This window comes from Mugil cephalus, chromosome 15 (genome assembly GCF_022458985.1).
Source record: "Mugil cephalus isolate CIBA_MC_2020 chromosome 15, CIBA_Mcephalus_1.1, whole genome shotgun sequence".
Taxonomy (NCBI): Eukaryota; Metazoa; Chordata; class Actinopteri; order Mugiliformes; family Mugilidae; genus Mugil; species Mugil cephalus.
The window spans coordinates 10,495,017-10,718,054 of record NC_061784.1 but is presented as its reverse complement, the minus strand read 5'-3'; the positions used below and the strand labels follow the sequence as shown (position 1 = coordinate 10,718,054).

Here is a 223,038-nt window from a genome sequence, read left to right as displayed (position 1 = left end):
CATGTGGAACACACACACGCAGAGGAACCTCGGTGTGAAAGCGACATCCTGCTTGGCAAAACCTCTCCACCAGACATAAGAAGAGCCTTTGTTGCGCTGCCACTTCCCCTCCTCTGAGTCTGGATGCAGAAGTGGAAAGGCGCAGGCGTGTCTGTGTGAGCCACTGACTTTCATGATGGAGTCAATAGGCGAGTTAATAAAAGCCTTACTGTCGAAGAGGGGCTCTTTTTTTTTTTCTTCCACAGATAGTTAAGCTTATTTCACCATTCATTACTGCGCTTTAAGTGGGCTCTCCAGTATTTCTTCGTCCCAGCCTCACCCTCTGGTGTGCCGGTGGTTTTCCCACAGGGCCCAGGTCACAGCGTAGCAGGAGTTCTGACTGCGGCGTTCTGCAACCTCTCCTTTCACTTCACATTGTTCACAAGTGGCGTCCGCCCTTTCCTGTTTTTCGCCGGCGTTACTCAATTTTTTAAACTCTGGTTCTTGCAAAAGTGTAATGTCACAACAAATTTAGATAAATGGAGAAAAGCAGAAGGATAAGAGCATGTCAGTAATGTTTGCCCTGGCTTCAGAAAATGTGGCCCAAAAAAGAGAACTGAAATCCCGAAATCTTACACAGATCTCGGAGCCGACAGCCTAAGAAATCCTTATCGAGCTGAATAAGAATATTGACTGCAGAGTTCCAGAGAACCTCTGTCTGTAACTTAGTATTGTTAAAAGGTTTTGCTTTCCTAGAAACAACACAAAAGGAAAAAAAAAAATAGGCCTATATAACCAGCATTATCATCCTGTTGTTAAAATTTAACATGCACAGATCCAAATTCATTACCAATAAAACTTTTAATCCAAACATTTGAGAATGAAACCAAACAGTTTATCAAAATCTCCTCCCAGAACCAATAAGGGTTTGAATACAGGTGATTTCTGATGATAATCTCTAGATAAATACTCTCATCTGAAGAGTAGCTCCACTTATTATTTTTATGATTAAAGCACTGCTTACGTTCCAAAATGAGTGACAGTCGTTACTTAACAACAGCTTTGGGTTTATGCATCTAGATCAGGGTTCTAGGGGAAATCGAAAACCTATTCACATACTTACATATACATACGAGTATGTATTTGAATGACAAGAAGAATACACAGATATAGTAGGAAATTCCCATTTCATAATTAAAGGTGTGGCAACATTGCCCTTCCGTAATTTAGAGAAGATAGTAGAGGACAGGTGCTCAGTGCAGCATCCCCCGGTAGCCTAGGTCTGGGTCACCTAAGCCAGGCCTCACTATGAGCTTAAGTCTAATCTTCTCTAAAAGAAAGTGTCAGCCTCACAAACTGGGACCTGGTTCCACAAGACAGGGCCATGGAAGCTGAAGGCTCTACATGCTACTTAAAAAAAAAAAAAAAACTCTAGGGGTCACAAGTGGTTTGGGTTTTGAATCTTAAGACTCATCTAATGTAAAGCGACTTGAGTACCAATCATCTCTGTGTACCACTGTGGAAATGACACGGGCAGTCATCCCTAATGATATATTTCAAGATTTACTTGACGATTACTTTACTTGAAGATTTACTTTAAAATAAACACATTGCTAAAGTGAGACAATAGACGTTGTCATAGGCAGTATTATTGAAAATATGTTACCAGGGTTCCAACCACCTCCTTGGATGTAAAGGCACATGATCGCATTGTCTCATATATGATTTACATCATTGAATCAATCAGTCAAATTTTATTTATACAGCACCTTTCAAAACAAATGAATGACATGCAAAGTGCTTTACATTTTGACTGAAAAAAATACATATAAAAAATAAAGTATGAAACAAGAAAAAGGGCGTGGAGACAAATGCAAATCCTAAAAGGCAATAATATAATAAAATAATAAATAACTCCATTGATCATTTATGAAGATAATAAAAGATTGATATCATAAAAATACTTATATATATTAAAAAAAACAGTGAAATATAAATATTATAAAATAGAGTGAACATAGTAAAATATAAAATATATAATAGAATATAGTAAAATACAGGATAAATTATATAATAAAATGTAAAAACACTCAAAATAAAGACAACAATAAAAGAGATAAAAAAATAAAAAATAAAAACGGAAGAATGAAGATTATGCCTCATTATGTGCAACAGATCATTTTTATATCCAGTAAGTTGACGTGTAATATGAACGGCAGCAAACTAACGGAGAAAGGAGCTCTTCTGCCATCTTGTGGTGAAACAGTGCAGCTGATGGAAAACCAGCGCGTGGTTCGGCCTCGTGGTAATGTTGTCATGTTATCTGCACTGTCGTCATCGCCTACCACAGCCGGGTCCGAAAAAGATGTCTTGGTTGATAACTTGTGCTCAGATGCCTTGTTTACGGAAACTGACTCAGTTTCGGTATGAACTGGTTATGAGTTATGATCTTCCCTCCACCTGCTCCAAATAAATAAAATTCTCTTAGCCTACATACAACAACACAAGTCGCTTTTAGTTGGGCAGATAATCTGAACATGTCATATCATTTCCTTGTAACTCTCTGAAAGATTGAACTGTGTTTCTTTTATTAATGTCTCATACAGGTTCTTTCTATCCAACACTGTATATATTTAAGGAGGAGGTGATTCTATAATTTGGTTTAGTGCCATGTGCCAAAACACTGAAGCCAGTGACATAAACTTTGCAGATACCGATGTGGACCATTTCCATTAAGAAGACCATGAATCAAAAGAAGCTAGCTCCTTGGTTCATTGGGCTGTGTCTTCTTTACTAATTCCTCGTACTTGGCATGCATGTCCAAGTTAGGATCAAACCCACCACGAAACTCACATGTTTGCATCTAAGTCTTACTGGAGAGGATGTTATTCAACTCTAGAGTTCATGCTGCAGCTGTAGCATCATCGGTAACACTTTCTATGAAGATTGTATTTATAATGCCCTATGAATGCACTCGTAATGTTTTATAAGATGTCTATAAAGCATTATAATGCTCATTATTACATCTATACATATTCACAAGTCGTCATAACCAACTTCATGATGCATTATGACAACTGGTTATGAATGATTATAATTTTAATCTGAATAGTGCATTATAAATATGTCAATATCTGCCTTGTCACTGGTTAGTTTTATGATGCATCATAACTACTTTGCTTTGCTAAATGTGTATAGTGATGCATAATGAGTTGTGACTTCTAGTTGTATACTAGTTATACTTCTAGTTGAGATGCTTGTATACATCTCCCTACAGCACACAGTCATAAACAGCTATGCAATATCAAGTGCTATTTGTCAGCGCTAAGTAAAGTGACAAGAATATGACACTATTATTAACAGACATAAGTTACTATGAGTAATTAAAAGGTGCAATGAACTAAGGACTGAGTCTGGCATCTTTACCCCATATGCACAATGTTAATATCATAGGTGTTATTTGTCAGCTTTAGGTAAAGTAGTGCAAATGAGGTGATGTTATAAATAGATATAAGACTATTATAAACAAATATGAGGCACAATGAAATGAGAGCCTGGACAGTAAAGACAAAAGGAATGTATTCAGTTCACTTTATTTTCATTTAAACCAACACACGTAATCAGAATGATTATCAATGCTCTGAGCACATTACACAAACACATGAAACACATGAAACAGGCCACAAAAGTGGCACGGCGTGGTCCTGTACTATGTCATGGTGGTTATCAATGAAACAAACTCATAATGCCACTGAAATCTATCTTGGGTCATTATGAAATTTCCCAATGATGTGATGCAGGCATAAAACCTGTGTGAAATCACATAACAGTAAATAGGCCACCAAGCGACCTAATTATTGAAATTTGTAAAACACCCAACTTCCCCCTAATCAAAAATATACCTACTTAGCCTCATGTACATTGTATTTTCTTATATCAAACATGTGTGACCTATGATTTCTAGAAAGCCAGTACTCCCACTCTATAACTTTCAGGTGTTGCCATGATGCAGCCAAACATCCACTTTAAAGGTCTGCCATGCAGCCTCCCAGGGTTATTACACACTGACAGACACACTACAAGACAGTAATAAAGAAAAAATATTAAGACAGACAGACACACACACACACACACGGACAGATAGACAGACAGATGGATAGAAAGACGGATAGAAAGATAGAGATGTGGCTCTTAAAAGTGCCTTTGGGTTGGTGAGGTGATTCAGGGTCAAAGGTCAGGAGATGGTTTGACAGCAACTACAAGAAGAACAGAGGCAAATCTTTAGTGCTCTAGCTGGGTTTGTTTTTTATGCAAAAAGGTTTGATTGAAAACACATAAACAGATCACGTTTTTTTCTAAATCAATACAGAAGGTTTAAAGCAGCCTAATGAGACATTATGTTATCATGCAGGCAGTGCAGATTACCCCTAGGTGGCTTAAGATAGCTACACGAAAGTTAAAAAAAAAAAATTTTGGATTAGGGGGAAGTTGGGTGTTTTACAAATTTCAATAATTAGGTCACTTGGTTGCCTATTTACTGTTATGTGATTTCACACAGGTTTTATGCCTGCATCACATCATTTGGATTATTGTAGAAGTCAAAACTCATTATGCATCACTATACACATTTAGCAAAGCAAAGTAGTTATGATGCATCAAATAACTAAGAAGTGACTAGGCAGATATTGACATATTTATAATGCACTATTCAGATTAAAATTATAATCATTCATAACCAGTTGTCATAATGCATCATGAAGTTGGTTATGACAACTTGTGAATATGTATAGATGTAATAATGAGCATTATAATGCTTTATAGACACCTTATAAAACATTATGAGTGCATTATAAATACAACCTTCATAGAAAGTGTTACCGCATTATCTGATTCCAGCTCAAAAAGACTGAACCTTCAGTCTTGTCAAGGTCACATGACAGGATGGTAAAAAAAAGAAATTAAAAAAATAAATAAAAAAATACACCAGCCCTCAGACCAGGAACTGTATTCTGAAAGCAGTGAAAATCAGATAACAGCAGGTAAATCACAAGTCTTCTTGACTAACAACATACAGTCACTGTATCAAGTGAACAACGAATTAAAAACGTGTCAAAGATTATAGGTGGCGTTTTTAAAGTGAGAGGACAGGATTTAGTTGACAGCCTGATACTTGCCGGAGCAGATCGCCCAGCCGCTCTCTCCTGCCTCTGTGACTCTGCAGCTCCTCCCTAATGCACCAGGCTTGTGTTCCAGCTGTAGTTACTTTCCACTCGGCTTGGAACCACAGCAAGAGGTGAGCTGAACTCTTTCTGATTTTACACTCACAAAATACTGATTTCTAATCATGACATGCTGCAGTTTGTGTTCAGTTGGTTGTTGTGGTGCCGTTCTAACACTGTGAGTATGAGTGTAGCGTGGAATAGCACTTTTCCAAAGACACAGCAAAGGCAGGAATCATTTTCTTGAGGAGTTGTGATCCATATGAGCTGACAGGTAAACAGCTGCAACATGGTTGTGTGTTAGTATGGCTGCTTAACAACCAGCTCCACGGTTCTGTGTTTAGCTAATGCAGCTGAACTCTGGTCCACGGTTAATTGTGTTAAAACTGCACCAGACTCCTTGGACTGAAATGTGTTGTTTGTCATGTAAACACAGAGAGAATCATATCTGAGGAAACAAACTTGCACAGTTGCATAATATTTCAACAAAGGCCACTGAGCTGTGAAAGCTGCCGGAGATCAACAGGCTGATCTCCAGCGGATGAGCTTTGACTCTTTATTCACTTTCTAGAAATGACTTTAGGCAAAGACTGGTGTTGCTTCTGCAGATTTGAATCTTACCAACAAGGTGCTATGGAGATAAACACGTATCATCTTGACTGTTTTTTTTTCTTTAGTGAATGAGAGAGTTATTTTGTGAATTTGATTGGTCACCGAAGAAAATGTTCTTCTCTAGAAAACTATATCTTAACCCTGTCCTTTGTTTATAAATGTACTCAAAAACCACTTTTACCCACTTTGTTTTATTACTTTTGGTCACCCAGATCTCAGACTTTCACAGTAGAACTGTAGCTGGTTATGTCTTCAGTTTTGTCAAGGAAGTTGAAAACATAGTGAGTCAACTCACAACTATCACAACGAGGAAACAACCGACTTTCACCCATTAATGAAACAGGACTTGCAGCATTCTTTTATTCTTCAGATAAACAAATCCCATTTAGGTGAACGGGACTTTCAACATTGTTCTTTTTAAAGACAAAGCACTGTCTGTATTTGCCACTACAATCTGCATAACCTGTGCAGGTAAAAACTGTGCGATTGCAACTCTCCTGACTTGGAAAATGAATAAATAGTAGGAGTCGACCTCAATGCAAGATACTCCTGAGACAAACTGAGCTCTATCTGATGTGAGGCAACACTGTTGGAACTTGTTAGTTGTTCTTAGAATGATTTTTTCTTCTGCTAAAAAAAAGCTCATGTCAAGGCAAAGGGCCCTTCGTGTTTTGTCAAGCTGCTATGGTGGCTTGAATATCAAACTGTTGACTGTTCCTCTGGACTCAAACAGCATGTGTCTGTACATGTTTCAGTGTCTCACACAGACAGACGAGGAAGTAAGATTTCGAGTTTAACGAGCTGAATTCGGAAAGACTGGAATTTTATCTGCTACGCGGTATGTTATCGATGTTAGCTATCTTGAAAAAAATGAAGCAAATCGGTTGCTGGTGATCACTCCATTAACTACCAACAAATCTGGAACCAAACAGACTTGATTTTGTAAATCTCAAGTAACAGAACTGCATGTTCGCTTTTTTTTGTTTTGTTTGTGTCTAGGTGGCAACCAGTGAAGAAAAGGCCAAGAAAAGGAAAGCATGACCAAGAAGAACGACCAAAAGAGCTGTCTCGGCATATTTTTATTTCTTTTTTAATATATACCATAGATATATTTGTGTAAATCAGTGCGAGAAGAACTCTATAAAGTGGTAGTCATGTTCAGCGACTAGACACAACCTCAGGTTCAGCAAAGGTCAGAAGTCACCATGATCGACTTGAGTTTCCTGACCGAGGAGGAGAAGGATACTATCCTGGCTGTGTTGAATAGAGATGCCGAGCTGAAGAAGGCTGAAGAGCACCGTGTAGAGTGAGTATCTCCTGCGTGTGTCAGCGGTCGCAGACAAGACCGGACAGAGAAAAGAGCTCAAATTCCCAAATGTGTGTCTGCACCCAGGAACCTGCAGAAAACGGTGAGCAATAAAAGCCGGCTGAAGTACCTGACCGGAGAATGGTTTTACGAGACCAAGCAGCGTCGCCATCAGGATCGCATCCATGGCTCCGACCTCATCCGGGCCTCCATGAGACACACCAATAAACCGCTGACTATATGTGAGTCTGCTACGTTGCTACGTTGTTTTATCATGTGGTGGATGTAATACTGGCTTAAATGCAAGCTCTCTGCATGCATAGAATGGAAAACAAGAGCATGTTTCTTCTTCATTTTTTTTTAATATCCTTTTCAATATACTTGCATTCACCTTAATCCACTTACCAGATTCAGGACTACAAGTCCCAGCTACAACTGCTAGCTTCAACCAGCTTCACATCATCAGTTACAGCTTGTTGAAAAGGCAGAATTAAACCAATACCCAATCCTTCCCAGTAGCTATGCTCACTCATCACTGATGGGCCACAGCCTGTCCCAGGGGACAGGTTTTTAATAATTTAGTAATGACACTTATTAATCCACTGAATTGTCACTTTGCATCGTATCGTATGTGCAGTGATTCAGTGTCTAACTTTGCGTGCACAGAATACTTACATCATTCTTGTAAATTTATGGAATTGTAGATCTAAAACCAGTGTTATATATATCTTTTTATATATATATCTTTTGTGCAGCATTTGGACAACCATCACATGGACCAACCTTTCCTCTGAAGCCAGTAAAATATGTCAGAAGCCTTTAAATGTCTTTTTTTCCTTTAAGTTTCCTTATTCACCTGTTATAATCCTATAAAGAAAGATCAACAAAGGACATTCTAAACATTACTATCAGTTTTACTTAGGACCACCTCATGATAGGAACCCTATCATTACGTCTGGTTTACTTCGTACAACAAGTTGTATTTTGTACAATGCACGGTAAACTTTATCTAATAGTAGCTGTGTATGTGTGTTGCAGTGGAGCTTTCCCAGATATTGCCTGAGAGGTCCAGTTTTGTCTGCAGCGCAAATAAAGATGTGTTTGTCCCACCTGTGCTCTGTGGACTCATTCAGGAGCCTTCCGCACAGTTCACCGGTGATGGGTAAGTGTAGCCAAAACAGGAAGTGGCCGCCTAGGGCCAGAAATCACCAGCTGTTAGTATTTATTTATTTTTTCATGATCTTCTGTCTTCTTGTTTTGGTTTTCCAGCCTGCCACTTTACTGGTTCTAAACGCTCTGTACACATTTAGAAAACAGTAACTCCACATAGCGCAGTCAAAACAACAACATCACATGCTGCACTACTACAGCAGATTATTTGGGTGTAAGTGATAGGGGGTCGGCTTGTGCAGACTTAAGGGATAATTGGCAGTGTAGGTCTTAGTAATCTTCTCACAAGGTCTGATCTCACATGTTCATGTTTCTCAGTGATTCTGCACTCACACAAGCACTTTTAAAATAAAGATTAAAAAAGGTTTGGCATGTGCTGTCTATAAAAACTATTAACATATCATATGACTATTGTATATTCTAACAGGTATCTGAACCAGAACCCTTATGAAATCCAACAAGATACTCCAAAACCAGTTCTACAGTCACCTACAAAGGTAGGATCTTGTCTGGTGAAACAACACAAACAAATACAAATTCCAGTGCTATGTTGTGTTGCAGGTGTTGCATATCTTAATTTACCTTCTCTGTTGAAGCAGAGAAAAAACCCATTCAACAATGAGCTTGTTTTTGAAGAAAATCTTTTATTGGATGGAGCAACGGCTCAAACCCAGATGGCAAAAGCGGGTGAGTTAGCATAAAACAATGTGATTACGCTATGGGAAAAAATGCATTAAGTGTAAGTGGATCACCTATATTGTAATCTAATGAATGTACCATGTGTTGTGTTTTGAACTGAGGGAACTTGTGAGCTCGGTGTACAATTGTGAAAGCAGTTACAATCCAATGTAAGTCCGGTTCTCGCAGTCCGTTCGACATCCAGGTGTTGGGGTCCTTAGCGTCTCAGCTGTTTAATCCTCTCCAGCATGTTAGCATGAGCGGTGGTTGCATGGCAGGTGGAAGCTTGGACTAGCTTATCATTTCTAACACGTATTATCTAATTATATTCCATCTTGTGCTGTTGCAGTTCTACAGAAGACATTTCTACCACAGTGCAAAGCTGATAACCTGAACTGCTACATATCCGTGCTGGGACTCAGCAGTGAACGTATTCGTTTAAAAGCCATTTGTGATACGGTTGATGTCTTGCATTGATGCCAGAATCATCACTTTCTTTCTTCCAAATGCTGTGAAATGAGCCAGTGAACTGGAACTACAGATTTTCTCAGGCATTGTCAAAGGGGCAGGGAGATCCTGAATACCTGAATCTGTGGCTAGCTAGAGGATTACACAGAAATACATTCCAAACCCCTAATCTGTACTGCATGACTTGTCGCTGCTGGAAATATTTAACGGGAGCTGTGAAAACAATGTTTCTGTGTGAGAAATTATAAGAAGGAAACACAAATATGGACAGTTATGACAAGTCTCAACAGATTATTTGGTTGCTTTTATGCTAATTCCTATTGAAAACTGAACTGTTATGTATAAATATGCATGGTCAACAATGAATATATGTATGTTAAACTTTAGTATTCTAAAAATAGTACAACACTTTACAAGTTATAGATTATTCTCATGTCTGAAGTAGTAGTTGAACTAGCAAAGCAGAGAACAATTCACAAAAGTAAGTAAAGCGGTTTGGGACTTTATAATATGTAGGGTTATACAGTGGTAAACATGCAATAACACTATGTCAGTGTACTCGTAGGAAGCCCATATTCAAATTGTTAACTAGTTAAAATGTTCGATAGTAAGTATCAAAGCAAATGTACTCATTCTGCAGTAAGTGTCCCCTGTGTGTGGTGTATTAGTACCTCTGTTGGCACACAGAGGAATTTATTCAGCCGGAGTCAATTGGACTCACAAGAAGGAGAACTGAGTTGTAAATTTGAGGCAGACGTCCAAGAGCAAGACACGGGCCAACACCATGGTCTTTGGTGGTAGGAGTTTTATCTTAAACCAATGTGACAACTAAACAGCCCGTCAGCATGTCCACCTAACAAACTGTGATATCAGTATCTATGCCTTTACCTGCATGAACAAAACTGTGCTTTGCTGTTCATAGAGACTGGTGGATAAGAATTCTGAGGAAACATGTTGTTTTATTTGTATCAGTATTGTCCACAATGGTCCACAATGTCTAATACCATATGTTGGACTTTGGTATATTATGTCACTGTGAAATGAAGTGTGACAGTGCTAATCCCAATGTACAGAAGTGGCTTTAAAGAGCAACTTCGATAATCTGCTTATTTTATGGGGATAATGTCCTATTAATGTCCCAATACCAAGTATAGTCTTAGGACATTATAGTATAGTGCAATGTCTGATTTTTGGTGGTGATGTATTGAATTTAGCAACAGTGCAAAATGTCCCACTTCATTTGACAGCTGGAAAAAAATAGTTTAGTGGTGCACGTGATTGATCTAATAGGTGCTTGCTGTCTTTGCAGATGTCCCTGATCACCGCCATTTAAAGACACTGAGCCCTGCAGTGCTGAGCTTTGCTTCTACTCAGCAGAACACATGTAAACCCTTTCACCATATAGAACCTGAAGACGAGCAAGACTTTCAGATAAAGTCCATTGACAGGTCAACTGGGCACAACACTCATCTTAAAGCCACCTTAGTTACTCAGCCGTCACCTGATGGTAGCTCAAATATTATAGCCCATGCTGTTTCACCAAAACCTGATCAGAGACTGCTTGAGAGAGAGAAAAATGCTCAGGCGCAGAGTTCACAAAAAGACCCACAAAATGTACCTGAGCAGAAAGACAAAGCTACAAGTGATGACGACATAACATTACAACTCCCAGGGCTGCACAACACTCAGGTCAAAGACACAGAAAGCTCATCTGCAGATAATCAGCAGAAGGCAACAAAAGGCAGAACTGCTCATTCTTCAGAAAGACTATCCACCCTGAGATCCTTCTGGGAGAGAGAAAACAGCAGAAAATACATATATAGCATAGAAGAGGAAAAGCCTGAAGATATCGCCAAGACAGAAGTTTTGCATGATGCTGTGACTAAGCTTGATGTGAAGACCTTAAACCACAGTCTTTTACCACATACAGAAAGGGTAATGACAGAGCAGCATAGTGGTAGTAGCTCCCACGGAAATCCTTTCTTACCACCAACTGGTTGCGACCTTGTAGTAGATTTGTCCAAAGACGATGGCACATATAGAGCTAATCCAGTCCTTATCTACGATGAGACAGAAGATGTTCTGACGTGTTCAGTTACAAAGTTCCATAGTTCAGAGCCACAGGAAAACTTGTTATCTCGTGCACCTCCCTCTGGTGCTATTATTGGTGCCAAAAAACAAGAGGAACATATCCCGAGTCCCTTTCCCAGGCAGTCCAGTTCTACTGATCAAGAACCCCAGGCAACCAAGGAAACATCAAGCAGCCCAGTCCCTGACCTGAATCCTTTCACAAATAACAGAGAGACGACTGCGGGAGAGGCACAAACATCTCCCTACAGAGCCAGTACGAATGAAACAGTGACAGACAAGGCCTTTGTCAGTCAGGTTCTAGACCGGGCACATCTGAGGGACTCTGATAGTCCTTCAGATGAACAGATGATGAGTCTTCAGTACCAAGTCAAAGCTGCTACTGAGTCTCAAGAAAGATCCATTAGTCCAAGTAGATCTCAGCCTCCAAGATCAAAAGAAGAGGACGACAAAGCCAGGAGAAGTCCATCTAAGACCTGCCATCCCAAAGCCCTGCCTCGAGAATCCTCCGGTGCTAAAGCATCAGTGCTGGAAGGCTCCCCCTTGAAAACCTTTCAAATAGACATCAGCCCTGAAACTAAACTCACCAAAGAGCAACAAGGGAAACCAACACCGGTGCCAAGACAAAGAACAAGTCCCTCGCATGCAGCAAAGCAGACGGTGGTCACGGACACTAGCCCTGGTACAGACTTAACCTCTTCTCCTCCACCTCTGCATTCAGAGGACAGAGTGACTAATTTTAGTCAAGTAACTGCCCAACAGAGTAATACAACTCCACCAACGTCTCCACAGTCCAAAAAACCTTCAGACAAAGAGTTGGGGACTCAACTCGCAAGAGCAGTCATCCCTCAGGATCAGCAGCACTATCTTGGGCCCCAGGAGAGGGCCCACATTCCTGATTTTCACCAAGAAAGGGCTGACAATGCAGAGAAAGAGAGACAGCAAAGTCTCTCCGAAGACTTTGTAGAAAACCAGAGTGACAATCCCACTGAGAGGAACCCTCCTAGAATTGCTTCTCGGATTATGGAAAGCAAAGACGAAAACGCCAGTGGAGATGCAACAACCAAGGCTTGGTCTTTTTCTCGGACAAGTTCAGGCAGTGAGTCTTTGAATTCTCCCTCCATTGATATGGAGGGTTTTAGTTTTGTGGTTACTCTACAGGCATATTTGCAGTACACAAAACTATAGAGCAAATGTTTGGATTTTAGTTTCCTTTTAACCAATGTCTGTCAAGGCAGCAGCGTAGTCTGGGTATAAATGTTCTTTTTTGATTTGACCTACTTTTTGTGATAGGTTTGTAAGATGATGTAAGGAGCTACCAATTTACTTGGTATACCAAAGGCTTGAGTCTATTTTCCAGGGCAGATCTTATGTCATTTGTGGCAGGTTATGGTGAGGGTTCACATCCTGTGATGTCGGCTCTGAGACGATTATCTTCAAGGGGCATGTCATCATCCAAGAGTCATGAAAATCTCACCTCAGAGACAAGTAAGAAAAGTCCCAGTTCCAATGTGTGATATAAATCTATTTATTTTTTATTTTTTTGGAAGTAGGAATACATCTGAAGGATTGGTATGAATCAGAACACTGCCTCTTTCTTTTCAGGAGAACAGAGGATCCTAAGTAACTCAAAGGAACTGTTTTCAAGTGTGAATGATGGTAAACACGCAGTCTTCGCCTCATACACATATATCTGACTTCAGCTGACATTAAATATTATTAAAAATACTATATTGTTTGTTATTGTAAGAGATTAAACGTGATATCTTTCTTCCAGTTTCTTCACTATCGCCCTCGGCCTCTACTGCCATGCATATGAAAGCGTGTGCGTCTGTGCCAGTCCTTCAGCAGGATGAGGTAAATCACTCTTAACTGACCGATCATTAAACCCGCAGCGCAGCTATTTCTTCTTCTTCTTTTTTTTAATTGGCATTTATATTTTTAACTGTCACTAATGCTTTTCTTCTTTGCTCATTATCAGACAGACAGTGACGGCATCTTTGAGACTAACTTGGGATCTAGAAGAAACACCAGCAGTTCCATGTCTAACCTAAGTATATCCTCAGGAATGGCCTCTATGTCGTCTGTATGTTCACATGTATTTCACTAGATAATAAAAAGCTCTAATTAATTATGAAGATTGAATGTTTACAGCAAGATTGTGTAACCAAATGACTGTAATTATTTGTCAGGTGACAGCTATGCAGCAGCATTAAATCACTTAACTTTTCAAAGCTCTGTATGTGACACTTCAAATCTGTGCAGATCAGCGGCAGCATGAGCAGCATTTACCCCGCCGACTTTGGTGCCATTGACGTCCAGGGAAGCATTCAGTTCGCTGCGAACTACATCCAGAAGCTCGGAGAGTTTCACATGTTTGTGGTGCTCTGCAGGGACCTGGCGGTGGCCGACACCAAGAAAAACCGCTCTGACCCGTAAGCGCTCGCTGTAAAGTCTGTGATCAAAAATGACAAAGAGATGATATTCGTGATATAATGGTTGGATGTGCTGGGATTTTACAGGTATGTGAAATGCTATCTTCTTCCCGACAAAACAAAGTTGGGAAAGAGAAAGACCAAAGTGAAAAAGAAGACGTTAAACCCCATCTACAACGAAATGATCGGGGTGAGGATTTCATATATGTTTTTTTTTTCATTATTATTAATTTCTTTTCACATCTACTCTATATTTGATATGTTAACATTATGGTCGCCACTGGTGAAATGCGGTGCACTTAAGAACAAATTTGGAGGACATTTCACGGCATCTTGTGTTCTAAACAAACATTATGAAGGACTCACTATGGGTGATAGTAATGGGAAATTTTCTGAATCTTTACAAACCAAGCCACCAATGAATTAATTAGGAATCTACTCATTATTTATTATACAAATTATACATGTAAATGCAAAATTTTACCAGGTTGTATTCAAACCTTTACCAAAGCACCACATCCATGACTGTGTGTTCTTCTCATTTCACAGTATAAAATTGATATAGAGACGTTGAAAAGTCAAATTTTGAACGTCTCTGTTTGGCACAATGATACTTTTGGGCGGAACGTCTTCCTGGGTGAGGTGAACCTGAATTTTGCCGAGTGGGATTTCAGCAACACGCAGATAAACGAATATACATTAAAAGCCAGGGTAAAGCCTTCATTTCTTTTCCAAGTATTCTTTGTGTATTATAGCAGTTGTCGGACATCCACTCACCTCAGCTTAACCCTTCAGGCCCCATCACAAAACCCACCCCTGTGTCTGATGGACGTCAGAGGACAGATGAGAGTCGCCTTGAGATTCCTGCCACAAACATCCCACAGTGAGCCCATGACTCCGTGCTATACATTTAAATATTATACGTTCCTTAATTAACATCTAATTGCCTCCACAGGTAAGAAAACATCGAGGACGGCGACTGGTGAGGTGCAGATTTGGGTGAAAGACTGCAAGAACCTTCCTCCAGTCAGAGGAATCATTATTGACCCGTTTGTGAAGTGGTAAGAGACTTGACATGAAAATTAAGCCTTAAATAATCTGTTCAATGGCTACGGAGAGCCAACATGTTCTCTTTTAAAGGACCAGTGTGTAGGATTTAGTGACATCTAGTGGTGAGATTACAGTCAGTGTTTTGTAGAAACAAAGTGACACAACACGGACTCACTCCTTACGTAGATATGAATGGCTTTTTTGAACCCGATGAATGCACTCATATATAGGCTACAGGTTAATATACATTAGTGAAATTATAATTGAGTACTATATTCCATTTATTTCCAAATCCCTTTATGCTTACTGTGCGAGGTGACTAGACTGTTGCAAGAATTATAAGAGAGATCGCAGGGTCACGTGACAATCCATCATGCCAGGCTTCCAGCTGTGCACATGTGGCTGATCCACACAGGCTGCTGACTGTGCAGGCATGTTTTAGATGTGATAGCGGTCAGTTGTGATTTTCCCACATGTTAACTGTGTAGAAGTCTCGGATGATTCTCTGTGATAAACTACTCCACAGAGGGCCATTAAATAAATAAATCAATGAAATAAACAATAATGAAAACAATTCTGACAAAATACAACACTGTCAAACCTGTCACGCTCACACCTTACACTTTATTTCGTGTCCTTTCTATGTATTGTAATTCTGCCACTAAAGGCAAATAAACAAAGCAACAGTTAAGCAAAAAAAAAAAAGATAAAAACAAACCTTATGTTTGTGAATACATTACTGATCTTTTATAGACCGAACAAAAGCTGAAGATCAATAACTAAGAAAAACAATTACGCTGCAGACTTAGATGATTTTCTGTGTACCCAAGCATTAATGTGATTACATCTCTCAGATTGTCGTATTTAGTTTTGATCAGACTGTCTTTCCATGCCAGCACTGTACTTCCTGACGTTAGTCGGAAAAGCAGACAGAAGACACGGGTGGTGAAGAGGACCGCCAACCCCATGTTCAACCACACCATGGTTTACGACGGCTTCCGGGCTGAGGACCTCAGAGAGGCCTGTGTGGAGATCACAGTGTGGGATCACGATCGACTAAAAAACCACTACATCGGCGGTCTGAGGCTCGGACTAGGGACTGGTGAGTTTCCAAACTACGCATCTCTTTTCATCAAGCTCAGACTGAGACAGTATCAGTGTTTTTAGTTATGCAATGTGTGAGTTTGAGCTCATTTGCTGTGGTCTGATCTTGGACAGAAAAATCACAATAAAAACCCACAACAGAAGAAAACAGCAGCATGTTAATGTATTTAAACCCAATAAAACTGCAACAACTGGAAGAGACAAAACAAAGTGCTGAGCTGTTCACACTATCTAAATGTCCCTATAATATGAACGCTGATAGCTGCCTGTAGTCGCCGATATCCAAAATGTTCAGTCTCAGACACAGTCATCACGTGGCTAAACGGTGATGATTACTCTCCATCATGTGTGGAAGCTGTGAACCTCACAGAATCAGACTTTGTAGGCAAAGGTGTAGCACTGGACACATATCCATCCTAATCATCGTATTGTTTCTGTGCTTGTCTTTTGCAGGGAAGAGTTACGGCGTGGAAGTGGACTGGATGGATTCAACGTCAGATGAAGTCTATCTGTGGCAGAGGATGCTACAGTCCGATGGAGAATGGGTGGAGGACGTTTTGCCCCTGAGAGTGTATGTGATGGCAAAGAACATGCCACAGTGAAATCGGGCAGATTTTGTGGTACTTGGATGGAGCAGCCGCAATGAACCATGTTTATAGCTTTGTGTAGCAGATGATTCTTTTATTTGTATGGTCAAACTGCACATTCAGTCAGCCATCTCTTATTATATAAAATGATTACAGTACAATCTAAATGAGAAAATATAAATATTGAATTGATTTGAGACCTAATGATTTGTATATTGTATAATGTGATTAGACGTCTATCTTCAAGGAACAGGATGTTTATGTGACACAGTACCAGGTCTTATCTCAGTAAACCAGACTATGTGGATACACATTAACTATTAAACATCTCTGTGATCCTCTATCCCTATCTTTGCCAGTCATCCTTCATCCTACTTAAAGTCTGTCATGGTTATGATGTTGATTTGTGAATATCTGTGTCACATCTTTCAATGGTAATTGTAGAGTCTGTTTGTCCAGGTGTATTTTCTGTGCTAAATCCCACAAGGTTACAAAAGAGAAAACATATATGCCAATATAGAGTATATCACAAAAAGAACAACATATTTTATTCATGTTCACTTGGATTTTTAACCTCTAAATAATGATTTTTGAGCTTCTACTACTGCTACTGTTGTGTTTTGATAATATTACGGATGTAAATTATCAAGAATAATAATAAAAAAATGATACTTCCTTGTTAGTTGGGCAGTCAGAGTAGCGTTTCATATTTCCTACAGTATATACAGTATATTGCAGCACTAGTTCAGCTCTCACCTTAGCATAGGTCTAACGCATTCCCATTGGTCGAGCCGTCCTGATGCGGCAAGAAATGCCGCCATACGATTGGTTGTTGCAGCTTGTCAATCAAGACCAGAGGCAGCCAATCAGAGACCGGCCCCTGCGTTGCTAAGGTAAGTTCACCAGCCGCGTCAAGCTCGCCGGATTTCACCACCAGTCAGCGGAGTTTGCCTTTCGCAATAAATGAAGGACGCGCATCCACTGAAGGAACATTAAAAAGAAAAGTAATAATAAAAATAATAACAATATTAATAAAAAGCAGTGCGCTACGTGCGTGTTTAAAATAGCTCAACGCCTATTATATAAAGCACACAGTGACACGCACGCGCACACGAAATGCGGAAGTGTCTTCTTGACCGCTTATGTCATAATATTAAGTTTCACAAATTTCATCTATAAACGTGTCTAAACATTATGTTTTTCGATAGTGTTAAATAACAACGCTAACTGGTGGGTGGGTATTTATTTATTTATTTATATTTTAAAATATTGTTATTCTTATTATACTGTGTCTTACAATTCAAGCAATTGACTGACATTTTCACTTCGTTGCAAAATGCCAAATATATAAATTACAGACAGCAGTTTCACTAAAAATAAGTAAACCCGCGGTGCCTTTTACTTTGTAAGAGTTAGGCGGAAGTGCCCTGGCTCGTCGCGGCGCGCTTGTTTCTTGGCACTTAAAACTGTTGGCGATGCTATCGGTCCATGATGTAGCTAACGCAGCGGCACAGCAGCACCTGGGCACAGAATAAAGAGATGTGGCAGCTCCGGGGGAGTAGTGCTTTTTTGCAAAGGGAATACTCTGGCGCAGTCACCGTTTTTGCGGAAATGAAAATACATGGAGTCATTTGAGAGCCATGCGTTTTCCCCCACACTTGGCAGGCAGGTATTTTCCTACAGCCGGGCAGGCGTCGCTCTGGAGAAGCGTCCTTTCACTTGGCACCGCCGCTGCCTGCTGATCTAGCATGAATGCTCCGTCTATCTGTCTGTGCATTTATGTGTAGAAGGAAACCTTGAGGATTTTTTATTCTATTCCATGAATTGGCCTTTAGCCGCCTTATGGAGGGTGCACACACGTCCCTCCCCCATAAGTCAAAACCTCCAGACCTAAACTCTGAAGGGACTGTTGGGTGTTAGCTGATATTTCCTTAATAAAAGATAAGAGAGAGGGGGCAGTTGACATTTCCTCTTCAACTCACCATTAACCTGGCGTCTTTGAAGTGTGCTGTGCCCCATTTTTCTTTCTCGTTTTGTCTTGTAGGCATGTAAAAAAAAAAAAAAAAAAAAAAACTTTAGCCATATACTTATCAGCAGGATAAAGGATGTGGACGAGCTCTTCTGACAGAGGACCAACCCAGGACTGTCACACCACACCAGCTGTGTGTTGCTGTGGACGGAGCAGAGAGCTTTAACACCCTCCCCACCAACCCCAACCCCAACCTCGGCTGGCCACCACCAGACCTGACGGATTCCCATCCACCGTGGGAATCCGAAGCAGCTTTTCTACTCGTACTCCAACCCACTGTGAGGACCTAACAGCTTTGTGTCTGCCCCTGCTGTATTGTGTTTTGCGAGCTTGTCCGTCTGTGAGCGTGTTTTTTTTTTTTTTTTTTTTGGACCAGCACTCTGCCAGTCATGACAAGGCACTTCTGCGGTCTGCCAACTCTCGGCCGAGCAGTGTCTTTTCTGGAGTGGACCTAGGCAGAACTAATAAACGTGCTCATGTGCAGAGTGTGTTAAAAAAACAAAAAAACACTCCTCGTTCATTGGAGTCCTCACACCAAGGACCCTCAGTTTACTCTAGAATAAAAAAAAAGAAAAAAAAAGACGCTGATGAGAGATTGTTGCAGGATACCAAGCACTGTCGTCTTGGGCAGATACTCTTGCAACCACGTCCCTTCGTCCCGTTTGAACCTGTTACCTGGTGTTAGCCGTTCCCCCGTTTTACCAAAACCCTTCCTACCCTTTTTGACCATGCACTGAAGACTGAACTGGAAGCCTTAGCGAGAGTAACGTTTACACGGAGCCATGCCTGTCAGGAAAAAAGGTGAGTTACCGCATGTGCCACAGGTGATTGTTCCCCGTCCTTCAAAATTCTGTCAGGTCTGACACAGGAGGGAATATGCATTGTTACGTGTTTACGTGAGGGAAACGAGTCGACAGCACCACACAGCCCTTTTGTCCCCACTGCCCCTGCAGACACAGCTCGAGCCCTGGGGCTTTTGGAGGAGTACTGCACTAAACTGAGGATGCCAGAGGAGCAGCAACTCAAAACTGCCATTCAGAGAGTGATGGGGATTTTCAGGAGCAACCTGTTTGAAGCCCTTCTTGGTAAGTCAGCGAGGCACATGTTTTAATCCACTTCCACGCAGTTATATATTGAAGCAGTGTACATTTGTGCGTCTCTGTGTGGTTCTGTTCTGGTTTCCTAAGACACATTGCAGTATAATGATGTGTGAAAGTGGTTCTTTAATGATAAACAGCTGCTGTATATTGTCGTAGTGGCTTGATAAGGAAAACTTCAGCGGCAGATGCAGAGGATCTGACGATGAGCGCAATTTATCCACCTTGATCGTATCAGTCTTCTTTTTTTTTTATCACACAGGTCTGTTGTCATGTCTCCAGTCACTGACAGGCGGAGTTTTTTTTTCTTCTTTTTTCCCACGAAGGCAAAACAGAAGGCAACGTGCATTGCTTTCATAAAGGATTATTTCAAAACACACATGGTGTTGTAGGCTGCCAGAGGAGGTGTGGGGAGGAGGCGGACATATGTTTATGACTGTATCCTCTATTTGATGACGCTCTGTCCTTTTAATGAACGTATGTTCAAACCATGTTTGGTGTTGCTATGAGTCAGTTGTTAAACTATATTTGTCACTGTGTAGTTATTCTGGCTTCTACAACAAGGCAGCGACTTTATTGTGATTACACATGTACAGGTACAGAGCAATGAAATGCAGTTTAGCATCTAGCCAGAAGTGCAATGAGCAGTAAGTGCATGTAGCATAAATAGTGTGGTATATAAGAAGTATGGTACAGGTTGGTTTTATAGCATGCGGACAATATATATATATACAGGTGAGTGGGCAAGATATACATAATCATTCATTGAGATGCTATGAACATATACTATGAACAGGAACTATAACATGATTTACTCTAGAGGAAATGAGCAGATGATAAATTAGGCCGATACAAAACACAGACAAAGTGAGATATATTATTATTAGCCTTAGCTGTAGTAGTAGTATTACAAAACAGCTATACCTTTATGGAAGAAAAATAGCACGGTTATATGCATGTCTTGATTAATGCAAATGCACAGGAAGCACAAATGAGTGCAGCTGATTCTAAACCACATATTAGTGCACCAGGAAAAACAGGAAAAGACAGTACATACACCCTTCACCTGTAACCCCTTACCCCCTTACCCTAACACATACGTCTTGTGTTTGTTGTTCAGAGTAGTAACTGATTGATGTTTATTTATTAAAATGTGAAACTACTACTTAATACACTGCATGTTTTAAATCATTTGCACTCAACACAGACTCTGGTTTTTGTAGAATCATATACCTCTGTCATAGACGTCAACAGATCTCTGGGTTTGGCAGAAAATAGCAGATATTTGGTTAATATAATGTCTAACTGCTGCCTGGCTTACTCCTGTGTGACACGCATATTTTATCATAAACATAATGTTTTGCTCTTTTTTTTTTAATTCTTATGCTTGACTAGCTTTGTCTGCTGAGAATAGTAGCCATTGGTTTGTGATAGGTAAGACATTGGGGCCACATCAGCTACACTGTGAATACATGAAGGTGTTGACAACACACAGTAGTTTGCCATTCACGTTGGAACACTCACCTCCGCTCCTTCCTCCATTTGAGGTCCACATGTATCGTTCCTCGCTCGTAATGTAACATATTACTGGTCTGACTTTAGAGTGCACTTGCAGGCAGCGGTTAAGCACTGAGGTTGCATTAAGGCGCTGTGAGTTGACCATATGGTCTCCACTAGTCTACAGAAATGACTTTTCCTTGCTCTTTGCTTTTCTGCCAAATAATTATTTCTAACTTTCCTCTAACATTCAGTATACAGTTCACCCAGCAGTCTTACTTCACTGTTAATTCCTTTATTATCTGTAACTGCTTATCGCAGGGTGCTGGTGCCTATCCCCAGTGACTGGAAGTTGCTTTTCCATCACAATGCTAGCTAACTATTGACACTCATGTGGACAGCTATGGCCAGTTTTTGTTATGTTCACACTGAGAGCAGCTCCGTAAGAATTGCCAGTGACATTGATGCAGACTGTGGCCTAATCAGCGGGGGTGGGTTTTTGACTTGGCAGTGATTGTATGTCTGTGAAGGTTCTCAGTCTTCCAGGTCATTGTATATTGAAAAAAAGGTAAAAAACAAGGCCATTTACGGTGTTTATATAAAATGCATATGATGATTGATGCAAAAGTTCTTCACCCGTCACGTAGTGGATTGGATGTCAACTTGTCGTGTCGTATTTCCATTGAAAGCCTTAAAATCACCACCCAACACAATGTTTAAGCCTTTAGGAGGAAGTCGGAGCATCCAGAGGAGTTACATATTTGCATATTTGTTTCAGAAATGTGAAATTACATCACATGTGAATTTGATTTGCTCAGTTTGCTGAATGCGCTGAACAAATGAAATGAAGACCAAAAATCAGCACTTTCCTGCAACAGTGAAAATTTTACACCGATGTCACTGCATATATCCCCATCATTCGTTGTCGGTGAAGTGGCACGGTCCCTTCTGCGTCAGCACTGCTGCGAGTGCCGCTCCGTGGGTCTGTTTCACTGAAGCGTACTGTGTTACCTCTTCTGTGATCAGTAAATGAGTTGTGGACTGACTGACCCCTCAGCAACTTAAGAGTCAACACACTGCAGCAAATATTAGAGCTGGGACTGAGGTCTCCGCTGAGATACTTGGCAGGACTGTGACAAATCCAGTAATACAGTCCAGCAGTCTCTCACCGTAACCCAAGATGCAGTGTCTGTCACTTTTTGGTGAGTCCTGTTTCTCAGAACATGATGAACGATTATTAATATGCATCACATAGACCAACAACAACTTACAATGTCCTTCTCCATAGATGATGGATAAAATTTCTTTTTATGTTTTGTCGACTTTATTTTGATATAACTGGAATTACATACTTCATGAAAAGATCACAACCGAAGCTGCCCTACCTGTAGCTTTCTTTAAACATATTTATATGTTTTCATATTCATATAAAAAAGACGCTCAATCATTTCCTGGCCAAGCAGTCCCAAGCAAACATTACCCAAAAATGAGAAGTCATTAATTTACGCAGCCTTAGTTTTTACTTAATTGCATATTACCCCCCCTCGGTGCCATTTCCTCTTTGTTCTGGATTTGCTACACTCACTGCCACCTGAGTTCAGCCTTCATAGCAACCTTACCTAACATTGCAAGCATTAGCTTCCCTGAGAGATTTGGCTGGCGCTGCCACAGAGGAATTCAGTTGAGTAAGCCCCAGACACGCTCATGTTGACACTGCTAAAGAACGTGCCATATGCAGCCCACACCAGGTCTTAATGGAGTCTGTCTGATTCAATATCAGCGCATCCGACACGACTCAGACGATGGTGACAGAATCCTGCTTTTTGTGTCTATGTAGCAGGAAGGCTCTTAAACCGTGTCAGCAAAATTTGCACGGATAATGTGCACATGGCTGTATCACATCCAAGCTGTCGCATGGTGTCACCATAATTGACCAAAGCTCCATCCAAGCAAATTCAAAGCTGGGTGTTACCAGTTCCCCTTATTAACGGCTGACGTGGCCCTTGAAGTTGTGTGATGTCACCTCAACACCAGCTCAGAAGATGTATCAAAAACCTGCTTCCATGGATCTTGACCTTCCTTCATATGTTTCCTATAGTAGCTTAGTAACACCCAACTTCCTTCCTGTGGGATTATTACAATATTTCAGATTCTGATTATAGTTCTGAAGCTTCCTTTAAAATTCAGTAACTTCAACTACAAACAGGAAAAAGTGTAAAGAATACTTGTCTTGGTTTTAGACCAGGCTATCAACAGCTGAAAAACTTGGAGATTGTTGGATGGCAACAGTCAAATATGGATGGATTCTGATGTGTAACCACAAAGAACGAAAGGAAAGACCTTTTGATCCTTAAAGTTGAGAAGATAATAAGAACTGAGAGCCAATAGCAGCAAAGGAGTTGCTGACAACTGCAAAAAAACAAGGCCATTACATGGGCACATGGAGATTGCTCCAAGTGTGGTTTCCTTGGTAAGACAACATGAAATTTACTTCCCGGTTATCTGACCTTGCATCTGGTACCGCTCAGAGAAGACCTGCCAAGTCTTCAACAGAGAACACTGTTCAGTCTGAGAGAGCAAGTTGTTGCGGTCCTTAGCTGAAAGCGTATTGGAACAAGGGCCAGTGTGGTCACATCACAACAACAGCTGGTCCAATTTGTCAGGCGGGGTCGAGGCTGAGAGCAGTAGCACGAGGATGTGGTCCCTCCTGTCATGAGGAGGTGAGCGGAACATGAGAGCTGACCCAGACAACAACTTGAAATTCCCACAAGAGATCACTACAACTTCCACCGGCTCAGATGTTGTGTTGTGGGCTAGGATGGCCACTATGCCTCGACTGACTTTCTGCCTTTCAGAGACAGAAGAAAAAGACCTTTTAGCCGTGTGTTCACGAGGAAGGCGGAAGGTTTTTGTCTGTCCAGTGGAAGTTGTATCCGTATTACGTCTCACATTACTAGTTATTGTATTTTTTTTTAACAGTAATGGAAAAAAGTTGCCCATTCAACCATAATGGTTAGCAATTCACTCACTCATATTTTTTTAAATTAACGAGAACCAAATTTTTGAAAAATCAACTAAACCATGGTGTTCTTTTGAAGGTTTTTCACCATTGATCCAAGTTTCAGTTTTTCAGTTTCACTTGTGTTTTTGTATGTTTGATTTAGTATCATTAACAATCCAAATTGTCTCAAGACCCTTGTAGAACCCAGAGCCTGGGAGGGTTTTGTAACCTTTTCCAGCCTCATGAGCAACAACAACTATTTTTCTTCTGAATTCCTCAGAAAGCTCATGTGTGCAGTGAAGATCAGACTGTGACCGCTCATGATTTTTTATTTATTTATTTATCAAAGTGGGGCACTGAATAACTAATTCACATAGATATTCTTCATTTTCACAAGTATAATATTTTTGTTTTATATGTTTGATTTCTATTTGTCTGCTTTTCAGAAAAAATCTGCTTATACTTTGAATCATTATCATGCAGAGATGTAAAACAATTCTGAGGGTACACAGAAATTTCTAATGGGAAATTGTAGGTTTTGATTCTTATCCAACTTCAACTCTCATCACAGAGATCTTAGTAGTAATAGTCACCATCATTATAAACAGAGGTAAACTTTAGCCCGCGTATGCAATATTGGACTCTCTTCCAGTTGGCTGTAGTTTATCTCTGGTTCTCCCTTCTCAGTCCTGCGGCGAGGCGACACACCCTGAAAGGCTGCGGGTACCAGATGGTATGGCGGCTGGATCCACTGATCAGCACTTTCACTCCAGGCTGGAGTCACTGTTGTCTCCTTGATCTTTGTTTACTGGTAGATTTCATTTGGGATCATTTCAGTTTAAAAATTAAGATTACAAAGGAGAAAAAGAAGGAAAAGCAGTTCACACACGCTTATACATATACATCGTTAAAGAAAAACTAGTAATAGAATTTCACTGAGGAATGTAGTGGATTTATTTCTGGTGTGTGCAAGCCACTCATCCATGATGCATATGTGCATAGAATGATGAGAGTGAGTTCTTGTTTCCTCACTGTGTTCCACTAGGAGACCCAGAGGTCACTCATTCCATCTTTTGCTGTAGATTTTATTGCCCTGCCAAAACCAAGCCTGCCTTCCTGGCTTCAAGAGGGTCACCTCTTGTTTGGTCAGTGTTGTGCTGACACGTCTTTCCTGTTACGAAATCCAAATTGGCCATTTTGTTTGAATCTTTGTCAAATATAGATCCGAGGTTCCATCCAAAATCCGTATATAGTGATTATAGATTGATTGGTAACTCTCTTTGGGGTTTAGGGCCATATACATGCCCTAGTTTCTACAAAGCATGCTTGGAGTTTGATAAACTGTTTTTATTCATCTGTCTTCATAGATGAATGAAGCTAGGTGTCATCTGCATAGCGATGTATCTGTGTTTCCCAAAATATCCTGTAAGCGAAGCATAGAACCCTGTGGAACTCCTTGATAAAGAATAAGTGGAACAATCAATGTTCACACATAAATTAAGATTGAAACCAACTTTATGTGGTTCCTTTAATCCCAATGACAGTTTCCAGTTTCTGCAGTATAATATTGTAATAAGTAGTGTCAAATGCAGCACTAAGGTCCAAATAAATCTGTCGTCTGAAGCAACGAGTAGTTACTCTGTAACTCTGTAACCAGAGTTGATGCTAATCTTCAAGCAAACCGCTCCTGTTAAAAATGTTCTAGATTTTGGAAACATAAGGAAGGTTGGATATCAGTGTGTTCAGTAGTTGCCTAGAAATCCTTAGCAGTGCTGTTAAGGGTAAAATATTATTGACAAGACAAGGTGATGTGTTAGCTCACAAGAATCTATTTAAAATAATAATATAATATAGATTCGGCCTCACAGATATTTCTGTTGCCAGTGTACTTAAATCTTTGACAACTGTGAATATATCTGAAATTCCTGAAAACTCATGAAATCATTACCACTGAGAGCTAAAGGAATAGATGCGTGGCTCAACAGATCACCGAATCTTTGTCAGGCAATGTACAGTTTTTTTTTTCAGTTTTACATATAACTAGTGCTTTTTGTTTCTTGTCTGTATGAATGGATTTCTGACAGAATTGCCTCTGTTTGTATATGTCTGAGAGGCGCCATGCTAGGACGGGGAAACACCTCCCCTTGGGTGGATATCACTATGTGCTAATATTGGGGGAAGCCGACCGCACAGGTATCAGATTCGGTCATTTCTTCAATGTAGCAAGTGGTGAAGAGACACGACAAGTGTGGTTGTTGCTTATTCGGCAGATGAGTCAATAATGCAGTGAATATGTGGAAATTAGAGAGGCCAAACATGTCACTCACCGTAACGCCGTCAGATAAGACATGTTGGAAATGTGATCCTTGAAGCTGATGGACTGGGCCACAGACCAAAAAACTTAAGTACACATTGTACCAGACTACTTGTGCTGTTGCAGCCCTACATGCAGGTGTTGCATATGTAGTTAGGGTCGACATACAGTTACCGTGAATGTGTCATGTGTGTATATGTGATAGTTAGAATCTTTTCCTATGTTTAAGTTTTTTTTTTTATATCAAATGTTTATTTGTAATTCATATCAGAATGAGTAGGATTCACAATGTTCCCTTTATTTTGAGGTGTTTGAGGCTACATCCACAGTTTTGTTTCCTGTCTCTGAACCTAACAGCACCGCTGCCATGTCACTGACAGATGTGTCATGTCATGAAACAGTCTGACTTGGTCAGGCTGTTGGTTGTCCTATTGTGCCATGAGAGCAGATTCATAAAAAACTGTAGATTCACTAGTAAGTCACAGACTGAAATAGGAATATGCATTCTTTTCTTTATATATATTAAGCCGTATGTAAATGGGTGTACGTGCTTGGTTTACATCCCACAAACTGACATTACTTAGCAGTATTAGTCATTGTTCATTATTGATATAGAGTGAGCCACATGGTTACCTACTGATTGCGTCATCAGAGGCCATTAGTTCTCATCAGGATATGTAAAGTATGGTGGACATCTCCTAACATATATAGCATATAGCAGCTAAAAATGTCTAATAATGAACAGATAACCACATCTAGATTTTAATGCCTTATTTTAGGCTTCTTTTTTTAATAGTGTGCATGTAGAGATGCCACACTTGATGTGGATCGTAGTCCCAGAGACCAGTTCCTTTGGCAGGATGAGGAACAATAGGTCTATGCAATGTAGCCATACACATAACTATGCGATGGAATAAATGTCTCCTGAAATAGATGTAATCATCTTACAAAGCATTAGGTGCTGTCTAATCTGGCCAGTGGCGTGGGCGCCCTAGCTAAACCCCATCTCTGCAGAGTGGATCCGTGTGTGGATTAACCCCCTCATGATCCCCATCTACTCTGTCACTCATCTGCACAGTTGAAGGACTCGCTGATCCAACAGCTCAAGTATCGCTCTTCCTTTCATTCACAGCTGTTGGTTTTGACAAACTGCACATACATCCTGATGACATACTCTCTAAGAACCGTTTGAGACAAAAGCAAAAAGTTGTCTTTCCAAATTCTGTGTACTGCATCTGTCAGCAGATTATACAGACTGGTGTCACACATGCCCCGGTGGGAATTAAAGTTTTCTGTTTTAATTTTAGTTTTAAAATGTGGATTTATGATTCATTTTTGAAGGACAGAATTAATCCTTCTGCTATTAAACAAATTCAGGTGGTATGTTTTGAAAAAACAGAGCTGGGTATAAAATAAAGTTGTGTTGGTAGTTTCTAATTGAAAAAAAAAACACAATATACATGGATTTATAGAAATAGAAACGGGAGAGAGAGAGAGAAAGTAGAATTGGATCTCAAGTTATGGTATGAGGTTTATTAGCATCTCCTCTCATCATGCCATCAACAACAAGATTTAAATGTTTCTGTAGCCCATATCAAACATAATTTTGCCAAAATCTGTAAGAGAGTTTATTTGTTACTGTTGTTGGGATGTGGTACTTGCACTTCACTACTATAACAAAACAATTTTGGCTTGTTTCTATGAAGTTTACTAGGATATGTTTAGGATAGATTTTTATTTTATTGTCATTACAAAACCCGATAGAAACAAAAGATAAATAAGAAACAAGACAATAAATAAATCAAACGAAGATCAATGGGAACTAAATAAAGCTAAACTATCTAAAAAAGCAAGGAAAAAACAAAAGTACAATTATAGTTCACTATTAATTCATATGTACAATAAATGTGTATAAATATATTGCACATATTATACAGAAGCTGTGCATGGAAAGAGTTATTGCATATGGCACTGAGTTATTGGATGGCAGGGTTTATGAGTCTCGCTGTTTCTGGAGATTAGCCCCACCGCTGCTGTGTCATCTGCAAAATTGATGATATGAGTGCTCGGAAATGTGGCTGTGCAGTTATAGGCAGAGTGTGCAGCAGGGGGCTGAGGACACATCCCGGAAGGGAGCAGCCTTGAGTAGCTCGACGTTCAGGAGGGATCTCCTCACATCCTCCGTGCTAACGCTAAGGGCTGCTCACCCTGTGGTAAGGTGAGACTGGTGTTAAGGAAACTGTTAGAGGTCTCAAAACAAGCATAAAAGGTGTAGTCCGTCGGGGAGAGACCACTGGGTAAACCGTGCGTGTCCTGTTGCAGTCGGTGCTGCGTTTTATGCCCGCTCATATGCTCCAGGGGTCATTGGTGGAGAAATGACCATGCATTTTTTAAGCTTTAGCTCCTTTGAGTCCTGCAGTCAGTTTCCTTCCTTGCAGCTCTGAGCGCTGCTGTATTGTCAGACCTGAGTGCAAAGTCCCAGACTCTCAAGAAGACCGAAGACATCTGCATTCAGCCAGGATGGTGATTTATTTTTTTTATTTTTTGTGGTGTTAACTGGTTACTGAGGTAACTGGTGAGGCACTGCTGACCTATTCCACCGGCTTCCCTGAACATCTGCCAGCCAGTGCAAGCAAGGCGTTTCTGCCTCAGTGGGCAACACAGTGATTGTCGTCTTTGTTGGTGTCACTGCCTTCAGCGGGCGGTTGGAAGGGACAAGCATGTGATCAGAGAGTTTGAGGCGGGGGCGGGGGGGCTCAGCAGATGTTGTCATGTAGCTCGCCCGGCGCCTCGTTAGATTTATTGATCAGAGGGATGTAAACGGCTACGTCGTGCAACACTTTCCCGTTAAATAGTGTGTCTGGCACTTGATAACCGTATATATGTGTTTCAGAGCAGTGGCTGCTAGGTATCTAACAGTGTGTGCATCAACCTTTGCTGATATACACAACAAAGTCCTCCTGTGTGTGGTTTTAATGTAAATACAAGACCATTTACCATTGAATTAAACTGGATACATAAAATATAGCCAAACTGAACTCTAGGATTGAGATTCAAACTCATTCTCCAGCAACTGGGTCATCACCGTCATCGATAACAGCACTGTCCAATAAAAATGTACTTGTTAGGTTGTGTAACTCACTCTTGATTTGTAAAAAAATAAATAAATATTAAACAGATCAGAAGTAAGAAGAGACAGTATATATTATTTTGAAACAATGAGCAAATAATGTCATACTGTATAACAACAGTATACTTGTACTCGTATAGTACTTTATACCTGCATTCTGTTATGATCCAGTATTAGCTACAGCTGCATTAACCATCTACCAGGCACACAGACTAGACAAGTCTCTACTAGTCTCCAGGTCATACGGCAACAACTATAAAGAGTGAATGTGTTTTCCTTTTTTGCTTCTGTTTAATTGGCTCATTCATGGGATTTACTGACACTAAATGTATCAAGTCATGTCCAAAGGTTACTGCCAGGTTTCATGTGTACTTAGTGGATTATAGAACTGTTGTATAGATTTAGATCAGATGGATAGTTGACGGAGCAGTTGTTGAGGACAGAGAACATTAAAACCCTTCACTAGTGTTTCTTTATGTTCCCTCGTTCTGTCAGTGGATATGCAAATCTCTTCATTTTAATACTTCTCATCCATTCTTCACGACGTACAAACACTACAAACGCAGAGTAACCACTCATATTCATGTGCCTTGATTTTATTATTATGTGTGTATTTGTGTAATTGATTGGAAATTTCCTTTATTCCAGTGTATTTTAATGTCTCATGCCACACTGTGGAGTATTTGTTGTCACTGGCATCACGTGAGGTAATAATCACATCTCAGTAAGTAATGTGTGCAGAAAATGCTGCCACCATGAGGAGATAAGAAGAAATGTAATGATGAATATCAGAAAAATCCTATTTTGCTCACAGTTTTGATGGTAAATGAAAAATTACAAATGCCAATTATGTTTAAATACTCAACAGATCCCCATAATTCACTTCCTATTTAAATACGGTCTGCCATCTGGAACAGTACGAGTTGGGCACGGATCGTGAATTAATAAACAAAGCGTTTGTGTCATTAGTGAGTAATGAGAGTAGATACGAGTTGGTGTGTGATTGTTAAAAAGTCCGGTCGCAGATGAGAAGAAACGGTTGTTGTGGCATGAGGTTTTTGGCCTGATGGACCACAGTCTCCTGCCAGAGGAATGTGTCTCAAAAAGCTTGTGTCGGGCTTAAAGTGGTTTACTGCTCTATTTCCTGCTCTATTTCCTACCTCAGTGTCCCAGAGGACAGAAGGAGTGAAGGGAGCATTCATGAAGACCTTTCTATTGTGTTTGATTTTCTGTTTGTTGTATTTATTCTGTGTTTTACTTTTTTTGTCTCTGTGCGGTAAATAAAGGATTATCTTATCGTAGGTTCTCAGGAGATGGCACATTAGAGACCGTCACCCTCTCGGCAGAGTAAATGTTATACTGGAGTTTGCCTTTATCCTTTGTAATGACAGCAGCACAGTGTATGACGTAGAAGTGAACCACCACTGTCTTTCCTGATTGAACTTGCAGGAAGTACATAATCTACTTTTTTTTAACTGTCATAGAGAAAGTCATAGAGAAGAAGTGGCTTCTTTCTTCCATAAACTTATAAACTATTTACAAAGGTTTTACCCTTTTCAATGTATGTGTCCACTGATGGGAAGTAAACTGACCCTCTTGTGACAATACAATACATGAATGTTACTTAGCACCATGTAGCACCCACCTAGACCAGACCAGACACCCCCACCCCATAGCAATGACACTCCTTGATGGCAGCAGACATCCCCAGCAGGATGCAGCCTGACACAGGAACACACAAAAATGGTTCAGGAACAACTCAAAAAACGTACAAGGTGTGAAACTACTGAAAATACAGATGCACTTTTACAATTTTAATGCTCAACTAAATTTAAAGTTGACATTATTAACAATATTTTACTTGTGTATTGAATGCTGCCATATCACATAACCCTAATAGTGGAACTGTGTTCACACCTTTCCAAACAGAACAGTGTGTCTCCTTCAGCCCTCAGATATATTTACTCCACTCATTTATTACCCAATAGCTTCACTTTTGATATGTTTCATACTTGGAGTACTGTTGTGGACGTACACATGTGCAGCATTTCTAGGGGAAGTTAGGGCTCCAGTAGGGGGAGCCAGAAGACTGCTTTACTCTTGTTTACCTTCAGCTTCGCCGTTGTGACATTGTGCTCTTATTTAGAGGCATAAAAGCTCACACTTCAAATCATCGAGTTATCTAGATCTGCTAACTAAGTGGTTCACTTTGATTAAACCATAGTAAACTCTTTATAATGATTATGTTTGTGCTGCTTAAAGTAAGTAATGTGACCACTCTGTGTTATGCAACCATGGCATGCATTATGCATCTGACGTACTGCATGATCGTCACAGCAAGAAGTGATTCAGATCTCACTACTTATATTATTATTCCTCCAACACCCGTAAGGTCAATAAGACGCCCACACACTTAGCCGACCCTGCTGCGGCGGACCCTCCTTTGCCTCGGCCTTGTGGCTGACCTCACAGGAAACTACAGCCACACATGCATACAGCGAGCTCCTGTTTAGAGACTTCCTTGGTGCTTGAGGGAGTGTGTAGGCACGGAATTAAGACGGAGCTCGGGTTTATGAATCATCCGTTGCTGTGTTCTCCTAATGCAGTCCCACAGCAAAATCTCCTTCACATCCGCCACGTTGTTAAGCTTTATTCCTCTGATATGTACGTGCGCCCCGTTCATTGTTCATTCGCAGATGTTTTCAAGCCGCGTTGTAGTCAGTGGGTCATTAAAAAGCGTTTTGTAGAAATGAGCAAGCCCAATTATTGTGAATTTAGTGCGATGCCATTGGCTTATGCAGCGCATCGTAGCAGAATGGGCCAAGAAGATGAAGTGAACAATATTAATTATTACATAACAATGTTGCATGTCAAAGTCTGGGGTGTATTAGGTGGTACGTGTACAGTCGGTCCTCACTGTCAGAGTGTTTTCAGTGCGTATGAATATATGTAACTATATACTGTCTGTGGCTGTAGAGTGATGCTCCGGATGCACTTCCAAGATTGAAACATGTCGCCTATGAGGATTAATATAGTGACCAGGTAATGGTATTTCCCGATAGCTTCCCGACAGATTATTTTAGGAAAGTCAAGCCTTTATCTTGGCCTCTGAATTCTTCACATCTCATTCTTATCTAGTGCACCTGCAGCAGCTCCATGGTAGGATGTAATCTGCTATAGCTATATGGGCTACTCCCAAACGCTCTTAACACTGCAAAATATCTCTTAGATAAAAATAATGTCTGTACAACATGGTGAAATATGAACCATAGACTGTAACTTTAGCACACTCCCAGTGCTCAGTACGGTGATTGACTGGCAGACCACAAAGATAGTGCTATTCAAAAAGTATGTTTCAGATGTTAGTCCATCCTCTATTTGGACACTAGATTGATGTGCAGCACGAGCTCGACAAGACAGTTTGACAGGTCTCCCCATGCATGTGCAGTCAAATGTGCGACCTCATGCAAAACTCTAGCAACCTAACTAGTAAGTTTTCCAATTTATATCGACTGCTCTGTTTTCTTGAGGGAACTAAGAGCCAGAGGACTGAGCGGTGACGTATTACCAATAATTGGTATCCTGTGTATGTAATGGGAGATCGAGGGAAGAGTTGCACCTTGCTCGCTGTGGAGGACGGCAAACAGTAAAGAGGAAATGCAGCTGGAATAATTGCTCCCTAAAGAAGCGCAGCTACACAGGAGCCATCACTCTGAGCCCCAGCCCACTCCACCCACCCGTTACATAAGCGCGAACAAAGCGGATCAGCGTTGCGACTGTGTGTATCTGTATTAACTGTAGCCACGCTTTTGTGTAAGTGGGATCTTGTGCTTGTTAAAGGAAGCTACAGCAAAGTTGTATATGGAACATACCGTATGTCTCAAAGAGGATTCAGGGCTCCTCATCTCCATGGCACGGTTGCCTAGGAAACCCATAACGGGCAAGAGCAAATGCAGTCACAGTCACAGCACCATAGAATTATTAAGTATAGGGAATTTTCCACGGACTGCATCATGAAGTACCAGTACACTTTTCAGTGATGTTGACCTGCAATGTGCTTTATCAGTTTTTTAAAAGCTTTGTAGTTTGCATTAAAAATATACAGTAGAATGTATATATATATATATTTATAGTCCCTCTCCTGACAGCTCGTAAGGCCACTTAAACTGCATCACCCAGTGGCACAAAGAGAAGCAGAAGAAGTGCGCCTTTTATTTTCTAACTTTAATGAGAGCATAATTCACAAACAAATCAGACACAGCAATCCCAAACATCACGTAAAGTAGCAATAAAAATCAATTAGAAGAGCTGTAGCTCTCCACAGGCCTATTAGTGAACTACATAATGATATCAGATGGTCTTGATATGGTGAATTGTTGCTGTATGATGGCAGTGCTTCGACTGGATTGCTTGACTGCAAGGTACTGGTATTAGAACAACTTTGGAGCTGGAAAACCATCGACTGTCTCTTGAAAAACTGTACACCATTTGTCTGTCTGCCATTGCGATCGCTGTGCAAGTCACAAATAGCACTAAAGTACTCTGCAGCTGACCAATACTGCATGTCTATGTTACTGATGACCAGAATTCCCTTTGACAAAATATCGTATTGGGATTTTTCCATTGTATTTTCTGAAAAAGCCCATGGATTAACAGCTAATGCCCAGTACTTAATGGATACTTTCATTGTTAAAGTATAATTATATGATTAAAAATTAATCAAGCAAACACAGTTTATCCTCTTACAGCATTTACTGAATCTTTAATAGAATTGCACCAGCTGTATCAAAAGTCGTGAAACCCCTCGGTGAAGGTTTGAGCTGCAAACCAAATGTTACAAGCATATGTGCACCGTTCTGTCGCCGACAAAGTTTTACACTGAACATATCTGGGTTAAAGGAAGTTGCCTTAATTTGCCAAAATCTGGCAAATGTGAGGCTTGTTTTCTCTCAGCCACAGTGTTGTGTTTGTTCGACGGTAATCTCAGTAGGACAGCAGTCTTTTGCTGGCACAGGCATCAGATGTGAGTTTTGCTTTGTCGGTTGCAGACAGGCCTTCCCCACAGTTCTCGTTTTAACCAGTGGGAAAAACTCGATTTTAATTCCAGTCTTGATTTCGTTCCAGTAGAATTCGCCGTTGTAGATGTACTTCATAAAACGAACCGCTGTTTCATATGTGGGGCAACTCATTTGTTGTAGGAAGATAGAAATAGAAACAAATCCAAAGTGCAACCACTTCTTATGCAACTGCAGCATTATTAAATGAATTATTTATTTATTTGTTCATTAAGCTGACATCCTGTAAATGTTGATGTGCCTGATATCATTTTACATTCTGGATTTTAGACTTTTGTCGGGAACTAAACAAGCAAAGTGAAAACCTCACTTTCTGCTCTGAGCACATGACTACTTTACACTATTTTTTAGGGATTTTAGAGTTTGAAATTACTGCTGTTGTTGTAGTTTACTACAGTCGCTCTGGTTAAGCAAGATTCCCCGTGAGGACGTATTGTATTAAAGTTTTAACATGTGCAGTAGAGACATTCAGCAGGACAAACAGTTAATGGACCATTCCTGAGCCACTAGTTCCCATGTTTGTGTCAAGCTCTTAATGCCTGATACTAAACTTGTGCGTGACATTGTGAAAACACTGCACTGGTTTGAGAAACGGGCTGTAGGAATTAAAAGGCAGAGGGTGGAGAACTAGATTATTGCGGTTGCTGATAAGGAATTGCATTTTGCTCTGTCAGGGGAGAATTGGAAAGAAGTGGTGGTATTACCCCAGGAGAGCTGAATTAGAAATCTGTTATGTGGGGTTTACGGTCATTGTCTGCATTGAAAGAAACAGGCGGTTACTCTGAGGATTAGGCTCGCTATTAGTTTTCCAACAGGCATCTGGTCCTCTGAATAGCACAGTTACACAGAATAGCAGCTTTACAGCATGACTGGAGAGAGCAGGGAGTAATGTAAGTTCCTCTTGACAAGTTTCTGCCGCTGTATTTTATGTTCTATAGAGGAGTTGATGGTGGTAAAAGTTTAAATGTTGATGGTTTCGATGGGCAATGTGTTTTGAAGGGAGGGTGATCATCTATTTTAGACCAACTTACGATTTTATCAGACTTACACGGCGACCACCACTGCTGGATTTTTAATTTGATGCTTTTTGGTAAAGTCATTTTTATTTTTCTTATATTTATATTTTATTATATTAAAGTCAGAACATTTATTACTTCTTTAAGACAAGCTAAATTGGCAAGCATTAGCATTACATGGGGTGCAGAATTTATGTACTTTTATGCATTTCCTCAACTTACCCTTTATCGATATGCATTTTCTAAATCTACATACAGAAATATATACAGTCATTTGTGTATGATTGGGAGGAAAACTTGTGTGTGTTGTGATGAGCAAATGCTAATGGCTCTTTTTTCTTTTTTCATTAAGATCAATTTAAATGTAAATGTGTCTTTTATGTGTCTGACTGGTGTGGCGGATCACTTGTTGTGGGTCTGAATGCTTGGCCAAACATCCATTCAAAGAATGTGTCTGCATTTGGAAAACAATAACACTTGAATTGAATACCAAGGCGCTCATTCCAGCCATGCTATGAATCTGCCTTGTGGTAGATGTAGTAATGATATTCAATCGTCTGCTCCAGAAGATGCTAGGGCAGTGTGGTGGCTGATACAGCAGTAACTTGCGCTGACACAGACTGTGTGGAAATGCTTTCTTGCGGTCACTCATTCTGGTGGAACAAAAATACCCATTTTCTCTTTGTTAAACCACTTCTGACATGTGTTGTACATACTGCTTTCACATGTCGTTTGAGCCCAGGTTTGCCCATGATGCAGCTTGTTAGTAGTTGTCAGATTATGGTTATATATACTTAGAAGCCATATAATACATAAAATAATTTGTTCCTAGATACCTGCTTGAACCTGTTCCCAACATTTTTAGTTGCCTGCTTTTGTGTTTTTCACATTTTAAACCTGCTTATGGGTCTTCATTTCCTCACTTTGTGACAAACTATCCTACAGTAATATAGACCCAGTGGTTGCTGAATTCCTTCAGGATTATTTTGACGATGTGAAATCTGCTTTCAGAGGATTTCTCGCTGATCTTCAACGATCCTCAAACGTTGAGAGTTCGCCAACGAAATACAACCATTGGTTTCTGCTTATCATCTGCTGGCTTTGGTCATAACTGATTCACTGTCTGTCGTTGGTTGTCTTGGGACCACCTTACTGCCAGTTTCTGAGTTGGCTAACCATTGGTCTGCTAGCCTTGAGCCTGATTACGAGTTTGTAGCCAACTGTCCGCTAGTATCCTGCCTCTCTCAAATTCAGTGTTGGATTCCAGATTGACTGAGACAGTTCCTGAGTCAAAAAAACTTCAGCCAGCACCTCAGGCAATTAGGCTCAGTGTGCTAGTCTTCAGTCTACTAATCTACCATCAGGCCTGATCCGGTTTTTGAATTGGGTAGCAGACTGCCTAATTCTGTTCCTGACTTAGCCAGCCATCCGTCACCATTTCCCCAGACTGCTAGCCCTTAGCCTGATGACCACTGACCCGGTTAACTCCTTTCTGCTGTCTTGGTCTGACCTAGCTAATATCACCCATGTTCCTGAGGTATCCTGCATTTTACCTGTCAGCAGAAATACTTTAAGTCAACAGCCGCCCTGATCCAGAATCACCACCCTTCCTGCCACAGAACCAAAAAACACCACATCTGCCTCAGAGTTGGCCCGGTTTTGCCTTTGCCACCAGTCCTGTCTGTTTATCCCACCACCAGCCTGTCCTCTGCTGTTCCTGAACGTTCCCCTAGAGGTTTCTCGTTTCATCTGCTCTCAGTTGACTGTTGACTCATCCTCCAAACTCCCTCCACAAGAACACACAACTGAGTTTGGAGTTTTGACTTTTAAACCTTTATATATGTTTTTATGTTTGGTTAGTTACCTCCTGTCACCCCTAAGCCTCATAATGTCAAAGCTGAGCATTAAACAGATGGAAGAAGACATCTCCCGCTCCGCTCAGAAATCAAGGTCTAAATGTAATTTATTTAGATGATCATGTAGGTAGGGTATTTCAGTTGATGTGACTGACAAAGATAATGCTTGACTGCACAACTTGTTTCCTCTAAAGTGATAAAAGCTGACTCTGCAACCTGCAGTCACTTCTACTTCCTGGCTCATTTCCCTTCAAACATCCTTCTTCATAGTTTACTTCTTGCTTCGTCTTAGAGAATTTTTGTCCACCTACTGCTTTTTCTGGTGTTTCCCAGGCTTTAGTTCCTTTATATCACCAAGGTTTTCTTTCCTTAAACTAAATGTTGATGGTTAGTAAATTGAGACCGTGCTGCCAGCACAGATTAATATACAAGTGAAACCAACGTTAGAAATAAATTAATTTTTTGCCGGCATCAGACACAACAAAGAACCATCACCTGTTTGCCGACCGACAAATGCCGGGGTTGAACGTTCCTTTGATGCAGAGGTCACTTGTCAGCCAAGAGCCCCACATACAAATAGTATGCCTGCCTAGTCATTTCTGCTACAGCCCCACTTTGATAAGCAACTAATGAGGTATAAAATATTAACGGTGTTGACATCTAGCCTGAATCTGCCCCGTAAATCGAGGGTGTGGCTCGTGGCTCTTATGTCTGTGTAGAAGACTTCGTCACAGGACTACGAGCAGCACACAGTTGGTATTACATGATAGTTCTGAAGTGACCTTAATAGAGTTGTGAAATAATGATGAGCACACAAAACAGAGGAGGGTGGGTATAATCAGCAAAACTGAAAACAGTGCAGATTAACACTGTCAGCTGGCAGAGTTTAGTGGAGCCTTCTCGAAATCGAAGTTGAAGCCAGAAGTTGAAACTTTTCTACATCTGGCAGAATTTTGCATACGGGTAAGGAAAGGTTTGCACAAGCTTTTACTAGTGACTTCAAGTCTTGTGATCTACCGTGTGGTCTAATGTTGACTGTTGATGGCTTGTTTCTCAGCAAAAGCATTCAATTATCGCCGCTGGCTAACTCGTGCAACATCTGTGTTCCCACAGATATCCGGGAGTTCTATGAAGTGACGCTGTTAAACTCACAGAAGAGCTGTGAACAAAAGCTGGAGGAGATCAACCACATGGCAGACAAGTGGGAGAAGAGTGTTTCTGTACAAAACTCTGCCTGTGTGAGGGAGGAGGTGAGTGTGCGACACTGTGGAGCAGTCCGGCAAAACCTCACACATATGCAACGTGTGAATTAACGCCGCTGAAGTAATTTGGTAGAGGAATTACTTGGAAACAGCAGCATAGACTTTATTCATCCACTAGGTAAATTCAAGTAGGAATCTAGTAAAATAAAATAAAAAAAAAAAAGGAAAAATCTTGTAAAACAAAATACTAATGTACAAGGAATAGAGACTACATAAATATATCTTATATACATAGGAAGGATTAATAATGTTCATTAACTTTAATTGTCACATTATTGAAACACACTTTGTCTGTGTTTAATGTCTTTTAGATCAAAAAATCTCATTATCAGGTAGACATCAAACAAAAAACATAAAGCAAAAAAAAAAAAATGAAATGTGTCTGTATGCACAAAACAATAAGCTGAAATCAGTACTGACATACACTTTGACCCAGTAAAGTAAACTGCAAAGACACAAAACATCTTATAATCTATTGTTGTGAGAAGATTGTATAACCCACTTGTTTGTTTCGCTCATGCCTCATAAGTCTTAAATACACAGTTATCTTCACCGTCTTCATGATTTTTACTTGGAATATATGAAACATCTCAGAGTGACAGAGCTTTAGGTGGAAAACTGGGCCTAACGCCTTGTAATGTACATCGGGTCCATTTATTTACAGTTTGAAAGGACTGTAAATAAAGTTGTGCTCTTTATTGAAATGGATAAAGTAAGAGAAACATCTCAGGTGATTATGTATTTATGCCTGTCATCTTTACTTAAGTCTTAAATAAATAAGCTACGTTAATGCTCCCAGAGAGCTGAGGCAGACTTAAAGAGTATCCTCAAAATGTTGGCCAGGCCTGTTTTATTTTCATTCAGTCATTCATTCATTCACCCTGCTGTCAACGCTGTCTGTGGAGCAGTAGTAGAAATTTTAACACCATTACATAAACAGCCTTTTGCTGAGATCTAGGTCAGTATATTGTGAAGTTTGCACAACTTGCACCAGACTAATTCCTGGTGTGATGCAGTCCTGGTGTACGTCGGCTGAAAGAGAATCTTAGCCGGTGTGAAAGTATTGACCCGTGTCCTCGTGCACACCATGCGTGTTAGTAATAGCATGCTTGACTTGGAGTGGTACCAACCAGTTTGGTAATCCACTAGTAATCCTATTTGTAGATGCAGTCAAACCGTGTGCGTCATACTTTTCTTTTTCTGCAGGAACAGCAAATTATTGGTTATAAGGGGCGTGATTGAACATTTTAAAAGAGGATATGGGGGAAAGTTTATTTTTTATATAGCTTTCAAAATACCTCATCTGTTAAGACAGGGGCTGCTGAACCACTTTGCTGAGGTCATCCACTAGTACTAGGAGAGGGATAAAAGAAGGGGATTAGAGGAGTCCTCAGAGACTGATGACCCCACCATGAGGCCATCAGTACACTGCTGTTATCCCCATAAGATTAGGCAAATGTGCTGTCAAATAATGAAATGGCAGATGGCCTCATCCAAATTAATTAACAGGGTCCAAAGAAATTATTCGAATACACGTATGAAATAGGATGTTTCCTACATTTTTCATCGATTCGATATGAAAACAAGAGCTAGAAGTAATTAACTGTTTCATTTAGCACTCACCAGAAGACCAAAGTTGGTAGCTATTGTTAACGTGTGCAAGAGCTGGTCAGCATTAATCCTGTTAGCAGTGACACACACAGAGTTTACTTTGAAGCTGTTGACTGAAGAGTATGAACAGTTTTACTGTGTAGCAGGAGCAAAACATAATCAGTCGTTTCAGGAAGTTGTATAAAACAACAGGTGACAAAAAAAAGTTAGTGAAAAACTTATAAGAAACCTCGCCACCATTTCCTCAGTGCTTATTCTAGGGGCTGTGACTCTCAGAATTGTATTTGACGCCATCTAAATAACATTTAATTGAACTATTTCCAAGTAAAGCATGTAAGAGTTCAAGTAATGATTTATTTTATGAATATTCATAAAGCCTGAAATTAATCAGAATTTGTATTGCACAGTGCTTGTATGCGTTTGTGTGTTTAATGTGGACAATTTGAAACGTCAGCGTTACACATCTCACATAGTGTAACCGTCCTAAATGATCCGTATTAGGCTTATTCCTGTTGCATTCCTTCTGTGTGATACGTCCAAAGACTGCATTCACCCGTAGTCGCCCTGAGCTCAGTCGGTTTGTTTCAGAGTTACTAATGCACCTGTTTGCTGTTCCCAGCAGAGGGAGCAAAACAGCTCACCACCCAGTGGGACGGACCGAGGAGAGAGCAGTGCCAGGACTTCTGAGGTGAGTTTTCTCCAGAGAGCTCACGCTTATGTGTAGTGTACGTCCTGCATTGTGGCTGTGGCATCTTTTATTCATGTAATTATACGTTACAAAAGACCGTCCGTTGTGCGTTTGTCGCTCGCGTCCATTTCGCTCAATGTCTTTCACAGCAGAACAGCACTTGGTTGATCAAGAGGCGACGTGTAGCTTTATAATCCTATGAGCTCACAAACTTAAGTGAGATCATGTTACAGCACTTGAGGTAGACGGGCTTTGAGAGCTCGGGACTGTTAGCTAAACTATTCCTGTATATCTGTATTTCTTTATGTGTTTGAGAGCATGTGCTGGGAAGTATTTGCTCCTGTTTGCTTGGGAGGCAGTGATGATGTTAATGGATTAGGAAGGACAGAGTTGCCGTATTGCTAAGTCTTTCCACTATATGCTGAAAAAGCTGTGAATCAAATGTTGAATTTATTTAGTGAAGCACATGATATTTAGTTAAAATGGGAGCCGTGCAGACTTTATCATGTGTCGGAGTCAAGTCTAGGCCGGGCATTAAGGTAAGTGTTGACAGACGGATTATGAGCAGATCTGTTGTGGCACGGTGCTGTAACATACACAGACGAATCCAAATTTGTCACACCTCATGTGCATATGTGAACGGCAGCCCTAACAAAGGAGGTTAAAGCAGTCCTCCTCTCTAATGCAATAAGTCGAAGGTGCCTGAGCTGCATTCCTTGAAAAGATTAGCCCTGTTTCCTCTGGCAGAGGGAGCCTGAGCTGGTGAGCTTGTTCACAAAGAACGACCGGAGACCGGGAGTGTAGGCGTGCTGTTTGGTCCGCAAATGAAGGCAGTAATCAAGGTTAAAATCTGCAACGCATCTCTTCACCAAGATGGTTCCAGCAGACAGGTACTGGGACGTTTAATGAGGGGGAAATGTGCTGGTTCACGCTCTCCAGAGGGGGGAGGTTGTCTACGAGCCGGGACCTTCTCGGCTGATTTGTATTGTTCAGCACTAAGAGACAGACAGTGATCCCACTGGAATATTTGGCCGAAGGCTTTGTTGTCATTTTTGTGTTCTGCTGAGCTGATACTACGGCTGTCAGTGTTATTTAGTCCTTTGGCTGAATCATGTTCATTCTGCTGCGGCTGACATGCTGTGTTTTAGGAGTAGTAGTAGATCCAGTGAGAATCACAATTAGCGAAGCTCAAAGGCCAGTGTCAGATCTCATGACAACATCACGTCAGCTGTGTTGCCGAGTTGACACAGTGATTTCTACATTTGGCCACTTCATGATAATTTGTTTTTTTTTTGCATCCCATTAAAGCTTGTAGCTAAGAATGGAAACCCATAGCTTTTATTTTGTTTCATGTTTAATCCCTGACTCTAATGCCGTTTGCGATTGAATTATTTCATTATTTTCCTTGCTTAGGATCCCTTTAAAGATTACATCTGTTTTGCCTTCCATTCAGCATCTCTTTCATGGTTTTACATAATCGTCACAGCTGCCTGCGAGCATTAGTCAAGAGTGGCGACGGTTGAGCTGCGTTCGTGTTTGTGACCTCCTCGCGCTGATTTCATTTTGCTGTCGTAATCGATTGCCTCATTAAGTTGCAAATTAAAATGTGCAGTTTGCACATGCTGTTGATTCAGAAGTTATGTCACTTTGTGACGACCAAACACGCGAGGAGGCAAGCGCTTAAAAAACAGGGCTCGTGGGTGGCGATGAAATCCGCTGCTGCCAAAGTTTTAGTCCAGGATGTCTGCGGCATCGTTGTGATGGAAATTTCAAGTCTGCCCGGAAACTCGTCGTAGTTGAAGCAAATGTTTTCCATCAGTTTTCAGATTTACATGCCTTTAAAATGTTTTGCATTGTACACACAAGCTGCAGTTTCTCAGTTTTTTTTTTTAATTACATTAACGAACTTAATTCCATTACAAAAAGCCATGTTACACTTTAATAAAGTGCAATGAGAGGTTTTAATGTAAATAGCCAACAACTAAATAATATTTCCAAGTTAATCTTATCCATATACGTATTAATCAATTAATCAATTTAGGTCTTTATACACTCATTTAAGTACAAATTTATATTTTTGGTAGTTCATTGGCGAAAACCAAAAAATGCCAACACAACAACCTGTCACTAACAGCCTGCCAGCAGTGGCGCTTGTGTAGTGTATTTTAGATGCGATTCATTTATTATTTATACGCTTAAGTCTCAATTACTGCATCTTGAAAATAGCATACTGGTCAAAGCAGACCGGAACACACACACACACACACACACACACACACATCCATGTGATGAAATAATCTGTCACAAAGTCAATGGCATCAGGCAGCGCTGTCTCCGCTCTGCAGACGAAATTAAAGCCAGTGTGTTGTTATTAAGTTCCAGCAGTCTGCCACAGCAGCTAATAGCCAGCAGAAAGATGGCAGGGCACGGGAGCCTAATTTATTCTGCCGAGCCGATGCTGTCGTCCTCCTCTCTTCCGCCGCTCTCTCCCATCGCTTAACGCTGCTCAGCCGCGGAGCCTGGAGACAGGAGGTGGCGAGAGCAGAGGAGGAGAGGAGGAACGTAAAGCAGGAGACGGAGGGAGGAGGAGGGGGCGGCGGTGGAATGAGATGCAAACGAGCGATGGAATGATTTTTGGATGGTTGGGTTCGGCGGCGAAGCCTTTTCCTGGTGTTCGTGTTTGCTAACGTGCTAACGTGCGCCGAGATGGCGTTAGGGATCCTGATCGCCTTCAGCTCTGTGGAGGAGGCGTCTCGATGCTCGCAGGGGAGACACATGCAGTAGAGACTCTGTCCGGCTTCTCCCCTTTGTCAGCGAGTGTTCGTGTGAATGTGAGTGTGGGTGTGTGTGTGTGTGTGTGTGTGTGCACATGTGTGCTCTTCCTCCTCTTCTCCCCCCTCTTCTTCTTCTTCTCCTCCTTCTCCTTCAGCACCCCCTACCTTTTCATCTTTCCTTCTCGCTACTTCACGCTGGTACCTTCTTCACTAACTGCCGACGCTCGCGGTGATGAATTCGAGCGTAGATCCATAGCTGCTTTTTTTATTATTATTTTTTTTTCATCCGGCCAGCATGGATTGTCTTTGCATTGTCACCACTAAGGTAAGAGACGAGCACGAGTGAATGATTCACCGGATCACGAATCGGATGAGAGCGAGACGTGGACTGAGACGGAGGGAGAATGGGTAGTGTGGGAGAGTGAGGCACGGACAGAAGCTGCTTATTTATGAACGTCTGCATGTGCGCGCGTGCATTTGTCACCTCTCACGGTCCAGGTTGTTGTCTTCACCTCGGCACTTAGAAATGAAGTGTTTTCACTGTCGCTCCTGGATGCGTTCGGTGCAGATGTGCTGTTATTTAGCTTTGGAAGAGTGAGTCTTTTTGTTTTAGTCTTTTTCCAGTCTGAGTCTGTTTGCGTGCGAGGGAATGATTCACTTGTTCTCTCCAGACTTTGTGCCGCTCAGCAACACTAAATCGAGCTCAGGAGTCTGTCGTGATGTGGCAGCAGAAGTTGGTTTGAACTTCTCTCGGCCGCCTCACGGCTCTAATACAGCGCAACCAGCACTTCTGAGTGGAGTGCACTTGGTGAACATCGCTGCAAAAACAGGGCTCTCATAATTCATGGAAGCAGTATTTATGTTTGACAAAATGTCCATTGTCTTATCAGTCATTGTGTGGCCTGTTGCATTCATGGGGGGGGTTGAATTCTGCTGTTGTGACGAGCACGTACTTGTGCTCGGACACTGGCGTTCTTTTGTTGATGAGAAAACAATGTTAGACACTTTCTCTTACATAATTATTGTTTGTGACTCTTTTACGTATGAGAACACAATCAGCCTACGCTTATGTGGTTATTTTGTATGAAAGTGTGCATCCAGATGACACAGGCAGTGACGTATTCTTCGTTGTTTCAAGGTGCAGTTCAACTAGCACAATAATGTCGTTGTGTTTTCTGTTTCTTTACGGACATTCGTAACCATAATTTTACATGAAATTTATGTAATCGTTTACTGTGGCCACATGCACAGACATTATTATTTTGATGCGTTTTATTTCAGTTGGCTGTCAGATTATTTTTAGCTATGCTAATGGATACAGGAATGACGTCGGTGTGGTCTGTTGGGTCCAGACTGAAATGCAAATAATTGTAATAGCTTTAATGCTGTGCCACATACCGATCCAAACAAATACACCAGCAGCATACCTGATAAATGCATTCCTGGTCAACCTCACGTACAGTTTCAGTTTAATGCTAATATTAGCATGCTAACACATTGAACTAATATAATTACACCTGTTAAACATCACCATCTTTGCACTGTCATTGAAGATGTTCGCACGCTGCCAGTAGTATTTAGATCAAACTAAAGCTTCATAGAGTCGGTCGCTTGGCTCTTTAGTCATATTAAGTAATTCTAAGAAAAGCACCATCAAAAATCTGTTTATATGTGAAAGACCACCTTGATTGGACTGACAGACAATCTGGACTTGCACTTATTGCATGCATTTGAATATTATCTATTGTTGTGCAGGTTCAGTCTTTAATAATGACATTTTATTTTCATTATAAAGTAGCTTATAAAAAAAATAAACAAGTAACATTTTAATTTGAACTTGAATGTTTCTTATGTAATGTTTTTTTCTCATTTTAATTTTCAAATTTGAACATTTGAATATCGCAATAGGGCAAGGCGCCACTTTGAACTAAATCTTGAATAGCTTCTTCATTCGGCAAAAATTAACAGAAAAAATGGGCTGTCAAGTTTACATATTAATTTTTACTCAAATTATCATGCTTTTTTTTTATTACATTTTCATTAGAGCTTTGGATGATGATTTGGTCTTTCAGAGTTGGCACCATTCAGGTAGCAACAAAGAAAACAACAGTGAGTAGGTCACTCATTTAGAAGCGTTCTAAGCTCTCCGTTGTCACTTACGTGGAAAATCTCAGTTGAGTGGTTTGTGGTCTAAGTATAGGCAAAGTCTGCATCTAGAGAAGCAGTTAACCTAGTGCCCTGGCAGGAAAGGCTTAAGATAGACACATACGCTGCATCTCTTTCGTCCTTGCATGTTACAAAAGACATGTGACATGAGCAAAGACCTCTCTGGTCAACTAAGATATTGATTTCCTGAGAGCTGTGGTGAAATATTCACGCTGGCTTTTTCATGGAAGCCATTAGCAACTCAGCTTCAGTGTGCTGCCCTTCACCCAGAGTGCCTCTGCAGAGTGGTTGCCCTCTGCGAGAAGAGAGTGTTCTTTCATGGTGGTGGTTGTGGGTTTTCTTTCTTTCTTTTTTTTTTTTTTTTTAAGAATAGAATCTGTGTGTTTTAACAAACCTTTGAATTAATACTTGCAGATCAGTGGTTTAAATGTAAATGTAATATGATGAAAATAGAGCATTTGTACACTTGGAGTTTGTAATATTAATTAAGTTGGCTATTGTATATCAACTTTTTGAAACTTTTTGCATTTGCAAGATTGATTGATCTTTGCTAAGTGGAATGATCGTAGCTGTTTTAAGAGGTTGTTCTAGGGAAAAGTTGATGATGTAGCTCTGTATGCTCAGAAGAGCAGAACCTGAGCATCTTGACTGGAACCCTGTTGGACCATGATAATATTATATAATAAGTCAAGTTTAATGTCTTTTGTGTAAGTGAGCTTCACCAGTGTCTGGTCTATGATTATATTGTTCAGTGTTGGTTGAAAATGGACAAATAAGCAGTTGAGTTCCTCTGTCAGTGAGACACTGTTGGTTAATAGTGTGTATGTTTTTGAAATTTGCGATACATTTGATGCCTTAGAGTCCTTGCTAGTGAAGTTAGCCTTTTTCTTGTCCTTGTATGCAGCCTTTGCTCTTTTTATACTTTTGACGTTAAGGCTTGCTGCATCGTATATCGCGTTGTCCTCCAGATTTGTAGCCTGTATTGGTTTCTTCAGCTTGGACCACTTTTGTCTTCCCGTTTGGGTTCACACAGACAGGTTTGTTTTACGGTTACAGTCTCAACACGTCTCCTGATGTAGAAGAACATAATTGATGTGTATTCTTCCAGATCCAGTTGGTCAGGTTTTAATTGCTGTTTACTGAATTTACATGTAAGCTCATCATTGAAGCAACAGAAAGTCTTTATTGTTTGTCTGTCACAGGGTCTACTCCCATACGGTCAGCTGTGCTCCTCCTCTTTGCCACCCAATGATCAGCAGATACATGAGCTTGTTAGGAGTAGGGCTACAAGCAGCATGACTCAGCTGTGCACTATTTTGAGCTGAATCATGGATTGCTCATACATGGGACTCATTAAACTTGTTAAAACTGGGACATTTAATGTACACTTTAGTCTGTATACCTGGCAGATGATGGTTTGCTTAACAGTTGCTGCAATGACTCGTTTTACGTCATCGATAAATACGGCGATTTGCTTAGACAGTGTTGACGCATCGCAAAGTTTGCTAAAAAAAAAAAGCCCTTAGCCAAATGTCAGTAGTAGGGAAATGCATTAAACAGAGATCTGGATACATGAGCTTAGGACAAATATATTAACGCAGGACAAATATATTAATATAAGACAAATTAATTGCATACTTTCTAAAATGTAAACTACTCACAGCTGTAGCTGAGGCTGAGACGTCGAATATTTGGACTATTACAGTGGATAAATTAAAGGATTACCCTAAATTATGCTAATTATCTACAGCACTAAACCCATCTAATGTTTTGTTTAATAGTAGCATGGTGGTAAAACTTCAATTTTAAACTTGGGTTTCATGTATAGACATTGTTAAAATGTGTCATTATTATGTTTGAATAAAATGTATTAGGAAAGGCTCTCTTGTATTTTAGTAATTAACCAAATGGTTTATCAAGTATTCAGAAATTATTCCACACATTCATTGAAAAAAATTATGGACACATTAATCAATTGGATAAATGTCTGTTCGTCCTAATGCTCCTGGTTCATAGGTGGAATAGAAACATGAGCTCACTGATTTCTTTTGCAACTTTCTGTCTTGTGATTCAAACATCACTGAATCACTGTACTCATGCCTCAGGCAAGACAGCTTAAAAATACCTCAGAACTTAAAGTGGTCTACAAGGAGGCAGAGTGGCTGAAAATGATAGCTATCTGCAAAAGTGTTCATGAAGAGAACCATTTCTAACTCACTAGAATTTGCTGCTGAGTTTCTATGAACTTCTTTTTTAAATTCAAACGTTCACGAATTCCCGGGGGCAAATCGTATATTTCGCTGTCTGATTCATAACTTGACTTGTTCCATCCCATGGTTGTCGTAAATGTCAAGCGATGATATTAAGATTTCTGTGTATGAACACCACTGTGTAGTATCATAGGAGCTGTCAAAATTTATTTCAAATGTGGCAGGTTCATGAAGTAGCCAAGTTTCAGACGTTTTTGCTTAAAGTTGTGACACTAACATCGCTGCGTCACCTCCGTCAAATGAGCAGGTGAGACGTTCAGAAAGAGATCTGATAATTATAATAAGAGTCGGGTTGTCAGTCATTAATACACGTTTTATGTTAACTTAATGTGCAAAAGAAACCAGCACACAACAGCAGCAGCTGAGCTTTGGTTTGGCCCCATCAGGATTCACCACTGAAGCCACTAGGAAGAGTCCAGCTGATATGAAGGTAGTCATCAAAGGCATTACTAAGTCTTAGCTGTAGCTTATTGGCTCTGCCTGTAAAGTTGCCAGTCTCCACTTTCTGCTATTTGGAAATACACATTGCAGAATACTTTAACAACCTCAATGTGTAAAAGCAAGTGAAGCCCAGACAGGTTTCGTGACCAAACATATTGTTTTCACCAGAAGAAGAAATGATCCTCCTAGAGCAGGTCAGAACACACGTATCCGAACACATTCTGTGTGTTTATGTATCACTGAATGGGCTGTCTCTGCATTGTATGGTCATTGGACTCTGCCCAGGATGTTTTGAAGCAGGAAGGACCCATTCAGTTAAATTTAAAATACTGGTAAAATGTAAGTGGAAATCTATTTTTGGACGATCACACACTACCTGTGTGTTTACACCGGCGACAGCATCCGTCATTTGTGCTGTTGCAGAGTCACACTGTTTAATACCATTAGTTTAATGGTTACTTGTTAAAGCATGACCTTCCTCACTGCAACAATGATAAAACTTCTCCTCCCACTGCAGGGCAGCCTGCCGGCCTGCTGGGTAGGTTTGTAATTGGTTGTTGCCTGGTTACAGCACTGCTTCTCTATGGGAGTTAGGAGGATGGACTTTCTGGAAATGGTGAATGTTCAGATGTCCAACGATGCTGTTTGCACTGTTATCGTTGGGTGTTGGAAGTATTGTTATCCTGTCCTGTGTTAACTTTTTGGGCAGGTTTGTTCCAGTGCATCCCACAGATCCTTTGAGTCTGGAGGACAGGTCAACACCTTGTGCTGTTTTTCACAGTTTTTGAGTTGTTCTTAGATCGTTTTTGCTGCCATCAAGGTGTACCATCGCTATGGGGTGGGGGTGTATGGTCTGATCTGTGTGAGTGGTACATGTCTAAGTAATGTTCACGTGAATGTCAGGTCAGCAGAACATTCTGTCGTCAATGTTATTTAGTTCTCCTGTCAGTGGTTTTACTGTTGTTGTTGATCAGTGAAAGTTAAATTAAAAAAAAAGTGTATTCTATACAGGAACACATGTGAAATATCAGACTTATTTTCACAAATGATAAAGAAAAGGCTGAATTTCATTATATATGTTCGGTGCAGAAACATTTGTGGTAAAACAGTTTGAATGATTTCGGACTTTAAAATGTGCACACACGCTGTACAAACTAGCAGATTACAGCCGACAAGTGGCAGAATTATAATTTGTTACCAAGTTACACCTTCTGCGATACGTGTAAATGATTATGTCACCCCTGCAGTTGCGATTCACTGGCTTTAACACTGACTAGTAGTCCAGCCTGGAGCCCGAGGAGCTGGGACATCATTTGCCTTCCGACGTAGCTCCATACATTCAGCAGCACAAAGTCCGCGGCTGTGTTCAGTTTGCCAAGTCTATTTCTGTTTCATCTTCATTCTAACTCATCCACCTCCAGATTACCTCCCCCACCTTTATTCTCCACTCTTCATCCGAGCCGCCACTTTCCTCCTCTTCTACCCCCGGCTCAACTTCACACTCGCCGAGCAGCAAATAAATAAATAAGGAATGCAGGGGGGCGGGAGAACCATTTGGTTTTCCGTTCACTTATGCTGCTGAATCGATGGACAGTTACCACGGTAACAAGGAGGCTGGCACCAAAAATATATTCTGTACAACATCTTTAATACCTCCCCTTACATTCAGTTTGCCAATGGGTGCAGCTTCCCACAGTCACCACTGTGACCCCCCCTCTAAGAGAAGGATACATGTTGCTGGCTTAGACCTCCCAAAAGACAAATTAAAGAAGAAAAGGTGTTTGCTCTAGCTTCGCACTACATCCTTGAGAGCTTTTCCTCTTTAGTTTAAGATGTTCAGACATGTTACACAATCTAGTGTAACAACTACCAATTACTGACAGATCAGGACCTTGTGTACTGTTTGTGTGAGGTTCCCATTTTAGTAGGTCCCATGATCTACTTAAAAAAAACTTACTTCAGATGATAAAATCCAGATATCTTTGACCTTCTGCTTCCCCCTTTTCTCCCCTTTCTTGTTGCAATCTTGCTTTCAAACTTAAATGTATAACTATGTATGACTGAACAGGAAATCTTAGTAGTAAGTAAGTAATAGCAGTGTAAAGTTTGGCTCAACGCTGTAAATCTGTGTGATGAAAGGATCAACGTAATTGTTGATTTTCTTAGTGTAACAGGTCTGCTGGCCTACTGTATTATTTCACAGCATTACTGGAAGCCCTCGTCATTTCACGTGATGCCTGGCGTCTCCCCTGTAAGACTGGGAAACCCTGGTGTTAATGCATTGAATAGACACAAGCACATGACAGAGACAATGAACTGGTGGTAGCTCCCGTTAGTGAATCGGTATTAAATAAAATATTTTTCTCTGGGAGTCTTTATGGTCATACCACACATGCAGAGCTGTACTCCTTTTAGCCTTTCGTTACAGTTATTATTCATGGCGTAGTAGTGTAGTGTTATGTAATGCTGCGTATCTCTCTCTCTCTCTCTCTCTCTCTCTCTCTCTCTCTCTCTGTGTGTGTGTGAGAAGGTGTGTAAGCTGGAGAGAAACATCTAAGATGGTGCAATTGTGTGCATCATGTTGCAAGCAAATATACTGTTGTACTCTATTGTGCACAATACTATCATGCACACTGCCTGGACAAAAAAATAAAAATAAAATAACTAAGCAAATATAGGTAGGAGCCTCCTACTGGATAATTACAACAAATTATTTAACCCCAACTGATGCAATGAGTAGCTTCTCATTTCTTCTACACATCACACGGTTGTGGGGAAGATGTTAGTCTGTTTGATCAGAGTCAAATCATTGGCATGCATCAACCAGAGAAAACATCTAAGGAAGTTGAAGCAGAAACTACTAAAATTGGGTTAAGATTTGTCCAACGTATTATTAAAAACTGAAAGGGTAGTGAGGAACCATCGTCTTCAAGGGAGAAATGTAGTCAGAAAAAAATCCTGATTTATGGTGATCGGTGATCACTTAAACATTTGGTGAAATCAAATAAAAAAACAAAAAAAACAATTAGTAGAACTCCACATGTACAATGTGAAGGGAACTCAAGGGATTGGGACTGAATAGCCGTGTAGCCTTTAGAAAACCACTAATCAGTGAGGCTAACCAGAAAAAAGGCTTCAGTTTGCTAGGGAGCACAAAGGTTGGACTCTGTAGCAATGGGAATAGGTTATGTGGTCTAGTCCAGATTTTCCCTGGTCCAGAGTGATGGGGCACCAGGGTAAGAAGAGAGGCAGAAGAAGTGATATACCCAGACTGTACCAGCCTATGAGGCCAGTGCTATGATCTAGTGTTGCTGCAGTTGCTCAGGTCTAGGTTCAGCAACATTATGACTTAATGAAGTAACTTAAAAATAACAGGTTGGTTCCTCACTGTGATCTTTGGAAAAAAAAATAGTTCTGATGTGATTTCACCTGCTACCAAGATGCATGGAGGAGGAAATGAAATTGGCCAAAGGTCAAGACTCCAGCAGCATTTGTAGTATAAAGAACAACTTTATTAGACCAACACATTTTGATGTTTCTGTAAAAAAATGACTGGCCTCTACTTTCACTGAATATTGTGTGTCATATTCAAATGGTCAAAGAATCAAGGTAGTCAAATTGGGTAAAAAGTAGATGAATATCCAGGCACTGATGTGACGGATGAACTTCTGGTTCCTTTCAGAGATTGCTGCAGCTTCAAACAACACATGCCTAGTAAACTAGGGCTGTATGGCATAAATGTGGGTAGCAGACTATTCTAGGACCTAGAAAATGTCAATATACACCTGCTGACAGCCAGAAAAGAAAGAAGGAAAGTCAAGGCAAATGTGTTGTACTTCACATGACAGACGGTCTTTGGGGACAAACCATCACATAACCCTGGGACATCTGTGCACACCCACGCATACAAAACAGAACGCACACAAGGCCTGTTTTCCTGCAAATGCAATTGCTCTGAAACCTGAAGTTTTAAGTCTAGGATATAAATGTTCTTTGCTGTTCAGGTTTGAGCTACTATTTGTCTAGAGCAAATATTAGTATCTAATATTTGCTATATTTCATTGCTGGTTATCTGACTCACAAACTATTTAAAACATTTTCCTTAAAGTAGTGTCAAACTTGTGGTAACGACTTGGCATAAAGTAGTAGTAAAATTAATAAACCTTTATTAAAAGTCAAACCAGAGTGGAAGACTTTTGGCCCAGGAGGACAACTAGAAAAAAACTGATAGGGTTTCAAAAGAGTATCCTGATTTAACTTCGTCATATACCAGTCTATAATAATCCCCAGACATACGTTACCTGGGAGGTAATATACATATATATGACCTGGGAGGGTCATATATATGGGTCATTATATGAAGTTTTTATTATCATTATCCATCATTATGTGCTATCAACAAATATGCAATGGATTCAAAGCAGTATCTTCATTAAACATTTACACCCATCAATATATATGTATGTGCTCTTAATAACATTCAGAATAAATCAAGAATTTTTGTTTGTATTCGGTCAAAAGTTACCGTATCTATAATTTTATATACAAGAGGTGCATTGCCCATACATTCCAACGGAGGTATACAATGTATAGCAATTAGTTGAGAAGTTGCCTAAAGCTGTGTAGCACTGGATGGTGCATCATATTTTGGGCCTCTATAAATAGTCGAACTAAACCGGGTCAGTTTTGACCTGGTAGGACAAAAGCTGCATGACTGATGGGAAGACACTGCAAAGGTTAATTGCATTTGCTCAGACATCACCAAGATATGCATTAAAACCTGCATTCGGTGCCAACATATGCATCAGGGAGTAAGTTACGGCTTATTGGAGAAGATTTACAGAATATAGAAATAGTTACTATTTCATTGCCCTTGGAGGGTCAACTATCAGTGCAGGGTAATGTGTGGTAATGACTTTAGAGTAACAATTGTTCATAAATCTGTAAATATGTGCGTTGAATGGCCTGTAGAGGTTTCTAGAGCGTAGCAGCTCAACAAGTGTGAGGCAGAGTGACATTGGTCCTTCATAGTATTGTTATTGCAGTGGAAGGTAAAGATGTCATCTAGGGCAAGCAAGTGTGTGTTTGTGATCCATTCCTTATCTGCTGCAGATCTGGTCCTGTACCACACCAGAATGCATGTCAGGATGCTTTCTCGCACTTTCTCTCTGCTTATGTAAAAGGTAGATTATTATCCCGGATTTTTCAATATGAGGTCTTTTGTTTTTCTTGATGTCTTGCCTCTGTACCTCCTCTCTGCATGCAGACTCATCAGTCATGGTGATCAGATCACGGTTGTGTCGTCAGCAAATTTAATAATCGCTTTGGTGCTGGGAAACATTTGTGTCTATGTAAAGAGTAGCACAAGGTAGTCGGTACACAGCCCCTGTGTGTGTGGCGAGCATGAAAGAATAATGTGGAGGGCAGTTTTTTCTGAAATCCTCCATCAAAAGGCAAAAATTGTGTTGAATGTTGGACAGTGTAGTCTCCCGGGTAAGACTGTTCTTTGTTGTTCCAAGTGGGCACCATTGTGTGGAGTGCAGTGGAAATGGCGTTGTCCATTGGTTCTGTTGGTTCTATTGGTGTGGGGGTCCAGGGTTGGTGGGAGTGCAGCATTTAAGTGTTGAAAGACTTAATTTTTCTAGTCCTCTGATCTAATTATTGAGGGATGTTGTGTCATCCTGCTGTGGAACTGGCACTATGGTGGGTTTCTTTAGGTACCCGGGAACAGTGCATTGAATATCTCTGTAAATAATAAATGTTATATAAGTCTTTTGAAGAACTTGAAGGCTGTCTGAGTGTAGCTGACTTAGCAGATATTATACAAAAAACATATCAAAATACCATGCTTTCTAACAGCGTTGATGTGATGTGATTTCAGACCATTTTTATTCAGGTTACAACCAAGTGTAAGCTTTGATCACTCACTTTTGCAATACATTACTCTTCCATGGTACAGTTGCAGTCATAAAATGCCAAATACAAGACATGAACATATATCAACCAGAGGCATGTTTTGGTAAACAGCACGTGATGTGTATTTGCATCGATGGTATGTTTGTTTTATCAGGTCATATCGCTGTTTAATCAGCCTTCAAGGCGCTGTCCCATTGAATCTGGGTGTGTTGTCTAGCACTGACCCTTGTGTTAGGAAAAGGGATGATCACATATTGACAGCTCTCACTAAGTAAACACAAGCTAAACAATATTGTTTACTAAGCTAATTGTCAACATGTCTTTTAAACCATTAGTTTCCCTCATAAATGATCTGCCTGGATTCCATCTCCTGGCAGATCGTAACGTGAGGACACCAATGGAGTACTCCTGAAGTACCGACGAGGTAGCAGTAATTTCCTAAAGGTAGTTGAGACCAGTCTGTTTGACCAGTTTCCACTCATTTTCTACTCTGAGACTCATGAATGCAGCTTGTCATGAGGTCTTAGGAACTACAAGTTTTTCCATATTTCTGGCGTAGACTTCACTGCAGCTGTCTTCGCTTGTTTGTAGATGTTTCTTAGTCTGGAATAGCTTGATCCAGAATATTAGTCTGGTAACACACAATTTATTAAGGGCCGTGTTTCAACTGATACTGTGAAATACAACGTCTCTCCATGCAACAGGATAGCCCTACAACCAATCTTAACTATTTTGTTTTAGGCACTTCTGAGCCAGTTTGTTCGAGGAGGATGTCAAACGGTTTAATTCCTAAAGACTTCTTCTAATTTTGATGTGAAGTGAAAGTCCTAAATTGTCCTTAATTCTAAGGATACGATACGATACAAACTTTATTAATCCTGAAGAAAGTTCTTGTTCCTAAAGATGCATAAATAGAACAATACAGTCGACAGCACAAATACAAGATACAGCACAATACAGATGATATATTGCATGTTGGCTTAGAAAATGCAAAAGCAATGCGGGCTAGAAACATGTACACAACACTGAAACACTGGGTTGATTGCGTATCTGATATTGTTCTTCTCATCTTTCTGCTGTGTTTGCAAAAGGTAGCCCAGAGTGTTCATCATCCACCTATGGACGCGCTGTGAGTGCGTCATTAAGTTGCTCTTCTTGTCGTACCAGTACCATTAATCCAGCAATGGAACCACTGTACTGACATCACTGTGACCGAGAATTAACTTCATTTTTACGAGCCGTTACGTCCGTGCACTCAATCAAATACAGTTAATTGCCAATTTACACTCGCAAGCCCAGATTTAAATGATCCCACTCTTGCCTCCCTGTGCTGTCGTGTGTCACCTGGTGAAGTGTCCGTGCTGCAGCTCTGTGTGTCCAGTCCGTTGTTCCCTCTTGGCTGAAATCCCTACAGCGGGATGGGGTGTGGGAGGGAACTTGTTTGCCGCAGTTGCCGATGCAGCGACGGGGAAGCAATTCATTGCTGTCCAACAACACTTACGGCATTTGCACACACACGTACGCTCACATACGGAGGCACAATGAGCAGCTAGTCTGAGTCCTGTCAGAGAACAGTCAGCAGTTTGAAGAGAGCACTTCCCAGCAAGCGAGATAGCAGGTTTTTAGTCTCCACACAGACACATGCATGCACAGACACACGCACGCACAGGCAAACACACACTTTCATTAACAGGCATGCAGGAGGAAAAGGAAAAGAGCACAGAGGTAAGGAAAGACTTTAAGGCCATTCACAGTTTAGAATATACAAGTGACATGAGTGAGAGCGCAATACTGTGTGTGTGTGGGTGTGTGTGTGTGTGTTGGCTGCCAGCTCACCCTGCAGTTTTGGAGGGTAAGCAACTTGAACTCTGTAGAAAAAGCTGCAGCAAAGTCTCCTTTTCCTTCAGTTCCTTCTTGGCTCAGTATCCATCTCTGCTTTATCGCTGCATTCACCCTGAAATGAATAATTTATCTATGTAAATCTCGTGAAGTACTGTACATCCTCTTAAGTGCTGCAATCAGCTTGATTTGCGATAAAGTTAGATCAGAAAGATCATCAGCAACTGAACAGTGCCTGATGTGGTGAAATTTAAGATATGTTATATATATTAATTGCTAAAGTTTTTGATCCTTTAAAACCTGTGGTAGCCACAGTATACGCCATCAAATCATATGAGAAAGTGTTTTAATCTTCATATAAATCATAAAAGCATTTTTTTATCTATTTATAAGTGAGCTGGAGCTTTCTCATATGTACTATGGAGCTGGTTATGATAATGAGTGGAAAAGCATATTGACTCTGCTTGTTTTTGTCCCTTAGCCACCCCACGTCAGAACCAATAAAGTGGCCTCTAGCTCAGCTCATTCATTCTTTGTCTCGCCGGCTGCTTTTGTCTCTTCTTCTCTCTCTGGCTTATCCTTTTTCTTGTCAGAATGCAGTTATTGTTCGGAGGGGGAAGCCCCCTTGGTTTTCTGGATTGGATGTGGGGGAATTTAAGCAGGGGCAATGTGGGAGAAAGAGGGAGAGAGGGAAGGTAAGACTGAATGGAAAAGTAAAGCCACCATGCACCGTGGCTATCAGCTTTTTTTGTCTTTCACTCAGTTTGCATAATGCAGAAAGAACTTCTTTCTTAAATTTTAGTGATATGTTTACGTGAAATTACCCTAAATAACCAACTTGGGTGATTGTCATACTGTCAGAAAATCCAATGTTAAGACTAAAACCGACAATAAGCACATCCTGCTAACAAGTTATGTGTGGGACACTACATCTAGAAACCAGAGCCTTTATTGTCATCATGTGCATCATATAAGAAAATTGTAAGATACCATCACACCAGTCATGCTTTTCATGAAAAATAAATTACAAGCATACAAAAAATACTTTACCACACTGCAGAAACAGCATTACTAGAAAGAAACAAAATATTCTTATATTCAATCAAATGATAAACATTTTTTATTTACATTATTCCAACAGTAACAACAATTGGAACAATGCCCCCCCACCAGCCATCTCCATCTATGCAGATCCTACTCTGGATGGTGATACTGCTGTCCTCTAAAATAATAATAATAATATCTTGACTCAAAATATAAGTTGTATTTCTTTGATACAGGGATTTTTTGCTTTCTTGAAATTCCTTTTTTTGCAGTGTAGCAAACAAATTCATTCACAGAGTGAGACCATAGTAAATCTAAAATATATAATATATACTTGGTTTAGTTTTATCGTTCATTGGGGGACTGGATGGCTTTAGAGAAGAAACTGTTCATCTGTTCAATTCATCTTCCAGGTTACTTCTGAGTCCTTGAGGGGAGAATAGTTCTCCGGTGAGTGCGCTGCTTCTCAAACCGTCGATTACGTCTACTGCTGTGAGTCAGGTGGGGGCAGTAGCAGTTTGAAGAAGATTGCAGTCTTTCTGTGCTTTGTTGTGACGATGCAGGTTGGAGGAAACCAGTTGGTCCTTTGTTGGTAAACAAAGATATACGTTGCGTCATAGCTGCTGGGTAAAAATAGCTTGTTGTGCTCAGCTGGCTGCGCGTTTCGTAGCCAATGAGGAATCAGCAGACTCTAATTTACTGTTGAAAAAGTTCCAGGGTATCTACATAGGTCCACTCCTGTAGTCAATGAGCCATAGGTGTGGGCGTGAGGAGAAGAGAAAAGAGATGTAACAATGGAGGGGATGCGGTTTTATCTGTCGGGGTCAGGGAGCAACCACTTACCATTGCAGGAAGTAACTGGAAGTTTTACTGTCAAAGCTGGAGAATTTTGCCGTGACTGCTGACTTAAACACCACAGAATGCATGACTTCATCTTTGGATTCCCATGGTCCCAGCATCTGCAAAGAATATAACCACAGCCATCCAACAACATTATTCACTCTAAAATTATTTGGACAAGTCATTAAACACTTACATAGAACATCTGTATCAACTTAAGCCTTGGGAAGATAAACAGGGGTCAGGAGTAATGGAATGCTTCAGATCATTCTAGTCCAGGTGAAAGCAAGAAAGTCTGAACCTGACTTGGGGAAAGATAGAACATATTTGTTCACAATGAGCCCAAAGATGTCAGCATATATTGTGAATTAACATGAAGTATTTGACCTTAATGGAAAAAGGTGCCACACAAAATATAATGATGGTGATGGACTCATTCAAATCCATCAGCGGTCTGTAAAGATTGGAAAGGCAACCGTGATGATCAAGGCTTTTCTTCTACTTCTGTCTGCTGAGTGACTTGAACTACAATTGAAGAAGGAGTTTAAACATCATTTCAAAGAAAACCTTGCTGAGGGCAAATAATAAATGCCAAGAGCGTTTAATACAAGAGTGATTTAAAAACAAAAATGTCAAATAGTGAATTACCCAACCGCTTATTAATGGAAGAAATAGAATCGAAGACATAAAGAAAATCCCCAAGACTGCGTTAAGTTTCTTTAAGATGTCATCAGTAATGGCTATGCTGAGAGGGCCCCACACCATGAGATGCATATATTCCTCAAAGGAACTTCTTGAATCATCAGCTGTTGCTGGTTCTGAACCTTTGTTCCTTTATAGGAGCGGTTCTACAATTCAGACAGTAAATCGTTGCCTGATTGATGTAAAACCCAAGTTTTCTCCAAAGAATGGGAGCAATAGAAGACAAGGACTTTCTGCAAGACATTCTTAGTAGCCCAATGGAGATTTGACTGAGGTAGCTGCAGAGTACAGAATGTACCGTACACCTGTTTGAAGCGGTGCATGTTATATTTAAAGATGATGACCACAAAGGCAGCTTCTCAGATGAGTTATTGACTGAAACCTCTGTGTGGATGCTTAAAAAGCTCACAATTTTAAGAAACGGTCATGCAGGTAGTGTCCTTTCCCAAAAGGAGGATTTAATCTTGCACAGTGAAGCAGCAACCCCCGTGAAATGCTGCAAGCAATTCCCGAGAAAGAACACTGAGTGAAATTAATTTAGGAAAGATCCTTGAGGCTCCAGGGGTGCGTGACATATTAAACTTTTGCAAGAGAAAATGCGAACTCGCGGTGGGATTGTATCTGTCAATTATATGTTAGGGTAGTCTGCATTATGTACCCTCCCATCAAGCTGATTTACAGGAATTGTGCAGAAGGAACTAATGCAACAATGGAACATTTGGTTGGCTGACAGGACTTTGAGTGAATCAACAAATCATTTTTTGTGCGACTACAGACGATCAGAGGTACTTATCTGAAGCATGCTTCAACAAAACCCTAAGTTTCTACAAAAGTAACCAATGAAGACTATCATCTAGGTTCCAAGCCATGTAAACAGTTGCAACATATGGGAATAAGGTGTTATACACTGCAGGAATGTGTGCCTAATTTATGGATGCCACCTGGCTGGTCTCCTGTCTGACGTCGAGGAGACGGAGAGCAAGATGGTGCGTCTGCTTGTGTACATGATGAACTGTCAGTTTCTGAAAGAAAGATCAACAAAAGTGGTCCTCTCCAAATCCTGTTGTACATCAAAGTGTTAGTAACATGGCAGTCCCAGGCAAAGGGAGAGCACTACTTACATCTGTTAGATACTCAGATCTGGCATTATTATGCTCATGTGAGTCATTTTTGCAGAACGCTGCCTGTGGATGAAAACTTTCTTGTTTGGTAGTTGAGTAGCGTGGCATGTGTTTTATGAAGTGTGCCAAAATAGCAATATGAATCTGTTAATGTGTTGGGACCTTGCTGTCCCATTGATAGAGGAAAGAAAGCAGCAAGCATGTGAAGAGGGTTTGCAGGTAAAAACAGTCATTAGTCACATACAGTTGTGTTTGGGAGAAGGGTAAAGGGCAGGAAAAGAAAGTTGATTGGGAATTGCAGCCTTGAGGATGGACAATGAAAGTGACCCTTGTCTTCGTATGTGTAGACATTGTCTCAAGAAGTGCCCAGTTGCTGAGTGGGGATTCCCCATGTCATGTAACCCAGTGCATTGGTTGATCCCTTCCTATCTACAGTCAAGTTGTTTATTCCAGTTGCACATACACTGATCAGCCAGAACATTAAAACCACCAACCAGTGAAGTGATTAACACTGATCTCTTCTTCGTGTTCCTGGCTTTTATGCAGATGTTATTAGATACATCTGCCATCCACCATCACATGAACATAGTACCAGACCAAGCATGTGCACGTGGCAACTCTTGCCATGTGTTCCCCAGATAAGCTACTCACACAGACTCGGCCATCCATTTGATGTAAAAGAAAACGTGATTCATCAGACCAGGCCACTGTCTTCCATTGCTGCGTGGGCCACTTCTAATACTCACTGTAGAGGCTTGGGTCAGAGGTCAGCATGGCGCCCTGACTGGTCTGCAGCTACCGTGGTAGCACTGTTTGTTCTGACACTTTTTTTTTTTTGTCAGAACCAGCAGAATTTGGTCCTTCTTGTCAGTATCACTCTAATCCTTCCACCTTTGAATTAATCACTTTGGAGGACAAAATGTTCACTTGCTTCCAAGTGCACACACCCACTGACAGGTGCTGTGACGAAGAGATAATCAGTGTTCTCCACTTGACATGTGATTACCACCAGTTGGTCACAATGTTATGGCTGTCTGTGGTTATCTCTGTGCGGGGAGAAGAGCGAATCAGCACACGAGTTATTGTGGAACACCGGTGCTCAAATACTGGAGTGTGGGGTTTGTCCTTTTCATGTGCATGTACAGTACGCACATCATACTGTGGCGCTGTTTCCCTCGTGCTCCCAGTTTAATTAAGCATCATCGACCTCAGTCACTGTTTAGCAAAATGGACTTTAATTGAGTTTTTAGTTACAGGTTATTGCTGCTCCACATTAACATCCTCAGTGTTACACTTCCATCTAGTGGCTCAGCCCAGACAATGCTGTCATACAAAGACTCGCACTGATGAATTAGGGTGCAGACTTCACACAGTGTCTGCCAAGGTGTTTGGAAAACAGAAACGGCTGCAGTGCTGCACCATGGCTGAAGATAATTTAATTTTTGACCATCAAATTGTCAGTACAGGGTGTACTCATGCAGACAATGCAGCAGTTATACCTGCATCCTGCTGTTAAAGGCATGTCTTCTAGCAGGCTGAATAATATTAACCTCTTATCATTCCACCTTTTTGCAAAAAAAAAAACCAAAAAAAAAAAAAAAACGCCTATTTAGTACAAAGTAAACTGAATGCTATTCATGAACATTTTGGACCATACGTGGTCTTGGTCTCTTTTGAGTGCCAAGACCAAGGCAATGACAGAAGTCGTAATCTCTGTGAAGTATAATTGTTCTTGAGGAACCAAAGTTGTTGGGTTCCCCTGAATTTTTTTGTTTTGACAAAATGTGTTGGTTGTGTCGGCTGTATTGGTTGAATCCTATAAGGACTTTTATCCATGAAATCAGAAGGAAATTATGTGTTGGGTGCAGCATTTACCCAAACACAACTGGTGTACAGAGCTCTGATTGGATCAAAAAGCTACTGCTGACCCATATATGACAGTGGAACGGTAAAGGGTTAAATTAAACTGGTGGATACTGGTAGCTGTTGGTAGTTGTTGGAGTGGTACTACAGTATGTGATATATCATATGTATCTAGGGGCCATGCAATACTCACTGACAACATGTCCCTTTAAATAGATAGATTGTGGCATAGACACAAATATGGAAACACAGAGCCTGTAAAAGACTGTCATTGTTGTTGTCGCTGTAGAACCTCTGAGTGGTGTGTACATTGAAAACCAAGGATCCAAAAGCCATTCAGCTGTTTATTAATCTAGTGCTTTTCGCCAAAATGGGATTAGATGATTTTATGTGACGCACAATAGCTTAAAGGTATAATTTAGTGCTTTCCAGTGTCTGGAAGTCTCTGCAGCATTGTCAGAGATAAAAGGATCAGTACATAGCACTGAGAGTCCTTATATAACCTCACCTTCTCCAAACACATCCCCTGTGCATAGGTTGATATAGCCATGCCAACCAGTCAAGCTGCAGTTTACATCCATCTTTCTGTCCAGAGTCACAAGTGTTTTTGTAGAACCATGTGATGTCACAGTGACGTAGACCTTTGGCTTTTTTTCCCCCTATATGCAGTAAAATGTCCACCATGACCAGGTGTAATGGGATTCCCTTTAGGCGTTTCTAATATACAGTATCACATTCACAACAATGGAGCAGATGTTCATCACAGTGACCCCCACATATGTCCAACAAAATATTTTTGAAGCTTGTGAACCCTGTAGAAACCTTACAACAATATGATATACCATGGTTTAGAACAGACATACATTCATTCATTTATTAACTGTTATTAGAGAAGAATATAAACTGTATTCAGGCATATCCTTTAAGAAAAAGCCTGACAAATATATTTAAATGAACTGTTTCTGTAATAATAATCTTTTCACAACTTTGGACTTTTAAATGCGATTCACAGTTTTGTGAATGAATGAAAACGAGAAATAAAGAAATAAAATAATACAGGAAAAGGTTTTTGCATTTTTAAAAATTGTTTCTGAAACATGGCGATGAAAGATGCTGATTGTGTTTTTATTTTAATCAGGTTACATCTTGCTCACCAGGGGGCTCCATTTGTGTACTGTACATTTACTGCATAGTGCATGAAGAAAAAATGAAAGCGTGAATGCAAATTATGCTCAAGTTTTGTGACAGATTTTTTTTTTATTAATGAGTTAATCTGCAGAAATGAGACTAGCAGCAGGAGGATGATGGAGGAGTCATTAAGGTAGAGTGGAAAGAGAAGTAGATACAGCACTGAGTGAGCGGAGAGAGAGAGGGAGGGGGAGGGAGGTGGAGGGAGGCAGTGTGTATGGTGAAGACAAACTGAGTGTGTCTGTATGTAAAACCTCGCTCTCAAGAAGCTTGAACCTTCTTTCTGGCTCCCTGGTTTGGTTTTACTGCAGCTACCTCTTATCTACCTCACTACCTCAGGTCTTTTTGCACTGAAGCTGTGTGTTACCACAGTTTGTCCGGCCAGTCTTTTTTTTGTTTTTTCTTCTTCAAAAGGAATGTCTCCTATAGTTAAAAGCCCAGAGTGCACCCCGGTGCTGTGCCACTGCAAAGTTGCCTGCACCAACAACACATTGTCGTTGATGTTTGGATGCAAGGTAGGTTGTGGACCTCTTTCAGTTCAGCTTCAGTCGCTCAGTAGCAGATATCTTTCTGTCGGTCGCTTCTGATCTGTATATTTTCTGTGTGTGTGTCTGCATTGGTTGGAGCTATATTAATGCTCACTGGGGCTTAATGAGGGCATTTACATCTACTGTAATATTCCGGTGACCCTCTGCAGCCTTCATGTATTGTCGCGACAAATGTGTAATACCTTACACAAATATGTGTATTTAACATTTCCACAAGAGCCTTTTAGATTGAAATATGAAATTTATTCTGGTGGGAGACAACTGATAGTATGGCTCTGACTACATGTATGTAACAATAAGGTGAAGACAGTGTTTGTTATGGCCACATGATTAGTAGGGATGCGAATATTTAGCGGTCTTCCTCTATGCATACGCGATCTTGTTTGAACCAGACATTCCTGGTAGTTCTTGTTTATTCTGTGTAATGGGCCATGGCCTCGTTAGAGATGGCAGCAGCGATGGTTGACTGTGGACACTGGTGTTTTTTTTGTTTTTTTTTTTTGCATTTTGACCTTCCTCTAAAATGTGGAGAAAATGTTGCTGACTGGGATCAGGACAACTGGGCTCCTGTACTTAAAATGTTGGCTCCACAATCTGCATCTGGCACCACTGAGAAATGAGAGGCGGATACTTTTTTTTTGTTTTCAGTTTGCTGTAGATATGTTGTATAGATATTGTATCACTTTTCTGTTCTCCTCCTCCACAAAACAGTGAACTTACATACGAATAATAATTAGTTTTCTTTGAGACAGTTGCTGTAGCAAACACAGAGAGGGCTCCATGACCTAGGCCTTGTATTCATATGTTGCTTTTCTATCTGTTGGTATTCAAAGCGCTTTACATTCATAATGTTAAATCTTACCACTCATTCACACAAGCATACACACACATTGAGGCACTATTGCTAAGCACAGGGAGCATGTCTGGGTTCAGGGTCTTACTTAAGAACACTTTGGGGTGTTATCCATGCATCAGGGATCAAACCGCTAAACCAGGAGAAGGCTAACTGCATCATGAAAAGTCATCCAATAGTTTAGTGGTATGGGAGCCAATGTTCCTAAAGACCTTGAATTGTCTGTGGTAGAAATGTTTAACTATATCACAGCATTGAGACTTTATTTCACATTTCTTATTATTGGAAGATATACATGATTATTTGATTACTTGAATACTGTACCTCTTTTCAAAGAAGAGGCGAGATTTTGGTTTTGTCTAGTTGGGCCACCTCAGGACTCTATCCTGGGTTTTTATCGTACTGTTTGTATTTGAAGAGGCTGGTATCAGGATCTTTAGCTCCCAATCGGAGCCATGTTGCTACCGAAAACAATGGTGATTTGCCACCCTGCAGAGCTAAAATAGTGTGTCAGCGTTCTCTTGTCAAGGTCAGGATCACTAGATCAAAAGGTGGATCGGAGCTGGACCTGCTGTGATGTAGATGTCGTACCTCTTTGTCACGGTTAAGAGTGAATCCCTCAAACGAGATTGGAAATGCAAGCGGCCGATATGAGTTGTGGTTGGCATCAAGCTACAATCTTTAATTTTCACAAACGAGATTTAGACATGATCTGCACAGGTCATTTCATTGGTACATTTCATCCTGCTCATTTGAGTAAATTTAGAGACTGCATGGACCATAGACTGTATTAATACGGACAATGCGTCCCCACTTCCTTGCATTGGCAAAACTGATGCCACACTTTTTGTTTAATTAATACTACTGTGTTTTACATGCGGTGGACAGGTTGAATGTCTGTGATGTTGAGTCTCATAAACTTCTATAACAAGTTTTGCACAATGTTTAATTGTTTTTTTATTATTTACTCTCCACCTAAATTATTATCTTCGAAATCCAGGTAGCATCCAGGTTCTTATGTGTTATGATCATGGTTGATCATGTGTGCAAAACAGGGATTTAGTTAAAGTGAGTTGATTCAGCAGTACCAGTGGGAGCTTTTATCTTGTATTTAAAACAAGAGGACTGATGTATAGGACATGGCCGGATGAAACAGTTGAGCACCTAAGAGATATCACCCATAGTGTGAACGTTGTTTTTGACCATGAGATTGTTCCATATAAGCAATGATAAAATAAATAACCTTAGGGGAATCTCTGCATGTGAACACTGACAAACTAAAGCTAAAAAGAAAAAAAAAAAACCCTTGGTGACAACTGAAATACGTGCGTTTGACTGTAAAAACAAGAGGAGCAGAAGGCGAGCGTTCCTTTTCCCCATAGCTCAGCTCTCCTCCTGCCGTCTGCAGAAATAAGGGCTATAGCAGAGAATGGGGGGGAGGAGAGTCCAACCTTAGGTATATACGCAGAAAGAGGTCAGTGAACACAACCACTCGGATATTCAACACTAAATCTGCACGGGGGAACTGAGTCTGCCTTCGGCCATGCCATCCCACATTTCCGTCTCGTGGTGATTCTGCTGGTTGGGGCTGTAGTGAACATTAGAGGAGGGACCCTCTCAGTGGAGCATGACAGCACCGCACGTGAGCGGTTACACTTTGCACATAGCTGCGTTCGGCCGGCCCCGCAGCTACAGCGGATCATCAGCCCTCACGTTGAGAGCCGTCTCTCTGGAGGGGCGTGTGCAGTGATTATGGTGTGATGACTCCTCACCGTTAAATTGTAGAAAATTAAAGAGTAAACACCGAGAATATAAGTAAAATACAATACTTGCCCTCCTCCTTGTCCTCCTGGGTCGTCTCTCTCCTTGTAGTCACTCATTGTTAAAGTGTTCATCACTTCTCAAAGCCGTGCTCATCCACATTTACATGGGACTCATCACGCCTCACCGCCATGACTTGTATTTATGGCCGTAAACAACGAACTGAGAAAGTAGCTGGGGGGTGGCAGTTTGATTCACACTTGATTACGTAGTAGTTCTAGATTTAGAAAGAATAAAAAGAGGTTATTTCTGAATGTGTTACACATCTCAGTTCATAGTAACACTCGCTCAAAACTAAATGTTTATTTTATATGCAGAGTTCTTCACTTAAATGCTTTTACATTTTTAATGCATCAACATATTCATTGAAAGCAACATTTTTATTTCGAACTTTATACACAGCATCCAAAACTGTAGTGGCCCCAACACCGCTCTTAGGTTATTGTAACCAGAGTGTCTGTGTGATGTTTTTTTTTTTGCTAGTAGCGCTTCTCCTACAGCCTATCTCTCAGGCTCCAGGTCAAATGAATTGTCTATTGTCTTTAGCCTGTGTAGCACAAACATTTGACCTCATTATAGCGGTTCCAGCCCTGGCTGCGTATCAGGCTCCTCTAAGCTGGTGATGCCAAACAGATCATTGCCGATTGATGTAAAAACACATGCCGGCACATCCAATAGATTGATGTGAAATACTAATGGATTTACATGGTAGTGATTTTCTCAGCTCGGGCTGAATGAGACGTAACCTCATTTATATGTAAAACTCTGTAGGTTTGAGCTTTTAGCCGAAGGCAAGCGTGGTTTTTGATCGGCCCGTGTTGTTGGCGCGCACGTCATGATCGTTCTCCTGATGGTGGATTCATGAACGTTAACATTAGTCGAGGCGTCACAGTGTAATTGGGCCAGGCGTGGGGATTAGTCAGCAAAGATTGTTAGAGGGGAGCAACAGTAGCAGTGGACATGGAGTTGTGCACAGTAACCGGGGAGTATGAGACTCCATTTATCTTGTCCACTTTCAGGACTTGTGCTGTTCACTTCTTATCTGAACCAATTTATCTTCTGCATGGGTCTTCTTTCATTTTACAGTCAAATTGTAAAAAATATTCCAAGAAAGATTTCTGGAGCTACACATAAAAAAAGATAAACAACAACTGTGTGTGGATTTCAATCTCAAACAGAAGTGATTGGCAACGAGGACAGACACAACTGAGGTGGCTTTTCTTTGCTGTGGAGCTCTAGATGAAGAGAACAGACTCCACACTGACTTAAATTTAGTGTAAAAATAAAATAAACATATGGAACGATAATGCATATAAGAGGAAAGGAATCTCTGCTGAACTACAAAAGCTCAAGTCCTGACACCTACTTTCTGCCTTAGAAAGGTGTCTGCACATTGGCTCAGCACTTTTGTCCTGCTACTATTTTGGGGAGGCTATTAGGGCAGAGGTAGGAGTCTTATTAAGGTCTACGAATCCCTTTTTTTCAATGTACTCTGCAATTACTGCCTGCAAGAGATGAGACCCCCTTTTCCTTTTATTAAAAAAGTCCATGTGTGTTGCCCCCGTCCAGTTACCTGCAGATTGACAAATTAGACCATTTTGTAATACCGAACTCAGACTGCTTCATAAATAAACCACCTGACTGTGTGAGGGCCAGTGAACCCAAAGTGTAATCCCAGAAGTTTGAACTCACGCAAGTCGGACAGGTTCGTCTTGACAAAGCTACAATACGCCCACAGTACAGTGAACAATCACATGTCCCCTCGAGAGGTGAGGACACGACGAAGCCGAACATAGCGTCTCTCAGCTTTAAGGGCGCATAGGCGCTTCTCACAACACAGATGTTTTATCCGCTGGCGTGTTGCTGCAGGGGGAGGATGCAGGTGTCTGTGCCCTACTCAGGCTGTTTGGCTTATCGTAGCGAAAATATATGGGAGGGAACCTAAATATGGAAAGTGTCAACACTGTACCTGAAATTAATAAAAACCGTCCACTGGGGCGAGGAAGTTTTCCTGATCACTGGGAAACATTTCTGATTAGCCATCATTTTCTAGTCAGGCACAGCTAGAAACTGCAGTTGCTGCGCTCTTCTTGGACGCCAAAAAATAGAGTATTAATTAAAACAGTCCACCATGACATCCTGCTCTCTCTTCTCAATTAAAATAATGGTTTAAATCTTATCTGACACAGGAGTCAACAGGCTGGTTCACCTCTTACCTGAACCCATTCATCTCCTCATTCAATCTGTTGTGCGAAGCCTACTATCCTACTATCAGCCTACTATCATCAACACATAATGACAAATCTCAAATCAATTACTTGCAAGGGAAAATGTCAGCACGCACTTCTAATTTCAGCAGCCCCGGTAGCGTGGATACTGTATCTCTGGCCCACATCTGCACCCATCCCATCATTACACTGCGTTGCTTTGCATTGTTGCCTTTAGGCGTCATCAGAAATAACCGTGATCACTGGGGTGATAAAATTTGTTCGCAGCAAGTCACACACTTGGATGGAAATCACTGCCGCGCGTAGCTCCTTGTTCTCCTAAGTGCTGTTCAGTCACTTTGAAAGGCTCCTTCTCTTGGTTTGATCAAATAGCCGCCTTGACGCAAGTGTCATCTCCAAATTCCCGCTGTTGACACTGGCTGTTTAAGGCTGGGAGCTTCTCCCTTTGAAGTGTTTGTGAGCGCTCCTGAAATGATGTTTTATTTGTGTGTTTCTGTTTTTTTTGTTTTTTTTTTAAAGAGAAATACCTGTTAAGAACTGTGTCATACCTGTGTTGGACATCTACAGCCTGATAACTAAGCTTGACTTGAGTGTGTAACCGTGTCACGGGATGATATGGTCGTATCTCTGGGGCAGCTCCTCTGTTACTATGCTGCGTGTGTTTCGCCCTGACCACATTTTTCCTGCATGCTCTGACATTTGTTGTGTTTCGTACAGTGTCGTAGCACCATTTTCAGCGAATGGGCTTCTTGCTGTGCTTTCGCTTCTGTGCCGCCTCGTGTGCTTGAGATTCTGGATGTTGTCTGACCGGATGAGATAAAGTAAATTTCTTAACTCTGACCTGTGCCGATTGCTCCCCGTGGTTACATGTTGGTCCTGTTGCTCTTTCCAGAACAGGCCACCAGCAATACAGGGATCATCCCACAACGGCCAGTCCCCACCCTGCATGACCCCTGCCTTGATGAACGCTCCCTGGGTGAGAGAGGGGCGGCGGGCGTTGTGTGTTTTTATTTATCTATTTATTTATTTCATCCCTTTCACATAGAATCTTTCTTATTGATTCGGTCACCACCAAACTCAAAACAAGTTCATTATGTCAATCAACGATACGCTACGTGTCACATTAACATTTTGCTTTCTCAAAAGTCTGTTTCAGGGCATTACATGTATTACGTGTATCCATGGAAACAAAACTGTATTACTGTATCGATCATAGACTGTATAAATATGTCTCCTCATTTTCTTGCATTGGCCAAACTGACACTATTTTCTATATATTTTTTTAACTATTTTCTACTATTGTCCCATGGGACCGCTCTATGGAGCAGTTGACATGGCAACGGGTAGTCGCCATTATGTCACATCCTGTTTCTGTAGCTCAAGTAATTCAGAATTTACCCTTCAACAGGCAACACAATTATATTAATTACCTTCTTTTTAGTTAAGTATTTTAGTTTGTGGCATCCGCTAACATGGAGGGGGCGGAGCTTGTGACCTATACTGCAGCCAGTCACCAGGGGGAGCTGTACTCGCTTTGGCTTGACTTTTGAGGAGCTGTTCTACGTCCACATTTATACAGTCTGTGATGTCAAATAATAAGAAGAGATGGAAAAAAAAAAACGTCTTTATTGTGTTTTACAAAACATTGTTTAGTTATGTTTAAAAGTTTATATTTTAATAGTAATACTGGTATTTTTTTGCGATGAGAAAGTTAAATGCTGATTTAATACAAAATGTGTTTAATACATGTGTGTAATATGTATAATAAAGATGAAGATAATAGAATTCACAACCGTTTTTACTAAACATTTTGTGACTAAAAGCTGTAAGCTGAGAGAGCGTCTACAGAGGTTTGGCACCGCCCGTCTATAATTAATATGTCATGTTCATAAATATAGTGTGGAGTGAATGAAGATATGTCGTTTTGCCAAGTTGATCTTTATACAGTGTGTGCACTGTATATCTATCAATGGCATTTCTGATTCATTGTGAAAATAAATCTTTTCAAGTTAGAAAATATCTTTTTTTTTTTACAATGATTTCATCAAGAGAATGACAAATTCAAAATTGTAACCTTAAAATGAATAATTATAATAATAATAATCTGTAACAATATGATGCACACTGCTGATCAAGCTTATTGTTTTTGCACTATATTCCTTTCCCTTTTGCTCATTTCCCACACTTTGCTTTTTCTCCCTGTCCACCTGCAGCAGTATCACTACCAAGAAGACGACTCCCCGCCCCTTGACCAAGGATTCCCGCGGCTGACCAACGAGGTGCGCGCCCCGGAGCTCGTGCACGTGTCCGAGAAGAACCTGTCCGAGATCGAGAATGTGCACGGCTTCGTGTCGCACTCCCACATCTCTCCTCTCAAGGTCAGCATCCCAACGTCCGCGCTACCATTCCCACTGTGACTCTTTTTAGCACCAGGCACAGAAACCATGCACCTCCAACCTTCATCTCAACTCAGCTCCATGAGCGACTGCCAGCACGGTGTCTTGTTAGTCCCTCCTCCATTTGTCTTTCTGGCTTAAATATGACCAGATGTTTGTGTGCCTTGACGGCTACATTCGTGTTAATAATATAAATAATTATAGGTGGAATATGATAAAACATTATGTTCACATGCCCCTTCCTTCAGCCTTACACTCAGTTTCATTGTGCAATTTCTAACCTCACAGTGTCTCACATCATGCCTCCATGCAAGGTCCACATTTCAGCTGTGTTAAGAGATATTAGATATTAGGTTCTTAGCACTGTGTGAATAACTAGTGTCGGTAGCTGCTAAAGATCAGACGGTGACTCGGTTGCATCTGTTCAGGTTTCAACCAGCAGAGGGCAGAGTTGGAACTGATTGAAAGTTTTGCTGTGTCCGGTTTGTGTCAGGTAATGTGACAAGACGACTGTTTCAGTCAGTGGGGAAGGAAGGAAAAGCCTGAAAGTCGTCTGTGTCTTAGTTTACAGAGCACTGAGTTGCACTTGTAGCGTTTCAGTCAGTACAGACTGTGATTTAGTGTTAATGTAGAAATGTGCTACAGCCCTAGTAAAACACACACCGTTAGTATTTTTAAATTGAGTATTTTGACCTAATTAAAAATACATAAATTAGGTGATGATCTTTAAAGTCAGGCAGTTATAAATCATCAGTATAATTGGAATAAATAAAATGTGGAGTTAATCTCTTTAAAGTAATTATTTCTGCTGAAGGAAGTCACTCTCAATCAAAAAAACAGACACACTTTATTCCATCTAAATGGTTATCATGTATGATTATAAACAAGTTGTGCACTAGATAGAATGAGGAGCTCTGATTTCTTTAGGTCTGATTTTACCCTCTGCCTGATCCGCGTCTTGAACCAGTATCTGTTGGGGTTACGCCCCAGTGACCCTTCGTCACAGAGTACGACATGTTGGTCTGAGGTGGAGACGTACCAGATGTCACATTAACATCTGAAGTTAATACACTTATTGTGTTAATGTTACACAGAGCCGCGATGTGTGGCTCAAACAACATTAACCAGGATTCGGCTTCAGTAAATTAATTTGGGCCAGATATCCTGTCTCTTCACCTCCGTGACGTTGAGTAGTAGTTGAATGGAGGCAGCCCTTCAGCCCCACTTCATAATCGTTTATTGACGAGCTCTGGACCAAAAACTCTTGATGTTTTTTCGCACTTGACTCTTGAGTCTCCCATTAGTTCAGAAATGATCATTAGTGGATTTGATTTTTCATGCGTCAGTGTGTGATGTCCCACTGGGAAAGAGGCTCTGTCTCATTGACATTAGAAGAAGCCGCAGAGATCCACTCCCTCTCATCTTCATTCAGTCTGTAAACATTTCTCTTCTCTCCTTCCAGTCAACAAGCACTGGACAATGGTTACTAATGATTTTTTTTTTTTTTTTACCCTGCTGCATTAGGCTTCCTTCTGTTTCTCTCTCTCTCTCTCTCTTTTACCCAAGTATACTGGCTAGTGATCTTGTGTTTCATTTCTTACCTGCAGCCTGCACTGGTTACCCGTTTTGATCTTGCATACCCGGGTGTGACCACAGCAAACTACATGGCAAGTTTTGTTTTGATTTATTTTGATTTTACCTCTGAGGAAACCCCACCCTGTGTCTTTTTTTTTTTTTTTTTTTTGGTATTATTTCAAACTCCCTTGTCTCTGGGCATCCAGAAGACGTGTCCTCAGTGCTGCATGGACTTTGTTTGGGTGTTTTCTTCTATTCATTGCCTGAAGGAGCAGTCTTACTTTTTCTTGTGGGCTGCTCCTGTTTTTGTTTTTTTTTTGTCATTCCCTCACTTAGGTAAAATAACACACTGTGTGTTTGTGATCCATTTGCTTGCCAGCAAGTCTCACGTGCTTGTTGTGGTGTTTCCGTGATAAGACGATAATCTGTCACTGTTAATAATCATGTATCACCACACTCAGCCTCCCAGGTTGTTCAGGTGACTTTATCCAGTTTAATAATCATTGTGCTTGATACAATACAGGAGTCATTTTTAATAGTGTGTAGAGAAATGTTTTCCAATCAAAAGGACTTTATTTGTTAACAACAAATGTTCGCAATATACACAGATCAGCCACAACATTAAAACCACTCAGGAGAAGTAAAAAACACTGACCACCTTCTGGCAATACAGCGTTCTGCTGGGAAACATTAAGACCTGGCATTCGTGTGGATGTTACTTGTAGCACCCACCTAGATTAGACCAGACACCCCCACCCCACAGCAATGCTGCTTTAGCAGGATACAGACTGACACAGGAACACACCCAAAAATGCTTTAGGAACAACTAAAAAAACATTAAAAAAAACAGCACAAACTGATCAGTCACACACCACAGGACACCCTCAGAAGGACCGTGTCCATTCTCTGATGAGTCACAACTGGTTTTAATATTAGGAAGGTGGTTATAATGTTTTGCCTGATATATATATATTTTCCATGCAGGATATGCAAATTGCATCAATTGGCCTATAACCTCAATTTATACAAGCCGCTGTGATACCATGAGGTTTACTGATTTTATTAGATCTATACAGGGAAAGCTTTGCATTATCTTAATGGCAAAATAAAATTTGCAGTGTAACAGGATTAGTCCCCTCACACATAAAAGAGCAGCTTGTTCGCCTGAGTCTTATACTAGAACTGTGTTGTTGCAGCAGCAACGAGTATGTGCTCTGATATTTTCTGATGCGTAATACTCATTAAAAGTCACACTTTACATTTAGTGATGTAGATTTCATCATACTCACACGTACTCTTTACTTCTAGGTGTAATTTCCGTGTGGTTCCCTCACAGTGTTGAGGAGGATCTAACTCGATCCACAAATCACAAAGAGGCTCAGGACAACAACATGCGAGTTTATCCCATTTGATTTCTTTTAGCCTGGAGTCTGTCGAATGAAAAATTGCCTTTACACAGCCAGCGAAAGGCAGCAGGGAGGCAAGAATTATTTGTTTGTCTATAACCAGAGGAAGTGTAGCTCCTCCCTCACTGACCAAATCATGCGCCGCAGACAGGAGAGTGTGACTCAGAAAAGACATTATTGATTCCAACTGCTGCATTGTTTATTGTTCACCTCTTTCACTGATAATATCAGCTTGTCAATCAAGCAGACAGGCGCGTGTTCGCAGTGAACAGCAGTTTAATGAAGGCAGCGGTCTCTGGTTTATGTTCAGTGAGGAGTAGCAGAAGTTAGATCAACAGCACGCCTTGTTTGCGAAAACTTTCATCCCATCTTTCTCGCCGCGAGGGAACGTCCTCATTGCTACTTGTCACAACTTGTGGGTTGACAGTGGTGCCACTAGTAGCACGAGAGTGGTGAAGAAAACTGCGTTTGTTAAGCAAACGTAACAAATACACACTTCAGGATGAAGGTGAGGGCTCAAACACAGGGCGCAGGAGGGGAACACGGCAGGAGGAGGAAACAAAAGAGAACTTGAATGGAAAATATCACGGGAGGTGATGGACAAAAAAAAGCACCGTGGTGCATTAGCAGGTAGTCCAATAACGGCTTCAAGGGTAATCAAACAAGTGAAAGGAAAAGGAGACATCCAGGGGAAAACGCGTGGCCGATATCTGAGGAAACAAGAAAGCAGGCAGATGGTAAAAGATTCAGGTAAGGGAGCACAGCTTGGGAACGCAGACGAACTGCACAAAGCACAACAGAGGAGACGGGGCTATTGCTGCCTTCAAATAGAGTCGCGTTAACCATTTTCACAAGAAGAAAGAACAAGTTTCTCCAAGTCAGAGGCTCCTTTCTTTGTGGTATTCAGAACCTCATAACTGAAAATTTGCTATAAGGTCGAAGTTGGAAGTTGGAAGAAAGAATTGAAGTGAATGTTAAGTTAATATATTGTGATTTAGTTTTATCTTTGTAGTGCTTTCAGATCAGTTCACTTTTATTTATATACGTGTAGTGTCCTTAACAAAAGAGAGGAAGAGGAAGAGAGCTGTAGGAGGACATGCATACATCTAAATGTAGCATATATCAGCGGTCAGTGTTTTTTTATTAATTAGTTATTAGTTTCTGTGGTGTAAATCATTTCAAAGGAAGGCTTTAAGTGATGAATCTTATTTGCTGAGCTGAGGTAAAACAGATTAGGTGTCTTGGCGTCCTTGAAGTTTGCTGAACATCACCTCCATTATGAGGCTATTTCATGCTTTTGCATTGATTTTCAGCTCAAGGGTTACGAAGATGACAGGTTTTATATACAGCGTGTCACATTTACCAACTCACACTATAAAGCCTTGTACTGTGACATTATGTAACTTTTTTTTCCCCAAGCCAAAAACCCTTTTCAGCTTTTAAACTTAATTTGTAGCGCTGGCACATTAAGACACAAGGTGCTTTCGTTTTAGACAATGGAACACAGTTGCTCATTAAATCTGTTTTTACTGACGAACACAGAGGCCCAGATCTGAGTGAAGACGCTTTACTCAAACTTAATCATTCTATGAAGGTTAAACAGATAACTGTGTTCATCATGACAAAGGCATGAATATTCATTATGCTCTTGATAAACCGGTCGTTCTTATTGGATCAAAGGAACTGTTAAGGCTTCCAGGCATCAAAGAGATTCTTCAAAATGTCTGCTCGTCTTCTGTAGAGCCTGATATCAAAGTGCTCTCTGTCTCAGCCGGTCAGATTTGGACAGGTGTCGAGAGTCTCCCCTGACGTGGTGTCTCGCTGCCTTTTCACTGGAAGGAACAAAGATTGAAAGTGGACTCTCACCATGAAACGCTATCAAAGGCCTCAAGAAGCTTCACTGACACACCTGTGAAAATGTTTCTGGCCTGATGTCAGAATGAACTAACTCTTGGAAACTAAAGCTGATCAGGTCCAGATAACACGATTAACTTAAAAAATACAGTTAACTAGCAATTGCTTAAATGATACTGCATTTTTTGTTGAGTAAATCTGCACTAGAGTTTGCGCAACTTCAGATCTTTGCATCACATCGGCAAATAGTCGCTAAGAAAAATAGTAGAAAGTAATGCTTTGCAACAATGAAATCTATATTCTTTCTTTCTGAATGCAGTCTTTACCTCAACAGACAGCTCATGTGCTACATACTGTAGATGGTGCTGCAACTTGGCACCATCAATAGCACTAATGGTACTCCACTCCAGTAAGTTTTAAAATGGGATAGTTTAAAAACAAATTTAAGGATTTCTCTGAAGCCTAGATTAGGCTTCATCTTTATTCAAGTATTTCCATGAACTTGGTGAACCGCTGGTAGTTTGCTGCAATGTCCCACTGGGCTTCTCATCTTTCTTCTAGGAGGTGTCCACATTGTTAATGTCGATATGGTGCTCAGGGCTCAGCCATGAAGTCGACAAACCGACTCACTCAATGAAGCCCATGCGGAAGTGTGAAAAACTGCAGTTCATCTAGTGGCCACTTGAGGCAAATTCCCATAGACCCCCATGTTAAAAAGCCCAACTGCCCAACTTTACAGCGTTATTAAACCTGTTTCCAGCCTGGTCTCAATAGTTTATTTCCCTATTCATAACTACTGTACGGGGTGATTTCTTTCTAACTCATTGGTTTATTATTTTTTTTATTAAGGTTTAAAATTCTGCATAATTAAAGGTGTTCCCGTTTTGAGTGACAGGCGGTAGTTTGAGCTAACAGGTAGCGAAGAGTTGGGTGGGCGGGTCTCAACGTCCAGGCCCAAAACAAACCCCATTGTCCATATTTGTAGTATCTGAGTGTGAGCGGAGTAAAGCTCATCCGATATGGCAACCGCAGGCTCCACTCACTTCAAGCTTCATTTTCGAGGTTCAGAATCCAATGGGTGACGTCACGATGGGTTCGTCCACAGTAAACACAGTCATTGGTTTGGACCTTAACACTCATCTCTTGCTGCTGGTACCTAAAGACTATTTCCGAGAGAGAGGAAACCGATAGCAGTCATAGCGTCACTTAAAGTTTAAGTGACCTCGACTGCTGATGGTTTGTTCTCAAGAAGGTCCCATCAGACTGAAACTGAAGATAATGACACACTGCAAATAACCTCATGGTGCCATTTTACTATCTCTCTACTGTGAACCTTTCACAGCTCCATCCTGCAGCCACACTCTGGGATCCTAGGAGGTTGCTGTAAAAGGTCAATTTTCTGCAATCAAATCATTTTCTTTTAAAAGAAAGTTTTTCTTTCTTTCGTGATGGAAAAACCATCGGTGAATATGAATAGAAAGTGGTGGCTACACTCAAACTCCGAGGTCCGCTTTGGAACAAAGGGAAATGGAAAGCCATGGAAAAGGAAAGGCGACTAGCATTTGCAGAATACTGTTGTAGGTTTGGGAATCACGGGATGGAGCCTGGCTGTCCAAGCATCGTGTGGGAGCCATTTAAAAAAAGACAAAATCAGGAAATCCGTCTCTAATTGTGACTAAAGGATCCTGTGGTCTGTAGTGGTCTGTATGATTCAAATGGTGTTGAAAATACAACCTCGACAAGTCATACAAATTGATTAAGGATGGCTTGTGAGATCTGATTAGGGTTTGCTTCTGTTCGGTTGTAAACAAAATCGTAAAGTTAAAAGTAAGTAAGTATGTAAGTAATGAAGTCAAAGCACAGAGGTTCAGTTTTAACTGAAAACTATTGATGATGAATTGGCAGAAATTTGCATCTTGCCGTACGTTCATGACATGCGGGGAAAAAATTGTAAAAATGAGCTAGAGTCAAAAATCCTAAACCACAATTTCAAGGAACTGAGCAACAGACCAACTTCCCCACCTGCAATTTATTCATTTACTTTTCCATTTAGTGCAAAGTTGGTCCGGAGCCCCTGCCCTGCAGACTGGTTATACTCCATCAAAGACATGTTGGGCCAATCTACCAGCAACTTGCCAGTCGTATGCGTCATCTGAGCGCCACTGGGTTGAATTAGTTTAAAGCCATAACAAATAAATAGGTCTGCCTGTATCCAGTTGTCTCCTGTATCAGTTCAAATATGCCCAGAGTGAAATCCAAACAGAGTGTTAGTGACTCATGGACTACAACATGGCCATTCCCCACTTCTAAGACAATTTACTACATTGGAACATGAACAAGAACCACAGAAATACAAAATTTTGCCCAAAATTGAAGTCTAAAAGTCTTCATAAATAATTTATGTTGCAGGGAAAATTTAATCACCAACGCTGCCTAAATAGTTCAGCTCTACCACGTAAAGGTCAAACGCAAAAGCAGCCTTTTCACAGCAGGTTTCCGAAGACATCAGCCCCGTTTTACATTTTAATCTTCAGCATCGTGTCTTTGTTGAAGTTCTTTTTAAGCCTCCGACACGCTGTACGCCGAGAGCTCTAAATTATGGTTCATCAACGGATCATTTGCGAGGCAAGAAATACGGATTCCTTTTTGTTTACCACCATTTGTTGCCGCGGATGGCACGACACCGCGGAGCAGACAAACTCTCCGTCTCTGCCTAGATGAAATGCTGAGCCTCATCAAACAGTCTCTGACACAAAATGCAAACACATTCGTAACATCCAGATGAAAAAGTGGAACCGCGCCGTGGGATTCGCGGCGAGAAGCGACACATGAAACGCGGGGCGCCGTAAAATCTCGGCGGCCCGAGCGATTTGACGCGGTAGAAAACCTAAAGCTCTGTCGTGAGACGAACCGGGAAAGGATGAGCCAGGCAGAGACGGAGAAAGACCCGACTACGTCATCCTCCCTACCCGGCACTTTATCATTGTTCTGTTCTGTGGTGTCATCGTTCCCGCAGCCTCTCGCAACCCTCCCCTCTGTTAATAGAAGGGCAACCGTGTTATTATGGTGGGATAAACCGGAATACGCTGTCAACACAAACGCTCCAAAGTAGAAAGAACGGGCGTGTTTCCTTTTCTTTTTCTGTTCCGCCACTGACTTGGAACTAGTCTGCCAGTTGATTACAAAGGTCTACACACAGCTGATATCATGGAAGTGTTTACTAAGAGATATAACTTAAAAAAAAGACATATATAGTATATATTACATACTGTAAAAACAACAAACGTTCAGGGTGATGAGCTCTGATTCCCTAGGTTCTTTAAATTTGAAGCGATGCCGCTCTCTCTCTCTTAACCCCCGTCTCCCAGCGTCTGTCTCTTTCTCTTTCTCTTTGGTCGTGTGGTCGGTGGAGACCTGACGCTCTCCCTCCCTCAGCCTCCTTCTGCCTTTCCTCCCTCTCCCTCCCCCTCCCTCCCCCTCTCCCTCCCTCCCTGTTGCTCTTGCCTGTGCGCTACCCTCGGCTGATAGGGATCAAATCGTCCGTACAGAGAGCAGAGCCAGAGCCACTTGCCGTTCGGGGCTGTCGCCGCAGACCGGGGAGCGTGATAATTTCACCTGACGCTATGTTCGCATCTATTTGGTATGCCAAGAAGCTCGGGAGACGGCTCGTGCAGAATAGACGGAAAGCTAAATTGCTGAAAAATAAGGTAGGTTCCCCCTGAGAGGTTGCCTTAAAGGAAGGGGTTCGGGTAGTTCTGCAGCCACGAGTGCTACTTCAGCGTACCTGTTGATTAATAGCGCCATTCTCGCTCCGGGTGAAAAATACATGACGGTGTTAATTTCGTCCTTTGTGGCTCATCTGAGAGGGAGAAGGAGCAACCGGGGACACGTACCCTGCTATTTGGAAAAGCCAGTCTTGTATTCTGACCTTACGCGCAGGGGGAACTCGGATGCTCACTCTATCTCGACTCGTTACAGCTGATTCACCTGTGTCATTCATCCCGTCCCTGAGCTCAGCCTTTCTTCGCTGACATTTGACGGAGGGACCTCATTCGCCTCACGGGCGTCTGGAGTCTTCCACGCCGACTCAAGTGAAAAAACAGACAAGATTATTACTTTAACTCGTTATCGTAAAGTAAATGTTGACGGTGCAGTTTAACGGCTGTGGAATAATGACACCATCAGCGTTTATATTCCTTCCCTGAAAGTCGACTTTCTCCATGCCTTTCTGTCTGCCCTGATTTACAGCACAAAGGAAGCTAATCCCCCTGTAGCTATCGGTATCTTATCCCAAGTGGACGGTGAAGAGAGAGGAAAAAAAAAAGAAAACAACTGTGCAAAGCGTATCCACGAAAAGAAAAAGTTGTAAAGAGGCAAAGTGATAGGAACCAAGGGGAAAAAAAGAAGAGTGAACATTGGATAGATCAAACCAGACATTATTCCTACTAAATCACTGAAAACGTTTTACAGCCTCATTATTCTGCCTTTATCTTAGCGCTGAGACTGAGCCTTTGAATCCATAGTAACCAGGCTCTAAGTAATATGCTCAAAACCTAATATTGATCTTCGTTGTATATGAAATAATTCCAGCTTTAAAGATTAGGTTGTAAATACAGTAACTGTGTAGCATATGCAGATACTGCATGTTTTATTATTTGCAGTATCTCTGGGTACTGTATGTTAGACCACACAGTGTCAGAAAGAGAGAGCATTTCTGTGTGGCTGTAACTAAAATTGGACTTCATATACCAGGTTATATTTTAAAATGTGGTGACAGACAGGAGAGCTTTTCTTTTTTATAGTATTATACCGATTATTTTTGTATCCTGTTTAAAATTTTATTTAGGAGACTGAAGTGAAGAATAAATAGTCCAGTGACTTCCTGTAATAAGCTGTTAGGACACCCGGATGTTTGACAGATTTGTTATTTACTACACAGATCAGCCACAACATTAAAACCACCGACAGCAGAAGTAAATAACATTGACCATCTTGTGACAATTCAGTGTCCTACTGGGAAACTTGTAGACCTGGCATTCGCGTGGATGTTATTTGGACATGTACCACCCATTTATACCAGACCAGGCACCCCCACCCCATGGCAATGACACTCCATGATGGCAGCAACCTAGAAAAACAGCACAAGGTGCTGAGCCCCACTAACATCATTAAGTTGCCAGACACCACAGGACACCCTCAGAAGACCCATGTCTGGCCCATGATTGGTATTTATTAACGTATCGCCAGCATCTAAAATGATCATTTAACACTTTCCATAGTAGTTGTACCATTCGTAACAACCCTCTTTGCCTCCTTTCTCTCATTTTGTCACAGGGTAAATGATAGCCAATGAGGGCTACCTGGCTCTCCACTCCAAACAATAACTCTCCAAACACCCCCGATTAATCTGTCCATACAGCTGTTCACAGCAAACCCTGCTTTTTTTTTTTTTTTTTCCAAAAGGACTTAGCCAGTGATGCATCAACCCCCTCAGCTGTTGAATGAATGTCTGCTGTCAGAGATAATTACAAACTGAGCCCACGTAAAATAAACCCAACAAAGCTGTACATAAACAGAGCGGGTTTGCAGACTACTGCCGTAGGAGAGATGCAACCCTTGCAATATTTAACAAGTTAATTGCTTAAAGAATATTTTTTTCAGTGCAAAGTCCCGACACCATAATTGAGAGCCGCATAAATCACCAGTCACGATCATCATGAGCACTCCAACGCAGTGCGCTACATGTTTGCTAAGTTCTAATAGAGGAGAGTAAAGACAGTAGCTGCGTGTCCATGAGCTGATATTACAGGAACCTCACAGGAAGTCTATTACTGGGCGACTGTCTGCTGCTGAAATAATGAGATAATTGAGGGGAAAGTAATGGATATATCTGATTCTGCACATTTTAGGCGTTAAAAGCATCAGTTGTTAGGCAATTAGGCATCAATCTCTTATTGTCTCTTATGTTTTCCCCTCAGTTCTCCTTCCCTCTTGCGCCTCCATCTCTTCCTCCGTTTGTTTTCCTTCCCCTTGGCCGTTCTGTCCGTGATGTCCCAGCGGCCGAGCAGCCGGTCGCCACGGGGGAAGCAGCTCCTTTCAATAATGGATGGTGTATTCCAGTAGCATGTTAGTCGAATGGGTTTTTGAAGAGCGCCTCTGGCAAGCATCTCGAGGAGCAGGTGACGCAGAATCATGGCAGCGTGACGGGGTTTTCTGTTTGATTTTTTTTTTTTTTTTTTTTTTAAAGTCTGTCAACTTGCAACTTTCCCCGCTTTCCTTCCACCTTGCTTGTCCTGCGCCTGCCGTTATCAGCGTCTAACCAGGAAAAGTGTAATCCCGGTGTGGTCCGGCACCGAAGCAGATAGAGACGCTGCTCCGAGGCAGTCTGGTCCTGAGGCCCGACTTGTTCCAGCGGGTTATACGTTCTGTTCTGTTCTCTTCCGTTCAGCCTAATGCACTGGACGGCAGTCAGGGGGGAGGGGGGAATCGGAGGGGGAGACAAGAGGCCAGCGTGTGGGAGGGAGGTGGTTGTGGGCTGCTCGATGATAAACGAGTAAATGAAAGGGACAGATACCGCGAGGGAAGAGAAGGAAGAATGGAAGGAAACACAAAGACGAAGCTGCTCATCTCTCTCATCGCTGGCTGAGTCTCTTCTCTATGATTTTCAATTAGCATTCAGCATTGTAGTTTACTCACCTTCCGCTGCAGCCACTGTGCTGTTGTTTGTATTAGTTTTTTTTTTTTTTTCATCATTGTGCTGTTTTGTTAGTTCGTTACTGGCGTGGGCCGGTCTCGCCCCGCCTCCTTGTCTCTGACGCTCCCCATCGATTTGTCTCTAATCTAGTTTTGGCTTCCTGACAGAGTGGACTTCCCTCAGGCATTAATTATGGCTACATGTGATTTATATCGGTGGGCCCTCACACCCAGCACTCTCCCCTGCCTAATCCGATTGGATCCTTGTCTATGGTCCCAGCTGCTGCAGCTCTCACCCAATCAGATATATTGAGTATGTGTCGCTAAGTCTTTCCCCTGGCTTTCAGGCCCCCGGAGCAAAATCACCCATCTGTGCTCCACAGTTCCACTACATCCATTGTTCTGAAGTCCTCCCATGTAAAGAATGTGCCGTGTTGCGCCGAAAACACAACTCGTAAAGAAGGGCAGATGTTTCTGTTGCGATGCCTTTAAGTCACCCGAACTTCGGCTCGTGGATGAGAAGTTTTTCAAGAACCTAGCTTGTGGCCGATCCATGGATTACTCTACTCCCGCAGAAGTGGGACTTTTTTCTTCTTCATTGAAAGCTTGTTGCAGACACATAATGTTTGGCTGCTTGAGAAAGATTTTCTGACCTGCCCGGTGACCTCTCTCACTCAGGATATATTTGACCATGAGCTTCATGGGGAAGCGGCGGTGGGACAGCATAATTAGCAAGTCATCCATGGGCTATTCTCTTCACGGAGGAAGTGTCCCAAACCTCCTGTACCTTCCGCAATGCGAGGGCCAGGAGACGCTCAAGAAGAGGCTGTCCATGGAGGTCCTGAAGAACTGGGCCGGAGACCTTGGCAGCCTGAGTATGGGACTCAATCTCAACTTGAGCCCAGTGAGGTGGCCATCGCTAGTTACTGTCGGCAAGTGGAAACAAACCCTGACCGAGAAGCTGACGAAGAGACACGCTGGCACTGGGGATGAGTCACAGGTTAGGAGCTTGGAGACTGATTGACATGCATTTGTCTTAAGAGGTTAGATTTAGAGTTTTCCTTTCAAGCTTTAGTTAAGTAATATGACCGTAAGGGTACCCAGACTTTTCTTCGGCGAATTAGCATTAATTTAAGGAGAATTTGCAAACAAACAAGTACACCGTAAGGTCACATAAAAAGGCAGCAGTGCGTCCTCTACACAGTAGGATTATAGGGCACGGCTATTTTCATCTCAACACTGGAGTCATCCAGTCTTGTGAGTCGCCTCTTTCTTAATATCTAATTTTCTTGAGGTCCCAGTGACTTTTTTTTTCCATCAGGAGCTTCATTGTCCCGTGTAAACGTCTGGAAAAATGACAATAATTTAATATGAAGTCATTCAAAAGCAAAACATGCATTCAAAGGTTGCATTAGAGAAGAAGTTAAAATGTATCTCGATGGTTCCTACCTTCTTACTGGCCTGACGTCTTTCTACAGCTCAATGAAATGCTGTATGAGTTTGTAAAATGAGACGAACATGTATTAATACTTAACGCTTATAAAACCTACCACAGAGCTGCATGTGTGAGGAAGTACTTCACCAATCTGGCAATGAGTGTTGGTGCATGAATTTTCTTCACCATTAAGGTCAAGTGGCGCACTCTGCGTTATTTGTTGGCTCTCCAGAAGTGTGCTTCCCGCATCATTTCTCTTTTATGCGATTTAAATATCCACGCACACTAGTTTCTGTGGTTAGACATAGTATTTGAATATATTAGGAATATATTTCTGTAAATAAATAGGGTAAATCTATGCTTCAGTTATCAATGGGTGGCTGAGCCGCTCAGTAGATGCTTTAATCCGCTGGCAGGGCTCATTCTGAACAAAACCTTGCATGTCTCCTCTTCGTGTCTATAACAGGAGCAGGTCAAATAGAGACTTAATAGCAGGGGTGCCAAACACATTTTAGTTAAGGGGCCCACATACAGCTCAATTTTATCTCAAGTTGGCCGGACCAGTGAGGTAATAGCATAAAAACTCATAGGTAAGGACAAATCCATCTTATTTCCATTTGTTTTAGTGCAAAGAAGAACAAGTAAATTAGGAGAATGTTTTCATTTAATAAACTATCCTTTAAAAAAATGAAATTTCTTAAGAAATAAAAGTGCAATTTGGGCTGATTGCTGCACAGATCCTGTGGATTCCTCATAATGTGACTTACCTAAGAAGAAGAATGGGAAGGCCTAACTTTTTGCCTGGTGCTGACCATTAATGACTTTGTAATACTTCTGCAGGAGCTCTCCTCCTCGTAATGTGAAAGATAACGAGTTAAAAACCACGAGAGAGCAATTGCAAAGTTATCGGTTTCCTACTGTCATCTAAAATGGAGCACGCCACCACCGCCGGAGTTTAAAGTTTGTCTCAGACTCTCCCCCCCCCACACACACCTTTAATTTGACAGTTTGAGCTGTCACATTAATGGTGCATTTGGGATCCTCTATTCCAAAATCTCTGAGACGGTTCCAGCATCTCCTCCTGGCATGAATCACCTTTCTTTTATGTGTCTCTGTGTGCGTTTTTTAATAAATGCTGTGTGTGCATAAGATAATTCGGTAGATTTCCCTGCGTTGCATAACCAATGTCTGGTGTTAATTGGTTGACGCCGTGATACGTTTGGCTTGGCATTGTACTGTAGCTAAGCTGTATTTACTCTCCCTTTGGCTCTGAATCATGATTATGTGGTGTGGGTGCAGCTGGTATTTACACTATGACGGATGTTGACTCACATATAATGCAAGTACCAGAAAACGACAATGGGCAATTTTCTGCCTTTTTGTACCAGTGTTGTTCCTCAGACCAACTGCTTGACCAAGCCACTGGGATGCCTCTCAATGCAGTCACTCCGTCTTTAAGTCGGATTGGATTTCGGTGAAATGGTTTGTTCAGAATGTTTTTCATGTTGATTTGTTTGAATCTTTGCTAAAACTGCAGATGCACACTAGTCGTTAGGCAGTAACACTATTGACTCCTGGTGTGTTTGTGAAGAGGCCTGCAGGTTTTACTCAAGGATCCTAATTTAATGCCTGTTGATGGGGAAGTGTATAGCTTAAAGATGAGCACCAGGCGCCCCCATGTGGTAATGCAGATGCATTGCATCAAACACAGTACATATTATTATCTCATCAGGCTCAAAGTATTCATCAATCAGGTCTCCCTTGTTCCTCCAAAACAGTTGGTACTCATCGGTGAATGGACATGGACCTTGTAAAGGGGCTCCTGTGGGTTGAGGGGAGGGGCCTCTGTGGATCATCCCACAGTGAATTTGGAGACCAGGTCAACACCTTGTGCAGTTTTTCAAGGTTTTTGAGTTGTTCCTAAAGTATTTTGGTGTGTGTGACTGTGTGTGATGGCTGCTGATATCAAGGAGTGTCATTGCTGTGGGGTTGGGGGTGTCTGGTCTGGTCTGGGTGGGTGGTACATGTCTAAGTAACATCCACATGAATGTCAGCAGAGCATTATATTGTCACAAGACTCTTCTCCTGTTAGTGGTTTTAATGTTTTGGCAGACTGGTGTAAGCTGCGGTTCCATTTGCACATTGAGTTTACTGTACTTCAGAGTCAAACCTGTAAAGTCCACAAATCCGAAGTCCGTGCACTTTGTATTGATAAATGTCTCTGACACAGGTACCAGCTGGAATTGTCGATTCTTTCCTGAAACGGTTTAATATTTGAATTGTCGCGAATTATAAGCTCCTCGATCTGGATCCATCCCTAAGATGCAGCCACACCCATTGTAGTCGTAGTCAAGGGATTTGTAGTCCAAACTCTCTGTTGTCTCCGAATCCCGATCATCATCACTTGTTTTTGTCCGGAGGTGCAGATGCTGGCGAGCGTCGCTGCCAGTTGAGTCGTTTATTGACGGAGGGATGTAGCCGATGCACAGACAACTGCTCTTTCCTGCCTCTCTCCATCCTGCTCTCATTCATCTCCCGCATTCTGTTGCTCTTTCACTTATTTACTCTCTCCCTCAGCCCTCTTTTTCTATCCCTCCCTCTAACCCAGTCTGTCTCATACAGTAACTTGCTCCATCCCCTACATGTTTCTTTTCCCTCTTATTCCCTCCCATCTCTCTCTCTCTCTCACTCCCTCTCTCTCTCCCTCTCTGTCTTATTGTCCTCTCACTCCAGTTCTCTCACACACACACACAAACATGCTGTAATGTGTAGCCCACACAGCAGCCAGCCAGCTGGTTTATTCACCCTTCTGTTTTACCGAGGCAGGGGACTCGTATATCAGACAGAGTAGTGTGCTGCGTTCAAGTAAACCCACAGAAGAGGACTTAAAAGAAGAAGAAGAAGAAGAAGCAGAAAACAAAGTGTGTGAAGTGAGCGTACGTTAGAGTTCTGATGGCGACCGCTTACCTGAGGAAACAGCAGAGCTGCTTCGCCGATCTGGGTGGAGGCGGCGACCGTCGGGAGGTCCCACGCTCCTGCAGCTGCCATCAGCATCCCAGCTCCCACCACCACCACTACCACCACCAGCACCGTCACCATCACCATCAGCACCACCAGTGTCAGCCGTACGCTCACGGATCTTTCCTCGGCGGTGCCACCCTTCCTCGCAGGGAAGGTGGGCTCGTGGCTCCTTGCGGCGCGTCCTGCAGGGGCCCCGGCGGCTTGATGGCAGCCAGAGCCAAAGGGGGAAGCTGTGACCTCTGGCCTCCAGAGCGCGGCTGCGTCCAGACCTGTCAGGTAAATCTGTGTCTTTATTAGAACGCGATGGGACCCGCACGCCGCCCGGAGGACAGACGCGGAGTCACCTGTCAAATTGAGGGAAACGACGATGTGCTCTGTCGCTGCGCGTTTTAATGAGTGATACGCGTTGAGCTCACTTAACCAAATGTCACTCCGTTAAAAAAGGAGCGTCTCCTTTTCCTCATGCAGAGGCTTGAAGTGTTTCTGTAAAACTTTCATTTAAACCTGTCTAATCCACTCGTACAGAGCTGCTAACCCACAAGCCGTTTGATTGTTTTTCAGGGATGTGTTCAGCAGACGTGGCTTTGATATATTTTTGTGTAAAATTGAAGTTTCAAAAACAAGATGCTATAAGTCCATTTTGATAACCCCAGTGATGAACCTGAATCTTTTTTTCTCCCTTTTACCATCCTGTTTCTATACGCACTCGCACCTTTTTCCTGTCAAGTCGAAATAGTTTCATTTCATCTGCAACTGAAGTAATATGTACTTCACAAACGCCGCTCTTTTCAAGGGTATGGAAATAGTCCCACTTCCAAAAGAAGCAACTCAGACAGACAAAGCAAATGCAAGTTGGCAATAAAAGATATCCGGGCTAATATCGTAGGTGCATCGGTCATAAAGCCTGCAATATTAAAATGTTAACAGCCTTGGCGCTGCATTACATGCTGCATGCCAAGCGTAAAAGCGTCTATAAATCAGAGCACAAGGACAAAAGGTGGTGCCGGCTCCTTTGCCAACGTTTGGCGCTCCCGCTGTGTTTTAGGTGTCTGTGTTTATTACGAATCTTTGCAGTGTTTGGCAAATATAGGGGAGGGAAAAAAAAAAAAATGTAGCAATGATGAAATTGATTTCAAGGGTGACTGTGTCGACCAGTCTACCGTGAGTTTATCTAATCAGAAATCAGAGCTATGAATCAAGCTGCATCTGATATGCCGGAGGGCCGCTGTAGCATCTGTTGAGAAGACGGAGATGGAAGCGCTGACAAGAATGTGGTTCTGCCAAGAAACACAGTCACTTTTCCATGGCAGTTATCGTCGAAGCCAGACGGGAAACTGAATGTTTGTACATACTGAACTGCGTTACTGGGTCTGGCTTCTGTGTCAGATAAAGGCTCAGGGAGCAGAAATCACCATATGGTATAAGAGAGAATTTATGTCAGTGTTGTCGCTCTCTGAGGGTCTCCTGTGTGTGTTAAAAGGGCATAAGTGATGTAACAAAGATGTTATTTTTCAGCTTTTTAACAAAGCTCTAACGCATCGGAACTGGCCTTTTTACAAATCGGAGAGTTGATAGGAGATTAGCAGATGTCATCCGTTTGGAATGAAACATTGATGCGATCGCTTTCGTATTAAATAAGTAAATAGAGGATGTGGATATAATTGCTGGATGTGGACTGTTTGTGCATCCGCAGCGTAAGTGAAATTACCTCAGGCAAGGCCGGTGGGAGGCAGCTGGAGGCCATCCATCATGTACAGTAACCGGGGAAGAGGCGAGGCGGGGAGATTGCAAGGGTGGCTGGAGTAACTCGTCTTATAACCAGAGGACGACCAAGAGGGAAAAAGCATCGGAGCTAAAAGCAGACATTTGAGACATCGTGTAGAAACACTGACAAACTAAAAGTTAGGTTTATCACATCACACGTCGGCAGCATCAAACCTGCCTCCTCAGAAAAAGGGTAAAATTGTTTGTCCTTTATTGATTTCCTGTGCTTCTCTTGATTCATATATCTCTGCTGTTCAGAAAGTTTGTTTAAAGAAGCGGTGCCTTTTTTTAGTTCAGGGGTCACCAACATATCAGACCAATCTGATCTCAAGCCAGACCTGCAACATAATAGCATAATAACATATAAATAACAACAACTCCTACATTTGTGTCTTCTCAGTGTTGTTGTGTCCGTAACTCTGACTGAAACAGTGTGACCCCTAGTGGACAAATTCGGAATAGCACTTCATTTTATTGAAAAAAAAATGCAGTTAACGTCTCCTATGTCATTTTCCCTCTTTGCAAACTCATTCCACCAAATTACAACCGCCGAGAGACCAGTTTTGGCCCCCAGGCTGTATGTTTGACACCCCATGGATTGAAGTCACATTTCATATTTCCTTTCTCCTCTAGCGTTGCTCAGCCCATTTCAATTGCTCTCCTCCTCCTCCTTCCTTCCGCTCACTCTACCCGTACCTCTAAAGCGTCCACGTCTCACATTGTGTTGTTGACTATTTTTACATGACATACCTGTGAATTATTCATACACGGCCCCTGTATTCATAAACCACCACGCAAAGAGGCGCCATTGAATTATTGAGCGAAACCCAACAAGAGCGGCGAAGGGTTTGACCGAAAAGATGCGAGCAGGTCGCTCTGGAACGAGCTAGCTGCTGTACAACTTACACCTCCCTCATTATCTTTGTTGGTTTATCTGTTTTTTCTTCGGCGCGACAACACACTGAGTGAAAAACAAAATAAACAGGGTTTTAAATGCTTTATTTATTCATGTTCTGCGCTCAGTAATGCAAAACAACATGTACTGCAATTTTAACCACAGATTTCTTTTTTTTTTTAATAAAAACAAACAAAAAAAAACAAGGAAACAGAAAAATAAATAATACAGATATAAAAAGGGAAGGTCACCTGTGGACCAGGAGAACTGGGGAACAGAAACATGTGGCCCATCGTTGGTGGCATCTAGAACAACTGGAGGCAGAGAAACGGAGCTCGACCTGAAGCGGACTGTGGCCAGTGATGAGTAGATGTCAGATAGTTTCACAGATAATCATCTTAAAGTCCTGGGAAGCTTCTGTTTAAAATCCTTCAAGGTTTAACTAATAGATCCTGGTGTTTTAAGGCTACACATTTCATAAAATCAACAAATATTTGCCGTATTTGTTGCATTGCTGTGTTTTTTTCTTTATGCTCATGTAGCAGCAGCGTCATGTGACCAGAAGTCTCCTCTGTGTGACAGCTGTGATGTAGATGCGATTGGTCGGGCCTGTGTCTCTTGTTAACGTGTGTCTGTCTCTGAACTGATGACCAGACAGTCTTCTACAGCATCATATCAACACGGTGCTCTCACAGTTTGCCCACTGTGTGAGGAACCTACTCGATATACATGTGCATTTATTCATTGTAAAACTGAACGCCTGTTTATCTGATGTTCACTTTTCAGTACGACACAGGGCTCCTCTCTTGGGAGTCCTGCCGTTAACCATCTGCTCCTTTTCTGCGTCGTCACGAGGAAGCTGTTTGCATGCACCGTGTGTGCCATTGGTTTAATGTTATACTGCACAATTTGAGACGGCGTTAAAATAGTTCAGTTCAAATCTGCACGATGCAAACTTTTCATGAAGCCGTTCAGGTATAATAACTCAAACTGTCAGAGTGCTGGGTATGCCGTACAGAAAATGGAGGTCTACTAAATAGTTGATGATACAGAGATCCCTGAGCTTGTCCCCTGGATACATTTATGGAAAGTAGGACAGTAGTGGCACCATGGCTATCTCCCTCTCTCCGTCTTTAATAGTAATACCTACGTCTCAACATGTTTCTCCTCTTCCTCTGTTTATCTCTCATGCAGGCCAGCCCCGCTCCGATAATCGTCAACACAGACACGTTGGACTCAGTTCCCTATGTGAGTTTATCTGTTTTTTGTTTTTTTGTTTTTTAAAAATAAAATGCCTATTAGTCTTTTTCAGTAGAATATCAGAACATCAAACTGAATGGAGCACACTTGAGCTGAATCTCTACTACTAAGTAATAAATTTCACTTTTAAAACAAACAGACTTGGTGCTAATATCATGAATAAAAGACACAACGTTAACCGCTTGTGCACTTTTCAGATTATTTTACATTAAACCAAATCAATGAAGCCACGGTACGTTAAGTCTTAGCCAGCAGTGGGTTAGTCGTGATAAAATCATCACGGTTCGTGTCAACATTTACAGATGTAACTGTGTTTGTAATCGCAATTTTACAGTTGTTTGCAAAAGGCTTTTTATTTTTTTACTTTGCGTTCTGCGTAAACTGAGCATCCGATGACACAGTGACATCACGCAATCTCCGCTTTAGTCACTTCCCTGTTATCTCTGCTTATAATAACTCATGCTGCTTAACTGGGAATGCGATATGTGGCGCCGGATACGCTTTGTGTTATTCCTCTATAAATACATCACGCCAAAAGCTCTCACAGTTAATTAACCAGCTCAGTGAGATGCAGGGTTGCACTGATTACTCCATGTTGAAGGAACGGCTAATGTTAATTACGTTTTTGTCGTCCTCAGGTCAATGGCACTGAAATTGAATATGAGTTTGAGGAAATCACTCTGGAAAGGGTACGTATCTCGGAGCCCACAGCTGCGTTTAACCCGAGAACATCTTTGAGGACAGATTTCATTTCGTTCCCCCCAGGGTAACTCAGGGTTGGGCTTTAGCATCGCCGGAGGGACGGATAATCCGCACATTGGCGACGACCCCGGCATCTTCATCACCAAGATCATCCCTGGAGGAGCTGCAGCAGAGGATGGGCGCCTCAGGTAAGTCAACACATAACATGTAAACAGAAGCTGCCACACACAGTGGACACAGGAAGACTGAATGACTTAGTCCTTAATAGCACTAGTGCAATCAGGACTGATCTGCTCTCAGCTATTAGATGATACACTCTATGTAAGAGGTGCAGGACACATGTATCATTAGGGACTTGCAGTAGTGGCATATGAAAGCATGGGTCATAAGGAAAGAATGATCAAGCTAGCTAGTAGTTGACAAAGAGCAGAAGAAGGTGTTAGTCATAAGTTAGGAACGATAGCAGCATCAGGAAGATGAAGAAACATGCAAAATGTCGGCCCTGAACACAGATTGACTGATTTTCTCACTCTACTTTCCACTGTTGGTCCACTGTGTGTGTGTGTGTGTGTGTGTGTGTGTGTGTGTGTGTGTGTGTGTGTGTGTGTTTGTGTGTGTGTGCTGGGTCCCAGCTGGGCTGTTGGAGCACCCCTAGGAGAGGGGTGTCCTTGAGTGCCACAGAAGTTTATGGTCAACGCCTTAGGGGAATTCGAACTGAGCAGCTCACTGACTCTGATCCAGTCCTCATCTAACCCTCTTTGCCACATAAACACAACATATGTGTACTCGCAGTGTATAACAGGGGTGTCAAACTCAAATTCGTACTGGGGCCAAAATTTTGTAAATGCACATAATCGTGCATCAGATTTTTTTAAATTTTTTTTTGGTGCATTTGTTTATGCAAAAAGTATAGGCATATAAAGCATTTTTTTGCTTATGTTTTGGGTTTGCATGTCGTAAGCATGTCTTGTTTTACCTTTATGGGCGGTATTTCTTAGACAAAAAAAAAAAATTAAAATCACTATTAATGCTCAGAACCTAAGTATTGTTGTTTTATACGCCCCATCCTCATACTCAGTGAGGGACTTGAACACGTTGTCATATTTCATTGCATTTTTCAATACTTCATTTTTTTTGTTGCTAATGTGCTCATCAATTATTAAGTATAATAATTGTATTATATAATAAGTATTTTGCCTCAACCCTTTATATTATATGTAAACAGATATTCTGCCTCCCACCTGTCCAGAAAGCTCCTGTTTTCTGCCTTTCTTTTCTCCACTTTTGGGAGGGGTAGCACGGTGCCAGTAGTAGCATGAGGACGCTGTGACTACCGTCAACAGAGGAGAGGGCGTTAACGAGTATTTGGTCTCGCGGGTCAGAGTTTGACACCTGTGGTGTCTAACATACGCAGATGAAAATGAGCTGTAAAAAGAATCAAACCGTCTCATCTGTGATCTCCGACACCCTTCAACGCGAAAGCTTAATTCAAGTTAGCGGTTGTGAATCTGTCCCCGCAGTCCCGGACGTTTCTGAAGAACTGAGTTATGTTGTGAGTCACTGTCGTCACTGTTCCTCTTTCAGGGTGAATGACTGCATCCTGCGGGTGAATGATGCGGACGTGTCTGAGGTGTCCCACAGTAAGGCGGTGGAGGCCCTGAAGGTTGCAGGTTCTATCGTCCGTCTGTACGTGCGGCGCCGCAGGCCGATGCTGGAGACCATATTAGAGATCAAACTCATCAAAGGACCAAAAGGTGGGTCGAGACACACGTGGAATAAATGTCGTGGTATAAATGCAGCATGTTTTGCATATGGCAGGATCTGTTTACTGTACATCATATGCCATAAAACTAACTTCATATATAAACACACACGCAGGACTTGGCTTCAGTATTGCGGGAGGAGTTGGAAACCAGCACATCCCTGGAGACAACAGCATATACGTCACCAAAATTATCGATGGCGGGGCGGCACAGAAGGACGGAAGACTACAAGTTGGAGACAGATTATTAATGGTTTGTCAGATTCTTTCATTAACGACCTATAGCTCCATCACACGGATCAGGTTTCTGCTCATTTAATAACGTGTATAGCGTCTTCATCGTGATAAACAGACACTCATGGTCCTTCCAGCTACAGAGGGGCCACATTCTTCCTGCATCTTCAGTCTAAAATGATAATGAGGTGCTTAAATGAGCTTAAGACGCAAACATTTATAAAGTCTCAAGCAGAAACCTGCTGGTTCAGTAGCACTGCAGCAAACTCTCCCTTGAGGAGGGCATCCCCCCCTTGCTTTACCGTGGCTTAATTTAATTACCTTCCTACTGTCATGTCCTCACCCGAAGACCATCTGTCATGATCCAGTGTCCCGGAGGCAGCAAGCACGGTGGACGCTCGGAGACCTGAGAAAACACGACACGGGATAGCTGCATTGATCCAGGAGAGAAGTCGCGGTTGAACAAAGAAGTGCTTTATCTCTGTGTGTGTGTGTGTGTGCGCAGGTGAACAGCTACAGCCTGGAGGAAGTTTCCCATGAAGAGGCTGTGGCCATTTTGAAGAATACACTGGACGTGGTGTACTTGAAGGTGGGGAAGCCCACCAGTGTCTACCTATCAGATCCCTATGGGCCTCCTGATATCACACACTGTAAGTCTGCAAATTTTGTATGAACAAATTGTTCAGTTTACTACTCATCAGGAAAGTGTAAATGTAGAAGAAGTGTAGTGTTGGGTATGTTGTATGTGGCCACTGAAGCCATATTCTGTTTTTTGTCATTTTATTAAAAAAAAAGAAAGAAAACAAAGTAGAAATTTTAAAATAAAGGTGGTATGACATACGTACACATACTGGAAATAGCATGCACCTATGTAAATAGTTTGAATAGAACTTTTACAGTAGGTCTTTTTTTATTTGCATATATTTTAAATAGAGCTCTGAAATTGAATAGTAACACCAAATATTATAGGTTTACTTTCATGGAGATGTGTGACTCTTTGTTTTTTCTTCATTTCCTCTGCAGCTTTCTCTCCTGTCATGGAAAATCATATCTCTTCCCCCATCAATAGTGGCACTCTGGAGTACAAGTCTTGCCTGCCGCCTATCTCCCCCAGGAGTTATTCCCCCCTCCCTAAGCACTTACTTGGGGAAGAGGATATGAACAGGTTGGAAGTTTTTTCTCTCTTACGGTAATTGCCTCCCTTCTCATCCGACTACTAGAGCTACAGGTAGAAGCTTCGTCCTCCTGTCTACGCCTTGACTCGCCCCCTCCCCCTCCTCCTCCTCCTCCCCCTCTACCTTTTCCCGACTCATTTGTGTTCGTGTGCTAATTCAAAAGGAAGCTCAATGGGGAGTTACGATGCAATTTAAAAACACCTACTTACCGTGTGTGTTTTGGATGACCTTTCCTTTCCAAATGTGTCTAATCAGGAGCCGCAGACTTCTGATCACATTTAATGACATAAATATGTATACGATACATAGAGGGTCTGCAGAAAGAGTCATCTGAAAACCCCCCTGTCTGCCGTGGTCCCGTATCTCTATCGTGCTTCGTTGTGGTCGTGGCTGAATATTTCTTTTTGTGTTTTCTTTGTGCTCTTAAATCAATTTGTAATGCATGCACGGAGCGCAAAACATTCAAGCATCATGTACCTGCTTTATAATTAAAGCTGCACTGAGTAAAAAATGGGATGTAAAAAGGTTTGAGGTGGGAGTCGCTGTTGTCTTTGTGAATACTCAATCCTTAAGGTCTGTGTTCCTTCTTGTGCTGTTCTGTATTGTACTCTTTTTATTTCAATTTTACAAAATATCATGGTACAACGCATGCATTGAACTTAAAAAATCAGCAGATATATAAAAACTACTAAATAAGAGCGAGGGCAAGACTGTGCATCACAGTGTGACGCTCTAACTGGGAAAACTGAGGTCCAAGTGAAGTGTTGCAGTATTAGCAACAGATATATGAAAAATATGATGCTTGCTCTCTTTGCTTCTTATCTGTTTTTTCTTTTTTTTTTGAATGTTTAACATGACTGGAGTGATTCACAGCCAAATATTAGCAGCTCACCACTTCAGCCGCCTGAACCCCCCTAATCCCTGAGCACGCTGACAAAAAGTGCTCAGCGCTGAATGGGCCAAAATAAAGTCAAACCAAGAGCTTTTTTCAGTCACTCAAGCAGATTTTAGGGGGGAAATAATGGATGGTGAACAAAGAATCACATCGTAATGCTCTTGCTCGATTAGATAATCATTGGCTAAAAAAAAAAAAATGTTGCCTTATTCCTTTTACAAAACAAAAGCCCCGTGGTGGAACAGTGCGGCAAAGTGATAGGAAAAGCGCATTTCCGAGCATAAGTGAAGTACTCCAGTGTTGTTGTTGAGAGGCGGATTAGTCCTCTGAGTTAAGAGGTTTAACTATTTGCTCTTGGACAAGGTGCATCCCTAATGGCCTTTGAGATTATCGCGTTGATTTAAAATGTCGGATTTCGACAGTCGCTCGTGCCGCTGCCGTTCACCGTCTTCTGCACATAGAGTTAAAACACTTTGGTAACTACGAAGCTGAGAGGATGCTCACTTTCTGCACTGAACCGAAAACACAGCTGCATGCCATTAGAATGACAGCTCAACGTGGACACATCTCAAATAATGCAACTAATGTGAGTTATGTACAAGGTTAGCAAGCTGCCACTAAACTAGCTGCTACAAAGCTAACACGCAGACAGGACAGGACAGGACAGTTCCCCAGAGTCAGCACACCAGCCGACCAGTACGTTGGATCTTTCCCTCAGCCCGCGCTGAACGGACGGCTCTTAAACCGTGAGGAGATAGTTGCTGAATTTGATCTGGGTTTGTCAAGAATGCACTTTGCTCCACCTTTAATGGGTCCCCGTGCGCACTCCGAACGCCACCGACGAGTCCTCGCTGCATTTCAGTCTGAGCTGGAGGCCTGGCTGCCTCAGCTCGGCTCAGATCAGCTCACTGCAGGAAGAATGATTCAGCAAGACGAACGGAAGCCGACTTCCCAGACAGACCTGGCTTCTGAGTCGCACCGGTGGGTCATTACTGAGACCCAGGACGAATACGTAATTTAGGAGTCAAAGTCTTTTCGACCACTTGCTCTAAATATGAAACATAATTTGCACGTTTCATATCAGCTCTGCAGCGTTCGCTCGCCTCAGTCTCTCGTCACGACTCTCGTCTGCAGGCCAACCTGCCTGTGTGTACTTATGATAATGATGCCATGCTCATCAGCAGTTGTTAAATATGATTAGGCAAATACTGTGCCTAAAAATTACAGGAGCAGGAGGCCGTAAACGCCACACAATGTTGTTTAGCTCCTCATTTTAGACCAGCGAAGAGCGTTTATTTCTTGGATGACGAGGGAGAGGCCGAAGACGTTTTCATGTTTGAACTGAAAGCAAACGCACAGCAGCTGTGAGCTCCGAGAGGAAGAGAGGAGAGGAAAGGATGAGGCGTTGTGTTTCAAGGCTGTATGAAGTGGTCAAAGCGTACATGTAACTATACTGTGCACGTATGACAAAAAAATGTGAAGGAAAGATACACTGATCTCCTCTTATCTCGTCTGCAATAGTGTGACTAGCAGCCTTAAACCTCATGACGGCACATATATATATATATATATATATATATACGCACACAGATCAGTGACTCAAACGTTACACATAGATTTCTGCTTTCCACAATCATGTACAGTACTGCATGCTCCAGTTAACAGACTTTACCATCCACATCAACAGACACACACACACATGCACCGAGTGTAAGGGCCAGGGTTAGTAACAAGCTACTTATATGAATTTGCTGTGGTTTCCACTAGATTAGCTCTGCCTCTCCTTGCAGGCAGACAGTGCTCTGTGTGAGCTAACACACGTGTGGATTTTTTTTTGTGATAACATTATTTGACCTTCACTGTGTTTCTTTAAATGTGTAATCGTCTTTATTCGTCTTCTTGTTTTACCTGGAGGAAATCTGAATATCATTAATACAGCGTGTCTGTTGTCGGTTCATCAATTTGCTGCTTTTTCCCCCTCATCCTGTTAGAAATCCCTCGCTAGATGATGGGGAGGGTCACAGGTTTGATTCCCAGCTCTTCCAGTTGAGGTGAGATGTTCCCCGTGCTCGGCCGCCTGTCGCATGTGCTTGCATGCTCGTCACCGCATGCCCGAGGTCACACCAGAGAACGCGGTCTGTGTAGAACTTCCTTGTTATTTACAATAGTGTTTAGTGGAAAACTGATCTTAGTGCGCCCATCACTCAACTTTTTCTGCCACGCATGGGTGTACTGGACTCGGATTTATTCATTTTTCATGTCTGTTTCTAAAATGGTATTAGTCGTTTGTGTAGTTGAAACAACATAATATCACTGTTCATATGCATATTTCATCTTCTGTACACCAAATGTTCAATACTGAGGCCGTTCGCAACTGATGCTGCATAGATGCAAGAAATGCAAACGTAGCAGGTATACCTATAGCTTCATCGGAGCGATGGCGGTCTGGTTGACGCCCGGACAAAGATAACCCCAATTAGCTTGAAACAAATAACTGTCCGACCTTAAGGCTGCGTCGATCCTGCTTTGTGACTGCGTTTCAGCGAGTTGCACGGGGGAGATTTTACTGGCAGAGAGAAGAATGGATTCAATTAAACACCAGCAAATTATCAGAGCAAACATCACACCTTCTGTATCAGATAAAAAACAGAAATGCTTCAGGAGAACGTGTCTAAACCCGCCTCAAAATACAGAAGGTGCAGATGAAAACTTTTTCTGGACAGGCCTCAAAATAGTGATTCATTCAAGAATCTCACAGAACTAGAAGCCTTTTGCAGGAACTGAAAGCCACTTATCTGGAAAGACAGAACTGTGGTACTTAACCCGGATTTGGGCAGTTAGTTAATCCCATTTATCCTCTGTCAGAGACTTGTCCTGATAGCAATCTAGCATTGTCTTGGCTGGACGCTTTGGTAGCTATGAGCAAACTGAACCTTTGTCCCAGTCTTTGGTCGTGTCCACCCTGGACCTTCTGCATTTGACTGAATCCATTTTCTCTTAATTGTGTCCAAAGCACTTTCATAACACGATGCTACCACGTTGCCTCTTCATGATGTCATGGAGTCCTTTTAGGGTTTTTGGTCAGCTCTGGGTCAGCTTCCTTCTAGCTACGTAAAGGAAACGTCCACCTCCGTCATGTGAATATTCAGTCAGTGTTGATGGTAACTGTAGACATTTGAAGCCACACACGTCCTTGTGTGAGTTATAGTAGTAGCGAAAGTTATCGGGCTCAGATCCTACCCAGGTTGTGGAGGTGTTGGGTACGCCAGGCGGCTTTGTGTGCACTGAAATTTAATAATACCTCTGTCCATGTGAGGAATGAAAACCTTTGTGCACTGGAAGGCACAGAATGATTCAGTTTCTGTTTCGGAAAAGCACCACAAGTTGAAGCTGCAGCCTCTGCCTGTCTCCAGTGGATTGCTACCTCCTGCTGCTTTCTTAGCCAATGAACTGTAATTAATATCCTCCTCCATAGCAAGCTCTGCGCTAATTTTAGAACAGTTTTATTCATTGTTGGTGTTGGAAACCGGGTTTAGTCTGCAATGCAAGCAGCCTTTGCAGTTTGAGGTACATGTAAAGAATAACGAGGAAGCAGAAAACACAGAAAGCCTAAGTTAAATACAGATGGCACCATGTGTGTGATGAGTCTCTGTCATCCAGGCTGAAACAATGTTAAAGGAGATGAAAGTGGAGTTGTTTCAGCTCTTTGTTTGGATCCATAGCAGTGGTTCGACCTAGTGGCTGTGGAGTGAGTGGAGCAACTGGAGCCCCTGCTGGGGAGAGACTAGACTGCAAATGGATAAAACGACAATAAGAACTCCAGCGTAGAAGTTTCCTGGCTGATATGTTATTATGGGGGTTCAATAGGTTTAAGCATATTTTACGAGAGAATGGATAAAATACAAACCAATCCTCAAAGTGACTGCTATAAAAAAAAAAGCAAGGCAACTCACTTATATTAGCATGTTTGGCAAACTTAGATCAGTTTCAACCCAATTTGATCTCAGAAAAGTAACATCGGGACACAGTGACATGTTCCATAAAGACAACTCCAGGTTTTTCCATTTATTTTTTGCTAAATATATTCTGGAAATGTTTACATTTGATGCTCTATCCCTTTATAAAATATTATATGAACAGAAAAAAATGTGCAATTTTGGCACATTGCTGCCACCTACTGTTTAGTTCTTGGTGTCAGTGTTAAATTATGTTCATATCTCTTAATAAAACAGCACAGCCCGCAGTGGATCTCTTAGCAATAGGTGGTCTTCTTTGTCATTTTTGCACTTTGCAGATTCATCCTCTGGGCCACATTGGACCCCCTGATGGATCGGCTGTATGTTTGATAGAACAAATAAAAAAAAATTGAAGCGCAAAATACGTTTTAGACATGTATTGAAACAATAGATAATTCAGTGAAGCCATGATACCAGTAAAATAGATTCTTTAAATTATAATATCAACCACTTTATCCCTCCTACGGGAGATGTCAAGCATGCCCACATGACTTTGAGTTTTCTCTAGCTACAACTACAAACATATAAACCTCTACCACACGCCAGTACCTCCTCCTCCTCTTTCCACCGTGTCTCTCGATGCCGTGTTTCTCCTTCTGTCTTCCATCTGTGTCCCTCAGGATCACCTGTGTTTGTCCCTGTCTCTTCATCCCCACCCCCTAACTTCTCTGCTCTTGTCTCTCACCTCACTGTAGGCCTGCAGAGCCAGTTTACAGCACTGTGAACAAAGCGCCTTCCCCCCGACACTATTCCCCTGTGGAGTGCGACAAAAGCCTCCTTCACTCAGCCCCCCTCCCTAACTATCACTTAAGCCTGTTCCCTGAGTCGGACGTCGCCAGGTACTTTCCACCGCTATCATCGCCACCGCCCTGCGCTCCATCACTGTGTCCCTTCTCACCGCATGAACGCTGTGCCGTGTTACCCTGTTGTACTTTATCCAGCTATTTATTCATTTTTATTCATCTGTTGCTTGCTCCCTGGAATCGTCATTCTAGTTTTGTTTTTTTCTTTCACCCATTCATTTTCTCTCTTTGAACCCTGTTTTAGCAGGAAACTCGTGGCTTTATCCTCCACAAGAAAAACTACTATACTGCTATAAAGCAGAAGCAAGAAAAAAAAATAAAAAATCATATCTAAATATGCTACTATACAACTATTACACAACTATTGTAACTGAAGGTTACCCATGGACATTTGTGTACCTGACCCCTTCGCTGTGAATCTCTCCGGTGATGGACGGTGAGCAGGTCTGATGGGATACTGCCCAAAATAACAACCAGTTGCTGTGGAAACCCCAGATGTAATGTAATATCGGTACAATTGCACGGTTGGAGCACTGTACGGCAGAAAACATGAAAGCAGACGCTCTATCATTCACATTTACTCGTTAAATAACAAAATAAATATGTTAAAAAATCTAAATTGCAAAAATTAACAAATAAAGAAATGAAACTATGGGTTTCTGAGTCAAAATCCTTATCTTTTTCTATTATTTTGTCCATTATGGCTCATTCAGGAAAATATTTATCCTACAACACTCTTACATTTAAACCTACATTATCAGCTGTGGAGATGTTTCCATAAAGTGACAAATAACTTTGTATAACTGTTAGATGACAGCCTAACCATAGCACTACTAACCCTTTAAGCCTGACCTTTGTGCTTGTCCACGTAACCACCTTTCTGAGTTCATACATACATGTTCAAATGAAGCATGTTTGATTTAGAGTAAGATGACGTCCTTATATATTTGGTGGCACATATTTGTCATTGTGTTTGTGGGGGATTGTTGCTCTCTGTCTGTCCCAGCCTTAGACTCTATAAAGATGGACGGTGGAACTCAAAAGTGAAGCCAAATCAGGTAGAGCTCCCCCTGGTGTTTGGCTGCAGTAAAGGTCATAAGCTCCACCTCCTCCATGTTGGTGGATGTGACTTTGGTCAAAATAAAACACGAAAGAAAAACACAATAAATACATTTTCAGGAATGATTTCAGTTACTTAATTTAAAGTTGTTGCATGTTCAGGACTCTTCAGGTCTATGGTCACGACGCGTGTTATCGCAACACTCGTGAATGAAGCAAAATACTTTGTTCAGCTGATTCTCTCTTTGCTTCTATCTGTCCTCTGGAAGGACATTGCTGTACGATCAGGGAAGTCACAGATGTTTCAGGGATGCTGCAAGAATGTCGGAAATGAAGAAATGTTTTATTAGATTTTGGTTTAAATCCTGGACAGTTGCAGTTTGTCTTGTTTCCAACTTCAGAAACTGAGACTGTGCTTTCACCACTGAGTTTTTCTTTTACGTCCAGAAAATATGAATAGGAGGAGGCTTGTGAATGATGATGAGTGATGGTTTGAAGGCAGTAGGTGGACCACACAGGACATATAATGAGTTCCTCACAAAACAACGTACTGCATTGTTGTGTGTCTAATTATACTCTAGAAAATGTCAAATGCAACATGCAAAACAGTTTGATTTGAAGGTTGTTTAGTTTTGGGGAATGACTTGTGATATAATGTGTTCTATCTGTCTCCTATCATTGTCTCCCTGCGTCCACTGAAGCTCTAACTCAATGTTAAACAAAGTCAACATTCACATAATGTGAGATGCTTTGTTCATTGAAAACACTTCTACTGTGATAATAATAATAATACATGCTACATACTATTATATGCGTGTGCGTTTGTGCTTGTGTGCATGCGTGCATGTGCACGTGTGTGCCCGTAAACATGTGACGAGGTTCCTTTTCCGTCAGAACTGAATTGGGGACAAGTGATTCTAAGTAGAGCACCATCCCCCCGTGGAGCTCCGGCAGACTCTGCCTGAGCGAAGCTTCAGTGAGGCTTCCGACGTACCCTGCGACTGTTGTCCACCTCTCCGTCCTCCGCCCGAGCCGAAAGATGCTGAGACCCACTGACTCCCCCGAGCTGATGTACTATCTGAACTGTCTCTACAGGGAACCCAGGAAGGTTGTGCTTCACAAAGGCACCACGGGCCTGGGCTTCAACATCGTGGGCGGCGAAGATGGCGAGGGCATCTTCGTCTCCTTCATCCTGGCGGGAGGGCCCGCCGACCTGAGTGGAGAGCTGAGGCGAGGCGACCAGATCTTATCGGTGAGTACCATAATTTACATAAGAGACCTTGGTAGTGAGTTTATCAGTCAGTCCTCTTTTTTCACGTGTTTCATCATAAGATTTTGCTTATCAATAGAGCCCGGATGGCTCAGTCGGTAGAGCATCAGACTTTTAATCTGAGGGTCCAGGGTTCGAGTCCCTGTTCGGGCGGTAGCGTTTTAAAGCTGTGAAAGACCAGAGGTCCAAGGTTCCCAGTTTCACCTCTCCCCTGCAGCCCACCACCTCAACTGTACACACTGTGCTGTGTTAACGAATGAGTGGGTCAAACAGCAGGATCCATAATGTTCCCTTGGGGATCATTACAGTACAAATTATTATTAAAATGAGACCAAAACGAAGGTTGGCAGCGGCCTTCACCAGGGTTCTCTGTGAGGACGGATCTACTCTTAAAATGGTTTATTCTTGTTAAGCCTGTGTTTCCAGCATATTAATAGAGGCTAATAGTTCTACTGGCCCAGATTCATTTTCAGGGCCATGCTCGAAGAACCTGGTCTTTTTTTCTGCAGGATTATTACAGAGGGCTGTGGTCGAGTTTATTATGTCTGTCTGCTGGCGACAATGAGGCCAGAGGCATTACGCTTTTTGGGCTGTCCGTCCTATTCTTTGAAAGAAATTTCTCCAGAACGCGTTAGGAAACAGTTCATGTTATTTCTACATTAAATTACACTGACAGCTGTGTCCCATCAGTGAATGGATGCGTGTCTTCTCAGGGTGTCCTGTGGTGTTGGAAATAAAATGATGTTCATGGGGGTCTTTAGGTCTTATGGGTTGAGGATCTAGTGAATTAAGAGGCACGTAAAATTAAGAGGCACGTGAAAAAGTTTTTTTTTTTCTTAATTAAACCGTTTTTGCGTATGTGTCGGACTGCTGCCATCAAGGAGTGTCATTGCTATGGGGTGGGGGGCTGGTCTGGTTTAGGTGGGTGCTATATGTCTAAGTAACATCCACATGAAGGAATGCCAGGTCCAAAAGTTTCCCAGCAGAACATTGATTTGTCACTAGATGGTCAGTGTTATTTCACTTCTTCTGTCTGTGTGGTCATAATGTTATGGCTAATCGGCGTATGTGTCTCTCAGCTGGGAGTCATCCTCAGAGAGCCATCCTGGAGACAACTGTGCTCCTAGACATTACCATGGGTCCTCTCCAACCAGCATTCATCACCTTTATCTTATAATGAAACATAAACATTTTATCTGTTTATTTACCTGCTGGGATTTGGACCTGCCCTTGTTTTCTTTTTGTTTGTTTTTTTGTGATCTGATAAACCTGTTCTTATTGGCATGTGTTTATGTTTCCATTTTTAGACACTGGAACCACTCAGAGCCATTTTGTTGTAAACTAATTAAACTCCAGATGACTTGTCTCGCTGTCACTCTCCCGTCCATCACCGCATTTCACCTGACCTTGCATGATTTAATTGGCCCAGCAAATACTGTACCTGCCCGGCCAATCAAACCGTGCCAGCTTTCACTGGGGTGATAATAGTAATGACCCACTAAGAGCGAACAAGAGACACGAGGAAAGGGAATGATGACTGTCTCCTTTCACTGTGGTATTACTCTATTGCATTAACTTGCAGACTGTTAAATCAACATGGCACTCCCTGGATGTTAGGTGACTAGTGACCTACTTTTGAATTCTAACAATAACTTCCTTCTATCTGTCCCCGTTTTTTTGACCAGCCGTATTCGGTCGTGTTCATGTTCATATCCATTTTCGTCTCTGTTGGCGTTTCGTTGCTGCTGCTCAGTTGCCCTGAAACTAACCCTAATAGCACAGCAGCCCCCGGGGGAGAAATGTGTCAGCTATGTGGTAGTTGATCTGGTTTTGGCATCAGTTCTCGTCATACTGTGACAAAGTATACGGCTGGTAAATAAGCACTGAACACATCGCCACTTTTCTCAGCGGCTATATATCTAAAGTTGCTGTTGACATGAAATGTTCACAAGCTGTTTCATTTCACACGTGTGGATTGCATGGGGTGTTATCAACATCTGGTGGGAGCATTTCATGTCAATAGCATCTTTAGAAAAAAATGGTTTAGAGAAAAATTGTTGACGGTTTTGATACATGATTTACCCTGCACATGTGTTTCAGCATGAGAATTATTTTTTTCTTTTATTTATTTATTTATTTTGAACATATACAAAGCAAATGAGGGCTTGCACAGTATCAGCAGAAATGATACAAAATCAAATGGTACAGGTACATTACATAAGACAGTGTGTTCTGACTTGAAAAATGTAAGAGATAAGAGTCATTGTGTGGCACGTAACAGTCCCATTTTTCTCAGTATTCATCTCCTTTCTCCTTTTGGAGCCGCAGAGTAAAGGGCATTATTCTTGAGGGTTCCTCTAAAGCAGAAGTCTTAATGTTTCTTACAAAAAAATGGCAGAACTGTAGATAACAATAAAACTAATAAGATTGACATAAATCCTCAAAGTTAATCAGAGAATTCTTTCTTAAGTGTCACAGCCATGTTGCATCCACTCTTTGTAGTGTAAGAACCTAACCGTGTTTTTTTTTCTTTTTTCATTCAGGTTAATGGCACCGACCTGCGAGGAGCCACACATGAACAAGCAGCAGCAGCACTGAAAGGAGCAGGACAGGTGGTCACCATCGTTGCTCAGTACAGACCAGAAGGTGGGTCAGCGTCAATAGCTACATAAAAGCGTTACCCAGAATTCTCTTCATGTGGTGAAGTACGTGTCAGAAGCTGCTGGTTCCCCTATTTGAGCTGGCTTCAGGTTCTGAATTCGAACCCGCTGTGAACCCTGAATAGTTTGTGAATAGTCTCCCTGCACCTGCTGGGTTTTCTGGGTGCTCTGGCTTCCTTAGTTTTCTCTCAAAATGTGTGACATTACAAAGCATTTTTTTTTTTTTTTTTTGCTATGACAGCACTTCAGAATCCGCTTGCTTTTCACAGCGTTGCTACTGCACTTCTTCTTATTTCCCAAACAAGATGGGCAGACTGCGTTCATAATAACAGGATGTGCATGCATTAAAAAAATGAGTAACTAACATGTTAATTTTGACAGCCTCAGTTTATACGTGCTCTATGTTCTTTTTTATTGTGAAATGGGCTTTTGTAGGAAATCATTAAATGGTGACTCTGCGTTACCTCAGCGGTGATGAACGTTCTGTAAAGTCAAAACAAGGTTTCTTTACATATTGCCCTTATTTCCTTATTAAACTCCAGTCAGACTACAGCCAACACTTGTCGCGACAACCGTCTCAGGAGACCGTCTTTGATGTAGTGCAGGTTAGACTGCCTTCCATTCGCATATATGAGAATTTAAAACAAGCAAAAGACATTTTAGAGATCAGAAGCTGTATTTTATGTCTCGTGGGTAACGTTTCTGTAGCGTGGTACAGATCAAAACTATTAGACTTGACATCCAGTTCTACTTGAATCCCTCTGAAGTCATATTTGTGGAGATGACTCAGTACAAAGATTCAACGACTGCTGCCGTCGCACTTACCCAACATGTTGTTCCCATCAGAGGTGATATGTTACAAGTGTCTAAGCCCCTCTGGGACTAACGGCTGCTTTCTCTTCTTGCCCATCAGAAATTACTCTATGTTCACCGCGACGAGCCCCCTCTCCTGCACCAGGTTTGTGCCGCTGGCACCTGTGACTGCTGTGAGACTCAGTATCATTCACTGTGTTCTGCTAAGTGCAAGTCACTGAGTGAATGTGATCACAGTCTGTTCCTTCCTCCTCACCAAGCGCTTGACCTGCTGAAGCACGTCTGATATTCACTTCTCCTCACGTTTTGACTCTCATTCCTCCACTCACACAAGCCCTTCTGACTTAACCTTTTGTTCCTGTACTCCCAGCGACCCTGCAAACATTCTTCCCTTCTTCCTCTCCCTTGAAATTGTTTTTGAAATGATGTGCTCTTTTTACGTACGCTGGGATTTAAGGAGGGTTTTACACATGTAGCTGTTTATACTAGTAAAAAATGATGCTGGTGTCAGCACTAAATATTATTTAAACCAACATGGCATAACAATAGATATCAACACGTCAACAGGGCGAGGAAATCAAAGACTATTACAGTGTTATCAATTACCTTTATCCATTATCAAAACAGCGCAGATACTCCAGATACAGTTTCAGTTTGTGTGCCTGTGAGAACAAATATCTATAGTCACCCTATTTGTTGTTTCTAAGTCCTAATAGCACAATATTCTCAAAAATATTATATGTTTATATTAGCACTATTAGTAGATTAATCGCGATTAAGCTACAGTAGATTAATCGTAATTAATCTCTTGATTTTCATAGTTAATGTGCAGATTAATCGCGTACAGATCAGATTAGAAGACATTTTTTAAAGTTACAGCATCTTAGCTCCCTGTTCAATTCATAACTCACTTCAACTTGCTTTCTTTTTCTTTTGGGATTTTTGTCAAACCACAAAGCATTTTAGGGTAATATTACTTTCTATGACCACACTTTAGAATCTGCTTGCTTTCCACAGAGTCACTAACGCACCTAGGGTTTCCTTATTTCCCAGACTAGAGGGACGGGCTACGTTCTTTGTGACAAAATGTGCATGCGTTGGTGACATTACAAAGAATTTGCGCTGTTCATTATGACAGCCTTAATTTATATGTGTTTGATATTCTTTTTGCGTCGTAAAAGGGAGTTTCCGAGGAAATCACACACTGGTAGAAAAAAAACACGGGTTTAAATAAATTTGGTGCATCCGTTTGCACCTAAGCTGTAATTTTAGCAACTACAGGAAAGACAGAGAGGTTCTTCCCTCTCTACTTAGTGGTGCAGTGTGTAAAAAGCAAAAAAATTAATAGACTTAAGTAAACAGCATTGACATTTCTATTATTAAAAGTAGTGGAACATGTATGCTTACGAGGAAGGTGTGTAGAAACACATTACAATGGTGTGGTGGTAACTTCTAAGCTGAGGAAAAGGGCTTTTCAATAAGTTGATCCTATTTAAATGACAGATTAGCCAGGCATGTCACAAGTTAGCAATTCTTCTTCTTTCATCCTCATAGCAGTCGCACTGTAAGAAAATGCTTACAGGTCAACAGATTGCGATGGTCGACCTCTTTGGGCTGAGAACTGCTCTATTATTGCCTCCTTCTGCCTTCAATTTGAAATCAAAAGGCTGTATGTCAGTTTGGGATGCTTTGCTAAATGTCTGAGGGACACTGGGTAACACACTGACACAAGTTTTCTCCTTGTTTTTAGCTGAACAACTACAGAGTATTAGTGACAAGTTGGAAGCAAATGAAAGTATTTTAACATAAACAGTATTTTTTCTGGTGTGTGTTTAAAGAAACACTCAAATCTTGTTGATCTACTTATTATCTGTATACCTAAATGTAAAAAAGGTAAAGTTACATGGTATAAGACTATATTTGGAGTGCAAATTCGCATTAAGATTAGTGGATATTATCTAGAATCCAAATAAACACTTTTTTTTTCATATACCAAACAGGGGACACTTCCAATTTTAGATTGACCTCATTTTCCCCTTCATTTCCTGGAGTCTGAAAGCAGACCTGTGTGTCAGTCCTGATCCCTTTTAAATTTGTCTTGCAGAGTATGGGCGTTTTGAGGCCAAAATCCATGACCTGCGGGAACAGATGATAAACCACAGCATGAGCTCTGGGTCAGGATCTCTGCGAACCAATCAGAAGAGATCGTTGTATGTGAGGTAGGTCCGTTTTGGTTTTCTCCTAGCTTTTGGGTTTTTTTTTTCCTAGCCCCAAATTTCTTTCTAAAAAAGACACTGACCAGGTGTAGCTGTAGTTCTCTCTGTTGAATTAGAAAAGACCTCTAGAAGACTGACATTGAAGAACAAGGTATTTATTGTCCCTGCCTTCTTGAACTGAACAGGGCGTTGTTTGACTATGAGAAGTCAAAGGACAGCGGACTGCCCAGCCAAGGCCTTAGCTTCAGGTATGGGGACATTCTCCACGTCATCAATGCCTCAGATGATGAATGGTGGCAGGCACGCCGGGTTACCCTCCATGGGGACAGTGATGAAATGGGCGTCATCCCCAGCAAGAAACGGTAAGCATGTTCAGAAAGTGTCAGCAATGCTGGAGAAATATTGGCAGCAAACAATGAGATCACACTACACTACAAGACCTTCAGTCAACCTGACGCATTAGCAAAACAGGTTCAGTTTGGGAAAACGCAGGATTAATCCATCATCGTGATTAATCTGATTGAAAATTTTAATGTAATTAACCTATCTACAGAATGACTCTCAATGTCTGTGGCAACGTATTTTGGGCAGTTTGTCCAAGTAGAGTTACTATTGTGCATGTGCAAATGTGCAGCTGATCTGGTAGTGACAAGCAGCAAAACCAATGGATAAAGACGGAAGACACGAAACAGCAAGTTGGGCCTCACCATAGGATGTTTGAGTACAAAAAAAAAAAACAGAACAGCCGACTAACATCAAGTGTTAGGCACTCTCTGCAGGAAGCGAGTTTTATTTTCACCCAACCACATCCATCTTAAAATACCACATTAACACCAGACATACATTAGTCCACAATTCTGCTGCCACTTTGGCTAATGTGTTTCCCAGCTAGACAAACCAAGACAAAGAGAAGCTGGCAATGCTGGCTCGCAAATATCTGGCCACTGCTGCAACCACTGTTCCATGTGAGAGACTGTTCTCAGTTGTAGGCAACATTGTAAATAAGATATGTCCAGCTCTTGTCTCGGACAATGTCAACAAGTTAGTTTGTCTTAGTAGCTGTGGAAAGAGGAGGAAGAGGCCCACATTAATGTGGAGAAATGTTGGTTTAAAAAGAGACAAAAAGTTATGTTGTTTCAAGTGGTTTTGTTGAAACTGTTGCATACTAAGTGTAGATATATTCCCTTCTTTATATATAATGTACAAACAGTATATATCTCCATATGTAGATTAAACTGAATTAAATATCATTGTGATTAATCTAAATTAATCCACAGCAGCCCTGTGATTAATCTGATTAAAACTGAATTGTTTGACAACAATTTTTTGTTTCATGGCATTTAATTTACACCTGTTAACATGAATAACACAGACTAAGTCATTAGCAAAACATGCTACAATCAGCTATTGCAGTATACAATGAATAAATTATGACGGGCCACTGTCAGAACAAGCTTCACTGATCCTAATTGGTGCACATTTTGATCGTAGGTTTTGTAGAGCTTCCATATTTAAGGTTGAGAGAATGTGTGTTGAAGCACAGATAAAAACACTACGCCCAGTGATTATGCATCAGGAGAATACAATTAGGGAACAAGGAAGTTATAAATTATAAATGAGGCTTGGGTGTGGCGTCAGAATTTCCATTTCCTGGATGTCGAGTAGATGGTTAGAAATAAAAAGCTTTTACTAAATGCGATGCATTTGTCCACACTTGTATTCCTCAAATGTTGTGAGCAAAAAATGAATCCAAATCAATCTTAACATGAACCTAGTGTCACCACTGACAACAGCAAACTGATCTCAGTGATGGATAGAGGGGAGCAAGTTACCCTCAACCCACAATGGCCAAAACCATCATGGACCTTGATGGATTTTTATCTAGTTACTGATGTTCTTTGCTTTGCAGGGTTGAAAGGAAAGAGCGTGCTCGTTTAAAGACCGTGAAATTCAATGCCAGGCCTGGGTCCTTTGATTCAAAAGGGGTAAGTGCCTTCATGAGAACTGAAAAGTGGTGGTTTCTGTCGCCACATTAATTTGAAGAGTCATTACCATATGCCTCAGATGTAACTGTGAACTTCCTGTGGACAAGAAAACAAGAAAAATGCTCGTTCATCTTTAGACTTTCACAGGGACCGTAAGGCTTCCTGAAATCCACTGGAAATGTTTCTTTTGCATTGACAGATGTTGCTTCTTTAGTTGTGCTGTTTTAAAGTTTCCATGCGTAATCTTTTTCAAAGGCTAGTTAGATAAGTAGATTTTATTTATTCAAAAGAACACATCAGCCAATTCCGTTGTCTGTTCACATTTGTCCATTTGCATTTCTATTAAAGACGTCATACACCCCAAAGTCTAAGTCTGAACCATATTTTTAGTAACTTCATGCAGCAGCAGCAGCAGCATTCGTCTTCAAATGATGACGTGTCAGCACATTCATTATTTGAAGTGTCGTCCTTTATCGAGTTCCGACTTTTCTTTCACTGCATGTGTCTTTTTTTTTTTGTGCGTTTATGACAACCCCTTCTATGACTAAACATTTTGTTGGTTGTGTTACTTCTCTCATAGCATGATCTCCATAACATTTCTTGTGCAACTGGGGCACGTCAAGAAGTGCTGCGCCCTGTGTATTTCTCTCAAATGAAAGAGATGAAACATCTGTTTAAGTCCTGCATGTGTTCATAGTATCTCTCGCTAAAATCACCACCAGTTTAGACAGTGAGCATATCTCGTGTTTAAGATGTTCTTACTAAAGTATCAACAGTGTAAAAAAAGCAAACTGCTGATTACTTTTCAGGAATACAGATAGGGAAAGGTTTCAGTAAGGATCTTATAAAAACAGATCTGCTCTGATCATTATTACCGTTTCTGTGGTTTTAGCTATTTTGTGTTTTGAAGAAACGACTGCTTGAACTTCTTGACGTCCCACCAGCTGCAAGCACTTGATTTGTCTGCATGAACGTGACAGATATACCTGTTTGCCCCGTGCTTTCTCTCCCTTCACAGTCATTCAATGACAAACGTAAAAAGAGTTTCATCTTTACACGAAAGTTCCCATTCTACAAGAACAAAGATGGTGAGCAGGATGGCAGTGATTCAGACCGTAAGTAAGCCCACAGATGCACTCCCACTTCTACGCAGAGTCGGTGTAGGTCACACGTCAGGCCGCTAGGGCTGAGGTCACAGGTGCAGTTGTCTGAAGGCAGGAAGTGTAGAAGAAGCCTCGAACGCTTCCTCTTATGATTCGTTTCGTGGTGTCTTTGTTTTCTTTCTCTTTCTGGATCACAGTCAGGACTATCCTGCCTCAGTGGTTGATCAGTCAGCAGGAGAGAAGCCAAATCAGTTCATTTTCTCGTGATATGTCCTCATGTGGTGATACTGTGTGACCACATTTCCCTTAAGAGATTCTTCCAATCTCAACCAGTGTAGCTGTTCTCGTGTTGGATTTGGCTCCCCCTGCTGGCTGCTCACTGTCTGGATAGGGGAAGATCTGTCGGCCTAGTGCTCCCTTCACTGCCTTCAAAATTTTGCTTACGTTGCGGCTGTCCTCCTTCCTCTCTTCCTTCTGTTCCGGCTCTCTTTGGACGGCCAATAGGACATCCTGGGGATAGGTGATGATGGGTATGGGACAAAGACCTTCAGTAAGTTGGTTTAGGAATGATTCCTCATCTCTGTGTCGCACAACCCCCCCACAAACGTCTGCATCGCGTTACTAGTCTGAACTGTATGTTTATTCCTGCCTGCATTGATGCATGCTGCAGTTGTCAGAATCCTCTTGCTTCCTAAATTGCAGTGAGTGTTAACATCTGTCACAAGCAGGTCGACCTAATTCAGTCTTTGGAGAGTAGGCCTTGGTCTAAGGTTCATATTTATAGCTTCTTACGAGAAGTGACAAATGTACAAATAATCATAAAAACTAGGTTGTGTAATAATTTCTCATTGTCTACCTTCATAATTAACAGACTAGAAGGAATGGTAGTGTTAAAATAATTCAAATAAGTCAAAAGGATATAAAATGTTTTGTTTTCGACGCGGGCTCTGGAGGCCGCCTCCAAGGTTTACACATTTGTATCAGTGAGGAACCACCAGAATGATTTTATTTTTCGTGTGTGTCCTAAATCCACCCACACTTACACTGGCATGCTGAGTAGATTTTAAATTTGAATGATCCCATCTCTTATTGACCAGTGTCTTGTCATGTGGATGCATGCTTGCATGACTCTGCCATAAACATTTGAAATGTTTTGTCTTCGCTGGTGAGCTTGTCGGTTTGAAATACAGTCTTGCAGCATGTCACAGTTACATCTGTTCGTCTGAAAGTTACGTTGAGTGTGTGGTGTTCGCTGTGGGAATAAATAGCATCCTTTCTGGAACCATAGTAAATGCACTTAACCGACTTGGATAAAACCTGTCAAAAGTACGGGTTTTCTTTAATGCTAGCTATCTTTAAATCCCATATTAAGGTGTATGCCATAATGTACGAAGTTTTCAGATGGTCTAATTTCATTCATTTGGAAAACAGGAGGAGTGGGAGATTCTTGAGCATAACATGTACTGGACTGTTGTAAAATGAGTAGGTTCAGGTATTTGATGCATCGTTTACTGAATGACACGTTTATTTAGCATGAGCTGCACACATGCATCTTGATGTTACCAGGAAGTAGGCAACTTTTATGTTTACATTCTGACAGATGAAAAATATCAATAACATGTACTGATGTCTTTTAACTCTATGTCCTATCAGGGAGTCAAGAGGAAGTGATTCTTTCATATGAGCCTGTGATCCGGCAAGAAAGTAAGTTGTTACTATTGTATTGCTCATTTAGACACTGTCTAAATATCAGTTTCATCAATCGTCACATAAATATTTCACTTTTCATGTCAGTGCACAAAAGATAGTTTGCTGCCTACAATAGAAGACAATAAACAAAGGAGAAATGCATGAAGAGAAATGTTTCAAACACGTATTTCAGGCAACGTTTAACACTTCACTCAGCAGTGCTTTGATTCATGAATCAACACTCTATAAAATGTGAAGAAGAATTTGCCTACTGCTGTCTATACCACATAAAAGAGCTGCTGTTGCTGTTACCAGATGTACACTGTTACCCAGAGGGTTACCCAGGTTCATATAGAGTAGAGTTGTATAAGGCATCTCTGTATCTCTGTAGACACATAAAAGCTAGAGCTCCCCTGCAGACAAGTCATGACCTCCATCTACACAGTGTTGCAGATGCATTATATCCACTTTGTTTTTTGTTTTTCCTTGCAGTTAATTATGCCAGACCCGTAATAATCCTCGGGCCAATGAAGGACAGAATCAATGATGACCTGATATCAGAGTTCCCTGACAAGTTCGGATCTTGTGTGCCACGTAAGTAGTTCACCAGAAATTCACGATGAAAACGAAGAACTGGTGCGAAATCACTGTCTGCGTTTGAGCTGTCACATCACCAATGTTTAATATGATGAGTGTGTCCATGTCGCATTACAATCCAATCCAATCAAAAACAAAAAGCTCCCTTTAACCTCAACAGATGTGAGATAAACTACAAATATGTTTATATTCAACATTTAGGTTCATTCAACATGTAGGTTTTTGTGAGTATTTAATTTCTATATTACATTACCCCCTTTTATGTGCCTCCATTGTGATGTTACTATAAACTGGGGTTTCATCTATCACAACTACCTCTCCTGCTCCTCATCAACCACCTTGTCACAGCAGCTGTGTCTGGTTGGTTAGCCAGCAGCTGCTTATGAGGCCAGAACTTGAAGTCCCATAGGATGAGTCTTTGTTGTTCCTAATCTCTTCTGATGGTGTGCCCCGTTGGCACTTAGGGACTTCTGATCTATTCTTGTCACAGAAGTTCTTGTACATTGTGTCAGGCTCTTGGTTTGCCTCTCAACCTGCGCTCTCCCAGCTTGAATCTTACATCCTGCCTCGATACTGGGCCATCTCAGGGGCGTCTTTGCACAACCTGTTTCTTGTGTTGGCTGCAGTGACAGAGCGCCGCCTGGAACCTGCTCTCATCACAGGGGATCTTCAGGGGATCTCATCACGTCTTATTAATGTATTCATAGATGTTACAGCTTGTTAACTGGTAGGACTCGGACCCTCTGGAATCATCTGGCCGGGGTTTGTCCCCCCAGGTGTCTTCATCATGGCTTCCATTGGCCCATGTGTTAGCCAGGTACTTGTAGCTAGACAGCTTTCCTGTCTTACTTTCATACACGCTGTCAGTACTTATCACCTTCCCTCTCTTTGCCATCATGGCGCCATGGAACAGGTGGTGTACAAACCCAACCAAAGCACAAGGGGGATAGAATAGATGTGGAGTTCAAATATAGGCAAATAGGCAAAAACGGACCTGGAGGTTGAAGGCTGAACTCTTGACTTGTATAGGCTACCAAGAGGCAGAAGGAGCATGTGAGTCAGAGATGGACAAGGTAGGTTCCAGGAAGTTGAGCAAAAGAGACCTGGAAACTAATGCATGGCAAAAAAAAACAGTCTGGCAAAGGAGTTAGTGTGGAACTGGTGAATAATACGCTGGCCTGATTACAGGCACATAGCCTCTTGTGTACAGGTGAGTTGACTGATGAGGGGATAGTGGATGGCGGCCGAGTGACAATGGAAAAATACTAAGAGGGAGATGGTCGACTGAACTGTGACGGGTCTCATATAATCCTTCCAAATGACGTCCCGATGTCCTCACTGTAAATTGCTGGGAGGTGAATGAGATACAGGGCGGAGCCGTCCTTGTAGGGGAGGTGGTTCATAGTCACTCCTGGTCCTGAATCTGGATTCATACTCACTCAGCCTGAGGTGGGTCAAGGGTACAGTATACCAAACATTATCAGGAACAGTGATGAAGGCTGTTTGTGCCCTGTTAGCCGTGTGTAGAGGTAAGGACTCTGCGCTCATCTCTGACTCTCTGGTGTGGTTTGCGGTGCCTTTCTAAGCCCTGTTCATGTGCTGATTCATGGGCCTCCTCACTTCAGGTGCTACGATGCCTCAGAGAAACCACCAGCACCTTAAGTTACATTTTCGTTGTATGTCCTTCCTCTTTATTGTATGTTTACCTCATGAGCCAAATCAGTTTTTATTTTGCATGTTTTCATTCACCCATCTCTTTTATTTCAATTTACCCTTTAAACCACATAAAGCTGCTAACAGTTCTGGGTACCAAGGTGAGTCAACAAGACAATAAGCAGGTTCTTTGACCAGTCTTGAAGTGCTTTGTTCCCTTCAATACTATTTGTGTACACTGAGTTAGGTGTTGTTAGTATTAGAAACACTCCCCTACCTTGTAGAGGTTTTTCTGACAACTTATTTCTTTAAAGATATCCATGGAAATATGTGATCTGTAAACATCTGATTCTAGCACATTGCATAACGCCTATTTAACATAGGCATTTCTTGTTCGTCAGATTTCTAAGAACCTTTGAGTTTCCGTACCACGTACTTGAGTAGCGAATCTACCTCCCTCACATGCTTTACATGTAGATGTTATCATAATTAATAAAAAGACAGTAGTCCACAAAGGTTTCAGAAAAGGACACGTGGCGGTACTTCCTCATTTCCTCATGCCCTCATTTGCATGTGCAAATTTCCGAAGCACCTAAATACGTGGATATCTTTAAAGGTAAATGAGTGTCGTAGTTGTTTTAGAATCTGAGTGGAGTGTGAAATAGCCTTCCCCACACAACAACGTATCACTAACACGACAATCATGTGCTGTGGTAATATTTGTGTTGTTCAGTCAGTGCGTTTACATGCATAAAGTTTGACTTTCTGAATGCGGCCTCCCAGTTTACATGCAACGGAGAAAATTGAATAACTGACAGGAACATGTCCTCCTCCTCCACACTAGGTGGTATGAGTCTTTTCTGCGAGTTAATATGGCCCCCTTTCCAGTTGACCTATTGCGTCATATAATAAAGTTTAATGCGTCGAACCTTCACAACAACTAGATGGATATTAGTACAGCTTTTTTAATTTTGTACTTATGGTGCAGATAAGATGGCGCTATCCCTCAGGTGGTTCTTCTACTGGCTTCTTCTTTTGCGACCAGTTTTTTCTTGGATGTTTTTGTTACGGGGTCATACACCATTGCAGTGGTTGTGGAACATGAACACCCACATTGTCCAGTTAAAGTCCGATTAAGGCATATACATGCAAGAAAGTTGATTCCCAGTGTCTTAATCAGATTTTATTGGGGGTAACGTGTTTACATACTTTTTTTTTTCACGTGCATGTAAACGTACTGATTGACAACTAAAAAATAAATGAAAGAAGTGTCTGCTGGTCGTCTTACAAACAAACCACAGGATTATTCCCCTCCTCCTTTCACTAAAGATACCACTCGGCCGAAGAGGGACTACGAGGTGGACGGCAGAGACTACCACTTCGTCATGTCCAGGGAGCAGATGGAAAAGGACATCCAAGAGCACAAGTTCATTGAGGCAGGACAGTACAACGATAACCTGTATGGAACAAGCGTCCAGTCAGTCAAATATGTCGCAGAGAGGGTGAGACCACGAATCTGTGTGTAAAAGCTGCATGTTAGCTCCACCAAAGGGAAGAGGAATGTTAAAGTGTTTAGTCCATGTGTTTGGCATGTCTGTCATGTGTCACGTGCTCTGATATCCGTACCAAGCAAAGAAGAACAGATATGAGCTGGTACCCGCTGCTGTAAAACTAAATCAAAAATGTTTCATGGTGCTGCTTTGTTATTAGAGGAAGAGTGTTTCTCCACTGTACATCTCCTCTAAATACATGCCTCTGTCTCAGGGTAAACACTGCATCCTGGATGTGTCAGGAAACGCCATCAAACGACTACAAGTAGCACAACTTTACCCAATTGCCATATTGATAAAACCGAAGTCTGTTGATTCGTTAATGTAAGTATTCACGGTGTATTTGATTAAAATAACTACTAGCATAAGTTTCCCTGTAATATTACTTTTGTATTGTATTATTACTAATAAGTTTGCCACTATCTGTCAGTATCTTTAAATTCATTTTAAAATTCAACTGCTCTTGTTTCATAAAATCCTCTCTCAGTGCATGTGTGCTGGAAGTTACAAGCTGCATGTTGCGCTGATTTATGAGCTAGGATCAGTGTCAAAAATCATCTTAATTTGAGTTTGAAGGGTGAATGGTCCCGTCCTGTCTTGTCCCCCTGTTGCAGGGACCTGAATAAGAGACTGACGGAGGAACAAGCCAGGAAGACGTTCGACAGGACGATGAAGCTGGAGCAGGAGTTTGGTGAATATTTTACAGGTATGATATTAATAAAGGCACAAAGTGCAAAGGAGATGTCTACTGTATACAGTATTTAGGTCGTGTCTCATCTGTTGTGAGACAAACAGCCTCGTGCAGACGCCATAAATATGTGGACGATTGTCAAGGAACCTTCTCTGTGCCTCAGTTAGACACTGTGTTAATGTTCAAGCAACTTTTGTGTTGTTACTTTGTGGAGAAGATATTTAAGATATTTTGTGAAGGTTCTAGCATGCATTTCCATTTCAAATTGAAATATGGAATTTCTGCATAATATCAGCTTATGTAACAGCCCTTGAGTTTCAGGTTTTTGTCTAATAATAGTGGATTTTATAATTTTCTTGAAGATACAGTTTTACTAGAAACTTCCCTATATCCCAGGGACAATAATTAATATGAAACTTGGAGGGAGATGTTCCACTGAGTCTTCTTTAAATACTACACGTAAGCTTGAAAGCAGCTTTAAGGCAGGCGGGAGGTTGGCTTCCAAAGTCAAAAGCTGCCTACAGTATGGGATTGTATAAGATGATGTGTCTTGTTCCACAGTTCATGCGTAGTTCCATTTGCTTTGCAGCGCTGGTCCAAGGAGACACCTTAGAGGACATTTATAACCACTGCAAACAGGTCATAGAGGAACATTCAGGACCCTATATCTGGATCCCCTCGAAGGAGAAACTATAATAATTCATCACCCTGGAAAGGAGTCTGGACTGCTAGGAACTAGTAATAAGCTGTAACATATAACTGTGTGGTGATGAATAGTCTTGATAAATACCTATTGTGAATATCTTTTTTTTTTTTTTTTTTATTATTATTATTATTATTATTTCGTTGCTTCATTTTTTTCACTCAATATGAATGTTCCTGAATGTACACCACATGATGCTAGGGCATTTCAAGTCTGGAAACATGAACCCTTTGCGTATTATTTTTTATTATTATTATTTTTATTATTTATTTAAACAAAAAACAAAAACAAAAAAAGGAACAGAAAAATGTGTTGAAAACTAAATAAATGCGGGGCATGTATCCATATCGGTACCGTGTGGAGTCAGAAAAAGGGGTGAAAGGTGGCCCACGCGGTGCCAGATGCATTTGATTTGCCTGCACAGGAAGTAAAGTAGGAACTCGACTGCAACACCCTCACCCACGCTTCACACTGCACCTAGCGAATAATCAAATCGACTCCAATGTTTCGTCCAGGTTTTTGTATCTGTGCGTCCCCAACACTGCTTTGCTTTGTGTTTGTTTACTTTGTCATTTCTCCCTGGAATGAGATTATTTTTTTCTCTCTCTCTGATACGACAATGAACATTTATGAAAAAAAAAAAAAATGTTTTATTCACTGTAAGATTTTGAAGTTGTTTTTTTATTATTATTTAAAAGCGGAGATTACTCATTCAGCTGTTGTACTGACAAGTAAAGGGAGGGAGCGGCTATATAAGCAACAGAAATGTAACACTATATTTTGCTACTTAAATTGATAAAGGGCACACAAGCACAGAATTATTTATTATTGAAAATATAACTTTGATTAAAGGCATTTGAGTGATGTAGTGTGTTGTGACTGTGTTGAGATGGATGGGAACGCTGCGGAAAAATGATGTTTGAGGTTCACATTTGGACTAGAGAGGGTGGTCGAGTAGTGACTACATGTATAACTGCAATATTTTAAATCATATTTTAGGACTAATAATAGGGGCAGTGAAGAGTAAGGGTTTATGTGGGTTTTAGGGTTTATAAAAAAAAAATGTAGAAATAGTAAAACTGCAATACTAAGACTTGAAATCAAATTAAATTGGGAAAAATTATAGATGGAAGATATTAACATTTTTCTGGAACACAGCAGAGAGGTACTGGTTCAGATGATGAAGTAAAATGTACCTAATACAAAAGGTTCAACGACATTGATTTACAGCTTGGTGAGACCCATTGCAGTTGAAATCAGTACATATTTTTATCATTCAGCGACTCTTTGTTGAGAAATACTGAAACAAGGAGGAAATATTCTAGAAACAGTAAAACGTTGGAAGATTTTACCTTGATTTCTTTTGAATACATCTGACACATCACTTCCATCTATAGCTCATTATTAGCTCTGCTATCTCAAAATGTGTGAAACTGTCCTTAAATTGTCTGGAAGAATTAATGATCAGGCATAACATTATGACCACTGACAGGAGAAATAAATAAACCTTGACCATTCAATGTTCTGCTGGGAAGCTTTTGGACATGATACCTAGACCAGATGAGGGCCTCCGATCCCATAGCAATGACACAGACGCACACTAAAAAAAAATGTGAAAAATAGCACCAGGTGTTGACCTGGCCTCCAAATTCACTAGATTCCAAACTGATCAAGTAAGTAGTATGTAGGAGGATCCACATCCACTACACAGTATTAGGAAGGTGGTCATAATGTTGTGACTCGGTTCGTGACACATGTTCGCGGTAGGCACTGTGGAGCTCGGCCTAGAACACCAACTTTCACAGTGGCCTATTAGAGAGCCTTAGTGACTACATCAACAGACATTTTTTTAATTTTAAGTTAACATGGTAGGATTTTAACCAACATGAGCCAGATTTTGTGAAAAACTTTAGAAACTCAATCTGAAGACCAAACAGAATAGCACGGACAATCCAGAGTTAGCGCTAAGAAAGTTAGACCACCCGAAAAATTCTCATTTTTATTAGCGGCAGGTGTAGAAAAGGATGAGCCGGCATGATAAAATATATCCTGTATACGTAGCTGACGTAGACATTTGCTTTGTAAAGAATAAATGAACTTACATTCTGTTTCATTTAGCTGCAGAGCCACTGTTAGATTCCACATGACGGCACTTTGTGAGGGACATTTATATATTCTGGTCTTCCTAATATTTGACGTAGCATGTTTTATCCAGTGTGATATCAAGTAAACATAGTAGTAACATTGATTGCTCTGTATTATTCTGATCAATGGGAATAAGTGCACTTATTCATTGTTTTGGTATAATGACATTTGGCACTTTATTAATAATAATAATAATAATATAGCAATGAGCAAAGCTTTTAAAGTAAATCCAATCCAGTGATTACTGTTTAAGACGCACTTGAACACCATTCCTAAAACTAGTCTGAAGTTAGAAGAGGCTATTTTTATGCTCAGCCACAACCTAATATTTGTCCCGCCCCTAATTATGAGCTGGTTACGATTTGAAGTTGACTGAGAGGCAAATATTTTTTAGCACCAATATGTCTGGATCAACTTTAAATTTTATTTTCTGTTTATTTTTTTGCCACCATGTTTGTTTCAGATTATTTTGCAGATTTTCCATAATGGATTGGACACCACTTGCCTTAAGATCATATAATTTACTTTTTATCAGACATGGAAGCATATTTGTCCTTTGAGAACGTTTTTATTTAATCTTCCTTCACAACGGCAAAATCTAAAACTTAAGGAACGTGTTGTCGTACTTAGGGTGTTGATGACGTGTAGTGGCAGATTTAAATAAAGCGGGATATTGTTTCTATCTTAAAATGTGAGGCAGCAACCAGATCATTCCAACAACACAAATTCATTGTGGACAATACGTTTGGTTTTGTTTTGTTTTGTTTGTTGTTCTTGTTTTTATTTGTTTGTTTGTTTGTGTGGAAATGAAAAGGATGTCTGATGCATGTCGCAACTGTGTCCTCTTTCCTGTGGATGCGCAAACTTTCAGCGCAGAGACGGCACTGAGGTACCTGCTGTGTTTTGAGACGTGATCAATCTGCAGATTAGAATCCTTCAATCTGTGTCTATTTTAAACCCGAATAAAAACATGTTGTAAGAGACTCCACGCCGTGTTCTAGCATGTGCCCACCCTCTTTTAAACCCTCTGACCTTCTGTTATTCACCATAAGATACACAAAGATAAATCTTATGGGAACTTTTGTGCCTTTATTTTAAAATCCTACACAATGACACTGAAAGGCAATGTGACACATAAGAGCGCACACTTATTTGGAGAGATACAACATTCAGTCTGTTTGGATAAAAAAGTCGGTCACCTTTGATTTGGGAATATTTTCCAACCCTTCTTTGAAACGTTTGGGATCTGTCAGATATTCCTCCTGTGCACATTCCTCCGTGGCAGCGGATTTGTGACACATGGTCCAAACCATGTGTCAACTTAGCACAGGAAGCAAAAAATGTTTAGTTAGATATGGGGGCATTATTGTAGCAAAAGTATATGCAAATGTTTTTTCGATCCACAAATGTGTAAAATAAATACATAGACAGATCAGTAAACGCGTACATTGATCTGTAAATGTGTGATTTAATCTCAACAGAAGGCTGGTGCCTTGTATATCAGCACACAAACTAGATAAAATAACGTTAGCAGTAATAATTTGAGCAAATTGGAGCTGCATTAGCTGAGGTTGTCAAATAGCTGAAATATCTTCACCTGTCAACTAAAAGTTTCTTTAATGACATGACTTACAAATAGATGTTGCCTTCTCTTTTCAAACGGGCATGTCACTGAGGGCAGCGCTTCTGCAGCCTCCCAGACCGAGGAGGAGCAGCCTGGAAAACGACGGCTAAAGGCAGTTTCACCCTGGAGCATTTGACCCAGCCCAAGTAGCGGTGGCCACTGTCATTGGTGCTTGCGCCCCCTGGTGGTATGGTGTGTATAGCTACAGAGACACACAATTCTCCATGCGCATTTGCAAATTGCTGCACGCATTTGTGGATCTTCCGCGGCAGGAGTGTAGCAAAAGTCACGTGTAAGAACATGTCTAATGTAGAGATGACTGATCTGTCTATGTTTATAAATCAATGTTCGCATTTGCAAATGTATTTGTGGATCGAAATACACATTTGCAAATACGTTTGCTATAATAATGGGAGCATAGATAGACATGTTTACCATCCAAGCCTTAAACCAAATTTAAAAAATAACCAAAAGTACATCACGACATTTGGACATCTTGTCTGTAGAGCACTGTTTACTGGCTGCAGGTCTTGTACAAATCATCACTCTGCACCGATCCTCTGCCTGGGCCGTTGCAAAGCGTTGATCTTTCAATGCTGAAGCAGCTCCAAATTAGAATATCTCATCTTTGCCTCATCATGTTATAACAAATCTTTCCACATGTTTTCAGGAGACTGGGTATGTTCTGTATGCAGAGTATAGCAGGGTTTGGATGATAGGAGATAATTGTCATATGCTGGGATCAGCCACACACACTTATACTTGCTAGTCGATCTCTTGTTTTTGTTTTTGTCGGCCTCTTGACCTGATTGATTTTGGAAGGATGTCCTGCTCTTGATAATGTCACTGATGAGCCGCATTTTCTCCAGTTATTGATGATGGTCTTCGTTGTGTGACATTGTATTACATGTACTGCCTTGGAAACCATCTGTAGCTCTAAATTCAGCATTGAGTGTCAACAAGACAAAACAAAACAAACCAGACCCGCTGCTATTTATTGGGAGTTTATGAGAGACCCTCCAGGTGAAAAAGTGTGCACCATTTCACATGAGCTCGATGAGAATTTGATGCCAAACAGTCACATACTCTATTATAAAAAGGGTTCACACTCTTATACAATTAAATTCCCCTATCTACGTATTTGTTTTTCATTCATTTTGATTTTGATTTCTCCGAAACAGTTCATACTTCCTGGTTTTGAAAGGTGGACAGGGGGGCTTTTTTTCTGTTATTCTCATGTTTGTTGCAGTCTGCTTCTCAGAGCCACGTTGTGATGGATGCACACGAAACAGATTTGACGACTGAGGTGCTCCACTGGCTCATCAGCCCCTGCGGCCGATCATACTTTTCCAGTTGTCACAGAGAGTACATCATCATGTATTTCCTCCACAGTCTTGTGCACGTTCAACTGTGGTATAGTGCAGACTACCACCAGGTAGTTGATATCCAGAGTTGTCCCATGACCGTAGTATCGTCTACAAACCTCAAGAGATTGACAGCTGGGTCTTTGAAGGCATCACCTCTAGGGTAAAAGGACAGCACCTGTGTTTACTGAGTGCATGCCCAGTGGATAGCTATGGGTTTGTCTTCGTCAGAAGATGTCTGTTTTGTTTTTTTGTTTTTTAAAGAATCCTACATTGAAAAGAAGTCAGTGAATACTTAATCAACTGTCTCCTCTATTTGACTATGCCACCAATAAAAATTAAACAATTCTCTTATCTTGTCTATAATATAATGAGTTATTTCCACTGTCTCTTTTACTTAGTGTACAGCATCACACAGAGGAATATTCATCCCAAATGATGAGAATCTATAATAATCACACTACAAAACCTATGGAACCATGAAATGTGTTTTTATTATTAGTATACCTGCTGCCATTCTTAAGTAGTTGCGTTAATGTTCAGAGAACTTCTGTTTTATGTGTAGTTACAAATGTAGGCATCCATACATGCTGTGAGTAAAACTCTGTGTTTTGTGACAACTCACCTGTCGGACGTTAACTGTCATGTGCTTTTATGCTGCACACTCACTCCCTTTGGAGACCGCATCCCTCCATAACTACAAATGGATACAGAGCTGTGAGATGATGGAGAGATGATATTGCAAGCAGGAATTTTTCCATATGCCAATGTGTGATTGATGTGTTGCAGGATGTAATGCAGCCCCATGCTGACTGGGGCATTCGCTGACCTATTTGCCTGCATGCGTGTATGCAAAGGGCCGGGGGTCCAGCAGGTGTCCTGTGGCTTCACGACTTTAGATGTCAGGAGGACATCAGCATGTGCCGATGGGCGGTTTCCTAACACGTTAACATTAAACATTCAGAGTGCAGAGGAAAAATTGGCCACATAAGCCTAAAAAAAAAATAGTGGAAGTATTTTGTTCATTTGTTTGTTCTGCCACAGGTAATACTCCCTTCAGATGTGATGGTGTACAGAGCTCTAGCTACAGAAGCTAGGAATTACAAGATCCATAATGACCAGAAGAGAAGAATTTTTCTTAACATGGTTAATTTATTGTTTTCAAGTATGCTGTAATATCTCTTGGGTTAAATGTGCTGTGTTTGCTAAAAATCCCGTCAGTATGAGGATGCCTCTCATTCAAATTCATTCAAATTTCATTTTCAAAAAACAAACAATCTCAGGGAGTTTGACTTGTTGGAGGTAGATGATTTTTTGTTTCTACCAGCATTGCCATTCTCGGGCACCTTCAATAAAATACTGGAAAAAGAAAGCATGTGAAAAAATGTCCACATTTGATAACTACCACCACACCACACAAGCTTAAAATCAAATGCTCTGCACTGTCCGTCCACCAGAGGGCATAAATGTACCACAGAAGAATTAGCAGCTCTGTCTACAGTCTCTGACTTGAACCTTTTTGTTCACACCTTATAATCCTACTAATTCTATTCATTGAACGAATAACGAACTATCAAAGTCTGAGTTGTTGATTAAATATGAAAACATCCCTGTCGTCCCATTTTAAAAGTCAATATAACGGATCAAACTTAGCTGACCACCTTACACAACTGAGTTCTTGTGCAATTTAATGTTCCACAAAGCTTCAACATCGTCACCAGCTGGAAAGATCTGCTGCCAGAAGGTTTTACAACCGAAGACAACAGAAGAAATAACATGGAAAATGTACATCAGATCTTTTTTTTTTTTTTTTTTTTTAACGTAAAATATTTTCAGAGTTATATCAAATATCAAAACTGGATTCCAAAAGTCACATTACTCTTGTTCTTTTACTTGATTAATATTTCTAAATAAAATATATATTAATAAAATAAAATAAAATAAATAACATTTTTTTATACAAAAGTGTTTGCTCTCTTCATCTGGCCGTTCTGGCGGTAAATCTAAATGTGACCATAACCTTTATGTGTCTACAGAAAAGTCCAATTAGAGCATAATGACACACACAATTCGGTCAATGTAAGAAAATACAGATTATGGCACCTGTGACTGACAGTATTTATATATGTTCTATTATTGTTGTTGATATTGACACAGCTATGAATAAGTGGCATTAGATTAGATTAGATGAGATTAAATAGAAACTGCAGCAGTCGTCCGCTCTATTTTAAGTACCTGTGAAATAGTTCTGGATGTTGGTTCAGTTACCAAATGTTGTGTTTTTGACGTCTCAATCATCCACTGCAAATGACACACAGACGGCTCTCTGTGGATCTCCGGCCCAAGTGTGTCCCTCAGTGACAGGTTGTGGGTGGACATGGGGCACCGAGTAATCAAATAGCGGCGATAAGCTCCTCTATATTATACGCACTGTCATAATATTTTAGATTTGATGCAATCTGAGCTGCGTCACGTCCTGTGCTGTGACAATAACAACAAGATAAAAACAAAAAACACATAACTATCCCACCACTGCGCAGTATCAGTCAATGCTGAGGACGTCAGAACTGTGAGATAACACACATAGTGCCTCCCCGAGTTTCTTATTTGTCCGTCTGCTGTCTTATAAACTCACCTTATTGGTTTTAAAACCTCTTTTGTATTTGTGTACGTATGCTCTTAAACTCCCTCTCCCGCCTCAGACAGCAATCATCATTGATATTACCTGTTGCTGATATTTGTGCGTTTGCAAAATGCAAAACTGCATTTTGTTGCGCATCCACCTGTATTATATGCAATGGCAGAAAAGTGGAACCTAATATAATCTAATAGATTGGTAAACAAAAAGTTATATTTATTTGCAAGATGTTATTTTGATGTTAGAAGAAGAGGAGGAGGGCATCTTTAGATCGATATCAAGAACAATGATCTCTACACACTGCACTGCCAACACAAACCCTTGTTTATTCTGCTTGTTGTTTGCTAGATCAGGCGTGGGATTCCACGACCTGAGGTCACCTTGGGCGTGTGAGGTGATTAACTGGGTAGTCTTTAATCTGGGCGTTTTTTTTTTCCACCGGAGAATCTTGTAGTCATGGTTTGAAATGTAAAAATGTGAGTGGTTTAAAAGAGCGTGAAAGAACTTAAAGACAACTTTGATCCACAGAGGATCCACCTGCCAGAAGGGCGTGGGCGAGTGACACTGTTGTATTGGTATGGGGTCACATCCACACATGCCTTTGTGATGACGCTATAAGATGCAACAGTGGATCATCCGGAATCATCAGCTGGCTTCCCATATGTATGCAGATAGTTTGATTAGAACTATCTGCTCATTAATGCCAAAAAGGATGGTACGGTACATTAATGTTACCACTGCTTTTTCTTTGTATTCCTCCGAGCAAAAGAATCTGGTGCATCATTAAAACGTTAAAGATGATCAGGCCTATTTCCACCTGCGTGACTTTCTATCTGTTGTGATGATACTGGTTAAAAAAGAAAATGTACGAGTGGATGAGTTCAGCTGCACTTTTAAACCTCCGGGCACGCCACAGAACCTCACTAGAGAAAGTGGCGTTATTGAGCAAGGATAGCACCGTTTCTAAGAATACAATCGTTTCTTTTGTTTGTATTTTTTTTTTCTTCCTGAGAGACTTTGAAGTGGTGGCGCCGCTGAGAGTAAAAACCTTCGAGCGGTATTTAAAGCTCCTTATTTTGAAATCAACAAGAGGACACGACCGTGGAAATACACGAGAGAGCTGATTCATGGACCTTTACATCATTTCCTCCTTCTCAACTTCATGTTTCTTGGTCAGTTCCTGTCTGTCCTCAGACATTCCTGTGTATTGTTTGCCATCTGTTGGTGAATTTGTGTAATGTTATCAACTGTGTTCTCTGGCTGTCACTATACTGATAGTCATAAGTCATTGCTGGTGGAGTTGGCAGCAAAAAAGCTAAAATGAAAGCTAGTACGTATACGCTACCAGTCAAAAGTTTAAGAACCAACCCAACAACATTTCTTTCTTCTTCTTATTACTATTTTTTAAATGTATGCATTTATGTTTAATGTGTCATTTTACTCTGAAATGACAGCAAAACTGAAAATGAAATAATTTGACATGTGATCACACTTGTGACGTTCTGTCTTTCTAAATGGAAACCAAATATTTCTCACAGTTCTTCCCAGTTTTGGTGCAGAAGTTCCCAGAAATGTGTAGCAAACCAGCTCCGTGTGGTTGAAGTCTAGAGACTGGGCCGTCGACTCCACGTTTTCAAGCCTCCCATCTTGTTTTTAGCCTGAGGTAGTTCTGGTATAGCTTGGACTAAAGTTTTGGGGCAGTATCTTGCTGTAGGATGAAGCCCTGACCAACTATACCAGCAGATACTGCGTGCTGTTCTAAAACTTTTGACCGGTAGTGTATGTATATATACTGTATATATATATGACCTATATACACCGATCAGCCACAACATTAAAACCTCTAACAGGAGAAGTGAATACCACTGACCATCTCGTGACAGTGCGATATTCTGCTGGGAAACTTTTGGATCTGTCACTCGATTGGCTGTTACGTAGACATGTAGCAGCCGCCCTGACCACACCAGGCAACAAGATAAAAAAACATGAAAAACACCACAAGGTGTTGACTTGGCCTCCAAATTCACCAGATCCCAAACTTGATCAAGCATCTGTTTAAATGCACTGGGACAAGCCTAATCCACTCCCCTCAACACATACGACCCGAAATGTCCCCACTAACAACATTTTGTTTCCAGACGCCACAGGACACCCTCAGGAGGCCCATGTCCATTCCCTGATGAGCCACAACTGTTTTGGAGGCACAACGGAGACCTGCACAGTATTAGGATGGTGGTCATAATGTTATGCCTGATCACTGCATATGACCTATATACATATACGTGTGTCTATGTGTGCATTACCTTATATGTAAGCAGTAGCTTACAGAAATCAATCAAGCTTCTTTGTGTTCTCCTTCAAAAAAAAAAAAAAAAACAGAAAAGTCCAGAGAAGCAAGTGTATAAGTTACTATATATTTTCACCACATGATATCACCGTACCATCCTTTTTCATTTATTTATCATTGTTTGAGCCCAACACGTCTTGAGCGTATAGATTTGAGGACTTTACACTAATCTCCATAACGCTACAAAAAAAAAATGTCTCGACGCCTCTCATTGGCGAAGCGGAGCCGTCAATCAAAAGCGCCGTCCACTCACGCGCAGGATTGCATGAAGGGGGGTGGGTGGATATTTTCAATGTGTACAGTATGCTGCAAAACTGTTGCTAATTTCCCGACTAAAGCCCGTTTTAAGAGTATTGAAGCCGCGGACCACCGGGGTGACCCCTCGCTGCCTCTGACAGGTACGTGTCGGCGAATCGCCGCCGCCGCACATTTGTGCTGCGGTTTGTGTCATTTGTGTCGCGCACAAAACACCCAGGAAGCTTCTAACAAGTAGTCACTCAGCTGAAATAGATGTTAACAGGGGTTTGTAAGCCGCTATCGGGCTGCCGCGATGTGACTCGGACCTCCTCGGCGACCTTTGTCAGCAGGACAGTGCCACGAGATAAAGTTAAGTCAGGGATGGTGTTAAGGAGAGCAGGCCAGTCAGTCAGCCAGTCTCTGTCTGTGTGTGTGTGTGTGTGTGTGTGTGTGTGTGTGTGTGCGAGCACTTTGCAAACCGGGGGAGGGGAGGGTTATATCTGAGAGGAGAATTATTCTCCCACCGCGAAGAAAACCGAAAGTGATTTCTATTACATCGTGTGACTGAACAAGTCCGTATTTCTGCCTGAATTAACTCGTTGCGCGGTTATTTTCGCATGTTGACGTCGCTTAACGTGTCGCCTTCGCCAGCGGTAACATTCATCATCTGGTAAAGTCCTGCGTTTCTGTACCACTGTAAAACTACACAGCGGGAGCGCGGCGACTTCCCATTCACACCACAAAATAAAAGTACTAAAACTGTCTTTCTTTATGACAACAATTGGTGACGATGGTCACCGACGGTCCTGTCCAGCGAGTGCTGGAATTTCACTGTGTCTCATTGGGCTTTTGATAAAAGCAGATTTGTGTCACGACGTTTGCTGGAGGCAGAACAGAGGGCAGCTTGAGGCAAACACTGTATGCCTGGCACCGTGAATCACGAAAATGTGTACCTTGTTGTATTTTTGGGTGACATAACCAAAAAATCAAGTCCAAGTCTTATCACAAACCAGCCACCGCCAGTCGTAGACAACTTTTGGCTGGCTTTGATGATTAAGAGGAAGGATTGGAGTGATACAATCAACAACAACTGGCCCACTTCTTATCAGAGAAAGTGTAATGCATCATCAGTTCCAGCCTGCATAACATTATAGGTTAGACTAAATTGTGACTGAAATTAAGTCACGTTAATCATGTGATTAATTATTTGGGGGACTCTTGTTACATGTTAATACTAACCGCTTGCTAACGCAATGTTAGTTGTATGTTTCAGGGGCGTCAAGGCAGAAGTTGCATTTACTACGTTACCCTACGTTACAGTGGTTCCATTTACTTCTTGTGATACCTTTGTTGGAGAGGCTTCATTCACTTGATAAAGACAGACCAGGCTGTGAGTGATTGAGTGTTGGAGTTGGTGAATATAGGCCCATTAGTCAGAGTCAACTTTTTAAAGTAACACTCACGGTGTCGGAAAGTGAGTGTATTACCATGCTCTTTAAAATATGCGTTTTCCTCCTCCATTCTTACCAAAACGGTTGAAATATGCTAACTGGCGTTTACAAGTTGTAGCGTTTGAGATGTTTTGCCTCCAGCTAAGCCCCACCCCTCAAAAAACGTCACACTCTTTACAAGCTGTGTAGGGGTCTGTTACTACGGTATTGTTAGTCTTGCATAAATTTGAATACATTTTCAAGAAACGCAACTTCCTCCAAAAAAGTTATAAAAAAAAAGAGGCCAAGGTCAAATCTAAAAGTTTGGATTCAAGAATTTCTTGCAGACATCTGCCAGGCCAATCAAACTGTTTGAACGGAAGAGTAATGGCAATGCCCACATCTTCTGAGTTTGTTTAAAACAAATATGCTCTAATAAGAGACATAAGACATTGTTTTCCCTATGTGTCCCACGTATGAGAAATTTTCTTGTCACAGTCGTGTGGGATTTGGCAAGAAAATATATAATAACAAAAGATACAATAACAAAATTTGACAGGAATATCTACAAAAATAGGAAAATATACAGTACACAGCTCTCTAAAAAATATATAGAGACAAAAAGAAATATAAATACATTCTGTATGTACAGCGTGGTTGTAATTAAAATAGCTAAAATTGGTAAGTAGTTGCTATGACTATAAAATGTATTATTAGAGGAATTATTGAGGTAGTGATTTGTCACAGCTTTATTGTGTGTGCAGAGTTTTGGTTTTACACATAATGAATCCAGAATCAGTTTTTACCAGACCAGGGCTGGACATGCAGGGGTTAGAAATACTGCTTGTTCAATACAGTGCCCAGTTTTTTAATTAACTATCTTAGTATAAGTCCTGGTCTCAGGGTTTGTAGGCACATGATGAAGCCGTCACGTATAATATTGAACATTGCAAACATCGATCAATCTGCGTCACTTGGCATTAAACTGATTCAAAGTTCTGGTAACTAATAAAATGGACCCAATGACTCAGAATTTTAATTCTCCAAGTGTCAGTGCGCTCTGAAAAAGAAATATTTTGGCTCAACAAAGAAATCAACACAACAATTTCCATACATCTTTTTGAGTTCCGACAACTTCTCATGAAATTACTTTTAAGCAACACACGATACTGAGTTACAAGAATTAGCTTTTCTTCTACAATCAGCAGTGTTTTTAATTATGAATCAGTCAAGATGGACAACTGTCAGTCATGACACAACTGGGAATGTTCCCAAATACACCAGTATAGTTATTCATAAATTAATTTATACTCATATTGTACTGAACAGTGCTTTCTGTCAATGTTGTTCAGGATACATGTTCCTTCGTTTTTACTGCATGATCAAAAACTCAACTATGCTAATGGATGGGAGTATCTCAGGAGGTAGAGTGGTCGTCCAATAATCAAAAGGTTCAATTCTGCACTATCCCTTGTCTGTCCATTGTGTCCTTGGGGAAGACACTTAACCCACCTTGCTCCCAGTGTGAACTGTGATGATGTATGATTGCGAGTGAGTGAGTCTGGTGGTGGTTTGACGATTGGTGCAGATTGGCAGCCACAGTTCTGTCAGTCTGCCAAACGGCAGTTGTGACTACTGAGGTAGTTTACCACCACCAGGGTGTGACTGCGAATGAATAATGTATCCAATGTAAAGCTTCTTTGAATGTCTATGATGAAGCGCTACATAAAACTGATGCATTACTATTAATGAAAATGTCTAATTGGAACAACTTGAAACGCAGGTCAACTTAAAAACTAAGTTCATAACTTTGATAATTAAACACATAACACCTAAAGATTTCTTTTAAATAATGTGAAGAAACTAATTGGCACAACTTCATTTTTATGAGGTATCAACTTAAAAATTATTGTTTATATGGCAAATATTACGCAGGTCATTGTTAAAAACACAAACACTTGATTGCAGAAGAAAAGATAATTCCCGTAACCCAGTATAGTGTGTTGATTAAAAGTAATTTCATGAGAAGTTGTCAGAATACAAAAAGGCCACTGGAAATTGTTGCGTTGATTTTTTAGAAATCAAAAGATTTCTTTTTAGAGTGCTGTTGCCACAGTCTTCTTTTTATTCCTATTCCTATATGTTTGGTGGTGATTGGACAGTCATAACACAACTGACAATGTTCCCAAATGCACCAGTATAATTATTCATAAATTAAATTATACTCACTTTGAAATGTGCTTTCCATCTATGTTTTTTTTAAGGATACGTGTTCATTCGTTTTTACTACATGATCAAAAACTCAACTAAGCTAATGGGTTAGTTGAGTTGAGTTAATGAGGGGTCGTCCAATAATTGAAAGGTTCAATTCCGCCCTATCCCTAGTCTGTCCATTGTGTCCTTGGGCAAGACACTTAACCCACCTATGCTAGGGTTAGGTCTTCAAAAGGGGGTCTGCGGAAGTACTGCAGGGCGGTCCCAAAATCTTGTGTTGATATATTATGTCAACATAATATATATGTGTATATATATATATATATATATGTGTGTGTGTGTGTGTGTGTGTGTGTGTAAATTTAATATACACATTATCTTAATACACATAGCTTAATACTGGATGCAAAATAATAATAATAATTATAATGTATATTTATAGTAGAAGTAGAAGTAGCACTAACCTGACTTTAATATCCCTACTTAATCTGTCCGTCATGTTGGGGGTCCATGGCCTGAAAATCGTTGAAGACCAGCTATTGTAAAGGATTGTGAATCGTCTGCATGTGTCAAATAAAGGATTGATAATAAACAGCGACACCAGAGCTGTCACAAGTTTCTACATAAATTACGTTTTCCAGACGTGGCGGATGAAGATGGCGTTTTAAAAAGAAATGACCTGGATGACTGAAAAACCCTTGCACAGGCGACATGTGCTCCCCCTCCTTTTCGGAGCCCTTTTATTTTGACGTAAACCCTCCGTACTTCCCGTTTTCTCGCGAACGAATCGGACGAACTTAACCCAGCCGTGTTTCGGTACAGCCAGTGCTGAACTGTTATGATGTGTCACTAAGTTTAAAAGGTGGTCGGCACCGATGATGAGCGGGGCCCCTCGGTACCTGAGCAGGACACCGGAGGTACGTTGAGACATGAGAGACACCTTCATTGACAGACGGCTGCAAGTTTCGTGGCTTTTTTCGCTGGCGCCCGGTCGCTGTGTTGTCAGCCTCTCAGTCAGTCACTGAAAAATTGCTATTATCGCTGCTCTGGACATGATGTCCGCCTGCTGGCTCTTTACCTTTGGATTTGTTTGTTTGCCGTCGACATTTCACCGATGAGCAGCGCTACGCGCACCGAGTTACTGTGTTTATTACTGAGCTGCTTGTATTTCTCTTCGGTCCTGTTTGAGAGTAGATGGTAAGGAACTGTTTCTCAGTGAGGTGGTATGACTACCCCCCCCCCCCCTTCCTATCCGCATCAAATACATAGCCACAGACTAGACCTGCGTTGTATGTAAACGAACAGCACCAACTGCACCAACAAGTATTTTAACCACAGTTTTTATTCAGCGTCTGTCTCCGAGCTTACAGCTGCTCTGGAAACCTTTGCATGTTAAAACCGTGTCACGCTCAGTTAGCAGCAGCAAGCAGGCTGTGGGGCTAGCGAGCTAACTAGCTACTTTTATTCCTAGTAACACAGCTCGGAAATGGAGCCACTGCTCTGCAAAACACTCCCCACGGATGCATGTGCCCGGCCAGAAGATCCCCACTTTAATTAACCACCGTGGATGATTTTCCCCTCTCAGTGCGAGACGTTTCGGCGACATTGTCATCGGAGAGTTTGACAGGAGTCAAATCTCCCCACTACTGTACTGTACTTGGGCTTTTTTTTTTTTTTTTTTTTTTTTTTTTTTTTTTTTTTTCCTCCTGCAAACCAAAGCAAGATGGACTCTCATTCGGTCTGTCTGTCTTGTCAAGAGCTCAGATCGACATTTTGCACGGGGATGAAAATGTACATGCTTTAGAGGCAGGAACGCGTTAGGTGAGCGAACGGGTTCATTATTCGCGTACTTTAGAAAAATGCGTGCTGTTATCGAGCTCGATACAGCAGCTCCTGTCGTCCCTCCTTAGACAGACAGTCAGTCCGATCGGGCATCAGCAGTTTTACCTGAGAATACAACTAAACCCCTGCGCAGCGAAATAGTCTCCGCCGATGTGCCTCTTTAGGTCGGGCTGGTTAATGTTGTATGAAATGAGTCCAGTGATCGCAGGGTTCTGGCCTACATGTTTTGGATTTGGCCACAAGGGCGGATCGACTGCACGATTGAAGTAATCAGTTATCAGATCAGACAAAATGTCCCACCGTACTTTGAAGCTGATGATGTCTTACGATCTAACTGAAAGAAAGAGAAAACGATCCACTTAAGTTGCCGTGCACTCATCTTTCCTGCAGCCGAGATTATGTTGTGGCAAAAAAAAAAAAATAATAATAATAAAATGATAATAATAATTGTTGCAGAAATGACACTAACGCATGACTGAGAGCGGTGTCTTGTATTTTATAGGTCATCGTCATTGCATGACAAAGGCTGTGGCAGATTCATCTTCATCACTCATACAGCATTTCCATAGTTTTTCTTCAGTAAGTATATCCCCGCTTTCCACTCAACATTCATAAACACACAAAACGTTGGCATCTAGCCTGGCTGGTGTCCAGCAGAAATACAGCCATTGAGTCATCCATTCACTCCTAATTTAATTTGTGCCATGTTTACTAGTCATCAAGAACAAGTGCAAACACGGAGAAAATAATGCAATGGATGAAAATGATGTTTAATTGGTAGTTGATCTATGTGCGTTGAGCATCCAAATGCACCGCTGCTGAAATTAGAGCAATAAAGTTGAATACATTGTGTCAGGGTGGTGGTGGGAAACAATTTATTTTATTTTACTTAGTAACATGTTAACAGCGTCAATTATTTAAGATGGGAAATACTTTTCTATTTTCTGCACCATGTAACTTTATTATTATTTTCCTACAGCGGACCTTGAGGTCTTTGGCTGATCATTTTGTTACTGTGAAGTTTTTTGCAATGACGATCAATTACTTGACAGTAACAGTGACGACCTATTGGTCAACAGCCTCGATATACACTAGTTTGAGGTCTAAGACAGAAGGAGATGGGACTATGATGAAAATGAAATGCTCTATCTCTTCTCCTTCTGCCTTAGATCATACACTTATAAATCAGCCTCATTTTTTTTCTTTTGAAACCTGTTCTTTTTCAATACTCTTTTTCAGATTCCAATCATATCTTATGTGATATTTAATTCTGTCCTCTCTTTTTTCTCAGCCGAAACCTGTGTGCAATGGGTGTCTCATTTCCCACTTTGTAACTTTCTCCAATTTTCCAAGGGTCCATGTTCACATAGTGAAAGTCTTCTCTAAATAATGCCAAGAATTATCACAATGCAACAAAGACTGTAGAGCAGGTACAGTGTACTCTGATAACAGCACCGCCGTGTATTAAAGGCTATTTGCCCGACGTGAAAACCATGGTGATGCAACACCTCGTCGGTCGGTGGTGACATAAAGTGGCGATGATTTATGTTCATGATATATGAAAACTGGCTGTCGGAAATGCAATATAGTTCAGTAATCTTGAACTGTTTTATAACATTGATTAAACACAAACAAATATGCACTTCTATATGCATACACAGCATATTTTACTATTTAGAGTTAGAAACATTAAGAAAAACAGACTAAACTTAAAAAAAAATTAACTCGGACAATTACTCAACAATTATTACAATGTATACGCTTAAAGTCGCGTCCAACGTTTACTTTCTTGTCTGTCCTAGTACATATGGCCCCTAATGAAAAATTTAAAAAGTACACACAAAAAGAAGAACAAGCAAAACAATAGCACTTAACTACTGAAGTTTGAGAACCAAGGGGATTAAATGAAGGGCAAGAATAATGAATCTGACCTAAATTAAATGTCGATGTATATACAGTACCTAAACTAGCCAGACTTTGAACTGTAAACATCCACCATGTACCTACCAGGACTTGGTTGTTCATTTGTCACTGTAGCATCTCTGTTGGTAAAAAAGTATACTTTATAAGTAGCATTTAGCACGATTTCTGCTGTAATTAGTTCAAGGGGACACTGTAGATAGAGGGGCTTTTGTATTTCTGTTGTGTGAACAAACACACCAAACAATCTTTCAGTAATTTTTTATCAATGCCCATTGCGGCTGACTAAAATAACTCGCATACCTCTTATAGTCCACACTTTTCTGTGACTACAGTATCATCGTAATGCTTCTCACACACAGTTTCCCACAACTAGCCCACTCATCAGTGTCACATACACAAGACTACCCATCCATAGTTACATGTTAAAAGCCTAGTAACTAGAGGAATTGATTAAATGTTTGTCCTCTCCATCCTGATGGATAATAATTTGTAGTAGTGGGGAAGATTTTCTTTACTTAAGTAAAAGTATTCGAGTATTGTTTGGACAATGTACTAAGTATTATTTTGCCTCTGAACACACTACTCTGACTCTGGCACCTCATATTGTATGAGTTACCCTTTTACTCTAGTTTAAACTTCCCATTTCTGTGTGTGCAAAACTTGCATTCAGGTCATATCAGATTTAGTTAAGTTATCAGTTTACCTCTTACAAATAGTGTTGGCACCAACATCCAAGTTATAATTGAGAAATGGTAATTTTCTTTCTTAAAGTTTTAAAGTATTCCAACACTGAAAATTATTGAGATGAATGCAAAAGCAAGCAAGCCAAAGTCTGTGATGACAGGCGGTAAAATAAAACAGAATAGATACAGCACAGCATTAAACAAGCAGAGTTTTTCTAATAGTGCTGATTCTTTTATCAAGACCAAAAGAAATAGGTAAGATTTGTTTAAATACCTGACATATTTCGACTGTCGTCTGCAGACGTCTTCAGAGGCATCATCTGACAGATGTGACGTGTCATTTGAAAGGTGTTCTTCCCGTAGGTGTGACCGACCGAATGGACCTGACATATCCACCAGGTTGGCTACGCCTCCCACCATCTGATGGTGTCTGGAGGAGAGAATCCTGCGTGTGGGAGAGCATGAATGCTCCCTCGTCCCAATTCATGGTCAGGGCAGCCTGCTTGCTGATTTCAGTGGCCTCTGTGATCCAGTGCTTGAATTTGATCTGATCCGATCTGATCTGATCATCAGATGCTTGAATTGGTTGTTCAGGCGATTGAATTTGTTTAAGTTGATCATTACATCAGATCAAATTCAAGCACTGGGTCACGGAGGCCATTGAAATTAAGAAGCAGACTGACCTGACCGTGAATCGGGACGATGGAGTGTTCATGCTCTCCCACACACGAGACTCTCTCCTCCAGAGACCCATCGGATGGTGGGAGGGTGTAGCCGGATGGATCTGTCAGGTCCATCAGGTCGGTCACGCCAGCAGGAAGAACACCTTTTAAATGACACATCACATCTGTGAGATGATGCCTCTGAAGACGTCTGCAGGTACAGTCTGTCAAAACATGTCAAGTATTTAAAAGAATCGTACCTATTCCTTTCACTATGATTCAAGTTAAAGAGGATGAAATTGAAGTTTTTAAGAGTATTTCTAACTCTTGCATGTACAACTCTAGCTTGAGTTCAGATTATCAGATTATAAGTCTGGTAACCATCCATTGGAATTTCTTTATGTGTCATGTTTAAATGAATACAAACAAAAAAAGGCAAACCTCTGCCCACATCTGGAGTCCTACAACCAATCGGAGGCATTTAGTAGTAAACAACCTCTACAGTATGGGCATAGCAAGAATATTAGCATAATCAATTAAGGCTAATGAAAAAAAATGCTCAGTGCAATTGAGAAACTTAAAGAGACATCATTAAATCAAACATTGTTTTATGCCCCTACTTATCTCCGAGACAATGATCAGCCACCATTATGCAACATGCATAGGGGCTAGTGGATCTGAGAGCAGACCGTAGCAACACCCCGAACAAGATCCAGTAACCATCACAATGGCAGACTTCCAAATTTACGGGTATTGAGCATGAAGGTCTGAACAGCGCAGGCCCTGGTATGATCCATGTCTGCTGACTAAAGAAACTAACTGCACTCTGCTGCTAAGGGATGGGACCCGATGATGAACGATTTCTAGATTGCCCATAACCGGCATCTACACAACACAGTGGCTCCTTTCAGGCATCATAACTGCTAAGATGAGTAGACCAGAGACCAGATAGGAATTGTTAGGGACACAGGAAGAGCAAAGTTCTAGCTCTCTGTAGGTGTTTGGCTGTAGCTGCTTTAATTGTGGCCTCTTCATGATTTCCTTTTGGTTGTGGGATTCCAAGGTACTTGTAGTTCTGCTACGTTGCCTTCTGGTTGTACAATCTCCTCTGTTCTGACAACCCTACCTCTTCTTGTAACCATACGACCACACTTACTCTGAACGATATTGTTAAGAGATATTGGCGTTATTAATCAGTGAGTCGAGTATACAGGTTGATGTTTACCATGTAGAGGGGGAGGGTTGTGCCATTGTGCAGGCGCTATCCATACCCACTCTTGGTAATGATCGGGTTCAGGGAATTTAGACCTATGCAGAAAGGTGGCAGGGATAGAGCATCTTGGTATAGGCACTTGATGGTGACTTGCCTTGACTTGTTTTCCATAGCCCCACTGAATTCTCAGTGAAGGCTTTTACAGTCCATGCTGTACAACTTCAAGTGTCCCAGGCTCCATGTGTGAGGTATCAGGTCATAGGCAGTTCACAGGTTGCTCTGCAAGGTCTTACAGTGAGAGTGGCAGTTACCTGAACTGGAAGAACAAGATTTGGCCTATAAACACCTGTGGCCCTGCTGGCCATCAGATAACCCGCTGGCCTATTAAACTGACCAAAAGAGGAGGTAGCGGTTCAAAAATATCAAGAGGAGGAAGCTGCTCATTTCACATTGGGGATTCCCCCCAAATCCAGCACACTAAAGTTGTACAGTTAGCAGAATGAAGAATGCCAATAATTAGTAAGGGTCAGAGCCACTATCCTGGATGAAGCAACAAAGAACCATGAGTACATCAGGCTGATGGCCCCCTCTTAAGAAGTGTTTAGTGAATACCTCAGGCAGCAGAAACCTGGGGAGCAAGAGAAAAAAGAACAGTAACCATCGCAGGAGGACAAACCTCTGCATGGTGTGTACTGAAAGACAGATGAGCTAATCATGGCACCACAGGAACGGGCTTAAAATGAAATAGAGAATGGTGTCTATCCCACTAGGGTTGACCCCAGGTACAGGATGCGGAAAGATGCCCCAGAAACAACCGAGTAGATAACTGGAAGATGATGTGTTAGCTAGTAAGTTGTTAGCGGCTAGGGCGTACATGGGATGCCATATCCAAGTTGCGGGCATAGTAAATAGAATCATTTGTGCAGAATATGGTCTTGAGGACCATCTAAGATCTCTGACCAGCAGAGTGCAGGACTGGGAGAATCTAAGATGCTGTACAAGCTTCTAGACTTCTGGTAAAAGTAAGGAAATGAGACTTCCCACCAGGGCAAGAGGGGGATTTTTCAAATCAAATCCAAATTAAATGCATTTTTAACATGAAGTCAAAATAGCTTTACAAATAGTTATATCAACTCTGATGCTGTGTCCATTTGACAACTATGTATGGTCTTATAGTGCGCCCCTTCCGTTGTCTTTTAGGTGCGGTAGTACCATGAAGGGTGAAGGAAGGGGTAAGGAGTCACCTGTTGCTGGGGAGATCATTGGCAAACGGCCCAAACGCAAATGCCTACAGTGGCACCCCCTTCTCTCCAAAAAGGCTCTGGATTTCTCTGAGGAGGAAGAAGAAGAAGATGAAGAAGAGCTGGAGAAAGTGAGTCCCCCCCTCCCCCCCCCCCTTTTTATGAGCTGAATAAGTCATCTATCAGTCTGTCACATATTTGGTACCGAAGACAAAGTACAGCATTGCACTAAACGATTCCTAACTTTGCTTTCAGCAGCCAGTGCTGTGCAGTCAGGACCGGGACTCGCAGGTGCAGTGTGGAAGCACAACGGAGGAAGTGGAGGAGGACACAAATGAACAGCGCGCACGCCGGCCAATGAATGCCTTCCTCCTCTTTTGCAAACGCCACCGTTCGCTGGTGCGGCAAGAACACCCTCGCCTGGACAACCGTGGGGCTACCAAGATCCTGGCCGACTGGTGGGCTGTGCTGGAGCCTAAGGAGAAGCAGAAGTATACTGACATGGCCAAGGAGGTGAGTCTGCCTATATATATTATTTGTACCTTTGCAGCAGCAAAGTAACTAAAAGTAATGTACAGCAGGCTTCCTGATTACCATGTACAGTTTTGCTACTGTTGGATCAGTTATGTGATGGAGACCGGGAGGGGTGAATTTCACACAAGTACAGTTGCGGGTTGTTGTTTATGTTGTGAGGTGAGTGACAGTCAAATATAAACAGACCACACCCAAACGGTCCTGATCAAGAAGGTTAGCTGGCATTTTTCAAATCTTGATTTCTTGATACCTGAGGGAACGGTTCTGTTCTTTAAATCAGAGGTTTTCAATCTCACTCATCAATGTTCAGATCTTAAGAAACTCTAAGCTTCATGGTTTTAAAGAATGTACTTTTAACCAAATCAATTCTCTATGCTTTTCCAGTACAAGGATGCCTTTATGAAGGCAAACCCGGGCTACAAGTGGTGTCCCACTACCAGCAAACCCGTCAAGAGCCCTTCTTGTCAGCCAGTCAGCAATCCTCGCAAAAAAGTTTGGTCTTTCTCTTGTCACTCATTCAAGGACTCTACTGCCAAAAAAGTGCCCAAAACTGACAGCATGCCACAGTTAAACTTCGCCATGGCAGGTGTGTATTGTGAAAAGATTGTCAGCTACGCGTACCAGGATATAAAGTGTTGTATTGTTTTTGTAACTTATGTCATCCGCTGCCAGATCCTACTAAGATGGGAGGCCTTAGCATGCTGCTGTTAGCTGGAGAACATGCCCTCACAAACAGAGAGGTGGGTCACTGGTAGAAGCAAGGCAAACCTGTAATGTACACTCTCTCCAGTAGATGGCGCCAAAGATTGATGTCATTTGTTTTCCATTTGGACATTTGTGTGTTTTTTTTTTTAATATATATATATTATACAGAATTTTAATACTTTGATTAACTAACCCCAGTGTTGTTTACTTCTCTAGATCCCTTCGAGCACTAAACCTAGTTTACCTGACACAGCCAGTGAAGGGAAATCCTTTCCAGAGAATAAGGAAGAGGTATGATCTGAGGCCATATTTTATTATATATTAGCCCAGGTGTTTAGCTGATTTAGCTATTGAATGCAAAATCTAATCAAGAAATATTAGTGTATGTATTACTATATACTGAGCTGTCCAACCGTACATACACTACATAAAATGAAACTCTCTTTTCCACCTGGAATATTAAATGGCATCCACATGGTGATGGTGCTTACGTAGTAATGTAACTAGTTAATATGTTATTTATATTCCTTACATCTGAGACCACGCCTGCGTTTCTGCAAGATTGATGATTTTGAATGTTCCTTTGAACTGGGTCTGTGTGAGGTACTTATCCATGGTCAGTGCATTACCTACCATAGATGAGGTTAGACTCTCCTTCTATCTGGAGAAGCAGTCTGGAGTATAGGAGAGCTAAGCAATGAACTGCTGCCGACTGACTCGTCAATATTTCTTTTGTACTTCTTTTTTCCAGCTTCATCTAAAAATGAATAGTCTGAAGCTGTTGAATATAGTGAATATTATCAGTGTTATCTTCAGCGCCACTAGCCTCAATTGAAAACAACTTTACACATAGCTGCTTTCATGAGTTAGTTAGTTTATGACTCTGGTGTGTCGGAAATGGATTAACATTTTCTAGCACCCACGTCACCCAGCAGTGGAACATCATCAGGGTTTTTTTATGAGTCTCTAAGCTTTGAGGAGAGCGACGTGACAGCTTAAGTTTCCCCTCAGAAAAGGCTGTATGATGGCACAGCAAAGCGCTGATAATGTTCTAAATATGGCATACACTTAACCTGAAAATGGTTTTTAGACGGGTCATGAGTATGGTGTCTGAGATATGCTTCGCTGGTGGATGGTCCTGCCTTCTTCAAATTGGGGTGGAGTGTGCTAGAGCATCTCATACCGCACACTTCAAAGATACAGAATTAGGCCTTTAATACAGACGCATTAATGACTGATGTACCCCAGAACTCACATGTTTTTCAATCCACAGATGTTTTCTGGGACAATACCAAACAGAGTGCCTGACATTTGTGAAAGCAGGGTCAAATCTGCCCTTTCTCCAATGGAAGAGGTACGACTGAGTGAAAATCCGTGAAAAATGTTTATAATGATCGTAACATAGATACTTATATTCCAACATTACATATCCAGTATGAGTTCCTCCAGTAGAAAGCAAGAAAATAATGTGCAGAGTGATTTTAATGCCACCCTCGGGACAAAATATTATTAATCACATAATCTAACTGGTATTTTGCCATGAAACTTGTTAGTGTAATTTTACTATTCTTCATTCTAAAGAGGGGATATCACTTTGCCGACATTAGGTTTCTATAACACGGTTTGGGCTTTCACCATGCTCTGGTTTCACCATGGTAACGAATGCTGCACCGTTTCCTCGTTGTGAAGCTGGCTACCCATAAATCAAACAGTGGCTGCCGATCGCAGCGTTGAAAGAAAAATACTAGTACAGGATCCCGAAGAAACAAAAGAGTTTACAATAAACAGAGAAAGAGATCTGTAATTAGATATGTAATTAGCTGCATTTTACATCCCTCTCCATCAGACGAACACAGGGTAACACGGATAGACTTTGAGATGAACTTTAAGATATTATTAGGCACAAGATTAGTTTACTATATGCACTGTACTATACACTGCAAACTACAGCTTCTGTATTATGTTGATGCCTTTTTGCTGATGACACTAGTAATTAGTAGCTCAAAATTGAACTTCATGACACAAGCTCCAAGTTTAGTGTTTACTGCAAGAAGCAAGGTAGATGTTGCTGGATACTAGTAGATTTGGATCTCCAGAAAGCAAAATACTGTGATTTCATTAACAAAACAATGAATATTCCTGTCTGTTCACAGTCTTCACTGTCTGTGGCACCTGAAGGAAAACCATGCGGACAGTCCGCCCTCTTCCAGCTCGCTGAAGTAAGACGTTACCTGACTGTAATATCATTTCTTATAAGTTTCTTTCACTCAGCTACGCTGTGATGAATTGAAACGCTTCAGGTTCAAAACACATGATGTTAATTTGTTCAGTGTTTTCATTTCGTTTAACACCGTTTTTTTGTTGTTGTTGTGTTTGATAAGATGTGTTTGGCATCTGAAGCGGGAAAAATGGACACGGTTGTATCTCAGCCAGAGGACAGCTCCTCTCCAGCCTCCCTCCAGCAGACTGACATCAAGCCAGAGATCAAGGAGGACAGCGCTGACACCGACCACTCTCCTCCCTCCTCGCACACATCGGCCCCCTCAGCCACGCTTTCCTCCGTCACTTCTACCTCCACCGATGCAGTTCCCTCGCAACCGATTAGCCAAAACGCATGTGTCAAAAAGAAGAGCAAGAAGAAAGACGCGGCCAAGTCGACCGATAGCGACGAGCTCCTTTGTCCGGCAAAGAAGATGATCAAGAGGTGTAGTAGTTCAGAGTCGAACGTGGACAGTGTCTTCAGTACAATTGAGGCGGTGGCTAAAGGGGCCTGGAAGGACACGGAGGAGAAGCCTAAAAAGAAGCTCCAAAGCGGTAACAGCAGTGGAAACTCCGGTTTGTCCAAAAAGAAAATGAAGCCCAAAGCCAAGGCCCTTGTCAAGGAGAAGGAGGAGGAGATGGACGACAGCAATGATCAGTGTGAGCAGCAAAGCCCTCCTGAGGTGGAGCTGAAGGAAGAGGCGACCGGTGATAGCGCCAACACAGAATCAGAAGAAGCCAATGTAGGAGGCGCAGACATTCAGGGCCACATGGCAGAACCCCATCACTTCCCTTGCAGCCTTTCGCCTGCTAAGCTCAAAGAGGAAGAGGGGGCGAAGGAGAGTGCGACCTGTGAGTCCAGCGCGGAGAATCGCGGCTCCAGGAAATCGGAGCGGAGCTGTAAAGGCGCTTTGTACAAAACTCTCGTCTCCGAGGGAATGCTGACTTCGCTGAGAGCCAATATTGACCGAGGTATCAATTTTAATTTAAGGGCAAACGCATTAATGTACAGGGGGAATAATCTAATCTGTGTGTCGTGTAGTTAATTAACAAATGAATTAATGAACGGTCTTTTCTCTGCAGGTAAAAGAGGAGCTTTCCGTGCTTGCGACCACGATGCTAACTGGAGTGATGACAGCTGGACGGTTTCACAGATGGGACCTAATAACCCCAAGAAGCTGAAAAAGTTAAAGTCCAAAGATGAGTCGTCACAGGGGTGAGTCGTGTCTCTTCTTGCTGTATTGTGATATAGAGAACGGTTTATTATAACAAAATAATGTTTGTTTTTCAGCTTTTAGACACACTTAAAAAAGGGCCTAAGACAAAAAATATGTATTGTATTAAACTTTAAATTAAAATCAGGGCACACAGAACAAACCTCCTAAAACGTTGTCAACAAACATTTACTACATACTGATATATGCAGCATGTTTTCTGCAGCCTTGTCCTATTTTGTCAAGTTTCTTTTTCCAAATTTTCACGGAATTTAAAGCTAGACATATTTTTTTATGGCTGACACCAATTTCTTTTACAGCAGCCGTGCCGTTTGATTCTCCCTCCAGTTACATGGTAAAAATTACATATTGATAACCAATGTTACAAATCTCAATTTAACTAAAAACATAAACATTTATTGAACTTAAAGAATATGTAAAAAGGGGTAGAGCACAAACGGCTTCCAGCTGCAGGCACTCTGTTAGAGGGGGAGGGGCAATGTATGGGCTGCACAGGTCTGCACATGTATCACTGATGCCGATACCAGTTAAAAACAAATATCGTCCCGATATATTGACCGGCCAATGTATATGTCGATCTCTAAACCCTCAGTCAGAACTGAGAACAACGCCACGATTGCAAAATATTTTATTTACACACACTCCTCGGACACCTCATCTGGAGAATATACTAAATGTCTGCAGACATTGATTTATAATGTGGGATGGTGCATTCACACTAGCCGTGAGAGAGCTACTACCCACAGTACAATTTTAATTTGTAATTTTAAACACTCTGACGTTCAGCACTTCAAATGTGAGTGAGACGCGCAACATGAAAATTGCAGTGATGCATCAACCAGTCAGTTTTATGACTGTAATTTGTTTGTGCCTTGATATTAATTTCCTTAGCCCATTAACACACTGTTGACAACTGTGAGTCCACTGGAGAAGTAGGAAAACCAAACATTAGAAATACCCTGCAAGCTCCACAGGTTTGCTTTTATTGTCACTAATGCCAGTACCAGAAAATCATAGCAAAGCTCAAGATGTTTGCAACTGTCTACGTAAGCCTTATGTAGCATTATTATGAAATAATACCAGGATAGGCCTGGGAGTGATGAAAGTCAAATTGTTTTCCTGCTGAATATTCGTGTACATAAAATCAGCTCCTATCACCATTTACTGATCCAGATCCATAAAGGATGACACATATTTTAACAGAGACTTGACTGTAATATTCCTGTTTTAAAGAATTTAGGATGCTGTTACTGACAGTTGTGTTTTTTCTGAATTAATAAATCATTTCGTACTACTGTAGAAACTAGAACAATGCACCAATAGAGCATAGAACAGAGTAATACTCTAGAGTGGGTTACAGCTGAATGTTTTAGAGAGGAGGAAGGTACCAAGACATTAACTATTCTCTATTATACAATTCCTCTCACGTCTGGTTCATGTTCTAGTTTAGTGTATGTTTGGTTACGTAAAACTTTGAACTTCACTTGTCAGCCTAGGGAAACTGGAGGAGGAGTTTGAAAAGAAGTTTAACAGCCTGCCACAGTACAGCCCAATGACATTTGACAAGAAGGGGATTGCTGTCGCAAAGAAAAAGAAGACTGACAGCTCCACTGTCCACGAGGACACTTCTAAAGCCGGGAAAGGTAGGAACGATGCCAAACTAAGTCTCCTCCGCTGAATGAACAGTTTAAAATCCTCTCACGTCATCCATGGCTCGATCTACACCTGTTTGCAGTTCTCTCTCTTTGTTACGACTAAAACCTTTTGACTCCATAGCATTGCATTCCCATGCTCTTTTTTTCTTTGTTTTTTCATTTTGTTTTTTACTATATCAGGACCATCTTCATCTCAGAAAAAGACTTCATTCCACAAGATTGTTAGGAAGCACAAACACAAAAAGGAGAAACCAGATGCAGTGGACAAAGGTGAACTAGAATGTTGATGTTTGTACTTTTATGTAGCAGAAGACGTAGCTAATGGAAGTTAATGGACCTCTGCACAGTTACCCATTAGTGATGCTCTCAAGAAAGTCGTCCAGGTCATAGTATATATGAAATACCTGGATATCTCAAAGATCTTAAATGTAATATATATATATATATATGTGTGTAAACATAACAGTTAAAACTCTGAAACAGGGAGGTGGAAATGTTAGCTTACACTCGAAGCACAAGACATCCCATTTATCTTTGTTGTGAATAAGGTCAGAACAGATTATAATATATACTATAATATAATAATAATATATATAATAACATAAGGAGTGTTCACTAAGAATTAGCACTTAAGATCTACTATAAGCCTAAAGAGAGCTCTTCAGTCTGGTTAAATACGGTACTGTTGACTTTAAAGTACACATATTACTGTAGTTTTTGTAACTGATTGTCCTATTAAGAGGACTGAAATAGATTTATATTGTGTTTACGCATAATGTAATGAACGTCACGTGCATTCGTCAGGCCACTAAAATCCATTCTGGTGAACTTTCGTCCCCACAGCAGTGGTACAGACTGATTCCACCGCACCGGACTCAGCTTCAAAAGCCAAATCATGTTGTGCCCCCGTTGCCATAACGTGCCCAGATGTCCAGGGCACCACCAGTATGGAGATGCTAGTCGGTAGCCAGAAGAGGAAGGCGAGGAAGACCAAGATCACACACTTGGTGCGCGTAGCTGACGGGAGCGTGTCTCCAGTCGAGGGTGAGTGATGAATAAACACTTAATCATTGTCTGACATTTCTGCTGAAACAAAAGTATGGGCCACAATTAGTTGTTGAGTCAGTTGTTGAAGCGATCCTTATCTGTGCCGACAGGAAATAAGTCACACATGACACGTTTAAAAATACACAGTATAGTTCAACCACTCACATTAATGAAACATATGTCAGTACTTTCGATATCATGTCGTCTTTCTTGATGGGAAAATAGTTTTTAAGCCTCTCATAGTACATAAGAAAGTAGTACACAGACAAAAATGTACAATGAGTGAAATTTAAAACTACTACGGGTACTTTAATCGTCATGACACATCGATGCCTTCACAAATGTTACGTTTTAGTTCAATTATTTAAAAGTTTCATAGTGTTGTCATGTCGTTCCTGTGGAGTTCACATGTTTGCTTTCATGCTGCAGAGGACAAAACTAGGGACTTGAACCAGGAACAGGATAAGAAGCCATTACCCCAACAGAATTTATGCAATGAAAAAGGGTGCTACAGTAATCCCAGAGCGGAGGAGGCAGAGAGGAGCACCGTACCACAAGAGCTACCTGCCTTCTTCAGCTTGGCAGCCCTCGCCGAGGTCGCGGCCATGGAGAACGTTCACAGGTACAGGAGCTTCCATGCAACAGATACAGTGGAGCAGTTTATACTTAGGGCAACATATAATGAATGTGCCAGTTCAGAATGATGTCAAGTTATTAATTCATAAAGATACGGGTGAGAGTCACTGGCTTTGATGGTAACCTAGTGCTTTAGCTTGTTGGGTAAATTTTATTATTCAGTGAATATTTTGTTCTGTTGCGTATAGATGTACAATAGATTTTTGGGGGTTTAACTCCCTTATACTAACTTATATTACATTCTGAATTCTGTATTTGTTTCAATAGATGGACATTTTGTTAATACATATGTATATATACACTGATCAGCCACAACATTATGACCACTGACAGGAGATGTAATTAACTTACATATAATAATGCAGGTAATGTAAATAATGTAAATAATGCAACTTTTGGACCTTGCACTTCGTGTGCATGTTACTTAGACATGTATCATCCACCTAGACCAGACCAGACACCCCCACCCCATAGCAATGACACTCCCTGATGGCAACACCCATCCCCAGCAGGATGCAGCCTGACACACACAGAAAAACAAAACTAAAAAAAAAAACAAAACATGAAGAACAGCACAGTGTTGGCCTCCAAATTGACTAGATCCAAACTGATCAAGTATCTGTTGGATGATCCACAGAGGCACAAGGGAGACCTACACTATATTAGGGAGGTGGTCATAATGTTATGCCTGATCAGTGAATATAACAAACGTACATTTACGGGTAAAAATAGAACGAGTAGAAAGGAAAATAATATTTTGCTTAAACTGCTTTACAGTGTGATTTGGCTGCAGCGTACCATCACTTTAGAGTAAAGCCTTATATGCTCTCACCTCCTTTAACCTGGAAAGCTGTGCATGCACCCTTAAGTCTTCTCTGATATTCCGTTTCAGAGGCCAGAGAGGCTTGGCTGAGAGTCAGAAGAAGGAGCTTGGCCAGACTCAAGTTCTTATCTCCTGCGCTGATCAGTGAAAAGGCTTCTGCCGCCGCTGCTGTAATGACGAGCGACAAGCGACATGGACTTTGGCAGTGGAGCTTTATTTTCCTCAGCGTTAACCCCACACTGAAAGGAGTCTCGATAAGGAATGTCCGGACAGACTTCACCTCCCCCCCTTTGTTGTGAATTTGCTCGTGCTCAGATTCATGGTGGGGAGAAGCGATCCTTTCCTCTTCCTCCTCCTTGCTATCTCAGTGTTGTCCCCCCGAAGCCTTCCTCGAGGAAAAATGCCTTTCTTAAGCCCTCACTCCCTCTTAGATGCTCCGTTAAGGCCTGTGGAAGAACCAAGCTGTCCCCAGTGCATGGCTACCTACATAGAGAAAAAACCCAACACTGCATTGGTTTGTTTTCTAGACAAACACAGCTTTCTTTTACCTTTTTACCTCACACACCTGTCGAATAATTCCCTCCACCTCTGGTACAATACCTCTGTATTTTAATAGCTCTTATCCCTCCCATCCCCTTCTAGCTTAAACCTAAAATGACTTTAACCAGGGTAAATTATCACGACGGATAGACTTTCATCACCAACCGCTTGCGTAGGGGTTCGCGCGCTGACGTGGTGCGCCCAAACACAGAAGAAAATCATGGTGGAGTTTTTGATATGCTTGTTACGATGTTGCTGCTGCTCTTAGTAACACAAATGGAAGCCACAAATTGTCATATTAGACTCAATATGAAGAAATAGAGTTGAATATAGCTGAGGATATTTGTGCTCTTTATGTTTTAGTGGTAGAAGGTTCCCCTGTACCTATCTGGCTTATGAGACAATAGGTCTGCTTATAAACTATGTCTTGTGATGGGGAGGTCAAGTAAAACTGATTCAAATTTAGCCTTAACTCCCCCCCACCCCCACCTACGCCCTCTTTGCCACCCTTCAGCTAGCTTCTTGCTCAATTGCCATCATAGCCCCCTAGTCAGCGTAAACATTTTTTTGAATTGTGAAATGCAGTTTTTTTGTCGATACTTGATCTTATTGCAGTTTGCGTAGCAATTAGGACGGTTAATTCCTCGTGTGCAAGTTATTTTATTGAATACATGTTCTTGTTTATTCTGTAAAAGCTGCACTAATTCATTGCTAAAGTTTGAGTTGGAGGCGTGACGAGATGCCTTGTCTCCGTCGGCCACAGCGTTCTCGAAACGTGCGTCCCATGAAATGGGGCGACTGGTCGAAAGACACAATGTAGAAATGACGTGTTCGTTGGTTTTCTGATTCGTGAATGTGTTTTCGGACGCATTCCGCCGGCGCTGCGCTCTGATTCCTCTTAGAGTTACAGGAGACAAGGCACTTCCTAGTTCCCCATTTGTTTCCTGTTGGCCTTTTGAGATTTTATTACCAAGTAATGGTCTACTCAGAGGTCACATGCAATGAATGTTTTGAGTTTTAGAGATATTTATACCTATTCCTTATGAAACATTGATTTCGTTCATGTTTGGTCAGAATCATTCCATTCAACAGCTCTGTCTTCACCGTGCTCGTGTTTACAGTTAATCAGCTGTAAAAAAAAAAAAGACAGGACGCCATTAAGCTTCAGGTTTGTTGTCTTCCCAAGAGCTGATGGACCCTGGTAGAGCAGCTGCAGCAGGCTAACGGAGGCTGACACCTGCGCAGCCTCCCCAGCAATACCCATCACCTCTTTACCCAGCAGCCTTTCAACCCTCTGTGTAGACCAATGCTCAACTTTTCTTTTCTTTCTTTTCTTTTCTTTTTTTTTGACATTTTAGATCCGGTCACATTAACGCTCTTTATAGCCTTTTTTAATTTGTATCTGATCATTCTTCTTTTAACATTTGTGATTCATGGCGTTCTATCGACTAGCTCCTTTATGAACTAGCGTTATTTTGTTTTCTCCTGAGGACAAGTTTACTGGATTAAGACTGTTCTCCCAATACTCAAGCTCATAGATAATGACTGTGTCTCCGCTTACCCGGTAGGTAAAAAAGGCACTCAGAGAAAAAGATAAAAAACGAAAAAAGAAAAAAAAAAACTGCACCGTCTTTAGACAAAAAAGCTGGTCTTTACACTTCTGCAGGTGAATATTTGAATACAACCGTGTCACCATTTTCGGATATGGGCAGTGTTAAGACTGCTTTCTGGCACATGCTGTAACGACAGGACCGACACATAAGAAACGGATGGGTCTCATGCATCTATAAATAGAGTATTTTCCTAAATCAGGGCATTGTTACACAGTAATAATGGTTTGCCAATGTAGGCCCTCGTGTGCAAGTAGTGCTCTCCATGCAACGAATCTGTATCTAAATTTGTGCTTGAACTAAATGCATGTTTCCCCGTTAAGCTTAGGAGAACCACCGTATGCTTTATGATAATCCTAATAATGAAATATATATATTTTTCTTCAGATAAGAGAGAACGTTACATGAAGGATGCTATCATCCGAGCAGTAAACTGTATAGTTCTTCCACTGGTAGACATCAGTGTAGTTCTTTGCAAAGACAAAGAAATTGTCTTCCCCACAAAATAGAGATATATTTGCTTATAGCAAGTGAGTTTATTGACATTTGCCAAAGAAAGGGAAAGGTATATTCAAATGGAAATTCTGTAGGGAAAAAAATAAATAAATAATAATAATAGAAAGCTAGCAGTTGCACTGGATTTTTGTGGTGTTTAAATCTTCAGGTAACAATATCAGCACAATTCATCCTGTGTGTCTAATGGGATTTCCTTGTTCTTTGAACCCTGAGTCGGAATGAAGTGCAACAAGAGGGCACCACTCAATGCCTCTTTTAATATACAGTATTTGCACCTTATGACCCAAACCAAAATGATCATGGTGTTTGAAGACGATATATAATTTTTACCCACTTGATGGAAATTATGCATTTTAACAAGTATATATACGAGAATCCAGTCAATAACAAAAACCACACATGTACAAAAAACAGCCATAGTTCTGTCATTTCTCTACCCCCTCACTTTTTCTATCTAGAAAATGCTTCTATAATGTTGAAATTCCTATATTAGTTACCTAAATGACTATTATACTTTTTTGTGCTAGTACTGTCTTCTTGAATGTAATCATTTTGTACCTGTATTTTTCTAATTCAGTCTTGATTGTACTGTATGTATGCTATGATGGTATACTGTTCTTTAGGTGCATAGTTTGTTACAACCAACAGTTCTTATGACAGGATAGCTGCTGTGCTGTGAACTCTGTGGAAAATTTGTGGAGGCCCGTAAGTCCAATGGACTTATTGTACCATGTGAGCATCCATGTGACTGATAACTGAGAGATTCTTGCATTTTGAGTGGTTTCCCTCGTTTGCTACTTCCTCTTTCCTTTGCAGTAAAAGTCATAGTCTGTTCAGAGCAGTTTATAAAACGGGAATACTCCTGCAATCAGATAGAATTTCAACTTATTTATTACTGTTCCTTTTTTTTTTTTTTTAGGTTTAGTCAAATAAAAAAACAATGAAACATACAAGTGAATATGCATCTGTTTATACATGAACGTGTATAAAATTATCTACCCTTTACTGGAATGTAGATCATGGCTTCCTTTTGTTTTATTGTGATGAAGAGGTTATGCCAGATCTTTTAAATCACTTTCCTCCGATAGGTTGTGCATGGTGTGCTTATTCTAATTTTTGTTCTTCATAATCATCATGATAGATATGTATTTTTGATTGTTAAAGCCCAGTTGTTAAATGCAGCCTTGCCTTACTGGAATCCCTGCTTAGGGTGGGATCCCTCAGCCAGACACCTTCCCAAATCCCACCTCACCCCACCCACAACTACTATGTCTTAACACTGTTTGCTGATGCAACTATTATTCCCTCTACACTTTCTGCTGACACAACTATACTTCTTGAACACCTATTAAAATAACATCTATTACATCCGTGCATCTGTGTGGAGATTTTGTTGTGTCTAATATTGTGTAGGTCTCCCTTGTGCCTCCAAAACAGTTGTGACTCGTCAGATAACGGACATGGTTCTTCTGGGGGTGTCCTGTGGTAACAGGACTTTTTTAGTGGGGGTCTTTGGTTCCTATGGGTTGAGGGGAGAGGCCTCTACTTGGATCAATCTTGGGACCTAGTGATTTTGGAGGCCAGGTCAACACATTGTGCTTTCTCATGTTTTTTTGAGTTGTTCCTAAAGTGTTTTAGTGTGTGCATGTATCAGGCTGCATCCTGCATTCAGCATTGCTATATGCTTATGGGGGCATCCCCTTGATTTAGGTGGGTGGTATATGTCCAAGTAACCAGGTCCAAAAGTTTCCCAGCAGAACATTTTATCGTCACAAGAGGCTCAATGTTATTAACTTCACCTGTTGGTGATTTTAATGTTGTGGCTGATCGGTTTCCATTAAATCTCATTAATGCAATTCTGTCTACGTGTCCATCTGGGACCCATGATCGAATGAATGAATGGGTGCTATACACAAACGGATGACCCTGTGCCCCAAACCCTTACTATCTTCAGATGTAGTAAAGGCCTGAGAGGGTTTCATGGTATGTTTGTCCATCAGTACCGTGAAGTACCGTCCAACCCACTTTGCTTACGTTGACTAAATCTGAGCAGAAAGTATGTACACTTACATTCATCAGTCACATTGTCAAACTGAAACTATAGTGATTCAGTGCTGTTTAAAGCCATGTGTGCCCACGCGTCATGCCGCATCAACTGTTTCCCAGTGTTGTGTGATTCAGATCATCAGCCGTTCCAGTCTACATACTATTTCTGTTGACGGTTCAAAAAAAAAAAAAAAACTTGAGGTCCGACGTCCTCATATGGGGACATTAAGTTTTAGGCTTGCGGCCACTTATTCTGCTTCATTTAGACCTGTTGTCCTAATAAGGAGGCATGTACTGGTAGCAAAGAGTCAATACACTCGTTTATTTATGCTTATTTATAACTTTTCCAATTTGATATGACATGCAAATTGAACCAATTCGCAAGTACACGTTTGAGGACGTTGGGATTTCACCATTTCCAATTTACATTAAAATAAACATTTTTTTAATTTGGTACCCTTAAAGTGACTTAAATTGTAAAAGACACTTAAATAATCTGTGTCCACGTAATTGTTTTCAAAAAAACTTCCAGTTCAAGATGATGCTCTTTATTATTATTATTCTTAGGTCCTACTAATCCCAAATACCTAAATATCTTGATCTTATGTTAAAGGAATTAAGATGCATTCCAAACAAATGCTAGGGTCTCAGGAGGTTAAAAGAGAAAAAAGATGATTCCCACATTCATGAGAATACTAAAAACCTTTACGTCACTTTACATTTATTCACTCACAATAATTTAGAACATCTTGAAGGAGAGCCCAGACGGAGAAGGACTGGATAGTGCTCACTGCCCCTTAATCTTGTCAGGCAATACTTCACAAACACCTGCCAGTACACTATAATAGAAGTATTAGTGCAAATATAATTCCCTAAAACCACCTTTACACCTTTACCTACCTGGACTCTCCAGAGATCTGCACAGAAACCCTGTGGACTCTCTTAACCCTGTGACAAGAAAAGGGCAGGATCCTTCACTCCACCAGTTCATTACCAGCACCACATGCTTAGCTTGCCATGTCCATCCTTCCACATCTCCTCTGTCATTTATTCCGCCCCCTACATCCACTTAGGGGTAACACAGCCCTCCCTGCCACACGAATCACTGCAAGAACATAACTGCATGAATCTCATATAATGTCGACACCCAGCGGTGTTAAACTATGAGGACAAATACAGACATAATAATAATAATAATAATAATAATAATAATAATAATAATAATGATAATAATAATAATAATAATAGCCCTAAAATCAAAGCATGAAAATGAAAACTATCGCCAAAGTTAAAAAAAAAAAAGAAAGAAATCACGTGACTGTTGTATCACATGACACCGCCCGTGCTGCTGCTGGAGCTACTTTGCTAACAAAATGGCAGCGTTCTTACAGTGGAGGAAATTTGTCTTTTTCGACAAAGATACGGTGAAGGACCCCGGTGATAATGGGAAAGACTTCATGCTCCCAAAAGGAATATCGGCTTGTGATTCGGGCCGAGGTCACATCGTTCTCGGAGATATCCCTTAACGGAACTGATTAGCTAGCCCAGCTAATGTTGTGTTATGATAGGTTGGTGACAGCTCTCAGCGCACTTGGCCCGACCCAGGAAAGGTGAAAGCAAACCTCACGAAGAAACCATTTAGAGGACACTGGCTACGGTGCAGGTTCCACTCGTGTCTAACGACCACTGTCGACCAGTTTGAAACGTCTGCTTGTAAGTGTCTAACATACGGCCCGCGGCCCTAAAGCGGCCGGCCAGAGAATCTAATGTGGCCAGTATGAATTTGCAGAAGTGCGAAAATTACAGGTTTTTTTTATTAATATTATTTCTAATTTATCTGCTGTTTTAGTAAGAGAACTATGGAGAATACAACACTGAGACCCAGGCCTAAATAGCCAACAGCAATGTACCCAAATTGCAATTTGTTATCAAACGTAAACATTCTTCTATTTTATCTGGTCATCTTTGCACTAAATCAAATGGGAAAAGTCCGGAGTTGATGTCACTGCTAGGCTATTAATTGCTAATTTGCTATTGGTGCTGGTTTGGCTCCATTTGAGATAAAATTGGGATGTATGTACGTATGAACTACAATGAGTTTGACGCCCCTGTTGTAAAGTGATACTGTCAATGTAGCAACATACTAAAGTCTGCATTAACTAATATGGCTATGGTTAGCCAAGCCACCTTACCAAATCTGTATAATTGCTAACAAGGGACCAGAACTAGTAACCGCACATGTACGATGCCACCCACAGTGGTAGGTGGTTGGTGAAAAATGGTATCTTACTGGATTTATTGCAACCCAGTTGTGAGTATTGTTTGGAAATTATCTGTAGTTAAGTTCTGCTGTATACATCTGATACAATTAATGATTTTGTTTCATGAATTCAAATCTGGAAACTTTTTTTTTTTGATAATGCGGTTACGTCAAGCTCAGTAGTTAATTATTTTTGTTGTCATGACGGGGAAGAAATATTTTAATATAGAAGGTGAAGTAATGTAAGCAGTACATTGATGGGTCCTCCAGTAGTAATGACAGCTATTTTGAATTCTGAAATCTGGTGTGATCAATTGAGAAAGACTTACCAGAAATCTACCTACTGTTTCCTCGAGATAATAAGATGAATCGATCATGTTATTGTCTCGAGACCTGCAGCTTTGCAGAAAGCAGAGAAGAGGAAGAAACTATAACCTGCCTAAGATTGTACATTATATACGTGCTTACTGGAAATAATGTGTGAAGAGACTGGCAGTCCAGCTTTATTCCCGTTTTTTTCCTGCCTAATGCGTCTCTTGCAATCCCTGAATGTAATTATCCTTAACCTCTGGAACGTTACATATGGAAGGCAAGATCTGGCTTTTGATGCGCTCGCTACAGCTGACGTCATTTCAGGCCTACAAGCTGCGGGTAACACACCTCCACCAGCTGAAGCAGCACAGCATCCTCGTATCCGTGGGACAGGATGAACATGGAATAAACCCTCTAGTAAGTGCGCCTCAAATATAGAACAACTTGCGTAAATGTTTTTAAACCACAACTGAACTAAACATGTGCTTGTTTGTTAGGTAAAGGTCTGGAACCTAGACAAAAGAGACAGTGGAAATCCTCTGTGCACTAGAATTTTTCCTGCAATTCCCGGCAACAAGCCGACAGAAGTGTCTTGCCTTAGTGTTCACGAGAACCTCAACTTCATGGCCATTGGTAAGACACCAGGAAGTGTTCTGTTGACCCAGCAGTGACTGTTTATCTTACCGTTTTTCCTACGCAGTTTATAATGGATGTTGATTTTTTTTAAATTACTTTTGACAGGCTTCACAGATGGCAGTGTGGTGTTGACAAAAGGTGACATCACCAGAGACCGTCACAGTAAAACTCTGACTCTCCACGAGGGAACTAGTCCAGTCACGGGCCTCGCCTTCCGCCAAGTGGCAAAAGTTACACATTTGTTCGTTGCCACTCTCGAGAAAGTCCATGTAAGTCTCCATGCTGCTAGAAAACCAGAGGAGCCACAAGAAGACCTTCAAGAGGTTGCCTTGTCCTTATCTCCCATCCATTACCTTCTTGTCTGTCCTTTCTCAGTGCTACACCCTGTCCATCAAGGAGTACCCTAAATTGGAGCTGGATACACACGGCTGTGCACTGCGCTGCTCCTCCCTGACCGACCCCTCCCAGGATTCCCAGTTCATCGTGGCTGGTGAGGAATGCGTGTACCTGTACCAGCCTGATGAGCGAGGCCCCTGTTTTGCTTTTGATGGACACAAGCTGCTGGCTCACTGGCACCGGGGATATCTGTTCTTACTCATCAGGGACTTGAAGTCACCCAACAAGTAAGGTTTTTACCCCAGCAGTTAACGATCGACTTAGAAAAGTCTCTGTAACGCTGACGGTCCTTTTAATCTCAGGGCGGGGTTTGGTAGCAGAGAGGTGTCTCCGTCAGACAAACAGCTTCTCACCATCTATGACCTGGACAACAAGTTCATCGCCTACAGTGCCTCTTTTGAGGATGTCATTGACGTGGTGGCGGAGTGGGGCTCCTTCTACATCCTGACCAGAGAGGGTAAAATGTTTGTTCTTCAGGAAAAGGACACACAGACCAAACTGGAGGTGAATATACAGGGAATGATGTGTATTTGTTGTGTATAAGTGAACCAGAAAGAACCAGAAGAACTGATTATAAATCAGCTGCTGTTACTTACTATTATTGTCACCTCCTTATTTGTGTTTTAAGATGCTGTTTAAGAAGAACTTGTTTGTGATGGCCATAAACCTCGCCAAGAGCCACCACTTGGACAGCGATGGACTGTCAGAGATCTTCAGACAGTATGGGGATCACCTGTACCTTAAGGGAGACCATGATGGCGCCATCCAGCAGTACATTCGGTAATTACATCACTAAAGCTGATGTTATTGACTTAGATCAGAATGTTTTGTTTCACTAATCCCTTTTGCAGTTTATTTATGAATACACCCACTAGGGGGTCTAAGGAGGTCACAAAACCTTTGGTTGATTAGATTTTTTTAATTTTCCCCCACAAATTTAAATTTCTTTAAATACACATTAACATTAATCCAACATATTTTAGTAAAGGGATAAATGGAGACAGAAGACGTTATCTTTCTTTCAGCACTTCACTCATTCATCAATACAGGAGCTGCTTCCACAGCACACAGTTTCACACATAGGGCACCTGTCAATCTAAGATTCCTGTACAACGTAGGCCACGCCCCTATCGCTGCTCAGCCAATCACGATGCAGCATATTACACGTTGACTCTGTCAGGTTCCAAGAGCCTATTCAGTCCCCAGGTAATCTGCAATATGGGCAGAAGAGAAGCTAACAGTGCAGCTCACTCCATCAGCCGACCACTGAGGCCAAAATATTAAATGCAGAATCATAATAATAATGTATATTTATAAATGGCACTAGGCTGAGTTTAGTATAGAACACATGTAGTAGGTAGGGCGTTCCTACTTAATCTCTCCATCAGTTTGGGGTCCTTGACCTGAAAAACATTGAAGAGTCCTGTATTTAACTGTTAGTTTACTAGAAGAAAGGATCCATGATTATTTGTTCATTTTCATTTTATGTGTTATGTAACGTCGCTGCTCTGGATTGGTGATCAGTTTACCCACTGAAACCACTCTTAAAACTCGTATGTCTCCACAGCACCATCGGAAAGCTGGAGCCATCGTACGTCATCAGGAAATTCCTGGACGCACAGAGGATCCACAACCTGACCGCGTATCTACAAGCCCTGCACAGGCAGTCCCTGGCTAACGCTGACCACACCACACTGCTGCTGAACTGTTACACGAAGCTAAAGGACAGCTCCAAGCTGGAAGAGTTCATCAAGGTGAGTAACTGGTGGTGGCGAGCACTGCGGGTGATGCTTTTTGGCGTTAAACACACACAACTTCTCTTTTTTCATGCCGCGAGTCTTCATGAACAGGCCACTAATGCCTGTCCCATTATGACATTATTTTGTCCAACAGAGCAGTGAAAGTGAAGTCCACTTCGACGTTGAGATTGCCATCAAGGTTCTTCGGCAGGCTGGGTACCACAGCCACGCTGTCTTCTTGGCTGAGAAACACATGCACCATGAGTGGTACCTGAAGATCCAGCTGGAGGACCTGAAGGTAAATATGGACGAGTAGACGTGCACGGCCTTTGTTGGGACAGACGCTGTATATTCACGTCATTTATCAAGGCTGCCGATGAAAAGCTGTCACACCTACTGAATACAAAACATGTAGATATTATAGAGTAGCTGAAGATGCGGAAAAGGGTTCCTACTTAGATGAACAGGACTTGATATGATTATTCCAGCACATCTCACAGATGCAGACAGATTTGAGAATATGGCGGCTAATTCAACACCTTGAACTCTTTGTCATGTTCCTAAAGCGATTTCAGAGCAATTTTGCAGTCTGGTAGGAAAAAAGGTGACTACTATCAGGGATGCCATGAAATGTTGAACTTTTATCAGCACCAGTGTTGACGTTTAGGTTGAACCTGTCAAAGTAATATCCACACAGTGTAAGTGTCAGCCCCTGAGGGTTCCCAGAGCACCGGACTTGTCTGGAGACAGTTTTGACTGCATGTGGCCCTCGCAGTAAATAAAGATGAATGGAATGACACTTCATCTGCCAGCTGGCCTTCTTCCCATGGTGCTTGCTTTCTAAAGCTTATAGCTGCTGACTCAGGTGACCCTGAACCATCCCTTAGTTGCGCTGCTAAAGGTCTAAGCTGCTGGGAGACTTTCAATGATGCGCTGAGCATCTGTCCTTTAATTTCTTCTCTCTTGCTTTCTATACTTTCATGTGCTACTAGCGTTTAGCGTGCTATTAGCTCAGTGTCCCTCTTTGCATCTCCCTCTCCTCCCCTCATCCCGAGTCCTCTTGTGAGTTTATCATGTAGTTCCTCCCGCTGCCATTAAAACGTCATTCATTTCACACCTCAGTAGTTTTAATGATGTGGCTGATGGTCCGCAGACAGTTCAGCACTATTTAGCAGAGGAAATAATCAACAGATTAGACACGTTCTATTAACTTCTGGGACAGACTCTCGCTCAGTTTTTGCGCCCTAAACAGAGACGGGCAGCTCTTCCCTAATCACCAGCGCAGTAACTTCTCCTCTCGTCGTCTTTTCTTCCAAAACTCCAGAACTATCAGGAAGGGCTGCGTTACATCGGGCGTCTGCCGTTTGAACAAGCCGAAAGCAACATGAAGCGTTACGGAAAGACACTGATGCACCACGTGCCTGAAGGCACCACGCTGCTCCTGAAAGGTTTATGCACCAACTACCAACCTAATGCAGACACGGCCGAAAGAGACAGCCTCGACAGGAATGTGGTCAACAAGGTCAGTGGGCGATACCGTTGTCCCCCTTTTCGTATTTACCGCTAACTCTAAAGGCTTTTAGCTGAAACATGCTCCAAAATAATCGTTCGCACTTGTTTTGGTTCAAGGCCAACTCGGAGGAATTCATCCCAATTTTTGCGAATAACCCTCGCGAGCTGAAAGCCTTCCTGGAGCACATGATCGAGGTGGACCCCCGCTCTCCCCAGGGCGTGTATGACACGCTGCTGGAGCTCAGGCTGCAAGACTGGGCGCACGAACAGGAGCCTGAGGTCAGTGCACAACACACACACTGGTTACATTATGATCATGATAATGGAAAAATCCTTGTGTAAATTGATATTGATATGCGATGCATGTATTTGGCAGAGGAGAAAGGTTTTACAGGGGGAAGCTGTGTCGCTACTGAGGAGTGACAACACCGTGTTTGACAAGGCCCTGGTGCTCTGCCAGATGCACAACTTCAAGGAGGGCGTCCTCTACCTCTATGAGAAAGGCAAACTGTAAGTGCACCACTAACAAAGCAAACCTGTGCTGAATGAGACAAGGAACACTATAAGGAACAGGATACTAGGACTGGATCAGACCTCTCCTAGTAGTACATAATATGGTCTTCTAAGTCTACAACACCATATGCAGTACACTTTAAGGTAGTCTTTTTGCAGCTCTAACTAGTCTGTCCATTACCGTCTCTTTCTCGTCCTTTAAGAGTGAACTCTAGAGACTGAAAATCATTAAAAAAAAGAAAAAAAAAATAATTTTCAGCATCCTGATGTCGCTGTGAACATAAACTGAAGCTTCTGTATCTATTAAGTGCTGTTTAAGTGTTTAAATTCCATGAGATGATTTACGTTCCCGTGCAGGTACCAGCAGATAATGCACTACCACATGCAGAATGAGGAATACGGGAAAGTGGTCGACGCCTGCAAGCGCTATGGCGACCAGGAGGGTTGCCTTTGGGAGCAGGCTCTGGGCTACTTTGCCAGAAAAGAAGAGGACTGCAAGGCGTACATCAGCGAGGTCCTTCATCACATCGATCAGAACAACCTCATGCCTCCATTACTGGGTGAGACATTTTATTCCACGCTTCATGCATGCTTGGTTTTCGTTATCAAGATGTCGCTAAATGAGATCAAGTGAAGATTTGAGGGAAGTGAGATGTAGTTTGGGATAAATGTGTTAGCACGCCATTAAATCAGTTTTTTTTTTGTTTGTGTGTGTGTTTGTGTGACTGTAGTGGTGCAGACACTGGCCCACAACTCGACAGCCACTCTCTCCGTCATCAAGGACTACCTCATCAACAAGCTGCAGAGAGAGAGCCAGCAGATAGAGGACGATGAGCGAAAGATCGGCCAGTACCGCGAGGAAACCGCTCACCTCCGCTCCGAGATCCAGGAGCTCAAAACCAGGTGGGTGACATGAAGGATGGACGCTCTAGATGTGTTTGCACTGGTAATTACCTCCAGTGTCTTACTGCTTAATCTGAAATAGATGACAGTAGCAGATTAGGCCACGCCCCCATTTAAGTGGGAAACAAAAACACTGGCGGTAAATACAAATCCCCATGTAGTCGGTGTTTATTTTGTGCTGCGTTAGTCAGGCAGACGCGTATATAATGTTGCCGAGCGATGATCTGTGATTTTCCATAGAAACCTTAAAAATCTGGGTTCCATATGTCCTGATCCTACAAACAGAGAAATGACTGAATGACTCTACTCAGTATCCTGACATTTATTTTTACCTCACTGAATCTCCGGGTAATATATGACATCTGTCATCAATTCATAATCCTTTCATAATGTTAAATGAATTAATCATGACATAAATACAGCGTGAAGCTTAGCCAACGTTAAACCTTTTGTCTGTCGTCACCTGCTGTCATTTCTGTTCAGCTTCAACATTCACTCCTTTGACTTTTTAACATGAATGTTTAACAACTGTGACCACTGATATCAGCTAATGTAATTAATCATAATTTAAAGTTGTTTGCCGCACACATACACATATCGACTATCAGGCTCCCACGGATTTCCATATTTGTTCACCCGTTTTATTTTTTTATGGCCTGAAGCTACAGATTTCTTCACAACGCAGCAACTTCTCTGTTGTTTTCCCCCATAAGGGGGCGTGGCCTTTTCAGTGACGTAGCGCTACCGTCTTATATCCTAACCTCAATATTTCCGCTCAGTGCCAAGATATTCCAGAAGACCAAGTGCAACATGTGCAACAGTCCCCTGGAGCTGCCATCGGTTCATTTCCTGTGCAGCCACTCCTTCCACCAACACTGCTTCGAGAGCTACGCTGAGAGCGAGGCAGAGTGCCCAACTTGCACTCCGGAGAACCGTAAAGTCATGGACATGCTGCGGGCACAGGACCAGAAACGTGACCTGCACGACCACTTCAACAGACAGGTAACCAGAACAATGATATATTTACTTTGGTTCAACTTTTTTTTTCTGTGTCATATACTCCTGACTAAACACCACGTGAATATTTGAATAAACGGAGGTTCTCGTGTCTTTTCTCTCGTTCACAGTTACGCAGCTCTAATGATGGATTCTCGGTCGTGGCCGACTATTTTGGCCGAGGAGTGTTTAACAAACTGACCTTGGTCACTGATCCGCCCGGCAACAAAACTATGGGTAGTCTAGAAGTCAACCTGCAGAGAGATCTTCTCATTCACACCAAGAGAAACAGCTAGAACCCGAATCTTGACACCAATGCAGACTTTTGATCGCACGCTTTGCTGCGCGAGATGCCACCTTATTTGTCAGCGAACACGTCCGCCTGCTTTTAGTACCTGCAATGGACCTTTTTGCTTATTGGACTCCAGTTCAAGTCCTGGCTCATTGGGGAGTGATTTAATAATGCAAATGTCTTTAAAACATGTAAACCATGCTCAGTCTCACCAGGGATTATTCTGCTTGTATGTGTTTGTCTCTGGTTTGTGATGTACTTGATTCCTAACACATGCACACACACAAAAAACAACAACATTCGTCGTTAATAAAATTCTGCCTGGCCCACAAAATTGTGAGTAAAATCAGGAATTTTTTTTTTTTTTTTTTTTTTAAATCAAATTTATTTAAGTTTTACCATATACAACAAGTGTAGTGCCGGCAATTATTCCATACGTACATCACTAACACAACTCCACAGCAGCTAACACAAATGTATATAATAGGCACTGATGGGATGTACAAAACAACAATAACTGTCGTTATAAGAATAAACCTACTATAACCACATTATGTTTTCAAGAGCCTGCACTTGAATAAAAGTACTATGTGTTTTACAGTCAAGCTGCACAGGACAACACCGAACGCTTTCAAGAAACTACCCAAAGCTTTCTGACATTTCCCACTCGAATCCTGGAGTGAGTATCTTATTTCAAGACGTGGTGTCTTTGCAGCCACTGTGTTTGGAAATGGGTGGAGAATAAATAATATAAAGTAAACGATTTTTGTTGACGTAACGTCGTCCGCACCGATATTGACCTTACTGCATGATTATCTTTATGAGCCTGTGATGGCCGCTTCAAAAACGCTCTGGGCACAGAAAGTCAAGTTTACAACTCGCCCAGGCAGCATGTTTGTAGAGCAGCTTTGCTTTGCCTCCTGCTTTGCTTCACACAGCTTTGCTTTGCTTCCTCCATCGTCAGTCACACACTTTTTTTTGTGAAGTGAGCAAAAGTTATTTGAGGGTCCTGCATCGACAGAAGCATAAATTACTGTTAATAACAACACATACATCTATCTGATATAAGCCTTCTGGTAGAGAGTTGTGTGAAAAGGTTTTTTTTTCTTTCTTTCTTTTGCACATTTGTCACACTGAAGTGTTTCACATCATCAAATGAATTTAAATATCAGTCAAAGATAACACCAGTAAACAAGTTGCCCTCTAAACCTATTAAGTGGTTGGGTAGTTTCACCCACTCATCTTTGCAGAATTGTTGTAATTCAGTCACGTTGGAGGGTTTTCAAACACGAATCCCCTTTTTAAAGTCATGCCACAGCATCTAAATAGGATTCAGCCGGGTCACAAGTTTAGACTAAGCATCTCCCAAATCTTCACTTTGGTTTTCTTCGCCCATTAAAAGGGGGACTTGCTTGTTTGGATCATTTGGTTCAACTTTTGTCTCGTCAGTCTACGTAGCATTTTCCCAAAAGTCTTGGGGATCGTCCAGATGTTTTCTGTCAAAACTGAGACCAGCCTTCATGTTCTTTTTGCCCAGCAGTGATTTTGGTCTTTGAACTCTTCCATACAGGCCACTTTTGCGCAGTCTCTTTCTGATGGTGGAGTCGTGAACACTGACCTTAACTGAGGCGAGCGAGGCCTGCAGTTCTTTGGACGTTGTCGTGGGGTCTTTTGTGACCTCTTGGATGAGTCGTCTCTGGGCTCTCGGGGTAATTTTGGTCGGCCGGCCACTCCTGGGAAGGTCCACCACTGTCCCATATTTCCTCCATTTCTGGATAATGGCTCTCACTGTGGTTCGCTGGAGTCCCAGGGCTTTAGAAGTGGCTTTGTAGCCTTTCCCAGACTGATGGATCTCAATTACCTTTTCTCTCATTTGTTCGTGAATTTCTTTGGATCTCGGCATGATGTCCAGCTGTTGATGATGTTTTGGTCTATTTAGCTGCAGCTGCGTCTTCCTCCGCCTCCTCCTCCTTCTTCTTCTTCTTGTTTAATGGTGGTATGTAAACAGCCTGTGGCGCACTACCGCCACCTTCTGAACCGGAGTGCGGACCGTTTCGCCAAATATTTCAATACCTACCTGTGTCCCACATGTCCCCGGTTCAACTTCAGCAATTCTTTTGGTCAAATCTGATCCAAATTTCCAAATCAGTTTACTCTGTCGTTATACACTGTAATTTTTTTTTTTTTTTTTTTTTTTTTTTACATTTTGCAATATGTTTATATGTGCCGAGCAAATACTTTTTTTATACTTTCTCCACACAATTTGAAACTGGGATGGTTTTTGATTTTCTTATTTCTAAAAAAAAACATACACCATCTTTGTTTTTGCAATTGATAATCTGAACCTCGATTCTAGTCCCCATGTTTCAACTTTGCCTCTCGTAACTCCTTCCTCTTTTCCACATTACATCGTCATCAACAAATAAAGCCACATGAAGAGATCTATCTACACCACTAAATACTTCAGTCATCATGATTGAAAATAAAATTGGACTTATTGTACTACGTTGGGGAGTTCTGCTTTCTACCTCATATTTATTGCGATATTCATATTTCCTGTTCTTGCTACAATTGATCTGTCAAAAAGCTTTTAATCCATTTATACATGCTTCCTTTTATACTCATTTAATGTAATTTAATAAGCCACCCTTGTCTCCACATCATGTCATATGCCTTTTCCACATCAAAGTATACAGTTATTAAATATTCTTTATTAACCTGCGCCTTCCTGATTTCATTTTCCAGGCAGTGCGCTGGATCACACTGGCCTAAATCCACTTTGATAATATTCTTCTCTTTCTACATAGTATTTTAATTTTTCATTTATAATTTGAGATGTAGATGATGTCGACAGCTTCCTGCTGAACTTGGATCCTTACCCAGCTTAACAATGGGAATTATCATTGTCTTCTATAATTTCTCCATTCAAATTATCCTGACCGCACCCCAAAGTGCTATGTGCATTAAAGCCCCCAAACCAAATTAAAAGCTAGAGGGTTTTTTTTTTTTTTTTTTTTTTGCATGGGTTAATAAGGTTTACTACATTCAAACTCTGTTTCTTGAGCCAGCTCTAATTACAGTAATTTCCAGTCCATGTTGTGCTGCTAATTCCTGCCTCACTTTGTCAGGCAGGTCCTATTTAGGTGATTTCTTGATTGACAACAGGTGTGGCAGTAATCGGGCCTGGATGTGGCTGGAGAAACTGAACTTAGTTGTGATAAACCACAATTAGGTTATGTTTTAACAGAGGGTGAAACAGGTTTTTCCACACAGGGCCATGTAGGTTTGGATTTTTTCATTTAAAAACTGCCTTTTGTGTTTACTCGTGTTATGTTTATCTCACATAAATTATGAATTATTCTAAACTAAAATTCTCTAACTTTATGAACGATATCAGCACATTTGCACATTGTTCTTACCGGAGTTACAAGAAAAACAGATTTTACCAATTGGGGTGTCAGTTCAGATAACATGGATAAATGTTGGGGTTCCACTCTTGAGATCTAAACAACATACAAATATCTGAGGGGATTGCTCCAAAAAGTTTTGCAAAGTCACCAGGTAAGACTCTGCTAGAAACTTGTCATATTAGTAGAGAAGACACATCTTTGTTGAAAGTTGAGCTACGTACACAATGTCATTATTAAATCAGTAATCAATAAATAGGGATTTATGTTCATATAGTGTATCTTCGTTTTTCCATATATCATTAATGGGGTGAAAAGTTGTGTTTTAAAACAAAGGACCAATCATAATAACAGTTACAACATCCACCACTCATAAATGTCGTCATTGGAGGCACGCCCACTATCTGGACGTGGACCAATAAGATCTGGCCAGAGTCGTGTTTTTGGCGTCGCTCTCCTCACGTGGACCAATCAGGGGCCAGTGCGTGGACCCCAGCTGGGCGGGGCTCTGAATTGAAGGGTCGTTTCTGGTTTGTTGCGCCAGGCTTCAAAGTCAACCAAAGTTAAAGCCCGGAAGCGAGTACGTGTTCCTTTAACAATAAGAGCACGGACGTGTTTCAGCGCGACACATTTCTCCCGTTAAATGACACGCGTTTCGCTTTTGTTTCGTTTTTATAAATGCACCGCGCTCTTACTAAGATATCGAATCACCTTTCTTCATTACTGCCAAGCTTGTATCCTGAAAATAGCTCTGCAGTCTGCCTTGCGTGTCGGTGCTGTCGACGTGTGTTTTAGACTGTAACCGGAAGTAGTGGGTGTAGTTGACCCTGACTTGATTGTGGTTTTTTCTCCGGGCCGGTAGCGGCTTCCGTGGATCCAATGAGGTGACGCCGCGTCCCGGGCCCGACCGCTGAGAGCAAGCCGGCGATAAGGGGAACCAAAACTACTGAGTGTGGGCAACAAAGAAGCCCTGAATCGACGAGTCGAAACGAGACAGATAGTCCACCCTTAAATAGCACAGCCTGCTAGCGAGCCCATTCACATTTCAGTGTGTAACCAGCGAAAGAAAGGTAAGACACAGAGAGCCCCTGCCCTGGCACAGCAGCAGCAGCAGCAGCTCGGTGTCAGTCATGCTTTCACATTGATGGTTGTAAGCTAGCTAACAGTGTCTGTCAACTTATGCCAGAGCTGTGTCTTCTTGCTTCCTATGATCTGGAAACGTCCGCGCATGCCGCGCACATGTGAACGATATGAGGTGGTTATGAGTGCAATGCTGGACAGTAATTGTTTTATTAGACGTGGCTGTGTGTACACATCCTACTTTATTTATTTAGCAGCTAAAGGTGCAGTGCATTTTTTTTTTTTTTGTGATGTGTTCACTTGCTCCGGCTACACATCATTCTCGCGCAGAAATTGAGATGAAAACCCACGGTTTCCGCTCGTCGGTACGTGTTTCCTCGTTGAGGCTTCAGCCATCCTCCTTAAGCCTGACAATGATTATATTAATGCCACGTGTTTGGAAACTGCCTACACCTACGTGGGTGGGATCAAGTGCATTAGGTGCTTTGCATATCCTTGATCAGAGGCCAAGGCATTGTCCAGGCACTCACCTTGATTTGGAGGAGGAGGAGGATGATGCACCTTCCTTTGTAATGTTGTGGAGAAGCATCAAGAGCAGTTTTGTCCCCAAGTCCTCTAGTGTCACACTGCACAGGTGCATTCACCTGGATGGGATGAACGTTTTGCCATATGGAGTAAAAATCTTGTTTAATTTGTCTTGTTTCTCCTCTGCTCATCTTCACAGGTCACCATGGCGGGTAGGAAGCTGGCGCCGCTTGCTTTCTTCTGCCTTGTCCTGGCAATGTTGCCTTCCCACACAGGTAATAGGATTTTCATCAGCGCTCACGGACAGAGGCAAAGTTTTGTGAAACAGCCTCACCGGTGAATGCGTGCTGCCGTTGTCGGTCAGCGTCTGATCCCACGTCTGCCTCAACATCTTCAGTAACGTCCCTCTGTTTTTTGTTTTATTTTGTTTAGCGACCGTGGCTGTCATGTCCGTTGACATGGGGAGCGAATGGATGAAAATAGCGATAGTGAAACCAGGTGTGCCCATGGAGATTGTCCTCAACAAGTGAGTAGGGGCACCTGTCTGCATCCATACATACATGCCGTACGCAGTCACATGGAAGTTAAGAGAAGATTGTTTTCTAAAAGAAGATAAATGCCTTTTTCCTCAGGGAGTCGAGGAGGAAAACACCCATAGCTGTATGTCTCAAGGAGAATGAAAGGCTTTTTGGAGACGGTGCACTAGGAGTGGTACGGCTACTTCTCACTTAAAATGTCCTAAATAACACAAGTATCTGATGAACTGTACGGCCTCAACTGTTCTGCTTCTTCCCCTGATGTGCTTTTAATGGTCACATGTGGTTTACATTGTTTCAGTCGGTGAAGAATCCCAAAACTGTTTATAGACATCTCCAAAGCCTCCTGGGTAAAAAGCACGGCAACCTCCAGGTGGAGCTCTACAAGAAACATTTCCCTGAGCACCAGCTGCTGGAGGACCCAGTGAGAGGCACAGTTTACTTTAAAAACTCAGAGTAAGTCTTCCTATTGTCCTCTGACACTCCTTATTCTATCCTACAGTACCTGAATAAATGAAATATTTTGTTTAGTCTGTTGCAAGATTGAGTCTTTTTAACAGTTTGCAGATTACATCTTCAAATTTAGCCTACACTAATGTATGTTAAACGCATTTGTTCCTTATGATCAAGGGTATGTATTCATACTACAATGTGATCCTGTAAAAAGTTATCAATAGATTATTGAGAGAAACTCTGAAGTTGCACTGATCTAGTCAGACACGTTAAATATACTTAATTTAGTTTTATTTATTAATTTTATTTTATTATTTTTTTCTGCCAGGGACTTGCAGTACACACCCGAGGAGCTCATTGGGATGGTGCTCAATTATTCCCGTGGACTGGCTCAAGACTTTGCAGGTCACTTTGCCTGATGGAAACAAGATGAATCATTGAAGGACATGTGATATCCAACACATCGTTTCTTTTTTGTTCTCTCTCCTAATTATATCTCTTAATTCACAGAACAACCAATCAAAGATGCAGTGATCACCGTCCCGGCCTTTTTCAACCAGGCGGAGCGCAGGGCCGTTCTGCAGGCCGCGCAGATGGCAGGTCTAAAGGTCCTCCAGCTTATCAACGACAACACGGCTGTGGCCTTAAACTATGGGGTCTTCAGGAGGAAAGATATCGACAACACGGCCAAGGTGGGCGTTCAGCATTCCACTTATATGTATGGTTTTATGGAGTATTAGAAATGATCCATATTAACTTCTAATGTTCCTCTGATAGGAAACTGCTGTAAATGAATGTGCTGGCTCAGCCTGTGTGTACAGTGGGTAACCATAGAAACGGGGTCAAAGCTTCTGTTTACAAATGATTGCAGCAAGTTAACGAGCTAACATGTAATTAGTTAGGAAATTAACTGACATCATCATATTGCTTAATCTTAACATAGTAAAGTACACAGGTCAGCCACAACATTATGACCACGGACAGTAGAAGTAAATAACATCGACCATCTTAAGAAAATACAATGTCCTGCTGGGAAACATTTGGACCTGGCATTAATGTGGACAACATCCTGAGTCCCACACAATATTAGGAAGGTAGTCATAATGTTCCTAGTCTTAACTCTTGGTGCCATTTCCCTTCAGTTCCAACTGAGTGTAATCTTTCAATGCCTCATCCTCTGAACACCCCAGAGTTACGACTGTAAAGCTTCAAGAAATAAGCTACATTACCTTCTCACTGACCATCTCACAGCTGATTCTCAGCGATGATACATCTGCATATGTAGAAGGTGTTATTGTTAAACACATTGTCAAAGAATTACAAATGGTAAATCCAAAAGGTTCAATGAGCCCTATGTACTGAGTCGTATCAAAGGTCCTGTTTCCTGGAGGAGTAGCATCTCATGGTTCTCTGATTTTGCCAGGTGTTAGTCAAACCCTCATTTGTTTCTATGAAAAACAAGTTGTGGCTCGTGGAAAAGATTTCAAATGCCTAACTCTGTGCAGGCAACCACCACATTTGGCGTTTACCCTTAACCACAGAACTCCTTTTATCCAGAATGAGTCACACCGGTGCACCGGGAAACATCCTTATCACCGTCAACGCGTGCACTGTACTCTTTCCATTTACACCATTTTGCTGTTCCACATACCCACTAGAGTACCAGATGAGGATTAACTTTCCACTAAAAATAGGCACTTTTCCGTCTGGTTTAACCTTTCCTTAAAAAGTGCAGCAGTGCCCAGCTGAAGACCTGAAGCTGAAGACCTGCATACTAAGCAGCTTTATTTTACATAATATCAACCCGGATGCATCGCTATCAACATAATCGTGTAGAAAAGCAAACTCAGCTGTTGAATAATCAGAAAGCGGTAAAGGCCTAATCTCACCTCTGTCTTTGATTTTCCCTTTCAGAATATAATGTTTTATGACATGGGCTCTGGTAGCACGACCGCCACCATCGTCACTTATCAGACAGTGAAAACCAAGGAGTTTGGCACGCAGCCCCAGTTACAGATCCGAGGTGTTGGGTGAGTGCATTTATTCGTCTACTGAGAATGCTGCTTCTGAAACGTATGACCGGCCTCCTATGATCTCAAATAAGTGATGAGAAATGTGCTTCAAATAAGATGATGAAATAATATTTAAATGGTAAATATCTACCTGAACTTATACATTTAGAACTCAATCAAAGTTGTGATCATCTAGCGAGAGCAGGGGTGCCCGAATTCTTCCCAGTGGAGGGGCAAAAGTGAATCTGGGAGCAGGGTTGTGGGCCGAAATGTTAATTTTGCAGTACATTAAGTTAAATATGGGTATATATAGCAACATCACACAATAATTTTGAAAAATGAATCACACTGGTTATTGTGCTTCATATTTATATTAAAAAATATTGAAATACTGGCTTCTTTGAATAAGATATTTGTAGACAGACATGGGTCATTACTAGACCTTGTGCCTATGTCTTCAAATACAAAGACATTTAGTGGAATTTGTAAAATGGTACACAACATTAAATCAGTACTGCACTTACTAGTGCAACAAATAAAGTAATATGCTCCCATTAATCATACAGACTTCAATCGTACAACATACACTGCAAAATAATCGACCTTGTTAAAAAGATAATAAGAAGAAAGAATAATCCCATCTGCCCAAGTTTGGCCCACGGGCCCCAGATTTGGGCAGCCAGGAGCTAGAGGTTGTGTCAAAACAAACTTTCAGATCCTCGAGATGCTCCGCAGATCTGTGTGAGAACTGAAAACACAAAGTTCACAGGTAGCTGGAATTTGAATGTGGCATTCGATTAAAAGAGGACGGTGACCAGAGGTTGCTTCTCTGACATGAATGATGTCAATGTGAAATAAAATTACAAGTTTTAATGTGTATATTCTGAAAAAGATTAAAAGATCAATATATGTGTTATTAATATAGAGATAATATATGAAGAAAACAATACTAAGCACGTTGTGAAAACTGGTACATTCACCATTCAGCAGGACTTGGTGTAGTTATATAATCAATTCATCATTGTCAACCCACTGACGTCAATCAAGAAATATAGAGGGATTCTGAAAGAAGGTTCTTTTTGTTGTCAGGGTTTAGTTTTGTCGGGGTCTTTAGATGCAGTGTGCCGTACGGTCTGAGCTATGAAAGCCTTCATTTTCCACATTTAATGAATGTGGTGGAAATTTCTGTGTGTTTAAGGCAGCATCTGCAAATGGCCTCACATCGCAGACAAAGCACTGAGAGTGGTAGAAGAGTACACGGTGTAGATTTGTTTTGTACGTCTTATCTACTGGAGGTCACGTTGTTCACCCGCTATCTGTCTGGCTCTGAGGCACAGGCCCTGAAAGAACACTAAAGAACATACAGCATATACCTCAATAGACTTGGATCTTAAAGGAGCTTCTAAAGCCTGTGTATTGATTTTTGTGAAAAATGTTCATTACTTCACGCCGGTGCTTCTCGTGTTCTGGCTCCAGGTTTGATCGTAGCTTGGGGGGCTTCGAGATGGACCTGCGACTCCGGGACCACCTGGCCAAACTGTTCAATGAGCAGAAGAAGAGCAAGAAAGATGTGAGGGAGAACCACAGGGCCATGGCCAAGCTCCTCAAAGAAGCTCAGAGGCTCAAAACTGTGCTTAGTGCAAATGCGGACTTCATGGCCCAGGTAAGTCTGGAAACACTGAGACTTCGTCCGTCTTCCTCGTTGTGTATCTCACTGGAATGTCGGATGTCTGAACTAAAATCAAGGTGATATTCATTCGGTGAGACTGTTTCTTTTCTCTGTTTCAGGTGGAAGGTTTGATGGACGACATCGACTTCAAAGCTAAGGTGACCAGAGCTGAGTTTGAAGAGCTCTGTGCCGACCTCTTTGAAAGAGTTCCTCGTCCAGTGCAGGACGCCCTCGCTATCTCAGAAATGAAGCTGGTCAGTATTCTCACTGCATGTCTCTGCTTAAGCTTGAGTACAGAGAAGGTTTCTGCCTTTAGGAGACGTTGATACATTGACATTGAACGCCACAAAAGATTTAGATACAGCACTAGCAGTGGTGGACATCTATGCTACTTTTTTTTTATTTAGTTCTGGCTCTAATGTGTTGAAGCTTCAATGATTTAGATCAGGAAATTGGGCTACCTAGAGTTGCAGACCTGTTGACCTTGATTTAAAAGGATAAAATAGAAGTTGGTATAGAAATTATATCATCATGTGATGTAAGTAAATACGTACTAGTCATTTGTTACCGTCGTATTTCCTTCAACAGGACGAAATAGAGCAAGTTATCCTAGTCGGTGGCTCCACACGTGTCCCCAAGGTTCAGGAAGTGCTGCTCAAAGCTGTGGGAAAGTAAGTGTCAGCATAAAGATGTTTTTAAGTTTCACTTAGAAACATGTAAATAAAGAATCACTCTGTTTCACAACTTTAATACGACATTATTTTGGATGAGATGCAGTTGGGAATGCGGTTGTAATTGTGTGTGTTTTCTGTGCAGAGAGGAGCTGGGGAAGAACATCAATGCAGATGAGGCAGCGACCATGGGAGCCGTGTACCAGGCTGCCGCCCTCAGCAAGGCCTTCAAAGTCAAACCTTTCCTGGTCCGAGATGCTGCTGTCTTCCCCATTCAGGTCAGTGAAGGTCATCTACTACCATATGTTCCTTATGCTGCTGGAATTCATTTTACGATCAGGCGCCTTTTTACAACAACCGAGCTCCAAACGATCTGTGACAAGACTCCAGCGCACAAGCACACCTCATAATAGCCTGCTAATCTCAATAACACAACCACAAATCTAATGAAATAACAAACATTTTATGCATAGGCCCTATAGTGGGGAAATGGCTGGTTTTAGTGTTGAACACTAAAAATGACAAAGTTGACCATTTTTCTCATGAATGAAACACTAATATTCCAGAATGAAAGATTTTATTGTGTCAAGGCTGAGAGATCAAAAAATGTAGTTATAATGGAAGTCAATGGGACATTTTTGTCCGCTAAGGTTGCAAGAGTAAATTTTAAATCTGATGCTACACAAAAACTATGCATAATGCAATCAAGTCAATATTTTAGATAATCTTGGTCATATCCAAGACTGATCTGAAAAGAATATGCCCCAGCCACCCAACATTAGTTTTATGGAAAATAGAAATTGATTACTAAATGCCAGTAATCAAACTGGCATTTAAAGGGTTACAATTCCTCAAAATGAATTTTTGGTAGTTTTGCAAAGTACTGAAGTGGTTTAAGAGATTTATGCAGGAAAAAATCAGAAAAAAATATTAATCTGTTAAGGTTTTATAGCATTTTTTGGACATGGACATTTTTGTCCGCTGAGGTTACAAGAAGAAAAAAAAATCATTGTTCTGTTGACCTATTAGAATAAAATTTTCTTTAATTTCAAAATTTGTGTAAAGATAGACTTTGTTACAAAAAATTGTGCCATATGCACTAGCACAGCCAAAATGGCGGCCAAATGAAGAGGAAAATTTTGTCCATTTGGGCAGGTTGCATGAGGTTTAAATAACAATAGTTTAAATTTCTTATGGCTTTCATGAAAGGACTATTTTAACAGTTGGTGGAGAAACAAGTGGTCTTTGGTATAATATAGTTTTTGGGGGGAGGCTAGTAGGACACTGCATTTTTTCCACTTTTTTTTTTTTCCTGACTTTGATTAAAAAAATAATTTCCGAACCCAACTGACATTAAGGCTAACCGCGGCACGTTTCATTGTTTTAGGTGGAGTTCACCCGCGAGATGGAGGAGGAGGAGGGAGTGAAAACCGTGAAACACAACAAACGCATCTTGTTCCAGAGGATGGCACCTTACCCCCAGAGGAAAGTCATCACATTCAACCGCTACAACGACGACTTCGAATTCTACATCAACTACGGAGACCTCAGCTTCTTGAGTCAGGAGGACCTCAGGTTGGCTTTTGCTTAATCTGCTTCTGTGAGCTCTCGAAAACACTTTTCATTCAGCACATTCAGTTCATTTCACCAATGCCCAAATATATACAATATATTGGAGGGCAGTAAACAGGCTAAAATATTTAATTCCTATTAAAGTGGTTTCCATCACTTCTGTTCACAATCTGTTCTAAAAGTGTCTTAACTTTAAATGGATCTTGACCGTCTCTTTATCCATCTTTGCTAGTTTCATTTTATATTTGCATCTATCTATTTCTATACATCTATTTGTATGTATTGCTTTTTCTTCCTCCGGGATGTTTGGGATTTTTGTCAATTTTGATTTCCCAAACTGCGGTGTAGGCTGAGGTCCTATTAACAGAGTGTGCATGCATTAGTCCATTACCCAATTAGATCAACTAGTTAGTGGCATTAAAAGCAGTTTTCATTTATAATATGTTATCTTTGTTATCAAGCACACGCTTAACATATATGCACCAGATTACATAAATACATTTCTTTGTGTGGAATACCTCAACGCATCTCAGTGTTTCTTGAACAAGCCGACACTCGAACATCAGATATTAATCCAGTGCTTCTCCTTTGGTCATTACCCACTTTGAACAAGGGGGAGTTATCAAGCCCCACCTGCCCCAGTCATCCTAACAAAAATCCTGACCAATTACACATTTCTTAAACTAACACAAAGTAATTTACTTCACAACAAAATGAAAATCAATGACACCAAATAACACAAAGTTCAAAAGAAAATAAAAGTGCAGTTGTGCCATAACTTGTATCTGAAAGTAAAAGTGTGAAAGTACAGTAGTCAAAATTACAACAAATAATGAAACACTGTTTTAGTCATTTGCAATAAAGCAACACAAAACAACAAAGCAAATCCATTCGTCAAGGCAGGTGAGCAAGTGAATTTTTTCCTCCATTAGTGGTTTCCACTGCCACTCTTAAATCATGCTCAATGTTTAGCTGGGTTCCTGGATTTTGTTCTCAAGGTAACATCAACTGAGAAGGTCATCCCACAGAGATAAGATGTGGCAAAAGCTCCCACTAACCCCTGATTTCCACTGGACATGCTCCACAGTAGATCGCGACAGTTCACGTCATTGTGGGTGTTTCCACCAAGCGGGTTTTATATTTTTCCCACTTGGAAACTGCGTCAGTATGAGTAGATCGAATCGTTCAGGCAGGAAGTCCATCACATAGTGGATCCGGGTTTATTGTCAAGAAAGGAGGCGCATTAAATTGAATGTTTCCTGGCTTGAGAACTGTATTAACCTATTATAACCAACCAGTAAACCTGGCGGATATCATCTGGGGTAATTCCTGGACAGAATTTCCATGTTCTGTCTGTGCTTGGTTGTGTTTCCTCTTATAGACGTGCATGTGACGTTAGCTGCTGGTGATCGTAAATTAAAACATGAATAGTATCATTTGGTAAAAGTTTGGTTAAAAAACGGGAACTAAAACGGGTCTGTTCAACTTTTTCCCATCATTGTGTTTCTGATCAAATTGTGTTTGAGTGAAAGTCTCATCTCGATTGTTTGTTTGTTTGTTGCAGTGTGTTCGGTTCTCTGAACCTGACCACAGTCAAGCTGTCTGGAGTGGGCAGCAGCTTCCAGAAACATGCAGATGCCGAGTCGAAAGGAATCAAAGCTCACTTCAACATGGATGAAAGCGGAGTTCTTCTGCTGGATCGGGTCAGTTACACTATGATGAATAATTTAAGCACAAGAACTGTGGGTCTGGGTATGTAGATGATGATGATGATGATGATGATGGATATATTGCTTCTTGTTATGAGGACTTTGCCAGACCTAAAGAAACAAGCTGAGATCAGTGAGACAAACTGAAATCCCAGCCAGTGTGTGATAATGTACTAAACTCGAGAGCAATAAAATTCAGACGTATTGTAAATCAGCTTCATTGTTTGCACCAGGGTTTGAAGTTAATATTTAATTGTCTGAATGTTCATCCACAGGTTGAGTCCGTCTTTGAAACCATCGTGGAAGAAAAAGAAGAGGAATCCACTTTAACTAGTAGGTTTTGCAAACACAACTACACAGACGCAGTTAGTTAAGCAAGAGTAACTTTTTAAATGTAATGCAAAGCTATGCTATCAACATGAGCCATCTGAATACTTGGCTTAAATGTTCAGCAATTATCAAATCTTTTTTTTTTTCTTTTCTTGAGGATTTTATGAATGTTTTGCACTTGTCAAGTCTTCTCTTTATGATTTGAATAATGACTTTCGTACCTCCTGGAGAGTGTTATTCATTCAGCTTTATGTTGTAATTTGGCCTAATTTACTAAGATCTCAAATAAGAGGCGCTAAATTGACAAATAAACAAGAAAAACACTGGATGGAATTGACAAGATGGCAAGACACAAGAAGAAGAACAAAGGAAAAAGTCGCTCATAATAAAACCTCAGCAAATGAAACCGGTGGCTCTAGAATGGCGCAGCTGATATGTCTCAATCATTTTTGCTTCTGCTGTATCAAATATGTGAGCAGAGAAGATCTCCGTTGCTTTTTGGTGTGCCTACGCCTCCTCCTCACAACAATAACCGTAGCCATTTATGCCACTGCTGTACCAGTTAAGACTTTGAGGCTTTTGAATGCGCTAAATAAAGTCGCAAAAAACACTCACCACAATCAGTTTCAGCTTCGGTAAATCACTCTGCGTGTGCTAAATATCTATCTACATATTCTCCGCTCCAGTATTTTGCGCGTTCTGTCAGAAACAAATGCGTATTCATTAATCCAAACACGCTAAAAGGACTGTACACGCTACTTTGCCCATTTGACATGTGCAGCTCTCATTGCGTCCCCTTGGTAGACCAGCTTTGTCATTAGTTTGCATGTGTAACGACGTTTGCATATGTTTTTGCACATGCAAACCTCAGGTAAATTCTAAACTTTTCCTAATAGATTCAATCATCACCCGTCTTTCTGCTCACTTAGTTAGCTTTGTACATTTTGTAATGCGTTATAATGCGAACGTAGCTCATCCCACAGTTCACATGCTTGCAAAAACTGCACTTCTCCATTCTTTACACCTATATATATATATGATATGATATCTAACGTCACTCATCTTGACTACTTGTATCTGCTTTTATGTCATTCTCTTTTGTTATTTCACACCAAATACTAAAATAGAGTCCTGAATTTAGTAATAAAGCCAGTTCTGCTGTATAATAACCACTTGCGATCCCCTGTTGATGATCTTTAAGACGGTGACTTGTTGCTTTGTACCAGGATTTTGAACAATTCATTGGAGGAAAGCTTTGGAAGTTCTTCATGTTTTGACTAGTTACCTTTTTAGTTGCCTGTATTATAGTGTTAGTGTGTGTATATAAATCAATCATTTTTGCTGTCTTTCAGAACTGGGTAACACAATCTCCACCTTGTTTGGAGGAGGATCTTCAGAACCTACCTTAAATGTGACTGAACCTGTCCAGGTAGAGCACCGCACCCGTCCTTATCAGATCATCGGGGACATGATTCTAGATTAACACAATGCTTTGCAAACAAAGTTGATTTGATTTGGTTGGGTGTCTCCAGGACGAGGAGGAAGTGCCTCCAGAGCCTTCAAAGGACGAGAAGGAGGAGGGCCAGAAGGAGGAGGAGGACGCCAAGGAGAAGAAAGACGAACCAGAGAAACCCGAGGGCGAAAAGGAAAACCAGGAAAAGACAGAGGAGGCAGACAGCAAACCCGAGGCCAAGGTGAGACCAGCTGTTTGTATGAAACGCTTGTGAATTCAGCAGCTAATGTAGCAGCTTTCAATTATGAATCGCACTCAGTGAAAAATGCATATTTAAGGGAAAGCATCCTCTGTAGAGTCGGTTCAAAGTTGATTAAAGTAGTTGTAACTCTTCTGGTGAAGGAGGAAAAGGATGGCGACAAATCAGAAAAAACTGAGGTGGACAAGGATGCGGAGAAGACGGCGAAGCCTCAGAAGAAGAGCAAGATCTCTGAAGACGTCGCTGTGGAACTGGTCATCAACGACATCCTCAACCCCACTACAGACGACCTCCTTTCCTCTAAAAAGAAGTAAAGCTATTTAGATTTTTTTATTTTTTGTTCCCATCTTGTTTGTCCTGTGGTTTTTATCAACTAAAACGTGAATCTTTTCTCAGGCTGCAAGACTTAACAAACAGAGATCTGGCCAAACAGGAGAGGGAAAAGACTCTTAACAGCCTGGAAGCTTTCATCTTTGAGACACAGGTAATAATCATTATGACCATTAAGAATAAAACACGGATGTCTGTGCATAAAGGGAATACAAGCTAACATCAGTTTAATCTGATAAATTTGACCCAGGTGAATTTTCTCCCGTCTTATTATTCTGTCGTCATCTCGACAGAATTCTGGGATGTTTCTCTGCTTTTCAAAATGTTTAATTAGAAATCTGAGACGTGGTTGTCGTCTGCCTTCTCAATACAATCAACATTTCCAGTTAACCTGGCATTGACCCTGCTGTGCACAGTAACCACAGATTAATCTCCAAACCACCGTCTCCTGCCTTGTCACAACTTCTGGAGTCATTTCCTGTACATGTACAGTAAATGTAGATGTATTTCCGTGCTATTCTTTCATTTATCTTCAAAAATGGGACTTCCATTAGTCTGAATCACAACTGAATGATTATCTTGCTCCATTCTCGTTTCTCTTGCAGCATTTGGTAACATTTGTAAACACAAATCAGAAAAACACATTTATGAATTTGATTATTTTTATTTCAGTTGGTTTCGAAAACTGCTATTAAAAATATTATTATCCATAGTAGTATTATTAGTGGTAGTAGAAGTATTATTATTATTACTAGTATTACAGGAGCCTTTCTGAGAGTACAGAGGTCTCCTAAATCCCATGCCCGCTCCTAAAAACACTGCCCCCTCCAGGACAAGCTGTACCAGGAGGATTACCAGCGTGTGGTGACCGAGGAGGAGAAGGAGCAGATCTCGGCCAAGCTGAGCGAGGCGTCCGAGTGGATGGACGAGGAGGGCTACGCGGCCACCACCAAACAGCTGAGAGAGAAGCTGTCTCAGCTGAAGAGCTTGTGCAAGGACATGTTCTTCAGAGTGGAGGAGCGACGCAAATGGCCAGACCGCCTCAACGCCTTGGACAGTTTGCTCAACACCTCCAGCTTCTTCCTGAGGTGAGAACAGAAATGCATTGTGAAGCTTTATGCTGTATATGTATGTGTGTTTGTATGTATGGGCTGGACCTGCAGTGATGACTGAGGAGTTTTTCTTGTTGCAGGAGCGCCAAGCTGATTCCAGAGGACGACCAGATCTTTACTGAAGTTGAGCTGAATATGTTGGAGAAAGTCATCAATGACACCACGGTATGTTGTATCTTTATCTTCTAATTATTTTCACACTACTCACAGGTTAGAAATTTATAGTATTTTATTTGACTGAATAAGGTTTTCATATTTGTTAAGTGTCATTTATTCAGAATGATTTCTTACTAAACGTCTAGTTTACATTATTTCAGACCTCTTGTCTTGTCACTATAGAGACTGTTGATCTAGTACACTACTGTAATATTATAAGCATATAATTATAAGTAGTGTGGCACTGTGTATATTGAAAAAGCATGCAATCTACGTAGGGCCCAAATATGTAACTCAAAAAACATAACTCAAACATAGCACATAGCATATCTCAAGTTTGGGTCAAATTCCTTGGTCAATGGCCGATATGTGCTGCCGATTTTTCTGAGCCAATAATTGGAGCTGATACTGCTTTTTTCTCCCTCCATTTACGTGATAGAAATGTCACAATGATAACAAATGTTAATAGTTTTTAACCAAAACATAGGCATTAAGTAATTAAACTCAAAATTATTTTACACTGTCCTTTATACAAAATAAACAGGTTAAAAAGAGGTAGACCACAAGAACTTTCCAGCTGTGCACACTCTGTTAGTGGCGGTGGGGAAATGTATGGGCTGCACGGGTCTGCAGCATCCACAGCAGCACAGGGCTACCTGTGAATACGTCTGCCTGTAAATCTTGCCAGGGAAAATATATATGTATCTGCGAATGCACCGTGTATTGGCCAATACCGATACCAGTAAAAATATCGGCCTCTGTCGACCTCTACTCCTGAATGTAATTGATACTTGATGTTATGTAGCTTGGTAGCTGAAGTCCAGATAATCCTATGACATCACTCCAGCATCATCCTGGTTACTCAGATATTGAGACATTTTAAAACTGTTTTCACATAGATCAGGTCGCTGCCCATCGGTCTGAGTACATTCAGCTACATGTGTGTCATGTGTGTGCTTTAGACGTGGAAGAACGAGACGCTGGCAGAGCAGGAAAAGCGCTCCCTGACAGAACGGCCGATCCTGCTGTCCAAAGACATTGAGTCCAAACTGGCTCTGCTGGATCGAGAAGTCAACTACTTGCTGAACAAGGCCAAGTTTGCTAAGCCTAAGGCTAAAGCCAAACCCAAGAACAGCACCAGCTCCGAGAAAAGCAGCAGCGACAACAGTACAGCTGAGGAGAAAGTCATCCCTCCGACGGAGGAGAGCACGGACGCAAAGAGCGGTGGGTGACGCGTGGGACGGTTATTCCTCATCTTATCAAATGGCAAAAAGAACTTTATAGAAATAATGCGATGTGACTGTTTTTGATTCCAATCCAGAACCAGAGGAGGTGCAGCCTGGAGAAATCCCGCCCACCGTGGAGACCACTCCACAGCCAGAGACAGAGAGCCCAACAGAGCCCACAGAAGAAACGACAACTCCAGGTTTGTCTGCCATACCTGTAGCTGGTGATGCTGGAGAACTTTAGAGGTTGGACGCGATAAATGGGAACGCAAACTGCAGGCTCAGAAATCGCCGCTTAACTGAATCGCTCCTCCACTGACAGTTTCAGCACAAATGGATTATTATACGTTACTGCTGTCTCTGGATCGCATTAGCTTGTCAGTCGTTCTGTTGCTTCATCCTGCAGCCATGTAACGTCAGAGAGTCCAGCGTGCAACTGTGCGTTCATGCTTCCTCCAGAGTGCTTGTTCAAGATGAACTAAAAAAGATCTCTATTTGACTTCTGCTGCAACAAAAAGCTTTTAAATCTTCACTCTTATTGAAAGTAATAAACCTAGGAATGGTTTATTAAATTACAACGTACTTTATATTCTTATCGCATGCATAGGAGCAGTTTACATTTTGGCGTTTTCTTTTATAATGTGGTAAATTCAGTGAGTGTTTAGTACAGAAAGCTACAGCTCATTTTAATAACGTGATCAGCAAAGGTGGTGGATCTCCTTTTCCTTTCCGCCTTGTTTCGGGCCTGTTCAGACCTCGCGTTAAGGTCCGATCTGAAGCGACCAGCTTTACGTACGCGTGTTCAGACCTGGCGTCTCCGAATCCGATCTCAGTTTCGCGCTCTGTTTGCAAATAAACCCCGACATCACTCATTCTCACTACCAAAGGAATGCAGACACATGCGACCCAGACCACCTCCAACTGTGGTCACAGATCGGATCTGTCAAAAGCGAGCTCAGTGCATCCTGGGGGACGCATCGCTCAGATTGGATCTTAATCAAAGATCTGAACAGGCCCTAATTAGATCGTCACCGCTAACAGTCTTCATTATAGCAACAGATATGCTTTTTTTTTTTTTTGTTCTCATGAACAGTTTGGGTGATCCCACCAACACTCAATGTTCACTGCTTTTCCTTCTGTCCTCATTTCCAGGACCAACACAGACGGCCCAAACTGACAACCACATAGGGGATGAATTATAACAGCTGGAACTGTGGAAAAAAAAAAAAAAAAAAATCACTATATTTATTGACGGTGTGCACATGTTCAAGTTCCTCCTCCTCCTTCTTCTTCTTCTGTTTTTTTTTCTTTTTTTCCTTCAGGCTTTATTGCTCCGTTCGATTGGTCAAACATTTTTTTGACCAGTTTCAAAAACGAAACTATAGACATTTGACATGGATGAGTGCCGTTCTTCTCTGCTTTCTTTTCCACCTGTCTCCAAGCTGTAACTTCAACCATAGCGTGTTGTTTTCTGGTTGTTCTACGTCTGAACTTTGCTGAGTAAGTCAAGTCCTTGGTTATGGTCACAGCCAGGGGAGGGGCTTTTGGGGAGTTCTTTGGATGATTTGATGTAGATGTATTAGATTCCCAGATGTCCTGTAGTACATTGGGTATACTCTTAATTAGCTACATGTATTGGACATGCATAAATTAATGTAAATGAAAGGCATTCTTAATATAGAGACTCATAACATTGTCTGTAAAGTAGTCCAGCAGGGATGGAACAAAACTCCGAAGTAGCTGACAATGCTGCCCGATACTCTACATGACTGGAAATGCTTGGGAAATGCATCCCGTATAAGATGTAGATAATGAGGCTGCCTGTGCTCGGGCTGATGAATCTGCTTTTCTTCACTGAACATTCTTGCTTGTGAACTTTCCATCCTTTGAAATCCCCATCCATCACCAACATCAAGACTTCCTTTTTTCTTTTTTTTTTCATCTAATCATGTTCTTCTTATCTAGTAGGCTGAGAACGAGTTAAAAATGAGCTGCCAAATTGGAACACGTATCAAATTTGTGTAGCTCTGATCCGGCCAGATTGCGTACAAGCTTTTCACCGGTGCAGTCCTTCAGCGTTTGTTTAATGTTCTCTGTTAAGGACGGATAAAAGCGGCTAGAAGAAGTCATGCATTAGTCTTTTCTGTTCTTTACCGTTTCACACCTTATAGTGCAGATTCTTGCACTTTTTTTTTTCTTTTTTTTCCCTGTACGTGACGAGAGCGTGGGGTGGGTTGGGAGGGTTCAGGGCTTTGCGTCTGTTTTGTCCTTCTGTGTTTTTTTTGTTGTTTTTTTTGCAGCACTCTGGGTTATTTGGGGAAGGGGTGGACTAGAGTAAACGGAAAAGCAGGAGTGGGTAATGTAAACAATGTCATATTTCTAAACTGTTAATAAAAACTTTTTGTTTTTAATTTGTTTTTTGTGTTAGCAGCATGATTTTCATTTTATTTTATTTATTTTTTTTACATCTTACTTTGGGGTAATTGAAGCAACCTCCAGGGCTGAGAGCCAGCACGTATCTGAACTGTTGGTGTGCCTTTGTGGAAGATGCCATTCTGACACAAGGGGGCGCTGCAGAGTGCTGTGTCTGAGCCCTGACCTGGCTGTGACCTGTCCTACGTTGACCCTGACCTGTCCACAGGGCCAAAGGAGAGGACAAACTCCATAGTTTGTTGAGATCGGTTCATACAAAGTTTGTTATTCAAGCTTTTTGTGGTGGTCTCTGAAGTATTCACCCATGAGTGATGTCTACATACACTGCCTGGCCAAAAAAAAAATCACCACCTGGATTTAACTCCTGTTGGATAATTACTACATGGGTGATTATCTTTCAGCTGGAAACAAGTTATATAACCCCAACTGATGCAATGAGTAGCTGTCATTTCTTCAACAGTCAAGTGGAAAGACGCATCCCGTTGTCATGGAAGAGATGTTGGTCAGTTTGAGAAGGGTCTAATCATTGGCATGCATCAAGCAGAGAAAACATCTGAGGAGACTGAAGCAGAAGCTACTAAAATTGGGTTAGGAACTGTCATTATTACTCATTATAAAAACCTGGAAAGATAGTGGGGAACCAACCTGTTTGTCTAGTGTCTGCTGTACCATGTTTCAAGATAACAATGACAGGATTCATCAGGTTCAAAAAGTGGAAGAGTGGTTGAAGACGACATCCACACATGGATTTTCCATCAGAGTCCAGACCTGAACCCCACTGAGAATCTTTGAGATGTGCTGGAGAAGCCTTTGTGCAGTGGCCAGACTCTCCCATCTTCAATACAAGATCTTGGTGAGAAAATAATGCTACACTGAATGAAAATCTTGTGACATTGCAGAAGCGTCTTATTGAAATGATGCCGTAGAGAGAATGCTGCTGTAGTCAAAGCTAAAGGTGGTTCTCTGTAATATTAGAGTGTGACATTTTTTTTTTTTTTTTTTGGCCAGGCGATGTATTATTCCCACTGAAATACTTGACCAAACCTGACCTTTGGTTTGCCCGGCTAGCTGCTGCTGTTACATAGTTTATGGAAGTATTTTTGTAAATGGTTATACACTAATCAGCCACAACATTAAAACCAGTGAAATAACCTCCACTGATGATCTTGAGACGATGTCATGCTCCTCTTGAAAACCAGGACCCAGGCTTTAATGTGGATGTTACTTTGATACGGGCCACCATCTGAACATTGCTGCAGACCAAGCATGGCCCCATGAGCTAGGGTGGATGTTTCTTAAATCCTGCTGCTATATGTTCCCCAGCTAACCACGTTCACGCACCCATCTATGAGACGTCAAAAAAAAAAAGACTTAGCCGCCTTCTTGCATAGCTCCGTAGTTCAGTTCTGATTCTCACATGCAGCTGCTCAGCCCCACACGATATAAACCCTGTGATGCACAGTGTGTTAAGACACCTTTCTGTTTAAACCAGCATGAACTTTTTCAGCAGTTAGTCCTGTAGTTTGACCTGCTTTTGCTAGATACTGATCGTCCTCCTGGAGATGCTCTGAGCCGGTCGTCTTGCCATCAGATTGACCGCTTGTTAATTTTTCCTGCTTGTGCCTGGACAAAATGTCCACTTGCTATCGGATACATCCCACCCACTGACAGGGCTATTCATTTGACCAGTGACTATAACCATACGGTCACAATGTTATGGCTGATCGGTGTATGTTAACCTCTCATACCAATCATTTAAACAAAGGGAGAAAATGGAAATTGCTTTGCGTTGGAGCGCAGGTTGGATGGAGGGCGTTTCTGTGTCATTTTTATCGATTAAAATGAACTTGAAGATTCTCTAAAATAACGTTATGAGCAGATGTCTTTTCCTTCACTCTCCCAGTCTCTGTCCTTACAGGATGTGTGTCCGCATACTGTATGTATCTGACAGCTGCTTAAAGATCTGACCGAAAAACATAGAAAACGATCACAAAAGCTGGATCAGATCAATGTGACCTTTTAGTAAGGTTGTTATGAATAAATTACAGTTGCATATGCAACTAAAAGTCATTTTACTCTGCTTTACGTCTTCACTTATTTTTCCTCCAGCAGCGTTTATGACCAAAAGTCCCCTTTAGGAAAATGACTTCAGACTGAAATATTTGATGCCATTAAATTGTCTTTGTTCTAATGATTTAATCAAATCACACATCAGCAGCATTACACAAAAGTATTCAGATATTTTGCCTGTATTCAAATGTTGTTTTAGAAAAGTAAAATGAGTTGTTCTGCAGTAAAACGTTGCCTTGTCACTGATTTTCATTAATTAATTAATTTTTTATTAAAATATATGGCATAATTAGATTATTACTGGAATCGTATTTGAGAGGAAAATGAGGCCTGACACTGTTTTGAAGCAGCAGCAGCAGAGACTGGAAGCCCTCGATTGTTTCAAAGACGTTGTGTTTCTCACACCTCACAGACGGCGTGAGCTCCGTGTGCTGCAGGACGGAAAATCAACCAGAACTGAAATCAACCATTTCCCACGTGACTAAAAAGCGTCAAATGCAGCTTTAAATTACGAGACGTGCAAGTCCATACACTTTGTTTAATGCGCAACAACGTACAATGTTGTAGCCTTGACATTAGTTTGGGATGTCTAAAATAAGTAGAAGCAACAGCCACTAAGTGATGTCTAATACCTACGCAAAATAGATATGGATAGAGGTATTCAAGCCGTGTGTATGAGATACAGTAGCCATCACCCTGCTTCAGTAACACAAGTCATCACTGCCCACTATTCTGATGCCCAATGTCAGGGTGTAAAGTAATAAAATAAACAATACTCAAGGATTATATTGTATACAATTAGGTACATACATGTTAAGACACTTTTAGACAATTTCATACTGGAGCAAACATTTATGATTTTTTTTTTTTTTTTTTTTCCATACGTCCAATATTTTTCTATGTGACCATTAAACAAGGCGTTTAATGGTCACATGTGGGACATCCCTTCAACATTTCCTCATCAACTGAGGTGGTTTGGAAACTGTTGGCGTGAAACTGACTTAGACCTTAGATTGCAAAAACGAAAGAAGTCCACGAGGGAAACTGCAGGAACGTTGGGAGAGAACAAATTTGATAGATTCTGAGAATGTGAATGTCTGCAAACGACAACACACACAAGACATTCTGTAGGTGGATAAAACAATGGGTGATAAACTTTTAATCTTTGTTTAATCGGTCCAAAAAAGATGCTGTGCCAGAACTGGTCTGACTTTTTCATATGTTGTCTGGCAAAGTATAATCCGACCTTTCTGTTCTTGGAGTTTATGAGGAGTTTGCACCTTCTGGTGAACCCTCTTTTTCTCTCCTGGTAATGAAATGTCAACGTCACAGAGAGAGTCCTTCCCTTGACTGGATGTCGTGGACGTGCTAGAAGAACAAAACAAAGTGTCTGCACTGTACTATTACCACTTTATGAGCTACAAATCTAAACATAAAAGTCGTATATGTATTTGGATAAGCATGTAAAGACCCTTCTTTAACAAAAGTGTGTGTATTGTCCATAGTTATACTTAGACCTACACAAAGTAACAAGACCTGCGTTTTACTGAGAGCACAGTATGGCAGCTGGACTAATAATCATGCAGCAAACTCCCCCGTGAGTTCCCCACCGCTCACAATTAAATGACGACATGTTCCTTATTCAGATTCCAACGCATGCTTTTGCACCTGCACATAGCTGGGCCTCTATGACTGCTCTGAGTGGAGAATTGTCTTGTCGAAAGCATTTTGGGAGTTGTACTTCTGGTAAACAATGAAAGCCACCAGAGTGAGGCAGAAAACTCCGACGATGGCCGCCACGATGGAAACCGCCAGCACGGCACTGTTTATTTCATTCTGCTTAGCTCCTGGGAAGAAGGGAAATGCAGAGAATTAGACCACACAGGACCAATTAACAGTCTCCAGAAATTAATTTCTCCAACATCTCCAACATCATTTGACAAAACAGAAGAAAAGCCATGTGTGCATACCTCCCGCCGCCACCAGATACCCTGTGAGTGAAGAAAGTAAGACAATCCCTTTTTTAGTTCATGACCAAAACAACCGTTTAACTTTATGAAGATGTGTGTGTCAGGTGTAATTTAGGTGAGATTCAGACCTTTGCCTGAGTGGATGGCGATGGGGCCTGAGGTGACGGTCGCCATGTCGCTCACTGTGGTGTCCTCTTTGTCGTCGGCACTGCGGCGCCTTCTCAAATTGGAGTCGATGCTGCAGTTCTGCAGGGGAATTGTTTAAGATGTATTCGAAAAGTTGAAGAAAAGCTCCTGATTACCATGAATGAAAATATAAACTAGATTAAAACCACACAAAACCTGGATTTGTAGCATAAAATAATTTGTGCAAACTAGGAATTGTGTTTATGGCACTTATCTGCACCTCCCAATTTACATTAAATACAAACAGCATTTCAATAATGACAGGGGACTAATGTTTTTGTAATTTAAATTTACAGTTGCAGTGCAAAAGTTATTAACAAATGTGTCAATGAATGTTGTTGTGAGTCAATGCTGTTGACATTTTTGATGCCTTTTTTTTTTTTTTTTTTTGCTCTTAGACACTCAGTCTGACCTGAATGAGCCCAGGGCAGTAGGTATTCAGACAGAGCCTCGTGGCACAGTGTAAGTAGTAGATGGAAACCATTTCATCTGCGCCGTGGACAAAGCGGAAAGCCTCGAAGGAGAAGCGAGCCTCCTGCTGCATTCCGTTGACTCCCATTACTGTCTGACCGTCTCGATTGCACCTTGAACGGGACAGATTTTTTTCAAATTCAAATCAGGTTTGTTTCAGTCTAGTAATAGAAACTCACCAACATAAATAAATAAACATAGGATGCAGAACGTTTTCAGCTAATGTAAAATGGTGCATCATATTTGTCCCATATTGGTTGCTCTTCATTGGCTTCCTGTAAAAATCACGCTTTCTACTACACAGAAGGAAGCCAATAAATCCCCAAAAATCAAAACCACGAGGGGACATGGTCAGGGTTAACATGGCTGCCTAAACATGGATGTATGCACCGATCAAGGATTGTCATTGCCATCTCTTTTTCTGGAGCAGCAACCTTTCTAATCGCTGGCCCCACCAACCTGCATAGTGTTTATTGTCTGTTGGTTCTGTGTGAGGTTCTTTACGTTTAATGTGAGATTTTCCTTCTCACTGTTGCTAAATCGTTGCTCTACGTGGAACCGTTTTTGACTGTACTAGGCAAAGTGTCCTGAGACAACTGTTGGGATTTGATGAGCCTGATGCTACGTATATATGTATGTATGTATATATTGGTTAATGGAGATGTTAAATTGCTACAGAAAACTGTCACCTAGTTGAATGCCCAGAAAATAAAAGAAAATAGTGTAGTTTAAATGTTATTTAAACGTTACCTCTGAATTACAACGCAGCATTTCTCCAAAACAATGTTCTTTCACTTCCTCAGTTACTCACCCAACAAAGAGGTCGTAGTTCGTGGTATTGATGGGAAAGAGGGAAGTTGTGGCGTAACATCTGTCCAGGAGCACGTTGAACCTGCAAGTGTCAGTCCAGACCATAAACGCAGATGATAATAACCATTGGTCTTCAACAGGGGGTCCGTGACCCCTAGGGGGTCCGCAGAGGGACTGCAGGGGGTTCGCAAAATCTTTGGCTGATTAAACACTTGATAATAAACGATAATAATAATAATAATAATGTATATTTATAAAAATCATTAGGCCAAGTTTGATATAGAACACATATAGTAGGTAGGGGTTCCTACTTAATCTCTCCATCAGTTTGGGGGTTCTCTTGGCCTGAAAAAAACTGATCTAAATGCTACAAAACAAAATGTTGGCTGAACTTGGCTGTGTGAAGTACCTGGAGGTGAGGTTGGATGCTTTCACTTCTACAAAGATCCTGGTCTTTAGGTCCAGGCCTCCTGGAGGGATCTGCAGCGTGGAGGAGTAAGCATTGTCCTGTAGCCACCGGTAACAGAAGAGATGTTAATAGGATTGTTAGAAGGATTTTTAAGACAATCAATTTGACATCCATAGTTTAAAAGACAAAGTAAAGTAACTGTGCCTGATCAAGAAATGTCCTGTTAAACCATGTGTTTAACCTGTTTAACATGTGAGCGTTAGAAAAGCTGGAAGGTGGATTTTATTTTCCATGGAAAGAGGTGAGCAGTTGGCTACTGGTCCACTGTCCCAGATCTAAATATCAGACCCAGTGATAATCCACCTCTCCTGGAAGGTTTCACACCAAATAGCGTTCTCCCTAGAGGCACATTGTTAGATACACTGTAGATATAATTTTACAGTGAGTAATGGAACAAGAAGGAGCAGCTGGTGACCTGATGGATGAACAGCTCCAAGAGACGGCTGCACACGAGGTAACCAACTCTTTTTTATTGGTTGTTCACAGACTCATTGGTTAAATGTTTAAAGTATAAATGCATTGAAATGTTTTATTTGTTTGCTTCCAGCTTCATTTTTACGTTTGCCAGGAAAGTGCATTTTCTCAGACCTATTTGGATGCAGATAAACCCTAATGCCAAACATGCAGCAAGGTGGGTAAGTACCCATTATTTTTAAAACCTTTTAAGACTCATAAGTCTTATCCACTGGTAAAGATTATGTTAATTTTCAAAGTAAATGCCCCAAGACTGTTCTAGACTAATGTACAGCTTATCATTATTGTGAACATATTGTGAGTATATAGTGTACGGCTGCTATGATTTGTGAAAGGCAATCGCTATTGAGATTGCCTTTCACAAAATACCACAATCTTCAGGTGTATCCCGACAACAGAGCACTCAGTCCATTCATCACTGACCTGAGCTCAACTAGACCGTCTACCACACCATTACACTACACGATGCAACGACCACTCTCTCTGCCAGCTCTGTAGCTCGCTGCATAAAAACGCATGGTCTCTGCAGTCACTTAAGCCTCCAGTGGTCCTACTTCACCACGACACCTCCCAAGACAGGGCAATTTTTAGTTTTTCTAAATTTTAGTTGTAAAATATTTACCATGTAGCAATGCATATGATTAGCATTGTGCTCTATGTTTATCTCAGAATAATTAATTTAGAAATTTTTTTCTATCATTTAAGGCAGCATGCCACAACCAGAGGTGTTCACATAAGTTGAGAACAAGGGTGTCAAACTGATTTTAGTTCGGATCAATTTGACCCTAACCTGTAACTTTACCAGTAACCAGTAAAGGCTCTTTTAGGTACTGCAGGTCCTAGATGCCGTAACCTAGGCACGTAGTGAGCCATTTATACATGTCAGTCTGCCTTGCTCTGTAACTACGCCACCCAAGCTCTAGTCATGCCTTTTTTGCCATGTTGGGTTAATTTTTGTTTCTGCTTCCTGCTTCGCTTCAACAATGGCCGGACACGAGTCATTCAAATGTCTGCATCTCAAAAACGTCCTCGTTTATCTTTCCCTTGATGTGTTCCATCTTTATTTATCCAGAGCAAACAACTTGCATCGCCACAATGCGTAGTTACATTTCTGGGGAGGTGAACATCAGTTACAACACTAGTGTCTGCGCTGTCGCAGTAGCTTCTGCATCAACGCAAAAGTCCAGACGGCCTATAACTCCACACGTTTCCCTTTGTTTTACACAAGTAGAAGTACAAGTTGTACTGTAATGTACAATGTTTACATTTTATGTCTTTTCCTTCTTCAAACGATTTTATTAACAACCTCAAATTTCTTAGGAGAAATGAGTACAATTTCCGTCACCATTTGTTCTTCAGTTCCAGGTCTCAGTGTCGTTATGTCTGCAACACTTACTAAAACTTCTATGTAAATCTCACCCTTTTAAACCCCTGGTTTAGAGCTCAGGTCGGAGTGGGTAGATTGTGATAGCGCTGCTGCTGCTGTTGAGGTTCAAGCACATCTCCATACGGCCCTCACCTTTCTTTGCAAACCTTTTTCTGTGGACACCTCAGTCTTCTTACCGAGAAAAGCTGCATGCTCAGCGTGCTGATAAAACTCCCATTATTGTCATTTACTGCCAGGTTCGTCCCAGCCCTGTTGAGCCAGAAAACAAACAAAAAAAAAGAGGTTCGGTCAGAGTGTTCATGGGAAAAACCCAAACTATCAGCAACCAGGTCATCGGTCATATGATACATGAGGGAACAACACGGCAAAGTGAGATTCAAGCCCTGCTGAAACTAAACACATGAGTAACGCACACCTCTGAGGCTCATGGCTCCTTAAGAAGTATAAGAAAATATGGGAACTTGATACATTTTTTACGCAGACCCGGTCTTAGGTCATTCATGTGCAGTAAGCTTCTCTTCACACGAACATGTATTGCCGTAGAAAAAGTAAATTTTATTGTATGGAGATTTCTTGGTTTCCTTACTTACACACTCATCTGAGTATTGTTCACCAGGTACTGAAGCGGGTAGCGGCAGGAGAACTTGTACATCACCTCTTGGTGATAGGTGATGGCTCCCGTGGTTGGGTCTTTAGAGCAGATCATTCCTGAGACGTTGATGTGCTGAACGTTGGAGAAGTCTGCAAACAATCCAGTTCCCGTCTCCTCTGTAACCTTTTAATAAAACGAGTGTTCAGTATGAATGCTTTATGAGTGCCATCTCCCTGGACGTATTCAGACTCTCATAACTTACGGTCAGAGTGTTGGAGCACACAGCGATGGCCTCCTCTGTGAGGGAGAAGTTGAATCTGACAACAGGTGGATCCACCGACCAGTCAGCGACCCCTTTACACTGCTGTATGGAGTGCTGCGAGTTGAGGGACACCAGCGACTCGTTGTATCCGTTGAAATATATGGGACACAGGAGGATCTCGAGGGCCACCGTCTCAGAGCCACAGGTAACCTCAATGTCTGAATTGGCTGAGGATGAGAGGAAAATATTTAGACAGAGTTTAATAATCCATGAGGGAAATTACTTTGTCGTTGTAGCTTTGTTGCGCATAAAAGTTAACACAAAAAAGATCAAATAAAATTTGATTAAAGTACAAAAAAAGAAAGAAAGAAAGAAAAAAGTGTAATAAAAAAATTTACAGAATTAGAATTATGAAAAAATATACAAAAAAAAACAATTTGGCAAAAAAGTGTCCGAGGTGGTTTGGTGGGTTGCATAGCAATAGCAGCATGGATCGTGTCATGGCATTAAGGGAAGTGGTTACACCAGGGGTGGAAGTAACAAAAACTGCACCCTTTTTTTCTTTCTTTTTTTTAATATTAAACACATTAGGAGACAGGCTTAGTGTATTTTATTTCTGCATTTTCTGCACTGGGATTAAACAAAGAGTTGAGGCGTGCTGAGATTGACTTGGTGTGAGATCATTGTGTCCACCTTCCTAATATTGTGTAGGTTGTGTACGAATATCATATGATATCTACTATAAAAAAAATAAAAAATACAAGGTTTATCAGTATTCTTACATTATCTTTATTTTTTGTAGTTATACTAACATAGAATTTAAACACCGATCAGGCATAACATTATGACCACCTTCCTAATATTCCTCCAACACAGTTGTGTCTCCTCAGAGAACGGACATGGGCCTACTGTGGTTTTCCTGTGGTGTCTGACAAGAGAAAGTTGCTGGGTTGAGGAGAGAGGCCTTTGTGGACCAGGCTTGTTCCTGTGCATCCCACAGATACTTAATTTTGCACAATTACCTTGGATTTTATCTGGCTGTAGAGTGTTAAGTGTGTTTAGTTCAGTTTTAGTTTCAGGTAAGCAGGTGTTCAGTAACAGTTTGCAGGATATTGGTCACCGAAACCAAAAAAATGAGTCAGCTCACGGAAAAAGCTCCTTCTGGTCGTTGGTCCAAATCAGTGCAGCTGGGTTAAACAAACCTGTGCTCTCAGTCAGTTTGAATATTTCCAAGTGGGACAGACTTCAGCAGTGACTATATTTACAGTCCGGGGTGCACCCCGCCTCTCGCCCAATGACAGCTGGGATAGACTCCGGCCCCGCCGCAACCCTCCAGAGGACAAGCAGTTATATAAGGTAGAATGAGAATGACCTGAAGATCAGGCAAAGCAAGCATACCACTCAAACAGCGTGGCCCCAGATCAAAATATTGTTTCTTGTCTATATAAATGGTGCTTTAGAGTCAAAATACCATACATCTCTTCAGTGTAAAACTTTTAGATCATTTTTTTTAGTACGTTTGTTGTGTATAAAGTTTACAGACTGGTTCCAGTCACTCCAGAGAGTAAGGAGGTCACAGCGCTCATAACCGTCTTTAGCCACGTGCAAGATGCTGAGAAGACGCGAGAAAGCTCTTTATGCGGAATAACAATGTGACTTCTGACACCTTTTTCTTGGCAGCGAGTCATGTTTCCCACTGTCACAGTGCTACTTATCAGTGGCAGCTCTTACCAAATCCTGCCATCCTGTACTAGCTGCCTCTCCGTGGAAAACCGTGACATTCAGACTTTCCTAACCCACTGTTTTTCATGCTAATGAGGTTTGAATATTTTCTGTGATCCTGTTTGGTTTTCCTTTCCTTTCGTTTTTTTTTTTTTTTTTGTAAAATTGATGTTTTTTGTGTCCTGGTTCACTTCCTCTTGTCTCCCCCCCCCTCATTAGTTTCACCAGTGTCTCATCAACCCCTCTGCCCATGTGTGGACATAGTCCATTTTTTCCCTCTGTTGACATTTCCTAGTGACGTGGTTCAGTCCCTCGTGCTGAGTTCTTGTCTAGTGTTTCATTCATTAGAGCGCTTTTGCCTCCTGCTCCTTCCACCGCTTGAGTCCGCTATTGGTCCAACCTGCTTGCCTCACACCCCTATTTGTTTTTTCAGGAATATCTTGATTGATCCTCCAAACTGAATGGATTGAATGAACAGTCTGAAACCGTTGACAGTCTCTTGACAGGTAGGCAAACGCTGGTTGAATGTGGAAAATAAGATCCCTTTCTTTGTCAACATGACGAGGAGTCGCCCAATTGCATCACTGGAGAAACGCCCCTACTACTTAATAAACATAATTTGCTGGTGGGGACCTGAGGCCAAGCTGTATTTATAACTGTGAACAATGGCTGCTTGTTGATGTACTTGAACAAACCTATGAGGACATGAAATCCACCAGTGTCATTTTCAGAACACTGTTTCCATGAATGGTTACATTAAACTTGACCTTTAGCACAAAGCATGTACTTCAGCCTGACTGCTGATGTAGAAATGGTTCAGAATTTGAACTATTTCAACATTTTTTTTTTTAAATACAAGTACTTGTAAACTAGTTCCTCCATTGTCCCTGACATGTCAGTCAGAAATAATATTGATCTGCATTCGAGTAATGCTGGAATAGTAGTTTATGCCTTTATTACTAGTTCCAGACAACTGAAAGAAAAATCAAATGTATATATCATGAACCATGGTCTTCAACAGGGGGTCCGCGACCCCTAGTGGGTCTGTGGTGTACTGCAGAATCTTTGATTGAGTAGACATTTTTTATATAGTTTTTAATTTTCCCCCACAAATTAAAATTTCTTTAAATACACATTAACACAAATCCAACATATTTTAGTAAATGGATAAACGGAGGCAGAAGACATCACCGCCACCTACTGTTGCACGTATTATTTGAATAACTTAATACTGAATGCAAAGTGACAGTAATAATGTATATTTATAAACAGCACTGGGCTGAGTTTAATATAGAACACATATAGTAGGTAGGGGGTCCCTACTTATCTATCCATCAGTCTGGGGGTTCTTTGGCCTGGAACCTTGAAGACCCCTTTCATAAACCAAGAATAAAATGTACTTTCCTCTTGACTACTATCATGCCACCCTGGCCTGTTGGGGTAGATGGCTGCCCATCCTGAGCCTGGTTATAATATACTATATAATTACAACCTTAGTTGAATAATTAATACCAAATACAACCACTTTTTTAAAGCTTCTTCTGGATAACTCATATTTAACTCCAGCTGTAAAGCGTCATCTCAAAAGCTTCAACGCACCTGAATTAAGAGATAAAACATTTTCCTCAGATGTCCAGGTTGCCGCTGTGCTGATGGTTATTAGTTATATTGCAGAAGAAAGAGAAAGAAAGTCAGAGAGGCAGGTGGATGAAAGAGATGAGAACTTGTTTCACTGACCCGGACTTCTGAATGTGGTGTGTCCGATACAGCCATGTTGAGCGTGGACTATAAGGAGGGTGGCGAGTTGATACGTTAGAAGAACCGACCACATTGTCTTCAATCTGATGGAAAAGCAAACATGTGTGTGACATCTATCAAACTTGTATGTGATCTACTCACCACTGGGTCATATAAACACTTTAAAAAGAAAAGGTCAATGAAGGCTCCAAATTCAAAAATATCACCACAGAATAAAATTAAGTTTTAAATATAGTTTAATGTAGAATATCCATTGTGACTGATAAATGTGTTAATATGGATACATCAGTGAGTAACCTGGTTCCCAGAGTAGGGGGGAGGGTTAGGCCTACTGCTGCTACACCCACAAGATAAAAGTGAGGAGAAAGCAGAGGAAAGGACAAAAAAATAACAAACTCTTTATAAAATAAAATCTCATTTTGTCTGTCTCATGAGAAACTCAATAAGAACCAGTGGCTGAATATACAACATCTACATTTAAATGCACATTATATGTGTTCAGTATAAAATATTACTCACATTTAATCACATGAAACAGTGTAAAGCATTTTTTTTCTATTTTTAAGCAGTAAAAGTATATTTCCTACCTTGTGCGGACAACCACAGCGTCGCCCCACCTCTTATCCTCACTATGTCTTTAACTGCGTCTGCTCTTACCTTCATGACTTTCAGCCATTTATACTGGCCTCCTTTCCCAGATAAAAGGAGAGCCAAGAAGACCACCGAGAAGAAAGGGAACAGTACGAGAGCAACACAAGCTGCCTGTGTCCACCGACCGGATCGTCTGACAGATGATAATGGGTGAACCCATATGGAGTGTCTTTGGTGTAACATTATGTCAAGTAGCCGTAGAGTCAGCCTGGTTATATCAGTGATGATCACTGTCTTGAAAACATACGTAGCCTAAATCACATGTGAACAGATTGGATCCGTTTTCAGAAAATGTATGGGAATACAAGTCATTGACAAGACACCACAGGTGCTGTTTTTTTACTTTTTATTTTGGACTGATAATCACGTTATTTGGACTTGATGAAGATGATCGTTTGTGCCGATATCTTAAACTCATTCATTCACAAGCAAAAATCAAATACAATTGTAATAACTCTCTTGTTATTTATGAAAAAAAATGACCAGTAAAGCCCAGAGGAACATAAAACTTTAAATTTCAATCTAAGAGCTTGAGCAATCCTTACATTTAAAACATATATGACCACCTGATCAGTTGTTTCATCACACCTTTTTTACAGAAGCAAATTAAAAGGCCGTGTTACGAGGTCTACCCCTCTAAAGAGGCTGTTCATTATATGTTTTTTGTCGCATCCCCCTACTTTTGCCGGGGGCTACCACTCTTTGTTAGGAAAATAGGTCTCCTGCAAACCATCTCTGACTTGGAGAGAAAGGCACACCCTGCCATACAAAACCTCCTAACCAGTCACCTGAACCACAACCCCCCCCCACCTCCAGGATCCCCTCCAGGAACACCGAGACCTGATCCCAACAAAGGATGGGAGGTGAGTTTACACTGAGCTTTGATTTTAATATTTCTCCCACCTGTACTTTTCCCCCCATTGTGCATCTATAAGTGTTTCTCAGTGGGTGAGTCAGGAAAAACCTCTGAGACTGGAAAAAAAATATCCCAAAGATCCTGCTCTTTGTCTGTTTAGTATCAGACATCCATTAATATTATGTGTTGTTCTTAATCGTGTGATCTACCTAAATTCTTGGAAAAATACTTGACCATGTCAGAACTATAATATTGTGTGGGTCTCCTTTGTGTCTCCAAAACAGTTGTGTCTCATCTGAGAATGGACATGGACCTTCTGAGGGTGTCCTGTGGTGTCTGGTAACACAATGTAGTTAGTGGGGGTCTTTAGGTCCTGTGGGTTGAGGGGAGGGACCGTTCTGTGGATCATCCCACAGATACTTGATCAATTTGGGATCTAGTGAATTTGGAGGCCAGGTCGACACCTTCTGCTGTATTTCATGTTTTTTTTTTAGTTGTTCCTTAAGCTTTTTTGGCCGCTGCCATCAAGGTGTGTCATTTCTACGGGGTGGGAGTGTCTGGTCTGGTCTTGGTGGGTGGTACATGTCTAAGTAACATCCGCATGAATGCCAGGTTTTCCCAGAAGAACATTGTATTGTCCCAAGATGGTCAGTGCCATTTACTTCACATGTCAGTGTCCATAATGTTGTGGCTGATTGGTGTGCAGTATAAAGCATACTTGGGTTCTTGAAAGGTACATTAGAAATGTGATCTATTAGATTACAGTTTTGTCATAGCTCTAAACTCATTTGTCCATTCAAATGTTGCATTTTTAAAACAGTCCACACTCACCACATCAGAAATGCCACTCCTTTTAGAAATTCTCAGTTAATTGTGACAGCTGTCACTTTAAACAGGTTCGGTCTTAATTTCAAATTACAGTGATGAGTGCTACACACTGTGTCTGCACTGTTTACACTCATGTGCCCACAGCTGGACTAAGTGTGAATGTTCATTAACTACATTACATTAAAACCACTGACAGGAGAAGTGAATAACAATGATCATCTTATGACAATTCAACATTCTGCTGGGAAACTTTTGGACCTGGCATTTTTGTGGATGTTACTTAGACACATGCCACTCAGCTAGACCAAACCAGGAGCACCAACCCAATGACAGCAATGAAGTCTCAATACGCAATAGCAATGACACTCAATGATGGCAGCAGCCATCCCCAGCAGGATCCACACAGGCACACAGAGACGGGTTAGGAACAACAACAACAACAAAAAAAAGAAAAAAATTCACACTGTATCCAATAATATAATACTATCCCAGTGATGTTACAGTGGGAGGTTTACTGTGCATTCGACTGATACCGTATAACGTCGTATTAATATTATTAAAATTTTCAACCTAGGGAGACATTCAGGTCTGTAAATACTGAAAACTGCTTGAATCCCCGAGGGCTACGGGGCTCATTTTGAATCAGACTGATTGTTTGGTTTTGAGTGTGCACTTGCATCCCGTTTCTGTGGAAACGTCAAGTGCCATTAGGTGTCGCTCCGTTCCTACTATGAAACTACTTTCCCACCATGTTTAGTAGTCACAGTAGTAGCGGTCTTAAAATGTCATCAAATAACAGGTAGAAACAGAACTGCGCAGTAACGTAGGAAGCCAAACGTTTAATTTCACAATGCGTTTCAGCTGTACCGTCAAAACTGTACTATAACTTTATAAGGTGCATGTACACGCGTCGGTTTTAAAATGGTGCAATCAAATAAGTCCACATTTTAAGAGCACCGATTTACATTCGTTTAATGACTTGTTAAAAACGGATCTGAAATAAACATTGTGCTAAAACAAAATGGCAGGCTACAGATTCCAGTGAATCAAGACATTCAGCGTAATGCCGGGGTTCAGTTGGCATTCATTCTCTTCCAAATGCGGCAATGGTGCAAAATCACAAACGCAGTTTTGGCAAAGTAAACAGCCGACGCTGAAAGGGGGGGAGATTCAGTGTCGTCTATGTGTTGATTTGGGAACTGTTCCCCCTTTCGTGTCGCCCTTATTTGGAGCTGGTGTACTTGGTCACGGCCTTCGTCCCCTCGGATACGGCGTGTTTGGCCAGCTCGCCCGGCAGGAGCAGGCGGACGGCGGTCTGGATCTCCCTGGAGGTGATGGTGGATCGCTTGTTGTAGTGCGCCAGGCGCGACGCTTCCCCGGCGATGCGCTCGAAGATGTCGTTGACAAACGAGTTCATGATGCCCATGGCCTTGGAGGATATCCCAGTATCCGGATGCACCTGTTTTAGCACCTTGTACACATAGATGGCATAGCTTTCCTTTCGGCTCTTGCGGCGCTTTTTGTCTCCTTTCTTCTGCGTTTTGGTTACAGCCTTTTTGGATCCTTTCTTGGGCGCGGGGGCCGATTTTGCAGGATCAGGCATTTTCTCTTTCGTTCAGACGTCAGTGGGGAACAGTGAGGGGATAAAAAAAAACAACACAGCTCAGGGATACCGCCCTAGCTTCGGTGCACTATATATAACATGGCTGTGCAAATGAGTGTGTGCCGTTCCCTCTCTGAGATTGGAGCGTTGATCACCAGAGGACGGGCGCTGCTGCAGGACGCGCGGCGCCATTGGCTCGTGCGTTTCAGTTTCACTCGTCCAATCGGGGAAGCCTGTGCGGTTTATATTGCTTTACTTAGGACTACATTACGTAAAGGTCTAAGCTCGTCTATTTCACTGTGGTTTCGGTTTTTTCCCGACAGACAAGCATCCACATTTTCATCGACCATGTCTGGCAGAGGCAAAACCGGAGGCAAGGCTCGAGCCAAGGCGAAGTCCCGTTCGTCGCGGGCCGGTCTCCAGTTCCCGGTGGGTCGAGTCCACAGGCTACTGCGCAAGGGCAACTATGCGGAGCGCGTCGGTGCCGGGGCCCCTGTTTATCTGGCGGCCGTACTGGAATATCTCACCGCTGAGATCCTGGAGTTGGCCGGCAACGCGGCCAGGGACAACAAGAAGACCAGGATCATCCCCCGGCACCTCCAGCTGGCCGTGCGCAACGACGAGGAGCTAAACAAATTGCTGGGAGGTGTGACCATCGCTCAGGGAGGAGTGCTGCCCAACATCCAGGCTGTCCTCCTCCCAAAGAAGACGGAGAAACCGGCCAAGAGCAAGTAAAAAGAGACTCCTCGCAGGTCCGGCTTCAGCTGGCGCGGCTTTCCTCGGAACCAGCCTCTTATTTTATTTTTATTTTTTTCATGTTCTCTTTTTGGGGGGAATGGACAGTGTCGGTGTTGCTATGTTGCTGTTTCCACGTACATTCGCTTTTCAACGGGACTACTCATATTGGCTCTTGCTTAGTCTCCTCCGTTGCATTCTCGGCTCGTGAAAATGGAGGCGCTCTCCCAAGGCTGGGGATGATGATGGCTGCAAGAAGAAATCAGTTCTTGACATGGACCACTTCTGACTGGACGGGGGTTGTTGTGGTTTAGCAATGCAGCTTCGAAACGTGCAAATTTGTTGTTTTGTTTTCTTATGTCATACTGTTTCAATAAATGTTCTGCAGCCTTTTGGCACAATGCGAATACACTGTCTTTTTTTTTTTTTTTTTTTTTTTTTTTTTTTTTCCTTGTTGACATCCGGGGATTTTGCGGTCGGTCTTTGTGATAGAACAGACGACACACGCGTATGAATGGACTGCAGTATTTCTGGTATTTACAGTGACACTCTTGGGTGTGTGTTGTGTGTTCCTGCGTTTCACTTTAGATCTGAGCTCAAGTCCCTCTGCAGCGAAAGACACAATAGGTCGAAATGTGTCCATCAGTCACTGCCACAGCTGTGTCAGAAGCCCTGTAAAAATATGCAGGCTTCTACAATGATTAATTTCTCACTGCCATTGTCTAATGGTTTTCATATTACGTTGTGTGATTTGCACTAAAGAGAGATACTGTCTGACTGAAATGGTAAATGTGGACCTGCGTTCTATTAGTCACACACCACAAATCCCTTTGTCCTCTGTCCAGTTTGTCTCTTTATCTTTTGTTGTTGCCCACACGCTGAGCGTAGCACTCTGCCTTAGAATCTTGTTACACAATTCGCAAATCCCAGAGATGAAATTTATAGCGCAAAGACTTGGGTGATGTTTGAATTTTTCAACCCAGTGCATCACTGACTTCCTGTCTGCCGTAAGAGAGATCACACTGCCCCTGGACCTGGTGGGTATTAACACATTCACTTCACACAGCTGTGTCACATTTACAATGATTCCTTTTTACGTCGACTAATTTATCTATCTACACTTAGTGTGTATATGACAGACGGGACATTTTTGTTGTTATTGCGTAGATCAGTGCTGTTTTTGCTTTCTCTACTTTGTCAAACAACTACTCAGTCAGTAGGGGTCAGCTGTAGGAGGTTGACCTCTTGAACCGTAATTCTAACTACCACACTCCCTTATACATACATATACATGTACTGTACGTGAATCTAGGGTATATATTGTATGTTTCCAGTGCATACATATACAGCACACACACACATATACACAATCAGGCATTACATTATGACCAGAATGTTGTTATTCACGGGGGCCTTTGTGTCCGATGGGTTGAAGGGAGGGACCTCTGTGGATCAGGTTTATTCCAGTGCATCCTCACAGATACTTGATCAGTTTGGGATCTAGTGAATTTGGAGGCTAGGGCAACACCTTGTGCTGTTTTTCGTGATTTTTGATTTGTTCCTAAGCCGTTTTTGTGTGGGTAGGTGTCAGGCTGCATGCTGCTGGGGGTGGCTGCTGTCGTCAAGGAGTGTCATTGCTGTGGGGTGGGGGTGCCTGGTCTGGTGTAGGTGGGTGCTACATGTCTGAGTAACGTCCGTGTGAATGTCAGGTCCAAAAGATTCCCAGAAGAACATTGTATTGTCAAAAGACAGTGAATGTTTTTCACCTCACTTATCATTATGTCACCGGTTATGTTTTGCCTGACTGTGTGTGTGTGTGTTTGTATATTTGGTATTACATTCATGAATAACATGAGGCTGCACCAAGACTATGGACATCTGCTGTAATCCCTTGTTTCCATAATAGCATGACTAATTAACTGCTTAGAAAATCTGTATTTGTTGGTTTTTAAGATCGTTGGGCTTGTTCATAACATGAGCACAAAGCAATAAGGAACACCATCAAAGACACAACGTTAACTCGGTCATAATTTATTGTTCTGGGTTCAAACATGACATAGACACAGTGTGTTTATTGTGAGATATTCATACGTTACTTGATCGTCATGAGACGCACGTCACGTTAGGTTTCTAGGAATTAGATTACCAGGAATGTTCATGCTTTTTCATTGCTCAGGGGTATGATCCGTGGACACTGTGACTAATCCACTTCCTCGATGGTTGGTCCAGAGGATCCTCCACCAGTAGAAGTGCCACCGCTTCCAGGGAAGCCACCAGGCATCCCACCAGGCATCCCGCCGGGCATCCCACCAGGCATGCCACCAGCACTCTGGTACAGCTTAGTGATGATGGGGTTACACACCTTTTCCAGCTCCTGTTGCTGATGCTCATATTCATCCTTTTCTGCAGTCTAAAACAAAAAGAAAAAAAGAAATATTCAGTTCAGTAGATTAGGACGCTGTGCCCCTTCAAACTCAGGTCCAAATGAAATAACCATTCTCTCCTGACATGAATGAAATATCTGAGTAGCTTTACTTTTGAATTACCATCCAGTCACAGGTTGAAAACACAACTAACTCCTACTTCTGACTACATCAACATCCAATTTCCATTTATGTCTCTAAAATGTTTGTATTTACATTTGATTAACTGATGTGGATTTAACTAGGAAAAAAATATATTTGTGTCGTTTAAATTCTCCTCCAGTCCTCACCTGGTTCTTGTCGAGCCAGCTGATGACCTCGTTGCACTTGTCCAAGATCTTCTGCTTGTCCTCGTCACTGATTTTGTCGGCAAGCTTCTCATCCTCCACTGTAGACTTCATGTTGAATGCATAGGACTCCAGGCCGTTCTTGGCTGACACTTTGTCACGCTGCACATCATCTTCAGCCTTGTATTTCTCTGCTTCATGTACCATGCGTTCAATGTCCTCCTTGCTGAGGCGACCTGTCGTTAAAATTGAAAGGTTAGTATTTAATCATTCACTTTGTGTTGGAATACCACTGCAGATGATGTACTCGGGTTAAGGAATTTTTCGTACCCTTGTCATTGGTGATGGTGATCTTGTTCTCCTTGCCAGTGCTCTTATCAGCTGCAGAGACATTCATGATGCCGTTGGCATCAATATCAAATGTCACCTCAATCTGGGGAACACCACGTGGGGCAGGAGGGATGCCCGTCAGCTCAAACTTGCCCAGCAGGTTGTTGTCCTTTGTCATGGCGCGCTCACCCTCATAAACCTGTTTGTTAAACATTAATAAATTACACCTCAGTCACTCAAGCATCCCAGAAATGAAACGAATAAAGACATGTATAAAGAACTGAAACCAGTCTACTAGTGTCCCCACCTGGATGAGCACACCAGGCTGGTTGTCAGAGTAGGTGGTGAAGGTCTGGGTCTGCTTGGTAGGAATGGTGGTGTTTCGTTTGATCAGGACAGTCATGACGCCTCCGGCTGTCTCAATACCCAGGGACAGAGGGGTGACATCCAGAAGCAGCAGGTCCTGCACGTTCTCAGACTTGTCTCCGCACAGGATGGCAGCCTGCACAGCTGTAAAGGTGAAAGGTTAGACTTTGAAAAGGGCTGGACATGTGAACATCGTCCCAAATTATTTACTGATGGATATGTTTTGTGGGAAGCTAAATTTTTACCAGCTCCGTAGGCCACAGCTTCATCTGGATTGATGCTCTTGTTGAGCTCCTTTCCATTGAAGAAGTCCTGGAGCAGTTTCTGGATCTTGGGGATACGAGTGGAGCCACCAACCAGAACAATGTCATGAATTTGAGCCTTGTCCATCTTGGCGTCACGAAGCGACTTCTCAACAGGGTCCAGGGTGCCACGGAAGAGGTCAGCATTGAGCTCCTCAAAGCGAGCTCTGGTGATGGAGGTGTAGAAGTCAACTCCCTCGTACAGGGAGTCGATTTCGATGCTGGCCTGGGTGCTGGAAGACAGGGTACGCTTCGCCCTCTCACAAGCAGTGCGCAGACGACGGACAGCCCTCTTGTTGTCGCTGATGTCCTTCTTGTACTTGCGCTTGAACTCTGCGATGAAGTGATTGACCATGCGGTTGTCAAAGTCCTCCCCACCAAGATGAGTATCTCCAGCAGTGGACTTGACCTCAAAGATACCATCCTCAATGGTCAAGATGGACACATCAAAGGTACCACCACCAAGATCAAAGATGAGGACATTCCTCTCTGCCCCAACCTGGAAAACAAGACAAGAATGTTCATAGCTGTAAAGATGTGAGTGAACATAAATCATATTACATCTACTATTGACCTAAATCTCACCTTCTTGTCCAAACCATAAGCGATAGCTGCTGCAGTTGGTTCATTGATGATCCTCAGCACATTTAAGCCAGATATGGTACCGGCATCTTTTGTTGCTTGACGCTGAGAATCGTTGAAGTAGGCAGGTACTGTGATGACAGCATTTGACACCGACTGGAAAAACGACAGAAAAATAATGAAAAATAAACATGCTATCGCTATAACAATACTATGCTTGTATAACATGATGCCATTTTGTGAACTTGCCTTCCCAAGGTAGGCTTCTGCAATCTCCTTCATCTTCGTCAGTACCATGGAGGAGATCTCTTCCGGGTAGAAGGTTTTGGTTTCACCCTTGTATTCAACCTCCACTTTTGGACGTCCACTATCACTAATTACATTGAACGGCCAGTGTTTCATGTCTGACTGGACGACTGTATCCTCAAATCGTCGACCAATCAAACGTTTAGCATCTGCAATTCCCAGAGACAATTTAATAGAAAAGGTTATTTATTTTGCTGCTTGTTCCGAGTCTTCCAGTTCATTCTACATCACAACACCAATTCTTTGAATTTATTAACTCATCTGGAAGTGAAATCCAGATATCATTTTGATAAATTAATATTTCATAACCCATCTAATTTCACCGTGATGTAACATTACCGAAGACTGTGTTGGTGGGGTTCATGGCAACCTGATTCTTGGCTGCATCTCCAATCAGCCTCTCGGTGTCTGTGAAGGCCACATAGCTGGGCGTGGTCCTGTTGCCCTGGTCGTTGGCAATGATCTCCACTTTGCCATGCTGGAAGACACCCACACAGGAGTAGGTGGTTCCAAGATCGATCCCAACTGCTGCCCCTTTTGACATGGCTGTGAGAAAGTGAAAGCGTTCATAGTTAATAAGTTCCCAGCAGGGGGCAATCAAGTTGAGCGAAGTCTGTACATTTTAATAAGCAAGTGGATTAAGGGTCATCAAATTATTCGGTTTCACAGTAACAGAAGTGAGACTCATCTTTATTATGAAAACATTTTTTTTCCCCCTGAATTTTCTTCTGACCTCTGTCACATCAGTCTGGCTCCGTTTTCAGGTTTGTGTCTGCTACAGATCAGGTGTCAGTGGAGAGGAGACATCTAACACTGCGTAAACAGAGCTTGCCAAACAGTGTTTCCTGCATTGTACCCTTGGTAGTAGGCCTCGACTATTTAATGAGCGGTTAATGAGGCGGTTCTGACCCTGTTTAGTGCCTTGGCTGAACTACAGTAATGCTGCCCCTCCCATGTATCTTCCAAGAAGTTGGCTTAATGAACTCTGAACCTAATCAACAGCATGAATAACATGCATAGTCATATCCTAAGTTAATATAATACATCATGTGTTGGGTTGTAACAGTTTTGTCTCGGGCTATTATCATTATAAAACAGAGCGAAATTCAAAGTGACCGGATGGCTTTGACTTCTACTTCTCACGGTGCTGATTTTGCAATACATTAACCATCAGTCAAAAGTCCAGACTAAACAAATTCGCCATGATAGCCTCCACGCTGCTTTTGTGTCAGCTTAATTATTTAACACACAACCCAGAACATTCCCTCTGTGAAACGATGGGCCTACGTTAGCGGTATAATAAATTAATTATTGGTTTATTTGACACCGTTTCGTGGTGTCATTTTAAACGCTCAGTCGTCTACTGTAGATGTAGATCTCCTCCACTCCCCACCCAAAATAAACTCGCCTCTGTCCCCATCTCCCACTGTGTGAGATCTTCTGGCCAGGAAGCAGGCAGAATGCAGCCTACTCATCAGAAAATTGTAGTGCACCCACTAGAAAATCCATCATGTAAATGTAATATTATTGGGATTTTTATTTTACTTTATTTTTGTTTTCTTTTTTCTTTTTTTATTTATCAGGTATTACTTATGCCTCTGTTAATACACTACAGCCTCTGATGTGTTAGATTTTATAATTAAGTTAGGACTATCTGAGACCAGAGCGTTTTCTGTAGCATCATTCCCTCTTGGCACTGCTGATCCCTGAACCATCTGGCAGTGACTGAAGGATGAAGCAGCCCTCCCGCAGAAAACAGCTGATCCCGCATCTATTCGCCAAGCGGCATGGGTTGGGTAGGCTAGGATAGACACTGATCTCACGCTGCATACTTCGAAATATGCACGTCATTGTTAAAGGAAGAGAAAATGACATTTCCCGTTAAACTTGCACTTCCCTTATTTATTTATATCTACCGCAGTAATCAGGGATAGCGTCACATGCACGGGCCTACTCTGCAGTTTATCCGTCTGTGCAGAAGCCTATCGAGACATGCACTTTCCTACCTGGATTGTATGGTGCTGCGGCCCGGGCTCGATGCTGTCCAACTCTCTCCTCCACCAAATGGCCTCAGACGGGAGATGCCGGCCTCTCCGCTTCTGCACGAGATTCCCAATGGACCACGGACCAATCGGCTTGCAGCATCGAGCTTCCAGCACATTCTGTCCCAGTCCTCGTCCTGTGATTGGCTAAAACGACAACATCCTCCTCAGAAGGATTAGAGACGCAAATAACCGGAGAAGGAAACTTCTAGGGCTCGACTTCCCTCAGAGCTCAGGAGAGGATTTAGAAAGGCCCAGGTAACTGCAGTAAGCAAACAAAACCGAAAAATAAGCAGAAAAAACAACAACAATAACAACAAAATGCATTTAATAAATGGCAAATGGCTGCTTCAATTCATTATAATATTAAGCATATACACTCAAATGACATAATTAGGTCTTATACTTACAGCTTTTAGTTGTGTAGTATATCTGTAATATCTAGTTTTCCAAAACACAGCAATGTTTTATCTGAAGTCACATAAGGTTGTACATCCTATACTTTGTATTAAATATCATAATACTTCTTCATTATGGGGCTTTACATCAACACTACAATGCTATTTATTGTCTGTGTCGTTTAAATGAGTCTCAGCCACTTGCTAACCTTAATCTATCACCCAAATCAAACTGCTGCACTAGCATCATCAATAACATGTTGCAGTCCTGTTAATCTCACTTTTATAGAACATGGAGTAATCACAGTGGCTGCTACAAAGACAAACCCATAGCATTTTTACCACTTTCTACAATTTAGCACACTGAACTAAAAACCGAAGGAATAACACATATGGAATTATTTTGTTAGGAAAGAAGCGTAGCTCTATAGTAAATGTTCACCAGTTATGCCTGTCATCTGAACAGGTGACCACAGGCCTGGGAGACTGAGGGTTTGAGGGTTCTGCGCAGTATCTTAGCTATTCCTAGGACTGCGTTACTCTGGACTGAGTTCCTGGGATCTGTTGGAGCCACTCTCCCAGATGGGGGGTCGCTGCCCCAAGTGCTCCTACTACCACAGGGACCACACTCGCCTCAACCTTCCACATCTGTTCCAGCTGCTCTTTCAACCCTTGGTACTTCTCAACCTTTTCATGTTCCTTCTTTCTTCACCACCGCCCTCTTCGGCCAGGACCTGTTTGTCAGTCTGGAAGCTGAAGTCCCACAGAGCCTTGGCCCTGTTGTACTCAACCATTGAGAGTCCTCATTGGGACTTGGGTACAGATGTTCCTGTATGGTCGCTGTCTGTGTGGGTGTGGTGGCCAAGTGATAAGGTGTTGGTCTTGTAAAGAAAGAAAGATCATGGGTTCGATCCCCCATCCACATCTTCAACCTTATTTAGCGAGGAGTGGTGGCTAGAGGTGCGCAGCACGGCAGCAGAGCAAGATAAACTGCAGAAGAAAGCCGTACTGGTGGGCGTATGACCTTATATGGTGGCGCATACGAAGATTTTGTCGCTGTGGTTGGTACAAAAAACATACAGTGATTCAGTACGACACAAGAAGACACACATCTAAATTTCAAAATGAACTTTTTGCAAAGGAAATGTGGCATTTTGGTGTGGTGAGTGTGGACTGTTTTAAAAATGTAAAAGGTAGAACAGCAGTGGTGAGAGCGCATCTCCTTGGTATATGCCACGCTTGGTGTTGATTTGGGTGATTTGAGTTGGCCTCCAGGGTCGTCTTCCACATTCCCATCAAGTTCTGGATGAAGGCCCATAGGTTGCTGTTAATCTTATACAATTCCAGACATTCCAGTATCTATGTGTGTGGCACCGAACCGTGGACTTTCTTGTAGTCAATGCCAGTGATGCTCAGGTTGGTCTGTCTGTTCTTTCAGTCTCGGGCGACTGCTCTATTGACCAGTAGCTGGTGCTTGGGTCCTCTGGTGTTACTACTAAGTAACTTCTAAGCCCCACTCATGTATTGAGCCACATGCTTACACATCTTAGCCGCATTGGTGCATGACAGGGCTTTATTACATGTGTATATATATCTATATCTATCTATCAGTCAAACGGAACACAATTAAAATGCGTGGTCTTTCCCAGTGAGAATACAAATAGTGATGATCCTGGGGGACTTCCAGAGACTAACTAATGACACTGATGAGACTGAGAAGTCTGGGGAGACTGACTGATTTTAGCCATTACCAGAGACCACTCTTATGTAGCCGAGGAAGATAAACCGCAGAAGAAGGCTCTAGCGGTGGGTGTATGACCTTATATGGTGACGCATACGAAGATTGTATCGCTGTGGTTCGTACAAAAAACATACAGTGATGTTAGTATGACACAAGACAAACAACGATAAAGACAATACATCAAACAACACGCGCACACATCTAAATTTCAAAATGAACTTTTTGAAAAGGAAACGTGGCATTTTGGTGTGGTGAGTGTGGACTGTTTTAAAAATGTAACACTTGAATGGATAAATGAGTGCTTTGATATGTTCCACCCACCTAGATCAGACCAGGCGCCACCAACAAACAGCAATGACACTCCTTGATGGCAGCAGGCTGCAGTCTGACACAGACACACAAAAACAGACCCAAAGACCCCCCACTAACAACATTCGCTTGTTAGAAACCACAGGACACCCTCAGAAGACTCATGCCCATTCTCTGATGAGTCAGTTCTGGAGGCACAAGGGAGACCACCACAATATTAGGCAAGTGGTCCTAATGTTGTGCCTGATCGGTGTTTAAATTCTAGTACAGTATAACTACATAAATAAAGATGATGTCTGAATACTGAACTATTAACCTTGTATTTTCTTTTTACAATAGATATCACATGAGAATCGTTGAAACTAAAAGTCTAGGGAAACCACAGAGCAGTGATGTCATGGAAGGTCCCTCAGTGGAGTACATAAAGACAGTAGAGTGATGAGGAAATGCAACAGATTCAAAACGCGAGCGTCTGCGACAGAGATGGAAGGGAAGCTGCTGTTTATCGTCTTCATACAACTCATGCAAGGTAAGTTGTTTTCTTTCGATACTGACTGACTGTATGTTGTGCAAAACAGACAATGCTACATGAAGCAGTGTTTCAGTCGTATCATTAAAGATACACTAGTGTTGAATTTGTGGTCGTACGACATAACGGTCACAGTGCTTGTCTCTCAGTGATAGTGTGTGATATGTTAGATTTTGCTGATTGACGATACAGGTGGAAATACAAACACTGAAGCTTTTGTCAAATCAAACCATTTCCTTTGTCATTGAAGGGCTTTGTAGTCAGATCATTTTGAGGCTTTAGATGTAAGTGACATGTGTGGAAACGTTCCGCTGAACCAGACTTGACTGTCTGAAAATCTTCACAGACAGTTTGAGTCTTTATCACAAAATCACAGTTATGTGGCGCAGATAATATCCCCACATTAAACAATACGCTCGCGTATGTGCGAGAAAAAAAGAAACTGACAAATGACACTGCCTTTAGTTTTTATTATTCACTACTTTTATACAAATAGTGATGGATGAATATACTGAATATGCATTTATATATGTATTCACATGTTATATATACATGTTCAGAAGTATGTCTACAGTAAATGGGAATAAATTGCTTTTGGGTGGCGTGCACCACCAACCACGCATGTTGCACTGCATATGCATACATGTTCTTGCTTGAGACCATTTACTGTGTAAATCCCTTAACCTGGTGTACTGGGATGCATGTATTCTAGCATATATTACTTTCCCACTTATTGTTGCATATAAAATCTTGAGTCCAAACAACTAAAGTCTAAAGAAGACGCGTTGCTATATCATGAATACATAAATAGCCAGCAGCATGCTTGTTTCCTGTGTTCTTTTTTTAATGCATGTGCCTCAGCTCAGTGAAAGTAATGAGATCTATCATGAGTCCAAAAAAACTCTTGATGACCTCGAGCCCACCACTGTCTGGGCTGGCTTGTGCCCCCACTAATGTGCTTTCCAAACACCTCATAATTCACACCCCACAGGAAAAGAAAGCACCTAAAGCCCCCGTATACAACCGACCGCAAGTGCATATTTTGCTTCACACCGCGCTGCTTTCTCTTTCACCCTGGACTCACTACATTACTTCCTGCCACAACAGGAGCATTAGATGTGTAGAAGGGGGGCTGCTTGTTTCGCAACACCTACATTACACACACACACGTACAGTGGAAGGCCAGTGGAAAGGAAAGGAATATATGAGTCAGACTGTGAGAAAGTTTTAGCTTCGGACACCTCTCTATGGGTGGGTGACATAATTCCACTGCTGTTGACTCTTTAATTCCAACAGGTGCGTGCTTATTTGTTTCTGAACAACAGAGTGGAGGATAGGTGTGAAAATATTACACCTATCCTCCAACTGTGTCATGTGAGGACAGTGTATTTTTATAGCGAGCTTCTAGGTAAATTAAAATTTCTGTTCTGTTTATTCCTTTGCAGTTTCACTTGCAGTATGGCAGCGTGTGACTGTGATGAAAGGTCACACACTCCACTTAAAGTGTCCACTCTCCAGTGCTAACAAGGCACACGTGGACTGGAAGACCCCCGAAGGTTACACTATGTTCTTCAACAACAAACAAGGTGAAGATGACATCTCTTGTACGTCAAGTCCCACCAACACACGCAGAAGCTGGCTGGCCGATGTGAATGAAAAATACTAAACATCTCTTCTCTCCATTTCTAGCATTAAAGGACAAACGCTACAGCATCAACAAACTGACTGAATCCGAATTTTCCATCAGTATTTCCAATGTCACTTTTAAAGATGGAGGCAATTACACATGCTCTGAATATAAGCAAAACGTCGAAGAGAAGACAGTGGAGGTGACGGTGTTAGGTGAGTCTAGTGTAGCACCCCTATTGTTACTACCAAAGGTTTGTCTCAACCATTGTATTATTGTTTCAATGAGCATTTTCTAACAAAACCGTGATACCGTTTATTTTTTCTTTTAAAGAACGTCCCAAATTGTCAGTGACGAAGCACAATGGAAAGACGGTGGTAAAATGCACCGGTGAGGCGAACCACTTTCCTCCCCAACTCTCCTGGAAGTTTGATCAGGACCCTGAATTTCTTGGTGAGTTATTTACACACCAATAACATCTCATCATTAAGCTCATTTAAGTCTGCGTAGCCTCACATACGCAGAAGAGAATTTGCATTTTTGTAGGCGTATCAAAATTAAACTCTCCAACCACAGAGTGGGCTTATTTCCCTGACACTACCAAATATAGTTGCTTGCTCATGTAAGTGGGCAGGGTGACAACAGACATGACATTTAAATGTTATTTTAATTGCGTTATAATGAGGGGGCTTACTCTTCCCGCCATTCTTCCTTCAGACACGTGTTTTCTTGCTTTGTTGACTAATGTAATGAAATGCAGGTGCTGCTCAGCAGTGGACACTAATCACATCTGTCCCATTCCACAGCTGATATCCAAGTCCATCATGAAAGAAAAAAATACACCTCAATTGGGATGCTGCATGTTTTTCCGGTGAAGGACAGAATCACGGTGAAATGCCTCCTTCGCCACCCAGCACTCCACTCACAGCCTCTGTTTATGTTCGTGTACGTTGGACGAAAAAGTGAGCACGTTTTATTTAACCTCAAACGCAGTTGTCTGTCTTTGTCTGCGTCTCTTTTCAAGTATCTCTCAAGTACTTCTGCATACATTTGAGGAACAGCGACAGTCGAGTTTCGTCACGGAGCGGGGAAAGCACTGAAAAAAGTTATTTTTTTCTCACTTGCTGCTCCATGTCACTGACCAGCATGAAAGCCCCGTGTGATTTCCTCTTTCTGTTAGTTGTAAATATTCTAGGTTCCCGTATTCGAATTGCGGAATGTTTGAATGTCAGCATGAATGTCCACTGTGATTTTCATTGGAATTGGATTTAACGATGACATAAATCCCCTTACTGTCACAGCAAAAACGCCCAGCCTCACAACTACGACCAGTCCGCTCTCAGCTCAGACTCAAGGGTCAACAGGGACGCCGGGGTCCACACCCGTCGGACGTGACAGCACACCAGTGTATTCCACGACTGGAATTGACATGAATGGGACATCATCAGAGAGCTCAGCTGTTAACAGCAGTGATTCAACGAGTGTTAGTGCACCCACCAGCATTCCTCTGAACACTAGTGGTGAGTAAATCTGGTTTAATTAAGAGCCTCAAAAAGTAAAAAAAATTGCAAATCAAAGTCTACATAAGTAGGATGCAAGGATGCATGCCTACACTGTAAATGATGATGCTGGATAAACGTGCCTCACTGCATTTAACCTTTCCCTCCATTGCTGCTCAGTGTTACACTGTACATGTCTAGTATAGTGCATTTACAACTAACTTAGCACTTGTGGGTTGGAAACTACAGATACACGTTTTCACAACTCTGTCTTAACCACGGCTTGTGTTGCCACTGGGCCTGTTTCCTGTGATGGAGATCTCAGTGTATAATGTGAAACTCTGTCATGTCAGATGTATTCAGAAATTCTGAAGATAATGGAACACGGTTCAGCGTTAAGTTTTCTGTTCCGCGGTGTGCGCGACACGTCCTCAATGTGGTCAAAGATTTTCACTTCTCGCATAGGTGCATCAAAGAAAATAAATTAACAAGTTAAAATACACCCACACCGGCAACATTCAGTAATTAGTCTGTGTTTCCTCCTCTCCCCCTCTTAAAAAGAATTCATTCTTTTTATCTGGAGCTTTATTTAAAAAAACAAAAACAAAAAAAAGGATTTTTTTTTAATTACTCTGCAATCACTGTGTTTCCAGATTCAACCACAACGAGCAACAACACCATCGACGGCGCAAACAGCACAACAGGTATGATATGAGTTGAAGGAGTATTTTAAGAATTCTGGGTGGAAAACATGACATGTGTCTGTATGGTGTCATCTAGTGGTCATTCAGAACAACTACAGTTGAGACAGGGTTAGGGTTCAAATAAAAAAACTATTTAAATGATTCTACATTAATCACTGTATCTTCTTTTTCCGTTGTTCCTTAAAGACCGGTGGTCTATATCCAAGACAACAGAGGACATCTTCAGTGATAATAGTACAGAGGGAAACAGAACAGGTAACGTTGACACAATTTTACCTGCACTGTACTGTGTCACCAAGGTTAAGACTGACACACATTTGCTCTGCGGTGAAAGTGATAATTGCTAAACTGTGTTAGTAATAATATTTGTGATTCTGTCTATTTCCAGGGAGCCTTGACCTAAATAAGCACACAGGAACTAAAGGAAGTTCGGGCTTATTGGTCTTCCTGGTGACATTCCTGATTTTCTGTCTTCTCATCGTGGTCATTTTTTTCGCCATCAAGCTGAAGAGAGCGCACATGGCCTGGAAGAAAGGTAAGCCAACCCCGTTTCTATTTTAAACAAAAACCTATCTATCTGCACACACCAGCAGCATCAGATTCAGACAGATGTTAGTTCCAACTTTAGCTGAGGCCCCTGTGTTTAAAATGAATTTACATGTTGTGTTATACTTAAAGTATTTGACAGTTTTTATTGTTACAGAGAATGAAGACTCCAATCCATCGGAGGAGAGCAGTAAATCTAAATCAAGCCAGGAGGACAAGAAATCCCAAGGACAAAGGAGAAGAGGTACACACAGCAGATTGTTGCAGAAATCATTTTTCTTCTTAACATAATCCTTCCTGGTCCCGTGACCTGACCTATGAATTAGTACATGGATCGATCCTTTACAGTCAATATGTGTTTAAAAGTATTACTACTGTTCACTCACTGTTGCAGCCTTTATTTACTAAAGGAATATTGTTTTGACTTGCCAACCGGAAAAAATGTTTCCAAATTTGCATATAAGGAAGCTGAGTTAAGGAAACAGTCAAGATGTCATATTCATTTCATTAGTACTAATTAAAAATAGTAAAGACGTCCCACCGGGTTTCAGCATGTGCTGTTGTTTCCACTTTCACAGCGTAATGGTCTATTTCAAAGTCCACCTTCATTTAGAGTCACCCCCCCTTTTTTTTTTTTTGCAATGAAACACTGACAGCGAAATTCTTTCCCTCTGTCACAGGAGTCTTCAACACAGCATTCACACAGTATGTGGTCGAAGAACCAACGGTGATAACTTCCGTGGTGAACACAGCTGCAATGACAGCGGCAAACAACGTAAAAAAAGAGCAGACCCCTCAACCTCAAATGGCGGCACAAACATCCGTCAAATGTGACATGAAGGAGACATCTCTCTAAGAGTCTAAAAAAGCGCCTTAATGAGCAGATGTTCACAGATGGGCTTTTTTTTTTTTTTTACTTCACTTTTAGGAGTGTGAAATATTACACCAAACTGATAAAAAAATGTACCACACACTTCCCTTGGCTCTGAGCCTCAGTTGTTTAGAGTCTTGGATCCTGTTAGATGTTGGAAACATTTTGAGATTTTGCACTATGTTGACTTTTTTATTTTTTTTATTTTTAATTGCATATTTTTTCAACATTTGTGAGCTGCACGTGCATGACACCAAGCAGCTCTATTGCATCTCAAAAAGCCGTTGAAGGGAACGTTACCCACCATTGCTCCGCCACCACCGCCTGTTTCTAACCTACTTTCTGCAACACCAGTGGAAATGGTGATTCGCAGACCAGAGCTGAAGATACCACCTGGATGAGAAGTGAAACAACTTCAAGAAAACTCAAACAAGTCCAGGTCCCTTTGTTTTAGCTTTGTTGTGGATGTAACCATGACCTGGATGACAAAGAACTTTCACAGACCAGTTTTCAACTGTCTACAGTACATGGGCAGTTTCGGAAACATTCTGCTCACTGCTGCTTATCTGCTACCAACAAGTTTTTACATTGCACTGTGGCCACATGATTGGCTAGCTGTATAATGGTTTGAATGAGCTGACATACTAATGATGTGCTTGAAGAGTCTTACGTTTACATGGAACATTATGTGATAGCACATTGCTTGTAACTTACTGTACAGTATGAATTCTGTATTAATGTATATATAATTTTGTACAAGAATAAATTATATTTTGCTACAACATACTGTGTGTGAACCTGGATTGCAGTAACAGAAATATGTTTTATGCATCATTTGTATCTTTTTTTTTATATAAAAATGGTAGCAACTACCAGTATCAGAAAAGTAGTGCAGATGCTGCTTGGGTTTGATCATCAGCATGTGCTCTACCTTCTTCTATCACCACACAAAAACACTGTTGGTGCTGTGAATTGAAACAAATGGTAAATATGACTACTGAGGAAAATGAGTGATCACGCCCTGTTTAAAATGTTTACTGAAATACATTTTAAGTGTGCTTCTGGAAAACCCACATAGGATCTATGACTGTTTAGTTCTAACTTCACTCTGCCTATTTTCTCGTCTGGTTCTTCTTGCTCTCGTACAATATCTGTCCCCTCTCTCTCCATCCTCCCCATTCCTTCTTCGCACAAACAATCACACATACAACATCTGTTACCTTCTTGACTGCGGTCCGCAGAGTAAGTGGTCAGAATCTAGCTCTAACATCAATCTGCCAAAACATCAAAACCACTTACCTAAAATTATGTAGGCCTCATGACTAAGAAACAGTTGTGACTCATCATTGAATGAGTCATATCTGAGGGTGTCTCGTAGTGTCTTACAACAGAATGTTCCTGGGGGGGGGGGGCTTTGGGTGCTGTGGGTTGAGGAGAGGGTCCTCTGTGTATGTGTGTGTGTGTGTGTGTGGGGGGGGGGTAGGTATCACTGTTAAGTCATTCTGGGCATGTAATTATGTAACTGGAATCCCAGGCATGTCAACAGCTGATATGTTGTGGCCTATAGTCAGCATGCCCGCCTGCCCTCATGTGTGCCCATCACGCATCGTGCAATATCCACGTGTATCTTTCTGGCCTTTTACTTACTAAAGGGCAACATGTGTTTTTTAACCCGCACCACTGATTTAAAAGAACATGATTTATCTCATTGAATTGAATTCATTCTTATCCTTAAGGTGTATGTTGATGCACCAGAGTTCACATAAATGTAAAGTACCTGAACTTGTACTGCGTGTTTATACCACTATTATCATAATCATTATTATTGTTTTAGGATAGCTAAGATGAAATTTACCCCTATTACAATGGACTTCTTTTAAGTATTCCATTTTTATTTTATTTTTTTACATTATTAAAGAATTGTCATGTGTATCCAGGTATCTCTTACTGAAAGTTATACATTCTGTGGCCTTATAGAAATGTAAGCCATATGAAAAGTGAATTCTTACATAAGTGATACTCACACGTAAGAGTGTGTTACGGAACAAACGCAGTATTTGATGCCGTGGGTAAAACATACCGATGATACAATAAGGAAGTGCCCTCATTAGTGTTCTAACCTTGCATTGTCCTCTTTAGTTTTTCTATTTTGTACAAGCTATACTGCCATCGTATAATTTAAATAAGCGATTCTAAGCAGTTAGGTACTAAATATAGACACGGAAAATCAGATAAACTGTCGTTTGTCCAACTCGTACGTATTGTGTCTTGTGACAAAGCTCACATCCAGCGCCATGCGGTCATTCGCTGCGATTATGAAATGCAGGCATTAAACAGGAAGAAGGAAGGAGCGTCACCGGAGGTATTAGAAAGCTTACATCTGATTGGTGGCCTGTTGAGGGAAGACTTGCAAACTCGCTGCTGATTGGTTGCTGTGCCGGACATATAAAAAGTTCCGTTAAGCAGGTTCCTTCCTTTCCCTTCTCATACCGGCAAAGCTGACCGTCCTTCGCCAACTGTCTGTCCCAAAACAACATCTCAAGTCAATTTAAGTTCAACAAATCGGTGAGTTTTTTCTTAAATACGTCGATGGCGAAAAAGAAAATTGTGAAATTCTTTATTCCCGCCGTTAGAATCGATGTAATCGGTCTGGTCGTTCGTTGCCAATATTCGTAATCTTTGTTCCGATTACAAAATGCTGATGCTTAATTTTACGAGTAACGATATAAAAGGGGACGGGGGTTGTATATGTCGTGTGGTTATAAATCCCCATTTATCCCATTTGTCAACGGCAGCTGGCGTGGTGTTGCATTCATGAGGGATCTGATGATTAACGTCACCATTGTCCCAAGTACAAAATGGTGGAACCGGGACGTACTTCATGGGATTAGTTTTAGTTGGTGTAACAAAATTGCACTTTAATGTTTCTTGTAGGTTGAGGCTATTTGATGTTTGTCGGTAAACTGATCAAGCTACCAGTAGATGGCTAAGCTAACGTTAACTGTGCATGCGGCCTACATCAAACTCTAGAGCAGCAGAATTTATATGCACAACGCCTCGACGTAGCACAATGCTATGAAATGCTATCCAATGATCAATAAATTGGTATTTCTGACTCAAATAATAAGAAATATGAATGTTCTTTGTAACCGCTGTGGTAACGGACGATGCTCAAAGGTCCGTTCCAAGGAACAGTTTGTCGTAGCGCGTCAGTGGGCGGGGTTATGGAGTCATTCGAGAATGTTCTCGAACCTCGGCTGTTAAGCTGCCGCTAATGAAACCAACTTCCGGTTTGTCGAAGAACAAAAACCTCGCCAAACGCCTCAAAACGGCAGCTCACGTCTTGGACATTAGATTTTGGCCAAACTATTTTGACAGGGCTAATTCAATGTGATTATCTGATCCTTACCTAAAGGCAACATACATAGTTTTATGCCAGTTTCCGATCCTGTAGTCAGCGGTCTATTGACCCGGTTCGCCATTGTCACGTGGCCAGAGCTAACGCTATGCTTTTCTAACCAGTGTTGTCCATAGTATGTTGTCACAATTAAAGACGTTTTTTAATCCCATTTAATATTTAGTTTTGCTCAAATTGGTTGGAATCAATAGTTTTACATGATCATGCACATTTTTTGTTTAATTTAATAAACTTTATCAAAGGCATATAAACATTTTACACAATGTTAATAACTCTGCCGTTTTCTTTTTTTAATCTCTCAGGAAACATGTCTAAGGGACCGGCAGTTGGGATTGATCTTGGAACCACCTACTCCTGTGTGGGTGTCTTCCAGCATGGCAAAGTTGAGATCATTGCCAACGACCAGGGCAACAGGACCACACCCAGCTATGTGGCCTTCACAGACAGCGAGAGGCTGATTGGAGATGCAGCCAAGAATCAGGTTGCCATGAACCCCACCAACACAGTCTTTGGTAAGGCGGAAGTGTTTGACTAAAGTGATGTTGCATACTTGCGTAATTTTGTCAATCCACCATGCTAGAATCGGTGGTTTCTCAAGTAACTCTTGCACATTATGCACCTCATTGTTTAACTTGACACTGGCAGTCACGTGTCAGTTGCCCTGTTCGGAAGTTGGTCTTGAAGGTTTCTTATGCCATTACATGTCCTGTAGTGGTTTAAAAAATGTTTTTATTCTTTTTTTCAGATGCCAAACGACTGATTGGCCGGAGGTTTGACGAGAATGTTGTGCAGTCAGATATGAAGCACTGGCCTTTCAATGTCATCAATGACAACAGTCGCCCCAAGGTCCAAGTTGAATACAAGGGTGAATCCAAGTCCTTCTTTCCCGAAGAGATTTCTTCAATGGTGCTGACAAAGATGAAGGAGATTGCTGAAGCCTACCTCGGAAAAGTATGCTCGTTATTCAACTTAATAATTAAAAGTGCAAGCTTTGATGTTGAGGGTGCTAACGTTTGACCTTGTGCGTTTTCAGACTGTCACCAATGCTGTAATCACAGTACCTGCCTACTTCAACGACTCTCAGCGCCAGGCCACAAAGGATGCCGGTTTGATCTCTGGCCTCAATGTTCTGCGTATCATCAATGAGCCAACTGCAGCTGCTATTGCTTATGGACTGGACAAGAAGGTATATAACATGAAACTAATGAGCTATACCACTATATGTATAAGAAAGTTGAGGCAAATTGTCAAATGTCTTTATTTCTCATTATGGCCCTTATCTAATTTCAGGTTGGATCAGAGAGGAATGTTCTCATCTTTGATCTTGGTGGTGGTACCTTCGATGTGTCCATCTTGACCATTGAGGATGGTATCTTTGAGGTCAAGTCCACTGCTGGAGATACTCATCTTGGTGGGGAGGACTTTGACAACCGCATGGTCAATCACTTCATCACAGAGTTCAAGCGCAAGTACAAGAAGGACATCAGCGACAACAAGAGGGCTGTCCGTCGTCTGCGCACTGCTTGTGAGAGGGCGAAGCGTACCCTGTCTTCCAGCACCCAGGCCAGCATCGAAATCGACTCCCTGTACGAGGGAGTTGACTTCTACACCTCCATCACCAGAGCTCGCTTTGAGGAGCTCAACAATGACCTCTTCCGCGGCACCCTGGAACCAGTGGAGAAGTCGCTCCGTGACGCCAAGATGGACAAGGCTCAGATTCACGACATTGTCCTGGTCGGTGGCTCCACTCGTATCCCCAAGATCCAGAAACTGCTCCAGGACTTCTTCAATGGAAAGGAGCTCAACAAGAGCATCAATCCAGATGAAGCTGTTGCCTACGGAGCTGGTAAGTATCTTTAGCCAAATGGATGATGAATGATTGTACATTCCTTTTCCTTGTCTAGTGCCAACTATGGCAGCTAATGGACATGCTTCTTTTGTTAATTTAAACTTGTCTCAAATTTGTGTTACAGCTGTCCAGGCTGCCATCCTGTCTGGAGACAAGTCTGAGAATGTGCAGGACCTTCTGCTTCTTGACGTCACCCCTCTGTCCCTGGGTATTGAGACAGCCGGAGGCGTCATGACTGTCCTGATCAAACGTAACACCACCATTCCTACCAAGCAGACCCAGACCTTCACCACCTACTCTGACAACCAGCCTGGTGTGCTCATCCAGGTAAGGGCAAACCTCATCATATCGGCCTTCTAATGTTTCGCAGTGATGACGTTTATTCCTGCCATTCGTAGTTTCCACCAGAGGTCGCAAGACCAAAGATGGCCCTGACCTTCCTTGGATGTCTGAGCGAAATGTAATCAGCAGATCTGTAGATGCAAACTCTACTGTATGCTAACTCTGAATACTTCACACAGGTTTATGAGGGTGAGCGTGCCATGACAAAGGACAACAACCTGCTGGGCAAGTTTGAGCTGACGGGCATCCCTCCTGCCCCACGTGGTGTTCCCCAGATTGAGGTGGCATTTGATATTGATGCCAACGGCATCATGAATGTCTCTGCAGCTGATAAGAGCACTGGCAAGGAGAACAAGATCACCATCACCAATGACAAGGGTACGAAAAATTCCTTAACCCGAGTACATCATCTGCAGTGGTATTCCAACACAAAGTGAATGATTAAATACTAACCTTTCCATTTTAATGACAGGTCGCCTCAGCAAGGAGGACATTGAACGTATGGTAAACGAAGCAGAGAAATACAAGGCTGAGGATGATGTGCAGCGTGACAAAGTGTCAGCCAAGAACGGCCTGGAGTCCTATGCATTCAACATGAAGTCTACAGTGGAGGATGAGAAGCTTGCAGGCAAAATCAGTGACGAGGACAAGCAGAAGATCTTGGACAAGTGCAACGAGGTCATCAGCTGGCTCGACAAGAACCAGGTAAATCCTTTTTCTCATATTGCCTTCAGTTGTCTCATTGACAGTTTACGACAAACACTAACATTCCCCTATTTAACAGACTGCCAACAAGGATGAGTATGAGGATCAACAGAAGGAGCTCGAGAAGGTGTGTAACCCCATCATCACCAAGCTGTACCAGAGTGCTGGAGGCATGCCCGGTGGTATGCCTGAAGGCATGCCCGGTGGCTTCCCTGGCGCTGGTGGTGCTGCCCCCGGTGGTGGTGGATCCTCCGGACCCACCATTGAGGAGGTCGACTAAACATTCCGTCTCATCTGCGGCTACCTCTGAGTGTTTTCAAAGAAAGTAACCCTCTTATAGCACAAGTTACATCAAGCTAAAGAGTGCAATTTAATAGAAGTAAAAACAGGGTTCAGGGATCACGTTTGCAACTCAACTGGAAGAACTTGTAGTTGGCACTTTATGTGTTTTGTATGAGATGTCACTACCTTGACAATAAATCTTCTAACCCTCTGTCGGTCTCCCTTTTTATTTATTTAATTTTTTTTATTTGAAATCTGTGGTTTGGGCTGTAGCAAAACATGAAGGTTTTAAAATGTGCAGTACTAAGGGTTTG

At 41.5% G+C, this 223,038-nt stretch overlaps 11 protein-coding genes, 1 long non-coding RNA gene and 2 other non-coding genes across 60 annotated transcripts; 10 read left to right on the top strand and 4 right to left on the bottom strand.

Annotated features, from left to right (window-relative positions):
* The first annotated feature begins 5,146 nt into the window (after positions 1-5,146).
* Positions 5,147-17,039, top strand: sytl2a (synaptotagmin-like 2a). Of its 5 annotated transcripts, none has more exons than XM_047608018.1 (19): positions 5,147-5,272; positions 6,566-6,648; positions 6,810-7,116; positions 7,204-7,358; positions 8,155-8,278; positions 8,714-8,783; positions 8,886-8,973; positions 10,742-12,619; positions 12,907-13,008; positions 13,126-13,179; positions 13,298-13,377; positions 13,502-13,606; positions 13,786-13,955; positions 14,043-14,145; positions 14,505-14,666; positions 14,751-14,838; positions 14,911-15,016; positions 15,902-16,107; positions 16,563-17,039. In XM_047608018.1, exons 3-19 carry the CDS (start codon positions 7,016-7,018, stop codon positions 16,709-16,711), a joined length of 3,741 nt encoding a protein of 1,246 aa, XP_047463974.1. In that variant the 5' UTR covers positions 5,147-5,272; positions 6,566-6,648; positions 6,810-7,015; the 3' UTR covers positions 16,712-17,039. The 5 variants fall into 5 exon arrangements, with proteins under 5 accessions (XP_047463974.1, XP_047463972.1, XP_047463975.1 ...); XM_047608016.1 differs by having other exon boundaries at positions 8,883-8,973; XM_047608019.1 differs by lacking the exon at positions 10,742-12,619 and having other exon boundaries at positions 5,162-5,272; positions 8,883-8,973.
* Positions 17,040-18,165: 1,126 nt separating this feature from the next.
* On the top strand, positions 18,166-121,889 carry dlg2 (discs, large homolog 2 (Drosophila)). Of its 37 annotated transcripts, none has more exons than XM_047606472.1 (30): positions 18,166-19,526; positions 19,679-19,810; positions 38,825-38,961; positions 41,207-41,272; positions 69,779-69,862; positions 71,100-71,264; positions 72,890-72,949; positions 91,120-91,173; positions 91,824-91,874; positions 91,951-92,075; positions 93,472-93,641; positions 93,766-93,902; positions 94,389-94,533; positions 94,907-95,072; positions 97,945-98,004; positions 100,665-100,808; positions 102,927-103,083; positions 105,645-105,747; positions 106,675-106,719; positions 108,679-108,793; positions 108,976-109,152; positions 110,700-110,775; positions 111,794-111,890; positions 113,532-113,582; positions 114,060-114,161; positions 115,955-115,978; positions 117,147-117,319; positions 117,582-117,691; positions 117,982-118,073; positions 118,648-121,889. In XM_047606472.1, exons 1-30 carry the CDS (start codon positions 19,508-19,510, stop codon positions 118,752-118,754), a joined length of 3,144 nt encoding a protein of 1,047 aa, XP_047462428.1. In that variant the 5' UTR covers positions 18,166-19,507; the 3' UTR covers positions 118,755-121,889. The 37 variants fall into 37 exon arrangements, with proteins under 37 accessions (XP_047462428.1, XP_047462429.1, XP_047462431.1 ...); XM_047606473.1 differs by having other exon boundaries at positions 41,204-41,272; positions 71,103-71,264; XM_047606475.1 differs by having other exon boundaries at positions 41,204-41,272; positions 94,907-95,048.
* trnak-uuu lies at positions 103,182-103,254 on the top strand. The gene has a single exon. It is a non-coding gene; the product is annotated as a tRNA-Lys (tRNA).
* Positions 121,890-129,159: 7,270 nt separating the features above from the next.
* On the top strand, positions 129,160-153,258 carry LOC125021345 (HMG box transcription factor BBX). 6 transcript variants are annotated; one of them, XM_047607367.1, is made up of 16 exons: positions 129,160-129,277; positions 135,105-135,181; positions 140,284-140,455; positions 140,580-140,837; positions 141,243-141,444; positions 141,531-141,598; positions 141,780-141,854; positions 142,837-142,917; positions 143,717-143,782; positions 143,945-144,794; positions 144,906-145,038; positions 146,549-146,700; positions 146,893-146,982; positions 147,556-147,756; positions 148,189-148,381; positions 149,288-153,258. In XM_047607367.1, the coding sequence occupies exons 3-16, from the start codon at positions 140,297-140,299 to the stop codon at positions 149,364-149,366; spliced, it is 2,607 nt and encodes an 868-aa protein (XP_047463323.1). In that variant the 5' UTR covers positions 129,160-129,277; positions 135,105-135,181; positions 140,284-140,296; the 3' UTR covers positions 149,367-153,258. The 6 variants fall into 6 exon arrangements, with proteins under 6 accessions (XP_047463323.1, XP_047463326.1, XP_047463322.1 ...); XM_047607370.1 differs by lacking the exon at positions 129,160-129,277 and adding an exon at positions 133,525-133,677 and having other exon boundaries at positions 140,583-140,837; XM_047607366.1 differs by lacking the exon at positions 129,160-129,277 and adding an exon at positions 133,525-133,677.
* Positions 153,259-155,266: 2,008 nt separating this feature from the next.
* vps11 (VPS11 core subunit of CORVET and HOPS complexes) lies at positions 155,267-164,040 on the top strand. Its single transcript, XM_047607473.1, has 16 exons — positions 155,267-155,445; positions 156,771-156,919; positions 157,000-157,135; positions 157,244-157,407; positions 157,514-157,761; positions 157,837-158,038; positions 158,163-158,314; positions 159,102-159,288; positions 159,428-159,571; positions 160,598-160,795; positions 160,903-161,064; positions 161,162-161,295; positions 161,656-161,858; positions 162,030-162,201; positions 162,981-163,203; positions 163,329-164,040. The coding sequence occupies exons 1-16, from the start codon at positions 155,304-155,306 to the stop codon at positions 163,491-163,493; spliced, it is 2,781 nt and encodes a 926-aa protein (XP_047463429.1). The 5' UTR covers positions 155,267-155,303; the 3' UTR covers positions 163,494-164,040.
* Positions 163,866-165,650, bottom strand: LOC125021411. The gene is made up of 2 exons (XR_007114342.1): positions 164,835-165,650; positions 163,866-164,786 (listed from the first exon to the last, which is right to left on the bottom strand). It is a non-coding gene; the product is annotated as an uncharacterized LOC125021411 (long non-coding RNA).
* Positions 165,651-167,690: 2,040 nt separating this feature from the next.
* On the top strand, positions 167,691-184,400 carry hyou1 (hypoxia up-regulated 1). The gene is made up of 24 exons (XM_047607147.1): positions 167,691-167,966; positions 168,701-168,776; positions 168,934-169,027; positions 169,134-169,212; positions 169,339-169,493; positions 169,819-169,895; positions 170,001-170,182; positions 171,405-171,520; positions 172,979-173,165; positions 173,291-173,425; positions 173,760-173,842; positions 173,988-174,120; positions 175,230-175,417; positions 176,979-177,117; positions 177,399-177,456; positions 178,806-178,882; positions 178,986-179,147; positions 179,309-179,475; positions 179,562-179,649; positions 180,327-180,583; positions 180,688-180,772; positions 181,726-181,987; positions 182,085-182,189; positions 183,142-184,400. The coding sequence occupies exons 2-24, from the start codon at positions 168,707-168,709 to the stop codon at positions 183,189-183,191; spliced, it is 2,949 nt and encodes a 982-aa protein (XP_047463103.1). The 5' UTR covers positions 167,691-167,966; positions 168,701-168,706; the 3' UTR covers positions 183,192-184,400.
* Positions 183,288-197,278, bottom strand: si:ch73-261i21.5 (zona pellucida-like domain-containing protein 1). The gene is made up of 11 exons (XM_047607148.1): positions 197,181-197,278; positions 196,573-196,676; positions 193,114-193,340; positions 192,850-193,034; positions 192,436-192,508; positions 190,339-190,436; positions 189,931-190,011; positions 189,061-189,232; positions 188,591-188,708; positions 188,463-188,483; positions 183,288-188,339 (listed from the first exon to the last, which is right to left on the bottom strand). Exons 2-11 carry the CDS (start codon positions 196,664-196,666, stop codon positions 188,179-188,181), a joined length of 1,230 nt encoding a protein of 409 aa, XP_047463104.1. The 5' UTR covers positions 196,667-196,676; positions 197,181-197,278; the 3' UTR covers positions 183,288-188,178.
* Positions 197,279-199,740: 2,462 nt separating this feature from the next.
* LOC125020790 (histone H2B 5) lies at positions 199,741-200,686 on the bottom strand. The gene has a single exon (XM_047606294.1). The coding sequence runs from the start codon at positions 200,529-200,531 to the stop codon at positions 200,151-200,153; it is 381 nt and encodes a 126-aa protein (XP_047462250.1). The 5' UTR covers positions 200,532-200,686; the 3' UTR covers positions 199,741-200,150.
* A 49-nt stretch (positions 200,687-200,735) lies between these two features.
* Positions 200,736-201,673, top strand: LOC125020789 (histone H2A). Its single transcript, XM_047606293.1, has one exon. It carries the CDS (start codon positions 200,880-200,882, stop codon positions 201,264-201,266), a length of 387 nt encoding a protein of 128 aa, XP_047462249.1. The 5' UTR covers positions 200,736-200,879; the 3' UTR covers positions 201,267-201,673.
* A 1,608-nt stretch (positions 201,674-203,281) lies between these two features.
* LOC125020785 (heat shock cognate 71 kDa protein) lies at positions 203,282-208,003 on the bottom strand. Its single transcript, XM_047606289.1, has 9 exons — positions 207,869-208,003; positions 206,202-206,408; positions 205,806-206,011; positions 205,560-205,712; positions 204,918-205,473; positions 204,614-204,816; positions 204,307-204,505; positions 203,980-204,212; positions 203,282-203,676 (listed from the first exon to the last, which is right to left on the bottom strand). The coding sequence occupies exons 2-9, from the start codon at positions 206,404-206,406 to the stop codon at positions 203,467-203,469; spliced, it is 1,965 nt and encodes a 654-aa protein (XP_047462245.1). The 5' UTR covers positions 206,407-206,408; positions 207,869-208,003; the 3' UTR covers positions 203,282-203,466.
* Positions 208,004-210,732: 2,729 nt separating this feature from the next.
* Positions 210,733-216,908, top strand: LOC125020787 (cytotoxic and regulatory T-cell molecule). Of its 2 annotated transcripts, none has more exons than XM_047606292.1 (11): positions 210,733-210,881; positions 212,327-212,467; positions 212,571-212,723; positions 212,842-212,961; positions 213,315-213,470; positions 213,810-214,028; positions 214,661-214,711; positions 214,898-214,966; positions 215,100-215,246; positions 215,415-215,501; positions 215,938-216,908. In XM_047606292.1, the coding sequence occupies exons 1-11, from the start codon at positions 210,791-210,793 to the stop codon at positions 216,111-216,113; spliced, it is 1,410 nt and encodes a 469-aa protein (XP_047462248.1). In that variant the 5' UTR covers positions 210,733-210,790; the 3' UTR covers positions 216,114-216,908. The 2 variants fall into 2 exon arrangements, with proteins under 2 accessions (XP_047462248.1, XP_047462247.1); XM_047606291.1 differs by having other exon boundaries at positions 212,327-212,485.
* A 1,620-nt stretch (positions 216,909-218,528) lies between these two features.
* hspa8 (heat shock protein 8) lies at positions 218,529-222,935 on the top strand. Its single transcript, XM_047606290.1, has 9 exons — positions 218,529-218,693; positions 219,849-220,058; positions 220,292-220,497; positions 220,580-220,732; positions 220,837-221,392; positions 221,520-221,722; positions 221,917-222,115; positions 222,210-222,442; positions 222,522-222,935. Exons 2-9 carry the CDS (start codon positions 219,854-219,856, stop codon positions 222,720-222,722), a joined length of 1,956 nt encoding a protein of 651 aa, XP_047462246.1. The 5' UTR covers positions 218,529-218,693; positions 219,849-219,853; the 3' UTR covers positions 222,723-222,935.
* LOC125021868 lies at positions 221,760-221,852 on the top strand. The gene has a single exon (XR_007114385.1). It is a non-coding gene; the product is annotated as a small nucleolar RNA SNORD14 (small nucleolar RNA).
* Positions 222,936-223,038: the final 103 nt, after the last annotated feature.

What these genes read in the sequence shown, in the direction of transcription:
- dlg2 (XM_047606471.1), top strand. An exon ending in CCTGAGTCGGACGTCGCCAG is followed by an intron (nt 100,809 to 102,926) that starts GTACTTTCCACC and finishes CTGTCTCTACAG; the next exon opens with GGAACCCAGGAAGGTTGTGC. An exon ending in GAGGCGACCAGATCTTATCG is followed by an intron (nt 103,084 to 105,644) that starts GTGAGTACCATA and finishes TTTTTCATTCAG; the next exon opens with GTTAATGGCACCGACCTGCG.
- LOC125020790 (XM_047606294.1), bottom strand. Translation starts at nt 200,531, where the DNA reads ATGCCTGATCCTGCAAAATCGGCCCCCGCGCCCAAGAAAGGATCCAAA.
- LOC125020785 (XM_047606289.1), bottom strand. Translation starts at nt 206,406, where the DNA reads ATGTCAAAAGGGGCAGCAGTTGGGATCGATCTTGGAACCACCTACTCC. An exon ending in CCCCACCAACACAGTCTTCG is followed by an intron (nt 206,012 to 206,201) that starts GTAATGTTACAT and finishes TGGGAATTGCAG; the next exon opens with ATGCTAAACGTTTGATTGGT. An exon ending in AGCTGTGGCCTACGGAGCTG is followed by an intron (nt 204,817 to 204,917) that starts GTAAAAATTTAG and finishes TCACCTTTACAG; the next exon opens with CTGTGCAGGCTGCCATCCTG.
- hyou1 (XM_047607147.1), top strand. Translation starts at nt 168,707, where the DNA reads ATGGCGGGTAGGAAGCTGGCGCCGCTTGCTTTCTTCTGCCTTGTCCTG. An exon ending in CTCCTTTCCTCTAAAAAGAA is followed by an intron (nt 179,476 to 179,561) that starts GTAAAGCTATTT and finishes ATCTTTTCTCAG; the next exon opens with GCTGCAAGACTTAACAAACA. An exon ending in GAGCACGGACGCAAAGAGCG is followed by an intron (nt 181,988 to 182,084) that starts GTGGGTGACGCG and finishes ATTCCAATCCAG; the next exon opens with AACCAGAGGAGGTGCAGCCT.
- vps11 (XM_047607473.1), top strand. Translation starts at nt 155,304, where the DNA reads ATGGCAGCGTTCTTACAGTGGAGGAAATTTGTCTTTTTCGACAAAGAT. An exon ending in AGGTCACATCGTTCTCGGAG is followed by an intron (nt 155,446 to 156,770) that starts ATATCCCTTAAC and finishes CTGGAACGTTAC; the next exon opens with ATATGGAAGGCAAGATCTGG. An exon ending in GACTTGAAGTCACCCAACAA is followed by an intron (nt 157,762 to 157,836) that starts GTAAGGTTTTTA and finishes TTTTAATCTCAG; the next exon opens with GGCGGGGTTTGGTAGCAGAG.
- LOC125020787 (XM_047606291.1), top strand. Translation starts at nt 210,791, where the DNA reads ATGAGGAAATGCAACAGATTCAAAACGCGAGCGTCTGCGACAGAGATG. An exon ending in AGTGGAGGTGACGGTGTTAG is followed by an intron (nt 212,724 to 212,841) that starts GTGAGTCTAGTG and finishes TTTCTTTTAAAG; the next exon opens with AACGTCCCAAATTGTCAGTG. An exon ending in TCAGGACCCTGAATTTCTTG is followed by an intron (nt 212,962 to 213,314) that starts GTGAGTTATTTA and finishes CCCATTCCACAG; the next exon opens with CTGATATCCAAGTCCATCAT.
- hspa8 (XM_047606290.1), top strand. Translation starts at nt 219,854, where the DNA reads ATGTCTAAGGGACCGGCAGTTGGGATTGATCTTGGAACCACCTACTCC. An exon ending in AGCCTGGTGTGCTCATCCAG is followed by an intron (nt 221,723 to 221,916) that starts GTAAGGGCAAAC and finishes TACTTCACACAG; the next exon opens with GTTTATGAGGGTGAGCGTGC. An exon ending in GCTGGCTCGACAAGAACCAG is followed by an intron (nt 222,443 to 222,521) that starts GTAAATCCTTTT and finishes CCTATTTAACAG; the next exon opens with ACTGCCAACAAGGATGAGTA.
- LOC125021345 (XM_047607367.1), top strand. Translation starts at nt 140,297, where the DNA reads ATGAAGGGTGAAGGAAGGGGTAAGGAGTCACCTGTTGCTGGGGAGATC. An exon ending in CACTTCTAAAGCCGGGAAAG is followed by an intron (nt 146,701 to 146,892) that starts GTAGGAACGATG and finishes TTACTATATCAG; the next exon opens with GACCATCTTCATCTCAGAAA. An exon ending in GCCATGGAGAACGTTCACAG is followed by an intron (nt 148,382 to 149,287) that starts GTACAGGAGCTT and finishes ATTCCGTTTCAG; the next exon opens with AGGCCAGAGAGGCTTGGCTG.
- si:ch73-261i21.5 (XM_047607148.1), bottom strand. Translation starts at nt 196,666, where the DNA reads ATGTGGTCGGTTCTTCTAACGTATCAACTCGCCACCCTCCTTATAGTC. An exon ending in GCATCCAACCTCACCTCCAG is followed by an intron (nt 190,012 to 190,338) that starts GTACTTCACACA and finishes TGACACTTGCAG; the next exon opens with GTTCAACGTGCTCCTGGACA. An exon ending in GTATCTGGTGGCGGCGGGAG is followed by an intron (nt 188,340 to 188,462) that starts GTATGCACACAT and finishes CCTTCTTCCCAG; the next exon opens with GAGCTAAGCAGAATGAAATA.
- sytl2a (XM_047608016.1), top strand. Translation starts at nt 7,016, where the DNA reads ATGATCGACTTGAGTTTCCTGACCGAGGAGGAGAAGGATACTATCCTG. An exon ending in AAGAAAAACCGCTCTGACCC is followed by an intron (nt 13,956 to 14,042) that starts GTAAGCGCTCGC and finishes GGGATTTTACAG; the next exon opens with GTATGTGAAATGCTATCTTC. An exon ending in ATTGACCCGTTTGTGAAGTG is followed by an intron (nt 15,017 to 15,901) that starts GTAAGAGACTTG and finishes TTTCCATGCCAG; the next exon opens with CACTGTACTTCCTGACGTTA.
- LOC125020789 (XM_047606293.1), top strand. Translation starts at nt 200,880, where the DNA reads ATGTCTGGCAGAGGCAAAACCGGAGGCAAGGCTCGAGCCAAGGCGAAG.